Below are 288,358 nucleotides of genomic sequence, written 5' to 3' on the forward strand. Positions count from 1 at the left end.
TCTGGGATGGCATGAGGGTGAGTAAATGATGAGAATTTTTATTTTTGAGAGAACTTTTCGCTTAATACTAATCCATAGATTTAAAATTAAAATGTTAACTTCACTCATCAATCTTTAAAGCAAGTGTCACAACAGTTGAGAGCAAATCAATCAATATATTATTTATTTTTTTATACCTGTATATATTTTGCACCTCTTTGGTTGATACTTAATATAGTGCATTTCATTTTTTTTTACCAAGGGTAAATCAAGCACGCAATTAAGACAAATATTGAGTTCGATTGAATTTCGACCTACTGATACATATCCGATTTATTTTCACATATGAAAGTGGTCCAAATAGTAATTGAAAATGTCACATTTATTGTGAAAAGTGGGGGAAGGAATCAGCCTTCTATCAGACTACTATTATCTGCGGTGTGAATGTAACCAAACTGAAATTGAGTAAAGGAAGTCTTTAGTTGTTTACAGGATGTCCATCTTTGAGCTTAATGTGTTTTTTGTTTTTTTTTAAACACTGTATATACAGTTCCAGTATATGGTCTTTTTGTAACTGTTTTGGCATGTTTTCTTTTCTCCAACAGCTCAACAAACGTTTTATCCTGAACCTGCCTTCATTCACTGTCCGTTTGATCGACAAGGACGGCATCCATGACATGGAGAAGCTCCCTGTGGGCTCCAAATGAGCAACTTCTGTTATTCCCCTCTAGCCACACTCTTTTGTAATCTAAATGTAACCCTCTGTGCTCTAATAAATCATCGACCCCCTGTTAGTTATATGCTCTTCTTATTGTGTGTTTCTTCTTCCATTCTTAAAGGGATAGTTCAGCCAAAAATGAAAATTGTCATGTTGTTCCAAACTAGTGTGACATACTTTCTTCTGTGGAACACAAAAGGAGATGTTATGCAGAATTTTATCCTCACTTTCATTGTATGGAAAAAAAGATGCAGTGAAAGCAAATGGTGACTGAGGCTAACATTCTGCCTAACATCTCCATTTGTGTTCCACAGAAGAATTTAATCCTGATTTTTTTTGGGGGGGGGCTGAGTATCCCTTTAATGAGTGAGAAACATTAATTCCAAGTTTTTTCTTTAGATTAAAATAAAAAGTATTTTGTAGATTTAACCACTTTGCCACACAAAAACAAACTCCGAAGTTGGATCTGTTTGAGGAGTACAGAAGTTGGCAAAGGGTGGGGGAACGAGAGATGTGCTCTTATTCTATTTTTGGCTGTGTACTTGTTTCCACACTCCTTTGTACACAAGTGTTTTTACACTCGACTCGTGTGTGTTGTGTGCACGAGCGTGCCTCCTTTACCTCTCGCTCCCCACCACAGACAGGTGATTAATAAACATTAAACAATCCCTCTATCCTGAACACACCGGAATCTAAAGGGACGAGCGGCATATGTTCGCCTGCAGGCAGAGAGAAATGCAGAGCAGCCCTGCTGAGTGTCAGAGAGATGAAGGGAGGGAGAGGGGTCATGGAGAGGGGGAGCGGGGAATTGACACTCAGGGATGGGTATGTGTGTTTGTGTGTGAGTGAGAGCTGGCAGGGGGGCAGGTATGGAGATGTAGGCTCCTAAACAGACGAATAAAGGTAGTGACAGATGGGGTGAGAGGAGACCAAAACGGTAGAAGACAGAGCCTAGCAACTGTTTAGCTGCGTTCGGCGACTGTAGTGATTGTCGAGCCCCCTGGGGTTACTGGTCAGGTCTGTTTTATCTCAGAGGTAATTCTGCTGGATTTGCCACTGTGTCACATTGAAGTTTAGGTAATGTCAACCTGCCTTTAGCAAATGGGACTAGAAATTTTAAACATCCCCCTGGGTGTTCAATTTGTATTACACTAATTTTGTAATCACGCTAGATTTTTACCACACCTGCAAGTCCATTTATACACCGTAAAAACCAACTAGGTATTTATGAAAATATGCTCACACAAGGTTTTTAAGCAATTATTTGCTCATCTTGAAAATGGTTGTACATCAGAAATGCTGTGGTGTCCAATATTGTTTTTTTTTTGTTTTTTTTAATCTGGAAATAAAAGCTTTAGGATGTGTAGTGTTTTAACATTTTAAACCAAGAAAATGTAAAAAGAAATGTTTACATTTCTGCACCTTTTCTGCGTTACTAAGAAATAAGTACATTTCTGGCATTTGTACAAAAGTTAGATTTCCTTGCTTCCATTGAAGCACACCATTTTATTAATTATTATATTATTCATATTATTATATTATATTAATCATATTATTAATTTTTTATTTTTTTTGGAACATTCACAAATCATGTTGAGATGATCAATCAAGTTTTGCTAGTCCATGCTAGCTTTAGAGCATACTGTCATTAACTCAAAAGGGGGACAAAACCAAGGGTATAGCCAGGAAATTACTTTTGGGTGGACCTCAATAAAAATGGATGGGCCAAATTTTCCCTAACAACAGAGAAGCAGTGCAGTCAAACAGTTATTTCACACTTTCATAAATCAGAATTTATGCAATTGTTTTACTATTTTATAAATTTTTATTTGAAGCCAAAGATAATCTGTAATATTCTGGGTGCGCCCAGGCCCATCATTGTCTATGCCACTGGACAAAACAAATCTGAGGAAGTTCTAAAATTTACTCACATTTTCAGTTACACTTCTCACTCAATTTGTTATGCTGATAATATAATTTCTGAATAAATATTTAGTATTAAATTAGAATGATGCAAAATAGAATATTTTCACTCATGGTCTCAGGCCACGTCCACACTAATATATTTTCGTGTATTAATGCATTGTAAAAATGAATTGTTTTAGCTACATTTACACCTCATCCACACTGGAACAACGTTTTCGAAATTGAGGTTTTTTTTTAAAATGCTTTGAGAAAATAGGATGTTAGATAACTGAAAACGAATTAGTGTGGATGTGGCCTCAGACTTTTGGACCCCACTGCATGTTTAAGATTCACGTTCTAAGGCAGTTGCATTCATTTTTTTGTTTTGCTTTAATAATATATTACATTTACATTGCAACACAGCAATAGGAATAACAGTAACATTGATAATAAACATACAACATGTACAAGTACAAAATGAGATTTTCAAATGAATTTGTCAAAACCTAATTTACTTTGCCACCCCCAATCTTAAATGTCTCTACCATCTTTCTTTTCATTTGATTGGTTTCTAGGCTGCGGTCTCCAGAGAACACATAGAGAAACCCATGTAGGCCCCATATAAGTCAGTCATCTCATCACCTAAGATCCAGAGGGAGTTTGTGGTCCACATGTGGCATATATCAAGAATTGTGGCATCTTCTGCATCTCTCAGAAGACCCCAGATTTCATCAGAGACAAATGAAACCAGTCCGTACAAGCTTGTGTCTGGAAATCTTGTGGAGGACTGAAATCTGAACCCAGCAGCGAGATGCTGCACATGAATTGGCAGACACGCACACATTCATACACATAAATACACTCCTAAAATTGAGGGAGGACTGTCTCTCTCTGAATTGTTCATTTACGGTGCTTCAGTTCCTTGTCGTGGTGGCCCTTCCCTCCTCCCTCTCCTTTATCCAGCAGTTTTAGGGCCTCTAGCAAGTAACTCTGAAAGGCCGACAGAGCGGCGCAGATGGCGTGTGTGCCAAAACCATGGGTGAGGAGACTGAAGTGGGTCAGGCTGCTCTGCACCCCGGGCTCCAGGCAGGGGGTGGGGCGACTGCCTCCCAACGGCGACCTGTCCTGGGACATCAGGTCCACAAATTCCTTGCAGATCTCCCTGTAGATATGGACAGAGTGGTGAGAGTGTGTACGTCACTACAATACCCCCCAAAATCACAATTAAATTGGTTTACATAACAAATAAATGTTTCTACCTATTGAAAGATGGTCTGCTAATGATATGCAAGCACAAAGTGAGAATTAGAGAACTGAAAATGGATCCTGTGCTATTTGTGCGTCCTTCACAAAGACGAATCTGCCCAATTCCAGCCTTGCTGAAGCACCCCCAGATCATCACCGATCCTCCACCTGGTTGTCTAATGTTTAGACCGAGACCTGGAGAGGCCTTCAAGCCACAGTGTCTCGCACCCACTTTAAAATTTGGTGGAGGATCGGTGATGATCTGGGGGTGCTTCAGCAAGGCTGGAACTGGGCAGATTCATCTTTGTGAAGGACGCATGAATCAAGCCATGTACAAGGTTATCCTGGAAGTAAACTTGCTTCTTTCTGCTCTGACAATGTTCCCCAACTGTGAGGATTGATTTTTCCAGCAGGACAATGCTCCATGCCACACAGACAGGTCAATCAAGGTGTGGATGGAGGACCACCGGATCAAGACCCTGTCATGGCCAGCCTAATCTCTAGACCTGATCCCCATTGAAAACCTCTGGAATGTGATCAAGAGGAAGATGGATGGCCACAAGCCATCAAACAAAGCCGAGCTGCTTGAATTTTTGAGCTAGGAGTGGCATAAAGTCACCCAACAGCAATGTGAAAGACTGGTAGAGAGCATGCCAAGACGCATGAAAGCTATGATTGAAAATCAGGGTTATTCCACCAAATATTGATTTCTGAACACTTCCTAAGTTAAAACATTAGTGTTGTGTTGTTTAAAAATGAATATGAACTTGTTTTCTTTGCATTATTCGAGGTCTGAAAACACTGCATCTTTTTTGTGATTTTGACCAGTTGTCGTTTTCTGCAAATAAATGCTCTAAATGACAATGTTTTTATTTGGAATTTGGGAGAAATGTCAGTACTTTATAGAATAAAACAAAATTTTTAACTCAAACACATACCTATAAATAGTAAATCCAGAGAAACCGATAATTTTGCAGTGGTCTCTTAATTTTTTCTAGAGCATACTGTACACACACACACACACACACACACACACATACACATATATATATATATATATATATATATATATATATATATATATATATATATAAATTATTAATAATACTATTATTATTATTATATTACATTATTGTCTGGCCTAAATGATACGGAAAGTCTGAAAAGGAAAATCTTATAAGAGTGAAAGTGGAAACAAGTTATTTCATATATATAATATCATAGTCTAAAATTCCATGATCCAATCAAATCTTGATGGATAAAAGTAATGTCCTGCATTTTTTTTCCTGGTTGAATACAATTTCACTCTGAAATACATCATATTACGGAAGTAAAATGGGTAGCGAATGCTGTATACTGTGTTGTAAAGTGATGCTAAAAGATGTCAGTATTTGAAAGTACAGCCTTGCTTCAGGGCTATTCTACAATTTAAAGAATATACACATTCAAACGTGTCTAGCATGTCATTCAAATTTCTTTATTATAATCTAAATGTATTGTACATAAAAAGGTTTTACTTCCTCTAAAGTGTTTTAAGGGCAGTAAACAACATTTTGCTTAATAGAGAAATCCAATTCCTTCCATCCCTAAACAATTCCCCTACTGAGTAACTAAATGTGTTATAACCCCTTCTGCAATCTCTATTACTCACTTTGTGGCCAGCAGCATACTGCGTCGTGTTGGCAACTGATCTGGGTCTGTCTGTCTGCACAGATACTCTGCTGTGGCCCGGGCGGGAAACTCAGTCTCACACACATACCCAAAGTCCCGTGCGAGGTGAACTGCCTCACCTGAGAAGAAAGCGTGAAGATAGAAATATGGAACTTCAACATGCTGACTGAAACCTTGAGGTGATAATAGGCTCTAACATTTGAAAATGACTCCTTACATAGTGTTACAACTTATAACTATAAGTTAACACTCCTTAGGAGGTTTTTGTTTCACGTGTACATTAACATTTACGTTCTCATAAGCCTGCATACCTAAGTGACTGATAATGTAGTGCGTATGCTGTGTTTGGGACAATTATTGCAGCAGGTACTAGGCAGTATGTCAGCAGTAGAGATAATCTGATAATATATGTGTCTGGTTATTATTAAATGTTTTGTTACCTTCCACCAGAGCTGTGAGGAGTGTGACATTGGCTGCCTTTCGCCGACCGGCGGGCAGGTTGAGACCGATCTTCTCTAGACGCTCTCGCAGACAACGGCCTCCATTTTTTGATTTGGCTCTGAGGGAAGAGAGGTAGAAAGATTAACACCTCACAGATGTGTCCTAAACATCTGCTGTGCCTTTAGGCAACACCCCTCTGTCCTTACACTCAAAATAGAGACCTTACTAGGCCTAATATTTATATTGTAGAAGACATCTGGGTTTTGCAATAGTTGAAAATATTACTGTTTGAAAGACAGTAGCTCTGGTAATCATTTGACTGAGAAAACTGATTTTTAAATAAAAAACAAACACATTCAGACAAAACAAAACAAAACAAAAAGTGTAGTTTTACCTCACTTTTGTACAATATTTGCAAAATGTTGCTTTAAAGGTATAGTTTATCCAAAATTGAAAATTCTTTCATCATTTATTCATCATACCTCAGCCACCGTTTACTTTCATTGGAATGGTGACTGCAAGCTAACATTCTAACAACTCCTTTTGTGTTACACGGAATACATAAAGCCATAATTGTTTGGAACATCATGAAGATGAGTAAATGATAACATAATTTTAATTTTTTACTCCTTTGGAGTTAATATAAATGTATAGCCTATATGTATTTGTCTATGAACACATATAGGTGTATACATTTATATGTATGTCATAAATGTATGTTATTCATGTATATTATACATGACTATTATACATTTGGGACTCATTGCTAATAATGTGATAATTGTATTCATTGTGTCTGATGCTGTCTTAGGTAAAATTGTTTCATTATTTACTTAATGCGCATTAAAGCTCTCTCTCCTCCCTCCCTTCCATTTACCTGCGCAGGACTCCTCCAAGCAGCGAGGCATTGAGGCACTCAGGTGGGGCTAGACGTCTCTGCACCTCTCCAACTGTGACCTTGTACTTGGAGGTGGAGCTAAGGAGGGACAGGCGACCAGGAACAGAGCAGAAAACTTCAGCAGGGTTGGACACACACCCCAAGCCGAGCCCCTCTTTAGTGAGAGACAAGGCAGAGACCACTGAGCCATTTAGCTTAGAAGGGACAGGAACTGAATAAACAGATAGACAGTGGTTAAGGTATGTGTGCCGGCATTATCTTATTTAAAACAAAGTCATGAGATTTATAAAAATGTGATAATTTGTGCTTTTGGATTCAGACTTCTGTTATGAAAACCTTTTAAGTTACAAGACACTGTAGTTGTGTGCACTCTCACAGGTTGACATCTGTTGTCTCAGTGAAACAGTGTTTAATTTCTGTTTCTCACTCTTATTTTTAAATGGGTGTTGCATCTCCATTGGGGAAAAGCTTTACTCCATCTGTTGTGCACACAACCATTTTGATGATTTGTTGTGCTTGTAATTAAAGTTGTCTGCCTATTTAAAAATCTGATTAAGCTAAAGATTCTAATGTAGAAAATAACAAATGTAATCAAAGGAACATTAAAACAGAAAAGGAGGCTGTTAGCTATTTAACCATTTTAAAGCTGATTGTATAATCATTCAACATTATTTTTTATTTATTTTTTTAAAGTGGGTAGGAATATCTACTTGAAAAGTAACTATCTACAAATATTGTTTACTTTAAAAAAATATGATTTTTTATTACACTTAAATAATTGTGAAAAGTATGATTTCTCTCCTGTGTGCGCAGATCATATCTCCTCCCCCTTTCCGCGGATTGGCATATGATGCAATATGATGGTGTCACTTTTGTATTATCTATATTCATTATTGTAGAGATAACGTGCGCTATAGTATTGGCTTTCTGCTCTCTGTGGGCGGTGTGCGTGTCTTCGCTACGCCCCGCTGCGCAGCACTGATTTGCGGACACTAACAGGCTCCGAGCGCGTGGAGCTGGATGCGTCTCATATAAGCTCCGAGAGCAGATCCGCTTATTCGTGTGTTCAATTGATCCATTCTGTTGCTTGCTCAAAATAAATGCAATCTAAAATAAATGGAAAGGTAATTGATAAAAGCATGCTGTACTGCACTGAGTCAGAACAAAATGTTTTCAAATAGCAGTTCTTATTAACCATCCATTCCCTGTATATAAAAACACTATATTTCCTTTTAAGTGGAAAGAAATAAAAATGCTTTGAATTCTTTATACATTTATTATCTGCTTTCTTCCTGCACTTCTCTTTCATCTGTCTCTTATCCCTCTCTTTCTCTCATATGACCATGAACAGTTCATTAACAGCAACTGCCTTAAGGGTGAAGGCAGAGACAGAGTTCTACAGGATTTCTTGACTTCAAATGAAATTGCAGAGCAGAATTATTGTGTGTGTGTGTGTGTCTAAATCCTTTAATGTCTCATGGTTGAGCAGCACCAGTACATAAAATCATTTTCTAGCCAGAAAGGTCATCCTCTCTTTTTATGCACCACAAACTCTCACCTTTCTTGATAACAGAATGGTCCAGGATTCCCAAAGCTGATGCTTCCTCCATCCCCTGTTAAAACAAATGAGCATGCCATTGGTTCTTAGTGTTTAACGATTTCCCAGTCATTCTTAAGTGGCAGAATAACAGGTTATCTATTTGTTAAATGATCATATTTACATCAACATCAGGGCCTTTAAGGATATGACAGGTATTTGGGCATGACCCAGTGTAAAATATTCCCATTAAAAAACTGCTGACTATGAAGATGTTTATGTGCATTATTTGGCTCATAAATCCAGTTAGCACTTAGTTCATAGGTTGCTGAATCCTGTTGTACAGAAAAGATCATTAAAAAGCAGATTTATGATATTTTTACAGAACAATTTATCATTTTCATGATTTTAAAGACAGCATAGCAATTATTAAAATATGATGGCCACTTTGTTTCCTTATTTAATCTAAAAACAATGCTTGTTCTGCTAACACAAGTAAATAAGATCTGAATAAAAACTATGGATGTATGATAGGGCCTTCATAAATTTACAGAGGGTGGAGTTTATTTTCTTTTATTTCATATTAGCTATTACACTGAAATAATTGTTTTAGTAAAACAATAGGCTATACCCTAACATTTTTTAAATTATTTAAAGTCGCAGAACTGACAGAAGAAAAAAAAAAAAAAAGAAACGCTTATTTGCAGCTTTATTTATGGCGAGTTAAACTATGACACTTGTTCCGTCTAAACTCAGTTCTCAGAAATGCTGGCTGCATATCATCAAAGAGGGTCGAGTTGTTTGTTGAATAATTTGCCGAGGAAACCGATTGGACGCGCTATTAGCTTCCTGACAGATAAACTGCATTAACTCATTCTGCACCTGCCGCAGAAGTGAAAGAACAGCCATCATTCATGTAGCTACAGCTGAAAATCAAAAGAATTTAATTTTGAATCTTATGTTGATGTTTTTTAAATCTGTGATTTTCTTTCTTGATTTCACTGGATATGTGATTTAGTATGTATAAAATCAGGTTTTTATTTTGTTGGTAGGACCTTTTATTTTTTAACCAGCTTTTAGAGGACAATATAGAATTGACTAGCTACTACACAAAATTTGCGAAATATTTTATCCGCATCGAGCGCCAAATAAAATAAATATATTTTAATAATAATAATTATAATATATATATATATATATATATATATATATATATATATATATATATATATATATATATATATATATATAATGTATTTATATATAAATACACTGTAAAATGTATTTTCACGCCAGAACAAAGGGGCACTAGGGGAAAAATAATTCCAATAACACTCTTAAGGAACATATATTAAATAAGATTATAAAATAAATGATTAACCTTTTTTTATTTTTATTTTTTTATTTTTTTGCTTTAAATATTTATGGTAACCGTTTCATGTTATTGACATTTTATGAAAACGTTATTATTTATTAGCTAGGCCTATTCATCATGAAGCGTTTTATTTTTATTATTATTTATTATTATTTTTTTGGAACACGCAGAGAGTCTTTCAAGAAAAAATTACGAGAATAACCTATTTAAATAAATAAAAAATAAATAGCCTACATAAATTATAGGTCTATTACGAAAAGCTAAATTTAAACGTTACACGAAATTAATAAGAAACACCTTAAAGGCTGTAGAATCATACTCAAAAAACACATTTCTATTTCACATTTCAATTATTTTAACATATTGTTTGACCCTTTTTAATCACAACAGCACAAATAATTCCAGGATTTACTAGTTTGTGTTTTGTGATAGAACGATATACTTGTCTAGCTCGTGACACTGGGGAAACAGGTGAAAGTTCAAGATAAAAGTGGTTAAGCTCACCTGAATGTCGTCCAGACCGTGATGACCCACTGCGTGCATTCCCAGAGGGCCCTCACCCAGCGCTGCTGCTCCTTCACCCAGTCCATGATGATGGAGCAGCCGCGGTACGCCCGGATACTCCCGCCGCGGGTCTAAGCTCAGCGCCCGGTGTGACTGAGACAGAAGCCCCGCGTCCTCTGAGCGCGAGCGCTGAGAATGCCACGCTGCCTGCTGGTGATGATGGAGCGAGTTGATGGACGGATAGGGGTCCGGTAAGTGCGGGTATCCGGTGTCTTGACTCTGGGAGTAAGAGAGAGAGGACTGGGGGTATGGAGGTGGAAAGTAGGGCGGCTGGAAGTCGGAGGCCGGAGTGTGGCAGAGAGGGGGAGCCGAGGAATAGGCAGCCTGGTTCAGCGAGGAGAGCTGAGAGAGACGGCCGCTCGGAGAGGAGCTCGACAATCCGTCTGCACGGTCCTTTGGGAGGGAAAAGGACATTTAGTTATCACGGGAATGTCGATATAAACTCCAACATAAAGCTATAGCCCACCAATAGCCTACACAACAGTAGCTGTAAATAACGCAGTGAAAGTAAGCCCACTAACCCATTGAGTTATACAATAAAAATGAAATGTATATGTCTGAGGAGGTGCTTTAAAATGCGGTCATTAATTATGTTTAGACCTACATGACTTTGAAATGTCAAGTGTTTCCAGAAAGCTAGCCTATTACATCTTTTTTAGTATATTAACTTAATTTAATGTTGCCTATATATATATATATATATATATATATATATATATATATATATATATAAACTGTATATTAATTTCATTGTTGTTAATCATACTAGCCTATTATGATTATTTATTAAAACAATTCTAATGAAGAAATTAATGTTAGGCTACAAAATCTCCAGAAATAAGAGTCAATAGATTGACTTTTTCCGTGTCAGGTGTTTTAATGCACAATTAGGCTATATTTAATCACAAAATTAAATATTGTTTTATAGGTTTACACTTAGGCCTGTTTTAAACATCTGAAACCCTATAACAAAATAATGAGCGAGATTTATTCATTTTTCTGTCTTATACAATGTAGCATTTTATTATGATGTCACATAGGCCAATATTCGATTTTTTGCAGCTAAGGCAAAAAATAAATTCAGCACAAACCATCAGCTTTTCAGCTACTGACTGAGAGAAATACCAGTTTATTTATTAAAAAAAATAAAATAAACTGTCATGTTTTTATTTTTCAGTCACAGAGTTTAAAGATTCTTTTGGTTAAACACGCAAGATATAACGCACAAGTCATTGTAAGACAAAGCTAGTCTGTTATCTTAGTTTAAAGAAATGGCAGCACGTGACATATTTCCAATGACACTCCAGCACAGTTTAGTTCTTCCATATTAAACACACACTTAACATTGACCCCGATTGCACTTACCAGTAAGTGCGTAGGTTAATGCGTCGCATATATGAGCTTTCGACCTCAGCTAATATCACATGACAATGATCTTAATGAAGAGTCAAACACATCAGACCGGAGCAACTTTGCATCACTGTTTAACTCACCATGGTCGAGTAGGTGTGGACTAACATCTGGAAACAGCTCCAATATACTCTTTTGTACGTTGACTTGTCTTCCTTAAATCTATCAGATAATAAAACGCCCAAGTTTTCTCATAAATGTGCTTGATCCATTAACGGAGTATCCGAAAGTCCCTGTGAATGTAAAGTAAATGTGCTGCGCTCTGTATGATGCTCTATATCAGAGTGTCCCAGTTAATCACACTCCAGCGCTCTTATGGCTCGACACTATGGGGGAGGGGTTGGGTAGACCACCTTAAAGGGACATTAATTAATTCCTTTAATTCATCCACTTTATTTATTAAAAAAGAGCAGTACTATACTTTCCTATAAATTTGGAAGATTTCTACACCTTATTATTATTAGTGATAAAGTGATTTTGGATAATAGTAATAATAAAAAAGTTCGTTTTTCTGTTGTTTTACCATTTCTGATAATGAATGTAAACACTAATGCAATTGGTTCTATTTTATATTGGAGTAGCTGCATTACTCCAGTAAAAAAAAAAAAAAAAAAAACTTCCTTAGCTTAATTACTAAAATATAACCAGATTTTTTTTTCATTAGATATAAAACAAAACTAAAAGGTTTTTACATTTCTGTAATTTATGTGACATGCACTGCATGCAAATGAAAGCAAAGGGTACCACTTTACAATAAGGTTCTATTTGTTAACATTAGTAAACGCATTAGGTATCATGAACCAACAATGCATTTTTACAGCATTTATTAATTTTGTTAAATGTTAATTTATGAAAACACTATTGTTCATTGTTAGTTTTTTATAATGCATTATGTGAACATAACATTTCAATTCAGAGATATATTAGTAGCCTCTGTTTAAATGAATATAAACCAAGATTATTAAGTGCTGTAAAAGTTTTGTTCATGCATGTAAACTATAGTTAGGAAAAACAGTCTTATTGTAAAGTGAAACACTAATGAAACTTTAAACTGAAAATACAGTCCTACCTGTAAGCAGTAAGGTTCTGTCTTGGTCCGTGATTTCCACAACATGTTTCTGGATGAAGTTCTTGTCCTTTGAACTCAAGACAAGAGAGAACAGACTATGCGTGAGAGAGGTGCGGGAAAGACACGGGAGTTTTAATGACAAAAAGAGAGACAAGAGTTGAGTGAGAGAAAGAGAGAGAGAGAGAGAAAGACGTAGGCTGATGGGCGGAGATCAACTGATGGAGAGCGAGAGACAAAAAAGTGGGTGCAAATGCAAATGGGATCCTGATTTTGGGTGGAAAAGCGCATGCAGAAACGTTTACGCGCAGACAACATTTTTTGGGCATCATAGGCGCGTGCAGCATTTTTGGTAATGATGATCAAATTGATGCCCACAAATGCAGGCGCCTAAAAATACCAAAAAGTACCCTGATATATAGGCCTACAATTTATTTATTTATTTTTTGACATGGTACCATAGTACGGTATTTGGGCATGCACCATTGTAGTACCATGATATTCTTTAAAATACCCATGAAAATGGTATGTAGACTATATCAAAGTTTGGTAAGGGAAATACCACCATCTGATACTGCATCAAATACATCTAAAATAGTATTACCCTTTTTGTAAGGGTATTATGCAGCAAATTTTGTCTAGGTAGGCTAATCACTAGGTTAATTATTTTTTAACATCTTATTTAACACATCTTTTGAGTTACAAACTGTTTTCTCGACTTCTACGTCCATTATATTCAATACCTCCAGTGTAGGTTACAATTAGGCTATTTAAGGAACAAAATGTCAGTAAGCCACCACGAGTCTGCTAAAATGACAGACTATGGGTAGTTGCCATGGAATTTCAAACACACTGAAAAAATGATTTGTTGGCTCAACAACAGTTATGTAAGAAAATGAATAGCATCTACTTAGAAATTTATGTATATAATTTTTAGCTTGACTTAATTTGCATTACTGTATACAACACAAAATATTAATTATAAGGTGAACTTAAAGTGATACATAAAGTCAGCTCAAATATCTATGTTCCTTGAACTTCTTTGGCTTAAAAATCCATAAAATTAAGATTTGGTTGGTACAAAACCATGGTTGTGGGCAGTACCCATGAGCTATTGTGCTTGAATAATTTAATCATGTTTCTTTGGTCAAAAGGACCTTATGTGGGCTATTAATAAGTTGCCAATTAGTATTATCTCTTTTTAGTATTATGATGTTATTTTACAGTAATAGTGTTCACATTGGTGAATTTGGACTGTTCAATCCATGTAATTTCTTCTTGTGCATGTGAATATGCTGAACTTGCAATTTTACGCATAATCATGTTTACTTAATGACTGACCTACAATCAGTCATTATTTTAATTTTAGCCAATTAAATTTAGTAGAAACAATAATATAAAATGTTATTTTACAAATTACTATTAGTTGTTAAATCCAATTTGTGCGACATACCTTTTTAGGAAAATAAAGTCGAATGAACTCATACTCATGAGTTTAACTAACAAAGGTTTTCTAGTTACGTTGACATAAAATGACCATATGTTGAATTTACATAAAAAATGTGATGCAAAAATGCTAAATATGTATTTCAAGTAAATCTAACACATAATTTTTTTGTTTCAGTGCAGTGACAGCAATGCAACATGTTATACTTAATCTAAAACCATTTTAAACCATTTTTTTAAAAATAAAAAATGATTTGAAAATGATTGATTATTGATATACTTATTGAGAGACTACATGGAATACGTTTTATACTTATTGAGAGACTACATGAAATTTTGTACTTTTGAAAATGCATGCACACCATGCATGTATAGGTGGTGGTAGAAAAACAAAACAAAAAACAGAAAAAGAAAAGAAAAGCATTAAATGATTGTGTCTATTGAAAGGAATGTTAACAGTATGTAACACAAATGTCTTGAATCGGAGGAAGGACAAAGCAAAAACGTTAAAAAAAACTTCAAAGAAATGATGACTAATCACAGCACCTAAATTATACTTTCACTTAAACATCTTGGTAAGTTCTAAACTAAAATCTTACTACATAAACACTATTTGTCAACTACCCATTTGTGGGTTTTTGAATAATTAAATTGTTGTAACGACGCCACCTACTGGACATACCAGCTCAAGACATTGAGAGGTGGATGCAAATACAAGTAGGTTCAAAAGAGAATGATTAATAAAATGGCAATAAATCACTTGAACAGCAAAAATATTTTTATTCCACATTCTGATTTACACTTTGGCCACAGAGGGCTTGCATTACAAATGTTTTGTATGTTTAATATGACAAACAGGCAACATATTATGTGCTTTGTCAGTCTTTAACTAAGCGAATTATTGAGATGTTAGTCCAACAAAATTCTGCTTAGCTGAGGCATACACTGAAGAGATCCACAGCCTGCAGTCTTCAACAACACACTAATGTCCTGACGGCACACAGGACTTTGCTTAGCAATCGCACACAGCACTTCCTCCAGAGCATCCTGTGATTGTTGGTCTGGGAGTTTTCCACTGGATCCCAGTAGAGTGAAGATGCTCTGTAGCCATACTTCTTCCCTGATCAAGGAGGTTATCCAGGGCTGAGCCCTAACACAGCCACCCAGAGCTTGCAGACTGAGCCTCCAGAGCTCTCCCGCCTCTTCCCAGTGTTCCTCCCAGAGAGCGCTGATCCGTGCTGGGTTAGAAGCCTGTCCTGCCTGCATAGCACTCAGGAGAAAAGACAGAGCCGAGGAGAAGAAACGACGCTGCCCAGGTTCTGCAGGGTCTGCAAAGATTTGGGAAACCTATCATTAAGGCAGCAACATGATGTTTATACTTGTTATTGTACACATGCTTTAAAATAGCGCATCCTGCTAACCTAGTAGTCCTATGCGAAAATCATATTCTACATAATGTGTGTGGTTTCATGCCAGGCCAGTGGGTGTACCTGCTGAAGCTGGTTTCAGTCTGCCAATCATGAGACCCAAAGTGCAACAGTTGGCTGCTAATACCAAGAGGCGTGGCTTATGAATTAGAACAGGTAGTGCCTCACTCAGCATGGTCTCCAGAGCAACAAAACAAGGATCACTCCTGAGAGGGTGAGGAGGAACAGTGCATTAAGTTGGTTGTTCAAGAAAAAAAATCTTTGCTACGTTAAATTGCAATTCAAAAGTTTTGACTTTTGTGTACCTGACTCGTTCTGGCTCAGTGATGGCAAAGTTGAGTAAAGCAGAGCACGTCGTTTCCATACTGGGGTCTCGGGTCCCTTTTTTCTGACTCTGACCTTTTGTAGACCCCCAACCCTTGCTCAGAAAATCCACGAGCAGTGATGGAGTATCCAGAGAAAGAAGAACTTTCCTCGGTCCATCTTCAGCTGAGAGATGACACAACGCAGGAAGAAGATATCTAACAGGGAGAATGTACAGTATGTGTACAATTTAGTCAGGTACTTGGTAGAGGTCGACCGATATTTGATTTTGCCGAAACAATAAGCAGGTGGATAAGTCAGATAACCGATTAATCGGACGATTTTAAAATCGGTGTATTGAACATTAACTATTTTTTTGGTCTTTCCTTACTGTGTTAGGCACGGACAAAAAGGCAACAGGAGTCCAAAATGAACAAAATCCCAGATGCAGTTTATTGTGCAACCAAAATCAGGAAAAAATAAGATTTGGTGCATAATGCAGGACTTTTAACTAAAAACAAGCCCAAAATACCAGGGACTCATATTTTGAGTCCATGGAGAAACAAACTATCAGCAACTAACACTGCTGATTTTTGCCGATAACTGATAGGTCCAAAAAGCAATTATCGGCTCAGATTAATCGGTAAAACCGATATATTGGTCGACCTCTAGTATAAGGACAGCCTAAATGTCACAAATAGCTTCAAAACATGCAAAAGAATGAGGTACACATGGGTGGATGGTGTGGTGTAGTGGTTCAGACTTGAGGTCAGAAACCAGGAGAGAACCATGAGCACTTAAAGGGATAGTTCACCAAAAATGAAAATCCTCTCATCATTTACTCACCCTCATGCCATCCCAGATGTGTATGACTTTCTTTCTTCTGCAGAACACAAATGATAATTTTTAGAAGAATATCTCAGCTCTGTAGGTCCATACAATGCAAGTGAAAGGGTGCCAAAATTTACGCTCCAAAAAGAGCATAAAGGCAGCATAACAGTAATCCATACGACTCTATTGGTTTAATCCAAGAGCGATATGATAGGTATGGGCGAGAAACAGATGAATATTTAAGTACTTTTTTGGTTGAGATTCATCTCACTGCCCAGTAGGGGGCAGCATGCATGAAGAATGTGAATCACCAAAAACACAAGAAGAATGTGAAAGTGGTCTTTTTCTCACCCACACCTATCATATCGCTTCTGAAGACATTGATTCAACCACTGGAGTCTTATGGATTACTTTTACGCTGACTTGCGTGATTTTTGGAGCTTCAAAATTTTGGCACCCATTCACTTTAGCACCCAGTCTTTTTGGTCCATGTTTGTGTATGGACCAAAAGAGCTGAGAAATTCTTCTAAAAATCTATGTTTGTGTTCAGCAGAAGAAAGTAAGTCACACATCTGGGATGGCATAAGGTTGAGTAAATGATGAGAGCATTTTTATTTATGGGTGAACTATCCCTTTAATTCTAGGTTGCTCACACATTTTATGGCGACATCAAGAAAAATATCATGAAAAAAAACACTGGGCCTGGTTGTATGCCGATAAATAAAGATTCTAGATTTGACTGTCTTACCTCAAAGCAGCTTCACTGGGCCATGTCCCATCTTGGGAACTGTTGTTGATGGACATGTTTGACATCCAGTCAGCAAGCCCTTCGCCTATTCTCCCTCCCTTGAAGTGACTTTTGGCATAGCCAATGAGAAAAGGCAGGAGGTTAATTACATCCTCTTTGAGACATGAGGTTTCTTCAGCAAGCCAAGCACAGAGGGAGCGGAACGTGGCAAACAGAAATGGGTCATCATGGTGGGACTGGTCCACCTAAAGAAGACACATTTATGTTTAATATTCCATTAGAGGAAAAGATGTGTCCCATTCACTTAAAGCAATTATACTTGGAATAATAGTAATATTTATTCCTAATTCTAATGTTTAAGGACCCCATGAAATGACGAAACAACTAAATCTGGAATCATGATTTTCTACTTGCTATTGCTAGTCGGAGGCAGGAGGTTATTAGAGGGAGGGAACATTCTCATTCTAGAAAGCGTCTGTTAAAAGTTAATTTTGTCAACGTTTAGGAGTACACATGCACACAGCCCTGAAAGCTAACAGACATGGCCTAAAAGCCACAAAACTAAAATGTTCATTTCACACGGTCTTTACGAAGAGTTTGCATGCACACCAATATGCTGATAACTACCAAAAAAAAAATCTGACAACGCAGGAAAACCCCATTTACATGAGATTAAGAGTCATCCTCTGCTTTTGGCATAAAAACGTAAACAGGCATGCACACAACACTTGTGCACATTCGATAAGCTGGTAAGAACGCCGGTAAAGGTGTTTACATGCAATGCAAAATTGGGATAATGGGTAAAAATCTACAGATTTCGTTAATTGTTTTACCTTAAACCTTACCCCGAACTAACCCTGATAAAGATGTTTAAATAACCTTATGCGTTATCGGCTTAAGCATAACTGATGTAAGAATGAGCATGTAAACATGCTGAATGTTGTTAGTGAGACAATCTCACCTGTTTCAGGTAATAGATTACTGCTGAGAAGGCTTCCTCCAGAACCCCTAGGACCTGCCTGCTCTGCTGAAGACTCAGCCCAGTGATGGCTGTCTGTAGTTGGGCAGGATTTGGGACCACCCCCTGACTGCAGGCTTGCTCCATAGCAGCCTCCATGATGCGATAGCAGGCAGTAAGTGTGTGCTGCAGTTGGGGGGAAAGCTCAGTGCCAGGCGGCTCTTCAAGACCCATCCTTACCTCCACACATGCCCGGTTCACCAGCAGGCAACAAAATTTAGGAGATCCCACAGAATCCCAGCCATGTAGATCCAACAGGCACGCAGATAATACTAAAACTGGGCCGAGCTGCTCTTTGCTAAGTTTACCCTGAACCAAGGGTCGCAGGGGAACCCATAGATTAGCTACAATCTCCATAAGCTCTTGGTTTTCTGATTCAGCCCCTGGTGGAGGAAGGAACTGTGGTATCTGAGAGCACATCGCTAATCTATCATGATCTGAAGCTCTGGAGAAGTTCTGAGAGACAGACCCCAAGAGTGACAAAAGATCAGAAGAGTATCTGGTCCAAGCCCGCTCTCTTATGTTGGAAGACAGGAGGTGACCCAGCAGTGGAAGACCTTTTTCAAAGCTAAGAGTCTGTTTCTTGAGTACGGCTCTGCATAGAGCAGGAATCACACTGCGGGTAAGCAGCTGCTCTTTGCCTTGTGGTAAACCACACACAGCGCTGAGAACTTGGTAGCAGTCATGTGCCAAAGCCTCATCCAGCCTAGATATATAGGCTTGATCCGGCGCATCTGCATTGCTTGTTTTTGAGGAATCTGTGCATGCTTCTTTGTCCAATGAAGATCTCTGGTTTGTCAGTGGAATTGTAGCTGTGAGATGTGCACCTCCATCATTGGTGTGCATGGTTTGAGATGGCGAATCCTTCTCAGATTCCTTCCCCAGTGTTTGTGGCTGTCTGTCTGTCCAGTTGGGTCCATTCTCCAGTATGCTTAGGATCAGAGGGATCGTGCTGAGGAGCTGTGGATGAGCAGCCATCTGTGGGTCTGTGCTGAGGGCAGCCAGCAGAGCAGTGCCCAGAGAGATCAACTCCTCCGGGGGCAACCCGGAGCTGTCACTGCCCCGGAATGCTGTAACCAGGAGGCGCACGGGCAGATTCAAGCCCACTGCTTCAAAAATCCGGTGTAGAGTCACACTATCTAACTGGCCTGCTGGACACAACTTTGTGATCTACAAGAGATACAGTACAAATGAGCAAACTGTTGCACTAGAGCTTACAAATCAGGGCCCAACAGCAAATCATCCTTTAGTTATAATTGGAGGGGATTTATTACTGAGGGTTTTCTTAAATTATGGGGCTTGAAGGGTGGCCCGTCAACCCAGTGGCTCAGTTTTACTTGTCCTGCCAGCATTGTCACTGGCCATGACACAAATATGATACATATTTCTATAACAACATACTTTTTATCAAAACTAAATCAAACTGTATTTAACTAAATATCAGCTATAAATTGCCAGAAAATAATGGCACATGGTGCAAAAAATGACTTGCTGTATTTATTCATAATATTCAACCCATTCTAGCTGTTGTTTCCAAGACTATCACAAGTCATTCTAGAAATTTCTAAAACCTCATCTATGTAAGCCAATTAGGCAACGTTACCTTAGTGACATGTTAAAATCAACAGAAAAACAGCTGCCCATACTGCCCAAGAGCGTTCCAAAGACTGTGGACTGACTTACCTTGAAAAAGAGAGGATCCGGAAATACGTTTGGACCGTTCTAATTCATTTGTTTTTGCTTACATTCTTGAAATGGTCTATATACAAATATGTAAGTAGTTTGAGAGGATAGGAAGATTAACTTAATTGTATCTGAATATTTTACAATAAAATTAAAATATACTGTTTCTATACTTATAATCAACAACCTTAAAAGAATAAATTCATATTTTTTCCATCGTTTGTAATTTGATTACATTCGCAATGCTTCATGGGATTGTAGTTCAAGACGGTAAATACATAGTCTTGTACCTTTTGTCTTTTTGTCTGATTTTCAAATACTTTTCTGCGTCATATCAAAGTTTGTAATGGCATGATTTACCTCGGAGTTGGTTGGTTTGTTCTATGGCTTAGAACTCTTTTATAAAATCTGAAAAAAACGAATGGGGAAAAACACTTCCGGAACAAAGATGGCTGAAATAATGGGTGGGCACAGTTGCGCTCTATTGTTGAGCCATGATGATAAAGACACTAGACACTTAATCTAGCAAACAACAACCAGTTTTGGTAGTATAATGTAGCTGAGGAGGATAAGCCATTGATGCTTACCAGGAGTAGTGCTGCTAAAGTATGGCTGTCATTCTTGGCATGAGCGAGAGTATGCAGACAGCGCTCCAGAACCTCACTCTGAGAGGCGGAAAGGCCACAGGATCCAGGTGCAGAACTGAACCCATCTGCTCCGTTTTGCTCCATATTGGGTAGATGGTGCTGGGAAGAGACTTCCTCTGGGTTGAGATAACAGCCATTCTCTGCCATCTTCAGTGCCAACCTATAAACAGCCACCAGATACCTGGGCATCAGAAGTCATGTCATTATTATCTACTTCAGGTTCTAGTCCAAATCCATCCACATGGTGCCTAAAGTTTAGATCAGTGTCAGACAGACAATTTTCCACTATGGGCGGCAAAACACATTCGATGACAACACAAAAGAACCATAGGATTTAATTACATGTCTACATTATATTCAGGCAACGTGTTTAAACGTTCACATGTTAAATGACCGTTGCTTTAGTTATAAAGTGATTTAATTGTATTAGGAAGAACTAATCTGTTAGTAAGCAATTGGCCATCTGGGAAGCAAGCGACTCAACACTAAATACATTATTAAAACAATTTTCAAGAGATATGAATGACCTAGCCGTTATAGGCTACTGCAACACAGAATAAGTAGATAACAAACCTGGGTAACGTACACACACGTTAAAGCTACGTGGAGAGACGACACGACAAATCTCGCGAGATTTACTGGAAACTAAGAAGAATACATCATTTCAAAATAAAAGCTTTCGATAAACGGAATAAAAGACCAAAAACACATTAAAAGTCTGTCTGTTGTTCATACACTATTTGAGCACAAAACTGTTTGTGAATCATTTTCACGATTACCAAGTAACTCTATTACAAACGTCAAGTTTCACTTTGTGTGTGTTTCCGTGAAAGCACATAATAAAAACATGTTTTTTTTTTTTTTTTTTACCCCGAGGTTAGCCTAAACGCGAGACTGCTGATAAACAGAAAATAATGGATTTCTATTTGTGACGGTTGTAAAGGTACCTTTATGCAGCACAGGAAACCGGAAATGACGAAACAAGTGACGGATAATGGTCCTCTGTTTGAAACTGAAAGCGAGCGAGGGGAGAACTCCCGTGTTTTTTAGTAGGTTTTGCTGTTATCTACTAGAATACAACTACTTAAGACAAGGAACAAAACAATAAGCGCAGTGAGTATTTCCACAGAGTGCAGAGTAAATACAGTACACTTATTTTGAAGCACAGAATGGGCGGCGTTGACAGTTCATTCATTTCAGTTTCATGCGTCTGTCTGATGCTGTCCATCTTAAACAGTAGTGCACAAGTGTTAATCCCTAGCATGTTATTTCCTCTCTTTAATGCTCATTAAATTTCAGATGAGCATGCAACAGAAGAAATTACACCCAGCTTTTTTCTTTTGACTAATATAAATAAATATAATAATAATAATAATAATAATATATATATATATATATATATATATATATATATATATATATGTGTGTGTGTGTATAGTATATGTACATACATACAATGCTGGGCAGATTACTTCTGGAATGTGATCCATTACTTATTGCAAATTACATGACTTAACATATACAGTAATCAGTAACCTAAATTCAATAATCATTGAATATTTTAATGAAAATCTAATCATTCATTTTAAATGGATCAAGTATGCACCTTTCCTTTGTAAAACATATATATATATATATATATATATATATATATATATATATATATATATATACAGGGTACAACAGGGCACAACAGGGCTAAAGGCACACATTGAGAAAAAAATGGCTTTTTTTCTGGTCACAAAATGTATCAAGATTGAAAAAATACTTTATTTTTTATTGAATAGTGATGGAGCAACACAATTTGTGTTAAAAGCGTGTTTTATTGAACGGCAAGATGCCTTATCATTTCTTGATATTTTCAATCACATTTGGCATTTCATAAAATCTCAAGTATTGTATATACAGAGCCTGGGTAGCTCAGCAAGTAAAGACGCTGACTGCCACACCTGGAGTCACGAGTTTGAATCCAGGGTATGCTGAGTGACTCCAGTCAGGCTTCTTAAGCAACCAATTGGCCCGGAGTTATGTAGGGTTAATCTCCTCATGGTCGCTATAATGTGGTTCTCGGTGGGGCTCGTTGTGCGTGGATGTCATGGAGAATAGTGTGAAGCCTCCACACGCACAAGGTCTCCACAGTTATGTGCTCAACAAGCCACGTGATAAGATGCGCGGATTGACGATCTCAGATGCAGAGGCAACTGAGATTCGTCCTCCACCACCCAGATTGAGGCGAGTCATAGCGCCACCATTCCAAAATTGGGGAGAAAAAAAAAGTATTCTATATACAAACGAATCTCCATTATGATTGGATCAGTCACTCAGGGGCGGAGCCAGGAGTTTTTCACAGGGTTGGCACTAAATTGTGCCCAAGACAAAAAATGACCAAAATGACAATTGCGAGTTGGGTGGCCAGGATTAGGTCCATGGTCCCTGGCCACACCCTAGCTCCACCCCTGCAGTCACTATGAGCACACTTTGAACATTCTTTATACAGGGTTCCTGCGGATCCTTAAAAAGTCTTAAAATGTCTTCGTGATATGACCTAATGTGATTATCAAACTTCAAAAGAATACGATTTAATGAAATAAATGCGTGCGCTGCTTCCTTCAAAGTGAAAACTCGGCACTGTTGTATTTTCTGTATTTTCAGTTCACAATAATCAAGCCATATTGGAAATTTATGACAAGCAATCACTAAAGATCAACTGTCGATGATAATGATGTAGTGTTGATGAAATATGATGGTGTTTACTTTTAACTGTTTATATTGTAATATGTTGTAGATTACTGTAGGAGAGCACATTTTATTTCCCTTTCCCTATTTCCCAAATTATCTGTTTGAATGAGCAGCTGGAAGTGGTGAAGCAAAAACATTTCAAAATAAGCGTCCCTTGTATATTTCAGCCTTTAAAGTAAAAATTTCTGTGCTATGTATAAAATCTTTTTTTTTTTTCTCTCTCCCCCTGCTTATTGATATTTTTGTTGCACCATAAACTGCATCTGGAATTTAATTAAATTTAGACTCTTGTAGCCTCTGTCTGGCCCTCCCCATCACAGGAAGACTAAGAACGTTTAATATAGGCTACCAATTTTAAAAACTATTGGCAGATTATTTGCCCTTCGTTCAACACATTATCATATCAGCAAAATCCAATATCGGTTGACCTCCAATTTGTATTTATTTATATAATGGTACATAAACCAATTTTAATGTGATATACTGTATGTGGAAAACATGTCTTGAGTATTTTTAACTTTTTGAGTTTTACTGATAAGTATTGTTAAGGCCATGTTGAATGTGTGCTCCTGCCTGTTTAAGTAAGAGTCTGTGATACATGATTTATTTTGAGATTGTGTGGGTTTATTTTAATATGGGGATATGGTATTAATTTGATTTGTTCAGAACTTGAAAAAGGTCTTTAAAAGTCTTACATTTGATTTTAAAAACTCTGCAGCAACCCCGTTATAACAAATCTATTCCCTCCACTTAACAAAAACAATGCGTTTAAAAGGGACCTTTAGCCCCTGTAACAGAGGGACTTTTTACCCCAAATACTATCCTTTCACTTACTTGACAGTTATTGAAAAAAATTGGATTTAATCACCTTGAACAAAACTGAAAATGTCAAATAAGTATTTTGTCTCAAAATAAATGTGATAATTCCTGGGATTTTCATTATATACAATTTTTTTTGATAACATGCACATTTTAAATGTATTAAATATGAATTCAGATTAGCTCAAAATCAACCTTTAGACATTACATGCAGTGATCTCATGGATGAGGAACATTTCACAGTGCGTAGTGACAAACAGGTGTTTAGGAATGTACTGTGGTAGTTTTTGTTGTCATTTAGTGTTTTTGGGGAAACCCCATTGTACCTTATAAACATGTATACAGAACCTCCAAATTCTTCTTAAGATTGGATGTCAAGTCCTTTTCAATGGATATCATATTTCTTAGGCAAAGATTGCATTTCTCAATTAATTTTTTTACCTGCTGTCTCTTTAAAAGTCAAATTATTTTTGTATGTGGCCAAATTAGGAACAGAACGTACTGTTCAATGTATGTAGTACCACCTGGCTAGACCTATCACATGTAGGCTATTTCAGGCTCTGGCTCAGACCACGTTTTTAAAATTTAGGGACATAATTAGTAAATTACACACTAGTTATTGCTGTTGGCTGATTGGTAATGTAATTCATAAAAGTAACTATAATTTCATTATGCATATTATGAAATGCAAAATAATCCAATTACAAGTACTCGATTTTTGTAATCTGAATATGTAATCCAGACTACATGTTCTCCGCTACTTTGGGAAAAAAAAATGTGTGTATGTATATAGAATAGAGTGGACTTCTAAACAATGTGCTGAGAAAAAACTCAGATAAGGTGGACTGAGCACAGGACAGAGAGAAATGGGAGGGAATGAAGCGTGAGGTCATTCTTAGCCTTGACATTTATATAACAAGTAAATGTTTCTTTGTTTTGCAATGTAATGTACCCTTTGTCTTATTGAGACTTCTGCTGTGAACTCTCCTAGTCATATTGCAATTAAACTTTGGAAAAGAGAAAATCTGATTTCATGCATTATTCTTAGACAATTCTTTCACAATTTTGGTGTCACGGACAAGAATCCTTGGGACCCTGCTGGGAGTGACTGGGAATCTCTTCCCCTAAAGATACTGAGAGCCGACTGGGGACTCTTTCACCTAGGAAGAGCGTGTCTGGGACTGGGGATTCTCCGGCACATTCCTCTTACAGGTCTGCACAGGATCTCAAAGAACTATTTAGCAATGTGGATGAGATTTTCCCTTTTCCAACAAATTTTTGGATTTTCTTTGAATAATTGTGCACAAGATAACAGGGTCTGGGACCGCGAATGAGATCCGAATTGGGATCGGCAGATCAGAGACATCTGACTGTTTGAAAAAGCTAAGAAATAGAGTAAAAATATAAATAAATAGAAGTAAAGATTACAGACAAATATGAAAACGCAGCATTTGAGAAATCATATGCCTAAATTGAAATATTTTAAATAGTTTTATGTGTAATTATTAACCCCCCAAATTTTAATTGCCTGTGATGATATAATTTCCTGGTCAGGGAGGACAGATGGTGTGGGCAGAAAGACATTGGGAGGCTGTCCACATTACCAAACAAGAGACAGGGGAACAGTTGATCTGTTCAATGCCTAGATAAAAAGGCAGTCAAAGTGTACACTGGTCTGAAGAAGGGCTCAGAAGTGAACAGTGTGAAAAGATATCACTATGTTCAAGGCCTCTTGGCAAAAATAAAGAAGGCAGTAAAAACCAGCTGTCTTGGAGAGACACTTAAACATTCTGAACTGAACTGTGTGAAAAAGGACACTAAAAATCATCTCTTCAGCTTGCACAGTAAACCTTTTAGGCAGAGACTAGATCTCAAAAGTGAAAAGAATGCTATTCTGAGATGCAGGTTAGTGCTATTTTGGTGGCATGAGGGGTGTGTGTGTGTGTGTATATATATATATATATATATATGTGTGTGTGTGTGTATATGTGTGTATGTATGTGTGTATATATATATATATATATATATATATATATATGTGTGTGTGTGTGTGTGTGTGTGTGTGTGTGTGTGTGTGTGTGTGTGTGTGTGTGTGTGTACGTATACGTGTGTGTGTGTGTATATATATATATACACACATATATATACATATACACACACACACACACACACACATATATATATATATATATATATATATATATATATATATATACTCACACACATACTCACACACACACACACATTTATTATTATATACAGTATTGCTATCTGTGGTTGTGATGGGTGATGTTTCCTTCACTCTGTTTCATCTTGTTATCCTTGAAAATGAGTAAAACTATATGTATATTAAAAGATTAGATGAACAGAAACGCAGGCTCAATTTTGTTCTAAGTAAAGTTGTTTTAGTAATTTTCTCTGTTTTTAGATGTCTGCTTCAATCCCAAAGAAGGGTCTGGGTCCAGGTATGCCTGTCATGCCCCCTCAACAGCAGCAGCAGCCGCAGGCACACATGCCCCCTGGCCTTGGCCCTGCGCAGCCGGGCATGCCTCCACAAGGTGCCCTACGGGAAATCTCTCCCGTCTACCTGTGTCGCATCGGTCAGGAGACTGTCCAGGACATTGTCACACGCACAATGGAGATCTTCCAGATCGCACGAGCCACTCAGGTGGGTTTGTGTTCTTGAATATTCTCCATGAGGCATCTATGTCAAAACATGACTAGTAGACAGTTATTCTAGTCAACTGGATTTGTTTCTCATTTTTTAAGATGTTTTGCTACTGGCTTCGTTATGAGGTGACCTAGATATATGATGACCTGGATAACATGCCAGTTGAGAGCAATCCAAAAAATAACTCTTGGTTCTACATGTTTGAAATGAGTTTTGTTAAATTAAAATTACTATGTAATTTCAATTTAAATTCTTGGAGTAGATAGAACCTAACTGAATCAAGTAAACCCAACAAAATATAACATGTCAAAATAACTAAAATGAAACTTTTTTAGGGATATGCTAGCTAGTGACAGGAAATGTTAAAGGAGTTATGAAATGGAAAATCACATTTCCCTTGATATTTAGACATATAAGAGCTAACTGTACTATAAAAACATACTGTAAATTTCAGAACTCAAAACTTCCTCCCCAGTCCAAAAAGAGCATTTATAGTTCCCACCTGTTTGAAACATCTTGTCTCGTGACATCACAAGACATTGCTTAGTTGTATTTACATGCCCCACAACATGTGTCATCGCACACTTGGCCCCACCCACTGGTGTTTAGTTTGTATCGTAAACAGAGAGGAAGAGATACTGGTCTAGTGTGACTAACTATTCCTGAACACCAAAGGGGACCAATCTGAACTATTCTGAAGTTTTTTGTGCATATAACATGCATTACACAGATGTCTTTGACCGTTGTCATGTTTATCACGCAGCTTTTAAAAGACGTGGTGTCAAGTTACAATTCAGAAACGGAGATGCCATTCAGTTTCATTCAGCTGCTCTGCTTGATGTTCTTGCACCCATCTGCGCTATTTTTAGTAGAGCACTTGAGTTAAAAACCAAGGGAACAGATTTATTCCTGCTGCGATTATGATACTGAATTTCAAGAGGAAGCATTAAGGCAGTTTGACCACAAAGTCTCAGTTCTTATTTCTTGAAGGAACCGTTTGCTCAAAAATGGACATCCTGTCATCATTTACTCTCCCTCATGTTGTACCAGACCCACGTAACTCTCTTTCTTCTGTGGAACACAAAAAAAGATATTAAGCAGTAATGTAGTTGGGTACTGACAGCTTCAGTCACAATTCACTTTCATTGAATGGGTAAAAAGGGCAGTGTCAAAATTCTTTCAAATTTCTTGTCTTGTGTTCCATGGAAGAAAGTCACAAGGTTTTTAACAACATGAATGTCAGTAAATGATGTCAGAATTTTCCTTTTTAAATGAACTGTCCTTTTAAAATACTGTATGTATGCTTGTAAACATGTAAATGTCAAAGTTAATGTAAACAAATATATATATTCTCAAAATACTCAAAGCAAATTTTCTTAAAAGGATAATGAACTTAACATAGAATCTTTGCAGACTAAACATAACTAGTTCGTCTGAGGAATTGGCATACTTGAATTGTGTGTTTTTTTTTTTATTTTTATAATGTGGTTTGGTCTCCTCTAGCTGCCCAATGGTGTGACGCAGAGCCAGGCAGCATATCAGGACCGCTTTGGGAAACTGCAGGAGCATCTGCGGCAGCTGACACTGCTCTTCCGTAAGCTGCGTCTGCTGTATGAGCGCTGTGTAGAGATGACAACCGACCTCCAAGAGTCTCCAGCTGAAGTGAGTCTGTCTGATCTATCTTTTGAAGACATTACATTTGTTAATATATATATATATATATATATATATATATATATATATATATATATATATATATATATATATATACATATGGCATTTTATATTTGTAGTTTATAGTTTGTACAGCTCTTGTGGTGAACACTAGATGGCAAACCCAGCCTATGGTTTAAATGTAAATTTAGGTGTCCTGCTGTAAATGCTATTCTATGGTGGCCTGCTTTTTGCAAGAACTTTTTGTTACTGACATAATGGATTAACTGGTTATTTAGTGTCCCTAAGTTAGGAAAGACATCTATAGTGTGTCACTTTAAGTTAAAGTAAGGATTTATTGTGCGTGGCCTCATGAGTCATGACTGATATTCATATCATAAAAATGTTAGTTACAGTTTTTGGTGCCTGCATAGATATACTGGTACTGTTAGATCTGTTTTTATAAAGTCAAGAAATTATTTTTAGAATTATCAATTTGCCAAATGGTAGTTTAACTGCTCAATGGAAGGCAAAAAATAAAGACTTAAATTGGCTGGAGGAAGATTTAAGATGTAATCATTCTGATTCATCACAAAGTATGATTTTTTTTAATGTGAGAGTCAAATGATCTAAGACTGATTCAGCTGACTTGCTCCTGTGTACATTCTTATTCAGCTGTTTTCATTATCTGTTGTTTGATTCAGGCTGACATAATTTAAACCATATTGCTTTAATTAGTTTCAAATTGATGGTCCCTTTTAAATTTTGTAATTGTCTTGTGAAAACGCATTTCCAAGTGATATACAATGAATATCAGAAGGAAATCTGATCCAAACTCAGAAGAAGAATTAGTGCAGCCTTACACCAACATTGTCTTCAAGATGCATAAAAAAATAAAATAAAAAAAAGGTCGATCATGAAAATGTTTGCAAGATGTTGTTGATATGTTCAATACATATAAAGCCAAAAAGCTTTATTATATATTTAGATATTCCAAAATGTGGGGGATTAACATGAATATGTACTTGATGCAAATCTTAAATTCCTGTTAATACTGTGCAATATGAAATTACATATTTTTTGCATGCATAAAAACAAAAATAAAAACTGCCCACCAAATATATCACATTTCATCTCATATCTTCTCAAAGTAAAACTGTTACAACATGTAACTTTACATGTAAATCTATATCAATATTTCAGAGTTACTATCAACCTACAATATTTACTAATTCAGAGAGTAATTAGACTTTACTTAAAGGAATAGTTCACTCAAAAATTAACATTCTCTCATTTACTCACCCTCATGCCATCCCAGATTTGTGTGACTTTTTCTGCAGAAAACAAACTAAGATTTTTAGAAGACTTTCTAAGCTCTGTTGGTCCATTCAATGCAAGTGAAAGATGGCCAGAACTTTGAAGCTCAAAAAAGCACATAAAGGCTGCATAAAAGTAATCCATACGACTCCAGTGGTTAACACCATGACTTCAGAAGCAATATGATAAGTGTGGGTGGGAAACAAATCAATATTTAAATCCTTTTCACTGAGCAGGACCCCATACCGGCACTTATTATATATGGGCTGCCCTGTGAATTGCACACAATGATTGAAAGACAGAAAGTCTTCTGATAAACAAGCGATCTGACTGCCACCCACAGACATCTTTTACCCTGCTGTTTACTCAGCGTAGGCCTGTTACAGAGACAGGTGTAATATTTCATGGCACCTATACAAGTGAAATCTGACAGGAAAAAAAGAATCTTTTTCTGCTTGTCTTTTTGTAAAAAAAATAAATAAATCACTTACAGCACCTTTAAGACAGTACTTACCAGTAGCAGCCAGCAAAAACAATGAAGTCTAGCTATTAGCTTTACTATTTTTATTTTTTTAACTGTTAGCTGAGAGACTCAACATAAAACCTTAAGAGTGGCAATAAGCAAGACTTTTTACAGAGTCTCTGTTCTTCCAGAAAGCTCAATGTGACGAGTAGAGTCAAAAATGCTTAGTGGTGAAATAGGCTACAAGATCATGGTCAAGTCAAACCTTTATGCTGAAATTTGCAGACTAAATTTGAACTAGATTTGTCAAGATAAACTTTGATGTTAGCTTGACAAAGTCTTGTCTGAAAGTTAAAACTATTAGATTCTAGATACCAGATAAATCTGGTAGATTTAACAGCATTAAACGAATGTAATTAATCTCATTCATGTAACGTTAACATGTAAACTTTGGCAGCCATAATTCTATGTGGATTTGAATGACAGCTGTTCTCAATGCTCTGTTCCCTTTGATGCACTTTTATTGTTCAATAGGTTGTGACTGCCACCCATTAACACCAACATTATGGTCTTTTGCATATCATTAACACAATGTGTGTGTTTCCATCCTTGTGCATTGGTCCAGCTGGTTCCTTATATGGGAGAGGAGATTGCTCCTGTGAGGGTGGAGCCATGCAGCCCAGCGATTATTCAGGAAAGACAGGAAGTTTTAGAGGTTTGTTAAATACAGTTCATGCATCAATTCTTCCAGTGAACATAATACCGGTAATGATGTTATTCCACTGAATTCCTGCCATTGTGCATAGAATATTTCTAAAGTTGCAAAAAATTGATATACCGAACATGCTCTTTCATTTGGGGTAGAACCTATGCTCATCAAGCTTATGCCCATTCTAAGCTCACGTTTAGACGGAACATATGATACATGTAGTAACAGTGTGCTGAGCTTGTCATATCATGTGTTTTTTAACAGAAAGTGAGGCAGAAGAACCAGGAGATGAAGGTGCTAATGGACCAGATGAGGAACCTGCTGTGGGACGTCAATGCCATGCTCACCATGCGAAAATGACAGTAATACCCTTCTGACCAGCTTCTGTCAATTCTTCTTATTTCATCTTCCTACACAAGTACTGGTGCTCTCACACAGGCAGCAAAGAATAATAGATTGTCTTTTGTTCACTGGTGGTGCTAGTCACATAATATTTCATCTTGACGAATGAGATCAGACTTAGCAGCTCTTTGTGGTCTTGCCTCATTTACAGTGTTAAATCCCAAAGCACTGATAATTACTGCTTTATCAAAGCACTGAATGAGGATCAGTTTGAGCAAAATGGCAGTAATGTTAAGTCATTTTGTTGGCATGATAAATGAGCAGCACAGACCTATTTATTTTAAATTATAGTGCTTACAGTATAGGCCTTTGTGTATTGATCTGTGTGATGTGTTTCACACTCTTGGTCCTCAGCAGATACATATTCAGGATGGTGTGTGTTTAGATTGAGTGTGATTGCAGTTTCTCTGAGTTCTGTATTACACTTCTGATTCTTCTTTCTGGGTGAGGGAACATTAAACAAGTATCTAATGAATTGTAGGGTTGTAATTTTTTTTAGTTTTAGTTTTTTTGTAAACTAAAGTTTAATACCTGTTTTTATACAAAATAAAAAATAAAAATAACTTTTTTGGTCCTATGTGATTTTTGTTTTTACGGAAATACTAAACAGATTACAAATCAATATGATGCAGTTGCTTGTCTTGCAGACAAATTGGGCTGTCAATGGATCAATTTAATTTAATAATGATTAATATCATGGCTTATTTTTAAAGTGAATCACAATTAATTAAAATGTTGAATTTGCGGAAATTTGCCTCTTCGAAATTGTTTACCACCATCTATAAACATACACTTTTCCTTTGGCATTCCTATAAATTCAAAATTAAATGTAAATGTAATTTATTTATTTATTTATATATATATATATATATATATATATATATATATATATATATATATATATATACACATTACTGTGCAAAAGTTTTAGGCACTTGTGAAAAACTTTCAAAAAATAACAATAAAAAATGACATAAATAGTTTTCATTAATCAATTAACATCATACAAAGTCCAGTAAACAGAAAAAGAGCTAAATCAATATTTGGTGTGAACACTTTTGCCTTCAAAACAGCACCAATTCTCCTACTTACACCTGGACACAGTTTTTATTGGTTGTTGACAGATAGGATGTTCCAAGCTTCTTGGAGAATTCACCACAGTTCTTTTATTCTGTCTCTTCATGTAATCCCAGACTGACCCGATGTTCAGTGGGGGCTCTGTGAGGGCCATGCCATCTGTTGCAGGGCTCCCTGTTCTTCTGTTCTATTCTATTTGAAAAAGTAATGTTTGGGAGTATAAAATGTCCTATTGACACTCTAAAGTAGCAGATATAAATAACCATCTTAAGACAAATGTTTTTGTGAAACATCTTATGTGCCTAAGACTTTTGAAAGTGTTTCTGTTTCGCATTTTTCTAATTTAATCATTTATTTTTCTTTACAAATGATATTTGAAGGATGGTGTACCTGTATGCTGGGTTGGAAATCTCAAGGATTAATAGTGGTGTTTTCCTTATTACATCACGTATTGTTCTGAAAGTAAAAAGAAACAAATGAAACACGGAATATAGGCTGTCACCCGAAGCAAAGCGGGCACATTTACTCGCGTGATTAACCGAAAGTGAAGCACTGCCGGCTCATGATGCGCGAATCTGTTCGGTATACTGCAGTCTCATCACATTTTAACTTTTTGTTTAGCCTCCCATGAAAACACGCTGCATGATCATGAGAAAGGATTACATCAAGATGTAGATTGGAATACAGGTAATTTATGTAAATAAAATCTGTCTTGCCGTTGCTGACGTGCCAGTGATTACCCCTCCGCGTGCCAATACTGGGACGCGTGCCATAGGTTGCTGACCCCTGTTCTAGAGACTGTTGTGTGTGAAAATCCCAGGAGATCAGCAGTTACAGAAATACTCAAACCAGCCCATCTGGCATCAACAATCATGCCACAATTAATATCATTGAGATCACATTTTTTCCCCATTCTGATGGTTGATGTGAATACTAACTGAAGCTTCTGACCTGTATTTGCATGATTTTATGTATTGCACTGCTGCCACAGGATTGGCTGATTAGATAATCGCATGAATAAGTAGGTGTTCCTAAGTGCTTGGTAAGTACATACAGTATATTTATATATAAATATATAAATGTGTTCTAATATAAAATATAATAATATAATATTATAATATATACATTTATTTTTTCTCTTGTTTATGTCCATTTTATTTGTCAGCTACCCTTGGTTTCTGGGCATTGTTGCACGAAACCTAAAAATAAAAGTGTATGTTCACAAATTCTCCCTCACAGTTTGCATTTCAGAATTACTTTATTGGTCACGTTGTTTTCACATCATTAGTCAGTTACTTGTCACTCCCCTTGCTTGTTAGTCCACAGCACCGTTAGCAGCCTGCTAGGCACCCATTATGCTACAAACTCTTCTCCAGTAAAACAGCAGCTGGAATGATTGACAGATCTGCTTTGCTTTCACTCTTAAGTGAATTAATACATGAAGCTGTCAATCACATTTAGAGAACTGGCCATAAGAGGTAAATACCCCTCTCCTGTCCACTGATTGGCCACCACAAGCCAGAAGTGGTGGTCATCAGACTCTTTCTGTGTTAGTGGAGGATTTCCCCACCAGTGTCAGTATCAGTCTGTGACCTGTCTCCTCTCTCAGTCTGTTCTGTGTGTCCAGCTGTTAGCTTGGCTCAGACGCGCTCCAGGTCTTTGTACTTCTTGCGCATGACAGACACGTGATCCTTGTAGAGTACAGGGTCCATGCGAAATTGAGAGTGCACTAGAGGCATGTAACCGAACCAGCTTGCAAACGTGTTGATGCACTCCTGCCTCTTGGTAAAGTGCTCAGGGTTTGCCCATGGCGCCATCTTAGTGCCCTGAGAGGAGACCGAGAAAAAAAGAAGTTGAAAAATACATCCATGACACTAGATGATTGTGAATAATTTTTTACAATGGCATTGGCAACTGAGAACTTAAATTTTTGCATGATGCTGCATCTATGCCCACGCAGTTTGTGAACAGGAATTATTCTCCTTCTGTTACCAAATAGAACAAGCACAACTGAGGTCATGTGATCCATAAATACTCGACACAAACCCAACACATCCACTGGTGGCAGAAATGATTGACTAGTCAAGTAGTTGGTACAAACCCACATATAGTGACTGTGAATTGAAGTACAAAATTAGCTTGGGCTCTGGCCTCACCTGCAGAGCGGGCATGTCTTTGTACTGCTTCCTCTGTGCCACTTTAATGGGTGGCAGGTGTGTCACAGAGGAGACCAGGAAATTCATTAGGATATCCTCACAGTTAGAGGTATGATCCACCAGCACACGCAGAGAGGAGGGGAGGTACTGAGAGAACAGGTGATGGTAGTATCTGTAAGAAACAAAGATTTTAGCACATAGTCAAGAGCACAGTACCCGCATATATTCAATGGCTTGATCAAGCATGATAGACAAGATGTAAACATTGTCTTGTCAGGGTATGTGAGCTGAAGTCAATTACCTGTGATAGAACGCTGCTCCAGTGAGGACGATGGAGTACTCGTTGGTCCATTTAGAGGTGTAGCTCCAGGCTTTTTTCACAGGGTCCCAGAAATGGCTTCTGGGAGGGTAGCCAACAATCCGCTCTGGGAAGCTGCGCCACACATGGAAAGCAAAATTGATCTGCAAGTGTGAGATTAGAGCAGAAAAACACAAATTACAATATGACTTGGCTATACTTGACCACTTTTATCTGATCTGATTTCTCTCTGGGAATCTCCGCCACATAACGAAAGCAAAATTGATCTGCATGTGTCTGCAAATTGATCTGTAGGGTGTTCCGGGTGGTTACTTAGTGGGCCAAGTCAAACAGCCCACCCCAAAGTCTCTATGCTATTCTGTTCTCTAAATATGGCTTGAGCTAAAGGATTCTTTCTCTCTTTTATCATCCACCAGACAAAAATCTGGTTTAAGTCACCTTTCCTCAAAAAGCAGCATGATTTGAGGTATAATTCATGTCCGTTGAACCATGGGACAAGTTACTTACCAAAGTTTAATACTTAGTGTAAGGGGTTTGTTTGTTTGTTTGTAAATACAGTACAGTAATGGTGAGGCTGAAGCACCACATGGTGAAGCACCACTTATTAATAGGGCAAAGACTCTAGATTTATTTAAGTAGCATCTACAAGCAGGAGGTGTTTGGATTTATAGTTTACCTCACTGGTCAAGAGAACCGTGTCTTCATCCAGGCTCAAAACTGCCTCTGTCTCAATAGCAGCATGAGGCAAAAATCGACTGCTCGTCTGTGAAGGTGACAGAGAAAAGAACTGAGCAAGACATGAGAGGGAGAGAAAGAGCATGATATCTCCACTGCTCACAGACACAGCTTGACTGCACTCTCACTTAGATACTCACTTTCCTTCTGCCATCTGTGACGATAAGCGGCACTGGCATAGGTGGCCATTTACTCCGGTGAGGGGGCGACTTATCACTGTTCCAAAGGATAATGATCTGACAAGAAACCCAAACAAGAAAACACACTATCACAGTATACGCTCCACACTGACTGATGTGACTTTTTCTTGGCTTTCGTCATGGTCTAACTACATTAACATTTGATACAGAACTGCATTAATATTTTTGAGATATTTAAGTTTTTTAATATGTAACATTTTTGGCATGTTTTTAATTAATTTATAAATTCTGTTTAAATTTCTTATTCTTATAATAATGATGATAATGATGATAATAATAAAATTAAACAAACTTATTAATGAATAAAACATGTTTACAAATTATTAAACTTTAAAAAATGTATAAATGATCTCAAAGATATTGAAATTCCATATCAATTAAGAATTAATGTAATACAATTAAACAAAAATTATTAATGAATTAGAAATGTTTTTTTTTTTTGTTGGTAATTAACATTTTTTAATTAAATCATACAAAAGCAATGAAATGCAAAACATATATATATATATATATAATCAACATTCAAACCCCGTCCCCCAAAAAAACAACCCTGTGGTCAAACATAAATAAATATATAGAAATAAAAAATCAAACAGACACACATATATACATATATATATATAATATATATATTTATATATATAAATTATACATATATATATATATATATATATATATATATATATATATATATATATACACACACACACACACATACATACATACACACACATAATAATCATACTAACTATATTACACTACTCTCTCCACACCCCACCCGAGAGCCCTTCAAAAACTCCAAATACCTGCCCAATTTCCGTATAAACATATCCAAGCCACCCGTCTTCCCGATGACACCTCCTCATAAGCTGCCACCCTCCCCACCTCCGTGCACCACTCCGGATATGAGGGCGCATCAGCTGACCTCCAACCCCTCAAAATAACCTGCTTGCCGATCATCACACAGGTCAGAACCCAGTTCTCTATATGGCCATCCCCCACATCGATGACTGCCCCATCGCCCAGAACACAAAGTCTGGGCCAAAACGAAACCTGAGTACCCACCACGTCGCACACAAAATTCTGTGTGGGTGTGTCTTTAAGATCAAGCCTATACAGTCTAGAGGGGGTCCAATAAAATCTATGCAAAATTTTGAACTGATGAATTAGAAATGTTAACAAATGATACAAATTATAAAATATTTAATTTTATTTTTTAAATATTTATATTAACAAATTATTAGATATTAAACTTTTGAAATATCTCAAATGTTAATGAGATTCCATATCAATTAAGAATTAATGTAATAATAATCAATGTAACAATAATAACACAATTAAACAGACAATTAATGAATAAGTAATGTCAACAAATGATAAAATATTTAATGTTATTCTTTATTTTAATAATTATATTAACAAATTATTAAATATTAAATAAGTATTAAACGTCTCAAAAATATTAATGAAGTTCCATATTAATCAAGTATTAATGTAATAACAATTAATGTAATATAAATAATACTAAAATTAAAAGAAAAATATTAATTAAAAATGTTTATTAATGAAGTTTCATATTAATTATTAATGTAATAGGAAACAAAAATAATAATAAAATTAAACAGACAATTATTAATAAATTAAAAATATTAGAAACTTATTAAATAGCTCAAAAATATTAATGCAGTTCCATTTCAATTAGTATTAATGTAATAATAATGTTTAATATTCAATACAATTTAATACAATAAGACACATTAATCTATATGCATTGATGACTAGGGTGAAGTTGAAAAAGGTGCAAGCTCAACTAGAGTCTGGACGTTTTATCTATTTACCTGTGAGCAGTATTTTGATTTGGAGACAACCTGTAGAAGCTTCATGATTGGCTGAGACTGGGAAATCAGAGGTGAGTTGGCATGAATGACAGCAGTGAATTCCTGACCTGGGCTGATCCCTACATCAAAGGAAAAAGAGTCAGAGACATCCTTGCCATGAAGGTACTATACATTCTATACTATACTATACTATTCTGTTCTATTCTAATATATAGTACACTAATATATAGCATAGTACACAATGGCTTGTTTGGAATAACATGCCATACTACTCACTCTGTTTTTCTGTTTTTCATTCTAAATTTTCTGTATGCGTGGAATACAGAGATGACCTATTATATTTGCCATAAATATACTTCACATTCTACTTTCAGTATGAATGAACTGTAAACATATCAGGCATGCATTTTATCATCTCTTTCTTGGCTCATTTTCTCATCGGACTGCCAAAAGTGTATACATTTTTGGATAAAAACGCAAAATATAATTTCGTTTAACTGGACACCACTCGTGGAATTAATGTAATTTAATGAGATCATGTGACAGCAATGTAGCAATCCAGCTGTTTGAAACATGTATTATTGCATATTCTGTACTGTTTCATATTCTACTTTTCAAAAATTAGTATGCAGGCAATATTCGGTATATACTGTGTAGTATGCACAAAGAAGTACACCAGTACTTCATTTCACATATTGGCAAAACACTATATATTGTATCCCATTTACACAATGACTTTTTAAGGTTATAAGCTTACCAAGGTTTAAATAATAGAACGGGTAGTGGGCCAGATGTGTAGAGTACTCGGGCAGAACCAGCAGCCCTCCAGGTAAGGCATTCCACATGAATTTATTTCTGGAGATGTGGGAGTACACTCTGTCCTTTATGATCTGTCCGACAAATGGGCAGCAGAGTTAAATATAATGATCAAATCAAATAGTAAATAAATCAATTAACACCATTTCTGTTAATAAAAGGCAAACGCATTTGTTAATCTATATACCTGCATACAATGATCAGTGTTCAAGCTCATTTTAATTTCAGCAGATAGTTGTAATGTTGGCCAGCAGGGGGCGTACCAACGCCATCATTTTCTACAAAATCGACATTTGCCAATTAACCTAAGGGCAGGGGACTAAGTGTGCGCTAATGATGTATGGCTTCCTGTGCTCATTTAATTTCCCCTGATAAACCTTCCTCTCTGTCAGACACGCTGCCATATACACATCTAAGCTGACCCAGCTCTCACCTCTAGTGTGGTGAGTACGATCTTATCCACAGAGGAGAAGTACGCCTCCCAGAGCATCTGTGTGCGCTGTCGTAGAGCCAGCACCCTGTCAGTGCCCACAGCTCGCACTGTAGATGGTACCTGAGGGAACAAAGTGACATATAATTCACCGGGCAAGACTAATTGGTGTACCTGGATGGAATTTGTACCTTTCGGGCAATTCACAAACACTACCAGAAACAAAATGTTATACTCCATCTAAAGCTATGCAGCATTTTCTAATTAATTAATTATTATTATTTTATTTTGGTCAATTGCAGTATTCTGTGGTCAGTTAGTTTTATATAATGACAAATAAACTGTTTTACTACGCATCTTTGTTATTTTAATGTCTTTGGTTTCACTCTGTGGTTTCTTTCTTCACACATTCTTAAATTAGTATTCCCATTTTTCCATGTATTTATGTAAAAGCGGGGAAATGTACAACTGATTTTTTCAAACAATGCAAATTCACATTGGGGTTCTGATCACCCTGTCTTGGTTTTATTTTTCAATAATGACATATTAAGAGGGAAGATAGAAAAACTTGTGTTTTTATTATTTAAAGAGTAGTTTACCCAAAAATTGTAGTTCTTTGTGATTTACTCACTCTTACATCTCTCCAAACCCATCTGACTTTCTTTTTTCCATGGTACACAAAAGGAAGAATTCAAGGAAAATTATGGAAGTTGAATGTTAGAGACTGATAGCCTCAGTTACAATTCGGTTTCATTGTTTGGAAAAAAAATTGCAATGAAAGTGAATGGTGACTGAGGTTAACATTCCGCATAACATTTCCTCTTGTGTTCCACCGAAGAAGGAAAGTCATACAGGTTTGGAACAACATGAGGGTGAGTAAATGGTAACAATTTTCATTTTTGGATGAACTATCCCTTTAAGTGTATGGGTAAACTGCTAAAATAAATATTTAAAATGACTATTTAATACAACGTGATTCAATATTTAAAGAGAATGTCACAGCATCTAAAAATAAACACTTTCTTTTATACATTCATATCAATTTATATCCAAAATCATGAAATTGAAAACCCCCTACATCAATATAATTTGTCAAGTACCTACATATGCTTTAATTAATGGCCTTATGTTCCATTCCAAGAAATAAAACCCATTTCCACTATTTTTAGCAAATAGTCCCATACGGAAGGCTTGTTACCTGTAGCAACAGTCTCTCGTCGCCCTCGATGACTGCCTGGTTCCATTGGATGACATCAGAGAAGGGTAACTCCCAGCCATTACTGAGTAACACTGGGATACAAGCAGCCTGTGAGACACCCCAACCATCAGAGACAAAGAAAGTGTTATATACTATAATTATCATCAGCACAATCAATTGGTCTACTGTAAAAAAGCACAAGAAAAATAGACCTAACCACAAAATGCACTTAAATATAGATATAGTGCGTGTTATTTTTCCCTTCAGGCAAGGTTATGAGATAGAATATAGTGTGTGCTGAAAAGGCTGCTTGGATGTGCAAGAAGTCTCAGGAGGGCCTGTGCATGACTCACTCTTCCCATCCAGCAATTTTTATCAGAGATCCAGCCAGACAGATATGTTAATTACCCCCCCCCCTTCCCCAGCTTCAGGGGTGGTAGAAGAATTTGATGCTCGCCTTCCCTCTTGTTTACCACCCCATTTTGATGTTGCTCTACTTTTGCTCCCAGATTCCTTGTTTGCTTTTACTTCATTTTATTTTTTAAATTTTTTGCCATTCACCCAGTATTCTGGTCTGATTTTTAATTAAATCACAAGAGAGTGCGGTCTTGAGATCAAACACAGCCCTTCTAACAGTTGCATGGCCTGGGTTTCATCCTAAACAGGCGTTAGAGGACACATGGGCAGACAGCAACAAATTGCTTCAGTTGACTGATTGCTGCCTTGGCCTGCTGAGCCCACAGAGATCCAGGAGCTTGAGATGATAGCTTTATGGCTGCATGACTAGCATGGATCCCTCTTGGCAATGATCCATTCCATGGCTGCATGTTCAGCCATTTTTTTGCAAGAAGTGTATCTAGGAATCAGAACTAGAGAGACAGAGGGTGTGAAATAAGAGAGAAAGCAGCAATGTCAGGGTGAAAGAGATTGGAGGATATTCTAGAATGGTGGTTCTCAACTCAGTCTAGGTCTGTTCTGATAGAGTCATGGACAGCAGGGAAAAACAAAGCTAAATTAAAATAATGAAATGCAACCAACCAAATAATTGTTCATATTTAGGATAGCAAAATAAATAGGATTCTCAACTATTAAAGAGAGGACAAAATACTTCATGTATGTTATGTATTTGACTGTAAAGGTGCCTGCACATGACATGCATTGAGACGTCAAAGCACTGCTTAACACCAGCGTTGCACGCCGCATTAAACTCCACATGAAATTCTTTGCAGATGGTGTCACTGAAGGACGATTTTACAAGTTTGCCAAGCCAGAAAGTGGGAGGTGTATACAGTAAACACTGAAAACATGTATTTGGAGAAGTGAAAAAAGTCCTGCCAATTTCTTTGATATTTTAAATGCAGAAAGTAATAAGAGGACTTGTTTATGTTGGGATATTCTTGGTGAATTTGAATTAGTTAAAGAAATGAGGTCTCATCTTCAAATGCTCAGAAACAATAAAGGAAATTTTCAAAAATAAAATTATGAAACATTCAATAGCTCTTCAACAATTTCAACAATTCGACAGTTTTCAAACAGAGGCGCAACTGAACTTCGGCTGACATAAAAATATGCGCACTTCTGCGCATGCTTTAATAGTAGTATAGCATGGGAATTGACAGAACAGAAGTGAATGCTAGCCGCTGAATCATTCCTTTGCTGTTCTTGATAGAAAATAATGATCAAACTGATTTCTCGCTCAAGCAATCAACAGGTCAGGCTTCAACAATCTTAAACAAGTGAAGGGCGCTTAAGAAGCACATCTCTGTAAGCTTTGAAATATTAACGAAGCATTTATTTCAAACCAATTCATACTAGCCAAGTCATGTGATTTCATCAGCAAGTGTCACCAGTGATAAAGGTGTTACAAGTCCTTCAAAACAGTAACTCAATATCCTAATCAATTGGTTCATTTGATTTAGAGCTCCAAAAAGCCTTGAGATGACCATTCTTACCTCAAAGAGTATCACACCTAACTCAAAGAAATAATCTCACCCATGGTATTACAAAAACAAACCCGTCATAACATAAAATGACATAATTAACATTAAACAGAGCTTAAAACATAACTATAACCCCCAGTAACTTTTAAAGTTCAATTAATAACACCCCCAATCAGTCCGCAAAACCTGCACAGATGTACCTTATTAATTATGCAACGACAACAGCCAATTTAATTAGGTAAACATGCCATTTTGCCCTTTGCACCAAGGAAAGTGAAACAATGCAGATGTCTGATCGATCCATCTAACCACTGATCTACAAAAGCCCAGAAACCTGAATAAAAAAAAAAGCCAAAAATGAATGAAAGTGGATGAGACCATGAGAACTGGCTAGTTTTCACTGTCATTCTATGTTGTTTGTAGACACTTGTTGAACAATAAGGAGATGTTCTGTTATACACAAGTCCAGATGTTAATGTAAGTAGTTATAACTTGCATTATATGACTTATAGAATGACCAGATACTGTTTGCACAATGTTATCAAGTAAAATAACGGGTTTTAAAACCTTTGTGGGTTTTGTGTTATTCTTCTATCAAGAGGGAAATTTGACTTAATTCACAGTAAGACAAGATAGATATCGAAGATCAGTCATAAAGTCAACAGCATTAGACAAAGTAGGATAATGAAGAAATATTGCTTTGTATCCTATTATTGGGGATGAGGAAATAACTTTAACCCTTAACTCTTCATGTCACACAATGTCGAATGCAATATGCTGTTTTAAAAAGGTATAAAACACAGGGCATTTTGTGCTTGTGTAACGTTGTTGAATGCAGACACAAATAATAAAAGACTATCAAATGATTTAATAGATACATAAAAGAGAGGGACTCATACACAAGAACACGCAGTTGAACCACCAATAGAGTGTTCCAGAAATATCCGAAACCAAAGACAGCTGCTTCATCAAAGGTATGCGTGAACTGTGCAGTGACAAGTGTATAGCCAGTCTCTCTCTGTGTCAGCACGGAAGCAGATTTGAATCTCTTTAGTTAGACTGCGTCAACATTCGAACTGTGTATGTTGATAAATAACTAGTCAGTCACCGTGATTTTGACAATCTTGGAATCTGGTCTGGTATAAATTGGCCATATTATTATTTATTTATTTTATAAATTGGCCACATTGACTGCGGAATGTTGTTGCGATGACATCACAACTAGCCCAGTTTGCTGCTGCACTCCCCCCACTTCGAAACTCATTCCGGCGCCGGTGGATAAAACGTGTGAAAATCACTTTGGTGTAAAGTTGGACCTGTCATCGCAAAGACAGACTTTGCCTATATGCAAATTGCCTGGTAAACATTGGCTGCCGCATTGAAAGGTCAATGACAATGGGGTCAACGGGGGTAACTCTGATGCTTCACTCCATATAGCTCAATGTATTTGGCAACGCTGACGCGAGTCATGTGGAAGCCCCTAAATCTAATCCAATCTGTATTTAGGCACAAATTAACTTTGTAATGGTCAATACTAATATAATATTTGGCCCAGTGTTAATATTTTGCACATAAAATAGACATTTTTTCCAATTTATGATGTACTGTATATACAATTTTAATATAGCTTTATAAGATTCACATTTTGCTGCAATGCGGGACGCAAATAGGTAATGTGTTGGCTCTTCACGAGCTGTGCGCTGATCAGAGACTGCGCACCACAATTTTATTCTGCATGCTAAAAAGAGAGCGGCATAAAACTGAAGTTATCAGCAAAATATGCAAGATATGAATCTGTTTGCCCTCAATGTATGCATCTAGATGCTTTCATTTTTGAGCACGGCATCAGTAATGTAACCAGTCTGACTCCAAGTGCTCTCTAGACAGAGAGATAAAGTTTTAAGATCAAACTCCAAAATGTAGTTTTATTAATGTGTTTGAATTCAACTGCAAAATTTGCATATTAACATTTGCAATTACACTGTGTTTTTAGAAGCTACTCCCTGGGCTGGATGGACTGCTCAAACAAACAGAGCAATTTTTATAGCACCACAGAGACACTGACCACATTTACATGCACTTAAGAAAACAGTTTATTCCAGGGTATTTGCAGAAAGCGGCTTTCTGAAATGTCATGTAAACAGGAACACAGATTTACTTATGCTGTTTAAGTATTAAGAGAAAGTGTTTTAACACACCTAGCTTTCTCCTGGAGAATGTGGACAAGTGGTGTCCTTACAGGTTTTCAAGGAGTGCACATGTGCGTGAACAGACCGGATTTCAAACGTCATTGGATTGAGTCCAACAACAAGTCAACACAGTGGAAAAAATTCAACATTTCTGGGGGTCCGATGGAAAAAGCATATACACTTTAATTATACCCATTTAAACACACCAATGTAAAATATCAACTGTTCATTCGCAAATGGCTTATAGTTGTCTCTGCATATTAAGCTGGGATGGGACAAACTTTTTTAACATCGAAAAAGTTGCACACTTCAGTTTAAGCTAAAAGAGATGTCAGTTTGCTCAGTGCAGAAAAAATTACGGATGTTCTGATTTGATCAATGTTGGTACTTATTCTTAAATGTCTGTGAACCACTGTTATAGAACTTTTCCTCTGCGCTGGTAATTGCCAGTTCTTGGCTTTGGCTGCCTCAAAGAGAAAAGATCTACGAAATTTAGACAGGGGACTTATATGGAAAAGCATGAAGGGAGAACAGAAAGAGTGAGGAATGCTGAAGAATCAGTGTGAGGGCCGAGCTGGCTGCCAAACCCACTGTTTTGTGGATTCAGCACAACTCGGCAGAGTCGAGGGCACCCTGTGCGAGTTTCCGGCCCTTTCACTCACATCGCTGCGACGTCCAAGAATATTTGCACCTGGGACGTTTTTCCACTCCACGGCTAATGTGCTGTTTATCTGGGAGACTCCAAGACCTGACTGTTTTCATAATCCACCTCGTGCATCGCTAAAAGGTCCCGTCAGCTTGTGGAAGCATTCTTGACTGTTTTTAGTAGTTCAGAAAGAGGCCACTTTTTAATTTCGTACCTGCAAAGACTCCAGGAAACGGAATGACCCCAAGCGCCGACCACGTGGAACAAGACAGAATGTGGAGTTGTGAAGGAGCTCTTGATAGTCAAATCTACAAAGGAAAACAAACAAAATGGGGTTAAAACTGGGCAAATGACAGAGTGGTTAGTGCACAAAATCAGACAGGGAGAACACCCTGGTGAAAAAAGAAACTGCTTAAATAAACTAGCCTAAGCTGGCTTTTAGTTATTAGCTGGTTTAAGCTGGTCTAGTTGTCCTTCCAGCATGACCAAGCTGACGAGTGCCCCAAACCTCTTTAAAACCAGCAATCCAGACCAGACTGGAAAGACCAGAAAACCATTTTAGGCTGGTTCAAGCTGGTTGAGTAGGGGAGTGAATACAGGGATTTGGAAATGACCGAATTCAAACTTGGGTCATTCATACATAAGTACCACCATGCTGAATAAAAATAGTCAAATTCCATGTTATTCGTCAACTATCTATGTTTTAATAGCAGCATTTTCCATTTTTGCGTTCCCTTCAAAGAAATAAAATGATACTTCCACTATTTTCAGTTAAAGTCAGAGCTGTGGTGTAACAGTTAGTGCACATGCTCTGACATATTGAGTTGTAGTGTTCATGTGGGCAATGTGCGTTCGAATTTGGCTTGCAACAATCATTTCCTGTTCCTTTTCCCGCTGTCCCATTAATAAAAGTGGCAAAAATTAAATAAAAAAAGCCAACAAAATTAAGTTAAACTTTTACCACACTGCAAATATAAAAAGGAACCTTTTGAGTCCTATTAAAGGGAAGTCTTAAAGGTCTTGGAAACCCACACTGGCACTGTTCACAATGCAGCCATGCTAGGAGAAGTGTTTTGATCCAAGCAAGCTATCGTCTTTGCCTCGAGCTGTTGTCCCTGGCAACCATTTCTGGTTTCTAAGAATACATTGAATCCAGAAGCTTTGTGTGATTGCCACTGCTGGATGATAAGTGAGGGTGAAGGTGGGAAGAAAAAAAATGCAGTCGACCCACAGTGTTAATGAGTTTGTAAACTGGGTTTTGAACACCAGGTCTGATCCCAGATAGATGGTCTTTCAGCTCAGGACACAGCAAGCAATAAGATGCCATTTGCCCTGCATAGAGAATTCAACAAAACTCTGAGAAACATTTATTGATGGAGCTAAACGTATTCAATGTTAATTGGCTACTGTACATGTGAAAGTGAAAAAGAAAAAAGAAACTCCCTCTCAAAGACACCAAAGTAACTTAAGACAAGCATTTACATTTACGCATTTGGCAGACACTTTTATCCAAAGGGACTTACAGTGCCCTGATTACAGGGACAATCCCCCTGGAGCAACCTGGAGTTAAGTGCCTTGCTCAAGGACACAATGGTGGTGGCTGTGGGGATTGAACCAACAACTTTCCACTTATCTGTTCAGTGCTTTAGTCCACTACACCACCACCACAAGTGATGGAATTCAAAAGTCTGAATCCATTTCTGAAAATGCTTCTATTTTGCATTTTTCTAAACTAAATTTTTTTCTTAATCACAAATTATATTATGTGTGCATAACAGTTTGAGTTTGTGCAAAACCTGAGGATCCATGTTATCCCAACATGATTTGAGAATGAGAATCTTGTGCTGCAATGAAAGCAAAGAAATCTGATCTTTTGTACAAAGGAGTTAACCTGATCAATGTTAGTGAACTAAACATCTAAAATATTTTTTAATAATTTTTATTTCTAACCCAATGTTTTTTTTTTTTTTTTTAATTTTTGTTCATTTTTCAAATCTTTAAACATTCTTTTCCAGGTTTATATTAGATTTTGATCCCCAGATTTTCAATTAGCACTTTTCAAAGAGACCATTTCACCTAATGATTTTTGAGAATGCAAATTCAGGTGTAATTTTTTTGAATTATTGTGGTTAGTATTACTTGAAGCTCCAGATTTGTATATTCCCATTTTCAACAACTTGCACAAATACCCACTGCTGTGCCAATAAACTCCTCATTGACACATAAACATTTGTTGCCTCTAATTCAAATGCTTGAGCTGTGTTTGTGTGTGCCACTTGGCTGCTTGCTGGATATCATTTGAGTCTTGTTTTCACTGTAAAGACCCCTCATTTTGCTTGGCTTCAGGTTGTCCCTGTGTGGGTAGAGCCATTACCACCCTGAAAGAGCCCAATGTTCCCCCATCAGCCCAGCAGACAAAGTCCACTGTGCCTGGCTTGCATAAAGCCTCTAACTGAAGCACAAACATGCTTGTATAAAAACACCTCTATATCCATTTAGCAGGAGGCATGTGTATTTACCTGAGAGCCAGTGGAGTAAAAATTGCTACCATCCATCTTTGCTCTCTTGGCACTCCCCTCAAAGCACTCTGAGAATCAATCCACAGTTTTTCCTCGGCATACCTCTTTGAATATCAGTTTTTCTAACATACAAGATCTTTGAGCATCTACATCGTATTTACACAAATAAAAATATAGGGCACCTTCAGTATACAGGTGCATCTCAATAAATTAGAATGTCGTGGAAAAGTTCATTTATTTCAGTAATTCAACTCAAATTGTGAAACTCGTGTATTAAATAAATTCAATGCGCACAGACTGAAGTAGTTTAAGTCTTTGGTTCTTTTAATTGTGATGATTTTGGCTCACATTTAACAAAAACCCACCAATTCACTATCTCAAAAAATTAGAATATGGTGACATGCCAATCAGCTAATCAACTCAAAATACCTGCAAAGGTTTCCTGAGCCTTCAAAATGGTCTCTCAGTTTGGTTCACTAGGCTACACAATCATGGGGAAGACTGCTGATCTGACAGTTGTCCAGAAGACAATCATTGACACCCTTCACAAGGAGGGTAAGCCACAAACATTCATTGCCAAAGAAGCTGGCTGTTCACAGAGTGCTGTATCCAAGCATGTTAACAGAAAGTTGAGTGGAAGGGAAAAGTGTGGAAGAAAAAGATGCACAACCAACCGAGAGAACCGCAGCCTTATGATTGTCAAGCAAAATCGATTCAAGAATTTGGGTGAACTTCACAAGGAATGGACTGAGGCTGGGGTCAAGGCATCAAGAGCCACCACACACAGACGTGTCAAGGAATTTGGCTACAGTTGTCGTATTCCTCTTGTTAAGCCACTCCTGAACCACAGACAACGTCAGAGGCGTCTTACCTGGGCTAAGGAGAAGAAGAACTGGACTGTTGCCCAGTGGTCCAAAGTCCTCTTTTCAGACGAGAGCAAGTTTTGTATTTCATTTGGAAACCAAGGTCCTAGAGTCTGGAGGAAGGGTGGAGAAGCTCATAACCCAAGTTGCTTGAAGTGCAGTGTTAAGTTTCCACAGTCTGTGATGATTTGGGGTGCAATGTCATCTGCTGGTGTTGGTCCATTGTGTTTTTTTGAAAACCAAAGTCACTGCACCCGTTTACCAAGAAATTTTGGAGCACTTCATGCTTCCTTCTGCTGACCAGCTTTTTAAAGATGCTGATTTCATTTTCCAGCAGGATTTGGCACCTGCCCACACTGCCAAAAGCACCAAAAGTTGGTTAAATGACCATGGTGTTGGTGTGCTTGACTGGCCAGCAAACTCACCAGACCTGAACCCCATAGAGAATCTATGGGGTATTGTCAAGAGGAAAATGAGAAACAAGAGACCAAAAAAATGCAGATGAGCTGAAGGCCACTGTCAAAGAAACCTGGGCTTCCATACTACCTCAGCAGTGCCACAAACTGATCACCTCCATGCCACGCCGAATTGAGGCAGTAATTAAAGCGAAAGGAGCCCCTACCAAGTATTGAGTACATATACAGTAAATGAACATACTTTCCAGAAGGCCAACAATTCACTAAAAATGTTTTTTTATTGGTCTTATGATGTATTCTAATTTTTTGAGATAGTGAATTGGTGGGTTTTTGTTAAATGTGAGCCACAATCATCACAATTAAAAGAACCAAAGACTTAAACTACTCAGTCTGTGTACATTGAATTTATTTAATACACGAGTTTCACAATTTGAGTTGAATTACTGAAATAAATGAACTTTTCCACGATATTCTAATTTATTGAGATGCACCTGTATACTGTGGCAGTCCTAAATACAGTTGGATGTTCTTCTGTAGTTTCATTTGGACTTATATTTTGATAACACTGACTGAATGATGGTAGGTTATCCAGTTTATTGCCATGGCTACAAGAGATATGTAACTAGCACAACTATGCAGGAAAACGGTTGCTTGACAATGGTCATTGTAAAGTTGAGCTTTTTTCGAGATCGGATTCCTGAAGAGCATGCGAGTCAACACATGAGCCGAAAGTGTCATAGAAGCACCACAAAAACGTGGTTGCTTTAGCAATTGCGTTTTTCATCTCACATTTTCTTTTATGACACAATCGGTTAGGTTTAGGTTTAGGGTAGAGAGGTAGGTTTTGTTGATTTAAAACTCGATAGAGCATTAACCTTAAAAACCAAATCTGTTTGAAAGAAAATGTGACTTGATTTAGTGCCACACAAACATTTCACTTTTGTAACGACCTACATTATGAAATGTCGCCAGTCAAAATGTCGGCAGTCACAGCATTTAAGCATAAACTAAGACAGAAAAATTTGCGCTGATCTAAGCTGGTCTTTGCAGCAGTGATGACTCTCTAATTGTGATAGCAGTCCAACACAGGGTGCGTAATGGGTAGTTGTTTACTCTGCAATCATCAGAGCTCTTTGTGCACTTAGACCCTGTAAAGAGGCTGGATTGTTTGGAGAAGCTCTAATCTGCTCTTTTGTTTACTACCTGTTGAGAGAACTGCTCTTTATTAGCTAAAGCATTAGTCACTTCTAAGGAAATGTTTCGGAGTAGCATACCGTATTTTCCGAAAATAAAGTCGCACCTGAATACAAATCGCATCGTGTCAAAATTGTGCTGTTGAGAGAAAAAAAACACAGATAGATCGCATCTGTGTATAAGTTGCACTGACAGAGGGTGCAGGCGGCAGGCATTAGGAGCCGGGAGCAGCCATCCGTTCAGCAGCATGTCAGACCCGCTCCAGCATGAAGATTACCTCAGCATCTACGCATCGTATCACTGCGTATTTTAATCTGGAGTATTTGCTCAAAGTAATCATGTGTAACAGCTTTTAATTTTCTGCTTATGTTTCATTAAAAAAAAAAACATGACAAATAAGCCACTTCTGTTGTAATTCTATTTTGTGCACAAATAAACAGCTTTTAGTCTGTAAGTAAAGTAGTACGCCTGCCGTATTCTATTAATTCATTAACGTTAGCGATGGTCTATCTGTGGATGTTTCTTATAGCTTATATTTGCAATCCTCTTTCTTACAGTATGCTCTATCCTGTTCACTGACTGAATGTTTTTACTACGAGTTGAGTGGATGGAACGTCATTTTATGGGCATGTGAGGAGTTGTTTGTCAGCGTTAGAAAGATAATGTTATGATGGACAAAATATTTAAACTGGTTGCATAAAGCACTTTATAAAGGAGTAAAATTCTGAATAGGCTACTTTAAAATGCTACTACCATCACTATGAGTGTTGTTTTCATCTGTTTGTGTGTAAGCATATGTGTTTTATTGTGTAGCGTGTTTGACTGGCCGGTTTCGCAGAACAAAAATTATGTATGTAAGTCGCTTTGGACTATAAGTCGCAGGACCTTTCAGATGATGAAAAAAACGCGATTTATATTCCGGAATATACAGTACTACCATACTACTTTTACTGTTGCTGCAGTATATACAGTAGTATGTATTTTGTGCACAGTATGCACATTTACTGTATGCACAGAATACCTGGATGACCTACTACATTTGCCAAAACGAGCAGTATACAACAGAGTGAACAGCCCTTAATAATTAAAAATAAAAAAATATATATTTCCAGGAAAAAAACTGGATGCCACTTGTTGAATTTAACATGCAACGTGATGAGATCATGTGAGTAGCCTACAATGTAGCATACTACTGTTTGAGAAGTTTATCCTGGATTAATGCCTGTTTCACTTACACATTTTTTTTAAACAGTAGGTAGTATACAATATATACCATACCTGCCAACATCGGATTGAAAAATAGGGAGATTTTGTTTTTTTTTTTTTAGCACAATATGTGGACTTTTCAGATGGTCCCTTACCATACCCTCTACAGTATTGGCACATTTCAGCACAATGTGTAGACTTTTCAGACAACCCTCTACCCACTGTATGAAAAAATGTCCAACTTATTTCAATGTTAAATTAACGATCTGGAATGATTTCACCTAAATAGCTTATGGGACAAATCCTGTAATGATTCGGTACAAGATACGTCATTTCATTTTGAAATACGAGACGATCCCATATTTTACGGGACGGGTGGTGGCAATCCTACCTGAGGTCTAAAACATTCTCATGAGCAAAGTATGGATGTGGACAATTCTGATTTTATCAGGAGAAATTGTAAATCGGGAGTACAGCGGGAGGAGGAGTGGAAAAACGGGAGAAACCCGGTAAAATCGGAAGTGTTGGCAGGCATGATGTATTCCATAAGTTTTCTGTAAGTTGTTTTCCTTTTCGAACATAGCCTAAGTGTGTGTGTGTCTCGGATTCTGTGAGAAAATGAGAGGGGGGATTGGTTTATATGCAAAGTGTGTTTACAATCACGTGTATGGATGTGTTTGTATGCAGTAGCTTTGGCCCACAGCCGTCCCCCACTGTGTGTGTTCTTCCTCTGTCTTCTCTAGTGTATTTTAATAAAGTCATTTACTTACAAATAGTGGAACAAATAAATCATTTAACAGTATTTTGTCTCCAAGAGCAAATAAACTGCATTCTTGCACATTTACCAGTGCTAAGCGTGGAACACAGCCAGTGCTGCTGGGATATCTGTTAGTTTGTGTGTGTGTAAGTGTGTTTGACCTGAAATAAAGTGTATGAGTCATATGTACTATATTTATGGTACTGTTATGGTGCCTTTTTAGAATTTTTTGGGGCTTGCCAGTGTTCGTTTGTATTCACTTTCATTATGGAAAAGAGCAGCTAGGACATTTAACTAAACTTTTCCTTTTGTATTTCACAGAAGAAAGAATGAAAGATAGAAAAAAAGCCGTACAGGTTTGGATCATATTGAGGTTAAGTAAATGATGAAAGAATTTTCATTTTTGAGTGGATTATTCCTTTTATGAATTGTGTATATGTGTTTGAATTTTGAATCAGTCTGAATAGGATCACTTTCATTAATGTATTCAGATCCAACAAAATGAGACTGTTTGTTAAAGACACAGATCGCAAAGCAATTTCCACAAGCAGGGTCTCTGAGTCTGACTGTGTGTGTTTGGGTGCTCCTGCTAAGTAAATTTAGGCACAGTTAAACATAGATGCCTGCAGGTAAGTGTCTGCTGTAATCTATGTTCTTGCGTGGCACACACTGTGTGCGTGTGTGTTTGTGTATGCGCACAGGCATATGCTCACTACAGTGTAACCTGCAGACGCTTCGCAGACGTACTTCCGACATCTACCCTCTCCTGGGGGAAATTGTGTAAAATATTTAAAATGAAGTATGGAGGAAATCCTTGTAGGAGGCAAAGAGGAACTAATCGAACAGAGTCTTGCCAGAGACATCCTGGGTAAACTGTTCCATATCTCTCTCCATAAACCTCTCACTTTTTCTCCTTCATTTGCTCTACTTTTCAGATTTCCTGTTTCAGGGTGCTACTTCCTGTCAAGTTTTCTGGTCCCAATGCAGTGTGTTCAACATAAATGAAGTCTCTCTCTCTCTAACCTACATACTAGCCAAATACTGCACAGTATATGCTGTTTATGGCCTACTATAAAAAACACATTAAGCAACGGTAACTGTTTTACAACAGCAGAATGCTACATTGTTTTCGCATGACCTCACTGTTTTTTACAAGACTTAGTGGCGTCCAGTTATCATCTTGGATCATCTATATTTTGAATTTTAAATCAATTTTAGAGAAAACATTTGGCAGTCCAATTACTGTAAATGATGAGTCAAGAAAGATGTTAAAAATCATGGCTGATATTACTTCTGGTTAATTCATAACCCTGGAAAGTCAAGTTGAGCTGCAGAAATCGTAGGAGTAGCATATTTGTATGTATGTATGTATGTATGTATCTATCTATCTATCTATCTATCTATCTATCTATCTATCTATCTATCTATCTATCTATCTATCTATCTATCTATCTATCTGTCTATCTGTATGTCTGTCTATCTGTCTGTCTGTCTGTCACTTTTTCTTATCTATCACTTTTTATTATCTGTCTATCTATCTATCTATCTGTCTATCTATTTATCTATCTATCTGTCTATCTGCCTGCCTGCCTGCCTGCCTGCCTGCCTGTCTGTCTATCTGATGCAGTGACTAGAGATTAAAGCTGTCTCACACACATGCACAGATGGGGTGTGTCCTGTCATTTTTGACAGACAGCCACGAGTGGATGGCTCATCTTCAACTCTCATTCATTGCAGAGGAGCAAAGGTCATGTGTAAATCACTCTCTCACTTCCTCTCTCCCTCTCTTCCACACACCCTCTGTCTTGCTCTTGCTGTTTGCAGGATTAGATGTTTAATCTGGCTTGTGTTGACTGTGTGTATGTATCAGCATACAATGCAGCTCAGGGGCAAAACCATTCAATTAAAGAGAGAGAGAGAGAGACAAAAAGAGAAAGAGAGAGAGAGAGATGGGGGGGGGGGGGGGGGATGGTTGCCCAGGTGGTTGAGGCAGAAGGATATTTTAGATCTCCATTCAAAAGATTAAAAGCCATAATTTTCAATAATCTACAAGTACTGAATCCAAGAACACATGTAGGACATTTTAAATACCTACAAGCTTTTATTTTGACAAGAGCTGTTATTTTTGACATCCTGGTCTTAAATTAAGCTCAGTGAATTTTCAAAGCTGACAGTTTTCTCAGTGATTTTCTTTTAGGCAATATTATAAGTCCCTCCGTTTAAGCGTGATTACACAGGAGACCAAAATAAAAGCACATACCCACAATGGAAATGTATACGGGCACTCACTGGGTGTGCCTCGAAAGGCTATTTCTGGTTCTGTGGCCCTACAATCTGTTATTATCAGAACCATTGTGACCAAATGTTACTCAATTTACATCACCTTACTCACTTTAAGTCACACTCCCTCATTTGAAAGAGAGAGAACAAGAGAGTTAGCAGCACAGTATGTCTCTGCCTTCTTCCTATATCTCTGGTACTACTATAGATAAAATGTACATTTACAAACACTCAGCAAAAAAACTTAAGGCACCCTAAAAATAGAGCTGTTTTAGATAAAAGCTTCATACAAATTGACTAGAAAATGACCAAAATTGCTCCAGGGAGGGAGATGAAACACCAGGAATGGCCCTTCTGAAGATTTCCATCATTTTGGTGGATCAGGACATCATTTATGGACCCTGTATAATTACCACCTCAAAGATTAAAACACAACCGAATGTACAGTATGTTAATGATATACAGTTCATTCAAACAGAATCATTAGCAGTTTTTATAGGTTTAATAAAAAGGTGTTAGTTGAGCAAGTTTGTCTGCAACTTTTCCAACATGATCACACAGGAAATCAACATGCGGCTTCCGAACTTTCACGTACCCTGAAATCGCCCCAACCTCCCCAATAACTGACAAGCACTATCCCCATCAGTTATTTTTGCATAAATTCCAACATATTCACCTTTCCCTGTGCCACTACAAGCAATCAATCAATTGCGCAAACAATCTTTGCAACACGAGTTCTGGTCCTGTTGGAACCATGAAGTAATTACGTTCACATAAACAATGAAGTAATTACGTTCACATAAACAATGATGAGTGTGATTTGGTGGTTGCACTTCTGCTTTAAAATTTAATTTTACTCCACTGACGATTAGGTTTAGGGTTGGGTGTTTGAGTTAGTGAATAGGGTTAGTAAAATATTCATTACTGTTGACTGTATCATGTCATTTACAACTAAAAATACAACTTGCCTTTGGCGCCCCCATGTGGACAGTTCACCTCAAAAACAGTTCCAGCTTCCAATTTTCTGTAAGCACAGACCGATTTCAGCAGCAGATCTTTCTGCCTTACTGTTGCTAAATTCACAGTGTGGTAAGTCTGACTTCTCATACCAGTAGATCAATTTATCTCAGAAATTTCTCTGGGGCTCAGCCACCCTAATGCCCAAAGTATGCTTCATTCAGACGTGGACGCTTAGGACAGGTGACGCAAATTCCCTATCTGTCACTCACTCGACGTTGTGTCGATGTAGTGACACAAGGGGTCGCTCTTGGGAGCCCCAAACACCTCTGATCTTTGAGAAAAGGCCAATGGGAATTGGCGAGTGGAATTTGCATGCCACTCCCTCGAACATACGGGTATAAAAGGAGCTGGCTCGCAACCACTCATTCAGATTTTTTCTTCAGAGCTGAGAGGTGTTCATTCATTGAATTCATTCATTGAATTCCACTGCCGTTCCATTCACCTCTGCGTATGCTGTTGGATATATGCCGCATTTCAGCGATTTCTCCCCCTCGTACACAAATAAGTGCAGAGAACGCCCCTGGGCGCTTCGACAGCTAAAAGAGAGTATATATATTCTAATAATAAAAGAGTATATTTTCCTCTAAAAGAGTGGCACTGATGGAGAGCGTCTTTTTAAAGATGACTTTCCATCTGTGTATATTTCCTGGTTGCGGTCGTTACCTCTGACGGCCACGATTGCTGCCTCACGTGTCTGGGCTACAGCCACGCTGAGACAGCATTTGTGGATGGCTCATGCTCTCACTGCGAGAGCATAACCATGGCAACGCTGCGGTCACGGCTTTCCTTCTTAAAGGGGAAAGCCACTCCAGCCGCTCCCCGCCCTGGTCCTTCTACCTACGGATACGAGGCCGCGTCAGTTAGTGCTGGGGGTGATTTGGGGACCCCAATGGGAGTGGTTCCATCGGGTAATCCCCCACGGACCTCCCATTCCCTAGTATGCTCGTTTGCCCCGGTTGAGTTTTGGGATGAGGCAGGTGGCTCGCCCCAGGGCGAGTTTGATGTCTCATTCGGGGCTTGAGAGCAGGATGAGCTCTCGATCGCTGCATCGGAGAGTGGGCTGATCCAGTCGAACGCAGAGGACTCGACTGGGCTCCAGTGAGCGTCGAGCTTGAGTGGAACCCTCCACCCTGCCCTGAGCCCTTGTGGCTTGATGATTGGTTCCTGGGCTCAGTGCGCCGCTCACGGCTGCGCCCCGCCCTGGTTCCATTCTTCCCGGAGGTGCACGAGGAGCAGTCGTGAAGTCGTGGCAGGCAACTTTTACTGCCTGGACCCGACCTGCTTGACAGGAAGTCTAGGATCCAGCTGCACAGCGAGCTGTTTAAGCCCAGAGCCCGGAGTTTCACATCAAGCTTGGAGGGCACTATGGTGTTGAATGCTGAGCTGTAGTCTACAAACAGCATTCTCACATAAGTGTTCCTTTTTTCCAGGTGGGAGAAAGCAGTGTGTAGTGTAGATGCAATGGCATCATCAGTGGAGTGGTTGTTGCGATAAGCAAACTGCAATGGGTCCAGTGAGGGAGGCAGCACAGAGCAGATGTAATCTCTGATTAGTCTCTCAAAGCATTTGCTGATGATGGGGGTCAGAGCAACAGGACACCAGTCATTTAAGCAAGTGATTTTGGATTGCTTTGGTACAGGCACAATGGTGGACATTTTGAAACATGTGGGGACCACAGACAAGGAGAGGGAAAGGTTGAAAATGTCCGTAAAAACACCAGCCAGTTGGTTCGCGCACGCTCTGATGACGCAGCCCGGAATGCCGTCTGGACCTGCGGCTTTACGGATATTCACCCATCGGAAGGATCGGGTTACATCCGCTACAGAGACGGAGAGTGAACTAACCTCTGTAGCTTCGGCCGCGAGAGCTCTCTCCGCGAAGGCGGTGTTAGTGATCAGACCTACCACCATTGTATCATCAGCAAACTTAATGATGGCATTGGAGCTATGTGTTGCCACACAGTCATGTGTGTACAGGGAATACAGGAGTGGGCTGAGAACACAGCCCTGTGGGGCTCCAGTGTTGCGGGTCAGTGATGAGGAGATGTTACTGCCCATTCTAACCACCTGGCGTCTGCTTGACAGGAAGTCCAGGATCCAGCTGAACAGCGAGCTGTTTAAGCCCAGAGCCCGGAGTTTCACATCAAGCTTGGAGGGCACTATGGTGTTGAATGCTGACCACAGACAAGGAGAGGGAAAGGTTGAAAATGTCCGTAAAAACACCAGCCAGTTGGTTCGCGCACACTCTGATGACGCGGCCTGGAATGCCGTCTGGACCCGCGGCTTTACGGATATTCACCCGTCGGAAGGATCGGGTTACATCCGCTACAGAGACAGAGAGTGAACTAACCTCTGAAGCTTTGGCCACGAGAGCTCTCTCTATGAGGGTGGTGTTATTTCCCTCGAAACGAGCATAAATGTATTAGCTTATTATTGGTCGGAACAACATCCTCTACGCACTTTCTGATGAAACACATTATGCTATCAGTGTAAAGCTCGATGCGGACCGGAACATCTCCCAGTCTGCATGATCAAAACAGTCTTGTAGCATAGAGTCTGATTGGTCCGACCAGCACTGGATTGTTCTGAGGGTGGGTGCTTCCTGTTTCAGTTTCTGCCTGTAAGCGGGCAGAAGCAGAACGGAAGAGTGGTCCGATTTGCCAAATGGTGGGCGGTGGAGGGATCTGTAGCCATCCCGGAAGGGAGAGTAGCAATGGTCCAAAACCCGGTCCCCTCATGTGTTGAAACTGATGTGTTGGTAGTATTTCGGTGCTATTGACTTGAAGTTGGCTTTGTTAAAGTCCCCGGTCACAATGAACGCAGCCTCAGGGTGTGCTGTTTCCTGCTTGCTTATACTCCCATACAGTTCCTTAAGTGCTCGGTCTGTGTCAGCTTGTGGCGGGATGTACACAGCTGTGATAATGACCGCTGTGAATTCCCTCGGTAGCCAGAATGGTCGACACAGAAGCATGAGAAATTCCAGATTAGGAGAGCAGAAAGACCAAATAGAATGTACGTTCCTCTGATCACACCAGGATTTGTTGATCATAAAACATACACCACCACCTCTGCTTTTACCTGAGAGGTCTTTCGCTCTGTCCGCTCGGTGCATGGAGAACCCCGCGGGTTTGATGGCTGAGTCTGGAATCTCCGCAGACATCCAAGTTTCTGTATGGAAGATAGTGCAGCAGTCCCTCGTCTCTCGTTGGAAAGAGATCCGCGCTCTCAGCTCGCAGAGCTTGTTGTCCAGAGACTGAACATTTGCCAGTAGAATACTGGGTAACGGGGGTCGATTTGCGTGACATCTTACTCTGATGAGAACGGCGGCTCTATTTCCCCTTTTCCTTCTGCGTTTCTGCGGCCGGGCTGCCCAGACAAAGGGCTCCGCTGGCGTGTTTATAAACAGCGGGTCGGCATTGAGGAATTTGAAGTCCGGTTTACGGTGTGTAATTGCAGAACCAATGTCCAGAAGTGTTTGTCTATCATAGACAATAAGGCAGACAACATCCAAGACGAAAAACATAAGAATTGTAAACAAAACAAACAAAAAACTACAATGTTGTGTCAGAGCTCGCAACGCACCAGCCATAATCTGTGCCATCTTGAGTGCCTTTATGGGTCTAAACTCCTGAAGAGAAATAGTCCGGTATCTTACAGCAGTCGTAGCGCGCCAACCGCCTGTCAGATGGAGTATCCTTTGAAAGGCTCGTAGACGCTGAACATTCACGTCAAAATCTAAGTATACTTTGGGCTTAAGGCTAAAATCCTTGAATCGCCCCCTCAGTGGAATTCAAGCTGAAACTATCCACTTACAGAAAAGTAGTAGAAGGAAAGAGGGATAGAAGGATGGGAAAAGGAAGGGAAATTGGGATCAGAGGAAAAGAAAATGTGTGTGAGAGAAAGAAAACAGTGGACCAATGAAAATCTCATTAAAAGAAATGTCTTATTATAAGAGTAACTAGAACCCTAGCCTGTAAAATGCACAAACATACACATAATCATTCACTCTTTCTGTTTTGGTTCCTCACTTCTTACTCCTTCAGCTGAAACTTTTCAACAACTTTGAATAGTGTTATGTAATGGTAAGAACCAAATGTTGTTAAAAATAATGGGACATCCTTATGATGTTTTTAGTATTTCATAAATTCTCACAATGTAAAGAGAAAAAGGTTTTAGTGCATTATTGTAGGTACATCGTTTATACTATGTCGATTTTTTAGTTAAAACTGAATAAGAAGTTGCCAAATTAAGTTTTCAAATTTTCAGGAATATTAGGCTAACTTTTAACTAATTTTCTTCTCACATTAAGAAAACTGGACATCTTCACGTTCCCACAACCACAATATAATGTTTGGAAGCCGTTCTCCATTTCTCTCTCTCAGTCTGAGTAATTTTTGTTTCTGCTGCGCCAAACCCTGAATATTTTGGTTTATGTGTGAGTGTGTGCCCACACAGATGTTTTAATCTGATTGTACATCTGACTGAGGTTCTTCTTTTACTACACAACAGCATGATAAGCCTATCTCTTCTCACCTTCTGTCTGTCACTCCCTCACACACATACACACACACTCCAGACAGCTTTGGCTAGAGTCCCAGAGCCCTGTGTGAACACAGACCTTTCACCCTGCCTGCTTTATGAGTCATACAGCAATGCAGTGACACTGAGAGCAGTCATATTAGCTCCTGCTTCTAACACCTTCATCTGTTATCAGCCTGCAGCACATATTTACACCACCACTATCGGCTCCTGTTCACTGCGTGTGTGTTTTAAAGGGGTCATATTGTGGGAAACAGGATTTTCTCTTGCTATTTTGAAATAAAGAGTTTGATACTATGAAGACATTCTCTAACGATCACAAAGCAAAGCTCCCTCAGCAGTCCACCTCAGGACAGATCACTTGCAGAAAACAAAGCTGCAAAAATGGCTAGCCGAAATTGAGAAATAGGTCATTGAAAAATCATCATGGTAATAGTATCACAGCCATGAGTACATTTATATTTGAACACCCACATTTACATATCAATGTCTATTTTCAATGCTGTTACTCATTTCACATGTGAAAAGGATAGTCAATCATAAAAGAGGTAATTTACTTATAGAAGTCTTAAAGTTACAGTAGCAAAAAGTTTTAGAAAGATTGTGAAAAATAATTGTGGAAAATAGTTAATTATTAGAGGAAACGAAAATTTAGAATATGGACGCTTTAAACATTATTGCATTTGTATAAGTTTGCAGTTGTTTATCACCAATCTAATGTCATTGCTTGACAACAATGCCACCAAAAATGCCCCCACAATTAAAAAATGCCATTGTAATGAATTATTTTTTTCTTCTTTGTTACATCTGGTACAGTTCTTCATATTCTATTATAATCATCATTATACATATTATGGCATAACATTTGTATTAATGATTTAGAGGAAACATTGCCACTTAATAAAAAAAGTTAAATTCTGACACTGATAATGGCTCTTTTTTATGTGTGTGCATACAACTCCTTCCTTCCTCTTTCTCTGTAAAGCTTTTATTTTCTATCATGCTTCATTCATACCCCCCCCCCCCCCACACACACACACACTCTTGATAAAAACCAATTAATATTACCACACAAAATAATAAAAATTATTCATAGTCAGAGACATTTTTGTGAAACAGGCCCCTCTTTGATGTGTGTTTATATTACAGTACATACAATATGATGGGCTCAAACAGACTGAATTATTAAGGTTTACAGTATTTAGACATCAGATCACAAGCACAGTGGCAAAGAGAGCATTTATGCCAATGCAAGTTTGGATAAACGGAGAATGAGATGCAAGGTAAAATAAAACTTAGACATAGAGGCAAAAAGCCTGTTCCTGAAAAATAAAGACTGAGGAAAGAGAGAAAGATTTGGGAAAAAAATAAGCAGAGACAGAGAGGGAGAGTAGAGTGCAGAGATGTTTGAGAACATCTCGGTTCTTACTGGTTAAAAAAATCACTGTTGAATTATTTATTGTACATTTACACATCAATGACCGTCTGTCTGTCTCTCTCCCTCTTCTTCCATATTGCTCTTTTTTCACATGAAATTGATGTTGGTTCTCAAATCTGTTTTCAGAGGGGCTGAGTGTGTGCCTGAGAATTGTCTTACTCTGTGTGTGCATGTGTGGTTATATGGCTGTGGAATGTGTAAGAGAGTCTGCTGTGTGTATAGAGAGAGCATATACTGTATATATACAGTATACTGTATATAATTTCTCAGTATTTAGTAGTCTCCCTTTTGCTTTAATGACAGCATTCACTCAAACTGGCATTGGCCCCATACGTTTGTGTAAAACCTGATGATCCATGTTATCTCAGAATTATTTGAGAATGTTCCAGAGATCATCTTGTGTGTTTCAGCAGAAGCAAGGAAATCTGACCTTTTGTACAGAGGAGTTAACATGTCACTGTGACCTAGAAATAGTGCAGAATCTTAAATATTTAATCTTCATTTTAAATCAAATGTTTCATTTGTTATACGTTTTACAAAATCCTACACACTTTCTTTATTTTCAGGTTTAAATTAGATTTTGAATCCCAGATTTTCAATCTAGACTTTTAAAACCCTCTGTAGTTTCTGTTTTTGTGTGCAACCTTCTGCATCAAAAGAACGGCAAATAACAAAGCTAGACAAACTGTTCTTTCATTCCTCAGCTTTGGGCCGGCTGAGCTGTGTACTCCTTTAAAAAGACACTCACCCCTTACAACCTGCAGCATGCATCACAAAACAAACACCTTTTCTCTCATTACATGGTCTTACAACTCACTGCATTCCCCGATAATATGTCAGTTAATCCATCTTTCATCTTTTAAACACTTGAAATATTCATTTCACTGTTTTTGAGGCTTAAACAAACAGACGCAGATGTGTTTCGAATGTTAGCAGCGGAGCTAACATGAGAGCTCCTCTCCCATACACAGGTGTAGGTAGAACAAAGAGACAATCAGCTGTTCTTTATTGTCTTGCCCTCCTCTTAATCTTCCCTTTTTCCATCTCAGTCTGCTTCTGTTTTCTCTTTTATTCTGTTGAACTTTGCCATGCCTCTTTTGGCACGTGACTGTGTTTTAATATATCCTGATAGATTTAGAGTATGTTTCGCTTTACTTATGGCCATTTTGCGGCATAATTAATGTTTATTTTCTGTAATCCCTGACTAAAACGTCACAATAGGGCAAATAAGTAAGATCAGAAAGAATTTGAGAGAGGGAGAGATGATGGGTGGTTGAAGGATACATTTTGTCTCGGATGTCAAGAGAAAGAGGAGGATAAGGAGAAAGAATGAGAGATTAAATATCCTGTTTTCAGAAGATGAACACGTAGGAGAATGTATCACCTAAAAATGTCTGACAGGTAATTCAAAATACCGCTTGTGTTTTAAGGGCCTGACATGGCTAAATCCTGTGCCTTAATCATTGCATACACACTCGCACTCGCCCTTTGCGGCACTGTTGCCTGTGGTATTTTAACGCAAAAGCCTGTAGGGGTAATTCACTAAGAAAGAATTGTTCCTGGTAAAACGCAGTTTATTTGCACTCGCTGTCTGCGCTGGTTTAGCGCCTGATTCACTAAAGGAATTATCAGGCAATGGTGCAAATGCGCCCATAAAATCTGTGCTAAATGTCGCAATTCCTATCTTGCGGGTCGGTTCTGAGCGAGCATCTGAGGATGTAGCAGATCACTGTAATCTAGACTATAGTGTACTTCTGAATATATGCCAAGTTATAATGCTCTTCTCCATCATTTAATCATTACCACTGTCATGATCTATAGAAAATGTACACAAACACTTCTTTTGAATAAAATTCAGTTTACTGCCTGCTCTCCTCAGGCAGTAATAGTGCGCTAGGCAATTTGCGCAAAGCAAATAGCACAAAGTTTGGTGAATCTATAATGAGTCTACTTAACATATAAAGGAGGCGTGCTTGTGTAGAAAAGAATGACAATGGCTACATTTAAATTCTCAAGATGCAGTGCTATTTCAGTGCTGATTGCGCCTGTTTAAACAAGATTGCATGTGGTAAGTAAATATGTCACAGCTTTTTGTGCTAAAACATAACGTGCAAAAGTGCCGCAACCATTTAGTGAATTCGCCCCTGAGACTTATTTATGAACCACCCACAGTTTAAACTAAATGCGCTGGTACAGTGCTGCACCGTATTTAAAGAAATAGTTTAACCAAAAATGAAAATCTGTCATTATTTCTGTCAATGGGTTTGATTTAGGTTGACATAGCCACCATATTTGATTTACTGAGATTATTGTTAAGCTGATTTGATTTGAGAGAAAATAAAACAGCATATTTATGTGTCTGGATAACAGTGGTGGAGCAATGCAGTACAATTCCAATAAAGTATGGCAGGTCACTGTAGTCTAATGCATCCTGCACAACCTAGCATTCAGAAGCAGTCTGCAAGATGCAACGTAAAAAAACGCATCGATTTTTTGGTGTGCTTGCGCCATTAGCTTATTCCTATTTGCATAAGGTGCAATTTGTCTATTTACCCATTACCTTTTTGCATAATTCTTTTAGGGAATTGGATGCACACAGAGGTTGAAAACAACACAGAGTGAGTGTGCAAATTATCAACACCAATTGATTGCAAGTTTGAAGCAAATTAACAGTACTGGCCAGGGAAGTTTTTTTATGCTGCTCTTGCAATAAGATGTTAACTGGTGACTAGCTTATGATTAAGTCTATGAAATATGTATGCTATCCTCACAAGAATCCCATTCATTTCTCTCAGTGGATTATTGAGTTCCTGCTTGAGTAATCACGCTGACCCCCTTAGCTGCTAGAATATTACTGTAATAGTACGGCCCAGCAGGATATGATCCTTTTTTAGGTCATGTGACAACTCTGTGGTCCTGTAGACTTTGGATCATGGTTGTGGAAATCTCCCTAAAACACTAATGGCGATTTGTTCCTTGCAGCCGTTTTTGCCACAGCTGTTGGGTGGGATGCTGTGCAGAGAGACAGTGTGTAGACAGTGTGTAGAAGTGTGTGACATCTGTGAAAACATATTAAACAGATAAATAATTCTATTAGAGGTCAAGACAAGGAGAAGTGTGTGTGCTTGGATGTCGTTTATTGCTTTGGAGAAAGAATGCATGATAACAATGTGATCTCACACCAAACGTCATCCTGACTGTCATCTATCAACCATTATTTGTTGTACATACGCACACACATGCTGTCTCCAGTAAGAATGTAAAGAATTCTCTTTCATTATATATGAGGCAGACATTGAGTCTGACCCTCTGGCTGGACTCAATTGGAGGGAAGCAGGAGGACATTGTTTATCCAGCCACACAAAGATCCAGAACTAGCATCCTGAACCTGCTCACCTCCTGTCCTGCAGAGAGTCTGGGGTCTGGGGAAAAGGGCTCTGATGAGCTTTATGCTTGTAATAGAGACCATAGTAGATACGGTACATTAACTAATGAATCAACACTGCATAAGATATTTAGTTATTTAAGATATTGTTTTCTGAGAATATATATTTAAAATGTACACTGGTGGCCAAATGTTTGGAATAATGTACAGATTTTGCTCTTATGGAAAGAAATTGGTACTTTTATTCACCAAAGTGGCATTAAACTGATCACAATGTATGGTCAGGACATTAATAACATGAAAAATTACTATTACAATTTGAAAAAAATGTTCATAACTTCTTAAACTATTTCAAAGAGTTCTCATCAAAAAATCCTCCTCGTGCAGCAATGACAGCTTTGCAGATCCTTGGCATTCTAGCTGTCAGTTTGTCCAGATCCTCAGGTGACATTTCACCCCACGCTTCCTGTAGCACTTGCCATAGATGTGGCTGTCTTGTCGGGCACTTCTCACACACCTTACAGTCTAGCTGATCCCACAAAAGCTCAATGGGGTTAAGATCCATAACACTCTTTTCCAATTATCTGTTGTCCAATGTTTGTGTTTCTTTGCCCATTCTAACCTTTTCTTTTTGTTTTTCTGTATCAAAAGTGGCTTTTTCTTTGCAATTCTTCCCATAAGGCCTGCACCCCTGAGTCTTCTCTTTACTGTTGTACATGAAACTGGTGTTGAGCGGGTAGAATTCAATGAAGCTGTCAGTTGAGGACATGTGAGGTGTCTATTTCTCAAACTAGAGACTCTGATGTACTTATCCTCTTGTTTAGTTGTAAATCTGGCCTTCCACATCTCTTTCTGACCTTGTTAGAGCTAGTTGTCCTGTCTTTGAAGACTGTAGTGTACACCTTTGTATGAAATCTTCAGCTTTTTTGGCAATTTCAAGCATTGTATAGCCTTCATTCCTCAAAACAATGATTGATTGACGAGTTTCTAGAGAAAGTTGTTTCTTTTTTGTCATTTTTGACCTAATATTGACCTTAAGACATGCCAGTCTATTGCATTCTGTGGCAACTAAAAAACAAACACAAAGACATATGTTAAGCTTCATTTAACGAACCAATAGCTTGCAGCAGTGTTTGATATAATGGCAAGTGATTTTCTAGTACCAAATTAGCAATTTAGCATGATTACTCAAGGATAAGGTGTTGCAGTGATGGCTCCTGAAAATGGGGCCTGTCTACATTTGATCAAAAATTACTTTTTTCAAATAGTGATGGTGCTGTTTTTTACATCAGTAATGTCCTAACTATACTTTGTAATCAGTTGAATGCCACTTTGGCGAATTAAAGTACCAATCTGTACATTATTTCAAACTTTTGGCCGCCAGTGTATATTTTGCTTTACTGAACTTCAATATAAGTGTATGTGTTTGTCTTATTTTTACACTTGTTTTAAGCGCAATGTAAAAGTTTCTTTGCATGAGCTTGAGCTTCTGGTCTCCCATGTTTGGCTACGTGAAAGGAAGTGAAAAGAGTGCAAAGTGTAGTGTGACTGAGGCTTAAGGCAAAATACACTTGTATTTTTGTAACAAGTAAAAAAAAAGACAAATTAAGAAAACTAATAGAAAAATTTATTTCAAATGCAAGGCTCAGGCAACCAATTCACACACTTCTACTTTGCACTATAAGTGTGTTTTGCTGGTGGTGGGAAAGTTCTTATGTTGACATTATGGGTAGTATCAGGGCCGTGAATTTAACCCTTATGTTGTGTTCTGGTCATTCTGACCCGTACAACTTTTTTAAAATTATTTATTTATTGATTTGTTTTACGACCAACACAAAATTGGACCATTTTATTTACATTTAAAAAAATAAATAATTATTTCACTTTGTTACACCTGTTGTGTTCCCATTGGAAGTGAATGGGCAGGGCTACAAAAAAAAAAAAAAAAAAAAAAAAGGAAAAAGAAAAACATTGTGTTCAGGAGCCTGTCCAACCATCTGATGAGCACATATGTGCATATGGACTTGCACACATAAAGTCCTCGGACATGTGTATACCCATACACACCCACACCCACACACATACACTCACACAAACACACACACCCTTTGTTTTCCTAGGCAAGCTCTGATATTTTTTATGATTTTTACCAATGCAGCAAAGGTTCAGAGGTTGCCTGGGAATCCAAAGGGCATGTGGGCGGTGCGTGGGGTGTGTGGATGAGGGTGCATGCGCATGGACATTTACACACACGCACACACCTGTTGTGTTCACAGTCAGAAATGACCGGCCATTAGGAATGAATGGGTGAGGTTACAAAAAAGAAAAAAAATTCATGTTCAGGAGCCTGTCTAACCATTAGATGAGCACATACTGTATGTCTTAGAACATAAACACACACACACAGACACACACACACACACACACATACACACACTTTGATATCCCAGGCAACTTCTGAACTATTCTTAACCCTACAGGAAAAAAGGAATGAAGGAAAAATATTATAACAATGTGTTTTGGGAACTTTCACATTTTCACATGTAGAACAATGTTTACTAAAATAATAATTATGTGATAAATAGCACAGAAACTTTTTAGAATTTTTTTTGTATCCATCTTTTTCCAGAATGTGGAAGTGTTCCACAATTCGACCGTTTTCAATTTCCGGTCTCCAGTGTTTTCACTCGCCTCGGCGTATATTCTTAGCGGGTAATGTAATGTTTAAGGTATTACATTTGTAAAAATTTTCAAAAAACGTGCAGATACTTCACAGTGTGTGCAGATACTTCACACAGATGACCTTTTTTTAGACAGTGCCTCACCTGAGTGTGTAGATGACATGAAGAGATTGTCTGAGATTAGTTACGTTGATATAATTAATTTTTATTGACAGCCAACAACTGCACATGTTGTGCCTGAAATTAATTTTTACACTAAGCAACACTTAAATGGTTTTTATTGTCCTCTGGATCGCTCGTTTTGGCAGTTTTTGCTTGGCGTCTCCAGACCAGAAATACAAAACAGGCAATTAGAATCATCATGGCTCCACTCAGTGGTTGGTCAGGAAAACTGTGGATAGTCAAAACAATCAATAAATAATGCTATTTTAGTTCCAAAAAGAAGTACAAAATCTGTTTTAATTACTTGAACTCAAGTTAACAAAAAGATCAAATGCAATATCTAGTGAAAATATATTCATCATGAGAGATTTATATACATTGTAATGGGCCTGTCATTTTTGACCAGGAACACAACTAGTGTGACTTTCTGTCATTTTTTTTAAAAGATTAAAAAAGATTTTCTGGTTAAACATTAAATTGTGATAAACAGGACAGACAATTGTATGTATGATATAGTGTTGTCACGGTACCAAAATTTCTGTAGTCGATACCAATACCAATACCAGTGAAATTTCACGGTTCTCTATAACAATTTCGACAGCAAAAATATGCTAATATGATAATGTGCTATTGAACACATAAGTTTAGTTTACATGTGCTGCATGGTTCACAGTGGATTAGTGCTCTGCTTTGTCATCTCAAACAACATGAATGATTCTGAATGTCTGTGGAGTTTCCAGAGTATGAGCGGTCAGATTTATACATTCATTTTAAGTACGCAGCTCATCCACGCTAAGATTGCAGCCTTCAGCTAGGACATGTCACTTGGATTAATTGTCCATTTCAGTGTAAAAGGAGTAATAGAGCAGGCGCTCAAAATAAGCCTTTGAGCATTTTAAAGCTGTCGTGTGTCAGTCATATTGCGTGCTGGTACCAGAGTCGGTACTCGGTACTACCGGTACTGCAGAAACACTGGTATTTTTACATCTTTTTTATTTTAGTACCGACTTGGTACCAAAGTATCGGTACTTCTGACAACACTACTATGATATTTAATATAGTAAAAATATCCATTAAAAAACACTTTTTTTAACGCAAAAAATTAGTTGCCAATAAATTCCAAAAAGAGGTAGACACGATTCCCAATCTTGCATAGTATATAGTATGGATAGTATGTGAATTGGCAACCTCATGCTCTCAATCTGTTTGTCCAGTATGATCACGAGGGATCAAAACTAGATATATTTCAGTCACAAGTGAGCATCATTTATAATGTCTAAACCCTGCCAAAAATATTATTGGCTGTGTACTTGTAACAGCTGACAGATGGAAGTGAAGCCTGCTAGTGGCAATTAACCTTCTCATTATCATTATCACTATGGTTACAAAACTATTTCTTCTAGTACTTCCGCATCTGTCCAACTCTGATGCGTTCTTGCCACAGTATGACTCACAAACACACACTGAAAGTGTAATGGCTGTAGTTCATCTCCGTCACTTGCTGTTTGTGATGTTGATCGACTGCTCTCCTCCTCCGCTTGCCCTCACTTTGTCTTTCACTCAAGCGTAAGAAAGATGTTCCATTTCAAGAAAGAAGTAGAATTGTGTTCCTTCTTTAATACACCCACACTTCCATAGCAAGCTTCCTTTAAACAAACATGCTCAACCCGTAGTTGTTGAGGTAACAATTAGAAGTAGAGTTAATTAGATCTGGATCTCAGTGAAATTAACTCTCCTGCTGGGCACCTCTTTTCCATCAAATCACAACGGGATTACATTCCTCTCTCATCACACACACAGGGTTTGTTCCAAAACTTAGTGAGCTGCCTCGCTGTCTCCCGCCTACATAGGTAACTGTCTTCTATGGCAGCATCCTTTCTGAAATTATGCCTCATAAGCGAGCACTTGGGAACACTCTACATTGGTGGCAGCTCCGCACATCATTCAAATAGCGCTCCTCACGTGCAGCGCATGGGACACTCAACTCGCAACTGATTTCAATACAGGTGAAGCGAGGGAAATTACGCGATCCTCTAAAGAGCAAAACTATGCACAGAACACACACATTTTGCTTAAAATGGTCAGTTTTGTATCATATTAAACTGTTATTTATCTAGTACTGTTACTTTTCAGTATTGAATGGATTATAAGTATATTTATAATCTTAATTTCTCTCGCTTCATCCGCCATCTTGGATTTATTTTTCCGCCGAGCACTTCACGGTGCATTCTGGGATCGCCTACCCGGGGAAGGATACATCCGATGCTGCCTTAGAATTTGTCCAAAACGAGATATCTTAATAGGCAGCATAATTAAGATACCTACCTTTTGAAACAGCCTTCGTGTCGGGAGCGTGCCTATGCTATCTGAAAATGCTGCCTCCGGAGGATGCTCACTAGGATTTGGAACAGACCCACAGTTTTGGATGGGGTCCTCCATAGCTCTTAGAGGGATAGATCCCAGCAACAGTCATGTTCCATCAAAGAAAGAAAGTCATAGGTGTTTGGAATGACATGACGGTGAGTAAATGATGACAGAAGTTTCATTTTTGGGTGAACTATTCCTTTAAGATGCTGTCAGCTTATCGGAACGCTCTTTTCTGGCTAAGTCTGTATTTTGTCCATATGACTGTCAATTGCCAACCTGCTGCAAGCATACCCATCTCTTTCTTCCTTATGTTTCCTTCCAGAGACAGCCTGGCAATGCTTTCTGTCCGTATGGACACTCCTCCACACACACACAATGAGACATATGTCAACATGACATCACAACACTGCTCATCTCAACATCAAACGTGTTGAGTCAGTGAGGTCAGAAGATGCTGATGACACATATAACAAAACATGCAACAATAAACCACAAATGCATTATCCTCTTTTTTTAGTTTTTTGTTGAGAAAACACTAACCACAGTTTATTAATGTCAACAAATGCTATCTTGCCTGGGGAAGCTTAAAGGAATATTACGGGTTCAATACAAGTTAAGGTCAGTCGACAGCATTTGTGGCATAATGTTGATTACCACAAAAATTTATTTAGTCTCGTCCCTCCTTTTCTTCTTCAAAAATCAAGGTTACAGTGAGCCACTTACAATGGAAGTGAATGAGGCCAATTTTTGGAGGGTTTAAATGTAGAAATGTGAAGCATATAATTTTATAACAGCACTTTCATTAATTCTTCTGTTAAAACATGTTTATTTGAGCTGTAAAGTTGTTTAAATTGTCATTTTTAGTTATTTGTTGACATTACATCGCCATTGGCTATAACTTTATACAGAAAAGGTTAGTAAGTGATTTTATCACACTAAAATCATGCAAACATGCATATTTTTACATGTTGTGGCTATACTTTTGAAAAAGTGAGTATTTTAATGTTAAAAAATTGGCCTCCATTCACTTCCATTGTAAGTGCCTATATGTATATACTGTAACCTCGATTTTTGCTTTTGTATGTGTTTTATAAGTGTGTGTGTGTGTGTGTGTGTGAGAGAGAGAGAGAGAGAGAGAGAGAGAGAGAGAGAGAGAGAGAGAGAGAGAGAGAGAGAGAGAGAGAGCAGGTGGGGAGTTACTAAAAGCTCACTGGGGCACATGAGTGTTAGCTGGCTGTTTGTTGACACATAATTGAAGTTGCAGATGAGTGACTTGCTATCTCAGCTAACGTACAGTACACACACACATACACAAACTGAGAGATGAAAAAATTAGCTACAACATCAGAGAAATAAAAGAGTGAGTCAGAATTACATGAGCAGAGGGAAAGACAGGTGGCGAGAGAGAGAGAGAGAGAGAGAGAGAGAGGAAGAGGGGTATTCATTTGCATCAATTTCTCTCTCTTGATTTTGATTATCCCATAATATTCACAAAGACACTAGGATCTATTTAACATCTGCCCGCCATACGGGTGTAGTTAATTTTACAGTTCATAAAAACCGTATTCCACATAGTGATACATCGCAGCATACTGTTATACAGTTTGACAACTGTGTTTGCACTATGAAGGAAATATGGTGTCTCGCCTGCCTTTCTGATCCAACTTCAGGTCAGTTCAAGAGGAGCCAAATATTTCATTGATGAATATTTAGACGTGAAACGGTGTGCATGTAAACGGTTGACGGACTAAAGCTCTCAAGATTTACCAGTCTAGCAGCTCTGCCTAAGGGGAAATGGACAAAAATCATGGCTCCGTCCCTAATAGTTTGATGTTCTGGTGGCATAAAATTTTTTTAAACATTGGCAATGTTCAGGAATTACACACTACTACACTAGTAGTACATTATTTTTGCAAAATAAAGTATGTTTACTGTGCACAAATTACCTGTATTCCATGATGTAATATGCTCAATCTGACCTTACATTTCCTATTTGATGGATGAGCCGCAAGAGCCTCAATTTTTAATCTTATTCTTGACTCATAATTTGATCGGACTGCCAAATGTTAAATGTATTTTTTTATTTATTTTTTACACAAACTTTTATTAAAAATGCAAATGAATAATTTTTATTTTTAAGATGATAACTGGATGCCACTGAAACTGTTTTTGTTGCATAGCGGAATTCATTTCAGACGGTATTTGTATCATCTTTCCTGAGAGTGGAGCCAGTCCATAAACACTAAAATACACAACATTACAAATGTACAGCTACAAGATGTAAAAATTACAAGTTTTGACAGGATTTTGGTGTAATAAAATCGCATACTTAACTTATCTATGTTAAGTTATATCCAGTACCAGGATTAACAGGTTTTGCTGTCATGGCAACAAAGTTAACTTTAAATAGATATGGTTGGTAAGTGATTTTATCAATCTGACATTATGTTAACATATACACCGATCAGCCACAACATTAAAACCACCTCCCTAATATTGCATAGGTCCCCCTCGTGCCCCCAACAGCGCCAATCTGCATCTCAGAATAGCATTCTGAGATGATATTCTTCACAATTGTACAGAGCGGTTATCTGAGTTACTGTAGACTTTGTCAGTTCGAACCAGTCTGAACATTCTCTGTTGACCTCTCTCATCAACAAGGCACTTCTGTCCACAGAACTGCCGCTCACTGGAACAATCATGCCACGCTCCAAATCACATTTTTCCCCATTCTGATGGTTGATGTGAACATTAACTGAAGCTCCTGACCCGTATCTGCATGATTTTATGCACTGCACTGCTGCCACACGATTGGCTGATTAGATAATCGCATGGATGATTGTTGGTGCCAAACGGGCTGGTTTGAGTATTTCTGTAACTGCTGATCTCCTGGGATTTTCACACACAATAGTCTCTTGAATTTACTCCGAATGGTGCCAAAAACAAAAAACATCCTGTGAGCGGCAGTTCTGTGGATGGAAATGCCTTGTTGATGAGAGAGGTCAACAGAGAATAGCCAGACTGGTTCGAACTGACAAAGTCTACGGTAACTCAGATAACCACTCTGTACAATTGTGGTGAGAAGAATAGCATCTCAGAATGCTATTCTGAGATGCGGGTTGGCACTGTTTTGGCAGCACGAGGGGGACCTACACAATATTAGGCAGGTGGTTTTAATGTTGTGGCTGATCGGTGTATAATTTTTACATCTTTTTGCTATATCTTTGAAACAGTGAATATTTTAGTGTTTATGGACTGTCCCCATTCACTTCTATTGTAAGTGCCATACTGTAACCACAATTTTTGCTTTTTTCAAATAAAGGAGGAACAAGTCAAATTTATTATTTTTTTGTTTGTTTTTCTTGTAGAAATCAAAATTATGTTACAAATGCTGTTAATTGAGCTTAACTTGTATTGATCCCTCAAAATTTATAATGCAAAATAATGAAATCATGTGACAACAATGTAGCATACTACTGTTGACTGTTTACTGAAAACACACCGGCTGAGTTTGCAATGGTGTACTAACATACTACTTTGACTATTTCTGCCATATTTTCATATTGCATAAATAGTAAATGTAGTATGCCATTCCAAACTCAGCCTTATCGTTGCATAATGTGTACTGTTGTACATACTATTTATGCAGTAAGCAGTAATATAATTTTTTAATAACTGCATTTATTTATCACATGTTATACATTTGCACATATACAGTGAAATTCTTTTTTTTTTTTTCACATATCCCAGCTAAGCTGGGGTCAGAGTGCAGGGTCAGCCATGATACAGCACCCCTGGAGCAGATAGGGTCAAGGGCCTTGCTCAAGGGCCCAACAGTGGCATCTTGGCAGTGCTGGGGCTTGAACCCCCAACCTTCTGATCAGTAACCCAGAGCCTTAACCGCTTCCTGTTTCATGATTTGGCTTGGTATCCAATTTTAAGCTCAGTAACACTGGCACTGGTGTTTGTGGAAATCAATGCACCCATCTTTACAGGACTGACAGCCAATCAATAAACTTGATTGTTGATTGATGGGCCGTGCCCGATCCCAGAGTCAATTAAAAAGAGTTTGCTAGGACATTGGCAAACAGTCCAAAAGCGGAGTAAGAGAAGGTCAACGTTGGATCTATTTGCATGTAGCATTTTGAAATGTCACCCTTCATTCAGGCAGTAAACACAGCTCTTGTTTTTGCCTCTGCCGCCTGTTGCAAAAGCCTAGTTGTGTTCTATTCTAATGGAAAATTCAGGGTTGATATATTCAGCCGTCAGATGGCCCATTCCCCTGGACAGCATGGAACAATTCATGCATGTACATCTCAAAATAATGTACGTCTCGATCAAAGGGAGTCCAGACTGTTGGACGTGCCATTAGATTTATTGCGTGCAAGCATGGCTTTGCATTAAAAACATTGCTATATTCATACTATATTTAAGAGCAGAGGAGGACAGTTGTTTAGTTCAGCTTTTCAGTCAACAGACAGTTTGTCAGGAATTAACGTTGCATGCTGACGCCACCTTGGCTTCCGATGCATCTTTTAAAAGCAATTACGGTCAAACAGACAGTGCTGGAAAGGAGTGCACTAAAGTGCCTCTGTGTCAAACTAGATCAATGCATTACTCTAAAGTAAGAACACAGTATTGCTCTGTTTCAAAAACCTTGTGAGATGCCTACAGAGACAGAATTATAGTATTAATAAAAAGTAAAGTAAAAAAAAAATTGACGACTAAATTTTCCAGTTCCATGATGTTTAGAATGCCTATGTAGGCAGTGAGGCAGCTCACTAGGCTGGAACAGAGCTTTCTTGAAAGGCCACTGTCAGTACATACTGCAGTAAATGGAACTACAGTTCCCTTTCATACTGATGGATCTGGGTAAAAGCGAACAGCACGGCAGGCAAACAGATCGGCAGGCGGGTGGGTGAGGATGCCCATAAATGAAAAACAACTGGCATGGTGCCAGGCATTCACAGCTTGGCACTGTCAATCACCACAACTAACACAGAAACTGACTTCCTCAGTGTTTTCTGTGCACATGATGCGTCATTAAACACATTAATTCATGCTCTCCTGTCCTACTCTAGATGCCTGATTTCAGCACTATGTACCAGACTGTCTTGTTAAGTGGAATGTCCAATTAATTGAGAGCGGACTGACGCAAGCATCAGTTTGTGCATTAGCTGTGAGTTGGTTGACACAGGCAGATAAACCGAGAGTTGCACACTCCACTTCAATAGCCTTCAATTACTCCAAGAAGGAGTGCAGGACAGCAAAAGCAGTAATGCACTTCACTGAAAAATGACCCATCAGCAGAGCTTGTCTATGAGTCTGAGAGCTTGTTTGGAATAGCGTGAAGTTGATTTTAAGTGCAAATGGAAATGTCTTTTCATGAGTCACTAGCAACAATCGTGCTGTTGGGTTAGCCACTCAAACGAGAAAAACAATATAGTACATAAAAAACTCAACACAACTATGGAAGAAATGCTTGTTAAGGTGTGTCTGTGTGTGCAAATAGTAAAGAAGCAATAAACCTTGCTAGTGACAGTTCATTATAAGGAGCGAAAATATTCAGGGTGACTTAGCATGCAGTAACCACGGCCATCCTTGTACTGCGCCCCAGCAAGATGCAATGTGACAAGTTTCCGGCGACAAGCAATTTTGTGAAACAGTGTGACATGACACAATCAGAAGATATTTGATTTTAAAGTAAAAATTGGAATTTTGTGGCTTTTCATTTATGTCTATAGACCTTATTCATGCTAGCGCCATCTTTGATTTTTAATATGAATGGCAACTAGGCTGTGAGGGATAGACTTAACATTTCAACGGCACAAACGGTATAAAGCTGCATAAAGCTCCTAGATCACATCTAATTTTCCACAGCTAATGTTGTCTGGAGTTCTTTGTATACTGAATGTTCTTGGACAGATATTTTATCAATGTTTTGTCCACGGAACAATCCAAAAACACTTTAAACTGCAGTACAGCCCATTGAAGAGACTGTAAGTCTATCCCTCACAGCCTCGTTGTCATTCCCATTAAAAATCAAAGATGGCACTAGTGTAAATAAGGTCTAGAGCTTAATAGCCATCTTTAACCTTGTGCGACCCAGCGTCCTTCCACGTGGACATTGTGTTTTGTCTGTCGATGCACCAAGCCTTTGTTCCAAAGCAACGTTACAGAAAATCAGCAAACATGAATAACCAACACTCCTGGAAACATAATAAACAATCTGATAAAAAAAAAATCGGACTTTCTATAGCTTGGTATTATTTATTTATCAGACTAATGAGATTTTACTTTGAGCATTGCTACTCAATGCTTCACCACAGAAATAGAAACAAAACAATAAAAAAACAAAAAACAATCTTGTTGCTCATCATAGTTAGGACAAAACCAGAGAACTTTTATCGCTTGTCACTTTATCGCACTGAGCCTGCGTAGGACATGCCACGAGCATTATCTCCATGCAACGGTAACTGCAGTGTTGTGAAACAACACGGCATTAGAATGGCAAGGCAAGAGCATTTGTACTTCAGCTGGTGCCCAAATTCTCCCTCAGGAATGTTTTTTTGTGTATGCTTGTGTATTTGTGTGCATGGGGTTATCTGATCTATAGATTCACTGGCATCCTCAGGGCTACTGTGGTGGAGATAAATGAATATAGATTGCATGTACCGACAGCAGAGAGAGGGTGCCAGGCCTCCATTACAAACCTGGGATAGATTGTGTGCGTTCCAGGAACAGCTCTGGCCTTTGTGACCCTGGCCTTGTGAGCAGTGATACGGGCAATGTGGGGAGATGCTACAGAGGAGATGAGCTTAATGCAGTTACTGGAGAGGAGACAACTCACTCACTGCACCTGATCACATTACTGCAGAGAGAGAGAACTAGAGAGAGAGAAGGGAAAAAGGTTTTTGCACAGGGTGAGATGGAAACAGAGATACAGTATTCAAACAATGGGAGAGGAAATGCACTTGTATGATGCAGTTTGAGGCAATCAGAGATATTTTGAAAGAGTGGAGAAAGAAATAGTGACAACCAAACAGTCCAGCAGGGTTTATGCAGGTTTCATGAAGCAAATTTTAAGACTTTATAAGACCACTTAGGTCTAAATGTAACAAACTGTCAGAAATATGTCATTTCAAAACATTGCTTTGTTCGTTTGAGTGCTTCAACATTACCACAAAAAATATATATATGTATTAAATTGTCCCTTTTATATATATATATATATATATATATATATATATATATATATATATATATATATATATATATATAATAAAAAAATAAAGAAGCAAATATCATGGTTAGAGTAATGCACTTACAATGGAAGTTAATGGGGCCAGTCCATACCAACATTAAAATACACACTGTCTCAAAAGCCACAAAACAAACATATAGGTGTCAACATGATTTTAGTAGATAAAGTAATGGATTTGCCGGAGTAACAGCGTTTACCAGATTACCAGGTTTCTGAGGGTTATTTCGTCATGACATGGACAGTAGTGTATGTAACTTTACACAGGTAAGATTTGTAAGCGATTTAAACACACTAAAATGATGTTAACATGTCCAATGTTTATGTCTTGTGACTATACTTTTGAAACTTGTTTATGTTTATGGACTGACAGTCACCATTCACTTCCATTGTACTGTAAGTGACTTACTTTAACCATGATTTTTGTTCCATTTGTTATTTTTTAAATAAACAAGGGATGAGATTAAATTACTTTTTGAGGTAATTAGCATTATGCCACAAATGCTGTTTATTGAGCTTAACTTGTCTTGAACCCAGAACATTCCTTATAAGCTAATGGTATAGTTCACCCAAGAATGAAATTTGACTTTCCTTCTTCTGTGGAAAACAAAAGGAGATGTTAGGTAAAATGTTAGCCACAGTCACCATTCACTTTCATTGCATATTTTTCCATAAAATGAAAGTGAATGGTGACTGAGGAATATGAGATGGTGAAAGAGAGTTTGGATGCAAGAGAGAGAGAGGCTCTGATTTCTGCATTCCCAACTGTAGGCGTGTGCCGGGCACTGCCGCCAATGTAGCCTGGGGAGGGGATGATGGGATAGAGACAGCTGAGGAAGGGAGGAACAGCCAGATCACTGGGCTATGCAGGGACACAATGAGAAAAGACAGGGCGTGTAGTGGTGGTCCCAAAATATCAAAACTTCCACATATGCAGGATGTGTGTCAGAAGCCGATCTGTACAGAATGCCGCTCGGTCAGTTACAGGGCGAGAAGGGGATGGTGGGCAGTGAACAATGAGGGTTTAGTTATGAGGAGAGAAAACAAGGGGAAGACAATAGAGATTGCTGCGGATCAACGTTTATGGAAATTATGCAAACAACAGCATGCAGTGGGAGAGGGAATTATGTGTTTGTAATGGGGTATGAACCAGAGAGTTAGAACACAATGACTGAGATTGTTGAAGCCACACGTGTGCATGGTATTAGTTTTGCGTTCATGCTTGCATGATATTGTTTCAAGAAAAACTGGCTACAGATTAGGGTAGGGTAGATTAGCTTGTTATAATGAAAACATTTTGTTTTTATTTACCAACATGCTCCATATAGTTGCTCATCGCACATCCAACCGCTTATTATTGCTTAATTAATAAGGGGAACAAAGTGTTTCTAGCAAAAAGGTCTGCACAGTATCAACGGCTTCAAAATTTTGCTGAAAACTCCCACAGATTTCCTCAGAATTTAAATGGCCATCATTCACAATGTTTTACTTATCCACCGCCCCTTGTGTGTTCGTGAAATATTTTGGCTAATTTGCCAATGCTTTGAGTGTAGTTTTCTACGCATTCATATTTAAAGAAACAATTAACCACAAAAATTTACATTCTGTCATAATTTACTCTCATTTGGTTCCAATTCTGAACCTTAATGACTTACATGGAACACAAAAGGAGATGTTAGGCTGACAGTATTTTACTGCCTCTTTTTCCATATAATAAAAAGTGAAACGTGACAGACACAAACATTTTGTCTAATATCTCATTTTTGTTCCATGGAACAGAAAAAGTCATACAGGTTTGGAACAACAAGAGGGTGAGTAAATAATGACAGAATTTGAATTTTTGGGTTAACTATTCCTTTAACTCAAACATTTATTGAAATATTTATAATAAAATATTATAATATATGTTTTTTGGGCTTGGGATCAATGCCTTTTCACACAACGATAATTAGAAGATTTTCCAGATGATTACCAATTTATATCTACATTTTTTCCAGATATAAATAGGGCTAATCGTTGCACAATAGTCTTTGTCTCTTCATGCATATTTCTCAGCACAACTTTGGTAAAGTGTGAGCATCAGGGTAACTTAAAGGGGGTTGAGTGTAACACATAGTTTTCCATTAAATTAGATTCAAATCATTATAAAAAGAGAAATGAAAAGATTTTATTAAAAGATTATTTAGTCTAGCCATCACTAGATGATATATTGTGTATATGTATCTTTTATATAGCCTGCACAATGCATTTTCAGTTACAAGTATTTTGTGGTTTGACAGCTTGAATGAAACCTATTCAAGGATACATACAGAGAAATTGCATAATAAACGTCGCCATTTCTAATTGTTCAGTTTGCGCAGTTCCACAAGTTTCATACAGTAACCTGCAAACTCATCAACGTCAGTTTGTTCATTCTTGAAGAAGTACAAAAACCTTCGTAACTCTTTGTGGGTATAGTGACTAGATTCACAACTTTGGATTGCCACCTGCACTGCAGAGTCCTTCAGTATTGAGTACTGTAAATATTATATCTCCCCCTTGTGGTCTCCCAAAGCTATGATGCCAGACTACATTTACGGAAGGCCAACTGACAGTGAATTGGAAAGCACACAAATTAGGCGTCTAATTCAGAAGTCAGCTAATGTTAATCTATTGCCTCAAAAACGTATCGTAAAAATAACGTGGCAATCAATAATCAATGTATCAACATTGTATGCCATTCCTAATATTTATCTAAAATATTATACTTATATTATACAATACAATTTAATTAAAGTGAATCTCTAAAACTACCAAAAAGTTTAAAATTAGCTACAATTTTGTCTTTACTTGAAATACTATGTTTAACAAAAGGGAGTACAAATTATATATATATATATATATATATATATATATATATATATATATATATATATATATATATATATATTTTTTTATACTTAAAGTTGCCAGAACTTTTTTGGTATGCCACAAAATCTAAAGCAAAACTCACCCAAAAATAAAAGTTTCTGTAATTTACTCACCCTCATTTCATTACCTATATGCTGTAATATATGTTATATTTTGTCATAAATAATGACAAAATTGTCTTTTTTCCCCACCGATTTCCTCTCACAGTGAGCACAGAACATTTTAACCATAGTGATTCTTACAGGTAGAATGATGTTTATTTATATTTATATGCAGTACCTCTAATTTACCAAAAAATGAAGCAATATGGTACATTCCCTAGGTCTCTTCATGAATACAAACTTAAAAAAATCTGGTATATATGGGTATAGATCACTGTTTCCATGGATACGCTGCACGACTTGGCATCTAGACCTTGCAGAGATACTTAATCATTAAACTGTTGTGATAGTGCTGCCATATGACTGCGGCAGGTGAGCAAAGAGGCAGCGGGGGACATGTGCGGAGCGAGAACGCTGCCAATGAGGCCTTTGTCAAGTAAAAGTTCAACAAAATCTCAAATGATTAATTTATAAAGCTGAATACATTCCACATTTGTCTGGCTGACAGGCTTATCTAGGGCACGTCATGGCGCCTGTTTTTAACACTATAAGCCTGTCTGTGCAATGACAGTTTATACAGCCAGAAGCTACTGTGCTTAGATGTAGTAAGCAGAGACCAGAGGGAGTTGGCTGGGTCTAACTTTAGCGGTGTCCCTCTGGCCTGGGCTCAGGTGTATCTCTGTAATGATGACCAGCTGTTTCTATATCCTTCATATGCTCTTTACACTTACAGGTTGATCTAGGCTTGGTGAGGGTAGTAAAGATAACATTGCACAATAAAGTTTAATTGTTTCCTTAATTATTTAAGTAAAATCAAAGTAGAGCCAAAGTTTCAACCTGATATGTTAATTGCACTTTTTAACCAGCTCATTTGGACTTTTCCCACGTAATATGACTTATTAAACTTACTTAACAAATATTCATCTAAATAGTCAAAATAACAAAGGTAGAAGCCCATACTGTTAAAAATGGGCCACACACATAGTATCATATGTTCCATAATTAATGCAACACTATTGGTTTCTCTTTCAGCTCTGACTCTAAATCAGCGCCATATAGTCTGGGTAATGAAATCTAGACTCGTTATATTGTTAATGCCTAAATAATACAATCTAACATAGCTGAAGGTGGTATTTTAAAGCAGCACACCCAAGAGTTATTGTACACTGGAAAAAACAATAAACAGGATCAGAATTCTTACATTATATGAACACTGTTTTGGGAGATGGGGCCATTTAGAGTGGCTCCAAAAGGTATTTTTTTCTCACCCACACCTATCATATCGCTTCAGAATATATGGATTTAACCACCTGAGTCATCGGGAGTACTTTTATGTGGCCCTTATGTGGATTTTGGTGCTTCAAAATTTTGGCACCCATTCACTTGCATTTTATGGACCTACAGAGCTGAGATATTCCTCTAAAAATCTTCATTTGTGTTCAGCAGATGAAAGAAAGTCACACACATCTGGGATGGCATGAGGGTGAGTAAAGGATGAGAGCACTTTTCTTTTTGGGTGAACTAACCCTAAGTGGATGTATAAAGTTTGTTCCCCTCAAGTACACATAGGTGCCCTAGCAGAGTAACCACAGGTGTAGTTTATTACATTAAATATGGACAACCAAATGTGCCACAATACTCTAATAAATCTAATAAACTACCTTAAAAATTGTCAAATGTATTGTTTGTTGTGTATTTGCTATATTTCTTTAAATGGCACTTGCTTTGATAATTTGCTATATAATGAAAGGACTTTTTAAATGTTTGGCTTTAGTGTCTCACTTTCTGAGGCCACTGTATTTACATTGCATCAGTACAAAAAAAACTGATGAAGGTCATGCATTTGTTATTATAAGAAAAGGCATGCTTGCTCTTCAATTCTCAAGTAACCTAATGTTTTTTTATCCAAATACAAGTCATGTATTTGTGAAAAATCAATAGAAACTGCATTCCATTGGGGAGCTACATAATCCCAACTCTCAAAGGTAGTCTATTTATCTTCAGTGTGATTGTAAAAACAGGTAAACCAAGGGAAATCAGTGGATTTCATGCCTTAAATAACAGGAAGCGTAGAAACCGGGTTAAGAGGATGCAAGATGCATTGTTATGTCAGACTCCTGGAGTTCTTGGCTCATGCACCATCAAAAGCTTTCAGCTCCAGCGAAGGCAGACAATAACAGACGTGATACGGATGGATTCTCCAAATCTACCTCTGCAGTGTACAAAGAGCAGGATAAAGTACCGATTAGAGCTCTTTAAATTATAAACTACTATTCTGACACATACACACTATTTGACGTGGAGGGTGTTTGACCTTGAGGGCCGGAACTTCCCGCCTATCCGGGCAGAAACTGATTGGTGAACTGATCTGTGGTAGAAGAGCAATCATTCCATCATTTGTTTAATGGGTGCTGAAAATTTAGTTTTCTAGGTCTACAACATACATAACATGCTAGCCTTAGCCTTAAAACCTATAAATCTAATGGGGTGATTCACATGAAACCTGTCAATAAACTTTCCTGGTCCATTTTTTTCCCTCCAAAATAATAATACTTTAAAAAAAAAATTATAAAAACAAACAAACAAAAAACTATAAACATTTTGAATTAAGAAAAATGAAGTCTAACATCAAGAAGTCTAAGTCTAAGATTTCTTGTTACCACCCCAGTTCTCATGATCACAATGCAAAAAAAACAAAAAAACAAAACATTATATATATATATATATATATATATATATATATATATATATATATATATATTTTATTGAAAACAATAGGAATATTGAAAGTGAAACATCTGGGTGGGTTATGGTAATTAGAACTGAGGGGTAAAATGTGCTCAAGTGTCCTGAATATAATGTCACAATCCCAAAAAAAATCTTAATGGTACATTAAATAATTTCATATTTTATTTTGTATTGATTTAGGGTTAAATATGACTAGGACATTTTCTTGCCAGGTGTGAATAACCCAATATTATTTTACTATTTATACAAAGACATTTTTGTGAATGGTTTAAGGTGGTAATGAGTCTTTTAGAAGCAGCATTCTGTGGTCTAATGAATGAGTCTGTTGAATTGCAAAAACAGGTACAGTTAATGCAGCTTTTAGACCATTAAAAAAAATAAAAATGTTTTTACCAGGTTTTAAAAATGATGTATAAGTAGAAGGTAGACTGTCTTATATTTCGATAAACTTCAGCTGTCTGCACACACCAGGATCACCGACTGTCACCTCAGTAACAGCTTGATTGTTGATATGTGCTTGTCTAGAGCTGCCTACTGGGTGCAGAATTTGATTCCTGTTTGACAGCCCTCAATGTCCTACTTTAACACAAAACATTCTGCTGTAAATTTTTTGGCATACCAAAACACTCGAACAACTTGGACAAAAAGTTCATTATAAAACTATAAATAATTTTAATTACTTTCTGTTAAACATACATTAAAAGTAAAAAACAAAACAAAACAAGGTATAACATTTTTATAATGGTTTAAGAGATTAACTGTAACTATATTATATTATAATATTAGATTCACTGCAAAAATGACAATTCTGTCATCATTTACCCATGCTCATGTTGTTCCAAACCCGTATGACTTTCTTTCTTCCATGGAAAACAAAAGGAAAAGCAAAATGCTAACCTCAGTCACCATGCACTTTCATTGTATGGAAAAACAATGCAATTAATGTGAATGGTGACTGAGGCTAACATGCTGCCAAACATCTCCTTTTGGGTTTGAAACAACATGAGGGTGAGTAAATGATGACAAAATTTTCATTTTTGTGTGAACTACCCCTTTAATAGCCAAAGGCAATTGAGTGACCTGGTGAAAGAGGTTCTATCAGGTACTAGGATTAGCCTAAATGGGATCTTCAGAAATGGAGGGCATGCCCTTTTACCCTAAAACCCTCTTCATGTGTTTATACTGGTTATGAATCGAGATTATTAAGTGCTCTGATAAGTGTGTGCAGGTTTGTGTCCGAGGTGTCTGTGCACGCTGGATTGGTTGAAAATGTGTGTCCATGCATGAAGAGCAAATTTGCATGCTTCAGTCTTAGCACTGATAAGTATGTGTGTGTGTTTGTGTAAAGGACTTGGCCTGGATAAATGGGAAGGGAAAAGAGGGACAAGGGATTGGTGAGGAGTGAGGTAAGGGGGTGGGGGGCAGAATTCCCTTGGAGTGAGAATGAGAGAACTTGGAAGAAAGATTGAGCACAAAAGACAAGCGAGGAAGATGGAAAGCTCTCTCTGTCTCTTTCTTTATTTGTTCTAAATAAACCCAGTTTGTGCTGGCTTGTGCATGAGTTACACAAACCACACTCTCTCTAGGGGTACAATTTCACATCCCTCTAATTACAATGGGGTGTAGCATTTCTTATTAGGTCCTGCCAACAACTGTACACAAACACGCACACACACAAGGTCACAGAACAAGAGAGCCCATCATTAAGGTCCTTAATAAGCAAATTTTGTGATCATTTCCATTTGCTTCGAAGGTGATAATTCAGTAAAGATGGTATATGTAGGCCTAGAGCAAATGTTTTCATATCATTGTGTTTTTATTTGTAATGGAAGATTATAAAAAGGCAGTGCGCAGTTTTTTAAGTACAGAGTTCTTTATTATTATTCTATTCTCCTTGAGATCCTAGAATAATGACTTCTTCCATTCAAATGTCTTGCACATGGTAAAAATGTATTCATGGAGACCTTGTTAGCTGTCAAGAAAGGAAACCCATTTAACTATTACAACCTTAGACTTCAAAATATGTGCGCTAACACACACAGACACACACACACACACACACACACACACACACACGTTTAAATAGCTATCTAAATGGGGACATACCTAGACCTCAATTGTTTTGAGGTCTAGGTAATTCGCTTTATATAAAGCTAATTACTATAGACTAACCCTAGCCCTAAAAGAAAACGTTTTGCATGTTTTAAATAATAATAATAATAAAACATTATTTAATTTATGCATTGATCATTTTTCCAAATAAGCATGTCCCCAAAGGGAGCTTTTGTCATATTTAGAACACCTCTGAGGACAAATTTGTTTTCAAATTATAGCCAAGAATGTACACACTCACACGCATTCTAATGCCTTCCCAGAAGTCTACGGTAGAATTGAAGAGAGTATAATCAACATTGCTGTATAATCCTTTGTCTCTCTGTGTGTGTGTCCCAAAACTGTCCCGAAACAGCTTGCCCTATTTTTCTTCCCACAAGCTCTCTCACACGTTCTCATTTACATTCTCAGTACAATGCATCCTCCAAACCCCTTTATTTTTAAAAAGAACCCTGAAAAGTAAATGAATGTAGGCCATTTGGTTGCAGCAAGTTTTTCCAACTCATTTCTGAAGCACCTCTCTCTCTCTCCCTCTCACTCTCTCTCTCCACCCTGGGCTAGAGATCAGTAGGGTGCTCTGTGTGGCTTCAGGTTAATCTGCAGAAGCAGCAGATGCTGGTGATCATTAACCCGAGAAAACCTCCTAAGGGCTATTTCCGAGTTTGGCACCTCAGATTTCCTAATGGTACCACAGCAGAGAGAGAGACCCGGTTCCTGTGGCACTGCTCGTCTTCAAATTTTCCCTCCAGTTTGTAACATTCTGGGTCCAGTCCCCTTAAAGAGTCCACAGCAGTCACTATCATCCCTGCCAGTGGAATCTAAGTCTAAATAAAACCTTCTTTTCCTGCCTAGACCTCCATGGTGCAAGCCGTCATTTTCATTCCAGTACAAAAATAAAATAAAATGTTTTTCTTCCTCAAATGAACCATGGACCACCTAACACCCCTCTTGCTACAAGTATGGCAAATTTCTTCCTGCGTGGAAGAGCCCCCCCAAACCCATCGTGTGGAATAAATGAACTCATTCATCCAGTACTGAGTGGAACTCTGTCCCCACCACAAACCAAAAGCAAACAAGCCTGAAGAACCGTTCAACGGTTCAAGACTGTTTCTTCGGTTTCTGCTTGGCCGTGCCTGCTCCTTTAAGACCCACAGTGGATTTGATACACATTCTCTGTGGTAGTTCTGCAGCCCTGTATTAGTTCTCCTCCCTTCCTTTCCCATATTTCTCCCATATCTCTCCACCCAGACCTGTTTTGATCCTTTGAGTCATGCGTGCATTACAAAACTATTTAAAAATCTACAAAAAATGTTAGAACCATATTTTTGACCCGCAGAACAGCTGTGCTGAAAAGCTTGAGACTGGAGTGTAATGTTCACAGTGTTTATGACTATGCAGGCATTTTTATGTGAGTGTTTGCATTAACTTAAGTTATATTATAGAACAATAAATTAAATAAAGTATTTTGTGCTTCAACTAACATGATCCCATTAAACCAAACACAATAGGCCTCATTCAAGAAACACAAGACCAATTTTGTGTAAACTGCTGCACTGAATTGCATTGAATTGAATGTCAAGTTTACATAGAAATTCATTCTACTTGTGTTGAATTAATGAGGCCCAATAAGGCACAACAGTGCCCATCCACTTTTCAGCCTTCTTGGTTCCGTAAGTATTTTCCCATTAATTGATCCATAGGGATTTCATAAAGTCTTTCAAAAAAGAGTTTTAAGCCATCAATCCAATCAGCTCCAAAGTGAATCACAACATTACAGACTTTGATTTGAAGGAAAAAAGTATCTAAAAATGGGACAAGACTTGTGTACTGCTTTAATGAGTGAATAAACTACAATCCCATGAAGCATTGTGAATGGCGTAATAGAATTAAAATCAATGGAAAATATAAATATATTGCTTTAAAGTTGTTGATTTTAAGTACAGAATCAATACATATAAAGTATTTTGCCAGATTACACAAATGTGCAAATATATAGGTAGCTTGAGAGTGTACGGAGAACGACTTGATTGCATCATTCGCAGTACGTCTTGGGAGTAGGCGGTTGCATCAGAGCTCTTTTGTAGATTTTTTTTTTTGACGCAATTTTCTGATTAGTGGATTTTCCCTCTCAGGATCATGGATATTGTAATTCTTCACCATGAATTCCACTAATAAACACGAATTTATGATGAAATAAATAAAGTTGAAATAATGCGGACTGATGGCTTCAGTAGAAGCAAATCATTGATTAACCTCAAAGCTCATGGTAGGTCAGTCTTTAAAGTTTTACAAGTTATCATTAATAATCAATTCCCCTATGGAAAAAAATGCATGAGATTTTTACTTCTGGAACCTGACTGTTGCACTCTAGCAAAGTAGGGAACAAATAGTCCCACTCTAAAGTCACCAATTCAGATTTTACATGTCCTTCACAACAGCACAGTTGATACATTCCCCTGTTATTCACTCTTTACACTTCGTCATGTATTACGTAAGTAATCTACACCCTGCAGTAAAGGAGAGCATCCTGTATTTACCACACAACAACCTGAGTTCATAGCCCAAGGTGTCACTGACAAACCCCATTCAGTCAGCTCTATTCACTGAAACTGATCTCATAATGGTCTTAATTCCTCTTCAATCCCTCATGCTACTAGGTACAGAAACTCCCCACTGGCTCATTTAAGAGACTTACCTCTCATATTCCTGGTTGTCATGGTCGCAGCGTGCGTCCTTATGTTTCTCCCAGTCCTTGCCGTGACGACAAGTTGTTAGGGAGACGATGTCCTTGCCATTGTGGATATGATGTAAAGCGTTGCGAGTGTCTGAGCCAATGCCCGTTAAGTAACGTTTACCTTTAAACATCAACAGGTATTTCCGGCGTGGAGGGACAGTGTTGCGAATTAACCAACCCCTCTCGCCACCTTTTTGTGGATGTTCTTTAGAGAACAAAGGGATGGAAACGTCAAAGCCTGGTCGGAAGTGTTCTGTGTTCAGGCTCGCTTTGGCCAGAATGGCCTGACCTACGTTGAAGCCCAAGTCCTCAGTGTAGTTGGGCCAGGTTCCGGAATAAAGGTTGAAGATAACGTGATTACGTCCATCGTTCCAGAGGGGATAACCTTGAATGCGTTCATCCACGTTGGGAACAAACTGTGTGGACAGCTGGTCCCTGTCCAGTGTGTCAATGCCCAACACAAAGAGACAAGCCTCACGTGGGTCTGACGTGTAATACCGCGATTCTGCAACCGAGGTGAGAATCTTATGATAACTCTTCGACACCCGGTCGCCATTCTCTGGTGGATAGATGTACACCCGAAAGCCCTCTCGACCTTGACACTGGGTAAAGTCAAAACAGGTGTCCATCCTGCAGCGACTGTCCTTGTAGATTCCGGACCATGCCTGCCGCCGCTGCCTGGGTGAATCACCGGGTCCCCCACCATTCTGAAGCTCAGCCTGGTCAGCAAAGCCTAGGAGCAGGGCCCGATCCAACCAGTCAGGCCAGGGCTGCACCACCTCCCCCCTCTTGCGGGTGATGAGACCCAGTAGCCATTCCTGTAAGCCGCCCCAGAAATAGAGCAGCAGCCAGCAGCACGTGCACAGGCCCAATAGCACGTACTTCTTGCGTGCCTGCATGAGGCCTTCTCTCTCACCTTCTGTGCTCCAGGGCTGTGCCGGGAGCCTCAGCAGGGTGGAGACGTGGTGGACAGCAGGGGCCGAAGCTCCAGCATAGCCCCAATGTCCACTTGTCATTCAGCAAAAAAAAAAGAAGTCAAAACACACACTTTCTCTCCATCTAGCTCCTTCTTACTCTACTCACAGCATGTTCTGAACATGCGACAGAAGTGCGTGCACGCTCTGCTGTTGTCCACTGGAAGTGATGCAGTGCAATTTCTCCTCTCGTAGTAGTCCTGCTCTCTGCATGGCTCAGTGAATCCCTCAGCACTCCCCTACCAAAGACATCAACAACACACTTCAGTACACAGACTTCTGTTCATTTATTTCAGCACACTCTCATTCCGTCCTTACTTGACACCCACTGCATACAAACTCAACCACACATTAGTGAGATGTAGCAAGCAATGCATCATGGATGGCAGTGCATTATAGTGTGAAAGGTTATTTTCAACCATGTCACAAATAATGCATCTTTTTTAATGCAGTGCACTGTATTCAACTGCCATACAATAAATTGTGTGCAGTGCAAAAGTGACCCCAAAAAGAATTTGTATACACTTAAGAGAATATTCCAGGTTTAATACAAGTTAAGCTCAATCAACAGCAACACTCAAAAGCACTTCCATTATTTCTTCTGTTAAAACTCTGTAAATCATTGTTTTTACTATCATTTTAGGGATTTAAGGTTATTGGCTTTACGTCGTCATGGCAACAAAGTTGGAAAATGTAATATTATTTTACACAGAAAAGGTTAGTAAGCAATTTCATCACACTACATAAGGTAGACATGCATACTGTTTATCTTGTGGCAATACTTTCAAAACAGTGAGTATTTTAATGTTTGCAGATTGGCCCCCATTCACTTCCATTGTGAGTGCTACACTGTAACCACATTTTTGCTTCTTCTTTTTTCTTTTTTTTAAGAAAAGGAGGGACAAGTTGAAATTAAATTTTGTGGTAATCAACGTCATGCCACAAATGCTATGAGCTCAACTTGTACTGAACCCAGAATATTCATTTAAGCCACATTTAAAAAATGTATGAATGTCATTACATTATATAACAAATTCTCAAACCCAGTGGAATTTGTTGTGAAAGATAGTACAATAATGCTTTTCAAGCAAAGCCTTTCACACAAAGTAGATTGATAAGTAAATATACTATTTAAAATTTAGTCAAAAAGTATTTGGAAACTTAGTGGAACATGTTCATAAACATTACTTTTGGACAAGGAGCCATATTAAACATCCTCCTAATTCTTTAATTGTATTTTATTGGTTTAGTATGCAAATTCAGTAAGAAAACTTGAACTTGACAGATCTTAACTTAAAGGGATAGTTCACCCAAAAATGGTAATTATGTCATCATTTACTCACCAGTCACCAACGATCATGTTGTTCTAAATCTGTGAGGGTTTCTTTCCTCCGTGGGACACAAAAGGAGCTGTTAGGCAGAACGCTAGACTCAGTCACCAATCACTTTTTTCATTGTATGGAAAGAAGATACAATGGTGAGTAAAGCTAACATACATACTGAAACATCTCCTTTTGTGTTCCACAGATGAAAGCAAGTCACACGAGTCTGGAATGACATGAGTAAAGGATGAATAAATGATAACAGAATTTTCATTTTGGGGTGAGCTGTCCCATTAAGTATCCCGATAAAATGTTTTTGTAACACGGCCTCTGTTGAAAAGTTGATTAATTGTAAAAATGTCTAAAAATGTTAGATCTGAGAAAAGGTCTAGCATTATTTGTTTGATGTTTTTTATTTAATGCTATGAAATTCAATCATTTTTAAGTGTGGCTTTAGTCTCCAAATACTTGTTTGGGTCCGATTTATATCTTTGAATATAAATGGGCAGTTAAAAAAGGCAGAAGGTAAACACATAGATCAGTGAGTGCATTTTTGCACAATATCAAAACCCTACTCAAATGTTTTATCGTGTGTCTCATTGCATGCCCAACCCTGGCGGTGGGCACAAAAGACATTGTGTGCATCAGTATGAGGCCATGCTTGATTTGAAATTGGTGCATTTAGTCTAGTGGACTGAATCGGTTCTGCTATTTTCACACACACACTGGTGCAGTGTTTGGAGTGAACATGCTAAACATGAGCTGGGAAGAGATAGCATCTGCACTCTGCAAGCTCCAGTTAAACCGAGGAGAGCAAGTGAAGATGAAGGGGTTGAAAAATAAGGCAGTTTTTGGAAATTTAAATCGACAGTGGGAGGAGGGAACATAAACTAACTTTTTGAATCTGACTGCAGTTAATCTCAGCAGACTTTTTATTTTGTTTGTTTTGCTGGGAAGCATGCAACAGTTTTTGAAGGGGAGGTGTTTGTCAAGAACCCCCCCCCCCCCCCCCCCCCCCCACCAAAAGTGTGTACCTGTTTGTACGTGTGTGTGGCGCTTTACAGAGAAGGTCAGTGTTTCAACTGCCTGGCAATGTACAAAGACAGTTTTCAGGTTTCACCTGCCTTACTTCTGTTTTTCTTTTTTCTCTTCTCTTCACCTGGTGCTTCTTCTCTACCTTTGCCTTTCTGCTAAATTCCTCTAGAATTTCTCTCTTGTCTCTTTAAGCTTTCTGACCACTATCTGACTAAGTACAATCTAAACTAAAGCTTTACATGAATATAAATGGCCTGATTATGCATACATGTGCTTATGCATGCATATGTGTTTATGTTTACACTTTATGATTATGCTTTAATATACAGTAGCCCCAATAAGTATTTGGACACTTTAACCACACTTAAAAATGTATTTATATCTTTGCATTATTTAACAGAATAACAAACCAAGTGGCATTTATAATAAAAAAAATAAAATAAATAAAAAAAGAGGTGGCACAAGCACACTTTTCAAACAAAACATTTGATTAGGGGCTGTTCACTCTGAATGTCTCCTTGCCCTAAAATAGGGCAGGTGTTAATAAACTGAAAAAATAACGAGACAGCACAACGGTCAAAGACGTCCATCTACTGCATGTTTTCATAGGAAAACATTCGGAAAAACAGCACTGACAGATGCAAAAATGTGTTTTTGATGGCCCCTAAGTTTTCAAATTGTACAACATATAAATATAAAAAGTATTTGGACACCCTCTGGTTGTCAAACTTTGTGAAATATGACCATAGTTAATGTAATTAACCAGAGATGGGGTCTCAAGTTAGAGACTCAAATTCAAGTCGCATTTTAATATACTTCAGACTAGACTCCAGACTAGACCAGAAATTACTTCAGACTTGACTTACACAGTGATGAGCTTGATGGAAAAATAAATCCAAGATGGTGGACGAATTGAGAGGAATTTTTATTATAAATATACTTACATGTATAACCATTCAATACAGAAAAATACAGAAAAATGTGTAATGTCATAGAAAACTAAATATTTTCGGACTATTTTTAAGAAGCGCTATTTGAATAACATGAGGAGTGCCGCCTATGTAGAGTGTTCCATATCAGTCTCTTATGAGGCATAATTTCAGTAAGTATGCTGCCATAGAAGACAGCTGCATGTAGGCAGGAGACAACGAGGCAGCTCACTAAGTTCTGGAAAAGACCCCAAGTCTGTGAAATCCTAAAATCAAAATCAAATTTTACAAGTTCAGGTAGCATCCTATTAGTATCCCAGATTTTTCAAAGATTATACATTTTGGCTATGTAATGTAATTTTGTAAATATGATTTTTAAGTAGAGTATATATTTTTTAAAAAGCATGAAAGTGACTCGTGATGAAAGACTCGAGACTTGACTCGGACCCCAGCTTTAAAGACTTCAGATGAAAGACTTGTCAACATCTCTGTTTATGAAATACACCTGTGGTTCCTCTGCTAGTACACCTGATGAGTGAACTTGAGGGGAACTGACTTCACACATCTACTAACAATTACACTGAGACCAGTTAGTTAAAAGTAATACATAAAAATGGCTAAGAAAATTGAAGTTGGTTCTGAGAAAACGTCTAGCATCATTTGTCTGCAGATGTCACTTGGTTTGATATTTTGTATGTAATGCAAAGACATTCAAACATTTTTAAGTGTCCAAAAACATTGGGGGTACTGTAACGACTACAGACATAGACCTTTGAATAAATACAATGTATTACAACTATATACTTATTTGCGTGTGTGTGTGTAAGAAAGAGATACAGAATTTGTGTCCATATGTGTATGCAATCACAAGGCTATTGTAAGACCCTCGTGCTGTTGTATTTCACGGTAAAGCTCCCTTCACTATTCACTGCGAGCCAAACACATATTTGTCGGGAAACAGATGCAGAGGATTCCATTACAAGCTGCTCATTATTAATGCATGACTCGCTTAGTTAGGACATTGATTTATCTTCTTTCCTTTCGTTTGGCTTTTTTGTCTCACAGGTAAAGTTAATGTCAATTTTCCCTCAATCAACTGCAGTTAAGATTTCTACTTTCGTGATGTTAGGAACACCCATGCTATGCACAGCTGTGAAAGCCAAAACCAACCTAATGAATATAGGACAATGCAAATTCAGGACATGTTTGGATGTGGGTAACCTGGCAGCTGAACGGGGAGGTCACGCAGCTGACAGGAGGTTGGAACGAGACGGAGGGAGTGATTGCTAGTTTCAGACCCAGAGGGACTGTTTGTTTCTCTCTCACTTTTGTTAATATCTGATTCTGCCTTCACACTCAATTACATTATGCTTATTCTGATTTATTCATACTCTTGCATTCCATTCTCCCTCATGCAATAGGTCTATCTTAGTTTAAGTCTACTGCCATACAAAGCCAAAGCACAGTAACTACGTCACACTTAAACAGAGAAAAATGGCTTCAAAGTTTATGAAGCCTGATCTCATGAATGTTACGTGACTGTGGCGACATTTTTGCAAAACTACATAACTTGGTTCATTTCATGTGAAATATCCACTGTGTGGCACTAAAAGCGAGGTAAATGTTTCCTAAACAGATTACAATTTTCTGGTTAATGCTCTTTCGAGTTTTAAATTAAAAAAAAACCTCCCTACCCTAAACCTTAAACCTAACCGATGGTGTCTTAAAAAGCAGATGTAAGATACAAAAAAGAGGTTTTTAAGGTTTAGGGCTCTATTTTCGTGAGTGCGCAAAGCGCAGCGCTACGTGCAATGACCGTGCGCTACGTCTTATTCAATTTTCGTGAGAGCTCTAATTCTAAGTGCAATTTTCTTGCCACTGGGCATGGGTGGGAGTGTTTGCACTATTTATGGGTGTATGCGCATGTATTGTATATTAATAAAGTGATGCAAAGCACAATTTACTATTTTCCTGAGAAATAGGAAAACACTACAACATTTTAATACCACTTCTGTTTTCAGCACAAAGTCCAAACTCAGCTGCTACATTTGCAGTTTGGAGATTCCAATAATAAAGTTCATGTCCATGCATGGTAATAAAGTTCATGTCCAAACTCTGAAAATATAGTGGAACATCAGATTATGTCCCTGACGATCAGAGTTGTATAATTGTATTATGAAAAAAAAAAAAAAAAATTATGATATTTGTGTTAAACTAACTATAGTTCATGGATTATTTTTTATTATTATTATGTTTATGAATTTATGATCTAATTTGTATTGTTATTTTTACACCTGTGGTCAAAGAGTGATTTTTAAGTCACTGCTTAAGGGATTGGACTATATAATAGGACGCAGACACTGCAATAACCGTAGAAAACCTATGAATTCAATTGCACTTGACCCAGCCCATTATTGCGTTGCACGCGTGATTTCGCCAAACCCACTTACGCCAAGACTTGTACGAAAATACCAAAACTTCATGGCCATGCCCACTGACTTTGCGCTTATGACTTATTACTCTTAAAATAGGGCCCTAATGGTCTATTGAGTTAAATCAACAAACCTTCCTATCCTAAACCTTAAACCTAAATCTAACTGATAGTGTGATAAAGCAAATGAGACACCATTTTGTGGTGCTTCTATGACACTTTCGGCTCATGTGTCAACTCACATGCTCTTCAGGACTCTTACCCTGGTCCTTTGTGATGCAAGTGCAATGCTCTTTCAACTGAGCTACCGCATTCCTTATGTAATGCATATGTTATGTAGCCTATCAACTAACAAGTCGTCTGCTATAGTAAAAGTGTTTTGAAGTCATAAGATTAAAGTGTTTATGAATGAACAATCTGGTGTTTTTCTTGTCATTTGTGTGAAACTGAATGTTGTAGCACCTCTAGTTTATATTTCACTAGGAAAATGCCGAGATACATATAACGTGCCACATACAAATCATACAAAAATGCAGATTTAGTAAAGTTATTCTATGAGACAAGGTTCGTTTTTTGATTGTCCATTTTAACATGACAAACCTTTTCTCCGCTCAAGCAAACAGTCATTTTTATATAGTAGTGACACAAAGTCAGTGTTTACACTCTTCGGGGAAATCAACCTACTAATGGCTTACTTATAGATTATATCTATAGATTATAGATGTCTCTGCATATTAAGCTGGGATAGGATAATGTATACATCAAAAATATTACACACTTCAGCTTTAAGCCAAACCTGTCAGACAGATCATTTTGGTTATAACTCAGTTTTAAAAATACAGGTGCATCTCAATAAATTAGAATGTCGTGTAAAAGTTCATTTATTTCAGTAATTCAACTCTAATTGTGAAACTCGTGTATTAAATAAATTCAATGCACACAGACTGAAGTAGTTTAAGTCTTTGGTTCTTTTAATTGTGATGATTTTGCTCACATTTAACAAAAACCCACCAATTCACTATCTCAAAAAATTAGAATACATCATAAGACCAATAAAAAAAACATTTTTAGTGAATTGTTGGCCTTCTGGAAAGTATGTTCATTTACTGTATATGTACTCAATACTTGGTAGGGGCTCCTTTTGCTTTAATTACTGCCTCAGTTCGGCATGGCATGGAGGTGATCAGTTTGTGGCACTGCTGAGGTGGTATGGAAGCCCAGGTTTCTTTGACAGTGGCCTTCAGCTCATCTGCATTTTTTGGTCTCTTGTTTCTCATTTTCCTCTTGACAATACCCCATAGATTCTCTATGGGGTTCAGGTCTGGTGAGTTTGCTGGCCAGTCAAGCACACCAACACCATGGTCATTTAACCAACTTTTGGTGCTTTTGGCAGTGTGGGCAGGTGCCAAATCCTGCTGGAAAATGAAATCAGCATCTTTAAAAAGCTGGTCAGCAGAAGGAAGCATGAAGTGCTCCAAAATTTCTTGGTAAACGGGTGCAGTGACTTTGGTTTTCAAAAAAACACAATGGACCAACACCAGCAAATGACATTGCACCCCAAATCATCACAGACTGTGGAAACTTAACACTGGACTTCAAGCAACCTGGGCTATGAGCTTCTCCACCCTTCCTCCAGACTCTAGGACCTTGGTTTCCAAATGAAATACAAAACTTGCTCTCATCTGAAAAGAGGACTTTGGACCACTGGGCAACAGTCCAGTTTTTCTTCTCCTTAGCCCAGGTAAGACACCTCTGATGTTGTCTGTGGTTCAGGAGTGGCTTAACAAGAGGAATATGACAACTGTAGCCAAATTCCTTGACATGTCTGTGTGTGGTTGATGCCTTGACACCAGCCTCAGTCCATTCCTTGTGAAGTTCACCCAAATTCTTGAATCGATTTTGCTGGACAATCATAAGGCTGCGGTTCTCTCGGTTGGTTGTGCATCTTTTTCTTCCACACTTTTTCCTTCCACTCAACTTTCTGTTTACATGCTTGGATACAGCACTCTGTGAACAGCCAGCTTCTTTGGCAATGAATGTTTGTGGCTTACCCTCCTTGTGAAGGGTGTCAGTGATTGTCTTCTGGACAACTGTCAGATCAGCAGTCTTCCCCATGATTGTGCAGCCTAGTGAATCAAACTGAGAGACCATTTTGAAGGCTCAGGAAACCTTTGCAGGTGTTTTGAGTTGATTAGCTGATTGGTATGTCACCATATTCTAATTTTTTGAGATAGTGAATTGGTGGGTTTTTGTTAAATGTGAGCCAAAATCATCACAATTAAAAGAACCAAAGACTTAAACTACTTCAGTCTGTGTGCATTGAATTTATTTAATACACGAGTTTCACAATTTGAGTTGAATTACTGAAATAAATGAACTTTTCCACGACATTCTAATTTATTGAGATGCACCTGTATGTGGTTACTGCAGTTTGCTTTATAAGGGCAATATAGACCTGATCCTATAGGTCTAAGTTTTTCTTTTTCTGCACCATACATCAAAACAAGGTAGGTCTCTTGAAAAAATCAGGAGGAAGTGCAATGAGACTGGGATGTGATGGCATATTGCTCAATCTCCCTGAGAGTAAACAGCTGAATAAGTGAACACAACCTTCCAAACTTTGAGCGATCTGTCTTCTAGACACCTCACTGACTTTCAGAACAAGTGTTTTCCACTTTGTAATGTCCCTGTTTGAAAGAAAATCTTCTAGTGCCTTTTCGACTGTTGGCAAACGATAATGTGAATATTGAGAAGGACAGTGAGCAGGTGGACGCAGCTAAGAGGCAGCAGTTAGTTTCCTATGTCATGCCTGCTGCCCAGACGGCTACAGCCTGAGTTGTTTTCTCACATGATGAGTGTGTGACAGCTGGACATAGAGCTTATCTCCCCTGGCCCATCTCCCTCTCTGGAGAATGAATCTGAACTATGCTAAAAAGCCTGCTTGGAGAACACTTCATCTCACCAAACCTTATTATATATACTTATTATACAGTATATACTGTATTTACATCCACAGTTTTTATTTTAATGGTGAACCGATTAACTAGTGTCACCACTAGCATCACCAAACTGACTTGCAAGAATAATGTGCAAACTCAAGCCATTGGTTGAGCCAATTTTACCATGTTGCGCTGCTCAAAATATATTGATAGCCCAACAGAGCCACAGTGTTTACAATTTTCGGTGAAACCAACCTATGAATGTCTTACTTATAGTTATCTCTACATATTAAGCCGGGATATGAGAAAGTATTTTTTGCAGACTCTTTTAAACCAAAGCAACTTACAGTATACACACCTTGGGGGAAAGTCCCCCTGAGGCAACCTGGGGTTAAGTGTTTTGCTCATTAATGCTTCATTTAATAAGTTTCCGTTGCGCTGAGTTGATCTACTGTAATAATTTGTATAACAAGTCCACATCCTTAACCACATGTTTCCCAACCTATCTCATTTGGGACTTGAGTACGCTGGCGCCACTTAAATGTGACGACTAATAATAGGCAGCTGAAACTAAGACCGCTGCGTTGTCTAAACTCAGAAAACTGTCTTTTCACAGTATATCTCTGGAGTTGCTCTGTGATTTCCTCCTCAGTTAAGCAAAAGCTGCCCCGAGCTGGAACACGTTAAGAAAAAATTTTAGCAGCAGCTGATGTTGGAGAACTACAAATGGTGTGGTGAGGTGGGTGCGACAGAGTTAAAATAAACACGAAACTCTGTCATTACAGTTCAAGGGAGAGCAACAGCGGACTGGAAGCCCACGGCCCAGCCGAAGTTCTGCTGCATGTTTGTGGTGCTGAGACTGACCCATACAGAGCTTGTGGTTAAAGCCTGTCGGGACATCAGTCTAGCCTGGACAAGACTGGGCTTTTGAGAAAACAGACCAAAATGACTAATGTCAGTGCAATTTCAGAGCAGAGGATGTTTCAGAAAAAACCAAAACAAATCGCCTTTCCGACATACATGGTGCTTTGGAAGTAATCTCTCACAAAAAGCAAGGAAGGATCAGTAGATGAAAAAACGAGGGCAAAGAAGTTGTTTTCTTTTAATAACTGACTTGTGCTTTCTGGTGCAAAACGGTACAATATGGCTATTAAGATGGTTACATCTTGAACAACAACTCATGATTTAATTTATGGACAACAATAATAATAATTACAAGCAGGCTTGATTAATTATGTTTGAACAATATGCTCCTTGCACACATGCCACAAGGGCTAATTAACCTGACAAACATGATGGGCTGGGTCAATTGGAGGATGTCAGCCGTAGTAGTTAATAACTGTATGAATACTGTGAATATTTGAACCAGCTGAAAATCTTAATGGCTTTCATTGCTGTACACCCACTAAAAACATAAGCTTTCGGTGCCACAATGCCTGGCTATTCATATCTATATCCCTCCTCTCTTTTACCTTCGTCTGGCCCAAATGAAGTCATATACATTATGTTATATGACGCCATGGAATGAGTTATGAGAGCCTGTCAAAAGAGCCGAGATTCCAGCCATTTTTCCGTCCCCTCCCGGTTTCCCTGTTCTTTCAACTTCAACACAGGGGTGGACGCTTCATACATTTCACATGGCGCTTTCATATTGGAACACAAATACAATGAAAAAATCTATTTAGATGCCAAGACCTGTCAGTAAGTCAGATTTCTTAACAGGACTGTCAAATACAACTCTATTTTGCAGTACAAAAAAGTGCACTTACTGGTCTGACACGTATTTGATATGCATGTTGGTATCTTGGGATCTAATTTAAAAAATCACTGTGCTCAGTATTAAAATGCTGTGGTGGTCCTGAAACACCTGTGGTAATTGAGATCTAATTTGCAATTACTGTTATTAGCATACACAATATAGGACTGTTACCAATGATCCACTTATACAGAAAGGACATAATAATAATAATATTTTGAATATTACAGGAATTTAAAATTTTTTAATATGGGCTATTGGATGTTTGAAATATTTATGTAAAATTTTGATATTTTATTTAAAGTTAAATTCGTTTAATATTCGTCAAATCTTGTAAGTTTAATTGCATTTCATCATTGTACCATTTGCAAATGAAAATGTATCTCATTTTGATGGTTATTATACTTCTCTCGCTTGTTTCATCATTTCATCACGCGTAGAGGTTGGATTAAGTGCGTTACCTGTTTATATCACACTAGTCCCTCAGTATGGCCGCATCCTCATCCCCAACCGATACTGAAAGCTTACTTCTCTCCCCTCTCTCTCTCTGTCTGTGTGAAATGGCCCAGCTTTTTTCAGTAGCAAAATATTACGTGATGCATCAACACTCAAGTCTCACAGTCCACCCCTCAACCGCTGCGTAGACACCTCCGCTGCCTTCAAACCCCGTCTATATCTCCTCCTCGACTCTGAAGCGTGTCTTCTCGCTTTACCAGCTCTACAACCTGATTGAGTTACACAGCGACTCGCGCAAGCATAAACACCGAGAGCGCGCGTAATCTCACACCTCCCGCGTGCGCTTCTCCGTCCCTCCCTATATTCCCACTCAGTAATGATTCATACAGATTTTTGGCAAATATTAATATTCCATTCGGGCTCCAATTATCCTGAGGGTGATTTATATGAGTCTACGTTCAGTTACTGGTCTCCAGTCCAGTGATGGTTCATCACAAGAGGCATTCCTCTGTTTAAATAATGTGGGTTCTTACCTTATTAACCGCGCGTCAGATCATTTGGATGAATGAGGAGACGAGACTCCCGTCTGTATATATAGTCATAAAGGAAACTGAAACGCCAGTAGCCACGTTAATATTTCATTGAGCTAGTGTATAGGAGATGTCGGTGCATGGATAAAAGGATTGCCATATGACAAGGAAACAATGGTCGCAGTGTCCATGGGGTGGACTCCGCTCGGTCGCACAATTGAAGTTTAAGGTCCCTGGTACTGATGTGAACTTGATGATAAAAAGCATTGTATGGGATCAGAAATCGTAATGCGTAATGACTTGAACCATTATAGCAAAGCAGAGCCACAATACTACACCGTTATGTTCTGTATGTTCAGCAGACGCTCAATGGTGCACTCCCCAAATCCCGTCCACTCGCACCCAAACCTTGCACAATTCACTGCCGGCACCGTCCAGAGACGTTTCCCTTTGTTTGTACATCTGGACAATATTAAATATGTACATTTAGCGCCTACATATGGTATCCGTCATAGTATCAGCATTTGGGGTTACATTGTTCATTTTCTCGCATCCACAACATTCCAGTCGGGCCCGCCCCCCGGCGCTTGTGATTGGCTCAAAGACTCGGGGTGCCTTCGCGCGAACTAAATCTAAAGAAAACAGACGTACATCTGGACGGCGGTGCGCGTCACAATCGCCGAAGGTCGCCAGCCTCAGCGTCACGCTCAAATAGACGCTCTGCGGTCAGCCAGAACCGATCTGTGCAGCTGGAAGGTTGACAAGCTATAAACTATCCACCCAAGTTTAATATTAGAGTGATCATAACACTGACGTGAATCGAAATAACGCTCTCGTACACACGGCACTAAAGCTATCAAGCAGGTGCAAATAAGCCATTTGCTACAAATAAATAAGTTAATTAATTCATTAATAATAATGTAAAAGAAAATCTTTTGACTAAAACTACAATATACACTACCAGTCAAAAGTTTTGAAACACTTACTCATTCTTTATTATATTTTTTTCCCCCTTCACGTTTTAGAATAATAGTAAAGTCATTAAAACTATGGAATAACATAAATGGAACTATGGGATTTATGTTGTGACAAAACAAAATCCAAAATAAATCAAAACTGTGTTATATTTTAGCATCTTCAAAGTAGTCACCCTTTGCCTAGAATTTGCAGAAATGTACTCTTGACATTTTCTCAACCAACTTCTTGAGGTATCACCCTGGGATGATTTTTAAACAGTATTGAAGGAGTTCCCATCTATGTTAGCCACTTATTGGCTGCTTTTCTTTATTATTTGGTCCAAGTCATTAATTTCAAAAACTTTTTTTTATTTTTTTTTTATTAAATTTTAGTTTTATAATAACATAAATTAATATGGTGGCACAATTATATTTTTGTCTACAAAACTAATTTCAAACATTTAAGCATACGCCTTCAGATCAAAAGATTTTTAAGACGGTGAGAAACATTTCAGTCAAGTGTTTCAAAACTTTTGACCGGTAGTGTATATTTTAAATTACACACACTCACTCTCACTCTCTCTATATATATAGACACACACACACACACATACACACACATACACACACATGGAATAATGTACAGATTTTGCTGTTTCGGGAGGAAATTGGTACTTTTATTCATTCAGCTGATCACAAAGTATAGTCAGGACATTACTGATGTAAAAAAACATCACTATCACTATTTGAAAAAAGTCATTTTTGATCAAATCTAGACAGGCCCCATTTCCAGCAGCCATCACTCCAACACCTTATCCTTGAGTAATCATTCTAAATTGCTAATTTGGTACTAGAAAATCATTTGCCATTATATCAAACACAGTTGAAAGATATTTGGTTCTTTAAATGAAGCTTAACATTGTCTTTTTGTTTGTTTTTGAGTTGCCACAGTATGCAATAGACTGGCATGTCTTAAGGTCAATATTAGGTCAAAAATGGCAAAAAAGAAACTGCTTTCTCTAGAAACTTTTCAGTCAATCACTGTTTTGAGGAATGAAGGCTATACACTGCTTGAAATTGCCAAAAAACTGAAGATTTCATACAAAGGTGTACACTACAGTCTTCAAAGACAAAGGACAACTGGCTCTAACAAGGACAGAAAGAGATGTGGAAGGCCAGATGTACAACTAAACAAGAGGATAAGTACATCAGAGTCTCTAGTTTGAGAAATAGACGCCTCACATGTCCTCAGCTGACAGCTTCATTGAATTCTACCTGCTCAACACCAGTTTCATGTACAGCAGTAAAGAGAAGACTCAGGAGTGCAAGCCTTATGTGAAGAATTACAAAGAAAAAGCCACTTTTGAAACAGAAAAACAAAAAGAAAAGGTATGAGTGGGCAAAGAAACACAAACATTGGACAACAGATAATTGGAAAAGATTGTTATGGATCTTAACCCCATTGAGCTTTTGTGGGATCAGCTAGACTGTAAGGTGTGTGAGAAGTGCCCGACAAGACAGCCACATCTATGGCAAGTGCTACAGGAAGCGTGGGGTGAAATGTCACCTGAGGATCTGGACAAACTGACAGCTAGAATGCCAAGAATCTGCAAAGATGTCATTGCTGCACATGGAGGATTTTTTGATGAGAACTCTTTGAAATAGTTTAAGAAATTCAAATTGTAATAATAATTTTTCACATTATTAATGTCCTGAATATACATTGTGATCAGTTGAATGCCACTTTGGTGAATAAAAGTACCAATTTCTTTCCATAAAAGCAAAATCTGTACATTATTCCAAACTTTTGGCGCACACATACATACATATACACAGTATGGAGTTTTTGTGAACAATTCTTGTCTAGACTTAACATTTTCTAATGTCAGGGGTCAGGACTATTTTCTTATACATATGGTTTGATTTACTGGCAATGAGTACTTTATATACAAAGTTCAATTTCATGTTTTCACTACAAGTATCACACCCGTAACGCTTAATTACTGTGGCAACGGTTCAACCCCGTCTTATATTCAACCATTTTATATATCATTTATTTGGATGAATAAAAATAAACCTAACTTACTTGAATAAAGTCAAAATAAAAATCAGTGCATGATGCAGCAGCAGTGGCGCCAGTCCATCCAAGGCAAGGTTGAATGACAGCTGTTTGTGTAAAAAAGTGCAAATCGAGAATGCACAGGCCGGGACATTCTCGATAAGATATTAAACCCCCACCCTGATGAGACATTAACACCAAAACGTGCAGGGTTATATCTTTACTTTACTTTTAAACCACTGCCCTCTTGTGGTCAAACTGAAAACTCTTCGTTCATAGTATGAGTGATGCATGCAACAATGCCTGTAGTCCAGTTCTGAAATAAACAACATGAATATAAAATCAGCATACTTTATTAAAATATCTTTACACTGAGTTTTTTCAATTATTAAACCATTAAAGCAAGTATTTACCCAATTACAAAATAAGAAAAAAGGGTAAATTGAGAGGATGTTGCAATTTGCTATCCTTCTGTTAACCCTACTGTTATACTCTATTGGTTTATTACATTGGATGGTTACTTTTTATGATCTTCCAATCTAAATTAAAGAGGGGCAATACAGGGACAGCTGTAATTGTTATTAAGAAGGGCATAAATTGTTCCAGACAGCTACGCCGCCAACTGCCATTGTTCCGTTTGGTTACAATCGATTAATCATTGGGCCTTTGGAGTGAGAAGGTACACTTTTTCTGTCATTGATTCCAGTCCCCATGTTTTGTGTTTGTCCTCAAAGCCATCTACACACTGAAGCAATTCAATGTCACAGGCCCCTCCTGGAATGACAGAGTCATTGCAATGATTATTGACAAAGCTATTGAGAAAAACCATTTCTCAGGAACTGTGAAGGTGGGGGGTGTTAGATGTAATGTATGAGGCCGAAGTGAGTGATGCATGTCGGCTAAGACAGGTAAGTGGTTTAGGGTGGTTCTATGGAGGTGGTGGGGGGGGTGTTAGATGTAATGTATGAGGCCGAAGTGAGTGATGCATGTCGGCTAAGACAGGTAAGTGGTTTAGGGTGGTTCTATGGAGGTGGTGGGGGGGGTGTTAGATGTAATGTATGAGGCCGAAGTGAGTGATGCATGTCGGTTAGGACAGGTAAGTATGTGAGGGTGGTCCTATGGAAGTGGGGGGGTGTTAGATGTTATTAGCTCCAGTGACTTGCAGTATAACTGTTAAAGACAACAACATAGCAACATCATGTTTTGATACAGTACAAAAAAAGCTACTGACATGTCAAGATGATGTGTTTAAGAGGAGTTACCAAAACTCACCAAATAAATTGTTTAAATTCTCTTCCGATACAAAAAATGGTGGACCTGTAAGTGGCAACAGAAATCATCAAATACAGTATATATAACACAAATGCTTTAGAAGGAAAATAAGTCCTTATTCAATTTGGCTTTCCTCCAAATGTTACCTTTATACAGCTCAGGATTATATTCCAGTGTGCTCACAAGATATCTGCAGTTGCTGTCCATTAAGGAAACAAGGAGAGTAGCATACCTTGACAATGAAGACATTAGAGATTAAGAGATACAGATTAAGAGCATGGGTGTATGATCAATGCATATTATACAGTACTGTGCAAAAGTCCTAGGCACATAAGATGTTTCACAAAAACATTTGTCTTAAGATGGTTATTTATATTTTCAGCTTTAGTTTGTCAATAGGAAATATACATTTATACTCCCAAACATTACTTTTTCAAATAGAATAGAATAGAAGAACAAGGAGCCCTGCAACAGATGGCATGGCCCCACAGAGCCCCCACTGAACATCGGGTCAGTCTGGGATTACACGAAGAGACAGAAGGAATTGAGACAGCCGAAATAAATAAAAGAACTGTGGTGAATTCTCCAATCTGCCAACAACCAAGAAAAACTGTGTCCAGGTGTAAGTAGGAGAATTGGTACTGTTTTGAAGGCAAATGTGTTCACACCAAATATTGATTTAGCTCTTTTTCTGTTTACTGGACTTTGTATGACATTAATTGATTAATGAAAACTATTTGTCATAATTTTTTTTTAAGAAATCCTCACTTTGAAAGTTTTTCACAAGTGCCTAAAACTTTTGCACAGTACTGTATAATACAATATCATTAAAATAATAGTACATACCGAACTGTTTTCATTACTTACTTTGGCCTGTCACATGGATTTATAGCCACCAGTGCTCCTCTATCCCATATTCCTCCAAACTTTCCTGCAATGGCACTGTGTTTGGACAAATCCCAAAGACAGAGAGCGAGAGAGTGAGAGAGTGATGTGCATTTAAATGTGCTTCAAGTGACATGTTTAATCATCTAAAATTAGGTGAAATATGCACCTGGAGAACTTGTATAAATCACACTGATAGATGGAGATCTTTCCATCCGTACTCTGAGAACAAGGAAAATGCATTAGTTGAGTGGGTGTGACTTGTAACTCACACAGAACCATCATGCTGTCCACTTCCATTAAAGAAAGCTGAAGTATTACACTGTGGGGCATTCGTCTGAAATTAATCTGAGGTACCCGCTAAGCTACATTGTCGAATGCCATTCTAACAATACAACTAGTGACTCATTGTAGGATTTAGAGGGACTGTAAACCCGTCTAGCTACTTTTATCACTGGTTTGTGTCCAGCAAGGCCTTTAACAAGGCACTGTGGGTGCCAAAGGGAGACCTCCAAATACCTTGAACACCTTCGCTCCAGGAATAGCTGGTACTGGTTCTTCATGGTATGCAAGACTTTGATCTTCAAAGAATTGTTTAATTCCTTTTTCTGAAATTTCAACTCCAACAACCGTGTGACCCATATCAGCCAACCTAAGTAAGCATGATGGAAAACTTAGGGGGTGTTAGAAAGATTTGTAATATTATAAATTAAAATGGACTTAAGATCTCATACCATTTCATGTCTACAGCTTTTCCACATAGTGGGAAGAATAATGGAACACTCTTTCGTCCACATATGATTTTGTCTAAGTTGTTTTCCAGCAACCTACCATAAGGCACAAGAAAAAGAAATCAAGTAAACTGAATTAAATGAAAAGAGAAATTCAACACACAACAACGAGGAACAAGAAATGAGTAACAGCCTCTACACATTATGGATAATTCAAAATGAACATTATTCATTCATAAGTGACACGGGATGATCTCAAAATAATAAAGTGACAGAGCAGACACATCTCGGCTGTGATGATGCAGCTTAATGCCGTCATTGCATCAGACTTTTTGTTAGATGCACATAAGGACTTGATATCTCTGAAGTGTGTTAATGGTTGTGTCTCAATGTTGACTGATGAATTAATTGTTGCTAGTTCTCTGTCTGTGATGAATTAATGTCCTGTAGTCATTCTTGTTTATGGTGTGAAAGTAAGAATGAGGTGTGCGCAGCTTTATTTCATTGCATGTATTATGAGAAACCGGGAAGGATAGTTTATACATATTGATGACAGTTTATTATTAAAAGTCTTACACATATGGAAACAGTAATTGAAGGCTAGCTTGGATCATTTCTCATCTTGTCAAATTTATCAGTCTTGTGTTCATCTGTATACCTGCATGTCATTGCTGGGGTATTAAAGACAGCGTTGGGTTAGACACGCTTCTTTTATTCCAGGTTGTGCTGGATGGTCTGTTCCATTAGCGCAGTTTGGTGTGGGGACTGGGGGGCAATTTGACTGTAATGTTTAAGCAGAGTAAACTGATTGATTGTTGTGATATGGGGGTGTAAATCAAAGTCTAAATAAAAAAATAAAAAAATGTGTCTTAATTTAAAAATGTGTTTGTTACTGAATATACAGTATGCTTATAGTTTATTTACATGTGAGGTAAGATAAATCTCACTTTCTTTCTGGATTATGTTTACTTTAGACCATTTCGAGTAATTGAGTGAGAAACTATAAAAGGGTTATTTATATCCTGAGGAGGGAGGAAGGAGGGAACATTGCTGTGAGTTTCCCAAACTGTAAAGCCGTGAGCATCTTTACCAGTGTTGACCAGTTTCAGTCATTGACTTATATTTTGGCAAATTGATTTATTTATTTATTTTTATTATTCTACTTTTTCAAAGTCTGTGTGGTGACCTCACTCTATGAAAATAATGAAAATAAAGCACCCCTCACATCTGAAGAATCTGCCTGCTAAACTCCTATAACATACTACTACTTTACATCGGCAGAGCGCGAATGTGTGAACATGCATGATTAACTATATTGCTTGTGACCAAATGTATGAGGCCGTGATTACTTGTGCACATGAGGTTTGTGGAAACCAATTTTTCCTTCTTGCCACCTGTCCTCCCACTCTGACAAAGCCATCACTCTGTTTGCCTGGGCAGACATGTTCACTCCTCTCCTCAGCTGTGCTGATTTTTGTTTCTTCAGACTCTTGATCAAAAACTGGATTTTGGAATTAGCCTAATGAGAACAACGACACATGTATACAGTATCATGAATAACTTGTTCTTTACCTTTCCCAGCACACAATTTATACCATAACGAGTACCAAGCCAAAACAAAGAATAACTGATAAGAATGTAGAACAAGTCTAAGTATCAGATGTGACATTAATCCCAGGACCACTGCTTAAAGGGATAGTTCACTCAAAAATGAAAATTGTCTCATCATTTACTCGCTCTCATGCCATTCCAGATGTGTATGTCTTTCTTTCTTCTGCTGAACACAAAGGAAGATTTTCAGAGAAATATCTCAGCTCTGTTGGTCCATTCAGTACAAGTGAATAATGGCCAGACCTTTGGAGATCCAAAAAGGACAAAATGGCAACTCCAGTGGTTAAATCCATGTCTTCTGAAGCGATATGATAGGTGTGGGTGAAAAACAGATCAAATTTAAATCATTTTTTACTATAAATTCTCCTTCCTGTCCAGTAGGTGCCCATATGCACAAAGAATGCGAATCGCCAAAAACACAAGAAGAAGAATGTGAAAGTGGAGATTCATAGTAAGTAAAAAAAAAAAAAAAAGACTTAAAGGAGACCTATTATGCCCCTTTTTACAAGATGTAATATAAGTTTCAGGTGTCCCCAGAATGTGTCTGTGAAGTTTCAGCTCAAAATACCCCACGGATCATTTATTATACCATGTTGTAAACGCCTCTTTTATGGTGGAATCAAAAACACGTTGTTTTCGTGTGTGTCTCTTTAAATGCAAATGAGCTGCTGCTCCCCGCCCCCTTTCTAGAAGAGGGCTGTGCCTTTACAGCTTGTGCTTCGGATACTATAGCAACAACAAATCAGAACCAATATGACTGACACGTAAATACCTACGAGTTCAGCCATATATGTATGAGCAACTGTAAACGATGCAAAACATAGGCATTTTGAGTTTGTGATAGTGCTTCTTATGTAGAAAATCACTTCCTGCCCTCCATCTGCATTTCACGCCACAGCAACGCAGTGACGTGACGTCATGTGCAAACAAGCTATAACGACATAGCTCTGGTCTCTATGAATACAATCAGAGACAATGGTAACTTTAGCTGCATTAGCCGTGGAATCAGCTAACAAGCACATTCTGAAAGGCGATTTGCAAACATTCGCAAAATATAAAGTGCAATACTTACATCTTCAGGATATAAAGCTGGAAAACGAACAGTTGGTACTGATCCATGTTTGAGAGTCAAATTTTTTGAAAATCCTGATTTATATTGACCCTCATTCACAAAGCAGTCTGGTGTAAATGATTTGCACAAACATACACAAATTTTGGTATGTTTTGGGGCACATTTTTCTTCAAAAACAAAACTTGTCCACTGCATCTTCAGTGGCTCTGATGCCGGGAGTACATGAAGATTCTTTTGTTCACTTTTACAGCCAACAACCGAACACTTATGACGCTTACAAAGTTGAGACATTATTCTTCTCACTGTAGCTGCTCCAGCGCGGAAAAAAATGGCGGACTGTGTGTCAATCACTCAGGGGAGGATCTATGATAATAGGATGGAGTCCGTCACCAGTCGTGGGCGTGGCCTTCTCTAAAGTGACATCACTTTAGAGCGGATACGAAAACCAGTCATTTTGAGACACTGTTTTTGATTAATAGAAATATAAGAGAGAGGAGTGGGTGGACTTTTATCATTGTAGGGTGGTTGTGTACACACACTGCCGACTCACATTTATGTTCAAACACCATATAAAAGTGAATTTTGCATAATAGGTCCCCTTTAAATATTGATCTGTTTCTCACCCACACCGTTCATATCTCTTCTGAAGATATGGATTTAACCACTGAAGTCATATGGATTACTTTTATGCTGCCTTTAAGTTCTTACTTCAAAGTTCTGGCCACAATTCACTTGCATTGAATGGACCTACAGAGTTGAGATATTCTTCAAATAGTCTTTTATGTGTTTTGCATAGAAAGAAAGAGAACTAGTCTTCTTTTTGTTGGTGGGTCAAAAAACATGAAAACCACTCAACCAAAGCTAACTTTGCAGCGCTTACAAAGGGAAAACGCATGAACTACAGTATGTGCTTAATCATTGTGACATTGCATGCATATCATACCATGTCATCTCTAAATGCGACTAATGCAAACACTGACTCATAGCATTACATGGATTTAATTAAAAACAAATAATCGTCTGACTGATAAAAACTGAAAGTCATTAGCCTTTAAAACATTAATATTAGACAAATCAGGCTGCGGAAACAAAACTGATTATAAATCTCTCTTTGTCTTTTGTGCTGCATTTCTCATGCTTTTGAATCAATGTTTGATAAGATTTCAGATTTGTTACCTCACTTTACCAATTTCAGTATCCACCAGGCGACTTTTTCACTGCTTGACTTCTCACAGCACTAGTAAAATTTCATAACAAGATGAACAGGAAGTGAATGGTTGGCGTGGTATGCAGTACGTCACACGTAGTGCTGGCACGTACAAGCAGGAGCGTGTCCGTTGCTAGGATACAGTGGACGCTCAAAGTGCCGGTTGCACCAGCTATACGTACGTTATAACTTAGCCTAGCTGTGGCGTAAATGGGCACTAAGTCACAATTTACGTACTACTAAATATTTGAGCGTTGCACCATTAAACTTAGGTAGGGCGTAACCCAACGTACAAACTAAATATTTACGGAAGCCTCCGATCAGGAGTAACGGTTGAAATAAAAAAAAAGCAGACTCATTTTATGACATCATTGAGCTCATGTTCTGCGTGACAGTCATCAATAATTTCAACATACAGTATGATGTTGACATTTACACTCGTTTACATTCACGAGAGAGAGAAAACTTTCTTTTAAGCAGCTCTTCAGCATGAAACAGTTCTAACTGTGCGGTTTTCAGGATGCGTCGCCCAGTGTCAAGTTTCAACACATAAATTTTTTTAAATGTATATATATATATATATATATTTATTTTTTTTTCCAGCCTGTTGTATTAGTATTTATGTATCACCCCTTATTTATTTTAGATACAGTTCCTATATATTGTTATTTACACAGGGCAAACATACTATTTATCAAATCTACTTTTCTTACGTTTCGTATATTAATGGGGATATAATTTATTACAGCTGACAGCTACGTGAGCAAACAAGAACATCAACCGTAACAAGATCAAATAGAAGTTCACAGATCTTTAACACTTCTGTGTACAAATTTGAAGGCTGTTTATTGGATCAATACAGGTAAACGTCATTTTATGCGACTACGCATTACTTTACGGAGAGCTTACGACCTACTAGTTAACAGGTGGTGCAACCAAATTAAGCACTGACTTAGTTACAAACTAACAAGTAGTTACTAAGCCCTTAGTGTGAACTTTACGTCCCAACTTACGTGAGACCTTATGCGCAGCTGGTGCAACCCTACCCAGTAGTTTCCTAAATGTAGCCTGCTGAATTTTGCATTGCAATAGTGCATTGTGGATTACTAATGGCAAAATGGCAAAACTGGATTAGTATTTGTATATGGATATCCTAGGGTGTTTCTTACTATTTTACACCCAAACCAAAAAAATGAAAACAAATAATACATTATATTTTGCATATATGAACTGAACCTATTTCAGGACCATTAAGAAAATTATATATAATTTTAAAATTAAAATAATAATATAGGGTATCATAGTACTCTCTGTACTACCTTTTATTTTCACTGATAAAATCAATGTTCAACACCATCTTTTTTATTATTTTTATTTTTTATCCCCTTTTCTCCCCAATTTGGCATGCCCAATTCCCACTACTTAATAGGTCCTCATGGTGGCGCGGTTATTCACCTCAATCCGGGTGGCGGAGGACAAGTCTCAGTTGCCTCCGCTTCTGAGACAGTCAGTCCGCGCATCTTATCACGTGGCTCGCTGTTCATGACACCGCGGAGACTCACAGCATGCGGAGGCTCATGCTACTCTCCGCGATCCACGCACAACTTACCACACGCCCGATTTAGAGCGAGAACCACTAATCGCGACCACGAGGAGGTTGCCCCATGTGACTCTACCCTCCCTAGCAACCGGGCGAATTTGGTTGCTTAGGAGACCTGGCTGGAGTCACTCAGCACACCCTGGATTCGAACTCGCGACTCCAGGTGTGGAAGTCAGTGTCAATACCCGCTGAGCTACCCAGGCCCCCAACACCATCTTTTAATAATACAGTAAAAATACCATAACATACAGTAGTTGATACAGTAAAAAATTATTACGGTAATGAGAATCATCATTGAAAACAATGGGAAAAGGAAAAGTAAAACATCTGGACGTGTTACAGTGATGCAAAAAATCTAAATGGTCCTAAATGTAGGCTTCATTTTGTATATGAAACATAATTTCAATTATGTTTTGTTTTGATTTGAGGTTAAATACAGTATAACCAGGACATCTTGACAGTCTTCGAATACGATTCTCATTTGTATTAATTTCATGACAGATCATAACTATGCCTTCATCTGGACGCTGGAACTGGAACGATGAAACACAAAGCTCATAAGGTAAATAACTGTTAGTGACAGCATGCAGGTTATTTTATTACCTTGTTATTGATCTCGTGCTATATGGTTCGATTTTTGCTTGTCTGTTTTTTTCTTGTTTGCAGTTTCACAAAATCTGTAGAGGTGAACAAGAAGACAAAAAAGAAAAATACACCCACATACCAAGAACATTTAAGAACGAATCTGGAGAAGTGGCAAAAGTGTCTTTCCACTTTTTCTTTACATCAGGAAATAATTATGTCTCAGTTTAATTCTCTTGGCATGGTGGTCATTAGGCAAGATTAATTATTAGAAGCAATTGATTTAATCAGTTTCATTTTTCAAAGGAATGCTGTGGAACCTGCTCAATTGGATGCCTTAAAGACATCAATTAAAAGCTCACAAAAGGAATGTGTAACAATTCAGGATGTTATATGTAGGTCCAAATTACTCTTACTTTGCTAGATAATGAAAAAAATATGAGTCATGAAGAGTCATGTTTTTTTCATCATAACTTGGATAGTTGTGTATGCATTTAATGCATTGCAGTGGCAGAGTGAGAATGAGGCTGGGTGGGTGGGGTTGCCCTTCTGCATGTCAAATTTGTTGTGTTTCTTTGTCTTTTATACACACTAATTTTTCCATCATCAAAACTATGAAATAACATAAATGGAATTATGGGAATTTTGTAGAGACAAATGATGAAAAATTTTAAACAAATCAAAGTTGTCATATATTTAGCTTCTTCAAAGTTTGCCAGCTTTGCATAATAGCTCCCAACTTCTTGATGTGCAACCTGAGATGCTTATTAAAAGTGTTGAGGGAGTTCCCATATGGATATTTCTTCACTATCAGGTCCAACTCATCCATTATAAAAATATTTTTTTTTATTAAAATATAAAGATCAGAAAAGTATATAGGTACTGTTTAAATTTGTCTACAAAACTGATAACATTTAAACATAATCCCTTAAAATCAAAAAGATAATGAAAAACATAAATTCTGTCAAGTGCCTCCAAACATTTGTAGTCTTTTTCTCTTTCCATTGCCAGTCTCAGTTTCTTGATTATGTGTCTAGTCTGTCATTCCTAAATCAACTTTCCTTTGCCCTTAGCTTTGGAATTCTTGGAAGGCCTATGAACCAATTCAGCTCTAAGACACTAAATCCTCAGGGAGGACAAAGTGAAGAAGAGAGGGAGGATGAGGAAAAAGAGGGCACACTGCCATGGTGAGCGAAGTCCCACACGTGCACATCAGGATCAAAACCTCTGTCATGGCCCAACGATTGATGACCACAACTACAGACATATGTAGCCGTTCAAGCCGAGTTGACTTAGTCTCCAGAGCTACCACTGAGGGAGTGTACTCAGACACAGAATGAATGTGTCAGTTTTGTTACATCAACCACCATTGCATTAAAACTACCTTTTGTTTGTTTGTGTTTTTATCCCTGTTTTTCTCTCAATTATTTATTTTGCTGCCCTGGTCATTGTCCATTGTGCTATATGAATCACAGCATTTAATTATGAACTTTTCAATACTGGTATTCACTTGCTTCATGCCTAATAAAGTTCATAGTAAACAACCCCAATTAGGGATGGAAATTATTATATTGAGCATTCTAATATACAGAGAAGTATGCAAACCTCTGTAGATAAATACCATGCATTATTTTTCTCCTGTTTCACAATCAACTATACTGTAAACTTTATGGGTTATTATATATTGTTCATTAATTTTATAGTAGTAGCATTAGTATTGGATTGCTGTTTGATGTATAATGTCACGTGTATATGTTCATTAAGAGCAGATCAAGGCACAAGAGAGGCCTCAGTGTTCTGGCAGAAGGGGCTTTACCATCATCACCTCAATTGGCGGGGTAATCTAGGATGCCACTGCTAATAATCTGTGTCTGTAGACCGAGAAAGGGGTGAGTGTGTGTTTGTGTGTTTGTTGAGAGTGTTAATTGGTTAGGTTACCTTTGGGAGTCCTCAAGATCAGAAGGCAAGTGTCTCAGTTACTCCGAAATGAATTCTGTAATACCTTGCATATGCATTGTACTGTTACCAAATATTTAGGCTTATTTTTTATTTTCAGATTGTTGGCCATGGGTCACTCAGAGAAAGTAAAGAAAACACATCTCTCTCTCTCTCTCTCTCTCTCTCTCTCTCTCTCTCTCTCTCTCTCTCTCTCTCACAGTTGTCCATTAGGGGGAGACAAAGCATACAGCTAGAGTAAAATGGGTAACCATACAGTTAATGAAACATTTGCAGTATCACCAAATAGCACATTTCATGTATCTATCTATCTATCTATCTATCTATCATATATATATATATATATATATATATATATATATATCAAGGCACTATCCTTGTGGGGACAATGGAGGTTAAACTTGCCCCCCCCATATATATATATATATATATATATATGGGGGCAAGTTTAACTCCATTGTCCCCATAAGGATAGTGATATATATATATATATATATATATATGGGGGCATAGTATATATACATATATATATATATAGATAGTCCATTTTCCCCACAAGGATAGTAAAACCTGAGATCACCTACATTTTGAGGACCAGCCAGCGGTCCCCACAAGGGAAATGGCATATTAAATGATGTTTTTTTTTAAATGTAAAAATGCAAAAAGGTTTCTGTGAGGGTTAGGGTTGGGTCAGGGTTAGGGGATAGAATCTATAGCTTGTACAGTATAAAAATCATTATGTCTTTGGAGGGTCCTCATAAGGATAGCTAAACCGACGTGTGTGTGTGTGTGTGTGTGTGTGTGTGTACATGTTTATACTAAAACCTGAGATCACCTACAGTCAGCGGTCCCCAAGAGGGAAATGGCTTATTAATCATACTAAACAATGTTTTTTTGAAAATGTAAAAATGCAAAAAGGTTTCTGTGAGGGTTAGGTTTAGGGGTAAGGGATAGAAATTATCGTTAGCTTTGTATAAAATCCATGAAATGCATTGGAAGTCTATGGAGAGTCCCCCCAATGATATAAAAACAAGTTTGTGTGTGTGTATACTGTTATATATACTGTATATATATATATATATATATATATATATATATATATATATATATATATATATATATATATATATATAAAATAAAATAAAATAAAAAACATTGAAATGAAAGTGTTGTCGTAAAAGTATTTTTGATCTAACTTTATTTAACACTGTTCATGTTACTGTGTATTTATGTAGTTACTGTGGTAACTGCAGATTAATACTTTTCAACTACATGTATTTGCGGTGCAATTATTTTGTAGAACTGCATGTGCTTACATTTTGTTATGACCAAAGTAATGAATAATAATAATATGACATAGGCTATGTGTAACACGGACAATGCAAAATAAAGTGTTAGCGTCTTTTTTTGACGACAATCAACCCAGGCATGAAGTCTTAAAAATGAAAAAGAAAAATACTATAAAAGTTTCAGTTACATTTGACTCCCTCTCTCTTCGACCATACGCCCATTTGGTCGCGCTATCTGTCAATCATTGCTCAAGCTCTCCCTCTGTTAGACCTGTATTTTCCTCTCTCAGTCCTGCGGGTGGCTCGACAGCAAAGCGTATGGTCGCGAGACCTTATGTTAAATGTACCTTTACGACACAAGTGCAGAATTAAACGCGTACGGCCGTAGATCCCACCTATTTTAGGGTTAAAAAAGTGCGCGGAGGAATAAGCAGAGAAAAGCAATACGTATCCGGTGGGATTTGAGTCCTCCTGAGAGAGAGTGAGATTGGAGCGCGCGCGCGAGAGAGAGTGAGAGAGCGCGAGGGAAGCTGGAGAAGAGTTTCTCCAAAAGTGGAAAACAGACGGAGGGACGATATTTCATTTTTCTCAACTGAAGACGCACATCTTTCTAAGGAATTATGAGGAACGCTTGGATGATTTTAACTCTCTGCTTGACAGTATTTCTTTCAGGGGAAAGGGTGAGTTTCGACCGAGAACAATAAGCGATTTTCTAGGGGGTAGTTGAGCGTGAACTCAAGCAGTGTTCGGGAGCCGTTCAGACATAGAGTGTTCTTGCGGTGCGTCTGGTTTGTTTTTAGTGCAGCGAATAGAACAGAACTCAGGTGCCTCTATCGAGACGCGTTTTAGAAGTTGACCTTATTTTTTAACTTCACAGTGTCTCAAAAACTCGGCGCTCCTGTGCGAGACGCTGAAAAATCAGCTTGACGCATTTGCATAGAAAAACAAAACAAAAAAAGACGGACACAAAAACGGTGTGAACGACCCCTTAATATGTAGCCAGTCAAAATGGGCCGATATTGTCGCCTGGCTTATTCATACTTTAGAATGTTAATATGTTTCAAATAATTAAAGGTAATGTAGCAATGCATCAAATGAAAAGGCAGCATTTATGCATCACATGAGAGGTAATGTAATGTAATGATATATTTTCACGAGTTACAGTGTTAAAAAACAACTAACTTTAGATTGTGGACGCATTTCGACATGTACAAATATTGACGAATACAGAAACAGCTTTTTTTTTTTATTATTATTGTAATTAACCTGTTAATTTAAACTTATATAGTAAACACTATTGTAAGCTACTGTTATATAGGTTAATATGTGGGCTGCATTGGAAGGAATCTATTCAGTGGGAACTTGTAATCTGCTTTCTAGTCAAGAAAAGACTGAGATTTCAGCATACATTTTGACTGGACCACAAACCTTTTCCATTACAGGCCAGTAGCTCCCATTTTCTCAGGCATTTCTTTTATTCAAATGCAAAATGTTGTCAACTACTTTACACTGATCAGCCACAACATTAAAACCACCTGCCTAATATTGTGTAGGTCCCCCTCGTGACACCAAAACTGCGCCAACCCGCATCTCAGAATAGCCCATCACTGAGATCACATTTTTTCCCCATTCTGATGGTTGATGTGAACATTAACTAAAGCTCCTGAACTGAATCTGCATGATTTTATGCACTGTACTGCTGCCACATGATTGGCTGATTAGATAATCGCATGGATGATTGTTGGTGGGCTGGTTTGAGTATTTCTGTAACTGCTGATCTCCTGGGATTTTCACATAGAACAGTCACTAGAATTTACTTAGAATGGTGCCAAAAACTAAAAACATCCAGTGAGCGCTAGTTCTGTGGACAGAAATGCCTTGTTGATGAGAGAGGTCAACAGAGAATGGTTAGACTGGTTCGAACTGACAGTGTCTACGGTAACTCAGATAACCTCTCTGTACAATTGTGGTGAGAAGAACATCATCTCAGAATGCGGGTTGGCGCTGTTTTTGGTGGCACGAGGGGGACCTACACAATATTAGGCAGGTGGTTTTAATGTTGTGGCTGATCGGTGTATTCCTGCTTAAAGAGACCAAGTGCCTTGTGGTGCAGCTTAATTTGCAGGAGCTGTAAATCAGACACTAACCCTGTTTTACACATGGTCACACTTGGCTCAGTTTGCTGGCATGTGAACACATGCAGTCAACAGTGTTTCTCATGTCTGACTGTTTCGCATGAGGTTTCTCGTTTCTGCTGGCTCTTAAAAGTCACCATTACACCTGTAAAATCAAAGAAGAAAAAAGTTTGTCTCAAGCAAAGGATGAAAAATGTGTTCTGGAGCATCACAAGTATTTTTATTTTCATAATTCATTAATGTTTTAGGGGATTGACTTGTATTTCTGGCTGATTCATTATACAGTTAATTGACATGGCATTTGATGAATCCATATCCTGAATAAGCCATTCCCTTTTTATTATTATTATTTTTTTAATGAAATGCCAGAGGGTTGGCACCCGCACTTTGTAATTCCATGGTTGACTGGCATGCTGGTTTGTATTGTCTCCTCCCATTGATCAGGAGCTCACTCAGTCTGCCCTGCAGCCGTGACAGTAGCATCAATCTCAATGAGACCCAGCATAGCACATAGATTTTCTATACTGGCATCATGTACACAGAGCAATTAAGGTTATCTGGCTTGATACCACCAGGATGATCCATGTGTTTGCCAGTGATGTGCCCGAGAGACCACATTGTGCCCCTCAGATAACCAAAAACAACAAGAAATGGTTTGGAAAGACTAAATAATTATGTGCCTCATGAATTGATAGAAAGACCATGTCCTTGGGATGTTTTGTCTCCTTTTATGCTTGTTTGACCTCTGCTTTCTCTGAAATTGTATGCTGCAAACCTGTCATGATTTGGTGTGTCTGCGGACAGATGTTTGAGTATGTAATTAGCATGGTGTTTTGGTGGGAAGTGTGAAAATTCCCTTCAAAAATGGAGATTTTATGCAAGGTCACTGCACCCATGTAGTCTGAGACAGATCCCAAGAGAAAAGTTTTCACACAACCAAGCAAAATCAAATGAAACTTTTTTAGTGTTTTGAAAGAAATGAGTGTCATAGAAATAAACAGCCTGGTCTCATGGAAATTAAGTGACCATGGCAGCCACATTTTTGCAAAACCAAAATACGTGCCGTAATACATGTTTGGCTGCAGTGTCCCAGTGAAATGTCCAGCGGGCGGCACCAGAAGCGAGTGAAATGGTGTTGTAAAAAAGGTTTTAAAGTGAATATTAGATGGAAGTTTTAATGAGTAAAACGTATCTCCCAAACCTAAAACTTTAACCTAAATCTAACCAATAGTGATCAAAAATCAAATGAGAGGTAGACACAAAACAGACATCCTTACCTTTAACCAACACCTACACATAACCAATAGTGTCCAAAAACAAAATGAGAAATTAAAAGCACATTTTCTGAAGCAACCACATCATCTCGTGTTGCTTCTGTAACTTTTTCGTCTTGCGTGTCAGCTTGCTTGCTTGACTGGTCTCAAACCATGTACATCCAAAGTCCACATCCAAAGTCCAACACTCTTATGTTCAGGTGAGCTAGCACGGAAGCTAATCACATTGGGAAAAGTGTATAAACGTAGGTGAGTCTGTAATACAAGCATTAAAATGCATCGTTTTTAAATTATGCGTTATAGTGAAAGTGTTTCGATATCATAACATAGTACTGTGTGAGTAATAGTGTGGAAAATAAGTGTTAATAAATTAATAATCAGTTGCTGTACTTGTGAATTGTGTAAAAGTGAATAAAACGCGCAGTTGTAGCGCCTCGTAAATGTAAAAGTCAGTTTGCAGAAATTTAGTTACAGTTATGTTCAATCTATGAGACTAGGTGGAAATAAAGCAGTATGAGACATGCTAATTATCTTTAAGGGAATATTCTGGGTTCAATACAAGTTAAGCTCAATCGACAGCATTTGTGGCACTTTCAATGGAAGTAAATTGGGCCAATCCATACATTTAAAAATATTCACTGTTTCAAAAGTATAGCCACAAGACATAAACAATATGCATGTTAACATGATTTTAATGTGATAAAATCTCTTACTAACTTTTTCTGTGTAAAGTTATATCCAATTTTACAACTTCGTTGCCATGATGACATAACGCTGTGAACCCTGTAATCCTGCAAAAACAACGATTTAAACAACTTTAAAGCTCAAATAATGCACAGGTTTTAATAGAAGAATTATTTTAAGTGCTTTTATACAATTATAAACTTCACATTTCAGCGTTAAAACTTTCAAAAATTGGCCCCATTCACTTTCATTGTAAGTGCTTCACTGTAACCTCGATTTTTTGAGGGACAAGTCGAAATCGATTTTTGTGGTCATCAACATTATGCCACAAATGCTGTGGATTGAGCCTCTAATTTTTTTTTAACCCAGAATATTCCTTTAATAAAATTGTTGCCATGTCAAGTTGGGTTCAAATCTACCTTTTGAAAGCATTTCAAATAAATGGTAGTATTTGCATAAACAGAGCTATGAATGCATATTTATTAATGTAGGTTGCTAAATGTTAGTAGGTCATTGCACCATTTCCTAACTCTTGCATATTTTAGATTTGACTACTTTGATTTGTCACCACTTTACAGTTATTTTTTTTTTAACTTTATCCAGTGTGGTGTAACTGTGATGTGTCCATGATGAAATGAATGACAGAGAGAGACATTTGCACATTGACCGCATTCTCATCCTTCAATCCTGTCAGTCTCCCACCTGAGGCTGTTTTTCTGTTCCTTATTAGCAAGGCGAATGGTCACATATCCAGTTTAATCCTGCGTACTGATGCATGGGGTCTGCAGATAGGGCCATCCTGATTAATGCCCTTTAGAATTGTTTTTGGTAAATATTCATGGTTAAGATTGGAAAATTTGCTTAGGAAATAATTATAGTTTAACATATTGTGCCATTCATTAGATGCATGCTGCAGGATTATCCATTAATGAAAACACATACACAAATCAGCAGGGAGGCTGTCAGCACCTTTAAAGGTGAAGAAATTAAGGACTCTCTGGATGGCTGTTTTCTTCTTTTTAACACCTTGCTGAATAAAAACAGTAGGATTCTCACAATTAGAATATATTTAACGTTGTAAAGCAGAGCAACTGTAGATAAATCTTCCTGTTAAAAACACCCATTTTTTCTTCTCCAGTGTGCATATAAAATGGACACGTGGGAGAAAAATCTTACATCCCACCTCAGTTCCCTAGGGGGCTCTTTTTGGTTGACTTTATTTGTTCCACATTGCATAATCCTTAATGGCCTCAGCAGGCATTGGGCTGCTAGGCCGGTAAAGGAATCCCAGTGCGCTCTTGTTTTGTCATCAGCCATGCAACTCCAACCCAGCCGACTTCTCTTCCTGCAGCTAAGCTCGTCATTATTATTACCCTGTCTTCGGTTACTCCAAAGAACAGTGGTGTTATTCTTTATCTTCTTTCCCAGCAGATGGAAAGAATGAAGAGGCATAGGAGAGGAGGGGGGAAAAAAGAAGATATGCCTCGCTATGCTCTAATGGCACATGCCTTGCTTTTGTTTATGTCGGCACCATAAACATCTGTGAGACGAATGTGCGTTCGCTTCAAAGCAGCACTGTTCTTTTTTTTTCAGTTTCTCTTCTCTGAGAGTTGGAGGCAGTTCTTTTACAGGGATAAAGTTATGCATACTAGTGGGAATTGACAAACAGCACAAGCAGAGTCGAGTTCAGAGGGAAGCAACAGTGGCAGACCAGCACAGCACACCAGAATCTCTCTGTGCTGAAAGTTGTGCTGCCAAAGTAGTGCTTCGGTCCTGTTACTGTAGACAGTAAGGAGCCTCAAGGGTGCAAAGCCATGACCCAAAGCCCTCCCATGTGAACACATGGGCTTGTGGTGGAAAAAAATCCTCAGCTTACTCCACCATTTAAAAGGCACCACTTTCATTCCCTTTCTCACTTTTCTTGCTGTTTATTAGCTTAGCAAATGGGAAGTTCCTTTGGAGGATTCCGGTTTAAGAACAGCGATTGAAATGTAGGGGGGCAGTTTTAACTGCTCTGCTCTTTGTGTTTATGACATCTGAGCCTGGCAAGATGTTTGTGCCAAAGGGAATGTGTGAGATCCCTTGTTTTATAAGGCTCGCTGCTCTTCGCTTCGTCTCTTTTATTGGAAGAAGCTTTAAGAAAGTGAAGTGAAGAGGCTCCTGACTGTGCGAGCTGATGAGTGTAGAAGCCATCTTGTGAAGTGTAAATTTAAAAACCAGTGTGAGATATAGACACCATCTGTGTGCGGCAGGGTGCATTGCTCACCCATTCTCATAGCTTGATGTTGTGCAAGGTTGTAAAGGCTCAGATTCTTTGAAAAATAAACAACCACTTACATCACATTAGCCAGAGTTCATCCCAATCAATTGCTACTGAGACTTTATTTGTTGCTCAAATTTTTTTGTTGGCATAATGTGTAAATTCTGCTCTTTTGCTTTATTTATTTTTATGTTAGTGGTTTACAGGGTGAGCTTATGCTTATTGCTGCAGTTTGAAAAAATTAGCATGCCCTGTTTCTTTGAAGTTTGGTTAAGGAACTGCCCATCATTGGAACTGCTGGATGATAAAACGATCTCAATATTTATCGTGATAAAAAATCCACGATATCGATGATAAGCTTTTGAGTAACTTTCAGTATTTAGCCTATGTTCTACATGTAGACGATCAGGTACGTGTCGCTAAAAACACAAGCAGTTCGCTTTCTCAGGCTACGTTTCCACTGGCGTGGAAGAAATACGTTCAAAGGCGCTCACAACGCTAGGAAACAGCTTGCTCTGCACCGCTGTCAATCCTACAGTCCACCTTGCGAGTGTGGCGCTCGACTTCTTTACGGCCAGACTGTATGAATTTGCTAACGTTAGCTGCCTTGCTAACGATTAGGCTACGCCAGACACCACGGTCCGGGTCCAGACCCCAGATTGATTCCATCCGCACTGCAAGTCTTCATTGTGCCCTCTCATCGTTTCTAGTGAGCAGCGCAACAAAACAACAGTGCTGTGTACACAAGCTCTGATCTTTCTGTGCTGTATACTTGAATATTTTTCTCTAGCACCAGACATGCATCATTTATGCCCTATCCCGCTCCGCACGCGTCGCCTCTTTTCCCCGCATGTGGGTAGACGTGGGGCGCCACATAAGTTAATGTGGTTCCAAAGCGCCTTTAGACCTTAACGTATTTTCCTTCTATATGTAGCTTTATTAATCAGCATGTTATGAGCCTTTAGTAATAAACATGTAGATTTCTGTTCTAATTTTGTGAACATTAATCAGATGTCATCATCTCTGGCATGGATGACAAGGAAAGACAATAAAATTACTAGTTAGTAGCTTAGTCTTTCTTACTTTAATGAAAATAAAAAAATGTTCCATTCAGACTTTTACGTTTTCTAAATTTTCTCTCAGGGGATACACCTGAACCATCATTCCACAGTCACAAGGGCTTCTATGCCCCCATACTTGGGTATCTAAATCTAAATAAATGTAAAAATATATCATTTGGATGTAAAAAATATTCAAACAATATTGGACAGCTGTCATTATGCTTCAAAACGAACAGATGATCTTTTAACATTCATTTCCAAATGCACTCGATTGATAAACTTTTGGTAAAAGATCCCTCAGACCCCACAGCTTTGGCTGTCTCTGGGCACACAATGCAGTTTTGTAGTAACTATTTTGACTGTTTATGATTTATTTTTTCTTCTTCTTTTCTTCTGCCAACTTGGAAATTCTAAAAAATTTGCAATGTGCAAATGTGAATGTATATCATGATAAATATTGATATCGAACGATGTGAAAAAGAATATCGTGATTTTTGGCCATATCACCCAGCCCTAACATAAATGGATATTTAGGCATGCTGTCAGCAGGTTTCATCATGCTTTGATGAATGTGTGAATGTGAAATACCTGTAAACTAAATCCAATTTGCATTAAATGCATCTGCTAACGCTTGTTCGTGTGATGAATGTATCTGATTAAAATTAACACTAATAATTAAAAAATCCTTTTTCGAAAATAGCTGTAAAAAAATTAACCATAGCTTGAGTGTCTTAGATTTATATTTTCTCAGCATGTATTCAAGCTTTTCTTTAATTTTCACATGCACCACATACCAGTGACAATCTGACGTGTGGTTGTTATGGGGACTATCTCAAAACCTGCACTTAAAAAGCAGAGTATTTTACACTAATTTTGATTGCTTCAGTGCATGTGGCCTTGCAATGGGTAATTTAAAAAGCAACTTGGGAGATGTTTAAGAGACTCGATTAAGAACTTTACTTGCCATGGCAGATTCTGAATACTGAACACCCTACCCCCCAGCTGTTCTCAAACATCGATTGCACACTGATACTGGTGGCACCATATCCAATATCTTTTAACTGTGTCCACTTAATCAAACCTCGAGTAGGTACGTTGCCTAGAAAGGGATTGCGGCTGAGAGACAAGTGTCCCAGGTGGAGATTTGGTTGATCTTTAATCGTTGTTGTTCAGAAAGCAAACTGACCCTGTGGGAGTTTTGATGTGCTCAGACGCATTAATTCGACAGCTCCACAGGCTGCCATTAATCTGGCCTAATGCACTCCGTTTATACCCATTTGTGTGCTGTAAACGGCACTCTGAACTCCTTTCTCGTCAAGTAGTCTTCCGTCACTCTCTTTAAATGAGAACAGGGTGAATTCATAAAAGCCTGTCAAATGAGTGCATTGTCATTGTTTGCTGAAATGAAATTGACACGTTCAGCCCTGTACCGCCCATCGAGGGCCACCAGTCTCATTTCCAACAGTACAAAACTGTAGAAAAATGGTGGTGCTCTGGCCAAGCCCACCTACTGAGGCAGATCACATATAAACATGTAATCAAAAGAGCTGTGTATGAGTGGTATTTAGGCTAATGTTCACCATCCATCAAATTCAGGATATCTTGCATGCTCTGGCCTCAGCATCCTTTGTTATTGCATATAGGCCCCATAGGATTTTAAACACAGCTTTCTGGCTCTGTGTACTCTGCATCTGTTCCTGCTTTGTATCACCTTCTTAGCTATTCTTCAAAGTCCTGCAGTAAATTTTGTTGTTTTTTTCTCCGCTTTTCATGCTGCACTGACAATATGAATCAGATTTGATACTAGGATCATAAACATTTCTACATAGTTGGGGCCCCATTCATGGAAAAACTCAGGAAGTTTACATGCACAGTTGTTATTGAGCTGCATCGGGTTTTTGCATAATCGAGCTTAGGGATGTAACTGTGTCACGTTTTCACAGTCTACCACGGTTTTAAAAAGAGATGGTTATCACACGTTGACATTTATAATTCACAGTATTGCATTCACGGTAAAATCCAAGTAAAGGAATGAAATTTTCCATTGCAAATATCAGTTAAATTAAGAGAGAATTGGCTAAATTTACACAGCATCATATAAACTTGATCAAATAAATCTCTAAATTGCAACATACGTACGTCTCGTGTTTCACACAACCGTCGCTTCATTTTAAAAGCCAGAAGCGTGAACTGCACAGCAGAGAGAGAGCAGTGCACTAAAATGTCAAATCCTGAACCTTTACTCCCCCCGCCAAGCAGCTGAAATCCGCAGCATGGGAATATTTTGTTTATTTAAAAGACCCACAAGGCACCTTCAATGTTGATGGTTACCCAGTTTGTAAACTTTGTTTGAGTGTTGGCTCAGGCAGGGAACACTTCAAATCTGAAAAGATTTGTATGACTACCTGTATTTTCCGGAATATAAGTTGCGTCTTTTTTTTTTCATCGGAAAGGCCCTGCGACTTAAAGTCCGAAGCGACTTACGGTATATACATAATTTATACATAATTAATGTCATGTAAAACATGTAAGCTTGCACTCAAACAGATGAAAAAAAAGTCACAAAAACAAATGGGGAACGCCAAAATGTAGTGAAATGAAGTTGTAATCAGACAAGGTTGTTAAGGTTGATTTTTAGATTGAGGTTTTAATAAGTAAAACGTACCTCCCTAACCTAACACTGTACCCTAAAACTAACCAATAGTGTCCGGAAAGATAAATGAGAGTTTAACAAATCAGACATCCTTACCCTTAACGAACACCTAACCTTAACCGATATTGTTTTAAAATACTAATTCGAAATAAAAAAAGAAAACACACAGTAACTGAAGCATTCATGTCATTATGTGTCGCATCTATGCCACTTTCACTTCCAAAAAAAAGTTTTTTTGATATCATAACATAGGGGGGGAGGGTGTAATAGAGTGAAAAATACGTTTTTATTAAATCAAAATCAGCAATTGTACTCATGATTTGTGTGACAATGATTAAACCACACAGTTGTTGTAGTGCCTCTACTGTTCATTTCACAAGGAAACTGCAGCAAAATGTAGAAAGCAGCACACAGAAGTCAGTTAGCAAAAATGTATAGAATAACGTTCATTCTATGAAACGACGTTGATTCTGTCCATCATAACATTATTTTTCTAACAAACTCTGAGTTTCATCTTACTCATAGTAAGAACATTCTGTCAGACAGATAATTAATGCACAGCAAAGAGGTTTGCAAACATCAGAAATATCCACAGATAGACAGTCGCTAACATTAATGAATGAATAGAATACAACAGACTTATTGTTTTACTCACAGACTAAAAGCTGATTATTTGTCTACACATAGAGTTGCAAAGTATAGAGATGAGTATTTCCTGAGGTAATCTTTATCCAATCTTGATAACAGAACGCGTCTGACATGTTGGGCAGATGAAGGGAAGTCGGGACTCAGGCGACTTTATTTCCGGAAAATACGTTATACCATAAATAAATATTCAACTGCTAATAGTGTAGCAAGGCATCTTAATACCGTGATACCATAACACCGCTGTATTTTTGTGAAGGTTATCATCCCGTGAACTTTTCATACCGTTACACACTGCTACAACCTTGATCTGTCTGCCCAAGGAGACATTATAATACACAATGTGTTCTTTTTTTTTTAGCTTATATGTGCACAGTGCGTGAGGCCAACTGTGGTCCGATTAACGTGTATACATGCTGGACGAAGCCTTGCATTATTGAAGTATTGTTAATCCGACTTCGCAACAGACTGATTTAATTTAGGTTGGACTATAGTATTTACATGATATTTAAAAAAGGTTAATCTCATTGTTTTAGGCCATCTGAATTCAGATTTTAAAAGTGCATGTAAATGTACTGGCTGAGAAAACCTGAACAATTCTTGTATTACGAGGGATAATTAATTAAATGTTTACTCTTTGTTATGCACTAATAATGAAGTGGGCTGAGACACCATTTGGGGAACTCTTGATGTTTCCTCTTTGGTGTGGCTTGGGTAGCCACTAGACAAGTGCTAATTCAGTACAGTGCTTTCCGCACCTGTTACCAATTAGCCTGACAAACATCAGATCTCTGGTTGTTTGATGAACAAACTAACATTAGCTATCAATTACGCCTCAGTGTTTCCATACAACAATCAAATCGAGTCTTATCTGTAAACATTAGATCTGGATCCCCAGTCAGTCTGGCTCTTGGTGCTGTTTTGAAGGCAGGTTAGCCATATGGTATCAGTAAAACACAGGGTGGAGTTGAAGGGGGCTTTCAATGGTTCTGGGACTGGAAAAAGGAGACTTGCAGCTTTCCTAAACCACACGCATTCCTTTAGAATTATAACAGAGACTAAAAAAGAGCAGGGCTGAACAGTGTGTGTGAGGTTTGGCAGAGATTTGAATCTTGTTTTTTTGTGATGCATTTTGTCAACAATCTGAAATGCAGTGTTAGCTGAAGCAGACCATTATAAAGTCTTGACATGGAGCAGGTCCCTTTCTGTTCTGATAAACTCTGCTGTGTCAGAGGTCTATTGAGAAGAGCAGCCTTCTCTTTGTCCTCTTCCTCCTGTTGCTTCCCTCTGCTCTTCATCATGAAAGATTTAAAGCAAGCTCTGGTACAGGACCTATTTCTGTTTGGCAGAGCTGAATTATTTACATAGAATGAAATATAAATTTGGCCATATGCTTTGAGAATCCTCTTGAGGCTATTATGTTTCTGTTGTTAGGAAGATGAGAAATATGTAGAAAGTCGACAAGTAATTTTCTTTCTGGCATTTGGTCCAACCTAAGGCAAATACAATTGGTACCAATTGTGAAAATGCCTCTCTTTTGCATTCTTGTCTGAATAAATACAAAAGTCTTGCTACAAATATTGTTAGCATTACAATTTGAGTGAAATGTTGAATTTTGGATTAAATTAATTTCAGAATTTCTAAATATTTGGTGGGTTCTTCTTTCGGTTTAATAACAGCATGCACTCAAGCTATCATGGACTCCAGAAGTTTGTGCAAAATCTCATGGTTTAAGAATCTTTCAAAGAGCATCTTTTATGCTTCAGTGGAAGGGAGAAAATTTGAGTTAATATGATCAGTGTCACAAATATGCTGACTTTAGATTAGTGACCTAGAAATAATGCAGAATCTTGCAGAATCTAGTTTTGTCATAACTTTTCTTTTTTCCTGTTTTTTCAGGTTCAGGTGAAATAAAAAACACAGATTTTCAGTGTGGTTTTAGACATTTCGTCCCCACTCTGTTAATTGCAAGAAGCCTTTTGAAAACTGAATTTTGATAATTTCTCAAACATTTATTTTGCTCTTTCCATTGTGCATCGTTATCTAAGTGTAGTATGATTTAGTCGCACTTTGTAGTTTTTTGTTATGTTTGTTTTTAATTAGGCTAACCTAAAACAGAGCTCGACATTAATGCTTGTCCGCTTGTCCGGAACAAGTGGAATTTTGAGCGGGCAAGTTAAAGAGAACTTTACTTGCCCGTCCAGACAAGAAGCCTGATTAAAAGCTCCATAACGAATGTTAGCTCAGTAGCGCTGGATTGCGGGGATTGAGCACAATTTTAATAATTCCCGCATGTTTCACTTTCAGAATGCAGGGAATTCCTTCTATCACGTTGCCCTCTCTCCCTCTTGCCTTCACTCGTTGCAGCATTCAGCAGCTTGTGAGTGCGAGCAGTGGGGAAGTGCATATTTACTGAACTTTAGATTCTACACACTCTCACGGCGAAATCGTAAGGATTCATATGACTTTTCTAAATTTGACTAGTTCATATGAATTTATCAGACTTTCATTACAGCCAGTGACATCGCTGGGCATCATTTCCATGCTGCTTTCACACACAACAGCTTCCTATCATGTTTACACACTCTACTGACTGGTTAGGTTTAGATAAGGAGTTTGGGTAAGGGCATCATATTAATAAGCATGTCCTTAATGCCTCGTGCGCGAAACTCACGCTTCTGCATTAGACATAAGCGTGATTTTTGCACGTGATGAAATTGTACAAATTAATGCGAACGAACTCGTACGAAATCATACGAAATTGCCAACTCGTAAAATATGTATGAATTTTCATGAGACTGGGTTGTTAAATTTTACATATATATACAGGTACATAAACCTGTTAATTGGACATGCAAATGGTGTTGTGCCACGTCTCTATAAGTGAGCGATGCGATAAAACTATTGCTCCTGTTTATAATCAACAAAGCTGTCTTCATCACAAGCGCGCAACGTTGGAGAGATCTAATTTTGTCTTGTCACATCGTGGCACAGCAAGAAAGGCAGAAATTGCAAAAACGCTTTGTGTAATAATACCATCTGCAGAGTGAAGAGAAATGCTTAAAACAGACTTATGCACCCATTACATCTCTTATCTTTCTAGAGCTCCATCTAATATATGTATCTGAGTTATTTTCTCTGCCATGTGAATCAGTCAAGTTTAATAAGTATATAACAATATACATTATAATAATATTAATACGATAACATTAAGAAATTACACACAATGAAAACATATTATCTATCTTTAATGTGCATATCTGTTTTGAATATACAACATAACTGATTTAGCAGCAAGGTTCTCTCAGGATTATATCTGTTAACATTTTCAATGCATTTGGTCAATATTAAACAGCCGTTTTTAATACAGCTGGTGAGAACTGACTTGTACTCTCAAAGAGATGATTTACCCCCCAAAAAAGTTTCCATTTATTAACATTAGTTAACTACATCAGTTAACATGAACTAACAATAAACCCACTTTTATACAATTTATTAACCTTGTTTAATTTTAATTCCAACATTCAGTATATTAATACATTTTCATACATTAAAATTAAAAGTTGTATATGTTAACATTAATTTGTGCACTAACAATTCATTTTTTATTTTTTTTTGTAACACATTAACTAAGATTGATAAATGTTATAAAATATTGTGCATTGTTACTAATGTTAATTAATGGAACCTTATTGTAAAGCGTTACCAAAAATTCTGTCATCATTACTCGTCCTTATGTTGTTCCAAACCTGTCTGACTTCCGTGGAACTCAAAAGGAGATGTTACGGAGAATGTTAGTTTTGGTCTCAATTCACTTTTATTGTATGGAAAAAAGATGCAGTGACAGTTAGGTCTGCAACTAATGATTATTTTGATAATCGATTAATCTAACTATTATTAGAACGATTATTCGACTATTCGGCAGTTATTGCAACGATTAATCATTAGCTCTTAACCGATTATTCAGCTTGTGCCCCGACTTAAAAAGGTTGTATTAAACATGCTTGCTAACAATAAAGTAGACAAAATCATCTTTTAAAAATACCTCTAAATGACATTCACTGAATTAAAGGAAAAAAAAAATACTTTTTATTAAGTTTAATTCAGTAAAGAAATTCACTGCAAAAAATCCTATTGTTATCAAGTGTTTTTGTCTTGTTTTCCATATAAAATTGTCTAAAAATCCTTAAAGAGGCCCTATTATACTTTTTGGGATTTTACCTTTCCTTTAGTGTATAATATAGCTGTTAGTGCATGTAAAAGGTCTGCAAAGTTACAAAGCAAAAAGTCCACGCAAAAGTGGTGGAGCAACCTGCCCCTCCCTCTCGTCATTGTTGCCCCGCCTCTGAGGGCCGTCCTTCAGCCAGTCTCACAACTGGAGAGGGCAGGAGAGAGAAGAGGTGCATAATTAATAAGCCTCATTTGGGCAGTGGGAACTGAGGCCAATTATTTTTACAAATGGTAATTTTACCTCTGCAGTTCACGGTAGTGCTCAGCTAACTTGCTGTGCAATGATATTGTTTTGGTAAGGGTTTACTGTTCAGCTGTGGGCCAGCTTTTACCTAAAACTGTGTAACAAAATGGTCGATCTCAAGAGTCTTATATAATTATTTAATTATTACAAGCTGTAATTATGGCCGCTATCCACGGTAGTCCATGGCTAACTTGCTCACTAACTGGGAGTAAGCCTCTGTTCTCCGTTCATATCTCAGGCGAAAAAAGTTCAGCTACACTCATTCCAGCAAAAGATGACTAACTTAGATGCACTACGTGTCATTTACTTGAAGCTTTGTTAGGTTCACAATAATCAACAGTGTACTTGTAAGAAAGCCACTAAATTAAAACTTACCACTGTGAAATGTCCTGCTCAAGTCAGAGCAGACTGGGCTTTTTGGAAAGGGGGGCTTCAAAGAGACAGGACCTAAATCATAGTGTTTGAGCCAGAGGATGAAAATAGGTTTAGCAGAAATGTGCAGTATGAGAAAAATTATGTGTTTTTTGAACATTAAAGCATGTAAACCTATTCTAGTAGACCCCCAAAATAAAATCATGAACCTGTAAGTTAGCATAATATGGGCAACATATAAGATATTTAGAATTGCTTTAAGAGAATGTATCTTAAATAGAAGTGTGTTTTGTATATAAGCGTATTTTTTCACTTGGTTATACTTCTGCAAGTGCAGTAAAGACAAAATATACTTATATTCAAGATCTGTTCTCTAAAAGCAAGTGTAAATATCTTATATTTGTATTTTTCATTCTCAAATACAAATTTCATTTGTATTCAACATTCTCAGATAACAATTTTTTCTTCTGCAGCATAGCTGCTAAAGAAAATGTACGTTGTTTTAAAGGAGTTTTAGATATTTATTTAGGAAAACAAGCCAAAATAAAAACAAATCAAAAACGTATTTTGTTGCAGTGTATAATGGGGCGAAGACTACCTCTCTCACCTTTCTTCAATCCATCTTTAACTCACAAAAAAACAAACTCTCTCTTATTAATAAAGCTGCGTACTGCCAATTTTCTTCACGATAAGAAATGCACAGTGACATACAGGTGCATCTCAATAAATTAGAATGTCGTGGAAAAGTTCATTTATTTCAGTAATTCAACTCAAATTGTGAAACTCATGTATTAAATAAATTCAATGCACACAGACTGAAGTAGTTTAAGTCTTTGGTTCTTTTAATTGTGATGATTTTGGCTCACATTTAACAAAAACCCACCAATTCACTATCTCAAAAAATTAGAATATGGTGACATGCCAATCAGCTAATCAACTCAAAACACCTGCAAAGGTTTCCTGAGCCTTCAAAATGGTCTCTCAGTTTGGTTCACTAGGCTACACAATCATGGGGAAGACTGCTGATCTGACAGTTGTCCAGAAGACAATCATTGACACCCTTCACAAGGAGGGTAAGCCACAAACATTCATTGCCAAAGCAGCTGGCTGTTCACAGAGTGCTGTATCCAAGCATGTTAACAGAAAGTTGAGTGGAAGGAAAAAGTGTGGAAGAAAAAGATGCACAACCAACCGAGAGAACCGCAGCCTTATGAGGATTGTCAAGCAAAATCGATTCAAGAATTTGGGTGAACTTCACAAGGAATGGACTGAGGCTGGGGTCAAGGCATCAAGAGCCACCACACACAGACGTGTCAAGGAATTTGCCAACAGTTGTCGTATTCCTCTTGTTAAGCCACTCCTGAACCACAGACAACGTCAGAGGCATCTTACCTGGGCTAAGGAGAAGAAGAACTGGACTGTTGCCCAGTGGTCCAAAGTCCTCTTTTCAGATGAGAGCAAGTTTTGTATTTCATTTGGAAACCAAGGTCCTAGAGTCTGGAGGAAGGGTGGAGAAGCTCATAGCCCAAGTTGCTTGAAGTCCAGTGTTAAGTTTCCACAGTCTGTGATGATTTGGGGTGCAATGTCATCTGCTGGTGTTGGTCCATTGTGTTTTTTGAAAACCAAAGTCACTGCACCCATTTACCAGAAAATTTTGGAGCACTTCATGCTTCCTTCTGCTGACCAGCTTTTTAAAGATGCTGATTTCATTTTCCAGCAGGATTTGGCACCTGCCCACACTGCCAAAAGCACCAAAAGTTGGTTAAATGACCATGGTGTTGGTGTGCTTGACTGGCCAGCAAACTCACCAGACCTGAACCCCATAGAGAATCTATGGGGTATTGTCAAGAGGAAAATGAGAAACAAGAGACCAAAAAATGCAGATGAGCTGAAGGCCACTGTCAAAGAAACCTGGGCTTCCATACCACCTCAGCAGTGCCACGAACTGATCACCTCCATGCCACGCCGAACTGAGGCAGTAATTAAAGCAAAAGGAGCCCCTACCAAGTATTGAGTACATATACAGTAAATTAACATACTTTCCAGAAGGCCAACAATTCACTAAAAATGTTTTTTTTTTTGGTCTTATGATGTATTCTAATTTTTTGAGATAGTGAATTGGTGGGTTTTTGTTAAATGTGAGCCAAAATCATCACAATTAAAAGAACCAAAGACTTAAACTACTTCAGTCTGTGTGCATTGAATTTATTTAATACACGAGTTTCACAATTTGAGTTGAATTACTGAAATAAATGAACTTTTCCACGACATTCTAATTTATTGAGATGCACCTGTATATTATGATTCAATAAGTCGCGAGCCATCACGTTATAATCTAGCTGCAGCAAGCACACCTGAGGGACGAGTGTCCCCGCGACAGAGTGTGCCTCAGCTGGGTGCAGTTTCAATCTCTCCCCCTTAGATCGGGACATTCGCGCAACTCATAGAAGAGCCGCTGAACGCACAGACAAATGACAATTTCGGAGGTTGTATTTATTTACATGATCTGCTTCCATATTATTTGAACTTTAATAAAGCTATAATGCATTAAATATAACTGCATTTAAGATGTTACGCCGGGGAGTTTCCTTTAAAGACGCTCGACATGCAAGTTTTGCTTCAGTGGAGCAGCAGCTCCAGCTCCACTTATTCCACAACGAGAGTGCTTCTTTATTTACTTATTTTATATTTTTGCATTAGAATTCCCTCATACTTTGTGATCAACATCACCTGAAGCTGTTTGGAAAGTTTAGAGTGCATCTGGACTGTGAGCTGTGTAATTCTTCCTATCCTCAGTCAGGCGCGAGCTGCAGTGCTGCTCTTGCGTGCCATCATTAGAGTTTTATGTGATCTCATGTTACGTTAAATGACATTAAACAACTATTCGACAACAAAAATTTTTGTTGAAAGTTATTTATTGTCGACGTTGTCGATAACGTTGACTAATTGTTTCAGCCATAGTGACATTAAATAGTGACTGACTAACATTCTGCCAAAAATCTAATTTTGTGTTCCTCAGAAGAGAGAAATTCATACAGGCTTGAGGGTGAGTAATAATTTACTGTCTTTCTGCACTGTGTTCTTAATCCCTATTAGGTGTAAATGATGATGATGGAGGCCTTTCTTTTTTTATTTCTTCCTTTTGTTTTTGTCTCCGGACAAGTAACTTTTTTACTCGGACAAGTGAATGACCAATTTACTTGTCCGAAGGACAACCATGCATAATGTCGAGCCCTGCCAAAGAGCCTCTTGTCTGTAATCCTGTTTTACATTTGTCTTTACATTACCATATAAATTTCTTGAACATATGGTTTAGCACAGCAATGTTATCAAAAGCATTGTCAGTGCATCAGGATTGAAGCACTTGAATATAGGTTTATCCTTTAGCATGTGGCCTGATTTACCTAGTGAACCCTGGCAATCTAGCTAATCTTTTGCATGTGCCACTATAACCTTGACGCCACAACAAACTGCTAATCCCTAATGCAACTTTGCTTCTGTGTGAAAGAGCAACTCACGGTTTTATCTATTGCAGGACAGTTCCCTTACGCTTTCAAAAAGTGCCCCACACTTTATGGTCATAACAAAATCCTTTGCTTTGTGGTCAGAACACTGCTTCTCTTTGTTGATTGTGTAGGTGAAGTGAAACCTAATAGACGCTGTTCCTGGAACAGAGATGTGGCTCTCTTTAGAACAGAGGCAGATTAGGTTGGGCTACTTCAAGTGAAGGTGCTACTGTTCCCAGAACGGAAATTGTAAATTGTAATAAGAATGTGTGCTCCAGGTTGTGGATTAGCCGCACATAATGGGATCAGAGATCACCACCTGCTGCTTTCTGCTGTGGTCTGCATCCCTCTTTGACTTTATTAGTAAGTGCTACAGTGCTACACCTTTTCTCTCCACTAAAACAGCATGCATGCACCAGACTGGTGCTCCAGACAGCTTGAATAAAAAAATAAAATTTTACGCAGCTATCTGTTTATCTCCATCTAAATCATTTGCAGTTGGAAAGAGATTTTCTTAGAAAGCCAACATTTCACTTTTCATAACTTTGTCTTAAGTCCTCTTTTCCCTGCCCGTTCCACCTCTCTCCTCACCTACCTTGGGTCTTTTTGGGATTTTTGAGTCTTTGTGAATGGCTTTGCCCATCCCCCTCTTCCTAAATGCCATGGCCTCCTGACTCCCTTGAGGACAAATCCTCTTAAGGGAAAGGTTGGATGGGAATTCAATTGTGACAGAATGAGGATTGGAGCAGATCAGCCACTGAGCATCGAAATTGCCTCCAGCTTTTATCTTTGCAGATAAGGCCCCATTTGCAGCGCCGAGTGATGAACAACTCTGGCAGGTCATAATTTTTGATGCCTATGTAAACGGAAGGCCAAAAAAATTGTCAGAACAAACTTTCTGGGAAAAGTCTATCAGTTTATCTGTGCTTATAGGATTAGCTAAACCTCAAAGAATTGTTCACAAAAATAAAAGTTTTGTCATTATTTACTAAACCTCAGGTTGTTCCAAACCCATATGAATTTCTTTCTTTTTATTTTTTTATTTTTTTGTGAAACACTAAAGGGAATTATTTATAGCAGGATGTCCAAGTGGTTCTTTTCCATACAATGAAAGTGAATGGTGACTTCAGCAAAGATTTGAATAAGTGAATGACTTTTAGTCTGTTGCTCACACAAAGCTAACAAATGGTGTCATATGGACTACTTTTAAGATGCTTTTATGGTACTTTTGTCCTTTTTTGGAGCTTAACTGCTAGGCATATTGTGATTATTAAATAATCATCTGATCGTGGTGTGGCGGGGTGAATAAGTGACAGACACAGTGGGTGTGGCATCAAGTCTCAGAGAGGTAATTACTAAAAACAATAATAAATATAAAATGTCCAAAAAGGGGGAATAAATAGTGTCCAGGGAGAATGGTGATCAAAATAAAGGGGAATCTGACATCCTCGTGATGAAACGGGGGTCCGTGTAGGTTGGCGAAGTGTCCATGTAATGGCCCAGGCGTAAGCGGGGTCCCATGGCCACATGCGCTCCCCTCCTTGGTCCGAGGCGTGTGGGTTGGCAGCGTCCTTGGCTGCCCGTCTTCCCGGGTCTGCGTTAGGTGAGAGGGGAGGGAGCCCGGCTTCTAGCACGTCGGCCACAACGTGTGCTGTCATCCCCAGCATTGCATCTAATTTGCGCTGTGGGTCCGAGGAGTGGGTCTGCCAATGTATTTAATGTGGCCAAACCCTCCCCGCTGTGCTCCTGGGCCTATGAGGATGCCAGTGTGTGCACACATGGAGAATAGAAGCTGGCTTCCTGAGAAGAGGCACGCTGTATGTTTTATTGGCAGCAGCGATGAGGCTAAACACACAATCAGGTGTGCCTCAGTTCCCGCTGTCCAAAGGAGGCTTATTAATTATGCACCTCTTCTCTCTCCTGCCCACTCCGGTTGTGAGCCTGGCTGAAGGACGACCCTCAGAGGGAGGGGCAGGTCATTCCACCACATCCCCCCCTTCCCCAACCATAGCCCCGTCAGCACCTTCACCCGTGCTCCTATCCTGACACGAATTCCAGAGCCGGAGGTGCACCCATACGGGAATGCTACTTCCTCAACCAGGCCTACGGTCGGAGTGGGCATATGGGGGATACCTCTCTGGGTCAGCTCTCCCTCTCGCTTGCACCCGGGTGGGAACAGTGAAAACACAAATTAATATGACAGCCTCATATTAATAGCCTCAATAAATGCTTATTAAATGCCACTTACCCTTTGCTGCAGCTGGGAGGCTGTCCTCGTGTTCTTGCCATACCACTCCAAGCTTTCCATCTAACTGGAAGAAGAGTGATGTCACCATGTTTTTACAACTGTGCCGTCTCCTCCCACACTCATGCCCGCAATTCTCCACGACTGTGGCGGCGTGAGCAAGCGACAGACACAGTGAGTGTGGTGTCAAGCCTCGGAGAGGCATTTATTAAAAATAATAATAAACATAAAATTTCCAAATCTGGCATCCACGCGGTGAAACGAGGCTCCGTGTAGGTTAGGGAAGTGTCCAAGCAATGGCCTAGGCGTGAGCGGGGTCCGACGGCCACACACCCTCCCCTCCGGTGTCGTTGGTGGCCTTCCCAGGCCCATGGCAGGTTAGAGGGTAAGGCGGCCTGGCCTCTAACGTGTGCTGTGCTCCCCAGCATCGCATCTAATTTGTGCCGGGGGGTCCGGCGTTTTATTGGCAGCGGTGATGATGCTAAACACACAATCAGGTGTGCCTCATTTTCCCGCTGCCCAAACGAGGCTTATTAATTATGCACCTCTTCTCTCTCCTGCCCACTCCTGTCATGAGCCTGGCTGAAGGATGGCCCTCAGAGGCGGGGCGACGATGACGAGAGAGAGGGGGGGAGGTCATTCAGCCACAGTGGTTATTTGAGATAACCGTGGTTATTTGAGATAAACACAAATATTGTGCACTTCAAATTCCAATCACATTTTAATGCCTAAATAAGGGAATTTTAAGTGAATATATAATATGCCATCAACAACACGTTTGTGTGTCATTCAGTTGAACTCCGAGAGTCACTGGGCCGCAACGCAGATGTCAACGAGAGCAGCTCCTGTCTGGAATAGCACGTTAAGTGCTTCTCAAGCGCTCTGATGCGCACGCCGTCAGCAAAGGCTCGTGCCAAATGCCTGCAAAAATATAAACAAACAAATATATACTTTGATAGTGAAAGCAAAACACTCCGGTTTCACTTTAAATGATCGTCTAATGGCAAATGTTCCTGCTCATAGCGGGTTCATACACACTCAAAGGTTTTTCATGAGAAATATGGGCTCCTGGGTTTAATCAAAGAGCATTAAAATAACATGTGAAAGTGAAGAAATTAGGACAGAAATATTTTACTATTGCATTATATAGTATAGTATAATATAATACAATACAATATAATAAAATATATAAAAATCTATATTTTTAATATTAAAAAAATAAAACATATGAGTTCCAAAAGCAACAATGTAAAATTTACCAAAACTAAAGCTGACCAAAAAGAGAGTCATATTTTAAGTATATATAAATATTTTGATATTTAAAACATTATTTTTCATGTCATTCATAAGTTTTTAAAGCCTTAAAAGGAAATCATATCCCTACTTTATTATTTGATTTATATATTGAAGTTAAATATGTAAAAATGACTTCTTAATGTGTATGAAGCACACATGCACCTTAAGAAAAATGACAATTTATATGACAATTAATCTTGGAAGCCCTAAAAAGACAATTAATCGTCATAGCCCTAAAACAGACAATTAATCGTAATAATTACAATTATTTGCTTGACAATTAATTGTCAGCCAAATTTCATAATTGTGACATCCGTATTAACAGCCCTGGGTCCCCATAAACTTGAATGGAAAAGAGCAGCTTGGGCATTCTTCTAAACTTCTCCTTTTGTGTTCCATTGTAGAAAGAATGTCATGCTGATTAGGAATGACATGAGTGTGAGTAAATGATGATAAAATTTTAATTTTTGGGTGAACGATCCCTTAAAGTTCTAGATAGCCACATGATTCCCTATTAGCACGGAAATCTAAATTGACTTTTCCCCAAAGGTTTGTGCTAAATAGTTTGTGTGAAATAAACCTTTAAAACTCCTTCTTGTTTAAAGTGATGATTGCAACACTGCAGGTGTCCAGAGAGTGTAAGAAAACAGAGCCAATACTCATCTCCTTAATGTTTTTAAGGGGACATTGTAGCATTGTCGTGTTCTGGCCTTTGTTCTCTTTCTGTTTGAGACTATTTCATGCTCAGGGTTCTCTAACCACTTAGAGGTTAATGAGCTGAAACTAAAGCACTCTTCCAGAGCTTCCTGTCTGTGAAGGAGGGTGGACAGGAGGGCGTGAGACTGGACAAAACATCCCACTGACTTTCTAAACCATTCTGCTCCACTTTAGCAGTGGCTGGAATCTGGATTAAATTAAACTTTGAACTGGCTAATTTATACATTATTGTCCACAGGGCAGCTTGAAGTTTTTAGGGGTGGTTGGAGATTGTGAGCACAAAGCCAAGGCCTAATGCTGATTGAAGCCAAGCCTATATCAGTGCACACTAAGGGAAACATGGACCGTTAAAGGTGCCTGTCACTGGCTCAATCACATGACGGGGGTTTGTTATCTTTGATCGCATGGTGCAACATTTGACCCTCAGTCCCAGTGCATCATAAGAACATTTTAAAAGGAGCTTTGTGTATTGCAAAAACCATGCCAGCAGATTGTATTGTACCATTGCACCTTTTTGACAAAGTGAGACTGTTGTTCTGAAATTTTATACAGTTCAGTTAAAGGAATAGTTCACCCAAATATGACAATTCGTTCACCCAAAAATGACAATTCTGTCATTGTTTACTCACCCTTATGTCGTTCCAAACCCCTATGGCTCTCTATCTTCCATGGTTGACTTAAATTTCAGTCTCTCTCTCACACAAAGCAATTGTATATGTGTCAGAAAACATGGAATATAATGCAAAAGTTGTGTGGACTAGGGATGTGCATGGTTACTGTTTTTAACATTCAGTTAACCGCGAGGTTTCACAAACGGTTTATACTTTTATTGTCAGGAGTCGGGACGCAGGAATAAATAACGTTTATTGCAATGCAGCACAACGAATGAAACAATGCAGGTGTTTCGAGATGCATTTATAAAAAGTTATTTTTAACTTTACTTGGTGTCTAAAAATGTGGCAATCCTGCGCAAGACGCTGAAAGGAAAAACAGCGAGATTAAGTGCAACAGTCAAAGACGTCCATCCAGTGCGTGTTAGCAGCATTTCGAAAAACAGCGCAGACGCATACAAAAACATGTTTGAACAGCCCCTAACTTGCCCTATACTTGAAAAACGGACCCAAACCTGGCTGGAGAACCCGGCGGTTTGACAGAACTCGTTGAGTCTGGGTCTATTGCATGTGTAGAAAAACCAAATTGTGATTTTGGAATTCGAATAGTGGCGCGTCGAACGGTTAATCGGATGTCAACTATCCATGCACATACCTAGTGTGGACCACTTTTATGATACTTTTATGGTGCTTTTGGATCCTTTTTGTAGCTTGAAATCTTCAGTCCTCTTTCATTATAATTGCATTGAAGAGCATGGAAAACGGTCTTTAATTACTCCTTTTGTGCTTCACGAAAGAAAGAAGGTCATAATGGTTTGGACATGAGTGTGAGCCTTTATTATATACTGTATTTTGGATCTTTTCATGAACAACAGACATCTGTGATATCTGTATCTATCTAGTGGTCTTGTACCCTGTGTAACGGGTCTCTTCAGTTTGCACACACAGCTGACTGCTTGACCCTGCTTGTCCACACACTGACCATGTTAATCACATAGGCTGTCAAGATGTTATCCCCCTGGGTTCCTCCCAACACACCACCTGTGTTTCTAGAGACCTGGGGGATTTGCCAGACATGTTCTGGCCTGAAATGCTGCATTCATCCCTCTCATGATGCTGTGCCAACACTGAACAGCTTGTGCAAAGGTCTGCTCGGGAACATGTGTGTTTATATCCTTTGTTAAATATTCATGTGGCCACATGGGCTTCCCTTTTGCTGCTTCAGGTATCAAAGTGTGCAGTATTTGGAATGTGATTCATTTTGGACTCTCAGTACCAGCTTATCATAAGTTCATTTGCAGCTTTGAAACTGCTTACTAAATACTGACGTGACATTAAGGCTGGGTGATTTAATGAGTATGGATGATATATTTGTGAATCGCAATGAAAATTGTCCATTTCTATTAATCAATTAAAAATTCTAATTCAATGATTCATATGCTATCACTCAGAAATTTTCACTGAAGGCCCTGCATGACATTTTTTACATTTTAAAATATTTTAGAAGGAACATATGCAATTAATTATTGCATATAAATGAAAATTATTTAATATCATTCTTCCATGTGTTTATTTAATACAATTGCAGTATGGAAAACATGCCTTGATTATTTTTAATAAATCTTGGTTGTTACTATATTTTACATGTAGCATTTTGATTGGCAACAAATATGTATTGAATATCGATAAAAGGCTGAAAAACACAGAGATTTTTTGTTAGCTACATCGTCCAGCCATACTTGACATTAACTGTCTCATCTACATGGTTATTTAAAATAAAATTAACATTTTCATTTGAGTTTCAATATCAGTAAACTGTGTCCTTAATGGACCTAGTGCCAATGTCTTGCCTGGGATTTCCTGCCTGTCTTGTTCTGGATCTCATGAATGTCTTGTAAACACTGACAGATTGAATCAGAGCAGAGCAGAGCAGCAAGGTGCTCAGAGCAAAACTACACAGTCTGGTATCATGAAATTTATGTGAACATGACAACATTTTTGCAATTCAAAATGTACGTGCTGTATATCACGTTTGGCTGCAGGTTTCCAGTGAAATGTACAGCTGGGGGCGCCAAAAGCAAGTAAAATGGTGTCGTATTCAGACGCGTTTTAAAGATGAAAATTAGATAAAAATTTTTTTAAACTTACCTCCCTAACCTAAAACTTTTGCCTGAACCTAACCATTAGTGTTTTAAAATATAATTGAGACATTTTAAAAAAGACATCCTTACCAAATCAATGCCTAAACTTAACCATTAGTGTTTTAAAATATATATGAGAAGATAAAAAAAGACATCCTTACCTTATCAATGCCTAAATCTAACCATTAGTGTTTTAAAATATATATGAGAAGATAAAAAAAGACATCCTTACCTTATCAATGCCTAAATCTAACCATTAGTGTTTTAAAATGCAGAAGTGAAATGAAAAAGCTCATTTTCTGAAGCAACCACTTCATTTCGTGCTGCTTCTATGACTCTGCAATATCACGTGTCAGCTTGAGTTCATGGCGGTCCTCCGACTCTTATCAGGTGAGCTACCACACAAGCTATTCTTGTTATAAGTGTATATACAGTATGTAGTTGGGTCTGTAATACAAACATTAAAATGTATTGTTTTTCAAAAGATGTATTTGAGTGAAAGTGTGTTGAGATCATAAAATAGAAGGGTCTGAGTAATAGAGAGAATAATAAGTATTTATAAAGTCATAATCAGTCATTAAAGTCATGATTTGAGTGAAAGTAAATAAAACACACAGTTGTTGTGGTGCCTCTAGTATTAATTTCTACTGAAAACTGCAGGGAATTGTACCTGAAGACACGTATAACATGTTTTGTAAAAATGTATAAAGAGTGATGTTTTCACTATGAGACCAGGTTGCAACTACACGCCAACAGGCCATCTAGTCCAGCTCTTTTCATTCGGACTAATGCAGTTTAGCTGTTGTTGTCTCTAAGGGGCTTTCAAAATGGAACCACTACATAGCTGAAGCTTCTGTTTCCTACAACATCCACCTTGATCCTTGATCTGGGCTCCTGTGAGAGTATCTGCCAGCACACTACTGAGTTTTTATTTCCTGTCTTGGCCGATTTTTGTCAACGTAAACCTTAGATGTTTTAAAGAGACTTTAAAGAGCAGTTCACGGTTGTTGATATTTTGATTCCATTTGCTGTGTTTAAGATAAATGTCTGTTCTATAAACTCACATTGGAGCACTGCAGAATTTACATTGCATTTAAACCTGTGCTCTTAGTAAATATTTTACCCACGCAGTTCACAAAAAAGCAAACATATAACGTAGCTTAAGAGGTTAGATCACACAAAAATAAATATTCTGTCATTTACTCGCCTTCATGTTGTTGCAAACCCGAATGACTTTCTTCCTTCTGTGGAACACAAAAGGAGATGTTGGGCAGAATGTTATGGTAAATGTTAGGATAATGTGAGGTTAAATAAATAATGACAAAATTTTCATTTTGGGGCGAACTATCCCTTTAAGGAAATCTGGTGTCTTGAACTTTAAAATTCTCCAAAATAGATAATGTCTGCTTTTGCTAATTGCAGCACCGGTTATCTATTTAACCACTTGACCTGTTTAACACATCTATTACGAGTTCTATATGTCTTCTGTGGGGTCTTTATCTCAAATATTAGTCAATTGTGATGATATATATATATATATTTTTTTTTTCATATTTGTACCTTAGATTAATTTTTTGCTGGCAGAATACATTGTCGCTTGACCTTGAAGACACCTCAGTTTTCATAATCATCTCAAAACATCATAGTTTCACTAAAAGGTTCATATTTAGACTATTTTAGTTTTAGTCATTCTTCAGTAAAATACACTACCTGGGTATGGTATGAATAGTTCATTTAAAATGAAAGAGTTAATTAATTAAAGGAAAATTTTCTCATCATTTACTCACACTCATACCATCCCAGATGTGCATGACTTTCTTTCTTCTTCAGAACACAAACAAAGATTTTTAGAAGAATATTTCAGCTCTGGATGTCCATATAATGCAAGTGGATGGTGATCAGCACTTTAAAGCTCCCAAAAGCACAGTATTAAAACTAATCCAGACTCCAGTGGTTAAATTAATGTCTTCTAAAGCGATATGATTGCTTTGGGTGAGAAACAGATAAATATTTAAGTCATTTTCACTATAATTGTTTACTTTCGGTCACTCTCCAATGCACGTTGAACTGACACGATACAACTGGAAGTGCAGCTCGGTTTATTTACAACAGAACGCTGTTCACAAGCTTCACTGGTTTTGCTTTTATTTGAACATGCCAACGTGCCTACGTCATGCAAGAGGCTGCATGTACTCGGTCCTCACATGAACACGCATTGAAGAGATACCGGAAGTAATTCAGAGCTGAGATATACTTCTAAAAATGTTGTTTGTGTTCTGCAGAAGAAAGTCTTTCACATCTGGGATGGCATGAGGGTGAGTAAATCATGAGAGAATTTTAACATTTGAAGTATTCCTTTAAGCATGAGAGTAAAAGTGAGTTTTATTATTTCTGAAAATGCTAAAGGAGAGAAAATGATATGAAGGTATCTCTTTTTTCCTCTGCCTTGAGGAAAACACAGTGTCCTGGGTGCCTTGATTGTTTTGTGTGCGTTATCTCTCAGATAATGTCTTTAAGGCTCCTAATGAAGTTGTTAATGAATACCTGGCTCAAGGTGTATTTCTTGTGCCTGAATCGATGATGTGATTTTCTTTTAGGTAAACTTGCAATGTTTTTTTCTGTAGGATCAGCTGTAAATTATCACATACATCCAGAGATTTTGGTTAGTTTCTGTACTTGAGTATTCAACCGATCAATAAGCCATACAGTTGAGGAGGAGGGCATCTTTGGATGTTGCATTTTTTTTTTTTTTTGTAGTGTTGTGATTTCCGGTCTTGTCCACTCTAATCTGTTTCGTTTGAAAATTCAGTTTTCAGTTTCCAAAAGTCAGCATTTACCAAAGTATGCTCTAATACAGCATTTCTGAAAGTTGTTGTAGTGTGGATAAAAGATGTAAAATAAAATTCAGATGAAAACGTAATAGTGTGGACGTGGCCTCAAACAGCTTGTCAAGTTAAAAAGAGTTCAGCTTTTAAATCTGTAAAGAGCGTCTGTAAATGAGCACATGTTAACAAGAGACTCGAACGGCTTTCTCTCATATGTGCTATCCTTGATTAAAATTAAATGTTTGTTCAAATGTTTGATCAACAACTGACTGTAGGGAACAGAAAGGGTATTAGAAGAGACATTATTCAATGACAAATGAGTCATGTGGATCTCGTCTTTGGAGACACATTACACGGAACAAATTTTACTCTTGACATGCAGTGAAAGGATCTCATTGCTGAATACTCCAACAATCACTGGTGAGTGAAATATTAACATTTACCAGACAGTTGCCAAATATATAAAATTTGGCTGCATAACATGAGATTTGTTTGCATATGTGAGTGATTTTCTCGCATTGCAGTAGATGGTTACGGTTACATTCGCAGTCTTTTTGAAAAGCAATATAAATCATTTTTGATAATGAGAAAGGAGGCAAAAAGGCTTCAGGAGGGGGGCAAAGGCCAAAAGTTAACCAACTTTCCTAGAAAAGAAAATTGAAATAAACATAAACGTACTCTAACTCCCTCTCTACCCAAAAAAGGAGAAAACCTGTATTGAAACAAAATGGCACCCACCTCCCTACAAACACTCCCAAAGTAATCAGTCCAAGGCACTTAGGACAATACCTTTTAACAACAGTTCACTCAATAGGCACAAATGCAATCACAAGCAGTATACAACAAACACATCTGAGCTGGGAGAGGGGGAAAGAAGCGTTCCAGCAGCTTTTATCCTCCATCAGCTCACAGCCAGACCAATCAGGAGAACTCCTCATTAATGCTCTCACCTGGTAGTGATTAGAGTGAGAGGGAGAACGAGAGAGTGAGGGTACATTTATACAACAACGATGTACTAAAAACGGAAAAGTTTTTCCTTTGCGCTTTTGAAAAGTTTCGCGTACAGATGACAACATTGTCAAAACGATCCCCATTCACACGGATCCGCGAAAACGACTAAAAACGCTATATTATGCATGCCAGGCCAGTAGTTGGCGACTTTGTAAAGAAACACTACGCGCCTGTGCACATAAGCATTCTTCCACAGAGCGGTGAATACAACAATGAAGATGGCGAAAGCATCGAGCAATTTTGTCTTGACGGTAATGAGGCTGCTTTATTACGACAAGTGAATCTGGACTATAAAGCACGCCACCTTTTTAAGGACTCCAACTGGTGATCTCATGTTGGTCTGTTCGCCTTGGAGATAAGGACGATGTTCTCGAAGTTCATGCCTATAGACTGTAATACGCGTGCGCATGACGTCATCGTTTTCACAATTCGTGTTTTTGTATGTTTACACGGAGACGATAACGGCATCGTTTTGAAAAAACTTGCACTTTGAAACCCGTTTTCAAAAGTTTGCATTTTCAGGCCCCAAAACGCTGTTGTCGTGTAATGAACAGCCAAAACGCATAAAACGTTTTCTGTTTTTAGTTGAAAACGTTGTCGTGTAAACGGCCCCTAAAAAAGCCATGGGAAAAACAGACATGCAAAACTAAACATTCCCACCCCAAAATACACAACCAAAACAGATGTTACCACATTGAATACATTTTACGACGATACTGTATTCATATTCTCACAGCAAGAATCGATATTTTTTTAGGGCTTTGAAATTGTAAATTTTTTTTTTTTTTGTTCAATGCATTAAAAAAACATTAGTGCAGTTAAAGCAGTATCCATTTGTTTTTGTTTTTTTTTTACTTCCTGAAACTTCACGTAATAGAAGAAAGATGTCCCGAGTTGTTTCTAACAAGCTACTCAACAAATCTGAAGCAGTTTCAGAAACAAAACTGACCGAGTGAGACCCAGCGTGTGCGCGATACAGACTGAGAAGGACCTGTCCGTTCGCAAGCTGCAGCCAAGTATACTTGACTGAAAGGCAGCCACAGAACATGATAGTTTTGAGATTTTAAACTTCAGCATTCAATATGTTTTATATTTGTATGTATGGTGTCTAATAATGCATTGACAATGTACACAATAAAGATTGATATGAATTTAATCTCCCCATTTGATCCTATTTAAAACAAATAGTCCACTGGAAAAAGTTTGCCCAAATTGTAATTGCAACATGTCCACTGATTTTATGGCATGCAATGTATGCATGTAAAAGTTTAATTCCTGTAAAAATATATCTAATTAACTCTATCCGCAAAAAAAAAAAAAAACCTGAACATGTACGTTTAAATAATACAAATAAATGATGACTAACTTACTTTTTGCATGTTATATGAGACAAAGTATAAAGTAAATATATTATGATGAATTTTAATGTTTGTTGTAATGTATCTTGTTCCATAATTTCATTGTGATTTATCAAAAAATTTGCAATTAATTAGTAAAAACATTTTTATCGATTGACAGCCCTAATTTTTTTATTACATTTTTCAGGTTAATATTTTTTTGGGGGAAAAGAGATCTCTGCTCAGAGCAAGTATGTGAAAAGGCGACGCATACTGTGGTATCGCAATACTTTGAACATAAAAATTCGCAATAATATCTAATCATGACCCAGTACTATAATATTGTATCGCCAGGACCCTGCTGATGTCCATCCATAATGCAAAGTGTTTACCATTCATAATAAAGTATAAAGTATGGCAGCGTTTCTAAATATTCAAGTTTTTTCCTGGAGGCATATGATTATTGAATAACTGTTCTTTTTTTCATCAGTCACTGATACTTTGTATTCATCCCTCATGGTGATGTATGAGAAGTGTTTCATGAAATCAAATGTGAAATCAAATCCCTGTGAGGTTTACACACTTGTCCTATTCCTTTAACCGGAGGCAACAGACCTGCCGCTCTGCTACAAATCTTTAACTGTCTTTTGAACTTCACTGGGAGGGTGAAGCCCATTTTACAGCGTATTTTCACAACTCTCAAAATAATCTTGGGTTTCTTGCGATTGTCAAAAGCTTTTTGACTGGGTAGAGGTATCACAGAGCAGGCGCCATCCGCAGCGGAGCCACGAGGAGTTTGTAATCTTGAAGGTTAGATTAAAAAAATTTTAAATGGCATTTATGAGTTAATTATTAAGAGGTTCCCATGACAATGATTGAAGTGGGCTTGTTAAACATTTTGATTTCAAACCTATGGAATTATTTAATGATAAATCTTCATAAAAGCTTTAGAGAATGTCTGCAGTGCTAGATTAATTTAAAATAAAATGTTGATGATTATCTACTGAAGAGCATCCTAAATGTGCTATAATTCCTTTAATGAGAAACTGTGGCACTCACCGAATGCTTTACCTTATTTTTGTCAAAGACAGTCTGTCAAATATTGTCAGATTGCCCTTACATATTCACGAGCCACAGGATTAGGTATTTATGGCCCTGGTCAGTTTCAGGGGCAGGCAGCTATCTGTCCTGGCTGTTGCTGGTCATCCAGTCCTTTATGAGGTGTAATGCCAGGTTACAGCGTAGAAGGTGGCCAAGGAGCCATATATATGCTCTGTACACATGAAAGCTTCATCACTGCCTAAAATTAGTGCTATTTTCATAGCTCTCTTTGATGAAGAAACAGATTTACCTGTTTGCTAGACTTTAAATGCATCCCTGAAGCCAAAAGAAAATGCAGAGATGCCTAAAATATGTTGTTGTTTATAGTGAAGTCTGAATAGACCCTCACATTTTGCATAAACGACTGGCAGAGTGCTTACTCTGTGGTTGCAAACGTTTTTGGCCCTGCAGCTACGGGAAGGAGACCCTTCGTATCCTTACATGGGGCATAAGCCCAGGAATGTGGCGCCGGCCCACGTATGTCAGACAGCCGTTTGTTTTGGAATCTGAGAGGGTATTAATCTGTGCTGGGCCAGTGCACTTGCTTCTCTGCCCAACATGCTTTCACTCGCTCTTTTGGCAATGAAAGCGCAAGGCAAACCAGAGTTGTGGACAAACGGCTGCCAGTTTAGACCAAAGACATTCAGCCTGCTGAGATCCTCAGCTCCCTTGTTTACATTTACTTCTCTGGATCCCAGATTTGTTGGTGATGAATTGTCTATTTTTCAGCTCTCTCAGCTGTAGCTGTCTCTATATTCTATTCAAAATTTGATAAATGTTTTATTCTTTGGAACGAAGACAGGCCTTGAAATATTGTTCGAAGGACTATAAACTTCACCATAGAGACTTTCTTGTGGGTAAATGACAGAGAATCTTGAATTAATCAGTGGAAAGGGTCTTTGTGGGCTTTCTTTGTGATTAATATAGTCACCTCTGGAGCACAGAATGGCAGAGGCTTACATGTTGGAGGTCCATGTGGTTGATTCCTCATTGTGTTCTGCTAGACCGAGGATTAGACCTCAATAAGCATTTCCCTCAAAGTTCTAGACGTTTATGTAGCTCGCCTTCAGTTGCCTATCCCTTGATCAGTCAAAGTCGGCTTCAAAGCATTTCTCGACCCTCCCCACAGAGAAAGAGGAAGGGCCTCATGTGTCTCACAGGAGCGATGAGGAGATTCTGGTTTGTAGATTAGTCTCCTCACAGCCCATGAATGATGTCACCTCACAAACTTTCCTCCTGGATGTGTTCCAGACCCGCTTGGGTTTTGGCTTGACTTTGATTGGTGTCCACTTCCTGGAGAAGCTCCAAACCGCTCCCCTCGTTTTCCTGAAAGACTGTTAATTAGTTCCTGATTATGAACCTTAGGAGGGCAATAAAACCTCAGGCCTAGAAGAACAGAGAGATCATACCCCTTCTACACCGGTCTACTTTCAGTTTCTTCTGCCTCAGTGTAGAGTTTCCTAAGCAAATTTCTACTTTAAAAGTACTTTTGACTGCCCAGTTAAGCCATGTGTAACTTCCAATTTACATCTGTCTTTTATTGAGGCACGTTAACAATGTCCGTTGTGTCCTGCAACATCATTTTGAGTCACTTAGACACAGAAATGTATTGTAAGTTTTTTGTGCTAAATTAAAACTGGTCTAACCCTTTAGTGTACTCAAAACTCAACTCAAAACATGTTTCTAAATCAAAGAGTGCATTTAAATACACGATCTTGCACCGATTATGCTTAATAAGCCAACAACGTGTAAGGTAATGTAAACACTTAAAAAAAAAAAAAAATCTGTTTGCCCACTACTCCGATTTCGCTTTGCATGTGAACACCTTTACCGCCGTTCTTACCAGGTTATTCAATGTGCACAAATATATTGCGCATTTCTTTTTACGTTTTGATGTGAAAAGCAGAGAATAATAAGATGATTTCTCTATTACACTGTCTCACTTTATGTGCACAAGTTTTCAGCTTATTATCAGTCGCTAAATGCTCTTCCCCACTCTCCATTACAGACCCTCTCCATTACCCTCATAAACACACTGCTGATTGATGAAGCTCCTGGGCCTGAGGTTTGGATAAAATGTCAGTATTGATTGCACCACTGCAACGTTTGCTTTTGATTGTGGAATAGATCTGTTCCACTCTGTTTGTATAGATAAACTTACAGGCTTCAGCATGTTTTTGGGGTAAAAGTAACAGAAAGTAGAGTTGTCTTGCTCCAAAATATTGTGTTTTATTACCCAGACATAAGGTGTCTATGGAAGCCTGTATTCTAGAAGGGTATATCGGCCTAAATAGTAGGCAGTAAGACACCATAGTATATGAATGCACACACACACACAACCACTCATACTGCTTTTAAACGATATGCATCAGTTTTTAAGAATAGCAAACACTGCCAACATGCAGTGGGGGAGGACCAAGCTGCAAAAAGTGTACCAGTCAGCTATCTTTGTCCTTCCCTCCATTTCCCCCTGCCTACTTTAACAATAACATGGCTTAAAGCATACATTGGACAGAGGGACTCTTTCTTGCCTTTCAAAGGTTGCTAGGCATGGATGTGCGGTTTGACAGGCTTTTAGCAATGTAACCTGAAGGCAGCAGATTGTCCATAGCAGTGGTATTCTTTAGCTTCCCTCCCTCCCTCTTTCTTCACTCGCCGTCACTGTCCTCTCTCACTCGTCCCTCCCTGGCTTCTCCGTCTCTCTCTCTTTCACACCCAGGCTCACTATGGAAACGGAGCAGCCTCCTGCTGGTTGCCTGTTCATTAGAGACACACAAAAGTAAATGCTGTGACTATTTCATAATGGGGGCTACAAACTGCTGGCCCCCTCATTACTGCCGACTCTCCCTCTGACTAGGCCACTCTCCAGTGCTCGTTAGGGGCTTCATTGCTCTATCACCCCCTCAGTCACTGTCCTCACTGATCGAGACGTGAACTGATTTGCACTCAGTAACACATGGGATATGACGCCATTACCACGACTGGAAAAAGTCATTCGTGGCAAATCTTTTCGAGTTTTCTCTGGGAAATGGAAATTGTGTTGTCGACAGGGTTATTATAGTTTTGAAGTTGTAATTTTTTTAATTATTATTATTTCCGTATTATTTTCAATTTGTCATTCCATACATTTTCACATTTTAGGTTTTTTTTCCCACATTTTTTTTACTACTTTAGTTTTTAACTGTCTAACTTGATCTTAAATTTCTCATGGCTGTCTATTGTTATTGCCACCTAGTGGCATTTTCATGTTTAATGAAGGTGGGTTTAAAAGGTTTCAAAGTTTATAATCTACTGTATATCAAAAACGAAAATTATTTTAGATTATTTTTATTTTTATTTAGTTAGTTTTGGAGTTATTTTCCAGATATGTTTTAATTTTTGTTTTAGTTAATGAAAAGGTTTATATTGAGTTTTAATTTAGTTTTCATCATGATAACACTGGTTGTCGGTCCTATAGTTTGTACTAGAGTGTAATCAGATGACCAGAAGGTGACATCACCAGTGTTATCATGATGAAAACATAAATTAAAACTCAATTTAAACCTTTTCATTAACTAAAACAAAAATTAAAACATATCTGGAAAATACTGAAACTATACCAAAAAAAAGAAAAAGGCCATTACTCCACTCTGTGGGCTTGTGTTTGGGTCAGTTTGCGATGATGTTAGGGTTCAGAGCATGTGTTAGGGGAGGTGGATTGGTGTTATTGGGTCTTTGTGTCAGACGGTGCTCTGGCAGATGTTTAATCTAACAAAACAAAACAAAAAAAGCCAGAAGTTCAAAGGTTATCAATTAACTGTCTTACAGTGCATCCGGAAAGTGTTCACAGCGCTTCACTTTTTCCACATTTTGTTATGTTACAGCCTTATTCCAAAATGGATTAAATTCATTATTTTCCTCAAAATTCTACAAACAATACCCCATAATGACAACGTGAAAGAAGTTTGTTTGAAATCTTTGCAAATTTATTAAAAATAAAAAACGAAAAAAATCACATGTACATAAGTATTCACAGCCTTTACCATGACACTCAAAATTGAGCTCAGGTGCATCCTGTTTCCACTGATCATCCTTGAGATGTTTCTTCAACTTAATTGGAGTCCACCTGTGATAAATTCAGTTGATTGGACATGATTTGGAAAGGCACACACCTGTCTATATAAGGTCCCACAGTTAACAGTGCATGTCAGAGCACAAACCAAGCCATGAAGTCCAAGGAATTGTCTGTAGACCTCCGAGACAGGATTGTATCGAGGCACAGATCTGGGGAAGGGTACAGTAATAATTTTTGCAGCATTGAAGGTCCCAGTGAGCACAGTGGCCTCCATCATCCGTAAATGGAAGAAGTTTGGAACCACCAGGACTCTTCCTAGAGCTGGCCGCCTGGCCAAACTGAGCGATCGGGGGGGAGAAGGGCCTTAGTCAGGGAAGTGACCAAGAACCCGATAGTCACTCTGACAGAGCTCCAGCATTTCTCTGTGGAGAGAGGAGAACCTTCCAGAAGAACAACCATCTCTGCAGCACTCCACCAATCCGGCCAGACGGAAGCCACTCCTCCGTAAAAGGCACATGACAGCCCGCCTGGAGTTTGCCAAAAGGCACCTGAAGGACTCTCAGACCATGAGAAACAAAGATTGAACTCTTTGGCCTGAATAGCAAGCGTCATGTCTGGAGGAAACCAGGCACTGCTCATCAACTGGCCAATACCATCCCTACAGTGAAGCATGGTGGTGGCAGCATCATACTGTGGGGATGTTTTTCAGCAGCAGAAACTGGGAGACTAGTCAAGAATCGAGGGAAAGATGAATGCAGCAATGTACAGAGACATCCTTGATGAAAACCTGCTCCAGAGCGCTCTGGACCTCAGACTGGGGCGAAGGTTCATCTTCCAACAGGACAACGACCCTAAGCACACTGCCAAGATAACAAAGGAGTGGCTACGGAACAACTCTGTGAATGTCCTTGAGTGGCCCAGCAAGAGTCCAGACTTGAACCCGATTGAACATCTCTGGAGAGATCTGAAAATGGCTGTGCACCGACGCTCCCCATCCAACCTGATGGAGCTTGAGAGGTCCTGCAAAGAAGAATGGGAGAAACTGCCCAAAAATAGGTGTGCCAAGCTTGTAGCATCATACTCAAATAGACTTGAGGCTGTAATTGGTGCCAAAAGTGCTTCAACAAAGTATTGCGCAAAGGCTGTGAATACTTATGTACATGGTTTTTCTTTTTTTTTTCTTTTTTTTAATAAATTTGCAAAGATTTCAAACAAACTTTCACATTGTCATTGTGGGGTATTGTTTGTAGAATTGAGGAAAATGATGAATTTAATCCATTTTGGAATAAGGCTGTAACATAACAAAATGTGGAAAAAGTGAAGTGCTGTGAATACTTTCCGGATGCACTGTATATAGCAAATATTTAAGGCATGATACATTGTTTATCTGAGTAGGGAATGTCTGAGTTTAAAGAAACTTTAAATTAAAAAAAAAAAAAATTACATTTTCGGAAGAAAATGCGAGTGGTGCAAAAGTCATTGCCATGATGTTAGGGTGTTGTAGCTGGTTTCTAGGGGATTTCTTGATGGTTACTTAAAGGTCCAGGTCAAAAGAGCCTACCCCAAATCTCTATTATATTCTGGTTGCTCCTTCAATGTAAGTTATTTTTATCATCCACCAGATGAAATTAAGTCTAAAGTAAAACCTGGTCTCATGGAATGAACATTATATACATTTTTGCAAACTGACTTGTACGTGCCGCTTTCTACATTTTGCTGCAGTTTCCTGGTGAAATGAACACTAGAGGCGCTACACCAACTGTGTGGTTTAATCATTGTCACACATCACGAGTACAATTGCTGATTTTGATTTTATAAAAACTTATTTTTCATTCTGTTACTCACCCCCCCCCCCCCCCGCTATGTTGTGTCAAAACACTTTTACTTTAACACATGATTTGAAAAACTAAACATTTTTATACTTGCATTACAGACCCACCTACATATACACACTTATTCCAATGTCTTCAGCTTGTTTGGTAGCTCACTTAAAAGAGCATTGGACTTTGAGCTCAACGGCTACTGTTCAAAACCAGCTAAAGACGTGTAAAAGTGGCATAGAAGAGACACAAAATGACATGAATGCTTCAGTTATTGTGTTTTTTATTTGCAATTTAAAACACTATTGGTTAGGGTTAGGTGTTGGTTAAAGGTAAGGATGTCTGTTTTTTTTAAATCTCATTTATCTTTTCGGACACTATTGGTTGGGTTTAGGGTTAAGTTTTAAGTTAGGGAGGTACATTTACTTATAAAAACCTCCATCTTAATTTCACCTTAAAAACCTCATCTGATTACAGCCTCATTTTGCTCGGTTTTGCAAAAATGTTGCAATGTTTATAAAAATTTCATGAGATCAGGCTGAAAAAGTAATAGCTCACCTTTCCTCAACTCACTCAATTTGAGGTATCGTTCATGAATAGACCACAAAGTCAATTAGTGATTTATAAGCAATTAGTGATGATTGCCTTTTCATTTTCCATGCTGATTGAAGAATATAAATACATAATTCAAACACAAAAGCACTTTGAGTCTGTAAAGAATCCAGTCCATCCAGTGGCATTTGTGTTTTTTCAAAGCTAGACATTTAGAAAATTGATAATTGTTCAAAAGCACTCAAGTAAAATGCATTCCTTGAAAAGGTTTTAAAAACCTCTGAAGGACTCTGTGGGCTGTTTATTGTCCATAGCCATGCATAAAGACACATTAGACACCTCATCAGAGAACTTTGACTAGAATTCCATTGACAAAGAAGTAACTGAGGATATTGATCCCAGCTGATGCGCCTGTGTGTGGCCCAGACAATTGTGTCCTTTGTACTTTGCATTTCAATCAGTGGTGTTGTGTGGGCCAGGCAAGTGAATTGTCCACAGAGAGAATAGCAATGCTGAGTTATAGAGGTTAAGATAAAGTTGCTTTGAACAAATTCCTCCTTTGATCAGGACTTTGCCTTAGATGCTTTTCTTTGAGAAGTCACTGCTGCTTTTGAATGAGCCAGTTATTGTTCTGGTTTATCATTGTGTCCTATCTGCAGCTCTGTCTCTTTGTAAGAAAGTATTTTGGCTTTTTTTTATGCTATGTCTCACAAAGACATACAAACAAATACACAGTTTAGTAATACCTTATAGAGGAGAAAGAAAACTTTTTTTCTTTGGAATCTCCATCAGTCCTGTGTCTCCTGTCCTCCCACCCATAGGAAAAAAATCAATTTGTGTTCATTGACACTGTGGCTATATCAGCTGCAAACACGGACAGCTCCTGGAACAAAGATACCAGTATCTGTGTTGCAAACTGTCTGTAATCAACTCCCGAGCCCTCAAGCATGATTTATAGGTGGGGGGTACTGTGTGAAGAATTTACATGTTTCCATTCATTATTGTATAAATATTGGGGGGGGGTGGGCGTCACCTCTCCCACATCCCCCCTTGAATCTATGGCACTGATATTATGGGACTTTTTCTAAAGCTGCCTCAGTATGGAGAGATCATCACAGGCAGGGCAGGATTGGCCCTGAATGCTGGTTTCCATTGGACTGGTAAACTTCTCCACAAAGACCAAAAGATAACACAAAGGATCCTGATTTGCACAACTACAAAAACCTCTACAGATATTTACCACATACTGTATATACATTGGGGCTCAAAAGTCTAAGTCAGCTTGTCAATATGCTTCTTTCCCCCCCAGTTAAAATTATATTATCAGCAAAACAAGTTAAAATGTATTGGAGCTTAAAGGTGAAATGAAAAAAGAAAATTTCAGATTGTCATAGTATTTGTTACACCTTAAAAACAGAATGTAACAAAGAGGTGCAGGGAGGCGAGAGTAGCAAAAATTGGCACTTTTATTGACAGCTCAGTATGTAAAAAGACAACACAACTCCAGAGTTTTAAGTAAAATAACCACGTGCTCCCCACTCCAACCGGAGTGGAGAACCTGGGAGAAGAGTCAACACACACCTGCACACCCATGAACAAGGTGGCTATAGATCTCACACATCCGTCTCCCATCACCCACCTCAGCCATGGATCACCCGGTTTATATAGGATGGATCACACTGCTTGCCGGTGTGCCCCAACAATAATCAGCTCCATTGGCCACAGCACACCTGAGAGCAATCAAAAAGAGAGAGAGAAAGACAACACACATACACACACACACACAACATACCTCATGCACACGAACGATACAGCCGAGAGGGCTGTGACAATTTGATATTTAGCATATTTTTATTTTCAGGTTTAAATGAATCCCAGATTTTCAAAGTGGACAATACTGTTTTGGACCCTACTTTAATTATCTGTATAGCCTGTCTGTAGACAGCATATAATAGGATTGGGAACCGAAAACCGTTTTTTATTCATTTAAACATTTAAAATGTTATCCGGAACATGTCTCGCAACACAGAGTTTAGTCCGATTCTAGTCTGATTCCTTAATGAATGACTCTTATGAGCCTGTTCTTTTGACTCCACAGGGCGAAACACACAGTGCGACCAGTGTAATGCATTTCTAGAATGAATGGGCCACTATGGACCGGTTCTCTGTAGTGAAACAAAAGCAATTCGACCAGAAAAGTGACTGAAGTAATCTCACTGACATGGAAGTTATGACCAACTCAAAATTAACCAAGTACTTTTTGATATATAATGCTGTACTTAAAGATCCTAAAACATTTTTGTTTGATTTGAATTTTTATTTAATATATAGTTAAAGTAGGACCAATTATTAGATGCATTCATGCCTCAAAAAATCTTTGAAAAGTCAATTAAAAAGTATTTTGCAAGAATTGTATTATCTCTGATTTGCAATCTACTCTGTTGAAATCTGAAATGTTAATGCAATTAAAATTCACTTCCAAATATTGTTTCCTCAAAAGTAAGAATTGTTAATGCAACCATTTAGGAATCGAAATCATTAAGAGCAATTGGAACCAGAACTGTTAAATTACTTAGAATTCCCATTCCTATATATCCCCATTTGCATTACAACTTGTCACAGATATTTCAGTAGTGATTTTATTGATTGGTCACTGGTTGTAGATAGGACTGTCACTATCGATTATTTTGGTAATTGAGTAATCTAACAATTTTTCTGACGATTAATCGAGTGATCAGAAAAAATATTTAATAACTCAGATTGCATAAAGTTGTCGAGATGAGGTCACGTTTGACTAAAGTGCATTAATTAGCCTAAGTTTTGATGTATTTTCCGATTGAATAACAACAACAGAACAATTGTCCAAAAAATATCTAAAGCCAACAGACACCCAAAGCATGTCTATAATATAAAAAGATGTTTATTCAAGCTGACAGAGATTGGCTTCTCCAGGTGTGCCCAACTTTTTAAATGCAAGATCTACTTTTTTCTTTAACTAGTTCAACATGATCTATCAATTTTAGTTTAGAACTCAAATATGGAAAAACAGGCTATGGAAATATAATATTTTATCTTTTCAGAAACAATGTCTGCCCATCAATCTTGTTTATTGAGAATAAATAAACTCGCACCGTCATCTGTGGACTGCATCACCTCTGCCTTATTTTCGATTTGTCAATTTGGGCAATTTTGTAATCAAGGATTTTTTTAAATCAAAGAATCGAATGAAATCGAGTAATCGTGACAGCCCTAGTTGTTGAGGTTGCAAACAGTGCAGAGTCAACCATCCAATCAGCTCTATATATTCCAACAAGGCATTCTGATTGAAATTAACCCTTGGCTTGTACACTTCTAGATGTTTTTTAGTGGTATAGGGGCAGGGTTAAGGAGTTGATGGGGATGGGCTCCTGCTGGAAGAGTACATTTGTTGTTGGAAAGTGAACTTACTACTGTGTCATAATGTGGCTCTATAGAAGTAGCTAAGCTTGCAGTTCATTCTGAACGCTTGGTTATGGAGAACATTTTACTTATAGCTGCCGGGCCTGTGTCAATGCAGAGGCTTTTGATTGCAAGGTTAGACTGTGTATAATACGTATTAAGGCAGAAAATATTGACTTTCAAATTTCAGCAGTGAGCTGAAAAGAAAGGGAATACTCATTCACACTGTGGCAAAACGGGAAGTTTACTGCTTTCTGAAACATTACTGAGATAAAATCTATTTCATATGTCCTCCTTGTGTCAAGGGGTTTGAGCTATATGGACAGACAATGAAACCTGTCTTAACCTCCAATTTTATGACTCACAGTTAACTGTTGCCATTGCAGATAGCAGTCTCAGCAGCCAAATCCCCCTCCACGACTGATGACTTATACCTGGAGGAGGCTGGATCAGGAGGTTACCCCGAAGATGACGATGACTTCAGCTCTGGATCAGGATCAGGTAACATCTCCACATTTTGTGCTCATAAGGAGTGCCTTCCCTGCTGACATTACCAGAAAGGCTGGCATATGTGTGTTTTGGATGCTATTCTCCAACATGGGATGCTGGTGTGCTGATTTGTCCCCAAACAGGCTGTTAAGTTAGCTTATAACACTATCAGTAACACCACTTTGGTCATCCATCTTCACCAGAAAGACTATGCTGGTCAACCAGCTGTACCACTGGACCAGCAGACTGCAAAAAAATAAAGAATAAAAAAATATCAATCTTAATTATTATTATTATTTGTCTTTTTTTTTTTTTTTAGTAAACATCCTTAAAGATAAACTTACGTAAAAAGCAAAACTCTGATATAAGATTATAAGACTTCAGATACTATATGATGAAATAAGTTTATTTTTCTTAAAACATTGGCACATTTTTTTTTTCTTGTTTTAAGCATAAACCTTACAAAATGTTGTTAGATTTAAGCTTAAAACAAAAAGAATATTTGTCAGTGGTGTAAGAAAAATACATTTGAATCAAGATACAATCTCTGAAAACAAATTTCATTATTGTTTGCAATTTTGCTTCTCTAGTAAATGGATCTAGTTCACCAAAAATTAATATTCTCTCATCATTTACTCACCCTCATGCCATCCAAATGTGAAAGACTTTCTTTCTTCTGCAGAACACAAACAAAGGTTTTTTGAAAAATATCTGTTCTGTAGGTCCTCACAATACAAGTGAATGGTGACCAATACTTTGAAGCTCCAAAAGCATATAAAGGCAGCATAGAAGTAATCCATACTCCAGTGGTTTAATCCATATCTTCTGAAGCAAAATGACATGTGTAGGTGAGAAACAGATCAATATTTAAGTCCTTTTTTACTATCAATCTTCACTTTCACATTCTTCTTTTGTTTTTGGCAATGTGCATTCTTTGTGCATATCGCCACGTACTGGGCAGGTAGGAGAACTAATAGTAAAAAAGGACTTCTATTTTATCACCCACACTTATATCGCTTCAGAAGATATGGATTTAACCACTTGAGTGATATGGATTACTTTTATGGTGCCTTTATGTGCTTTTTGGAGCTTCAAAGTTTTGGTCACCATTCAGTTGCATTGTGTGGACCTACAGAGCTGAAATACTTTTCTAAAAATCTTCATTTGTGTTCAGCAGAAGAAAGTCATACACATCTGAGATGGCATGAGGGTGAGTAAATGGGAATTTGATGATATGGGAATTTTCATTTTTGGGTAAACTATCCTTTTAAAGATGTTAAGATAATTTTACTGGAAAACAAGGCAAAAATGTGGATGAATGAAAAACAAAAAAACATTAAAGAAAAATATTTTTTTGCAGTGCACAAGTCAGACTGGACCAGCATGGAAATTCATGCTGCTGCAAGCAGGTGTTTTCAGCAGAGTAGAATCAACCATCATTGATTCTAGGTTCACAATCTAATGAATCAATCAAATGTGATTTTCATTGTCTTTCAGGAGGTGGAGATGAGATAGAGGAAGCTTCTACAGTAAACACATTGTTCATCATGCCTAAAGCAGAGCCCACACAGGACTCCACCAAAGACTTCACACTGAAAGTGGAGACACCTACAGCCCGCGATGTCCCCAAAGACACAAAGAAACGAGTTAGGACTGAGGTGAGTGCTAGCTTAGTGTGCAATAAATTCCATCATAAGTTGAACTTTGAGTGTAAATGATTTAAATGTGCAGTTATCCAGCAGAAAGCCCATTATTATGAAAGTCATCTTTCACTTATTGTAACACTTCAAGTTCTCCACTCAGCCCCCAGTTCTTGCCACAGAGGACTCGCGCAGAAACCTACTCACAAGCACCACCAGCTTCCCTCGATCTCCGTTGGATCCCCTTGATGTCCAGTCTGAAAATCTCTTCCAGAGGACAGAGGTTTTGGCAGGTAGGTTAATCGTCATCGGTATGTTAGTATGGCTAGTTACTTAGGTACGGCAGCACTCTAAGATACTTCTGAGTAACTTCAGGTGACACACCAAACAAGTAATGACAGATGTTTTGAATAGAGGATTTCTGAGGAGCTCTGAGGAATTCTTGCACATAATTCATGGTGTCGCAGCATGCACTTTCTCAAACTTTAGCTGCAACCCTCACTGGGAGATTTGAGAGTTCACTGCACATTTTTATTTATTTATTTTTCTTGCCAGAATGCACACTTAATCCTCCGTCTTAGAAATGATGTATAAGATTTTACCATACAACCCACTCAAAAATAACAGATCAATTTATTGATGTTTCTTAAGTGTCAAATGTTTAACTTAAGTACACTCAGCTTGTTGGCTGTCTGTTTAATATCCTGTAGAATGTAGACAGATGAACGTGAAGATATAAAGTCTTCCTGTTTGGGGTTTACACACTTCCTCTCTATAAATCTCTTGACCCTGAAGCAATATTGAGGGGGTCCTTATTTAATTATCCAGTTACTGTATATAAGGCCAAGCTGAGTAGGACAGGGATCTGCTTTCTATGTGCCATAGAATCTCAGACAACACTTTAGTCATATAGCCCACCAGCTGTAATATTTCAACATACAGCATGAGAAATAGCTGACTCCCATTTATCTTTTCTCATCTGAAATAAACTGACTCATTAAACCTCCCTAAATCCTCTATTTCAGCTGTCATTGCGGGTGGAGTTATCGGCTTCCTCTTTGCCATCTTCCTCATCCTCCTGTTGGTGTACCGCATGAGAAAGAAGGATGAAGGCAGCTACGACCTCGGTGAGAGGAAGCCCTCCGGAGCGGCTTATCAAAAAGCTCCCACTAAGGAGTTTTATGCATAGACTCGCTCATAGAAACCGAGCTTCACCAACCAGAGTGGTGGTCTAATATCAGTGACTATGACAAACTAGTTCTGAATTTAAATCATACAACATGATTGAGGGAAAAAAAAAATAACAAAGGAAAGCTTTTGCATAGAGTATTGTAATTAAGACATTTTCTTTCCTCTTTTTTTTTATGAAAAAAAGCAAGTGTTGCTTATTTAACAGCAAATCTCTCTGTATTTAAACATGATTTTCTGTGTATATGAAATGGCTGAAAAGACAACCACAATCTGTAAAGGTGAGGAAATTTCCGCATCCGTCTTCTGTCAAAGGAGCTGTTTTTAGTCGCTGACTACTTTTTAACTGTAGCAGTATGTATTTGTAAAGAAAAAATTTAAAGTGGAATAATTGAATATAATTGTTCTGTATCAGTCCTGTTTTCATTTCTCCTCTTATTTCTTTTTTTCTTTTTTTGTCCTAGCATGTCTGATGTTGATCATAAGTGTATATTCATTAATTTATCTTTTCTCGGATGGTGAAAAATGCCTTTCTGTAGTTTGGATTAACTCTTAACGAGTCAATGTACATTTTTTCCCTGCAGGTTGCGATGTTGATTTGTTATTTTATTTCACAACAACTTGGTTAGAGCGACCGTTTATGGTATTTTGTTTTATGTTCGCTTTTTCTGTACTTGGTCTTAGAACTGGTGTTAAAAATGGTGTTAAAAGACCCACACGTCTTGCAGATTTTTTTGTGATTGTTCGCTGAGCATTGAGGCTTCATCTGTGCATGAGCCCAGCAGTGTTTGTGGGTTAAAAAATTAACCAGTGCCATTTGTACACTCCCATACATCAGTTGTCTTCATCCACGTCATGCCGACTCTAAATCTGCCCTTAGATGTTTGAAGAGAGCTAGATTTATCGAATTGATGAGCCCGTAGCCTTCCCTCCATTACTCTGTCGTTATAATTGGAGGATGAGTTAGCTCAGACTGGCTCTTCTCGGGGCGCTGACATGGCCTGCCCACCCCTAGATGTTCCTTTGATCAAAGCGCAGTTCTGATGTTTCGGTGATGAAAAGCTCAAGATTCTGTACTGATCTGCTTTTATTAGCTCATCAAGAAAGTAGATCAGATGTTACTGTTACAGGGAGCAGCTGTCCTACTGGGACTAAACAAGCTAGCAAGTTGAGTCAACATATATTTACATGAAATCACCACTGGGGAATCATTGTTGAAAGTGGATTCCAGTGGTATTAGTTTGGAAGTGGTTGGTGATCATATACAATCTGTCAGCTACATCTGTAAAACAGTTGTCATTGCTGAAATGAGGTTAATCCGTAATGGTGCTCATCAAAAGTAATGTCCTCTACAGATCAGTATAACTAAACAAGCGCTGCCTCTCTCTCTTTAGATTCATATAAAGGTTGTGAAGTTGCCTTGAGAAGCATTGCGAATCCACTCCTGTTCGATTTTAAAATCCGTCCTTTCTCGCCCCCCTTGTTCCTCTGTAAAACTGTACCCAACTGTGACCAACACCCCTCAGTGACTGTACTGACCCATACCCACCTAAGCTGGAGCTGAGCAAAGCAAGGTATTGAGAAAACATAGGCAAACCCAAAGACTCATTTTATTTTCACATTGCTGCGTATTCCTTTGGCCACACTTAGTTTTTGTTTGGGTTTTGACTAGACATCTGACCATTGACTCCAATTACTTATTCATGTATGGGAAAAAATCTATATAGAATTATATATAAATGTATATTCACAAATGTTTTAAACCTTCAAAGTGCCTACCATTTGGAAACATGCAAATGTCTGTCTTGGTTCGAGGCAATGTATATGCCAGAATGGCTAGAGTGATTGGTATCGTGTAAGCAAAGCAGATTGAAATGGTAACTTTTTTGTTGCTGTTGTACAAAAAGCAGACAGTATTGTACCTATAAGTTAAAACAACACTACTGAATAAACATTGTGGCCTAATTTTGCTTTTTGCACTGTTATTTTTTTTATCCATCCATCCATCCATCCATCCATCCATCCATCTAGCTATTTATCAATGTGTGTTTATCCATCTATATCTCTCTGGCTGTCTGTCTAATTATTGCAGGTTGTTGAAAGCAAACTATTGGAATTGGCATGGCATGTATTAAAGATTCTTCCCCTGTGTCTGGAATCTCATGCAGGGACTGTAAAATGGGAACCATAGGGATTAATGCTGAGAGTGTTTTCACATAGGCTCAGCACCGCAGATTACTTCTGTATTTATTAATCTTTATTGGTTCCCCTCTGGGATTACTCTGCCAAAACTTAATCCCAGTGGCACTCTTATTCAGATCAATGTCATGGATGATGCAATACAAATGATTGACCTTTGTGGAAACAAATCTGAATATTACTGTCCAAGATGTATTCACAACAACCAAATTGCCAAGACGTTTTAATGAACTGGGAGGGCATTGATAAAATATAGTTTTAGTAAATTATAATCTGTTATAGTGTACAGTAAAAAGTGAATGAGGGAAGTTTAAAGAGCTCCCTAATATGACTACCTAAAATGACTTTCATTGCCATATTGTATTCAGGTTGATTCAGTCATTTTAAATATTATATTTGATTTAAATAAATAAACAGTTTATTTAAATGTTACTTCATGAAGTACATTTTAAATTGTTATTGATATTTTAATATTACAATTTAAATATTTGTAAAATTAATACTTTAATATCAAACATTCTATATTAAAATAATATTTAAAAATATATATATATTTTTTACATTACATAAGTAATCCATGCATTTTAAATTGCATTAATAGCTCTATACATTTCTATTGGAATAAGGTTGTTTGCAATAATGCCATGATTTTAACCCCTATTGGTAATCTAAACAATACTATGCCCCTAAACTCCCCCTCATCTCTCTCTCTTTTTTTTTCTATTTTAATTTCAATAATTTTATTTTCCCATATAATCAAGAGGTCAAGCCTATAGCCTTAGCCTTGGCAGATGTGCATGCTTACTTTATAGACTGTGATCTGTAGCATCTGCCTGCGAGCCAGTCTCATTAATACATTTAAACTGGGATGCAACCCAGTCAGCCTTCTTTCTCACCCACTCACCTAGTTCAGTCGCCCCATTTGTGTTGTACTGATTATGAGTGCTCCTTGAATTTATGGCTCCCTGGTAAGTGTCCATTAAATTTATAGGGGCTTTCTCAATAGGGGCAGGGATAGAGGAGGGGGCAAAAGGGCAGAAGAATGAGAGAATGCATTTGGAGCACAAATGGCCACCAGGGCTACCCTTTAAGAAACAAGGCTGATTCACTAAAGAGACCAACCATGGATGCCAAGCCATGCAGAAACTTCAAGGAAATGCCATGCAAAGTAAACATACTGCCAGGCTTCATAAGAGCATATTAACAAAATTAACAAAATTATTTTAGATAATATCTACATAAAATATTTGATATATTAAATATTATGTATACATATAATATCTAATAATAATTATAATTCTTTATAAATATTGTTGTTTATTTATTAAAGTTCTAGTTGTTACTATTTCGTTAAATAAGACAAACTTTTAATGGCTCTTAGGCCAGTATGTTACTGTTTTTTTTGTTTTGTTTTTTTTACAGTAATTTCAAATGTAACTTCCATCATTGTGCTAACTTTAACCACACCCACTCTACAAATCTCCACCCTCTAAAGACATGTCAACCAACCCAAACACAAAATGAGGACAGGAAGAGTCTTTTTGATCGACTAGATTGGCTTAAAAAAAAAACTGACTGTGATTTCTCAGGGCTTCTCATGACACTTTTCTCAGTGATATGTCAGGTTGCACATTTTTATGTGATATTGCAAAAAATCTCTTACAATGACACTAAGTCATTTATAATTGGTAATGACCTTGTGGATTTTTAATATTCTTTTCAAAACTCTTTTTTCCATTTCCACTATCTAGAATTTTGGATGATTATTAATAATAATAATAATAATGTAAAAAAAAAGAAAAGTGTGGGTCTTGTAAAATATAGATGCACCATTGTCATATTCTTTGAAGTACCTTGGAATATCATGCACATACCATTCACATACCATGCATGGTGCATGAATATGGTAATCCTTCAGTAGCATGATATATACTGTATCAAAGCATCATAGTATTACCATTTGACACCATCACTAGCATGGTACGGTTACAATACATTTTGTATGGATTATACATCAAACCAGATCCACCAAGAGGCCAGATGTGCTGCTTGCACAGTCAGTATTAGACTCTTGAATGCACATGTCGCCTCTGTCTGAAAGCCATCACACTAGGGATAACTCTTCACAGTGTTAATTTGTAGAAGGATTCACTCTCCCGGATTAAAGTTTTGACTTGTGGAGAGAAAAATACACTCCCCCGCAAAATGGCTTGATGCCAGAGTAATTGGTCCCTGTGGGTGGGAGGTGTACTTGGGCTCACTCTCTTGGTTAGAAGGGCATGGGAGATCTTGCACAGAAGTGAAGGGTGTCACTTTGGAAACATTTTCATTGCGCTTTAATCAAGCAGCTGAAATTTCTCTACAAGAGGCCATTCATTATCATGTTGAACTGAATTTTGTCCCAGTAGAGAACTGATGTCAAAACCTTTTAAAGGTAACTTGATAGAAATAACCTGTAAAAAGTCTTTTACATCAACAGACTGTCTCTCTGCTTTTAAATTAATGGATCTTATTATCGTAAAGACTTTGGTACAAATCTTTAATGAAGTACAGTATAAGGGGTTCCTGAGTTCTGTTAAAAAGACAAGTTGGCTAAATCATATGAAATCATTGGATTGTACAAATTCATATGACTTTTACAACAGCCAATCAGGTGATGCTCCCTCATCTCCTTCTAAAACATGACAATAACAGTCTTCCGTCATACACAACACGTTTCAAAGCATCCTTACAGACTCTACTCTATGGTTAGGTTTAGGTATGGGGTTTGGGTTAGGGCATCAAATTAATAAGCATGTACACAGCGTCTAACACGCGGAACTTTCATTTACTTCCACATTGCACATCCATGTATTTACAAGTCTAGAATTCGTACGAATTCATACGAACAAACTTGTATGATTTCATACGATGTAGCCAGCTTGTACAGAATTTGTTTGACTTCTCATAACACCAGGTTCCATGAAATCCATTCTGAAAGAGTCTTGAGGGCTTTTTAATTTGGGTGTTAAAGATCCTGAAAAATCACTTGGCGAGCGCAGTTTCCTGGCCTGTGTTAATGTATTTCCTAGGGCTGTTCAATTCCAAACAATTTGGAATTGATTTAGATTCCGATTCAGGTTTTAGGAATCTATGGAATCAATTCTTTTTGGAATCAACTCCTAGCCTTATTGAAACAGGAAGTTTGAGTGTACATTTTTTAAAGAGCCAGTAGGCTTTAGTGGCACCACAGTAATGAACCATGATTTGCTGTCAGCTGCAGGTGGTAGTGGAGGGACATTCTCATTCTAGAGAGCATTTGACTGGATAAAAATCAGTGTAGTGCAGGATGAGCCATCAATATTTTTGGTCCATTTTCCTGGAAGATATATCTGTATATATATGCTTAGGTTAATTTGGTCAACTTTTAGGACTGGCAAATGATAACTTCAAAGCTAATAGAGAGACTAAAATTCACAAAACTCATATTTTCATTTAGCTTTTTAAAAGGTAAGTGCTTTGATCTACGTATGAATTCCAGTCAACCCTGGAAGGCTTTTTAATTTGGGTGTTAAAACCAGCCCAAGGCAAAGGTCAAGTATGTCAGTAGAAACTTAAAACAACAATTATCTGCCCCATTTTAATGTCATTTCTGAGAGGGAGGATTGGATTTAGGCCTTTTCTAATCTGTGATGCAGGTGCAATTCACTCACGATGTGAGAAGATTATTACCAAACCCTGCATAATCCTCAACTCTCAAGTGAGGGGTTTCAAAGTAAAATTACTTGGTGAAAAAGATGAATAATATTCCTCTCCCTGACAACAAACTCAATTTATAGGAATGACAAGCTTCTCAGTTTGCCACTTAATCATTCCCTCTCTTGATTAAACACAGACTGGTAATGAATGCCAATATGTCACCTTAGTTCCTCTTGATAGGATTTGGAAAATCAGTTCTTATGAACTCGGGCTCTCTGCCTTTTTGAGCCACGTCTATGCTACAACATGATTGCATAGTTTAATTTAAATATGCAAAGCTCATTTTGGCCCCATTGGAAATTAAAGTTTGTTGTGATTAAGACCCTTTGATGGGTCTGTTTATAATAATTATGTTTTAATTAAAAGCTAAGCTCTAGAGAAAAAATAATACTAATTTATTGAGTTACTCTAGAGATGGTGTAAGTTAAGGATTGAGCAGGTGGAAAAACATTATTTGGAATAGTCTTAACTTTTAAACTCAAGGTTTTTTTGTTGATGACATATGGTACCAGGGCTGCTTCAAATGAGCCTTGCACTGTTTTACAGTAAATGAGCCAGAAAGTTGGGGTCTAGTCTACGTCATGATTAGCTGTTATGTTAACCTTTATGGCAGAGGTGTCTTGCTCCTAGAGATTTTCCATCCTGCATGGTTTAGTTCCAACTATTTTCAAGAGCTTGATTAGCTGGTTCAAGTGTGTATGCCCTGCTGACACCAGCTAATACTGTAGAAGGATACATATAGAAATTGATAGACAGACAGATAGACAGACAGACGGATGATAGATAGATGGATAGATAGGACATAGATTATTTATTCTAGCATTGTTCATTCTTGAAGAAGGGAAAAACTTTGGTAACTTTTATGTGTACTGTGTTTGATACCTGTGCTGTGTCCTAACTGCAACGTGACGCGGCGTGACACGTCTCGTCTGATGTGTGACCGCCTTAACACACAACATAGACACGTTTTTAAAACTAATATGTTGTTTTATAGAGGGTTTTATTTTATTATTTTTTTTTATCATGTGATCTCACAGAGGGCACCAAGTAAGTTTGGACTGCCACTGATGCCCCTTTAAAACAACTGGTGCATGACGCCCCTGAGGCACAGTATCAATTTTTTTAAGCCATTTGCTTTTGTTTTGTTTTTTTGCCAGTGGACACTGAGACTAGCTGAATGTAAGACCAGGAAAAACACCATGTGACCACAGTTCCAAAGGGCTTTAGGAATTTCAGCCCTTCTCCCACAAAGGCGGATGCATTCCTCCTCTTCAAAAGCATTCCAGAACCATCCTTTACCCATTCATGGTGCTACAGTCTAATCAAACCTGCTACCTTTGAGTGTGCGGCCGTTCTTGCAAACACAAAAACTGAGAAAGAGGTTGAATGGATGGTGTTGCCATGTTGGCAGTGAACCCCTCAAGTGACTCTGAATGAACATAAAGTTTTAAGAAATGTTTTCCACCCCACAGGTCTGCTTTCTGAGGTAAGTTGGTCTTTCTTTTTCTTCTCCCCTTCTCTGTGGATGCATCTCTATTTCTTTACTTAAGTCTTTCTACAAAACGGGTGCCATTTGTGTCACTCAAATATGTGTATAGATATGTGACAAAAATTACTTTGCAGCCAAAAAAAAAAAAAAAAAAAAAAAAAAAATTGTTTTCCAGCAAAAATATCTAAACATTCTTAAAACAAGATGGATTTACTGGATGAGCAAAATGGCATAAGACATTTTGTCTTGTTTTCAGAGAAATCTTACTGAATTAAGAAAGTTTTATGCTTAAAACAAGAAAAAACTTTAATTTGCAAGAAAAATAAACTTAATAAAGGGAAAACTTTTATTTTTCTTACCCCATTGGCAGATTTTTTTTTCTTGTTTTAAACAAAGTTTGCAAAATGTTGTAAGATTTCTCTGAAAACAAGACAAAATATGTATATCTATGAATTTATTTGACACCATTTTGCTTGTCAAATAAATTAATCTTGTTTTAAGAATGTTTAGATATTTTTGCTGGGAAAAAAAGACAAAAGTACGATTATTTTTTGCAGTGTAAAATTAAGCTGGTGCCAAATATTTTTAGGTCAATATTAGGTCAGAAATGGCAAAAAAAGAAACAGCTTTCTTTAGAAAATAGTCAATCAATCATTGTTTTGAGGAATGAAGCCTATACAATGCTTGAAATTGCCCCCAAAAAACTGAAGACTTCATACAAAGGTGTACACTACAGTCTTCAAAGACAAAGGACAACTGGCTCTAACAAGGACAGAAAGAGATGTGGAAGGCCAGATGCACAACTAAACAAGAGGATAAGTACATCAGAGTCTCTAGTTTGAGAAATAGATGCCTCACATGTCCTCAGCTGACAGCTTCATTGAATTCTACCCGCTCATCACCAGTTTCATGAACAGCAGTAAATAGAAGACTCAGGGGTGCAGGCCTTATGGGAAGAATTGCAAAGAAAAAGCCACTTTTAAACAGAAAAATTAAATAAAATAAGAAAAGGATAGAGTGGGCAAAGAAACACAGACATTGGACAACAGATAATTGGAAAAGAGTGTTATAGATCTTAAACCCATTGAGCTTTTTTGGGATCAGCTAGGCTGTAAGATGCGTGAGAAGTGCCTGACAAGACAGCCACATTGCAAGTGCTACAGGAAGCGTGGGGTGAAATGTCACCTGAGTACCTGGACAAACTGACAGCTAGAATGCCAAGGATCTGCAAAGCTGTCATTGCTGCACGTGGAGGATTTTTTGATGAGAACTCTTTGTAGTTTATGAAGCTCTGAATATTTTTTTCAAATTGTAATAGTAATTTTTCACATTATTAATGTCAATCAGTTGAATGCCACTTTGGTGAATAAAAGTACCAATTTCTTTCCATAAGAGCAAAATCTGTGCATTATTCCAAACTTTTGGCCGGCAATGTATATTTATATACAGAAATAGTGAAATTTTGGCATTGATTTTGAAAATATGACTGATCAGGCTCTTTTATTTAAGGATAGTGATCATATGAAGCCATTTATTATCACATAATTGTTTGGCTCCTTTTTAAATCATAATGGTAACAGAAATCACCCAAATGGCCCTGATCAAAAGTTTACATACCCTTGAATGTTTGGCCTTGTTACAAACACACATGGTGACACACACAGGTTTAAATGGCAATTAAAGGTTAATTTCCCACACCTGTGGCTTTTTAAATTGCAATTAGTGTCTGTGTATAAATAGTCAATGAGTTTGTTAGCTCTCACATGGATGCACTGAGCAGGCTAGATACTGAGCCATGGGGAGCAGAAAAGAACTGTCAAAAGACCTGCGTAACAAGGTAATGGAACTTTATAAAGATGGAAAAGGATATAAAAAGATATCCAAAGCCTTGAAAATGCCAGTCAGTACTGTTCAATCACTTATTAAGAAGTGGAAAATTCGGGGATCTCTTGATACCAAGCCAAGATCAGGTAGACCAAGAAAGATTTCAGCCACAACTGGCAGAAGAATTGTTCGGGATACAAAGAAAAACCCACAGGTAACCTCAGGAGAAGTACAGGCTGCTCTGGAAAAAGACGGTGTGGTCGTTTCAAGGAGCACAATACTTGTTGACACCTCTCCAAACATAGCGCTTATGGTTGTGACCATAAAGCTATATTTTGGTCTCATCATTACAAATTACAGTGTGCCAGAAGCTGTGAGGCGTGTCAAGGTGTTGTCGGGCATATGTAACCAGGCTTTTTGTGGCATTGGCTTCTTTCTGGCAACTCGACCATGCAGCTCATTTTTGTTCAAGTATCATCGTATTGTGCTCCTTGAAACAACCACAGCGTCATTTTTCAGAGCAGCCTGTATTTCTCCTGATGTTACTTGTGGGTTTTTCTTTGTATCCCAAACAATTCTTCTGGCAGTTGTGGCTGAAATTTTTCTTGGTCTACCTGACCTTGGCTTGGTATCAAGAGATCCCCGAATTTTCCACTTCTTAATAAGTGATTGAACAGTACTGACTGGCATTTTCTAGGCTATATGTTCCATTACCTTGTTACACAGGTCTTTTGACAGTTCTTTTCTGCTCCCCATGGCTCAGTAGCTAGCCTGCTCAGTGCATCCACGTGAGAGCTAACAAACTCTTTGACTATTTATACACAGACACTAATTGCAATTTAAAAAGCCACAGGTGTGGGAAATTAACCTTTAAGTGCCATTTAAAACTGTGTGTGTCACCTTGTGTGTCTGTAACAAGGCCAGACATTCAAGGGTATGTACACTTTTGATCAGGGCCATTTGGGTGATTTCTGTTATCATTATGATTTAAAAAGGAGCCAAACAACTATGTGATAATAAATAGCTTCATATGATCACTATCCTTAAATAAAAGACATGCATATTTTTGCATGATCAGTCATATTTTCAAAATCAGTGCCAAAATTTCACAATTTCTGCCAGGGTATGCAAACTTTTGAGCACAACTGTATATAGAAAAACTCTTTCATAGTGAAATCTCCATTCTTTCAACAAGTGAATTCTTCATGGACAAGTTTAAGTCTCCTTTTTTAGCACCTTATGACAGTATTAAAATGTCAAATTTCATGTAGTGAAAATTAAAGTTGATATTTGTAGAAATACAATTACAACTAGGAACAACAATTACAACAAACATACAGTGCATGCGGAAAGTATTCACAGCGCTTCATTTTTTCCACATTTTGTTATGTTACAGCCTTATTCCAAAATGGATTAAATTCATTATTTTCCTAAAAATTCTACAAACAATACCCCATAATGACAATGTGAAAGAAGTTTGTTTGAAATCTTTGCAAATTTATTAAAAATAAAAAACGGAAAAAAAAAAAAAAAACACATGTACATAAGTATTCACAGCCTTTGCTCAATACTTTGTTGAAGCACCTTTGGCACCAATTACAGCCTCAAGTCTATTTGAGTATGATGCTACAAGCTTGGCACACCTATTTTTGGGCAGTTTCTCCCATTCTTCTTTGCAGGACCTCTCAAGCTCCATCAGGTTGGATGGGGAGCATTGATGCACAGCCATTTTCAGATCTCTCCAGAGATGTTCAATTGGGTTCAAGTCTGGGCCACTCAAGGACATTCACAGAGTTGTCCCGTAGCCACTCCTTTGTTATCTTGGCTGTGTGCTTAGGGTCCTTGTCCTGTTGGAAGATGAATCTTGGCCCCAGTCTGAGGTCCAGAGCACTCTGGAGCAGGTTTTCATCAAGGATGTCTCTGTACATTGCTGCATTCATCTTTCCCTCGATCCTGACTAGTTTCCCAGTTCCTGCCCCTGAAAAACATCCCCACAGCATGATGCTGCCATCACCATGCTTCACTGTAGGAATGGTATTGGCCAGGTGATGAGCAGTGCCTGGTTTCCTCCAGACATGACGCTTGCCATTCAAGCCAAAGACCAGAGAATTTTGTTTCTCATGGTCTGAGAGTCCTTCAGGTGCCTTTTGGCAAACTCCAGGCGGGCTGTCATATGCCTTTTAGTGAGGAGTGGCTTCCGTCTGGCCACTCTACCATACAGGCCTGATTGGTGGAGTGCTGCAGAGATGGTTGTTGTTCTGGAAGGTTCTTCTCTCTCCACAGAGAAACGCTGGAGCTCTTTCAGAGTGACCATCAGCTTCTTGGTCACCTCCCTGACTAAGGCCCTTCTCCCCCGATTGCTCAGTTTGGCCAGGCGGCCAGCTCTAGGAAGAGTCCTGGTGGTTCCAAACTTCTTCCATTTACGGATGATGGAGGCCACTGTGCTCACTGGGACCTTCAATGCTGCAGAAATTTTTCTGTACCCTTCCCCAGATCCGTGCCTCGATACAATCCTGTCTCGGCGGTCTACAGACAATTCCTTGGACTTCATGGCTTGGTTTGTGCTCTGACATGCACTGTTAACTGTGGGACCTTATATAGACAGGTGTGTGTCTTTCCAAATCATGTCCAATCAACTAAATTTACCACAGGTGGACTCCAATCAAGTTGTAGAAACATCTCAAGGATGATCAGTGGAAACAGGATGCACCTGAGCTCAATTTCGAGTGTCATGGCAAAGGCTGTGAATACTTATGTACATGTGATTTTTTTCGTTTTTTATTTTTAATAAATTTGCAAAGATTTCAAACAAACTTCTTTCACGTTGTCATTATGGGGTATTGTTTGTAGAAATTTGAGGAAAATAATGAATTTAATCCATTTTGGAATAAGGCTGTAACATAACAAAATGTGGAATAAGTGAAGTGCTGTGAATACTGTCCGGATGCACTGTACAGTTCTCTAGGAACCACCATGTAGTTTCATAACCTTCAGCTCAGGGCTTGAAATTAAACGTAAAACATCATAACACATTCAGATTCATTAATTGAGGTCGAGATGGTACAGTGTTAACACTTAAACACAATATTTGTCTTGCAGAATGTTAAAAATCGTACATAAATATACTTTACAAATCCCTTTATTAAACTAGAAAAGGCACCTGTTTCACCTGCTGTTTTAGCTGCTGTGTTTTGTAACCCCCTTTAAGTACTTTGAATGTGTAGCATTTGTGTCCTCTTCAGAAGCCCAGCATCTCTGCCACTGCCTTGAATTGTGCCTTGATTTAACCAATGATGATGGCCCCATCTGGTTACCAGAGAGCCTTTGATGCCAGTGGCACAGATTGCAGGTGAGTAGGGAAACGAAGAATTTGCCATGCACACATGCAAACACCCACACACACTCACTCACAATCAACAGTGTAATCTGAATTCTGTGGCCGCCGTTGCCCCCAGTGACAGCATTCCTTATCTCAACAAAGTGAGGCTGTGGGCAATTTTTTTGAGACCACGCACCCTATCATCCTCCCCTCTTTCTTTGATTCCTTTTAACTCTCTCGATTGGCATGCAGACTGTGTATTTCTACTACAGAGTGCTTCAAAATGCATTTAATTACTGCAGCCTCTCAAAATCAGAATCTAATCATCAATTCATGAAACCATGATTTTAAAATGATTTTTTCATTTTAAATAATAAAACAGTTTTTAATGTGTCCACCACATTCTTCCACTTTTTGGTCCTTTGTAAATAAACATAATTTCTTTTTTTTTTTTTTTTGACAACACAAAATAACATATGGGTCATTCCACAAAATCTGCACCTTTTCCATTTCAAAAAGGTGATTTTTAAAGTAATTTTATAATTAACTGCACTGTACCATCTCAAGTTAAATTATATATATTTATATACCCTATATATTTTTTACTTTATGTTGGGATATAGCTATGTCTTTAAAAAATAACAGTGTTGATGGTAACAGGACTGACAGTTTTCCAGTTCATTTAGCCATTACTAGAATTATGCTGAAGGTCATGAGACTACAAGGTGTTTATTAGGAAGAGAATTTAAAGCTGTTATTTCTACAAATATCCCCTTTTTAATAATCAGTTGCTTTATATACAAAATCATGGTAACAGGAATGACAATTTAAGACCATTCCCTACTGACAGACCAACCAAAATACAAGATAAAATTATGAAAAAGAGGAGACACTTGTAATTGTAGAGTATTTTAAAATGTTTATTATTTAATATTTTATAATTTTCATATTATTTTAATATGGGAATTTATGATGGTAACATAACTTGGGGGCACATCTTTATGTCTTTAATACATATATTATATCCACTACAACATACAAATATTCAGAGAGAATAAACACTAAATACTAACATTTATTTCTATAGTTTCCTTTTTTTTTTTTTTTTTTTTAAATATATTTGCTAACACCTGATGAGAAGTTGGAAACACAGGACTGGGGACAGGACAAGAGGCATCCTCATAAAATAGATGATGAAAAAAAAAGTTACAGACTTTATTTTATCCATTTTAATTTGTCCATTTTTGAACAAGTCAACCAATTATTACGCTATATGACATTTAAATAGGGATGTGACTCCATTAGCCATATAAACAATTGACACAATTAGATAGCATCAAGTAGTAGGCTATTAGATTTTTTTTAGGCAATCTAATCTTGGTAAACATTGGTTGAACATAAGGTCCAAAGTGGCTCCTTGACGTCAGCCACTGTTGCCAATAAATAAACTTTCCTTTAACAGAAGTAATGCTCAGTTAACCATCAGGCCTATTCTGGTCTGCCTCATTGATCTGTCTGTTATTGCAATATGTTTTGTCCTCTCACCCCAAGCCGCAAGTATCTGTGATCATTAGTGTGGATAATGCTAGTGGAAAAAAAAAACAGGTCTCGGAATAGTGCATCAATAACAGCAGGGATCAAGGCCTTCTCTGGTGCGGACAGCATATGGAGAGAAAGCTGTCTAAAAGTGTTCTCAGACTAGATAAAAATCCAGCCTCAATGATTTCCCCTCCTTCGGTCTCAGCCATTATTGTTCGGTTTCATGAGGCAGTTTAAGAGGTCTGGATCCTGTTGTGTCAGAGACGTGGATGGCTCCACCATGAATGATTTATCTGAAGCGGTTTCCAGGTTAAAATGTTTTCAAAGCTGAATTCATCAGAGGACCATAATATAAAAACTGTTCTTGCCAGAGTCATCTGTAAAAAACAGAATTTATAATGTTTATTTAATGTACCATTCAACAACTCATTTGTTATAGAAATCGAATTTCAGTAATTAACGACTTTCAGTCTGTTCTAACACAAAGCTCTCGCTTGGCTTCAGAAAATTTGGAATATACAAGTAATATAGAGCACATTTATAATTCTTAAATGGTGCTTTTTTGTAATTTTAGAGCTTTACAGCCCCAGTCTTTATTCACTTTCTTGAAATGCAAAAGAGTGGCCTGGATATTCTTCGGAAACCCCCTTTGGTGATACACGGAAGAGAGAAAATCAAGGTTTTTTTTAAAAAGCATGAGGGTGAGTAGATTATTTTTAGGTGAATTATTCCTTTAACCCATTAGCTGTTAACTTGGGATCAAAAAAGCAAGTTATAATTCAAAACAACTTATAACAATGAAGCTTCTGATCCAGAAAACTTTATAATTGAAAGGTAATGAGTTAGATTTTATGCAACACAGATTTACAGGTTGGTTTATGATTAATTTAAAACTGTGCCATTCTAAAAGGAGTGGCGCCAGTTCTCATGTACCTCTCCTTCATATAACACTTAAAACCTTGAGGAAGGATTTGCTTATCTGTCTTTACTTCTGATTTTCTTCTCTATCTGAACAAATGACCTTTCTTTTGACGTGCTTAGGGTCTAAATTAAACCTCATCCAATCAGTCTCTCCAATTGCATTGCCAGTTCTTCTTCATACATGTTGTTGTGAGGTTGTTTGTGTTGGTTGTAAGTTTGGTAGGCATCCAAGATAATGCTGCCTAAATGGAAGTTTCTAAACAAAAGTAGAGGTTTGCGAATGATTCATTTACACTCATTCTAACAAGTGCAGACATGTGCTACAAAGTACTGTGTGTATAGTCAGAAAGAGCATTACGATGAATGTGGAACCCCAGATGACAATCAGTGTTTCTGTTCAAACGATTAAACAGTGGAGTTTTTGTCTAGAGGCAAAAAGTGTTTCACGGCTTTGGGCGTCTAAGTCAGTCGTTGATGAGATCATTTCAAAGACATCATTGAAATCTTTCCTCCTCCCCTGAGGATAAAACCAATATTACAAACGTATCTTGTTTTAGCTCACAGTATCTAAAGGCAACAGACAGACAGACAGATAGTTAGATAGTCTTTTATATTTGTATACCTTATTTGTACTATGATGTCCCACTTGTAAACCTTATGTAACCAAGCCAAGGTGTGTGTATCAAAGTGATTTTCTAGAAATGTATATAGAGTAACGTTCATTCTATGAGACCAGGTTGTTTAAATTAAAAGAGATGTAAGTGTTTTATTTTTCAATACCATGCATAAGATGTTCCTACTACCTAGGTTGGGAGAGCAGCTGGGACTTTCTTTTTGGCTAATCAGAAACACTTTTTACCTGTTAATCATTTTGGGTGTTCAGATTTGTTGACATCAGGTTGGCTCAGGTGTCTTTACAGGGTGGGATTTTGGAAAGAGGGTGTGTGCATTAAGTTAGCAAAATGGCTTAAATACTTACAGCAACTTTAAACAATAATATAGTTTTCCGTTGCCCAGGTTTTAATGATTCAGTTTCAAACAGTTCAGTGTTTAGTACAGACAGTTAACAGCATAGACTTTATGGCATTAATTTTCAATGAACAGAAAATTTGAGGCCGTTCAAAGATTATTAACAACACTAAAGCACACATCTAGTTATATTCTGTTGTGGGTAAAACTGAAAAATCATTCAGACTTGTGGCAGCGGGGGCGTGGTCAAGCATCTCTCCGGAGAGAGAGAAAGCGGTAAGGGCGCTTACACCTGAGTTAAATTATGTCTAACGCCTGTCTCTAATTTCAGTGAGCACGGGGAGAGCGGCATAAATAGGGCCACGCAGCACTCAAGACGAGGGAGAGAGACTGGATACGACAGAGCCGAGCCAGGATTGTTAGTTTATTTGTGAAATTAGTGTGTGATAGGATTTAGCTTAGTGCTTAAAAGGAAAACTGGAAAGTGGTGTGGTGAAGATGAAAAATAAAGCCTCACCTTAAGAAGGAAAACTGCTTCTCGCCTCATCTTTTACACACTGTTAATCTCTGCTGCTCTTATCCAGTTTTATCCTTTGATAGTTATGGGAAATACATTACTGAAGAAAAACAAATACAAAAAAACAAACAGGCCTTATTGCATAAGTTACTTGTAGTTGTGTTCCTAGTAAAGTATTATATATTTTCAGTGTGATAATCTGGTATAAAGCTATGGTGTGGGCCACAGCACAGAATTTAATATATTTAATAGCTGACCTTATAATCCATTACATCTGTACAGAGGTGTTTCATAATCACTGGTTATTTTTAAAGTACTTTACAGTATTGTGCAGAATTTTAAATCACTGCCTGATTATATAGATATTGAGTTGCAGAACATATCCCAAGTCAGGTTTCTCATTGTGTCACCAAATTGCTAATTTAGTCATACCATACAGAGAATAACCATTCAGCTTTTTATCAACTGAATACTTTGGACCATAAATAAACAAATTGAGACTAAAATGACCGATTAGCTTCAAACTCCAACATTTTACCAACTCTAAAATATTTCTTAGTCGAGAACATTGCATGAGTACATGAAAAATCTCAGTTTCATTACAGCAAGGGTATCCCTCCCCTACCAAAGCATCTAGTGGTGCTATGTGTCTGTTTGTAGTAATATCTCATGTACAATTCTCCACTGGAGATCTCCTACTCGTCATGGGTTCTTCAGAAGTCCACACATCAGGATTGTCCCACCCTCTAAAGAGAGAAAAAGTTAGCTATATTTCTAAAATTCCAATGTAGAATGGTGTAAGACCTCCCAGTGATGTTCCTTTCATTTTCATTGCAAACAATTGCCTATCCAGGCCCATTCTTCCAGCCTTGCACAGAAGAGAACATACAACATCGATCCTGACATGATGTCGATGATAAAGGAGGCGCTGAGCAGCCAGTAAACGAAAAGCTGCTAATCTAGATCTTATATCAATGAGTCCTTATCCACCTTCCTGCACAGGCAAATAGAGGACAGCTGGCCATAGCCAGTGCTGTCCTGACCAAAAAAAAAAATCCACTAGTGTCCTTTGAATTTCTCCAATCAAATGTAATGGTGGATCAAGAACCATAAATCAATGCCAGAGTTTTGAAGCAATTAAATTGTTGGTAATCAGTGCTCTTCTCCTTTATGACAATTGGGTTAGCAAACATTTCCATCTAGACAACTTAGCATGGACTGTCTCCACTAACCCCTCCCAATTTATCTTTTTAAAATCATCTCGACCAAGATATATCCCCAAATATTTAAAGCCTTTTCTTTTCCACTGCACATTCATAGGAAGTTTAGGCAAAGAGTTAGTACCATTATTCATCTTAGATCCATACCATAGTGCTTCTGTTTTTCCCCAGTTAAGTTTGGCTGAAGAAGCCTTTATATACACCTCTAAGATTTCCTCTAGGTGTTTTACATATTCTGTATGTTGAATTATTACAGTAACATCGTCAGCATAAGCGGAAAGTATAATAGGTTCTTTTCTTAAACTTCCAGCTATAACTATACCCTTAAGTTTTTTCTGAAGCAAACAAATGGCTCAATTGCCAAACTATAAAGTTGTCCTGACATTGGGCAACCTTGCCTAATAACTTTTCCCATTTTTACTGGGACACTCAACCCACCTCCCACTTTAATAAAAAATGAAGCACCTTGATACAACATTTTTATCCATGACAAAAACAATTTCCAAAACCAAAACACTTAAGAACATGAAATGGGTATTGGTGATCAACACGATCAAAAGCTGTCTCTTGATATAGAGAAACAAGGCCAAAATCAACATTGTGCACCTCTGAATAGTTTAAAATATCCCTCATTAAAAAAAGTTGTCATAAATTGATCTTTTGGGTATATAGTAAGATTGGTCTTCAAATATTACATTCTCTAAAACATTTTTAAGCCTATTAGCAATGCACTTAGAGAGTATCTTATAGTCAGTGGTAAGAACAGCCACAGGCCTCCAGTTCTTAAGCATACATAAATCTCCTTTTTTGGAATAGGAAAAAGAACAGCTCACTGCCACCTTTTACGGAGTATCTTCAATTTATAGCTTTCTTTTAAAACACTGAAATAATATTGTCCAATTAATCCCCAAAAAGCTTTACTGACCATCAGTGCTTGGTGCTCTTCCTAAGCAAAGCTGATTTACAGCTTCAGTCACTTCATCAAGCGAAAGATCGGATTCTAAACATTGTTCATCTTGTTTGTCCAGCACTGGCAGGTCAACAAAAAGTTAATTATCATTTGAAAGACAGGACCCAGAGTCCTCTTTTGTAAATAGATTAGAATAAAAATCCCCCGCAAGTCTTTTCATCCCTTGAGGGTCTGAGGTAATTATAGAAAAATGTTGTTGGAGCATCCATATCTTGCAAAGACATTAAACGTGCTCTAACCAAACTGCTTTAACCTTTTTTTGAAACATTTTACTTAATTCTTGCTTTTTAGTAATCTTTTTTTTTTTTTTTTTGTAAGCAAGAATCATTTTGATTCACCACATTATTCTGAATTTCACAAATTTCTTGTTCTAAGACAGGTAAAGCATGCTTAAATTAACTTTGTGTGTGCATTAAAACTGTTGACAAATAAGTTTAATCTAAACTTTCCCCACTTCCCACCACTGAAGAAGATTTTCATGGTCACTTTTCTGATAAATCAATTAGTTCCAATTTTTTTTTAAATGATCATAAAAATCATGATTTTGAAGGAGCTTGGTGTTAAGCCTCCAATAATTAAACTGAGGAGTTGTTTGAGATAATAATATATGTAAAGTAATAAGGTGATGATCTGAAATAGCATTTGGAACTATTTGTGTACTCACTACCCTATTACACATTATTTTCTTCAGATAAAATCTGTCTAATCATGCAGCACTAATCCTGTTCTCTGTTACTGTAATCCAAGTATACTGCTACACTCCTTCATTCTTCTTCCTCCAAATATCAATATGTTCAGACTGTGTTAAACAGCTTTTAAGGAAACAGCAGATTGTCATAGTCTGTCTCCATTGTGTTTCCTAGGACTCTTATTTTGAAGTGTTTCCTCCGGACAACGTTTCCCATCATGCAATGCCCTCATCACCGCCATCTGTTCCTCATTGTTCTCACCTGTTTTCCATTCCCTCCTTAGCTTTTGTTTGTATAAATACCCTTTAGTTTTGCATTCTTTGCTTCTGAAAAAGTCTTATTCTGTCACTACCTATAGTAGGAGCATAAACATTTATAAAAACAAAAACCTTATTCTTTATATCAGCTCTTAAAACCAGGAGACGTCCTTTTTCTACTTCACATTTAGATAAAATATGAATTTTAGTCTTTGATGAGAAGAGTATTACCACCCCTGCGCTTAAATTAGTGCCATGGCTTAGAATAAACTCCCCATCCCACCACAAACCCCAGTCTACTGAATTTCTTTCATCACTATGAGTTTCTTGCAGAAACATGACATTAGTTTCTTTAGGATCAATACATTCTTTTAACAGAGCCAATTAATTCCTTTCTCTAGCCCCATTTATATTTAAGGAACCTACTCTTAGGACATCCATAAAAAATAAGGTGAGAGAATAAACAAAACCAGTGTTGTTAAAAAAAACACAAGATAGACACCCATGTGCTCTTATTTAGATTTGCCTCTTGTAGTCCGACCATTAGTCCAAACAGTTTTTGAGCCTTGCCTGATTGCCGTTATATATTTCTTTAACCTAAATCTCTTCTACTGAGACAGCATTTCAATACTACACTCTCTATGTATTTTCATCACTGATTCTATAAATTTATTCGGAGCCGGGAAAAACTCGCAAAGTTCAACACTCCTTCCTTTTGTTTCATCTAAGAAAGCATTGATCTGTTCAACTGTATACAGCTCACTTTCACAGGCCTTACCTACATCACCGTCAGTACATGATTCATCATCTCCTATACTACCCACAGTAACCTCTGACATTCTGTCCATTTCATCATCACTACACTCCTCATCGTTTCTCTTATCCAGATGTACTTCACAAACCGGACCATCAATATTCTGCTGAACACATATAACACCACTCCCACTAGGCTTTTCATTATCATTAACAACATTTTTTTTTGTCTTACCTCAGTGTTGATATCTTTCTGAATCATCGCCACATTAGGTTCTTTTCACAGAATTGACCGTCCCTATTTGCGAACTATCCTCCGGCTCTGTATGATTCTCCACAACCACTGACAAGCCTTGATTCTCAGTAGCGTGCTCTTTGTGCAGACAGGTAAATCATTTATGTCCAATGTCTCCACACTCAAAACAATGCAAACGTTCTGTGCTTGCATACACCATATATGTGGTCTCTCCGTGAAACACACGAAAAGATACATCAAGCATTTTGTCGGGAGATGTCAAAAACATGTAAACTTGTCTTCTAAAAAGGCATCACGTTTGAGTGAGGTGTTTTTACATCCAAGTGGAATCACTTTCACCCCACTCGCAATTTTACAGAATCTAGTCAGCTTTTTTATATTACATTATTACCAAAGAACGGTGGTATATTTGAGACGGTAACCTTTGTAGCCAGAGCATATAAAGGTGTTACAGGCATGCATGTTTCCTTGAGCCAAATTCCGCTTTCAATCAGTGTCTTTACTAGATTTTCACATTTTAAGAACACCACGACTGCCTTATTCATTCTACAGGCAGAATTTATGTTTTCGTGACCAATCTGCTCCACAACTGCTAGGAGCACATCCTCAGTTGTTGCGCCTAACTCCGGCATGCACCTGAAACCATTTCGGAGGGAGAGAGGTGACACGAAAAAAAAAAAAAAAACAACAACCATAAAAGTGCTCACAGAAACAAAGTAGATGAAATAAAAAAAAAAAAACAGCTAGAAAAACAGCTCAGCAACGCTCTCCCACACGCAGCTCTCACGCACCACGCTCATTCCCAGCATGCAAGAGAGAGAGAGAGAGAGAGAGAGAGAGAGAAAGAGAGAGATAGAGAGAGAGAGAGAGAGAGAGAGAGAGAGAGAGTCAGAATAAATTACTGGATAATATATTGTTTCTGTTCTCTTTGTTTTAACATCATGCATTGGCAACACAACAAACAATCATTCCAAAGTAAAAGTTAAAACGTGTCATAACTGAAGTCCCAGACACAGCTAGGACATTTTCTATAGGGTGACCAGAATATGTAGCTAAATACAACAATACAACATCTTTTAGTATGTGAAACGATTTTAACCACATTTTAGACATTTGTAAAATTTATAAATTCCATATAGCTTATTCTATCCTTATGATGTCATATTGCATGTGTAATAATGATATGACTTGTCAGTGCTTGAAATTTCTTGTCAGCTGCACATTTTTAGACAAAGCTGTATGAATATGACCTGCAATCTCTTATTTAACACCGTGGCCATAGGAAAGTGAACATTTACAGTGATGGCAAAACATTTAAATTCCATTTTCACGTGTTGTGCAAAAATAGATTGTTTTCTTTCAGCTTGTTGAACATGCATTCTCATTTGGGCATTTCTAATTTGCATGGGACAGAGCACCAGAGAGCGCCAAGCGCATGAGTCGTTGTCATGGTAACTAGATTCTGAGCAGATTGCTGTGGATTAATAGAATGAAAGTATCGTCAAATCATCGTTCAACACAATAAAATATCTTCCCTTCCCTGCAATCGATAACAGACACGATACCAAGAAGGATGTTGAGGATATTTAATTTCAAATAAATAATTACATTTTTTAGAGTAATGATGGGACACCAGGACACACCTCGTAAAACTGGAACCGACCTGGTCACCCTAGTTTTTTACCTGCGTTTCTTCTCTCCATGATGTACTGTAGTGATTTCCTCCCGCTCTGTCTTTGCTAATGTAATGAGGGCAATAGGGCATCTGCTCGTGCTATCGCCATCTATTGGCATCTTCATGTTAAGGTCATAGCGGGTTTAAAGTTTTAAAAACCTTTTGCAACAAAAACGAAAACTAAATATCTTTTACGATTATAATTTTTTTTTTTTTTAGAGCCATGAAAATTTATTTTAGTTTAGTTTCAGTTTTTTCAATTAAGTTGATTTTTATTTCAGTTTACGAAAATGTTTTTTTACATTTAGTTTTCATTTTCGTTTTAGTTTACGATAATAACCTTGTTGAAAGGTCAGCATTTGCCATTAGCGTTCATAAAACACAGACATCCAAAACTGTAGCTAATAAAATTCAAGTGGCTGTTTGTAGCAGCCTATAAAAAGACACTTGGCCATTAGCACCAAATTATGCAGTACGAGAGTGCTGGGAAAACTGACCTCCATGCTCACCATTTCAGTTGAACATCTGAGGCCAAATAGAACAGGAAACACATTAAGGAAACCAAAACCAAAGCCTGCTGTTCACTGCACGTTTCCTTCTCTCTTAGACTATAAATAGCATATCTACGTGAAGTCATTAGAGGAGAGTCTTCTTGGGACCCTAGGAGCTGATGGAAGCCTTTTGAGGTTTTACAACATCTGGGGGTCTCATTTCCTGAAATGTTCACATAAACAGCCAGCGCAGTTGGCTTTCAAGTGGTTTAAAGTGATGACATCACTGTCAGGATACACTGTAAATCACTTTTAAAGTTACTAAAGTTACTTTAAAGCCTGGGAGGGATTGTCATATTCTTAAATTTGACGTGGTTTGATGTAATATTGTCAGTTTAAAATGATGTTCATCTGAACTTCATTGATCTCGAAGGAGAAGTTTAGCAGAAGGACCAAGCTGTTCTCTTCCATGCAATGAAAGTGTATGGGGACCAGAGACTGTAAAGCTCCAAAAAGGGCAAAAACAGTATAATTAAAAGTAGTTCATATGACTTGTGCACTATATTCCAAGTCTTCTAAAACCAAACGATTTCTTTGTGTGTAGAACAGACTGACATTATATTATTAACTGAAAATTGCCTTGAAAATCTTGCTTGACAGCTGTGTTCACCATTTACTTTCTTTGTATAGAAAAGACTCCTTTTGTATTCCACAGAAGAAAGTAAGTCACACAGGTTTAGATTATAAATCGATCCTAAATCAACTTAAAATTGACTGGTTGTCAAAGTCATAGTGCAGTGATGAGTAAACCATTTTGAAAACAGATTGATCAATTCTGCCAAGTGCTGCAGAAATTACACACTTCACCTTTAAGGGTTCTTGGGATTTAACACGCACACATGCACGCATGCACACTCGTCTCCAAAGGGTACACGAAGACCTTTATTGGACTTTCTCTGAGTCTGCCCTAATGCTCCCTGGTATTAGAAGAATACACACTGGTATTACACTGAAGGTCTTCATATTGTTCCTTCTCTTTTCTCTGCATCATTCCCTTTTCTCCCATTCAAGCCTCTCATTGTCTCTCTCGATCTCGCTTTCACTATTTTTTTGCCCTTAATTCATCTTTATCCATTCGCTTAGAATGAAGCACTTTTTAATGAAGAGGGAGCTCGGTGACTCCACTCACCACCAGATTGGCACAGAGCGGCCCTACTGGATAGAAAATCAAACCCATAAAATTAAATGTCAGAGTCTGAATGTCACATTATGGAGCCACCTGAAGTGCCCTGAGAATCAGAACTGCATAATGCGTTGTATTATTGCAATTTTCCCTTTTTTTTTCTTTTTCTTTTTCTTTTTTTTTTTTTAGAGAATAACTGTAATTGCTTTGGATTTACATAATAGTTTCTTTTGTAACAAGACAGAAATCCTGTCATCTGGAGCTGTGGGAGAACAGTGTTGTATGTGTGGGTGGATTCTTTCATTTTACCTGTCTTTTTTTATTTATTTGGATGTGTGTATGGGTTTGTGTAAAATGGACTATTACTTCTGATACATTTGCAAGTGAATCACATAAATCAATGGCAAATGGATGTAAATTGGCCCTAAAAAGTATTTGGACACTTATGCTACACTGAATTTTATTGCATAAATAACACAAAATTAAATCCTTTTTGCAAAATCCTGAATTCCAACAAATGTTAAAGGCTGAAATCAAACACAAGTTGGCCAAGATAATTTTATTTGAAGTATGAAGTCAGTTCCCCTCAAGCATTGTGGCAGGGGGGACACAACGTCTCGTTCCCTCCATCAGGGAACGGAGGTTACGACAGTAACCGAGACGTTCCCCTTCTGTCACTCACTCGACGTTGTGTCGATGTAATGACACTAGGGGTCCCTATACGAAATGCCACAACTAGCTGAACTGTGTTACGTGGACTGCCGGTGCAGGTGAAAGCAAGCTGCTGCGTGCGTAGTAGCAGGTGCACTGGTCTGCACGTAGCCTCCCCCAATGCCCCAAAAAACATTGTATAGTTCCCCAAATCCCTGGGGGGGTGGGGGTGTGTGTTTGACGTATCTAGTATGGAAGCAGGTGCCAGCCGCGGCCTTTTCTCTCTATGTTTTCTCTCCACAGAGTATTCAGTTATTCAGCTGGGGAAGGTGTTCCTATCCTATTCTTTCAGGGGGAAAAGACCCAGCGGAGACCACATCCTGCCCTGAGGGGAGGTAACATGTGGCAAGCACGTCATGTGGGCTCAGAGCCGCACATGGAAGAGGCGCGGTGGTAGGTCCTGTCTGAAAGGGGAGGAGCTCTACAAACACACCAACTGGGACAGAGAGGGCTCTGTCGAAGGGAGACGCAGGTCTGCCGACAGGGAGACCGTACTGCGGAAAATACATCACAGGGGGTTACCGGAGTAACCAGCACCTGTGGAGCACCTACCTCAGTAAGGGCATATTAGCACATGTACTGGTTCCGGCTGTGAATTCCTCCACTGAATTCGTGAGCCACAGGGCTAGGGAGGAAGGACATCCAGGGTTCATGGGCTCGTAAACTTACATGGGAAAAGAAGTACACATCTTCACCTCTTTGGAGGGGAAAGGCACTATACACAAGCGATACACCCGGCCAGCTGTCCGTATTCCCGAACTTAACTGTTCGTACCTGACAGAACACGGGATGAAACCGGCTCAACCCGGAGATTGTAAAATCTCACGAAGGTATTGGGTGTTGCCCAGCCAGCTGCCCTGCAGATGTCTGCTATAGAGGTGCCATGGGCCAGTGCCCACGAGGATGCCAGACTCCTTGTGGAGTATGCTCATATTCCCGAAGGGGTGGGCATGGCCTGGGCCTGGTATGCCATAGCGATGGCATCCACGATCCAGTGGGCAAGCCTCTGTTTGGAGACAGTGTTCCCTTTCCGCTGTCCGCCAAAGCAGACAAAGAGCTGCTCAGAGTGTCTAAAGCTCTGCGTGCGATCCAAGTAGATGCGCAAAGTACGCACCGGACACAGCAACGTGCTGAGTCTGCCTCCTCCTGGGGTATCGCTTGCAGGTTCACCACCTGATCCCTGAAGGGGGTTGTGGGAACCTTGGGCACATAGCCCGGCCGGGGTCTCAGGATTACATGAGAGTCACCCGGACCGAACTCCAGGCAGGTATCGCTGACAGAGAACACTTGCAGGTCCCCGACACTCATGATGGAGGTGAGCGCAATCAGGAAGGCCATCTTCAAGGAGAGGGCTTTCAACTCGACTGACTCTAGCAGCTCAAAGGGGGCTCTGCGAAGGCCCAGGAGGACCATGGAGAGATCCCGTGAGGGGAACAGGCATGGCCTAGGAGGATTCAGCCTCTGGGCACCTCAGAGGAACCTGATGATCAGGTCGTACTTCCCTGAGGACTTACCGTCCACTGTATCGTGGTGTGCTGCTATGGCGGCCACATACACCTTCAAGGTGGAGGGGGACAGCCATTCCTCCAGCCTCTCCTGCAGGAAGGAAAGCACTGACCCGACTGTGCATCTCTGAGGGTCTTCAGCTTGGGAAGAACACCAATTCACAAACCGACGCCACTTCAGGGTATAAAGCTGCCTCATGGAAGGAGCTCTGGCCTGAGTGATTGTGCCTACCACTGCTGGTGGTAGGCCACTTAGGTCTTCCGTGTCCCATTCAAGGGCCAGACGTGGAGGTTCCAGAGGTCTGGGCGTGGGTGCCAGATGGTGCCCCGTTCCTGAGAAAGAAGGTCCTTCCTCAGGGGAATTCGCCAGGGAGGGGCTGTCGCTGTGGCGTTGAGGTTGCTCTGGATGTGAGTGACCCGCAGCGACCTCAGTCACCGCTGACTCCATAGGAGGAGACGGCGGGCGAGTTGCGACATGCGACGTGAGCGTAAGCCACCTTGGCGATTTATATACACTACTGTCGCTGTGTTGTCCATCCAGACCAACACATGCTTGCCCCGGATCAACGGCAAAAGACTCCGCAGGGCGAGCAATACTGCCTGCAACTCGAGGCAGTTGATGTGCCATCGCGGTCCTGTCCAGGAGCCAGCGGCTGCGTGCCTGTTGCACACGGAGCCCCAGCCTCGCTTGGAGGCATCTGTCATAATGACGACTCACCTGGACACTTGCTGTAGGGGAACTCCTGCCTGTAGAAATGCAAGGTCTGTCCAAGGGCTGAACAAGTGGTGGCAGATCGGTGTGATGGCCACGCGATGTGTGCCGTGGTGTCATGCCTATTTCGGGACTCTAGTCTGAAGCCAGTGCTGAAGCAGTCTCATATGCATCAACCCTAGTGGCGTGACCGACACCGAGGATGCCATATGCCCCAGGCATGGCACTTATTTACGTTTTAAAATGTAAGTTTAGCGTTGTAAGCAAAAATGTATTTCTATGCAAAAAATTCAATTAAAAATAAGCTGTTTCAAAAGCTAATAGAGGATATTATTTCATTACATGAGGAAGGTCATGGCTAAAAGTACATTTCCAAGGCACTTCAATTTCCAATAGACAAAGCTGGCAGCACCATTCATACATTTTATAAATATGGTACAACAGCAACCTTCTTGGGGTGTGGAAGAAAGCAAAACTTCACCAAGGGAAATGTTGACTTGAATATTCAAGAAGTAATTAGGAAAGACCTGTGGAGTCCTGGAAGAAGGTTTTATAGACATATGAAGCTCGGTGATCACTGGACTTTCCAGCAAGACAATAACACCAAGGATACATCCAAGTTGTCCAAAATCTGGTTCAGGGATAAGTTGTGGAATGTCCTTGAATGGCCCTTTCAGTCCATCATTAAAATCCCGTTGCAAACCTTTGTTAGGATTTCAAGGAAGCAGCGGCAGCACAGAAACCAAAGAATGTCAATGAGCTGGAAGCTTTTGCTCATGAGAAATTTGTAAACATTCTAATAGAGAGGTGTCCAAAGCCTGAGAACACTTACCTGAAACATTTATTTGCTGTTGTTAAGGATAAAGGATGCTCCACAGATGATTGACTTTGGGGGTTGAATATTTTTGGAGAGAAGTAGTTATTTTTTATTTTACAATTTGGGTAAACTGAAATCTTTGTTCTCAAAATCACTCAAATGTATATTAAAAACTTACTTTTTTAGGTTTTAGTTGATGTGTTTTAATTCACATCACCAGAATGTATTGCTGGTCAGGGGGGTTGAATAATTTAGATTGCAACTGTATATAATAACACACACATTTTTAACTATACCTCTGCCCCTCCCTGAGAGCCCTACAAGAACGCTAAATAGCTGCCCCATTTCCCAACAAACACATCCAAGTTCCCCAGTCTTCTAGATGATGCTTCCTTGAAAGCCAGCACCCTCCACATCTCTGTGTACCACTCCTGAAATGGGGGCACTTCAGCCAACTTCCATCCCCTTAAAACGACTTGTCTGGCGATCATAACACTGGTTAGAACCAGTATTGATGAGCGCCCCATTGCCTAAAATACAGAGTCTGGGGCAAAATGAAATTTGAGTGCCCAATACGTCACACACAAAACTCTGAACTTTCAACCAAAATTCTTAGATCTTTTTTTTTTGGGATTTTCTCCCCTTTTTCTCTCCAATTTGGAATGCCCAATTCCCAATGCACTCTAAGTCCTAGTGGTGGCGCAGTGTCTCGCCTCAATCCGGGTGGTGGAGGACGAATCTCAGTTGCCTCCGTGTCTGAGACAGTCAACACGTGCACCTTATCACGTGGCTTGTTGAGTGCATTACCGCGGAGACATAGCGCGTGTGGAGGCTTCACGATATTCTCTGCGTCATCCATACACAACTCACCACACGCCCCACTGAGAGCGAACCACATTATAGTGACCATGAGGAGGTTACCCCATGTGAATCTACCCTCCCTAGCAACCGGGCCAATTTGGTTGCTTAGGAGACCTGGCTGGAGTCACTCGGCACGACCTGGATTCGAACTTGCAACTCCAGGGGTGGTAGTCAGCATCTTTACTCGCTGATCTACTCAGGCCCCCAAAATTCTTGGATCTTAACACACCACCAAAAAAAAAATGGGTTGTGTCTCCATCTTCTGATTGGCATCACCAGCAGGTGGGTGTGTCTTTAAGACCAAGCCTATACAATCTAGAGGGGGTCCAATAGAATCTATGTAAAATCTTGAATTGCATAAGGTGCACCCTTGCATCTCTAGATGCAGACTTGATGTTTTTTAGAATCCTAGCCCACTCTCCCTCCTCCAATACCAAGTTTAATTCTTTCTCCCATAATCTCTTGAGAGAAGTTGAAGCTTCCCAGACTCTGAATTAGCAGGGAGTAATGCACTGATGCCTCATGACCTTTTCCAAATGCAGTAATCACCACTCCCAGAGTATCTGCCGCTTTAGGGGGGTGTATGCTACTCCCAAATATAGTACAGAGCAGGTGGCGCAGCTGTAAATACCTGAAGAACTGAAATCTGGGAATCCCAAAATGTTGAACAAAATTTTCAAAGAATCTCAACACTCCACTCTCATATAGGTCACCAAGAGTATTAACATCCCTCACAATCCACTCTGACTAGCAGAAAGGAGACTTATTAATACATCATTTTGGGTTCAGCCATATACTCGAGGCAACATTTAAATAAATGTCCGAATTAAACACTCTGGACACTTTTGTCCATACTGAATACAAATGCGAGATAACAGGGTGTAACTTAACTTCTCCGATTAGTTTGATAGAAAGGCTTTGCAATGGCGAAATGGGGCAAGAATTTCCTGTTCAATACAAAACCAGGGAAGCGACCAATGAGCCAAATGTCTGAGACCGAATGCATAATAATGAAACAAAGTCTTGGGTAGGCCAAGCCCACCTTTGTCAATTGGTCTATGCAATTTACTGAAACGTAATCTGTGATGTTTACCATTCCAAATGAAGGACTTCGCTATGCTATCAAATTGCTTGAAATAAGAGAGGGGGACATCTATAGGGAGAGACTGTAACAGGTAGTTGAATTTTGGAATACAATTCATTTTAATAACATTAACCTTCCCAATCATCGATAAATGTAATGAAGCCCACCTGCCCACATCGCTCGAAAACCTTTTTATTAAAGGGTCAAAATGAACTCAAAATTGCTGGGAATAAAATACCCAAATACTTAATGCCCTGTTTGGGCCACTGGAAGGTGCCCGCTGAAAAGCCGTTACTGGGCAGTACGCTGTCAGAGACGAAGCTGCGGATTTAGACCAATTAAATCTGTATCTTGAGAAATTAGAAAAGGAATTAATAATTCTGTGGAGGCAAGGCATAGATCTAGTAGGGTCGGAGACGAATAATAAAATATCATCTGCATAAAACAAAAGCTTATGCGCCGCACCTCTCATCAACACCCCTGGAAAATCATCCTCCTTTCTTATCACGGCTGCTAATGGTTCCAGGGCAAGACAGAACAATAATGGGGAAAGAAGGCAACCCTGCTGGGTGCCCCTATCCAGAGTAAAATAATCTGAAATTAATCCATTCGTTTGTACCGCCGCTACCAGGTGTCTATAAAGTAACTTAATCCAACCAATACAAGTTTTTCCCAAACCCGTACATTTCCAAAATCTTAAAAAGATAATCCCACTCGGGGGCCTGGGTAGCTCAGTGGTAAAAGACGCTGACTACCACCCCTGGAGTTTGCTAGTTCACTAGTTCGAATCCCAGGGCATGCTGAGTGACTCCAGCCAGGTCTCCTAAGCAACCAAATTGGCCCGGTTGCTAGGAAGGGTAGAGTCACATGGGGTAACCTCCTCGTGGTCGCTATAATGTGGTTCGTTCTCGGTGGGGCGCATGGTGAGTTGAGCGTGGATGCCGTGGTGGATGGTGTGAAGCCTCTACACGTGCTATGTCTCCATGGCAACGTGCTCAACAAGCCACGTGATAAGATGCGCGGGTTGACAGTCTCAGACACGGAGGCAGCTCAAAATTTTTAACAAATTTTTTACGTCTAGCTGGATCAGGGAAATTGGATGGTAGCTCTTACACTCTCTTGGATCTTTGTCCTTTTTAAGAATCAGACTGATCCGGGCTTGCGTCATGGTTGGCGGAAGCTCTCCATTCTTTAATGATTCCGTATAAACTTCTAGCAAAAGTGGAGCCAATTCTGTAGCATAAGATCTAAAAAACTCTGCAGTAAAGCCATCTACCTCTGGAGACTTGCCTGTAGGCAAGGCCTTAATTACCTCGCCAAGCTCCTCCAAGGTTATCTCAGAATCAAGAAAATTTTTTTGCTCAGCCATAAGTTTAGGAAGTTCTAATGGTTCCACAAAGTTTCTAATATTCTCATCAGTAGACGAAGATGTGGAACATTAGAGATCAAGATAGATTTTTTAAAAAGCATTATTAATATCAATGGCTGAGGTAAATATTTCACCACCAGCAGATTTCACTAAGGGAATGGTAGAAAAAGACTCTCTCTGTTTTATATATCTAGCAAGAAGTTTTCTTGCCTTGTCCCCCAACTCAAAGTATGACTGTCTTGCCCTGAATAGCCACAACTCCACCTTCTGCGACAAAATAGTATTATATCTGTATTTCAATTGGCTCAATTCTCTGAGGCCATCAGACGACATTCAGCGCTTCAGCTCAGTCTCGGCACTTTTAATATTCCCTTTCAACTCCACGAGTTCTTGTGCTTTGGATTTTTTGGTGAATGAGGCATACTGTATGATCCGGCCCCTAAGAAACACCTTAAGTGCCTCCCAAGCCACGCCCATAGAGGATACTGAGGAACAGTTGGTCTCCATATAAACACTGATTTCAGCCTTTAACATTTGTTGGAATTCAGGATTTTGCAAAAAGGATACATTACCAACTATATGATTTCCTTTTCTCCATATGTGGCAACACCTCTAAACTCACCAGGGCGTGATCTGAGACTAAAATATTTCCAATTGAGCAATCAACAACAGATGAAATGAGGGACTTTATATATATATATATATATATATATATATATATATATATATATATATATATATAAAATCTATTCTAGAGCAAATCTTATGGACTGATGAAAAAATGTATAATCCCTACCAGATGGGTTCAATAGTCTCCAAATATCTGTAAGACCAAGATTTTTACACATCCTGTGAAGCGTCAATGCTGCTCTAGGGTCTTACAGACTTTTGCTTCACTATAATCAAGGACTGAGTCCATCAAAAGATTAAAGTCTCCTCCCAATATTATATCATGAGGGGTGCCAGCGGCATGCAACATCCCTTCAAGATCTATAAAAAAGCCCTGATCATCAACGTTAGGTGCATAAATATTAACCAAAATAAGACTTTGCCCCTGAATTTCTGCTAAAACAACTCTTCCAAATTTATCTTTAATCTGTTTGAGACACTTGAATTGTAGATGCTTACTTATCAGTGTAATGACTCCCCTGCTCTTACTTGAGCCAGCACTAAAGAAAACATGTCCACCCCATATCTTCCCAAAATTTTCTTGAAGAAACACTCTATCATATTTCTTACACTTAAGAAGAGAAATAACCTTCCTTCTTTTTATGGGGTGCCCCAACCTATTCACATTTCATGTGAAGAGAGACAATCCGCTCATATTAACATTTGACATTTTGACATATGAGAAAACATAGACTGTGTGTCAAAAACAAAATTATAAAGACCACATTCCAACATTAGTGCAACAATCAAACCCCGAACCTCCCCCAGAACCAAACAAACTGAAAAAAGGAAAACATGCACATTAACCCCGCGCACGACAGCACCAACTGGCATCCATCCCTCCAAACTCAAACAGTCCATGTACGCCTACGAGAGCCCCCATGACAAATTTGCCATTGGATTGCTCCGGTCCAGTGTTTCTATAAAAATGTTGTGAGATAGAGTTACACAACAAAATATAATCTATAAAACAAACTCCAGCCAATAGGTAGAATAAACACAAAGAACGTGTAGATTCATCCACATAACTGTCCCGAAGGTGTATTATTCCACAAAACAAACTGCAGCCGCTAGGCGGAACCAGCATCAAATAAAATAAAAAAAACACAAAAGGGGCGCTCAGTTTCCTTGGGCAGTCAAAAGAATGTTCAGTGAGCTGGCCCATTCGGCTGCTACATGAGTGCAACAAATGACCTAATCACTCCAATGTCTTGCAAGAAATACTCCACGAAACAAGCTCCAGCCAATAGGAGGCATAAGCACAAAGAACATGCAGATTCATCCACTCAACAGTCCCGAAGGAATGTTACTTCACAAAACAAACTCCAGCCACTAGGCGGAACCAGCACAAAAAGAAACCAAAAAGGCGCTCAGTTCCTCGAACAGTCAAGTGAATGTTCAGTGAGACGGTCCATTTGGCTACAATATGAGCACCACAAAATAACTTACTCAGTCCATTGACTTTCTGAAGGACATCGCTTGCTGGGGACATGTAAATATTTTACGGCCATCCTTAGCATCTGTTTTCAATTTGGCCGGGAACATCAGTGCAAAAGCGACCTTCCGTTGATGTAAGAGTTTCTTGCATTCCTTGATTCGATCACGTTTCTCTCATCAAATTCGCAAAGTCTGGGAACAAGAAAATGCTGTGGTTCTTCCAAAAAAGACTTCCTTTACTCCTCACCTCATGCAACATGAGATCTTTATCGGATTATTTCAGAAATTTGGCCAGAATTGATCAGGGCCTGTCTCCCTCAGCAGATCGCCGAGCCTGAACCCTGTGAGCTTGCTCGATTTCCAGCTTATGGCCTATTATGTCAAGCAGATTTGGAAAAAGCCCGTCCAGGAATTTCACCATATCCTGACTCTCTTCGGCTTCAGGAATTCCGATGATTTGGACATTATTCCACCGGTTACGGTTCACCAAGTCCTCCAATTTCTCCCAGACATGCTCCAAATCCACCTTGGTTGCTAGCGGATTAGCAGCTAGTTCTCTCTCCGATGACTCCAGATAATCGAACGGTTTCTCGACGTCCCCCACTCTTGCGACCACCTCAGTGAATTTCGTCTCCATGGCAGTGATGGATTGACGTATTACTGCAAGATCTTCCAAGTCAGCAACGACCTTCACCAGCATTGCCGACATGTTCAACAATTCTCAACGAATTTCCCTCACTTCTCCAGCCAAATCGGCTCCCTGGCTCGAGGTCTCCGGAGGCGTGTCAGCTTGAGCACATAAGTGTCTTTTAATGTCTCCAGAGCCAGAGGTTTTTGAATTCTTTGACATATTGTCCTCCTAGAACAGTTATGAAACAGGGTGTATCGAATCTCACCGGTTTATATCATTAAAAGTGTTAAATCTAGCAAAGTGTGCAGAGCTCACCATTCACACATCCGAACCTCGCATGGCATCACGTGACCTCCAATTTTTCACGCTATTAATGTCCTAACTATACATTGTGATCAGTTGAATGCCACTTTGGTGAATAAAAGTACCAATTTCTTTCCATAAGAGCAACATTATTCCAAACTTTTGGCCGCCAGTGTACATGTTCCACATAGTTTGAACACAGGACAGAATATCTCAGTTCTGTAGGTCCATAAAATGCAAGTGATTGGGTACCAAAATTTTGAAGTTCAAAAAGCACGTAAATGGAGTATAAAAGTAATTCATAGGTGTGAGCAACCAGAATGTTACTGTATATCACAATTTTATATCACGATAACAATATACATCACGGTATAGTTATTTTTTTTTTCTGAAAATCTATACATTTATATATTAAATAAACATCTTGTAATGCCTATTTGTTAAACAGTATAGAGTAGTCAGTGAATTAAATACTTTATAAATAAAAACTACTTCCTCTTAAATATTTTTTCTCTTTATTTGGAACTTGACAAACATAGTCAAAGTTAAAAAAATAAATAAAAAACCTTACCATAATGCTTAATTTCACATTATTCCATATTTCAATCTAATGTTGTATATTATTATTATTATAGTGTATCATAATAATATATCGTAATATAGTATTATATATAAAACGATGTAATATTATTATTATAAACTGTCCTCAGGAAACTCAACATCTTCTCAAAGCAATGCAACAAACAAAATTATACATGAGTAAAAATATCAAAAGAAAATAAACACTTCATAAGGCTCTTACCGATTTAAGAAATCTCTATAAAGAATATTTTATTTTATTAAGGGAGGTGATGTGTAGTTTAAAAACGCATGACATCAAGAGAAACCTGCTCTGCTCGCTCCTGTCTCTGGAGCACAAATAACATGAAGCCGGACTTGCACACACTTGCATGCTCCACAGATAGCGTACACGACAATCACGTGAAACACAGCTGCGCATGTTAGATGAAAAGCATTACAAGATTGTGAGATAAATGTAATTTAATTTGTTGTTTACTGCTCTGTATGGCTTTTTATAACGCCAAACCAATTCCACACCATGGATGACCCACCTTTTCTCTCTCTCTCTCTCTCTCTCTCTCTCTCTCTCTCTCTCTCTCTCTCTCTCTCTTTCTTTATATATATACACTACCGGTCAAAAGTTTTGAAACACTTGCCTGAAATGCTTCTCATGATCTTAAAAATCTTTTGATCTGAAGGTGTATGCTTAAATGTTTGAAATTAATTTTGTAGACAAAAATATAATTGTGCCACCATATTAATTTATTTCATTATAAATCTAAAATTTAATAATAATAAAAAAAAGTTTTTGAAATTGATGACTTGGACCAAATAATAAAGAAAAGCAGCCAATAAGTGCCCAGCATATAGATGGGAACTCCTTCAGTACTGTTTAAAAAGCATCCCGGGGTGATACCTCAAGAAGTTGGTTGAGAAAATGTCAACAGTACAGTTTGAAAATTCTAGGCAAAGGGTGACTACTTTGAAGATGCTAAAATATAACACAGTTTTGATTTATTTTGGAACATAATTCCCATAGTTCCATTTATGTTATTCCATAGTTTTAATGACTTTACTATTATTCAAAATGTGGAAAAAAATTATAATAAAGAATGAGTGTTTCAAAACTTTTGACCAGTAGTGTGTGTGTGTGTGTGTGTGTGTGTGTGTGTGTGTGTGTGTGTATATATATATATATATATATATATATATATATGTTTTTTTTTTGTTTTTTTGTTTTTTTTTTTGCTTCACTCAGATGCAATAATGTTTTTAGAGATCAGGCCACTGTGTATGTATGTGTGTGCCATTACAGTCACAGTACATTAAAAAGGTTTCTCAGAAATTGAACAGATTATCACATACTGAGAATACATTTAATCTAAAGAGAGAGAGATAGAGAGATTCACAGATAAATAAGAAATAGAGAGATGGAGAGAAGGAATTAAGGAATTAGGAAGTAAAAATTGAAAGGGGTCTAAGAAGCACATTACATAAATCAGCACTCCGCTAAGCAGATTACACAAGGCTCTCATATTCACATTGCTGTATGTGTGGGGGCCTGCTAAGCTTTTTTTTTTTTTTAAACAAAGTAACATGCTCGTCCACACACTCGCAGCCACTTAAAGCACCTATGACCACCTGACCACTGGAGTCAGGCAGGGCACACAGCCTACAATTAAATGAAAGGGCTAAACAATTAAGAGCAATCCTGGAGGTCACACACTCAGAGAACATGTGAGTCAATGAAAATGTCTTGTTTCTGGACAGTGACATAATCCTTCACTTCAAAGGTTCCCACTCTCAATTCCTCAGAGACCTTTACTAATGCACAGTATTAGTAAATTATTTGAGAGTGTTTTATGTATGAGTGTGTGCACATGAGAAATTGTGTGGTTTAGCACAAAAAAAACAACAAGTTCCCTATCGATTCAGTTCACTCGACATTGCGGTGAAACGCTTTGGGAATTCCTTCGCCAAACTTATGATTGGCAATGGAGTTTAAGCCCCACCCTTTTAGGTGCGTATTTGTCATATATAAGCAGGCGCTCAATCACCATTTCTTCCGAATTTTCTTCCTTCAAGACCAACATCGTCTCGACTTGACTACGAAAATCATCTCGTTTGAACAGCCCTCTCTTCGCTGTCGACGGACACCTTCCAGCTGACAGGATTTCCTTGCAGACGCATCAGGACATTCTTCGCCTGACTCTCAGCACCTGCAGCGAAAGATTCACCCGCCCTCTCTAATATTCTGGCGAAGAGTTTCTCCGCCTCGCTGCCGGTAACAGGTTCTTCGGCATCTTCCCGCTTCCCGTAGCATTCCAGCAGGAGCTGTATCCTTTGAAATAAATATATATATATATATATATATATATATATATATATATATATATATATATATATAAAATATTCCATCCAAGTGAGGTAAAACACTCATATATAGAGCCGCTTGTGTACAGTACTCATCTTTTTAAAGATGTTGTATCGCAAGTGTTCCTGTGAGTGACACATTGCTCCGTCAGACCTACATGAGAGCTGCGTTCACTGCCTGTGCCACACCCACACCGAAGCAGCTCCCATGGGGACAGACTGCCCTCACTGTGAGGACATGAGTCTCGAGACACTCTGCTCTAGGGTTGCCCTCATTCTGAGGGACGATTACACCTCCAGCGCCCTCCCAACTGTTCCTCTGTGTTAAGTCTTGAGGGACTACATGAAGAAGCACGGCGGGGCCGCGAGGTAGAGATGGAAGAACCCGAGGAGGATCTCGTGCCGGCGCAAGCTCCACGAGCCCCTCGATCTTCCCACGCAGCGTCCTCGCCAGTGCAGTACGCACGTGACGACCTACGGCCCTCTATGGATGAGCAAGGGGTTGTCGTATTCGGCGGGTCTGACGGTGATAATGATGGAGTGTCCCTTGCAACTTCGGACATGGGAGAATGGTCCATGGAGGATGTTTTTTTTCCCCTTTTTCTCCCAATTTGGAATGCCCATTTCCCAATGTGCTTTTTAAGTCCTCGTGGTCACGTAGTGATTCACCTCAGTCCGGGTGGTGGAGGACGAATCCCAGTTGCCTCCACATCTGAGGCTTGCTGAGCACATTGCCACGGAGACATAGCACGTGTGGAGGCTTCACGCCATCCACCGCGGCAACCACGCTCAACTCACCACGTGCCCCACCGAGAACGAACCACATTATAGCGACCACAAGGAGGTTACCCATGTGAGTCTACCCTCCCAAGCAACCAGGCCAATTTGGTTGCTTAGGAGACCTGGCTGGAGTCATTCAGCATGCCCTGGGATTCAAACTAGAGAACTCCAGGGGTGGTAGCCAGCATCTTTACCACTGAGCTACCCAGGCCTCCTTTGGTCCATGGAGGATGTTGCAGCCCTTCCCCCCAGTGAGGGTGTGGAGCGTGCACATGCCACTGATAAAAGCTGATTTACATCCCCCTAGCGGGTGGTTGAGGAACTCAGTTTACAGTGGTCCCCTCCAGTCGAGCCGGAAATATCTCACCTGGATGAGAGGTCCTGCAGTCCGGCCGCCATTAAAAGACTGCGTCTCAAAAGGCTGCGGCATTCTTCCCGGAGATCCGGTTTGCGTGTTAACTTGCCTTTGTTAGCCTTAGAGTCAGAGGACCGCGGTTCAAAACCAGCCGTCGACTCAAGCTGATACGTGCCATGACAGATTCATGGATGTGACATGAAATTTAGTGGTTGCCTCAAGATGGCGCTGCAGGTCACAAAAAGTTACTGGTGACTCAGTATGATGACTCAGATTTTATGGCAGAGAACCCCGCCCCTGTTGCTCCGGCTCCGCCAAAGACAGCTGAGTCATTGAATAGTTTTTGTGTTGTGTTCAAATAGAGAATGTTCTCACAAGAAATGCGCTCGCTTCGAGATGCCACATTCAAACACTGCTCGACCTCGCTGGTTATGCTGGGATGATAGACAAATGTGTTTCCGTTCATTTTAATTTCACCAAACAAAAACCCCCAAAAAAACAGAAATGCGCTCGCTGTCGAAACGCACACATTCACGTGTTACTCATCCCTGCTGGGTAAGCCGCTGGGAGTGCATGTGTGTTGTTTCTGTGTGATGATTTTCTCACACAATAGTCAAAGCACTGGTTGCGTCTGCTCGCGCTGCACATTCCCGACATGCATGCATTTACATGCTGTTCACTTCCCCTCCTTGCCGGAGTTCACTGGGAGATTACATGTGTTGTTTCTGTGTGATAATTTTCACATAAACAATCTTCTTACACAATAGAAAAAGTGCTTGTTGCATCTGCTCGCGCTGCACATGCTCGACACACATGCACATTTACACACTGTTCGCTTACCCTCCCCGCTGGTGTTCGCCAAATGTAAAATGTGCTATTCGCAAATATTGAGCCGCACACATTTATACGCTGCTCATTCCCCACCGTAGGTCACTGGGATGATACACAAATGTGTTTCTGTGTGTTGTGTTCACACAATCAATGTTCTCACACAAAAGAGAAAGCAAGAGATGCACACACACATTCACACGCTGCTCATTCCCTGCCAGAGTTCTCCGGGATGATACACAAAGATTCTTACAAAAATTTGAAATGTGCTCGTGAAGCATTCATGAGACACACAAACATTCTCTTTTCTCTCCCCCTCCCCACCGGAGTTCGTCAGGACTGGGATTTTACACAGATTGTTGCTTCTGTGTGTTGTGTTTAAATAAAGGATGAAAGGATGTTCTCATAAAGAGAATTGCACGAAGCGCATGCACTCGAAGAAGCCCTTCACACTTCTTTTACCCACACACTCTGTGCACAACCGCTTCCTGGTGGCGAGTGGCGATCTATCTCCTTTAGTGAGTGAACCAACGCACCTGTTATCTTGCTTATGGCGTTCAATCATCTATGGTTCCGGCTCGGGATGCGCCAGTGTTGCGCACAGGTTCTCACAATCTCCTCGTTGAGAACACAATAGAGATTGTTCCGAACTGCGGCGCACACAAAGGTTCTACAGTCTATGTCTTCCGTTCTGGAGTGAGATGGTGGGATTTGGTCCATTTTAGATCCGAGACGCTTGAATCACACGCTCGCAAAGCACCCATTCAAAAAGGTATCTTGCAGGACATATGCTTTGCAGCAGGTTGGTCGTCACAAACACTACATGGCATCCATCTCTTTCAAAGTCCTCTCTGTCTAGAGTGCTTATTGTTCCAACACTCAGCAGGTGAGCCCAGGCGCTTTTATTACAGGCGGGCTACCAGATATATGTATATTTTGGTCCAGCCACCTGTATATAGGCTGTTGTTGAAATTACCCCCCTTAGAAGTCACAAGTGCTTCTAATAAGGAATACATTTTGTTTCCATACCTTTGGTTGTGAAGGGGTTTAATTTAGATTGTGTGTATTTATATGGTTCATATAGATTCCCAGGCTGAGATTAACTTCCATCTGGTTTTCTGATGCACTCGTCTTTTTGATGTGAAATCTTTTCTGATTTTGATAAAGTAAAATTAACAATAATGTTTACATTGTTACTGATATTTCAAAATGAGTTTTTATTGAATTAAAGCAACATGTGCTTGCTTACAGTTTCATTATTTTATAGAAAAATTATTTTAAATAGTTTTAAAAAATAACATTTTCTGACTATTATTTCATACGTTAGGCTTTATAGGGTTGAGCTTTATCCTTTGTTAGAAAAGTGCCGTCGAACAAAAACATTTATTACAAAAAATAACTGGGCTTAGGTGGTTGGGAAAAAAGTAGACATTGATTTTTAGTTTTTTTGTGTGTGGTACAAAAGTCTGATTAAACTGCATACATAAAGTTTGTTGATACAGACTATAATGTTGGATTGACAAAACCTTGTCTGAAAGTTTAAAATACTTTTAAATGCTTCAAGTTAGAAATGTTTACAGGTGTTACAGTGAAAGAAAGAAAGAAAGAAAGAAAGAAAGAAGAGAGCATCTTACAGCAAATTAAAGAGCTTGTGTGTATATTTTGACAGATGAAGTTTGAAATCACGAACATTCAAAAACAGACTGTAACACGTTCTTAGTTCGGGGCAATGGAGGAGTCAGGAGACAATGAAGCAGGTTCAAGGTCAGTCTTTTTATTGTCTTTCTGCACCATACACACGATCGACGGTAACCATCGATAACAAAGGAAAAAGATCTCTAATAACTGAAAGCACTCCAAACATAAACAAACACAATCTCTCTCTCTTTGAGTACGGGCTGTCGTGCTTGATGAACACTCTCCCCCTCTGATGCTTCGGTGTCCTATTAAGCCTCCCTCCACCATCACTTTAATGAGAGACAGGTGTTAGAAATAATTATGAGCCAGGTGACGAGCCTTACCGCTCTCCCTCACATGCGGACTGACACATAAGCATGCCCCCCATGCCACACAGACTTTTAGCTTATTTGAACCAGTGCGGTAAGTAGCGGTATGCAGTACCTGCACTTCTATAATTTACTTTACAGTGTACTGGCAGTTTTTCTTGCGTACCACCACTTCTCAGAGTCTCCCGGTGCGATGTAATGTCTTTCTTTAATGTAAGTTAGTGATTCGATGAGGTCATGAGGCCGGCCAATCACTTTTATCTGACTTTCCAAATTATTTTGATAAAATCGCGGCGGTAAACATCCGAGCCCTCTCTGCGCAAAGATCAGTGGTGAGTTTAACAATACCCAACACGTACAACAGGATCAGTGGTCATCCAGCGATCCATGGTCCAGTTATGGAGGAGCATGTATGTTTAAGCTTGTCTGGGCATATTTCAGTTACATTCTTTTCCAGTTTTAGGCTACATTATTTTGTGTAAAAAGAGAGCTCTACATTATATTGCCATTGTTCTCTTATGTATGTTGATTTTGTCAAAGATACAAACTAAAGCGGGTCTAAATATTCTTCCTCAGATTTCATAAACAATAACCCTACATTGTAAGTAAAGTTAATCAAGACCTATTTGTTAGTTGAGGGTGCGAGGTCATGTAAGCGCAGCGTAGTTCTAGCGGCAAGACTAGCAGCTGTACATCACCGCACCGTTAGCTAGGTAACTCCTAGCCAATCACAGGTAAGCCAATGCTTTATAAGTCTGCTCACAGTCTATCACATTGCATTCAGTGTGCTAACACGGCAACCTCCACCACCCCACCCGCACGGGGGTAGGCTCCTCGCCCCTGCCTCCTATCTCCGGCAGGATATGACTGTTTCGAGTACAACTTCTTCAGACTGCCAGACGGGGCTTACGCCAAAGAGAGACATTACATTTCCGTTTTATATTCATCAAAAAAAGTCTGTGAGTCTTCCTGATAGAAATATTGGTTCTTCAGCTAGATCTTAAGAAGGAATTTACAGCCAGACTCAAATGTTAATTAAATACCTATTTTAATATATTTACATACTTCTTTAATGTAAATAAATGCATAATAGTAAGAGTTTTATTTTTCAAGTTAACATGTTAGTTACAATAAATGTGTTAGGTAAGATAAATCTGGAAAATAAAGTTTGGCCCACCCAATCACTATTTCTTCAGAATTTTCTGACTGAAGGACAAGAACGCATCGCTCGTACCTCGAAACTCTGAAGTAGTAGTGCGACCCAAGTTTCACAGTGTCTCATTCTCTTCATCTCAGGGAACCAAGGTTACTTGTGTAAACGGAGACTTTCCCTATCGATTCAGTTCACACGACATTGCGGTGAAACACTTTGGGGAACGGAGTCCCATCATGCCGCACTACATGACATCACACCCCGAGAGATACACCAGGGTATAAACACTTGTAAAAGAATATGTATATGAGGTCACGGGCCCATCAGGTGGTGACTTATTACAATCATATTTCAAGTGTACGAATTAATGAATAACCCCACATGGTGAAAACCAGATGGAAGTTAATCTCAGCCTAGGAATCTATATGAACCATATAAATATACACAATCTAAATTAAACCCTTTCACAACCAAAGGTACAGAAAACAAAATGTATTCCTTATTGGAAGTGCTTGTGACTACTAAGGGGGGTAATTTCAACAACAGCCTATATACAGGTGGCTGGACCAATATATACATATATCTGGTAGACCGCCCGTAATAAAAGGGCATGGGCTCACCTGCTGAATGCTGGAACAATAAGCACTTTAGACGGAGAGGACTTTGAAAGAGATGGATGCCACGTCGTGTTTGTGATGACCAACCTGCTGCAAAAAATAAGTCCTGCAAGATACCATATTGAATGGGTGCTTTGCGGGTGCGCAATCCAAATGTCTTGGATCTAAAATGGGCCGAAGCCCACCATCTCACTCCGGAACATAACCCCCCACCGCTCGCTTATCTTTATATTGCACATCATCACTATATATAAACTCAGCAAAAAAAGCATTCCTTTTTCAGGACACTGTATTTTAAAGATATTTTTGAAAAATCCAAATTATTTTACAGATCTTTATTGTAAAGGGTTTAAACAATGTTTTCCATGCTTGTTCAATGAACCATAAACAATTAATGAACATGCACCTGTGGAACGGTCGTTAAGACACTAACAGCTTACAAATGGTAGGCAATTAATGTCACAGTTATAAAAACTTAGGACACTAAAGAGACCTTTCTACTGACTCTGAAAAACACCAAAAGAAAGATGCCAGTGTCCCTCCTCATCTGTGTGAACGTGCTTTAGGCATGCTGCATAGAGGCATGAGGACTGCAGATGTGACCAGGGCAATAAATCACCAGGGGCGATGGTCGGACGTTTATCATCAAACTAATGAACATTACAACAAGGCCTGTACTCTGAAGCGGGATCGATTTGGAGGTGGAGGGTCAGTCATTGTCTGGGTGGTGTGTCACAACATCATCGGACTGAGCTTGTTGTCATTGCAGGCAATCTCAATGCTGTGTGTTACAGGGAAGACATCCTCCTCCCTCATGTGGTACCCTTCCTGCAGGCTCATCCTGACATGACCCTCCAGCATGACAATGCCATCAGCCATTCTGCTCGTTCTGTGCGTGATTTCCTGCAAGACAGGAATGTCAGTGTTCTGCCATGGCCAGCAAAGAGCCCGGATCTCAATCCCATTGAGCACGTCTGGGACCTGTTGGATTGGAGGATAAGGGCTAGGGCCAATCCCCCCAGAAATGTCTGGGAACTTGCAAGTGCCTTGATGGAAGAGTGGGGTAACATCTCACAGCAAGAACTGGCAAATCTGGTGCAGTCCATAAGGAGGAGATGCACTGCAGTACTTAATGCAACTGTTGGCCACACCAGATAGTGACTGTTACTTTTGATTTTGACCCCCTCTTTGTTCAGGGACACATTCCATTTCTGTTAGTCACATGTCTGTAAAACTTGTAAAGTTTATGTCTTAGTTGTTGAATCTTTTTATGTTCATACAAATATTTAAACATGTTAAGTTTGCTGAAAATAAAAGCAGTTGAAAGTGAGAGGATGTTTTTTTTTTAGTGTGTGTGTGTGTGTGTGTATATATATATTGTGTATATATATATATCTCAGTGGTGTGCTGTGCATTAACAGGGTACCCCTTCAACAGCAACAATTTAAGTTATTTTAAGTTGTTTTTAAAGTTGTATATAACTGTTATTTATTTAATGCATATACATTCAAAAAAATAAAAATAAAATAAAAAAATGGGGGAAAGAACATTTAATAATTGTAATTATTTTCTCCATTTATGTCACTCCTCTGAAGGGTTTGAAGTAGCTGACTGCTGACTAAATAAACATACATAACTATACATAGTGGTTGACAAATGTGTTATATAATAATAATAATTGCTTAGGTAATTTACTTGTGTGATCGCTTCTCTGTGCTTTCTGGCAAAACAGATGCCGACAGGAAAACATGAAGGCATCAGTAAGTAAGGGAAGCAGAGCTTTTGTATCATATCTCATCTTTTGCTGTTTGGTCGCGCGTGAGTGCGAGACAGAGGGAGTGCCTTCATCCAAGGCTGTGATAAATGCAAAAATAATGCAAAAAATATAACAACTGATAAAAATAATATATTACAATATAATAATTTTTGGGAATGAGCATTCTTTGCCATGCAGCGGGATTTTGCATAACTGCAATAGACACGATACTTTAACACTTCTTGCTGTTAACACATTTCTACTGGTATTTTGTTCAACCCGACGCAGAGCCCTGCATCCGTTTGATGGTCTTCTTATTTTGCGTTAACACATCAACAAAGTATGTGGTTTTAATACATTTTTGCAGTCTTGCAGTGCATGATTATGATGTTGCAGTTATTCCAAAATCCAAGAAAAGTAAACTCACAAGCACTTGACCATGTGACAATCAGTGCACCTCCGCAGAATATATTTGATGCGCTTCATCCTCATGCAGTTTTGTAAAGAGGCTCTGGTCAGTTGAGTGACATTTCATGAAGTTTTGCTACAGTTGCCAGGTCTTTGCATGGTTTTTTATATTGAGATATTGCTTATCACGTTGAGTTAGATGAGGAAGCTGACATGCTGTCTTACTGGTATTGCGCATTTTATCGATCTTTGACCGCATCAAAGTGCGCGAGGTTCCGTGTCCCCCACCCCCCCCACTCCACCCCAAATATGATACTCATGGCATTATAGGGTTAAAGAGTGGCTCAAAAATGTAATGAGAAACAAGAAGGCAAAAGGGTCCTATAAGAGGGCTAGGGACCCTCATATTCACAGGGCCCTATTGATGGAGCCTTTTATAAGCAGTGGGGCCTGCATATTCAAGTGTATATAAACATTTGGGCGCTGGCCCCACTGGCCCAGTCCGTAATACACCTATGTGTAACCAGAGACGTTTTCTCGCATGAACATGTGCCACTGTGAACAAACATCTCTCATAGTGCTCAGGAATGCACAAAAGATATCCTTTTACATTTTCACTGTAAAATGACTTTGATTTAGGATTGTTTCTCATCAAAACCTATCACATGCCTTGAGAAAACTGATGGCAGAATTTTCATTTCTGGGTGAAATATTCCTTTAATAAACATATTACTGAAAATAATGTCTTAATGAAAATGTGAAATTTTATAAAGGTTTTCGTGAGGTTTAGCAGATGTGGTAGAGGGAAGAAAATTAATAATTTAGTTTATATAGCTAAATATAAAAACAATAAAAACAAAACGTCAGTGGTATGTCCCCACTATGATAAAAAAAAATCAAATGCAAGCACTCATGTTTGTAGATGTTTTTTTGTTTTTTGTTTTGCACATGATAAAAATGTTTTTTGTGTAATTGTGTGTGTAGATGGTATTTTATTTATTTTTTTATTTTATTTTTTGCACAGTAGGCGACAATACTGACAATACTCAGTGCTGACAGTGTTTGTGTGGACTGGTTGATGATACAGTGGACAGATAACTGTTTGGGGTGTCAGCAGTGATTTTCAGGACAAGGACAGGTGGTAGAACTGACCACCCCATCACACACACTCGCTCACTCCAGCAAGGACGGACAGTGAGTGGTCTTAAAGTGGTTTGTAAGCCTGTATAGTTAATCCAGCACAGAAAGATGTGTGTAGAATGACAGCAGGTGCTCACGGCATAGTACCAGTACACTCAAGATGGCGCCGAGTATGGCTGCTGCGTTGCGAGCTCCGACACAACATAGTAGTGTTTTGTTTGTTTTGTTCACAATTCTTATGTTTTTGTGTATATCAGATGTTTAAATTGTGTTGTGTTAATTTGATGTTATTGTAAATTGGTACTGTCTCATCACTGTCACGACTGCTTTGTTGATCGGAACTGCACCCAAGAATTTCACACACCATTGCACTTGTGAATATGGCTGTGTGACAATAAAGTGATTTGATTTGATTTGACACAGCTGGGCAAATACACACTCACACACACACTGGCTACAATGGCAAATGTGTCTGAGGTGCACAGCCAAATTTATTGTGAAGGAAAGTGCATTCCTTCCCTGGTCCTTGAAAAAACAATGCAATTCAGGTCTTAAAATATCTTAATGGGATAGTTCACCCTAAAATGAAGACCTGTCATCATTTACACACCCTTATCTTGTTCACAACCCATAAAACTTTCTTTCTTCTGTAAAACACAAAAGGAGATTTTAAGCGGATTATTTGAGTCACCATTTTTATTTTGTGGTGAAATAGAAGTCACAATTATGTTTTACATGTAATCGGATATCACTCACATGCTTCTCATAAGCTCCTCTAAACTCTGGCCCTAGTGGCGTGGGTGATGTCCATATGTTTGCAAACAGAGTAAACACTAAGAACTTCACAGTGGATGTATCAGAGTTTTAAAGATCATCAGTTCCCAGAGAGCCAGGGGCTGGTTTGGCCTGTTTATACTGCTTCTGTTGTCTCACACTAGATGAAGCTACATGGAGCAGATTTGTACCTCTCTTTCAGTTGACCACTCTGCAGAATGCAAACAAAATGCTGTGGTAGTTCTGTCATAACATCACAATGAGGAGTCGATAGCTCTCTCAGGCTGTTGTGACATATGACAGGTGACTTTATGCACTTTACGAGAGGATAACAGCTGTGGCAGACTGATGTGGAGATTGTGAGCTCGACCGTTCCTTTCTAATCTCTCTCTCCCTCTCTCTCCCTCTCTCTTGCTCTTATCTAAAGTGTACATGTGTGCCTGCATCTCTCCAATAGGGGACATCCAAACACACTCCCCCAAATGGCTGCCCAATGAGGGCTTTCCAACATGTAACCAGTCCAAGTTTGCCTTTTGAGAACCTTTAACAAACATTTCCTCTCTTTTTCTCAATGTGTTCCATCTCAGCATCTCTCTCACTCCAGCACAACTTTATGGGTCTGTTCCAAAACCTAGTGAGCATCCTCCGGAGGCAGCATTTTTAAGACATTATTTAAAAATAATAATAGCTGTTCCAAAAGCTAGTCATCTTAATTACGATACCTAGTAAGATATCTCGTTTTGGACAAATTCTAAGGTAGGCAGTAGATAGTGAGGCAGCTCACTAAGTTTTGGAACAGACCCTACATATCTCGTTATCTGTCCTTTTTCTCTCTCTGCAGAGGAAAATTGCTCTTTGTTGCTAAGAGGTTGCTCTTTCATAGCTCAGAACAAGACTTCTCATTTTGAACTCAATCTCTGGCTTTTGACTTCAGACATCTGAGAAGCAGGAGCAAAAGTCTCCCAGTGCTCTTCATTTAATCTCATTGTTGTCTAGCAGAAACAACAGAGATATAAAAGAGACCTGATTTGTGATTTTGGGTCCCTTTATGGTCAGTCTAGCAACCTCTTCCACAACAATAGTTTTTAGTGAGAAAATCACATTAAATAACTGATTCAGGCTTTGTTCCATCTCACTAATGAAAAACAAGCAATCAAAATAATTATGTTTTAATTAGCACTATGCTGGATTTACATGCATCAGTGTCAAAGGGCTAATGAGCCAAAGCTCAAATTTAATGACAACATTAATCTTTTATCCTTAGCTCTGCATTAACCATACCCCAAAGTTTAGTTCCATTTCCTGTGCCTTGTCTGTGCCCTTAAATCAAGCTGTTATTTGAAAACCTACTGTATATGGAAAAACAATGGCCTATTTTGAAATGATGTTTAATTAAAAATAAAGATTGCATTTAAATTGGTCATTTTCACTTGCTGACAGGCTGTTATGTTAGTTTGAGTTATAGCAGAAATGCCAATGTTTATTTGCAGTCTGAACTGCACGTGTAGTTAGTGCAGCTGTGATATTAAACTTTACACACCTTGTAATGCGATCTCCCTAACTCCCTAAACTTTCCTCGGAGGACGAATGGTGAATGACCAGTCTCATTATTCAGTGTCAAATATATAAAACACATATGTGTTTTTGTGATTTAAAAACTTCACAATCTATGGAGTGCCTCAAATCATGGTAAAATTACAACTTGTGAAAGTATTACAGGTTGTAATGACAGAAGCGTGCAGTGGTAGCTGAGGTGGAGCGGTTTTATGGATTGCCGTGGGCAGCTCCTGAAGCAGATGTCTGCAGCAGCACTCACTGCATGCTACTGGCTCCCAAGTTCTGCTCTAAGCTCTAGTTGCTCGCTGCTTGTTTATGTCAAGGGATCACTACGCTCAAGTAGAATTGACCCTGAGCAAATTCACTGCACGCTAAACACCATGTCCACGCACAAACAACATATACCCTGTTACACAAACATGGAAATTACCTTAAGAGCTCTATCTGAATGCAGATTTACTCTGGTCTTGGGTTGCACAGTGTTATTTTTTCACTGACTGGAGTTTCGAGTTGACAGACATAAACAACAAGGTCTGGTCCACATTGCAGCTTTTTCTGACCAAGAACCAGCTATTTAGACTGACTGACATGTAAAGGGACCAACCACAGTTTGTTCTGGTTGTATGTGCCATTTAGGGTTGGTTTTAACTTCAATGGAATACACCCTGTAATCAATGTTGTAAAAAAAGAAAGAATGACACAACTAAAGTGTGTATAGCGATTAAGGCCAATAAAATGTTTACAGACTTTGTGATCATTTTAAATGGGCATAAATTCTGAATAAGTACAGACTATTTAACAGACATAACTCCGAAAACAAAATGGAAAATACATTTTTACTAGTGAATATCTCTTTGGTTTCCTACCAGGCAACATGATCACACAGAAAATCGACATGTTGGTTCCGAAAGTTCATCTACCCTAAAATCAACTCTATTCAGCCGAATTACTGTCAAGCGCCATACCCAATCAAATATTTTTGCATCAAATCAACCGTGAACTGGGGCTAGACGATATAGATATTTATGGGGAAATAATTTTTATATAAATGATAAACTTTTGAGTAATTTTCGACATTAAGCCAATATTCTACATATAGAAGATCAAATCAAATACGTGTTGCTAAAAACACTTGCAGTTTGGCAAAGTTATACACACAACTAGCTATCTCAATTACAGCCTTACATGTAAAAGAGCCAATCACCTTTTAGATACAGGCTGTCAATCAACTCAAGAATGTGCATGCGCATTAACTACACAAGCCAGGAAAATGTTGTTTTTTAGCATAAACTGAGGTAAAGAAGCACAATTTATGATACCAGTGTTGTCAGATTTTACTGCTGATTTGATATATGTTTTTTGATGGTAATCTTGACCAACCGTTTTGGAGATTTCATTCTTTCCTCATTCAAGTAGATTGGAGCTGTACTGTATGCCGCTTGTTCACATATAAAAACAGCTGCCCGGGAGCATTCCAAAGATGGCCAACAAGTGAACTGACTTGCTAAAAAGGGCTTTGATGATTCTCTGTAGCTGCTAGTTAGCTATCAGGCTAATATGATATCATCATTTACAACTCACATTTGGTTTCACTGGAAACTGGAACTCACACATGCCCATACGTTCAACAACACTTCCAGATTTGGCCACTGGGGGGTGTGGCAGGGTGAGCAAGAGTCAGATACTGTGGGCGTGGTGTCAAGCCTCGGAGAGGCATTTATTGAAAACAATAAACATAAAATGTTCATAAAAAGGGGAAAATAGTGTCCAGGGGGAATGGTGTTAAAAATAAAGGGGAATCTGGCGTCTTCACGGTGAAGGTAACTTAATAAAGGAAGGGGTAGTGTCCACAGGAGGATCCAGGATGTTGGTGGGGTCCAGTGGCCATACGCGCTCCTCTCGTTGGTCCGTGGCGCGTGGGGTGGTGGCTTCCTCTGTGGCCCATCTTCCCAGGGCCGAGGGTGTAGGTGAGGGGAAAACATACCGGCATCCATGCCAGTTGGCCGTGACGCGTGCTTCAATCCGAACCCGTACTCCCGGACCTCCGGGGCGAATTAGATGCTATGCCGGGGGTCCGGGAGTACGGGTTCGGCATGCATTTATCTCGGCCGGACTCTCCCCGTTCTGCTCCTGGATCTGTGAGGATTCCAATGTGTGCACTTATGGAGAATAGAAGCCGGCTCCCCGAGAAGAGGCACACTCTGCGTTCATATGACAGTGGTGACGAGGCCAAACACACATCAGGTGTGCCTCGTTCCACCCCGCTGCCCAAATGAGGCTTATTAACTATGCGCCTCTTCTCTCTCCTGCCCTCTCCCATAGTGAGCCTGGCTGAAGGACAGCTCTCAGATGTGGGGTGACGATGACGAGAGGGAATGGAATGTCATTTCACCACAGGGGTAGTGATTCATATTTCGGTATGCACAGACCGATTTTAGAGGCAAACCTTTTGACCTACTGTTGCCAAATTAACAGTGAGATCAGTCTGTACTAAGTGCCTCAAGCAAAACTCTATTTAACTTTTAAGAATTTAATACAAATCGCCATATTGAGAAAATCTAGTTTTGTGTGCAACATACATCAGACAATCAGATGTGAAGACTGTGGTTGGTCTTTTGGTATGCTGTCTGAGATTGACACTAGGTAGGGCCTGTATGGCAGGTAAAGCAGCCCATGCAAGAAAACCTTTGAGTAAGAAGTTTACTGACTGAACTAAATTTTAGCTATGGATCAGGAATAGCCTCTTTCCAACATATCTTGGCTACCCTCTTGATTTTCTGTGGCTCTTCTTTAGATCCACAAAGCTCTCTTGGCATGGAATATCTTCATGGATAAAAGAGGGGCTAAACAAAGCAGCATCAAATAAATTGGTGTGACATATTTCTCACTTTATCAAAAGGATTCTGACCAGCTCAATTCCTCAAGATGGGCTTGAAATGAACAGCAAGCACTGCCAATGATTTGACATGTCTTTCCTCTGACTCTCTCTCTCCTCCTCTCATTTCTGCATGCTGCATTTCAAAATCCCTGCTCTCTTCCTTGATTTCCCAAGAAGCAGACAGCAAATGTTGCTCTCTAATCAATTATGACACTAGCTTTGCTTTGGTCTCTTAAATTGAAACCAGTGGTGTGGCTTTTAGGGTTCTATATGCTGTAATTGTTTTATGAATAACCATGAGGTTGATTTTAAATTTATGAAATGCTTTCAGTTAGTTTGTTAGAAGTCGTTTTCATTAATTTCATTAGTTTAAAGGGAAAGTCCATCTATAAATAAAAATTCCATCATTATTTACTCACCCTCATGTTGTTCCAAACCCATATGCTATTATTTTTTAACATCATATGGGTTTAGTTTTCAGTTTGAAGAATCTTTGTGCAGCTCTTAACCACACAGTGACCAGCTCCAAAAATGACACAAAAATACCCCACCATAAAAGGATGCTAAAAGTAGTTGATTTGACTTGTGCACTTTATTCCATGTTATCTGAAAGTTTGTTTGAGAAACAGACCACAATTTAAGTCGTTAATAGATGGTAATGACATTGAAGTGCCATTTTTTAATCTGAAGTAAGCTTTGGAAGTGATTATCAGTGAAAAATGACTTAAATTTCCATCTGCTTCTCACACAAAGCTATCAAATGCCTTCAGAAGACTTGGAATATAGCACACAAGTAACATGGATTACTTCAATTGTGCTAATTTATTTATTTTTTCTTCCTTTTTGGGGTTTGACAAGCATGATCACTATGAACTGTTGTTGAGTCAAACGCTGTGTAAATATTATTAAAAAAAAATTCAACTTTTGTGTTCCATGGAACAACTAATAATGTACAAGTTTGGAATGACATGAGGACAGAATTTTCATTTTTGGATAAACTTTTTCTGTGGCTTCTTTATAAACATTGTTTTGGTACCTCTTCCGCTAAGTGCCTGCCTGTCTTTGTCACTCGCACCAATACACAAATGTCATAGGCTCATGGTTCATCTAAAATAGTACATTAAATCCTCTGCCTCACAAAACTTCACCTGCTGTCCTTAAATTCTCTTCTTTAGCCTTGTTTTTCACTGCACATCATCAAGTTTCCCCCATCCTTGCGATTTTAAAAGGCTGTTATAAAAAAGCATTACCCTGTTAGGGAAGAGGAAGATTTAAAGCTAAATTTATATTAGAAAATAGCTGGAATTCTTTTGTCTTTTCTTGACAGTCTTTTATGTTCTCCACCTTGATGGCTCACCCTCTCTGCGTCTGCATTATATCATCACTCTATTTGTCAAACATTCCCACCAAATAGCACTTTGGTGGCAGACACAGCCACCAGGGCTGAGCGAACTGAAGCAAACTGAACTATGTTGAACTCGTGAAGATTTTGAAACACCCTGACAGATCTTTTTCTGCTCTGATTCTGTACTTTCCCTCTTCTGCCCTAGACTGGGTAAGGGAAATACGCTGTTTTTTTAAGGCCCCAGGCCAAGTATGCAATTATGGAGTGGGCTGTGATGGGGCCTGAAGTATATATCTATGGGTGTGTGTATATGAGTGTGTGCGCATGTACAGTATGTGTGCATGCTTATGCCAACAAAAGAACAGAGGCCTCAAAAAGTATGAGGACATTTTTGAACACTTCAGTCAAACTTAAAAAAGTATGAATGTCATTGCATTAGATAACAAAATATAAAATCAAGTGGCATCTGCAAATAAATTATGCTAGAGCTTTTCCTAGAACTAACTTCACTTTTCATTTTTTCAAAGCCATTTTTTTTTCGCAATGACTTTTAAGCAAGGTGATTTTTAGTAGATGTATGAAGTCAATTCCCCTCAAGTTTACACAGGTGTCCTTGGAGAGTAACCACAGATGTAGTACATTGCATTAACTATTGTTCTACTACCATTTGACAACCACAATGTGTCACAAAACATTTTGTCTTCAATTTGAACAAATACATCTATTGTTTTATAATTTGAAGCCTAACAAACTTCTTTTTGAGAAAAGACTTCCTTAAAAAGTGTATTTGTGGTATGCTGTAAAATAAATGCCAGTTATGTTTATATTTTTTTATATAATGCAGTGACATGCATACATTTTAATTGTGTCTTATGCTTTCAAACATTGTTATGTATTTTATGTGATTGTGAGAATAATGCATGTTTAGTGACTTACTGTGTAAGCTGATATAGTGCATGTTTGGGCTGGGGGCAAAAAATGAGTCATAATTTGTCAAATAAAAGAGATCTGGCTCAAGTATATGTGCTTATTAGAGTCTGGTAGATATCAATATGGAAACAGCGTTGAAACCTTAGACCTGGAGACCACACCAAGAGTGCAACAGGGGTAAAAACTCAGCTAGTCTTAATAAAGCAGCTCCAGAGAAGAGGCATCTGAGCAACATGTAATATCAAACCCTCATTCACACTCTCATGTTCATATATTACACAGGAACCTCTATCTACATTGACTAAAGGGATAGTGCAACCAAAAATGAAAATTCTGTCATGATTCACCCACTCTGATTTCTTTCAAAACCTTATAATATTTTTATATGTAACCCAAAAAGGAGTTATTTATAGCACAACGTAAAAGCTGCTCGATTCTATTTAATGAAAGTGAATGGTGACCAAGGCTATCAAGCAAGAATTTCAACGCAGTATTTTCTGATGACATAAATTTCAGTCTGTCCCTCACAAAAAGCTATCACGTCTTTTTAAGACCTAAAAATTAGTGCACAAAAATGTGAGCTACTTTTATCGTGCTTTTTTTGAGCTTGGTCAGTTTTGACAGCCCCTGGTCCCCATCCACTTTCATTACAGTATATGGAAAAGATCAGCATAAACATATTTCAAAATGTCTCCTTTTGTGTTCCACAGAAGAAAGAAAGTCCTACTGGTTTGGAACAAAATGACAATGAGTAAATTATAATAGAATTTTCATTTTCGGGTGTACTATTACTTTAACACACACTTATAACAAAAAAGAAAAAATAGAAAGACTGAGAGAAACCAAAATATGGAGAGTGATTAAGTGTTAAAGGTGATAAACCACAGATATTTAAACACTTGAACGCACTTAGCTCCTACTGGAGATACGTTAAAGATAGCTGCTTGAAAGCTCAGTAGTGTGGGTGTGTTTGTGTGCACTGAACAGTTGTAAAGCCATTGACATCTGCTGCCAGGGAATCTGAGTAGTGTTATGTTAAATATTAGTGTACATAGTCTTTCGATCATGTGTGTGTATGTGTGCCAAGGGGGGCAACGGGCACTCTCAGTTTATGTAAACGCAGCAGCCTGGCCTAAAAAAAGCCACTCTTCCTCCCAGAGACTTGATTGGCTCCGGTTTCCCACCCCATTTATGCTCTCTCTCTCTCTCTCTCTCTCTCTCTCTCTCCTTCTCTCTCTCTCTCTCTCTCTCTCCCCTTTAGCACTGCAGTTTAATATATTCGGCCTGGCCATGCTGCAGTGAGCATTAGGACAAAAAGCATGTAGTGTGTAAATCTGCCCATTATCCTGTACAAAGTAATAAAATCCTCCCATTTTCTCCCAGACACCCCATCTCTCATTGGTCATAAAAACATACAGTCCCACCCCATACTCATGCCATTGGTCAAGCCAAATGTTGCTGTGTCAGACTGGCTGGAATGCTCAAACAAACAGAGCAATGTTTTGATAGCACCACAGAGCCACAGTGTTTACATCTTCAGGGGAAGTTAACCTATGAATGGTTTACTTTTAGTTGTCTCGGCATATTAAGCTGGAATAAATATTTTTACATTTTAACAAAAGTGACACACTTCACCTTTAAGTCTCCAGAGCTATCACAGAGCAACCATTCTGATACCATTTCCTCTGGGACCTGTTTGCCATGGTTTTGTTGTGGGGATTAATTTAAAAAGCAGTGCAGCATGGTTTAATGTGTATAATTGCAGCCCAATCCTCTTGTCCACATGGCTCTCTCATGAATAGGAATTAAGCTGTTCTTGGATGTCTTAAGACATGAAGTTCAATGATGAATTAAAGTCTCAGCCTCAGTCAAAGGGGAGAAGTGTGGCTGACTTGTTACATGTAAACATTACAGCCCCTCGGCAGTTTAGAGAAGTCTGCGTTTACGTTGAGAGACTGAACCATTCATCCCACCCTCATAAAAGTCAAAGGAGTCTGACTGTTGTGAGGTATTTTTGAGACAGCACAGTGCTGTGAAGCCAATAAAAGATTACCTTTACCCTTCATAACACTCAAAATAATACTCCAGCCTTCAGGAATGTGACTTATACAGCCACCATTGCCAAAGTATAAGAAATATTACAAGATATTTTGCGACAACTTTTGAGATTTTTTTTTTGTGATGTTGATTCAGAAATGTAACTGGTCTGATTCAGAAATATAACGCTGACCAGACATGGATAGTGTTTGTAATGCCAAAACTGCCTAAGCAAGAACATTTTAAGTGCCTTTATTATTTCACTCAGAAACAGAAATGGTTGAAAAATCCATTGGAATACATTGAAGGAGGGACATGAGCCACATGAGTCAGTAAGTAACCTTTTAGCAACCATCCAGAACACTCTAGCACTGTGTCAGTGAGTTTTGCAAGGGCAAGCACCACTCATGTTTTCTTCTGAAAAAATCTAGCTAGCTATATATTTTTAAACACACAGTGGCATAGATATATGCTATATGAGCTATATAATATTTGAGGAAGGAAGTTCATCCAACATCAGCACTTCTGTCCTGGGAAGCTGTTTGAATAGAGATTGAGTATTGTATTTGACAAATGGTGTCTGCTGCTTATCATAGATCTGTGATAAATGAGTGTTTTGCAGTAACTTGATATGACCCTTCAAACCAGCATAACACCCAGTACACGGGCATGGCTGTTGGTATTGCCTTCCTGTTGCTCTGGTGGGGGGTCGTGACCTCACCGTGGCCCCAAGTTAACTTCACAACATAGCTCATGGAGCCAGTTCACAGAGACAGAAGGTGAACAGATATATCGGTCAATGCTTGACCTTTTCCAATCAGTTTCTGTGAAGTAATAAGATCTGGAAAAGAATTAGCTGTCTACTTGCAATTTACCCATTTACTCCGCTTATAACTTTTGATAGATGGTGTAAAGTAATTATTAGATTTTTAAATTTTCTAAAAAAATATGTCTGGTGTTTGCTCATGCAAAACTTGCCACCATGATGTTTGGTAATGTTAGTGGTTGTCAGGGCATTGCTATGCATAACTAAGGTGTTCTGATTGGTTATTAGCATGTTGCTATGTGGTATTAAGGGAAGGGACATTGTCATCATATAGTGCAAGATGAGTCGTATGTATTTTTAGTCTGTTATATTGAAGTCTGTAGACAAAGACTGTCAGTTTAATTTGTGCATGCTGTAGCAACTGATTGACAAAATCAGTAAATTCATTATTATTCAATATATTAATTCATGTATTAACAAGCATATAGATGATTTCATAGCTTAAAGATATGGACTAAAAGTCACATACAGTAGCCCCAATTTTTTTACTCTTTAATACTGTATGAGTTCAAGTAACACTTAACAATAAGGTTGTATTTGTTAACACTAGTTAACTACATTAGCATTAATTAACAACAACCAATCCTTTAACAGCTCTTATTAATCATGGTTAATGTTAAATTCAACATATATTAATATATTTGTAACACTTTACATGAAGGTTCTATTAGTGAAAACTATTGGAAATGCTTTAGGTATCATAAATTAACAATGAACAAGATATTTTACAGCATTTATTTATGTTTGTTAATGTTGAAAATACACATTTTAATTATTAATTTATATTAGTTCATTATACATGAACTAATATGACTACAAATACAACTTTTAATTAAAAAAATGTACGCCTATTAGAATAATGTTTATTGAAACTAACATTAACTAAGATTAAAAAGTACTGTAAGTGTTGTTGATTTTTAGTTCATGTTAACTAATGTAATTAACTAATGTTAATGAATACAACCTTATTGTGAAACGTTACCAATATATATTAAATGTATTAAAAGTTGTTTATATTAGTACTGCATTATGAAAAAACACTTACTAAAAATGAACAATTGTATTTTTATAAATTATCAAAATGAATAAATTACGTAAAAAAATATTGTTCATTATCATGTTGGCTTGACTATTTTTTAAAAATCCCTAAACCAAGACCAAAATTTCACTACCAAAAAAACACTAACTCCTCCTAGAGCTTTCAAGTTACATCCACCAAACTCAGCACAGACCTTCAGACTGTTCTAGAGTAGTATGCTATGTCTTTTCTAAATGATCAGACTTACGGTGAAAAGTCCCATAAGATGCATCCCAAATAGGATTGCCACCCTACCCGTAAAATATGGGATTGTCCTGTATTTAAAGATAAAATGATGCGTCCAGTATCGAATCAATATGGGATGCGATTTGTCCCGTATTTAAGCTGGTCAGATGGCATCACAGTGAAATCGTTCCAGATTGCTAATTTAACATTGATATAAGTTGGAAAATTTGCCTATGGTGGGTAAGGGACCGTCTGAAATGTCCACACATTGTGCTAAAACGTGCTAATACTGTGGAGGCTGTGGTAAGGGAACATCTCAAAAGTCCACAAATGATGCTAAAACGGTGTATTTATATATATATATATATAAATGTTCAATAAAATCAAACAATATACATGTATGATATAATCACTGAGTCATATAGACAAGTACAGGTAAAGGAAAATAATTAACAAATAAAATAAAATAAATAAAAATGATAAAAACAAAAATCCATATAAACCAAACAAAATGTATACATAAATAAGATAAAGAAGACAAATAATCAAAAAAATTAAAAATTAAAATATTTTTTTTTTAATAAGTCATGGGTCAGGAAATTTCTAATTTTAGCATATAAAAAGGATATATATATTTTTTAATAATGCATATTAACTTATGGTTAGGTGCCATGATCAGCATCCAACCACAACCCCCCCCCGCAATTAAGTGTCCCTTATTTTACAACTTCAAAAGTGGCAACCCTATTCCCAAACCGCACACTTCTTCACTATTCTACGTCATTTTGTAATATAAGTAGTGCAAGTAGTATGTTAACACTGCAAATGCAACAAAAAGAAATGTACTACAAGTACCCGGATGATGCATTTCTTCAACCATCAAAACGAAGTGTGGAATGTTGGACATTTCATGCACTTAGCGCTCACAGCTTGCTTTACGTAGTGGAAGGGGCAGAGTTACCTGGCTGCGTTACTGGTCTGACAAAGCAGTTGTAATAATGGAGAATGTAGCAACTGGTGCAACTTCAGTGAAGACAGCACCTTATAAATGTACATTAAATGCTTTACCATCACCTCACGCTGTGTGAATATGTATAATGAGATACAAGTGTTGAACATCCTGGTTACTTGCGTAACCTCCATTCCCTGATGGAGAGAACGAGACGTTTTGTCGATGTAGTGACACTAGGGGTCACTCTTGGGAGCCCGAGACAACTCTGGTCTTTGATAAAAGGCCAATGAAAATTGGCGAGTGGTATTTGCATGCCACTCCCCCGGACATATGGGTGTAAAAGGAGCTGGTATGCAACCACTCATTCAGGTTTTATGCTGAGGAGCCGAGACAAGGTCCGGCCATTTCAGCGGGTAGTTCAGCATTGTGGCAGGAGGGACACAACGTCTCGTTCCCTCCATCAGGGAATGGAGGTTATGCAAGTAACCAGGACGTTCCCTATCTGTCACTCACTCGACGTTGTGTCGATGTAGTGACACTAGGGGTCCCTATACAAAATGCCGCAACTGGCTGAACTGTGTTACGTGAACTGGCGGTGTGTGGTGGGCAGACCACTGTGACCCAACATAGTTATGAGTGTCAAACGGCCATTTGGGGACAAGTCGACTACCCAAAAGATAGAGACAGGCTAACCCAGTCGTGGCCTCTTTTCCCCTTCTTTTTTTCCACTCCCTAAAAAACAAGGGGGATTATCCGACTGAGCCACCAGGTCTAGTCGGGGGGTGTCCCTCCCAAGGGGAGGACACCGCGGAGACCACACCTCACCCAAAGAGGGGGGGGGATATTTAAGTGGAAAATACATCACATGGTCTTGCCGACCATGTGGAGAGTCTCATGGTAGATCCTACCCGATGGGGGAGTTGCTACAAACATGGAGACTGTGGCAAAGGGGGCTCTGCCCAAGGAAGAGGCGGTTTGCTGACAGGGAAATGAATTAGCGGAAGATATATAGCGCATGGGGTACCTTACAGGGAACCACCACATGCAGCACACCTACCCCAGAACAGGGCTCTTAGTTAGCATGTGTACTGGGCCGGCAGTGAGTCTCTCTGAAAACTCGACTGCCACAGGGCTCAGAGGAAGTCAACCAGGGAACATAGTTTGTGAACACTACTGGAAATTAATGGCGAACGTCGTCAGCTCAGAGGAGGTGAAAGGCACTATGTGCATGCGATACACATGGCCGGCTATCCCGCTATCCGCTTGTATTGCGTGCACTACCTGGGATGAAACTGGTTCCACCCGGAGGTTGTAGAACCTTGCAAAGGTGTTGGGTGTTGCCCAACCTGCTGCTCTGCAAATGTCTGTTAGAGAGGCACCCCTGGCCAGGGCCCAGGAGTCCGTTACACCCCTGGTAGAATGGGCTCGTAGCCCTACCGGGGGCGGCACTTCCTGGGCGTGATATGCCATAGCTATGGCGTCAATGAGCCAGTGGGTGATCCTCTGCTTGGAGACAGTGCTTCCTTTGCGCTGTGCACCAAAGCAGACAAAGAGCTGCTCAGAGATCCTAAAGCTCTGCGCGCGATCCAAATAGATGCGTAAACCATGCACTGGACACAGCAATGACAGGGCTGGGTCTGCCTCCTCCTGGGTCAGCGCTCACAGGTTCACCGCCTGGTCCCTAAAAGGGGTCGTGGGAACCTTGGGCACATAGCCCGGTCGGGGTCTCAAGATCACGTGAGAGTAGCCCGGACTGAACTCCAGGCACGTTTTGCTGACAGAGAATGCTTGCAGGTCTCCTACCCTCTTGATGGAAGTGAGCGCAGTCAGGAGGGCAGTCTTCAAGGAGAGTACCTTAAGCTCAGCTGACTGCAAAGGCACAAAAGGGGCTCTCTGTAGACGCTGAAGAACTATAGAGAGGTCCCATGAGGGAATGAGGCATGGTCTGGAGGGGTTCAGCCTCCTGGCACCTCTCAAGAAACTGATGATCAGGTTGTGCTTCCCTAAGGACTTACCGTCCACTGTTTGTGGTGTGCTGCTATAGCAGCAACGTACACCTTCAAGGTGGAAGGGGACAGCTGCCCTTCCAACCTCACCTGCAGGAAGGAAAGCACTGATCCAACTGTGCATCTCTGGGGGTCTTCCCGTTGGGAAGAACACCACTTAGCGAACAGACGCCACTTAAAGGCATACAGGCGCCTCGGAGAGGGGGCCCTAGACTGAGTGATCGTGTCTACCACCACTTAGGTCTTCCACGTCCCGTTCAGGGGCCAGACATGGAGATTCCAGAGGTCTGGTCACGGGTGCCAGATGGTGCCCCGTCCCTGAGAAAGAAGGTCCTTCCTCAGGGGAATTCGCCAGGGGAGGGGCTGTCACGAGGTGCGTGAGGTCCGAGAACCACGCCTGGGTGGGCCAGTAGGGTGCTACCAGGATGAGCTGCTCCTCGTCCTCCCTGACCTTGCACAGAGTCTGTGCAAGTAGGCTCACTGGGGGAAATGCATATTTGCGTAGGCCAGGAGGCCAGCTGTGTGCCAGCACGTCTATGCCGAGGGGTGCCTCGGTCAGGAGGTGCCAGAGTGGGCAGTGGGAGGATTCTTGGGAGGTGAATAGGTCTACCTGTGCCTGTCCGAATCGACTCCAAATCAGCTGGACCACCTGAGGGTGGAGTCTCCACTCTCCCCTGAGGGTAACCTGCCATGACAGCGCGTCCGCTGTAGTGTTGAGGGCGCCTAGGATGTGAGTGGCTCGCAGCGACTTGAAGTGCTGCTGACTCCAGAGGAGGAGACAGCGGGCGAGTTGTGACATACAACGAGAGCGCAGACCGCCTTGGCGGTTGACATATGCTACCGTTGCCATGTTGTCTGTCCGAACTAACACGTGCTTGCCCTGGATCAATGGCTGGAACCTCCGCAGGGTGAGCAGAATTGCCCACAACTCGAGGCAGTTGATGTGCCACCGCAGCCGCGGGCCCATCCATAAGCCAGCGGCAGCGTGCCTGTTGCAAACAGCGCCCCAGCCCGTTTTGGAGACATCTGTCATGACCATGACGCACCTGGAGACCTGCTCTAGGGGAACACCTGTCCATAGAAATGAGAGGTCGGTCCAAGGGCTGAAAAGATGTGACAGACCGATGTGATGACCACGCGGTGTGTCCCGTGGCGCCATGCCCATCTTGGGACTCGAGTCTGAAGCCAGTGCTGAAGTGGTCTCATATGCATCAACCCGAGTGGGGTGGCCACCGCTGAGGATGCCGTATGCCCCAGGAGCCTCTGAAAGAGTTTCAGTGGAACCGCTGTTTTCTGTTTGAATGACTTCAAACAGGCCAGCACTGACTGTGCGCACTTGTTCGTGAGGCACGCTGTCAAAGAGACTGAGTCCAACTCCAAACCAAGAAAAGAGATGCTCTGAACTGGGAGGAGCTTGCTCTTTTCCCAGTTGACCCGAAGCCCTAATCGGCTGTCCCTGTGTGCACATAACATGTCCCGAGAGTGAGCTAGGATTAGCCAATCATCGAGATAGTTGAGAATGCTAATGCCCACTTCCCTTAACGGGGCAAGGGCTGCCTCTGTGACCTTTGTTAAGATGTGAGGGGACAAGGACAGGCCGAAGGGGAGGACCATGTACTGATACGCCTGACCCTCGAATGCAAACCGCAGGAAGGGTCTGTGTCAAGGTAGAATCAGACGTGAAAGTACGCGTCCTTCAGGTCTACCACCGCGAACCAATCTTGATGCCGGACGCTTGGCAGAATGTGTTTTTGCGACAGCACGGGAGTCTGTGTAAAGCCCGGTTCAGTACTCACAGGTCCAAGATTGGCTGCAACCCACCGCCTTTTTTCGGTACAATGAAGTAGGGACTGTAAAACCCCTTCTTCATCTTGGCCGGAGGGACAGGTTCTATCGCACCCTTCCGTAGGAGGGTAGCGATCTCCGCGTGCAAGCTAGCAGCGTTTTCGTCCTTCACCAAGGTGAAGTGGATACCGCTGAACCTGGGTGGATGCCTGGCGAACTGAATCGCGTAGCCAAGTCGGATGGTCCGGACCAGCCATCACGACAGATTGGAAAGCGCAAGCCACGCATCCAAGTTCCGCTAAAGGGAAACCAAAGGGACAACGTAGTCGGATGTACCGGCAGGTGGGGCCTCGCGGCGGGTCGGAGCTCGAGGTGCCACACCTTGTCGTGGCTGTGCTGAGACTAGGGACATCGAAGCACTTACCTGGCTCCTCGTGACCACCCCCGGAACAGCCTGGGATGGGGGAGGAAGAGGTCTTTCCTCGCAACCCGTGGAGACTGTCACATCAGGGGCAGATGTGTGCCACACTGGGCGCACAGGAGTGGGGTGATGACGACCGTACACACTGGGTATGTGACCCAGGGAAGGAGGAAACCGCTCTTTTGCTGAACTGTTGGGTACCGCAGCCACTTGGGCATGCGGCAAAATCAAATAAAAAGGCAACAAAAGATTCTCCAACCGACCCTCCACCGGGGGACAGAGTGGTCTTACTACCAGCTCCAATGCAATGGGTTTCATCGACCCTGGGTCGCCCGTCTCAGGGGTGCTTTGACGAACTTCGTGGGTTCTTGGCGGATGGCCGTGAGACGGGTGGTGTCTGCTTCCTGCGGTGGGCTCCACGCCGGGGCAGTCACCGCAGGGGGACACCCTTGGCGATGAGCAGACAGAGGGTTCCACTCTAGCCTGACACTCGCGGCCGCCCAGGAAAGCATGTCCGTCATCTCTGAATCAGCCTGTGACTGGGCAATCGACCCTAAAGTGGGGAGCCCAGCTGAGGTCCGACTGGACAAACCCACTCTCCGATGCTGCGTTCGAGAGCTCATCAGCTTTGCGGGCTCCGAACAAGAGGTCGAACTCGCCGTGAGACGAGCTGGCGGACTCATCTTGAAGCCCGATCAGGGCAGACGAGTGTGCTGGGGAATGGGAGGTCCACGAGGGGATACCCGGTGGAGGCGATCCCATTGGGGTCCCCAAATCGCCCCCAGTGCTTGCCGCGCTGGCCTCAAACCCGTAGGTAGAAGGACCAAGGCGGGGAGCCACTGGGGTGGCTTGCTTTCTTACGAAAGCAAGTCGTGACCGCAACGTTGCCATGGTCATGTTCTCGCAGTGAGAACATGAACCATCCACGAACGCTGCCTCCATGTGGGTCGTGCCCAGACACGAAAGACAGTGATCGTGACCGTCTGAAGTTGAGAGGTAATGACCACAACCAGTAATAACACACAATCGGAAAGGCATCTTTAAAAAGACGCGTCTTTAAAAAGATGTTCCGTGTGTGCCACTCTTTTAGTGAAATATACTCTTTCAGGAAAATATACTCTCTTTTTTCTGCCGAAGTGCCCAGGGGCATTCTCTGCAGTGCACCACTGCAGAGGAGGGAGAAGCCACTGAAATGCGCCGTAAGATCCAGCAGAGGTGAATGAACAGTCGTGAGAATTCAGCTCAGTGAGCATGACCATTCGGCTCCGAAGAGAAAATCTGAATGAGTGGTTGCATACCAGCTCCTTTTATACCCGTATGTCCGGGGGAGTGGCATGTAAATACCACTCGCCAATTTCATTGGCCTTTTATCCAAGACCAGAGGTGTTTCGTGCTCCCAAGAGTGACCCCTAGTGTCACTACATCGACACAAAGTCGAGTGAGTGACAGATAGGGAACTGAGGTTAGCTAACACACTAAAGCTTGCGGCAACACATCGAATGCGTTTGAAGCATCACTTCTGTCAGCTATTAAATGCTTTTCCGTGTTTGACTGCTGCATTTACCACGTTAAGAGAGAAAATCCCAGGCTCAGTTCCATTAATTCTAGCCGAGACCTTTACGGTGCAATTTTTTTTGGCTTGCACTCTCTATGCTGAAATTAGAGAAAGAGGGCATGTGGTGGGCTTTAATTTGCCCTTTGTTGTCATAAACACACATGCACAAACTCAAGCACATGCACTGGCTCTGCCACCTTTAATTAGGGTTTTATAAGGTGCACTGACAATGAAGACTGGTTCCACATCACCCATGCAGGAAATCAAAGACAATCTCCCCATTTCTTCCTATCCACAGCAGGAAACTACCTCTCTGTAGTCACCAGTGCTTCAGGGCATGTGTCTATGTGATATGTGGGGAGTTAAATATTGTACAGCATTCAAGTTTGCATTATTTTTTTTATATGTTAGAAGAACAAGAGCTAGAAAGCAAAAGGGTCTGAACGTTGTGGCTGGATTTCTTTTATTTTTTTGACAGAAGTCTCAGCCTCAAACCGCACATGCACAAACTACCCACAGTCCGTTTACTGACTGCAAGCTCTAAACTGATTGGTCAATTTGACACAACATCAAACTTTTAAAAGTCCCAATGGTGCAACTACCCATTGGCTCTGAACAGTCTATCTGGAAAGAAAGTCGTGTTTATAATGTACTGGGTTGACACAGTGAGTGCATTTCAAGATGAAATAATCACTGCATTTGCCAAAGTTTGACAATAAATCTTTAAAATATATTCAAAGTTTTGTTTACTGTAGCAAGTGCAATAGATAAATAATTATACTAGATAATTATGAGCAAAACTGTATGCTCCAGCCTGGTCTCATAGAAACACGTTACAATACAATACCTACTGTACAGTTTTGCAAAATTATTTTCATCTGGCTCGTTGTATGTATCACATCAGTTTTCTAGTGATATAAACACTAGTGATGACAAAACAATTCTTTTTATTCCCTTTCATACAAAATTACGAGAAAAAGGGCAGATTATCAATTCAAAAACACATACTTTTCGCTCTGTTCTTCACACAATGCTATCTAATGAAATACATAAGATGACTTGTACATACAACCCCAATTCCGAAAAAGTTGGGACAGTATGAAAAATGCTAATAAAAACTAATAAGAGTAATTTGTAAGTTATATTCACCCTTTGCTATATTGAAAGCACTACAACTAAACATTATATGATGTTTTACCTTGTGAATTTCATTGTTTTTTGTTTTTTTTAATGTATAGTAATTTCAAATCAGATGATTGCAACACGCTCCAAAAAAGTTGAGACAGGGGTAATTTAAGACTAATAACAATTTGATGATTTAAAATAACAAAGCAATGTGAAACAGGAGATGTTAAACAGGTGAGGCAATCGTGTCATAGTATATAAGGTGCCTCCAAAAACAGCCTAGTCCTTCAAGAGCAAGGATCATTCAAGACTTGTCAACAATGTTCCCCAAAGACAAATTGGAAGGATTTTGGGCATTTCATCCTCTACAGTGCACAATATAGTTAAAAGATTCAAGGAATCTGGTCAAATCTCTGTGTGTAAAGGGCAAGACGAAAACCACTTCTGAATGTGCATGAACTCTGATCCCTCAGACATCACTGTCTTAAAAAACATAATTCATTTGTAATGGATATCATGAACATGGGCTTGGGATTCCTTTAGTAAACCTTTAGTCTTTAGTCAACACCATTCGCACTACTTCCACAGATGCAAGTTAAGACTTTACTATGCAAAGCAGAAGCCCTACATCAACATTGTCCAGAAGCGCTGCTGACTTCTCTGGGCTCGGCCTTATCTTAGATGGAAAGTAGAACAGTGGAACCATGCTTTTTGGTCCGATGAGTCCACATTTCAAATAGTTTTTGAAAAACACAGCCGTCGTATTCTTCGGGCCTAAGAGGAAAAGGACCATCCAAGCTGTTATCAGTGTCAGGTCCGAAAGATAAACAGTAGACTGAAAGACTGTCCCAACTTTTTTGGAGCGTGTTACAATCATCTGATTTTAAATTACTGTCATAGAAGCACAGCAAAATGATGAAGTGGTTGCTTCAGCAGTTGGTCTTTTCATGTCACATTTGCATTTTATGACACTATCGGTTAGGTTTCGGTTTAAGGTTTAGGGTAGGGAGGTAGGTTTTGTTAATTTAAAACTTGGTAGAGCATTAACCTTAAAAATTTCATCTGTTTGGGAGAAAATTTAACTAACTTTTAGTGCCACTCAGTGAACATTTCACTACAGAACTGCTACGATAGGTGTAATGAATCATGTGATGCAATTTTGCAAAAATGTTGCCAGAGTCACTTAATTTTCTTGAGATCTGTGATATGTATATTGAATATACATATATTCTGTACTGCACTGAGCTTAAAGTCTCAACACATTTTCTGCTATTTTTCGGTATTTTGTGCCCGAACCAGCCAAAAGTGACGCGTTCTACTTTTTGCCATTGTTTTTTGGTCAAATTAACACTAGAGGTGCTTCAACAACTGTGCGTTTTATTCACTTTTACTCAAATCACGAGTGCATTGACTAATTATGACTTCATAAACACTTATTTTTTGCTTTATCACTTTGACACTGCTATGTTATGGTATCAAAAGACTTTTACTCTATATTTGAAAAACGATTTACTGACTTATTCCAACAAGATTAGCTTGTGAACACTATTGGTTAGGTTTAGGTTAAAGTTTTTGGTTAGGGAGCTACATTTCACTCATTAAAACCTCTAACATTAACGTTTAAAACCTTGCCTGATTATGACACAATTTCACTTGCTTTTGGCGCCCCACACTGGATATTTCACCGGGAAACTGCAACAAACATGTAATGAAGCACCTAGTTTCATACTGAATTTTTTTTTTTTTGCCACGGTTCTGAAATTTGCATGAGACCAGGCTGGTCTGATCTTTTGTTAAGACTGTCAGGCCCCAAAAAGTTAAATGAATTGTTTTCCATGCCATTCAATAATAATCTATCACAGATAAATCCACCTCTAAACAGCATGTAAAAACAAAACAAACTGTGATTGCCCACTTTACATGTCAGTCAGACTGCTGCTCCTGTCTAAGTAGGCAGTTCTTGGCCAGAACAAGCTGCAATGTGGACCTTGCCATTTAGTCAAAGGTCTGACTACGTGAGACTAACTCTATAGTAACTGTGGGCCTTTTTTTTCTTTTTTTTTCTTGTTCATAGAATGAAACTTTCTACAGTACATATGACAATACAATGGCAGTAAGACACCACTGATGTCACCCCATGCCATGGCCAAGCAAAATTCTCACATTTTCAAAGAATAAAAACATGTTGCCAGACATTGTGTTTACAGTGGATTTTTCTGAAGAAGGCCAATAATTTAGCGGTTATGCAAGATTTCTGTGTGTGTATTTATACCAAGCCTGGGTTGTGGTTGGCTGGGAAATGTCACTGTATCATCAAAAATTACTGGGTGCCAACTGTGATGAATTATGGGCTAATGCTTGAAAAATGTAACAAGCTTTAACCTCTCACCTTTACATCTCTCATTTTCGTGATTCGACTCCATCACTCATTTCTTGGGATGTATGAAAACTGCTGCATTTAGCCAGAACATGCTGCGGTGGCAGTTAGGGAATGACCATGTTGGCTTAATGCATGGCTGACCTTGGGGAGGAAGCAACTTTTGTATAAAGTGTGTAGCTAGTGATGTACTTATTTGAGATTAGTTGTAAGTTGCAAAGATTTCATGATGCAGAATATAAACTCAGCAAAAAAATAAATAAATGTCCTCTCACTTTCAACATGCCTAAGGCATGTTCAGGCAGATGAGCAGGGACCCTGGGCTTCTTTCTTTTGGTGTTTTTCAGAGTCAGTAGAAAGGTCTCTTTAGTGTCCTAAGTTTTTATAACTGTGACATTAATTGCCTACTGTCTGTAAGCTGTTAGTGTCTTAACGACCGTTCCACAGATGCATGTTCATTAATTGTTTATGGTTCATTGAACAAGCATGGAAAACATTGTTTAAACCCTTTACAATAAAGATCTGTAAAGTTATTTGGATTTTTACAAAATTATCTTTGAAATACAGTGTCCTGGAAAAGGGACATTTCTTTTCTTGCTGAGTTTATATGGTATACTGTATATTAGCCTATAAAATTACCTATATTGCACTGCTGAGACCTGATGTGCCAGTGTGCATGCATATGTAAAACAGAGAGAGTTTGCTTTTAACAGGAGAGTGCCAAAGAGTTGGGAGAGGATGGTAGCTGACAATGATAATTTAACCTGATCAAAGATGTTTATGGCTGTCAATGATGGATGACACTGAGTGTTCAATGTATATTCAAGGATTTAGGGTCATACGCTGTTTTGAATTTTTTTTAACACAACTATCACACCAGGTGCTGTTATCATTAAAGGTTAAATACAATACACAGGACATGGCCCATGTTTATTCAGATACATTGTCAAGGTCCTTAACATGAAGAATTTAGATCTCTAGCTCAAGGATTATATGATCATGTGAATTTGTGAATCTAAAACCAAGACAGGCTGGCATACACAAACCTTTACTTAGCTTTCTAAACATAGACGTAGACTTCTATTGTTTTTATCTAAAGCTAATTATGGTCAGTATTCTACAGACAATGCCTAACCCACAACTACTGAAAAAAATGTATTTACTTTATATGAAACGATTTCCAGAAAGAGGATGTACTCGACTGTCCCAAAAGGGAGATTTTTAGATTTAGCTCCACCAAACTAGCACAGCACATGCACACATACGTATACACAAACACACGTGATGAAAAGGAGTGATGAAAAGGAGAGTAATAGAGAGTTACAGAGACAGAGGGAGAGATGAAAATGTCTTGGTTACTGATATAACCTCTGTTACCTGATGGAGGGAACGAGACTAGTGTCGACGTAGTGACACTAGGGGTTCGATCTTGAGAGCCCCAATCACCTTTGCTTAAAATAAAAAAGGCCAATGAAAATTGGCAAGTGGAATTTGCATGCCACTCTCCGCTCCAGACATACGGGTATAAAAGGAGATGGTGTGCATCACTCATTCAGATTTATGCTGAGGAGCTGACAGAGAGTCTCGGCCATGTCAGCGGCCGGTTCAGCGCCGCGGCAGGAGGGACACAATGTCTCGTTCCCTCCATCAGGGAACAGAGGTTACATCAGTAACCAAGACGTTCTCTGTCTGTCACTCACTCGACGTTGTGTCGATGTAGTGACACTAGGGGTTCCTATAGGAAACGGCGCAGGCGCCGAACCGTGTCATGGGGCACGGAAGAGTGGACACGGGCAAGCTGCTGCTTGCCTCGCAGCGAGCGCTCAACCACGTCGTGACCTTCCAACGAGTTAGGTAAGGCATCTCCCTAGTCCCGTTAAGGGGGGAGAAGGCACCTAACCAAGTAGGCTATCGGCAGTGCCTTTCTTAATTTGCTGTTAAGCAATCTCCCGCTGAGCATTTTCTAGAATAGTGCTGGGAAGTGCTCTTCCCTCTCCAGGAAGGAAAGCACTATGGAGACCACATCCTGCCAGAGGGAGGTTAACATGTGGAGCATACCTCACATGGACTTACCAATGGGGAAGTACACATATGGAATGATACCACAGGAGGACCCTATCTACAGAGAGGGTATGCAGCACAGTGGCCGAGACAGAGAAAGCTCTGACGAGGGGAAACACGGGTTTCACCTAAGGGGGAAACCGAACAGTGGAAACTCATCATACGGGATTACCAAAGGGGAATCACCACGCATGGAGCACTGAGCCCAAGCACACGGGCTCAACTGAAAAGGGGAATACCACGAGTACTGGGCCTGGTAGCATTACTCCTCCGCCGAGTTCGTCACCAGACAGTGCTAAAGAATTAAAGAGGTGTCCGGAGTTCACCGGTACGGGGAACTGTTGTGGACAAAAAGCGCACATTATCACCTTTGAAAAAGGGGAAAGGTGCAATGCAAGCGGTACACCCAACCGGCCGCCCGGTCTACCTGCTGTTACCGCGTAACACTCGGGTTGAAACCGGGTCTATGCGTAGGTTATAAAACCTTGCAAAGCTCTGCATATGTCTGCTAGAGAGGTCCCCTATTGCCAGTGCCCAGGAGGACGCAACACCTCTAGTGGAGTGCGCCCGGACCCCCAAGGGGCACGGCAAGTCCTGAGACTGGTATGCGAGAGAAATAGCATCCACAATCCAATGGGCCAACCTCTGCTTGGAGACAGCTTTCCCCTTCTGCTGTCCTCCAAAACAGACAAAGAGCTGTTCCGAGCATCTAAATCTCTGCGTGCGGTCCAGATTGATGCGCAGAGCGCGAACTGGACACAGCAACGACAAGGCTGGATCTTCCTCCTCTGAAGGGAGCGCTTGCAGGTTCACCACCTGGTCCCAAAAAGGAGTGTTTGGAACTTTGGGCACGTAACCAGGCCGGGATCTCAAGATCATGTGAGAGTGTGCCGGCCCGAACTCCAGGCATTCGCTGGTAACAGAGAGCGCCTGCAGGTCCCTGCAGGCTTAGAATGCTAAGCTTGGCCTGCTCCAGGGGCTCAAACGGGGCTCTCTGTAGGGCAGGTAGGACCACAGAGAGATCCCAAGAGGGGATTAGGTGCAGTCTAGGAGGATTCAATCTCCTCGTGCCTTTGAGGAACCTGTTGATCAGGTTGCACTGTCGTGAGGGACTGCCATCCAGTGTATCGTGGTGAGCTGCTATGGCAGCCATGTACACTTTCAGGGAAGAGGGAGACAGCCATCTCTAGAGGGGGCCCTGGCCTGAGTGATCATGTCTACCACTGCTGGTGGAAGACCAGCTAGGTCCCATCCAGGAGCCAGATGTGGAGATTCCAGAGGTCTGGCTGCAGGTGCTGGAGCCTGCCTTGCCCCTGAGTGAGAAGGTCCTGCCTCAGGAGAATGCGCCAGGGAGGTGCTACTGTCAGGAGCATCAGATCCGAGAACCAAGTCTGGTTGGGCCAGTACGGCGCAACGAACAGGACTTGCTGCTCGTCCTCCCTGACTTTGCACAGAGTCTGTGCAATGAGGCTCAAAGGAGGAAACACATACTTGCGTAGCCCCCGAGGCCAGCTGTGCGACAAAGCATCCGTGCCGAGGGGGGCCTCAGACAGGGAGTACCACATAGGGCAGTGAGAGGAATCTTGGGAGGCGAGGTGCTGAAGCACAAGATCCCTGTGTGCATACAATAGATCTCACGAGTGAGCTAGGATTAACCAGTCATCAAGATAATTGAGAATGTGTATGCCCTTCTCCCTTAGCAGGGCCAGGGCAGCCTCTGTGACCTTGGTAAAGACATGAGGGGACAGGGAAAGACAGAAGGGGAGGATCTTGTACTGGTATACTTGTCCCTCGAAAGCAAACCGAAGAAAGGGTCTGTGTCGAGGAAGGATCGATATGTGAAAGTACGCGTCCTTCAGGTTGATGGCCGCTAACCAATCCTGATGTCGTACTGACGCCAGGATGTGCCCTGGGTCAGTCCTACCCTCATGCAGGTCTTTTAGCACCTTGGCCTGGTGGACCTGCAGGATGGCCATGGCGTGCAGGGCGGAAGCGGCCTGACCTGCAGCCTTGTAAGCCTTCATCATTAAAGAGGAAGGTGGCTGCACCCTGCGGGCATAAATGCACCGCTACGGCGCGATCTACCTGGGGAAGCTTGACATATCCCTTAGCCACTCCGCCGTCAAGGGTAGTCAGAGTGGATGAGCCCGCGAAACTAGTACGGGCAGTAAAAGGTGCCTTCCACGACTTTGTTAGCTCCTAGTACACTTCCAGGAAGAAAGGCACCAGGAAGGGGCGTGGCCGTGAGTTGTGCTCCGAGCCCAGAAACCAATCATCCAGCCGCGAACACTCAGGGCAGGGTGGAGGGTTCCACTTCAGCCCGATGTTCACAGCCACCCGGGCAAGCACAGCTGCCATCTCAGCATCCGACTCATCCTGTGCTCTACCACCCATGAAGATTCGTCCGCATCCGATAGCAGAAGCCCACCCTCCGATGCCGCGAACGACACATTAAACCTGCCCTGAAGCAGACCGCCTGCATTGCTCGACAGCTCATCTGGACAGAACGAGCGTGCTGGGGGATGGGAGGTCTGAGGGGACTGAGCCGGCAGAAACGCTCCCATGTCCCATGCCTGTGGTGCTTGCCGACCCGGCTAGCTGAGCGTCAGCCCAGGACGGACCGGGTTGGGGAACAGCCGCGGTGGCTCTTTGCTTCATGAAAAAGGAAGTGAGCCACGACCACAACATTCTCATGGGCATGTTCTCGCAATGAGAACATAACCCTTCTATGAAAGCCGCCTTGGCATGCTGGCGCCCCAGACACTCGAGGCAGATTTCATGGGTATCCAGAGGGGAGAGATAACGGCCAAATCCAATAGCGCAAACGTGGAAGGACATTTATTTAAAAAAAAAAAATTCTTTCACCCAATTTGGAATGCCCAATTCCCAGTGTCTCGTGGTCGCATAGTGATTCGCCTCAATCCGGGTGGCGGAGGATGAATCCCAGTTGCCTCTGCATCTGAGACCATCAACCCGTGCATCTTATCACATGGCTTGTTGAGCATGTTGCCAAGTAGACATAGCACGTGTGGAGGCTTCACGCCATCCACCACGACATCCGTGCTCAACTCACCACGCGCCCCACCGAGAACTAACCACATTATAGCGACCACGAGGAGGTTACCCCATGTGACTCTACCCTCCCTAGCAACCGGGCCAATTTGGTTGCTTAGGAGGCCTGACTGGAGTCACTCAGCACGCCCTGGGATTCGAACTAGCGAACTCGAGGGGTGGTAGTCAGCGTCTTTTACCACAGAGCTACCCAGGCCCCTGCGGAAGGACATCTTTAAAAAGACGGCAAGAGTTTGCACAAGCACTTTTAGAAGGAAATATACTCTAATATACTATTTTAGCACCTGCAGACTCAGGCTGCTGAAGCACCCAGGGGAAACACAGCACTCAACCGTGTGAGGGTGACCACGGATTGCGCCATAAGAATCCAGCAGCAAAGCAAAGAGTGAGAAGACGAACACACAAGCATTTGGCTCCAAAGAAAAAATCTGAATGAGTGATGCACGCCATCTCCTTTTATACCCGTATGTCCGGGGCGGAGAGTGGCATGCAAATTCCACTTGCCTATTTTCATTGGCCTTTTCTATTTTAAGCAAAGGTGATTGGGGCAAGATCGAACCCCTAGTGTCACTACATCGACACAACGTTGAGTGAGTGACAGACAGGGAACAGCATTGACCTTGTAAAAGTGTAACTGAGCAAACCATATACTGTATCTGAATACAAGACACCAATTTATGAAAGAACCTCAAAGTTGTTTTAATTCTGATGGACTAGCAGTGGAGTTGAATTTCACTCCCTGAACTTTGCTCTAGAATACCTTCTTTCTCCTACTCTTTATGCGACTGATGTCATTCATCAAAGAGTGATGACAAAAATGGTTCTGGAGGCAACAAAGGGTCATGACCATATATTTTTAAACTACAAGTATGTATGTGTGTGTGTGTGTGTGTGTGTGTGTGTGCGCTAACAACTCATCCTCAGCTCCCAGTGCCTCTAAGCTCTACAGAGCCCTAGGATTTAATCCAGTACATATTGATGACTGACTGCTGTGCACACTTTTTCAGTTTTTTTTTTTTTAAGTTGTCAGTTAGTCAGCTTAATACAGCTTATTTTGATAAATGTTCAAATTTATGTGGGCAATATATGACAAGCAAAGCATGTAAAGCACTGAAAACGTTAACATTACACCTAAATATTACATTTATATAACACCATATGCCTCCAGATATGGGACTTGTGAATTGTGTGATGTAACGTTGAACAAATCAAACCAACACACTTCACAAGTTCTATTCAAATTAACAGAAACTGAAACAAAAACTCAATGAAAATATTTTCATTAACTGAAAGAAATACATAATTGGAAAAACTACCAACCTTCAGTAAAAATGAACATGCAATTAGATAGCTGTTAAACATATTTAAATTATATCAGTTAATGCATTACCTGACCCTTTTGAAGCCTTCAGTGATGGGTAAGTTACTCCAACAAAGTGATCCAGAAAATTACTAATTACAGTACATCTCTAAAAATTTTATCAAATTACTTTACTGATAACTTCATTAAAAAGCAATCACATTACTTTACTTTTAAGTTACTTTCTAAAACACTTTTCATAGAAATGTTTTTGTTTTTCCGCTCAACAAATTCAAAATAATATGTATATTTTCATCCTTGTTCACTGTCGCACACCCTTTAACTCTCACAGAAACACAAACAGACCTACACATGAACATATGAATTGATATTTATATAAATAATAATATTTAGAAATCTGTAATGTGTACTTAAAAGTAATTAACTAAACTTGTAGTCAGTAACTGTAATCTCATAACAAGAATTGTAAATGTAATGGGTTATACTACTTTTTTGAATGAAAAATAATTAGATTACAGTAACAAATTACTTTGTAATCAGATTACACCCAACACTGGAAGCCTCTAAAATATTAAACTAAATTAAAATAAAAACTAAAATGTTACTAAAGAACGAAAACTAAACTGAAACTAGAAAACACTGGAAAACCCCCCCACTAAAACTAATAATATAGAGTGAAAACTAATGTCAACTCTACTAAATTGAAAAGACAAATAAAAAATAAAACAGAAATAAAAAAAACTATGTAAAAAACTAAAAAAACTTAAAAAAAAAAACTAAACTAAACTGACCCCCTCAACTAAAGCTAAAAGTCAAAGAGTGACAACCAACATAAACTCAACTAAATTGAAAGGACAAATGAAAAATAAACAGAAATAAAAAAACTAAATCATAACCCTGACTCCATCACTAGCTCACTAGAAAGGTTTGTGTAGCTTTGACCTGAGGGCTGGAGGTTTGCATGGTCTCGTTAGAAGTGTTAATTGGCTTTCTTCATGTTTGGTGAGTTTTCTTTTAACTCGAGCCGGTTTAAAGCTCCAGCTGTGACAGTGATTTACTGGACAGGAGGCAGAGACAGAAACTTGACTACAATGACTCTGGCATAAATTCTTTACACAAATCACTAACATAAAACATTATACACATGAACACGTCCCCTTCCGTTCACCAGACACCATGAGGTTGTGTGATTTCCTAAACCCCTTGAGAGGTGACAGTCATCTATATAGTGTACCCTCTTTTATTATATGTGGTGGAATGAGAGCAGCTTTATGGACAGAGAAAGATGAGGCCCATTCAAGATTGGGCCTTGAGGTACACAACTTGTTATTGTAACCAAACTACAGCCTCATGTCTTAAATTATCAAAGGACTGCCATGTTTTTGAAATAGTGGCCTAATCAGTCTCCATTTAGCTTGCATGAATTTACTTTAAAGTGTGTAATTTCAGTGCCACTAATGGCACAAAATGGAATTGCTATATTTTAAAGAGTTTCCGTGGCTACCCAGGTAGGTTTGAGTTGAGTCAAATCTGATAAATAGTCTCTGGTTTAATTTAAGCAAACTCTGGTTTTTCAGTCTCAAGAAGACAGGTTGTGTAACGTTGTTGCTGGCAATGACAAAGACGATGGTGTAAAGAACACAAGTGCAAATTTATTCCAACGTGTAATCCATAAACCCCAACTATAAACATGAAGCAAACATTAACTTAGCATGACAATAACTTGGCTTAACATAAACTTGAACTAACAACCAAAGTTACGACAACAAACATCAATACCTGACAATGGACAAAGGAAAACACGAGACTTAACTACATGACATGGGAGAACACCTGACAAAGACAACCAATAAACACTAAGAACTCTAAACAAGATAACGAGACAATGAAAACAAGGCACATGAACATGGAGGGAAACATGAAATCACATGACAAGGGAACCACATGACATGAAACAGGAACTAGAATTTCAAAATAAAAGACATGAAAACATGAACCAACAAAATACACATGACAGGTCGGTTTTTATCGATGTTCATCACCATAGCAACTTAAGCTACACGGCTAACCTGCTCTGGAGCAGGTTTTTATCCTGGATTACAGATCACAAACTGATACTGAACCAATCAGTTATGAGTAAAGTCACATCTCTGACGCAATGAAGTCACTCCCCTGTAACTCTCGCTCCAAATTAAAGCATGCTTCAAATGGAAATGTATATATGTTAATGTAGATTTATATATTACAATTTTATATATTAGACCTATATATTAAGATATTATAAAATGGTTTATTTTAGAGAATGGGGAAACTTTTATCTTTTGAGCAGCACATTAAAAATTTATTATTAAGTTATTTTGCATTTCTTTAAATACTCTACCTGTATGCAATGTGTGATGCAGAGAACCTTGGAAAAAATTCTGTTTGCACAAGGGTTCGTAAGGGTTTTCACACTTTAGACACGCATATATTGTGTGACAAGTCTTTCCACCTGAACAAATCTACTAGATAAACTTATATTGTAGACTATCACACAAAGTGACCTGACTTGCACTTAAATAAATTATTTTAGGCTTTTAATTTAAATGAATATAAAAGCTTTTACATTTTAAATAAATATGTAGATTTTTATGCTTTAAAAGCAGCAGTGTTTCTTGTTGTGTAAATGTTCAAATTCTTCATATTTTCATAATGATCTCTTGATCTTCAGCTGCGGAGACTTAAATCACGTGGAGTTCTCGTGAGAAGTAAATCATGGCCACTCTCTCCAAGCTTCACCCATTGGCTGTTAGTGGCAAACATCACTCATTCATGTGCACGAGCTTCAGGGTTAACCACAAACTCAGAGATGACAGAGAATGTTTGTACCAAGCGTCTTGAGATCGCTGAACTATCTGGCTTTGTCAACCTAAAACTTACTCTGAAACTCTGAGTTTGTTCAGCTTGCTTCGTGCAACAGGCAAACAGGTAGCCTCACTCCAAACTCACGCTTTTGGTAAAGCAAATGTTGCTATGTCGAGCTGGTTGGGAGCCACAGTATTTAAATTCTTTGGAAAGTCAACAATAGCATACTCATACTTCATAGTAAACTATGATAAAATGTATTCTAACACCAACAATACAAACTAAAATGTACACCACATTATCTTTTGATAATCTGAGGTTTACAACGACAGAATTGCTCTTAATTTGCACTTCAACTTCGAAGAGGTGTAGAGTAAAGATGGGGAGAAACACATTTATTTGTTTCTATTTATTTGTGAGTATCTTTAGGTAATGTTTAAAATGTAACTGATAGGTGGTTTGACAATGGCTCATGAAAAACTATTATTTTAGAAATGTGTGAAATTGTGTGTGTTATTCTGACGGCATCTACTCCCTCACCTGATCGCTCATAACAGCAGCTGCTGTTTTTGAATGCAGAACTGACAGCCTGTTTGGCAGACAAGTGAAAGGAGAGAGAGAAAGCATGGGAGAGATTGTGTGAGTGAGAGAAAAAATGAGAATGAGAAACAGTTCCGTAAGTATGTGCCACACACACACACACACACAAGTATAAAACCTGTCATAGTTACTAGAAAAAAAGTTACTAAAAAAGAAGTTGTTATATATATGCAGTATGAGAGGTTTATAAACAATCTTAGTGGGCCGGTCATTTTTGTTCAGGAACACAAAATGTGTTAGCACAAAACGAACACAACACGATCACTCGAGTTTACGGATTACCTTTATGCTGCCTTGATGTCTTTTTGCAGCCTGGAATTGTTTGACCCCATTGACTTGCATTGTATGGATATATTCACATTATACCTCCATCAAAATATCTATGTTTGTGTTCTGCAGAAGAAAGAAAGTCATACGAGTTTGAGACAGCAAAGGATGAGTAAATGATGAGAAATGTATCATTTTTGGGTGAACTATCCCTTTAAATATGTTTTGAAAGGCATTAAGTTTTTTAAAGGATGCTTTCCACATTTGATTGGTGGAGTCCACCAGTCAACCAATCAACGTTGACCATCCCTGGCTTATTGATGACACCTGTAGCTCATCACAGTTGCCAGTTAGCAACAATATAAAATAATTTGGTTTCAGTTATAGCCTTGTAAGGGATTGAGAGCTGAATCAGAGTGAGCCTGTATTGGTATTACGTGCGTGCGTGCGTGCGTGCGTGCGTGCGTGCGTGCGTGCGTGCGTGCGTGCGTGCGTGTGTGTGTTGTCTCTGCCTGCTGAAGTTGGATTTAGTAGCTTGTGATTCAATTCATGTTATTAACTTTGACCTGTATCCTGTCTATGATTTATGGATTTGGTTTAATTCTCAAGTAAAGTCTTGACTCTGCACTTGGGTCTCTGCTTGTTTCATTATTGTAGTGCAGGGTGAGTCATCAATATTTTTGGATAGTTATCTCAAAGAAATACTGCAAATTTGGAATGCTGATCTGCAAAAGATTTAACTTGTCAACTTTTAAGACTACGCTAATATTTAGATGACTTAAGAGCTAGTAGACATGCATGGACTAAAAGCCACAAAACTCAAATTTCCATTGATTCTGGTTAATTAAGTCTGACTCAATGGATGTGATTACAGCATTTAAATGCACTGTTACACCAAAAAGCTTTTTAATCAGATAATTTGAGAAATTAAGTGTTCTAAAATTAACAAGTTTCTGAACAAAGACATGGAGGAATAAACTAAATTAAAACATTTTTTATATTCTACCATAAATATTAATCTATACTTCCTAACACCCCCATGAAACTGACAGCACCACTGTGAGAATAATTGCTCCGATCCAGTGGAGACCCTAATAAGCCCAAACACCAATGCATTTATATTAATGGAAACACTCCATTCTATTTTCCTTCATAACAGCCACTGAAGACAGTTTTTTCCTAATATCAACAATTCTACATTTACTGCCTCTGAAACAAAAGATTTTATCACATTTCACCATTTCAGAAATAAATGTGCATATTCCCCACACTTCAGAATCAGAATGAGCTTTATTGCCAAGTATGCTTACACATACAAGGAATTTGTCTTCGTGACAGGAGCTTCCAGTACACAACAATTCAAAAACAGCAACAAGATTTTAAAAAAATAATTAAAATATTGAAAAGAAAAAATGATATATAAAATAGACTATATATATATATATATATATATATATATATATATATATATATATATATATATATACATATACATACACACACACACATGCACATACACACATACATACATACACATATATGAATATATATACATACACACATATGTAGTGCAAATCTAAATACAAATCGGTTATGTACAGTGCAAAGGAATGTAATGGCAGAAGAGGTAGGATGTGTTGGATGATATAAAAATACTAAGCTGTGTATTGCACATTAATTATTGCTCAAAGGGGCAGTTTTAACTGTTCATGAGATGGATAGCCTGGGGGAAAAAACTGTTCCTGTGCCCGATGGTTCTGGTGCTCAGAGCTCTGAAGCGTCGGCCAGAAGGCAACAGTTCAAAAAGGTAGTGGGCAGGGTGAGTGGGTTCCAGAGTAATTTTTCCAGCCTTTTTCCTCACTCTGGAAGTGTATAGTTCTTGAAGGGGGAGCAGGGGGCAACCAATAATCCTCTCAGCAGTCCGAACTGTCCTTTGTAGTCTTCTGATGTCTGATTTCGTAACTGAACCAAACCAGACAGTTATTGAAGTGCAGATGACAGACTCAATGACCGCTGAGTAGAACTGTATCAGCAGCGTCTGTGGCAGGTTGAACGTCCTCAACTGACGAAGGAAGTACAACCATTGCTGGCCATTTTCGCAATGGAGTCAATGTGGGTCTCCCACTTCAGGTCCTGTGAGATGGTAGTGCCCAGGAGCCTGAATGACTCCACTGCTGCCACAGTGTTTAGAATGGTGAGGGGGGACAGTGTTGGGGGGTTCCTCCTAAAGTCCACAATCATTTCCACCGTTTTGAGCGTGTTCAGCTCAAGGTTGTTTTGACTGCACCAGACAGCCAGCTGTTTAACCTCCCTTCTGTATGCAGACTCATCGTCATCTCGGATGAGGCCGATGACAGTGGTGTCATCTGCAAACTTCAGGAGCTTGACAGAGGGGTCCTTGGTGATGCAGTCATTGGTGTAGAGGGAGAAGAGTAGTGGGGAGAGCACACATCCCTGGGGGGCACCAGTGCTGATTGTACAGGTGCTGGAAGTGAATTTCCCCTGTCTCACAAGATGCTGCCTGTCTGTCAGAAAGCTGGTAATCCACTGACAGATAGATGTGGGAACAGAGAGTTGGTGTAATTTAGTCCAGAGAATAGCTGGGATGATGGTGTTGAAAGCTGAACTGAAGTCCACAAAAAGGATCCTTGCATATGTCCCTGGTCTGTCCAGATGTTGCAGGATATGATGCAATCTCATGTTGACTGCATCATCCACAGACCTGTTTGCTCGATATGCAAATTGAAGGGGATCTAGAAAGGGTCCAGTGATGTCCTTCAGGTGGGCCAACACCAGTCTCTCAAATGACTTCATGACCACAGACGTCAGGGCGACAGGTCTGTAGTCATTAAGTCCTTTGATTTTTGGTTTCTTTGGGATGGAGATGATAGTGGAACGTTTGAAGCAGCATGGGACTTCACACTGCTCCAGTGATCTATTGAAGATCTGTGTGAAAATGGGGGCCAGCTGGTTAGCACAGGATCTAAGACATGCAGGTGAAACACCACCTGGGCCCTGTGCTTTCCTTATCCTTTGTTTTCGAAAGACGCAGTTCACATCATCTTCACAGATCTTAAGTGCAGGTTGAGTAGCAGGAGGGAGGAGGAGTGGGGTTGCAGGAGGTGTTTGTGTGAAGTGAAGGTCAGAGTGGGTGTGGGGTGTGAGATTGGGCCTTTAAAATCTACAGTAGAACACATTCAGGTCATCAGCCAGTTTTTGGTCCACCACAGGGTTGGGGGTAGGAATCCTGTAATTCGTAAGTTGTTTCATGCCACTGATGCAGGGTCGTTAGCTGAAAACTTGTTTTTCAGCTTCTCAGAGTATCTACTTTTAGCCACTCTGATTCCCTTAATCAGTGTGTTTCTGGCCTGATTGTACAAGACTTTATCCCCAACTCTGTAAGCATCCTCTTTGGCCTGACAAAGCTGCCTGAGTTCCGCTGTAAACCATGGTTTGTCATTGTTAAATGTTAAATAAGTCCTAGTGGGAATGAACATATCCTCAAAGAAACTGATATATGATGTAACAGTATCTGTGAGCTCGTCCAAGTCTGTGGCTGCAGCCTCAAAAACACTTCAATCAGTGCAGTCAAGCAGGCTTGTAGTTCCAGCTCTGCTTCGTTGGTCCATCTCTTTACAGTCCTTACTACAGGCTTAGCAGATTTTAATTTCTGTCTGTAGGTTGGAAGAAGATGAAAAAGACAGTGATCAGATAGTCCCAAAGCTGCTCTACGAACAGAGCGATATGCATCCTTTATTGTTGTGTAGCAGTGATCCAGTATATTTCTGTCTCTGGTTGGGCATATAATGTGCTGTTTGTATTTGGGCAGTTCATGTGTGAGGTTTGCTTTGTTAAAATCCCCAAGAATAATAATAACTGAGTCCGGGTATTGTTGTTCCATGTCTGTGATGTGATCAGCCAGCTGCTGCAGCGCTGCATTCACGCACGCTTGTGGAGGAATATAAACACTCACCAGAATAAATGAGGAAAACTCCTGCGGCGAGTAGAAAGGCTTACAGTTAATAAAGAGCGCTTCCAAATTAGGACAGCACATCTTCTTTAACGTTGTTACATCTGTACACCAACTTTCATTGATGTAAAAGCAGGTTCTACTGCCTCTCGTTTTCCCTGTTAACTCCATGATGCGATCCGCTCTGAACAACTGAAAGCCTGGCAGATGTAACGCGCTGCCAGAATGGCTTCACTCAGCCAGGTTTCTGTGAAGCACAAGGCAGCAGAGGTTAAAAAGTCCTTGATTCTGCGGGTGAGGAGATGTAGTTTGTCTGTTTTGTTAGGAAGAAAGCGGAGATTCTCAAGATGAATGCTCGGCAGCGTTGTTCAAAAGCCCCGCCAATGGAGCTTGACCAGCGCGCCTGCTCGTCTCCCTCGCCTGCATCTCATAGCGTGTTTAAACACTAAAATGTCAAACAATATGTCCGAATATTCAAAATCAGGAAAAAGATTGACTGGTATATGCTGTCGAATGTTCAGCAGTTCGTCTCTGGTAAAACTGACTGGAAAAAGATTACTAAACACAGGTCAAACAAACAAAAACAACAAAACAATAGAAGCGCTCCACAACAAGGCGGCCATCCGCGGAACCATCATGATGTATTTACTTCACAAGTACATTAAAAAAACATGGATGAGGAAAGAACATAAATAGAAAAGTATTTAAAAGATTTCTCGCCTTGAGTGCCAAAAAGATTAGACGGAATGCAAAAAAGATTTTGCTTTTAAAATTACAAATAACAAAACATTTGCCAAGGAACCAAATAGCAGTGCTCTTTCTCAGACGAAGCTTCTCGGACATGAAAGATGAAGAATTGTGATAAAGAAACAGTTACTTAAAGGTAAAATGTGTCATTTCTGTACCACTATCACCAAAATAATGTTTTCAAAAAGATTTCCCGAACACTCCCCCATCTGCCATTGGTTGAACAAACTTATAGCCCCGCCCTAAACTCACACCTTTGGTTGAGCCAATGTTACTATTTTGGGTTGGTCTGGACGATCAAACAATCATAGCAATGTTTTGATAGTGCCGCAGAGCCACATTGTTTCCATTTTTCAGCTAAATCAACCCACCATTTGATTACTTATGGTTGTCTTTGCATATTAAGGTTGGTAGGAGAATGTATTTAAACTAGGGATGGAACGATACCATATTTTCTCTTCCGATCCGATTCCGATACTTGAAATATCGGTATTGGCCAATACCGATCTGATACCAGTGTTGTTTTTTTCTTAATGTGTTTAGAACATCTATAATTCACTGTGTAGAACTGATTTGGGAGTACTCTTTGTGTAAAGAAACAAAAACCTCTAACAATACATTATTTCATTATAAAATAGAAAAAAAAAAAAAAACAATTACATAAGAGCATGTGCAAAACTTTATTGTTAACTAGTCTGCAGGATGCAGCAGCAAAAATAACAGTAATTCCAGTAAAGGTCTTCAGTAGAAAAGAAGCCAGTTCTCTTCACACATTTAAACTTGTATCTGGACTTGTAAATGGTTTCAGATCTCTCTCTCTCTCTCTCTCTCTCTCTGTTATTTATTTCATTTTAGTTTTATTAGTATATCTATCCACTTATCAATCACACAGTAATTTTTGGAACCCAATTTGTTTTTATTGTAATTTCTAATAATAATAATAAGAAGAAGAAGAATAATTTGACTATACATTGGTGATAAATTTCAGCTTTTATTTTGAAAGTCCAGCGCTGAGCGCTCCAGGAAGTCCTTGTTTGAGTGTTTGTTTGTAGGCTAATTCACAGTAGTGTAATATGCTTCTCATTCAACATCTGGTAAAATGCTTGTCCGGTGCCGTTCTCAATGTATGTTATAGGCGGACCAAACTATTGATCATCTACTTCTGAGATGGAGTTTGTGTAGAGTGACCATATATTGCACTGAGCAGCACATCACGAGCCTCTCCGCTCGTTCAGTAAAGCGTGGTGCCAGAAACTACTTAGCTGTGCATGCTGACTGTATATTTATTATTAAACAGCCTTTTGCTATTCACAAAGCTTTTGGATGACTGTAAGTGCCTCAATAAAAGGCACGAGTTTTATGGACTACTTTAATGGTGGTTTAAAGATTATTTGTCATTATTTGAGCTTGACAGTAACGTCAATGACCAACATGCGGTATCAGATTTGGACTGGGTTTGTCGGACTAATACCCCATCCAGGTAAAAACATCAGTATCGGACCCGATACCGATCCAGGTATCGGATCGGTGCCATGCCTAATTTAAACATTGAAAAGTTAACACTCATAACCTTTTACTATGATTTAAATCGAAAAATATGTCAAAGAAACTACTTAATAATGATAGAATGCAGATTTCACACCTTTGGATTATCATTCCCTGCATATTGGGACAGAATACCTACTGTACGTCTGCTTTTAAGCTATTCACAATGTTCACCAACTTTAGATTAGACAATTAATTCTCACACAAGCCTTTCACAGCTCAGAGCTGTCAAATACACCTATTCTGTGTTCGAAATCATTCACTCATTCACTATTTCCTATATAGTGGATGGCAGTAAATGCACTATATCTCAACAGTGAGTGAATGAAATCAGTGAGTGAATTCGGACGCTGACGTATACACCGAGCGTCGGAGCTCTGGGGCTGTCGCAGAAACAATGTTACATATGAACTTTTAAAATACTTGGGCCTTACTTGTTATTTTTATTAAATAATATTTTAATACAATGAATCTTCGTTCTGTTTGCCATTTTTAATACATTTATTTATATATAGTGTATTTGAGGAATTCATGGCTCATTCAAGGTGATGTTTTTCATTTCTCTGTTTTCAGGATGTTTTGGAGAGGAAAGACAGTGGAGCTGGGCACACAGCTGTTATAGTTATTGGCTGTGTGTTGTCCTTCTTAGTCCCCTCTCGTTTTTCCTTCTTCAGGACAGAACTGGGGCCGGTTGCACCAGCTATACGTAAGATACAACTTAGCCTAGTTGCGGCATAAATGGGCACTAAGTCACAATTTACGTACTACTAAATATTTGAGCACTGCACCATTAAACTTAGGTAGGACGTAACCCTACGTATAAACTAAATATTTACGGAAGCCTCTGACCAGGAGTAACGGATGAAATAAAAAAAAACAGACTGATATTTTATGATATCACTGAGCTCATATTTTGCATGACAGTCATCAGTAATTTCGACATACAGTATGATGTTGACATTTACACTCGTTTACATTTACGTTTAAGCGGCTCTTCAACATGAAACAATTCTAACGGTGCAGTTTTCAGGGTGCTTCGCCCGGTGTCATGTGTCAACATATACAAAATATATTAGATATTTAAATGAATAAATGTCTATTTTTCCAGCCTGTTAGTATTTATTTATCACCCCTTATTTATTTTAGATACAGTTCCTATATATTGTTATTTACACATAGCAAATATACTATTTATCAAATCTACTTTTATTATGTATCGTACTTTAAATCAAATCAAATCACTTTTATTGTCACACAGCCATATACACAAGTGCAATGGTGTCGTGACAGTGATGAGACAATTTACAATAACATCAAATTAACACAAACAATTAAAAGTCTAATATACACATAATTACACACAACACAATATACAAATAATAACATACACTGTACAGTATACAATACACACAATATAGATACACATTATTCAATAAAAATAAAAGTATATATAGTATATATAGAATGTACAGTAGGTTGTATTGTAATGGGAATATAATTTATTACAGCTGACAGTTACATGAGCAAGTAAGGTTTGAACATTAACCGTAACAAGATCAAACTGAAATTCACAGTTTTAACACTTTTGTGTCAAATTTGAAGGCTGTTTATTGGATCAATACAGGTAAACGTCATATTATGCAACTACGCATTACTTCACGGAGAGCTTACAACCTACTAGTTAAGTCTTGCCTTAAGAACAGGTGGTCCAACCAAATTAAGCAATGACTTACAAATTAACTAGTAGTTACTAAGCCCTTAGTGTGAACTTTACATCCTAACTTCCGTGAGAACTCACGTACAACTGGTGCAACACTACCCTGGTGATTCCATTTCCTACTCACTTCTCCACCTTCATCCTCATTATCCTCTCTATTTCTCTACTCCTTTATTATACCCGTCTTCTTCAAAGGGCCATACCCTCTCAACATATATAATTTTGAGCAATTGAAAATTGGCACACATATTAAAGCATTTTATCAACTTATCTTACAGGCACTTTTCACACTTTGTGCACAAATGTAAGATTGCTATTCTTTATCAGTTAATGGGAATAATATAACCATGTGCAGATCTATCTCTTTACTAGTTAATTATTTATTTTTTTTTTTTTTTGGAACTAACACTTTTCTAAGCCAACAAATGCCCTATCCACCACTTCTCAAAATATTTTGTCGTCTTGCTAAGGCTATTTTATAGCTATCATTTTACATATTTTTAGGATTTGCTTGATAAGCAAGCTGAAAAGCAAAATAAGAATATAATAAAAAGAAATAACTGTATATATAAAATATAATAATTAGTGCTGTCAGCATTCATTTAAAATGTATAAGGTTTTTTAAAATGTATAAATTTTTCTTAATCGCGATTAAAGCATGTACCGAACTGACATTAGATTCTGACATTTTATTCAGGCCTGTGCGAGTTCTGAACACAGGTTAGAGGGCAGAACCCTTGCGATGTGTCCAGCGGGGACATTACACTTGTATACACACTACAAACAAACACACAACAGTCAGTCCGTGCCGGAGAAAGGACCTCTTATAAAACAAACATTGATCAGACTTGTGACAAAAAAAGTTATTTGCATCTTTTTTAAGTCACCATTTTACCACAATAAGCATGTCAATTTAACAAATTCAATTTTGTACCCATTGCCGCCGAGATTCTGAAATGTCAGCTAACGATTACCAGACAATTCGGATTAATTATATTTCCATCGGCAGTGCCAGCGTTAAAAGCAGAACAAGAAGCGCTTTTCATATGGAGTTCAACAAAACAAATCATGTGCATTCCATATCCAAAGTGAAAAGACAGCCTGATGACGATAAATATTGTGGAGGATGAGGGTTTAAGAGATTTAATGCACATTGCAATGAATAGTAGTGCTATCAACCAGTCAACATCCCACTTAGTCTGTAGCCTAGTTTCCATCCACTTTTTGCACTATTTTGTTATCGACAAAGTGAAAATGCGTAATTTTTTTTTTTAGAAATTTGCCGTCTTCTGCCTGTTTCCATTCAAATGGCCTTTTATCGATACAAATGGTGTGCGTGATGACATCATGCCTAAAAAAACAAACACTTTGTCGCATAAGTTTTGGTTTATTGCAAAAGAAATCTGTCCTTAAGCCGTTTCCATACAGAAATGTGTGTTTATCGCTAATTCGCCTCCCAGATGTCCCTAAGAAGTTTTGGTAAAATGGGGAGAGTATTGAGAAAATTCATTGAAATTAGCCAGCTTACTGTCATTTTAATTTCACAAATAAATGCAATCAGAAGAGGAGGAATTGCAATCAAAAGGGAGCAGTTGCCCTTCTGATGGGACTGTAATATTGGTGCTGATGTTGCACCTATCGCAGGTTGCCACCGGTTCCGACCCAAAAGCAAATCGTCATGGCCCCCTGTTCAAGCTGGCAACCTGCACCAAGTAGTGGGGAAAACATTCGGTCTTAGTATAAGGACCATCCATCAACGTGTATATGCTGTGTGCACAGCTATTAAAGAAAAACTGATGCGGTGTAATATCAGGGTTTACATGATACATTCCTGATATTCAAAAGACTATTTTGAACAGTCATCTTATCTAAAGCATTGCCATCACAACTGCATTATGTACCGCATATTTGTCCAGCAACTTTTAACGACCAACTGAACTTGATAGTCATCTAAAATTAATTTAGTGTCATAATGCAATTTATATTTTCTGAAGAAGCTCAGAAAATGTGATCCGAGGTAAAGATGGTTAGATTTAAAATATTTAAACATTTTAAAATGTTCAAAAGCTAGTTTTCTGAAAGTGAACTCATTGGACAAATAGTTCTGATAGTTTATTGTCTTGAAAAAAGTGCAGAATATTCTGATAATGTCATTCAGCTGACTTTTTTCTCTAACAGAATAGGGTTAAGGTAATTTAAGTTTGTGTAAAGAAAAGGCATAAATAGGTCTTAAAATAGAGAAAAAAAAATTTGTTTGGTAATTTATTTTTTTTATTTAATGCTTAATTCATTTGATAATTTATTTTATTTAATACAGGGAATTTTGCCAGCATTTTTTCAAAAGCTAAAAATTAATTTTATAGAATTGGACTATATGTCCAATGAAAATATATGTTCCATAAAAGCACACTGAAGCTTTTCTCCTAGTATTGTGTATTTATTTTTAATATAAAACATCTTTGTGCATAGAAATGATATGTTTTATGTTTTGTGGGCTAATTCTGTGACTGCCGTCCATTATTTTGAATGGTGTGGAAAAGCAACTTTAATAAATAAACAGATGGCTACCACTATTAATAGCAAAGAGTGGCAATTCATTTGTTCTCCGTGCACTTGTCCATGTGCATGATACAAGATATTTGTGTTGGCACTCCTGGAAGTGTCATGTTTGCAGCATCAGATCTATATGCCGTTAAAATCAATCCATAACCACGTACAATAAATTGGCTTTCAAGGATGTATACCATGTCGTCATAATTAACACAGGCTAACGATTGGGGTAAATTCTGTCATGTGACACTAAATTTTTGCGTTAATGCCAATTTTCTTGACAAAAAGTGTTTCCAAACCAGTTTTTCGCGACATTTGAAGTATCGACATAGAGTTTATGCGTTAGAGTTAAACGGAAAAATATTATGTCAACACTTGTGAAATTTTAGCGATAATTTGTGTTTCCATCTGCTTTGTTTTGATGCGCTAAACCTTTCCCCCCCAAAAAATCCTTAGATGGAAACGTAGTTTGTGGTAATTGTTCAATGTTACTTTAATTGGTGCTATTTTAGTGAATTTCTGTCTTTGTACTGTGGAGATTATTACTGGTCTATTGTGTTGTTCTTTCCAGAGAAAGAAATATATGCATTTTGACAGGAAATAAGTATATACAGTGCTTCCGGAAAGTATTCACAGCGCTTCACTTTTTCTACATTTTGTTATGTTACAGCCTTATTCCAAAATGGATTAAATTCATTATTTTCCTCAAAATTCTTCAAACAATACCCCATAATGACAACGTGAAAGAAGTTTGTTGAAATCTTTGCAAATTTATTAAAAATAAAAAATGAAAAAAAAAAAAAAAAAAAAATCACATGTACATAAGCATTCACAGCCTTTGCCATGACACTCAAAATTGAGCTCAAGTGCATCCTGTTTCCACTGATCATCCTTGAGATGTTTCTGCAACTTGATTGGAGCCCACCTGTGGTAAATTCAGTTGATTGGACATGATTTGGAAAGGCACACACCTGTCTATATAAGGTCCCACATTTAACAGTGCATGTCAGAGCACAAACCAAGCCATGAAGTCCAAGGAATTGTCTGTAGACCTCCGAGACAGGATTGTATCGAGGCACAGATCTGGGGAAGGGTACAGAAACATTTCTGCAGCACTGAAGGTCCTAATGAGCATAGTGGCCTCCATCATCCGTAAATGGAAGAAGTTTGTAACCACCAGGACTCTTCCTAGAGCTGGCCACCTGGCCAAACTGAGGATGGGGGAGAAGGGCCTTAGACAGGGAGGTGACCAAGAACCCAATGGTCACTCTGACAGAGCTCCAGCGTTTCTCTGTGGAGAGAGGAGAACCTTCCAGAAGAACAACCATCTCTGCAGCACTCCACCAATCAGGCCTGTATGGTAGAGTGGCCAGATGGAAGCCACTCCTCAGTAAAAGGCACATGACAGCCTGCCTGGAGTTTGCCAAAAGGCACCTGAAGGACTCTCAGACCATGAGAAACAAAATTATCTGGTCTGATGAAACAAAGATTGAACTCTTTGGCCTGAATGGCAAGTGTCATGTCTGGAGGAAACCAGGCACTGCTCATCACCTGGCCAATACCATCCCTACAGTGAAGCATGATGGTGGCAGCATCATGCTGTGGGGATGTTTTTCAGTGGCAGGAACTGGGAGACTAGTCAGGATCGAGGGAAAGATGAATGCAGAAATGTACAGAGACATCCTTGATGAAAACCTGCTCCAGAGCGCTCTGGACCTCAGACTGGGGCGAAGGTTCATCTTCCAACAGGACAACGACCCTAAGCACACAGCCAAGATAACAAAGGAGTGGCTCCGGGACAACTCTGTGAATGTCCTTGAGTGGCCCAGCCAGAGCCCAGACTTGAACCCGATTGAATATCTCTGGAGAGATCTGAAAATGGCTGTGCACCGACGCTCCCCATCCAACCTGATGGAGCTTGAGAGGTCCTGCAAAGAAGAATGGGAGAAACTGCCCAAAAATAGGTGTGCCAAGCTTGTAGCATCATACTCAAAAAGACTTGAGGCTGTAATTGGTGCCAAAGGTGCTTCAACAAAGTATTGAGCAAAGGCTGTGAATACTTATGTACATGTGTGTTTTTTTTTTTCTTTCTTTTTTTTATTTTTTATAAATTTGCAAAGATTTCAAACAAACTTCTTTCACGTTGTCATTATGGGGTATTGTTTGTAGAATTTTGTGGAAAATAATGAATTTAATCCATTTTGGAATAAGGCTGTAACATAATAAAATGTGGAAAAAGTGAAGCGCTGTGAATACTTTCCGGATGCACTGTATAGAGTTAAATTTCAGCACTTTTAAAATCTGAGATTAATTGTGATTAAAACTGTTAATCTAATGGCAGCACTAATAATAATATATACATATAATACTTTATAAATATATATTTATACATTCTAAATGTATTATTAAATGTAAAAGGTAAATAATTGTACAGTGTAAAAAAAGAACAAAAATAAGTAATTGTAAACAGAATATATATACAGTATATATTTCATTTAATTTCTGGCTATGAAATAACCTTAGCAAGACATTGCAGTCTGCCATTTTATTTGTATTTTTCTTTGTTTTCATTTCAAATGTGCTCTTCACTGACACTACTGGTAACCAAGTACACAACCTTTTGAAAAAACTTTACAAGTGGCAACATTTTTGATAAGAATGGATAATAATGTCACAATTTTGGAATGAACTGTGTATCATAGTTTTGAAAATGTAATCATATTTTTAGGTTATTTTCGCATTTACTAACTAATGGAAACGAATGATCTCGGACAATGGTAATCTTTACATTTAAAGCATATGAAAAGAACCAAAAATGTAGGACGAAGAAATAGTAAAAAAAATTAAATAATTTAATGAGACCTTGACATAAAAAGTTAAAAGAAAAAGTTAAAATCTGTTAAGTTTTATTTAAAATAAATCCCTGGGACATAAAAGTGTCAGTAGTTGAAGAACCACCCATGTACATCTCCATGATTAGACAAAAAAGAAAAACAAATAAATAAAAACTGACATTTAACTAAAGCACAGAGGGTTTAACGAGGTGTATTTATGTTTCATAAAAGATATTGTTTCTCTCCACACTTTGCCTGTCACAGTGTGCTATGCAGAGGTAAGTGACATTAATATTACAGATGGTGGCCTGCTGCTGCAGAATTTGCTGCTTTAACAGGGAGCGCTGTATAGTGTTTGCCTTCACAATTTCAACTGCTCTCAAAAACAAAAACATGGTTCAGCAGAGGGTCAGGGCAGTAAAGGCAGTTGGAAATGTATTCAGTCCACCCATGAGAGAGATAAAGACAGAAAAAGAAATGAGAGAGAGAGAGAGAGAGAGAGAGAGAGAGAGAGAGAGAGAGAGAGAGAGAGAGAGAGAAGAGGATGCTTTGGCAAAACTTAACCCAGCTGTGAGGAGTCTGTATGATGGTAGATTTTAAAGCCGCTGTGTCATACTTTTTGATTGTGGAGAAACACGATTAAAGGTGAAGTGTGTAATTTTTAAATGTATGTGTTAAAAAAACATTCTCCTATCCCAGCTTAATAGGCAGAGACATCTATAAATAAGACACAATGAAAGTGAATGGTGACGTAGACTTCCACACTGCCTAACATCTCCTTTTGTTTGCAAAAAAAAAAAAAAAAAAGAAGGGAAAAAAAAAAGGGAATAAAAGGGTTTGGAACAACATGAGGGTGAGTAAATGATGACAGAATTTTCTATTTTAGGGTAAACTATCCCTTTAAGTTTGATACTGAGTCTCTAAGCCCTGGTTGTGTTTTTGTGCTCTAGCGCAGTGAGACAGGATCCAACCTTTCTCTCTGTGAGCTCTCTGCTCTTTTCATCCACCACAGCCCTGGCTGCATTTTAATCACATTCTTCCTCCTTCATTTTATCCCTTCATCACCACCTGACACTCTTATTGTAATGTCCCGCTAATTAAAAGCATAAATCTGTCATGCCAAAGTGTATTAACTGGGACATTCCAGATAGTAAAGACTGAATGTTTCAGAGAAAGAAGATAAAGGAGAGAGAGGAGAGAGAGAGAGAGAGAGAGAGAGAGAGAGAGAGAGAGAGAGAGAGAGAGAGAGAGAGAGAGAGTAGGAGACAGTCAGGCAGGGAATTGGTGTAGACAGCACATCACATGTCAGACATTTTGAAAGCCGACAGGACCACCATGACAGCCCAGTGTTTGTGTTTGTGTTGGGATTTTTTGTTTGTTGATCTGCCAGACTCATCCACATCACTGAATCTAAATGTGAAAATTACACACTGCCTCTAACCCATTAGACTACAGACTGATGGCTGTTTTCCCCTTTCAGTCCAGGTAGCACTTGTGTGGGGGCGAGATTCATGCAGGTTACAGAGCTTACAGACTTCTCCCTTGCATGGTTCTTGTACAATTTAGAGGTGTAAATAAGAGGCAGTGAGCGGTTTCTGGCTTTAAAGCACTGTTATCACTCTGGATAACTCTACCTATACTATCACAAACAGTAGCAGAACTACAGCTCCTTTAAAAAGCATTACAATATTTTAATAGTGTTAAAAATATCAGCTATGGGCATGAATGCACTTACTGTATATGTTGGTGAAATGCAATGGAAAAAATATAACATTAACAAAAACAACTTATATTATAAATGTAAAGCTGTACTGAACTTGGTTCCGGTTTTTGGACATTTCATTTCAATACCATGGAAAACCAAAAGAACCAATAAAATAAATAATTAATTATATTGTCATTTACCCCCATGTCATTCCAAACCCATCTGACTTTTTTTCTTCTGCAGAACACAAAAAGAAAAATGTAGTATAGTGTGCAGGCTGCTTTTTTACATACACTGAAAGTTAATGAGGACTCATGAAAGTTAAAAATGACAAAAAAGCACCAGGAAAGTACCTCAAAAGTTGTCCATATGACTTGTGCGCTATTTTCAAAAGTCTTCTGAAGCCATATGATAGCTTTGAGTGAGGAACAATGTGAAATTTAAATTGTTAGTTGCCAAAAATCTGAGGCTTATCTCGTGAAATTTACATGACTATGGTGACATTTTTGCAAAATATTATGCGGGTCATTACACATATCGCGGCAGTTCCAAGGACAGATGTCAACTGAGTAGCACTAAAAGCATGTTAAAAGTTCTCCTAAACAGATGAGGTTTTTAAAGGTGCACTCAGTAGGTTGTTCATGTCATCTTGGACTTACACTGACACCTAAGGGCATGGATGCAGCATTATTCAAAGCAATAGTTTTCAGTCGAAATGCCAGTAGAAAATCACTATTCACTATCAGCCATAATTAATTTAATCCACGAGTGAAAGCGTCCAATAACAGGGTGGTTACTGAGATCAAGTGAGTAGTTTTCAGCTGGTCATGTGATCCTAACCCTCTCTATGTATATTTAAACAGCTTTTATAAGGTTACTGATATGACTGGAGTCTTCATCTCATGTGAGTCATCATTATTTTATACATGTTTCAAAATTGCATTAATTATTTTTAGGAGTAAAACTTATTTAATGAGGGGAAAAAATACTGAGTGCACCTCTAAAGTTAATGCTCTATCGAGATTTAAATAAACAGAATCAATCTCCCTACCCTAAACATTAAACCTAAACCTAACAGATAGTGTCATAAAAATAAAATAGGACAAGAAATCAGAAAGCAACAATGTCATTTTGTGGTGCTTCTATGACACTGTTGGCTCACATGTTGACTCGTGTGCTGTTCAGGACTTGTACACCGGTCTCTTGAATCACAAATTCACCGCTTTATCAATTAAGCTACTGCACAATTTGATTGCACATGAACAAGCTTGTAAATGTAGTTGGTTATGTAATACATGTATTAGCTTAAAAGTCATACACTATAGCAAAAGTGTTTTCAGGTTGATAAGTATGTCTATGAACTGTTATTCTTCTGTTTTTCTTGTGAACTGTGTGAAAGTGAATTGAAGTCATTGCTGTTTCAATGCCTCTAGTGTTCATTTCACCAGGAAACTGCCCCAGCCCCCATCCCCATTCACTTTTATTGTATGGAAAATAGCAACAAGTTCTGCAAAAATTCTCCTTTTGTGTTACATGGAAGACAGAAAATCATATGGGTTCCTTTTTTGGTGTTTAATCACCCAGTGAACACCAAAAAAGGAACCCATATGATTTTCTGAAGGCAGTGCTCTGCAGTGCTTTTGAAGCTACTGTACCAATATCATGTAGACCATGCTTTACTAAAGTGTCCCTGACAACTCCTTATGACTGCTGTCTGGTCAGCAGCCACAAAAATTAATGTCCGACTGTGCGTGTGTTCAAGAGAACTAAGATAAGGAGACAGACTGCAGGCGCTTTGGACAGCACCTCACTGATTAGCATATTTCCAGTGTTGGGCAAGCTACTAAAAACTGTAGCTAGCTAAGCTACCAACTACTCAACAGAAAAATTAGTTAAGCTAAGCTAAAAGCTACACTTCAGAGAAAGTATCAAGTTACACTACAAGCTACACACCAAAAGTAGCTTGCTATATTTAAGCTACTTCATATTTTTTTATTTTTTTTCAAAGAGATGCACAGAGCATACTGTCATAGACGAAGCATCTAAAATACTTATTCACATAATGTTTATCAAAGCCATGGATAAGCATAGTACAGTATAGTGCAATACAATACAGTACAGTATCAGGTATGCAGTATTGTGCAAATAATATGCATGTAAAAACATGTAAATTCATATTTATGCATGCTACCTGTACAAACCCATGTGTTCAAAATGAAAAATCACTATTTTTACATTTTATTTTTCATATTATTTATACTACTACCTCTACAAACCCATACACATTAAAACATAATTTCCTTTGCACGTTCCTGCATAAATACTCTACATATACTATTCATCTTATCCTGTAATTCTGTGTCTAGCTGTTGTATTTCTGAAGCTTCTGATCAGAGGCCAAATTCTTTGTGTTTGTGAGCACATCTGGGCAATAACAATGTGATTTCTGATGGTATCAGATGGTAATACCATGGTACTCTGAGATACAATTACCAAAGTTTAAGTACTATTCTGTATTTACATGGTGCTTCAAAGTACTTAAAAAAATACCATGTTACTACCATGGTAATTGTATATATGATTACTACATTAATTTACAATTAAATGTACATGGTGCTTCAAGGTAATTCAAAGAATACCATGGTACTACTATGGTACTTCAATAAATGAATACCTTTCTCGTATACCACTGTATTAACATGGTGCTCCCAGTTAATGGTACATGTCCAAAACACATGGTAATGCCATGGTACATTTTTGATGTGCTTTTGTGTGGGCTACTAAGTGTTTTGATACTCTTTTGGTGGTAAAATCTTTACCTGCAGTGCCATTCAAGCTGTACACATGTTGAGCTTAATAAAGACATTCATCATCACTGGCAAACGATAGGACACATTTTCAGGTTTGGTTTCCATTGATTGTAGATCCACTGCAACCAGCCTTATCTTTATTTTCCATATTTTAAAATATTCTGCCAGCATGCTGGCAAGTGTACGGAAGCCCTGAACCGCAAGGTGAAAAATAAAAATAAAAATAATGGTGAAAAAAAAAAAAAAAAAAAAAAAAAACTGAAAAAAAGGCTTAGGCTCAGTTCCTTCCTCTTCATAAAATGTTTTTTCTCTCTTCAAAATTTTTTTTTTCTCTCTTCAAAACAAAACAAAACAAAACAAAAAAATAATAATAATAATAAAAAAAATTTCCTCTTCAATTTATTTTCTCTCTTCAAAATTGTTTTTTCTCTCTTCAAAAAAATGTTTTTTTTTTTTATTTTTTTCTCTCTTCCAAATTTTTTTTTTCTCTCTTCAAAAGAATTTTTTTTTTCTCTCTTCAAAAAGGAATGTATTGAGGAAAACGGGAAACATGGGGAAATTATTATTATGTCTGTCCTTTTGAAGTGTTATCTGGTAATGTTAATATTGTTGTAAGTAATCAAATTTCTAAATGAAAAGATCATTTATAAATTAAATCCTCGTGACTGAACGGGGATGTCATGTGCAGACTTTCATGGTGGAATTTAATTATAATATATATTTTAATATAACAAGTTGTCTATGCATTTGAAACACACTGTCTACTGCAGAAGTGAAGAGTTCCAGATGAAGAATGTCAAATAAATATCCAAATATTGTTGGTCTGTCTAAACATGAGCAAGACAGTTACGCAGATGTAAAATGCTTATCCCAAACAAATTAGTGAGGGGTGAGGAATCACCTATAGTATCGCTCCCCGGGTTCCGCCGGGGGGAAGAATAGTAGGCTACACACACACCTGTTTTGTATTAGCAGTATGGGTGTGAAGCTATAAAAGTATAATGATTTCTGTTGTTGGGGGGGGGGGGGGTTTGGTACTCCAAATTTTTTTGCCGGAACTGCCGTGCCGGGACGTGGGCTGGCTGTTATTGGGAAAACACCATGAGTAAATTGGGAGGGGTTATTTGCTACTTCGGGGTAATCTTGAACTCGAGGTTTAGGCGGCCTCTGTTAATGTGTTCTACGAATGCTGTATCCCAGGTCCGGTAGGGGGTTAGGAAGCCAGCAGTACATTTTGTTGTTGGGTTATTTGTTTTACATGCTTGTGGGTTTCTTTTCTCCGGGGAGGCCTCATTGAATGTTATGTGTAATGTTATTTATTCGTCCCCCGGCGTTTATTATCATGAGCGTGTGTGTGAGTAGGGGTATGAGGGCAGGTTGTTTATCTCTCCATATGCATTCTGTAATGTAATTGACGACAGCTATGTATTTAGCTTGAGTGGTATTAATGGCATGTATTGACTAATCATTGATGGTGTGTATTTATGATGTGTGGTGTTTAATTATGTATTCTGTGGATATTTATGTGTTTTAGAAATTTGCTGTGTAAGGAGTTTGTGTATACCGTGTGGTCATATGAATTAATTTGGTGTATTGTACAATAATTTTTAAATTCCCCTAATGAATATATAGACTCGTTTGTTGATGCTCTAAATGTCCCAAAGTCAGTCTACTGTGGATTGTTAGCAATATCAAATGTTTGCCAGGATAATTGTACTTGTATTAATGGGATCAACCTGCAGCTCCCCCCCTGGGGTTTTAATACTTAAATTCTTTAATACTTAAAATACTTTTTATTTCTGAACAGCACTTTGGTTAGCCCGCTTGCTGTTTTTAAATGTGCTCTATAAACCTAATAAACTTAAACTTAAATTATTGAATAAAAATAAAACTTATAAGTATATTGAGTTGTGTACTTGAGTGTTTTCCTTGGTTATTTGATGCCCAAATAAATATTATTGTCCAGTGGAGGACCTGTTGGTGAGCCCCTGCACTCGGGGGGTTCCATCTGCCGAGCCGCGGAACCATACATCACAGCATCTCCGGCCAGAAGTGTGCATTATCGCATTTTAAGCTTATTTCACATTAGCGTTCTGTTATAATTTATACAATTGAAAAATATTTTACTTATGGTAGCCATCCAGCATTTACCTTACAGTGTTTTTCGTTACAAAAGATTCCACTCATCTTTAATTACCTCATGGATATTTTACAAATTTCACTTATTTTTACATTCACATTCGCAGTACAATTAGGCACTTGCAACTTCTCAAATCTGTCACTGCAATTTCAAATCTTCACGCCTTGACTTTTGCAACTATTTTCGCAATATATCTGATGCATAACTAACTTGTGCACTTGCAAACTCAGTGTTGGCGAGAGAGAAAGGTGGGGCAGGGGGAGGGCGCAAAGGAGTCGTTTTATAGGTTGGTGCCTAGCCAATGAAATCGGACTTCTTTTGTACATGATGTCCGACCATAGACATATAATTGGTCATGACACCCACGGCCTTAACATTACCATATGTACCCCTAACACTTCAAAAGGACAGACATAACCGTTTTCCTCAATACATTCCTTCGTTTCCACCATGTAACACTGAGCAAACGGCATAGATGGTTTAGAAAGACCAACAATTTCTAACAAAAAAATATCTCCAGTTGTTACACGACAATGAATGCCATATCAAACAAATGTAACCTGATTTTGTCTTGATTAAGGTTTGCAAACCCTTATATAAATAATAAATGTATTATTCAGCTATATAGCAACAAAGCATTAAAAGCACAAGATTACATGTTTACTGATAGTGGCACCTGGTGACCAAGGTTGGTACTGCATGCATTTTTTTGAAGAGAGAAAAAAAAATGTTGGAGAGAGAAAAAAAAAAAACATTTTGAAGAGAAAAAAAAATTGTTTGAAAAGAGAGAGAAAAAATGTGAAAAGAGAAAAAAATTTGAAGAGAAAAAACAAAATTTTAAAGAGAGAAAATAAAAATTAGGAAGAGAGAAAAAAATGTAAGACTTAGGCTCAGGAAGGAACTGAGACACAATTTTTTATTTATTTATTTATTTTTTTTTAACTGTTTTTTTTTTTTTTCCCACCTTGCGGTTCAGGGCTTCCGTACAAGAGAGCACGCGCCAAATATTTCAGCAGCGCGTGCATGAGCTTTCTGAATCATTCAGAATGAATCGTGAACCGATTCAGACAGCTTTGCTATAAAGTGTGACCAATTCATTGTAAAGACCAGACTCAGGTGAGCTATTCCATTGCACACCTTTAGTTCTGATTCAAAACTGGCGTTAGTAATCACCGGTGTGATGTATCGTTGTAACTTTTGTCAAATCTACATCGCTACCTAATCAAAAATATAGCTTTGTTACTGAAAAGCTACTTGATTTAAAAACTAGCAAAGCTACCACCTTGCTACTCAGAAATGTACTTACTGTCCATCACTGCATATCTCATCTAAAATTAATTATTGGAAACCTGAGCTGAGTGTATAAGAGAGATCTGAAACAACACTAAAATAAATGAAATTTTAAGGGCTATATTGATCAGGATGCATATTGTAGCTCATAAACTAAGCAGGCACTGGACTGTGTGGTATATTTAGAGCAAAAATATTTAGACAAATTTCATATGCCTCCCACATTTTTTTTTTAGTGCTTTTCCTGTGGGTTGACTGTTTGATGTGGACTGATGGCTTCAGGAGTTTATGAATGAATATTTAAAGAGCCTTGGCGAGATTGAACAGCTTATAAAATGGCCTCTCTGTACTGCCTACAAAACAGTCAGTCATTAATTTATAAGCCCCTCTTAAAGGGATAGTTCACCCAAAAATGAGAATTCTCTCATCATTTACTCGCCCTCATGCCATCCCAAATGTGTATGATTTTATTTCTTCCAAGAACATATATATATATATATATATATATATATATATATATATATATATATATATATATATATATATAATCAGCTCTGTAGGTCCTTACAATGCAAGTGAATAGTGACCAGACATTTAAAGCATAAAAAATAACACAGGTAGCAAAAAAGTAGTCAATATGACTCCAGTGGTTAAATCTATGTCTTTAGAATTGATATGATAGGTGTGGCTGAGAAACAATCAGTATTTAAGTCATTTTTTTACAATAAATCTCCACTTTCACTTTCATATTGTGAAAGTGGAGATTTATAGTAGAAAGTACTTAAATATTGATCTGTTTCTCACCCACACCTATCATATAGCTTCTGAAGAAATGGATTAAACCACTGGAGTCTTGCTGATTAATTTTTGCTTGAGTGTGCCCTCAATTTCTTTTTCACTACAATTCTTTTTTTTTTTTAGCCCTGTGTTATTTTTTAATGCTTTAAAATGGAGTAGGTAGGCCTGTTAATGTATCAAAATATTAGGCTTAAGAATTAGTAATAATATTTTATTAAATTATTTTGTATTTATAATTATTATCCAAAATATGTTGAAGTTGAAAATATAAATGGTGGGATAATTTGAACTTTACAAAAAAACTGACAAAATATTTTAAACTGTGGATAAGAAAAAATGCATAATGCATTGTGTTGAACAGAAGAATGCACAACTGTGAAAAGATTCAAACGCTGCATTCGAATATTCATACTTCTTTACTATATAGTATGCCAGAAACAGTATGCCGATGGAGTAGTATGTCAGAATCCACAGTATTCATGAAGCAGTAAGCGAGAAAAACCCGGATCTACTATTTCCGGCGAGTTTCTGAAATGCGGATCGACTGGACACTTAATGATCCCATAATCCCTTGGGAGCTGATGCGACGTCACGTTCAAAATGCTAGATTTAAAAGAACGGTGGTGATCTGCGAGTCATATGGCTCTTCTAAACTGTAAGTGCTACATATACCATGACAACTGTTCCTTGTGCATAAATGGTGCTTGTTGAAAAAAATAAATAAAACAGAACAGATAGTTTTCATGGTTGTTGTTCTTACATCATATATTTGGGTCATGGCCAATGCCCACATCTTCGGATGAAGCATGTCTGAAATCTATTCATACTACTCGCATGCATACCTAAAAGAATGTACTGTACAGATAAGTGCGTCCTTCATCAAATACAGTATATACTCTGACAGTACGCGGTTTTGGACGCAACATAAATCTTTTACAAAAATTCTTTGTATTTATGGAGTACAGGGAGGTTTGGTTCATAATAAATATACTTACACTAAAAATACAATACTATTTTTATGTTAATTGTTGTAAGAAAAGAACAACTATTAAGTCGTCATTTTTATTAGTATAGCGCTTTTCACAACAAACATCGTTTCAAAGCAGCTTTAAAGAAAATCATGCTGTAACAAAAATTTAAGTTGTGATGTCTGTAATCATTATTGTGCAGTTTAATAACATGATTGTAGATTATGCCTTATTTTTATACTTATTTTGCTTATATAGACAAGTGCAATTCTGAATAATGAGGCAGAAATCGGAACTAAACTTTCTTAATTTAAAGTGTGCGTTTGTTTCCTCAGTCATGTGCCCTGCTTCTCTTGTGTGTGTGTAACCTGAGACTTCTGTTACACCTTGGGTGTTAATAGTCATTATAATTGATTATTAAATTCCGTAATGAATGCATCAAAATTTCAGCATAATATTGATACATTTTTACACCCCTACAGACTAGTATTAGCTGTATAAAAAAAAAAAAAATTCATTCAGGTGTGCAAGCTTTCATTTTGGGTGGCATTTGCACACCCTGGAACAGGGCACCTCAGCAAAAATGCAGGGGCCCCTACAGCCACCCCCTCTGCACATGCCTGCCCTTGACAGTCTGAAGCTCCGGGACACTGGCCCTGTCTAAAATCCACTCCTGCTCCCAAAACACACAAATGGTTTTCAAAATAATTGCTAAAGAAATTTCATGGTTGAATTCATTACACTGTGGCAGATGATGAAAACTGAGACCATTGTAATGCATCACTGGAAAATACAACCTGGTTTTGACAGAATAGAGTTGGTTGGTTTGGAACATGGTTGTGTTTTACTGAATAGGAAACCAGGGAAACAAAAATACAATTTGTAATAAAATAAGTGGCCTACTTAGAAAATTATACACTGTAGCCATATATGAGCTCTTATGGTTCGCCTTTTAACTTAAAGTCACAGTGCAGGCATACAGTAATAGGGCACAATAAACAGCTTATCTCTTTAAACACTATGCTTCAGCTATTAACAGTTCAGATGCAGCTCAGCCTTTTATGGTGGAAAAATAAAGAAAAAAGAGTGCCTGTTTTGGGGATAATAGCTATGCAAAAATAAACACTATAGAAAATTAATTCTTAATTAATTGCATTCCTTGTGGATTAACAAAACATTCTGACAGTAACCTCCCTTTTCCATGAAATGTCACAAATGCTGGAACAATAATTGTGCCTCACATTCCCAGACTCAAATGAATCCAAAAGCTATTTCTTGTAAAAGTACCTGAGGCACAGTTCCCGAGGAGGGCATTCCCTCCAGAAAATTCCAACAGACTTCACAGCACATGGATTTGACATATCTTATTTGAAAAATAACACTGTATATTGCAATTTAATAGTGGAATTAGTGTGAAAAGTGGCCGTTTAAACATAACTGACACTTTTTCCCCCTCTTTCACACCACAGCTTGATGTTAGGCAGCATGTCTGGGCTGCAAAAATCACTCCAATAAAGCGTGGCTTGTTATCACTTTCGTTGCTCCCGCCGAATACGGGGGAGACGGAGGGGACATTTCATAAACAAGGATGAACCGGGTCTCACAAAGGGACATTTCTCATTTCAGAACTAATAAAGTGTCTCACCACTTTTTTGGAATATTGCACCAGGGCAACCAATATTCCTCTATTCACACAGCTGGAGGCTTGTGCAATAAATCTGCTCGATGGATTCTTTTCATAAAAACCTCACGAGACTCCATCATCATTACTCATGGAACATAATTTGAAGACAACAAACATACTGTACTTAAAGGTGAAGTGTAATTTGTATTCTTAAAATACTTTTTCCTATCCAGAGATGCAGAGACAACTTTAAGCAGGGAACCAATTGTCCTGAAAAACCTGGAAATGTCAGGAATTTTTATCTAGTGATCAGGCCTGGAAAAGTCATAGAAATTGATAAAATCTTAAAAAGTCATGGAAGTCTGTAGTGATACTATTACATTATACTCAGCTCTAAAATGATTGAATGGCAAGAAATTGCTCTTCATTAGTGCAATCTCTATGAAATTATCTTTACAAATCTTCATTCAGAAATAAAAAGGTGTGGAAATCCTGTATTCGTAGGTTGCAAACGCTGTGGCACTATTAAAACTTTGCTCTGTTTCTTTGAGCAACCTGACCAGTCGACAAGGCAACAACAGCTCAACCAATGGCGTGACATGCTGCACTGTACACACGTGTATCTCGTGTGTTTCATGTGGGGTTTCGTTAACTCAAGGAGACAGCGATATTAGCTGCGTGTCATCTGAAGATTCAGCAGCTGTCTTTCACTGGCTGCTCATGGGCACGAGCCCCGCGACACAAAAGCTGCGCTCTGCACGCGGTTAAAAAGCATTCAAAGCCGCTGTCAGTTAATTATGATCTGATGGATGAACTTGATTGGACTCATTTATTTAATAACACAGCAGCAATTGTAATAAGACATGCCGGTGTTATGGATGTCACCGTCTTTTAGTCACTGTCACTATGGTTACAGCTGTTAGAATACCGTTGTGACTTCGGTTGTTCATTCATACAGACAGCTTTTGAATTGCTACTGTAAGTTTTGTATGAACAGGACATTTCAAGACTCACACCTGTAAGTAAATACGGTTGTCAATCCCAAACACTGACTGTGTGAACGAAGCCGGAGTGAAAGAGATGCAGGATTCTGTTGTAATCAGAGTTCCAAAGACGTCGGTTAATGTAACAGAGTGTGTGATGAAATTAATCACCATGAAATCCACTTCACCTTAGACTAAAGAAATTATTTTCATTCCATTAATGTACCATATATTTAGGGCTATTTTCTTTTCATTCTTAAAGTAATAGTTTACCCAAACATTTTCTCATCAAGCAAAGGTGTTTTTCACATCATTTACTCTCCCATGCCATCCCAGATATGTATGACTTTCAGGGGCCTCCTAAGCCTCAGGACGGGCAGCCAGAGACTGCCAGAGGACACTGAACACCCACACCCCTGGTGCGTACACAGTGCAAACTGACCACTAGGGCCCTTACACCTCCCGGCTACCATTTTTAGTCATTGACTGTTAGACTACCAAAACACACTTTTTTTTATTCTCTAAATCGGTCACCAGAATCATGTGCCTCCAAAAATGTGTGCCAAGGCGCTTTACAGGACCATAATCTGGCCCTGTTTCATAGAATGTTATACAGTTTTGTATACTGTTTTAAAATCTGTGATACTACTGATGAATGGTCCCTGAAATATGTAATAACTCCTCCAAGCTTAAATGGAATATTTAAAGAGTGCTATATATTGCTGTTGCTGTTTATAGGAGTGAAATTGCACAGTTATGTAACAATCATCTCAGCAAGATTTGAATTTGTTGACCAAGAATTGATTCAAGCAGAGAGTGAAGGGTACTAACAACAACAACAAATTGAGGAAAAGTCCCTAACCAATTATAGTTTAAAGCGATTGTGGTAAGGTAGGTTAGGTCCTGCCCTAATGTTTGTGGTTGTCACGAGATTGACGGTAGTGATAGCCTATTAGCGGTCGTCCCTTGCCTATTTAAGGCAGAGTTTGTGCCACCTGGGTATGCGTCATTGTTATGACTGCTCCTGTGTGTATGCGTGCGGCTCTGCGGGAGCCAGGTTAGTGTCGTATTTGTGCAGTTTTGCGGTTGGGTGCAGGCTGTCTATTACCTCCAGCTTATGTGTATTACTCCCATACTTGCGGTTTGGCTGTCACGGACAACGCTGTGAGTAACCATATGATCTATGGGTTTTAGCGATTTACTGTTGGTGGGTCAATCTGCTCATTTGAGGGCATTTCATCTTTAGAGACCGAGGGGCGAGTGCTCCTCAAACACTGTTTTGTTCTGCTGTTGCTCCTCTGACTGTTGTTTTTTTGTCGCTTGGATTTATCCCTGTCTTTTGGTTTATTTTTCTTTGTGGTCCTTTGTTTCACGCTAACACTGAGTGGAAGAGTGGCTCTTGTTTCAGAACCTCAATTTGTGAAATGTGCCGTTACCTGTGCATGTTAGCCCACTTTGTTATATTACCACCAGAGGCGTGTTGTGTGTGTGTGTGTGTGTGTGTGTGTGTGTGTTTTCTCCTTGAGGCACTGAGTGGGAAGGTTTGGTTGTCCACTACCCAAGAACGCCAAGTGTGCCTTTTTGTTTATTTCTGTTTTGTTTAATGTTTTGATCTGAGTATCTGGTGGAAGCCTGGCTCAGATGTGTTAATTTTCTTTGGGTTCATTTTCTGTATAATCGTGGGTTTGTTTCATTATATTGGTTTAATTTGGTTGAAACCCAATTAATAATTGTTTTTCATTTGTAGTGTGTGATGTTTTTGTTCTTTTCTTCTCTTTATAGCAATTAGCTACCTTACCGGTTGTGTCTGGGCTTTGCTGGCCATTTGGTGTGAACCTATTGAGCTATATCTTGTTTTTTACTTGTCAGCGAAATGCCAAATGTGGACCTCTTTATGTCTTGAGTTCTACTAAAATCTGTGTAGATGAATGTGTGTCTGGTGGCTAACTGCAATCTTTTTGTTTATTTCAGGAGCTGAAGGCCCCGGGGTGGGGAGGCTAGCTGTCCTTGCCCTTTGGTGGTGGTGTTTCTCTCACAGAGTGTTTTGCCGCTGGCAACCGCTTTTCCTTCACGTAATGTGTGTGATTGTGTGAAGTGTAATTGGGTAAGTGGTGCAGTCTTAGGATACTTACTTCTCAGCTGGCCACCCTACTGGTAAGCCTCAGCTCATATGTCCTCGTTTTGTTTTCCTATTTTGTTGTTGCATTGAGCCGCATTGTAGAGGGTCTAAATGAATGTTTGCACCACTGTCCTTTTAACAGTTTTATATATTTATTGTCTGTGAAATAAAAGTCTTTTTGTATTGATATCCACGTCGTCTCCTGCCTTCTGTGGTAACGAATCTGTGTGCCCTATTTTTGGGTAGTAATTTCCCTGTTCACAGAAACAGGGTGGCATAGTCAGCTTCTCTATCTTGCTCATTTTGTAGCACTAGTGTTATCTTTACCCTCCACTGCACCGCCACACTTTGGCGCAGTCGGTAGTATTTCCGCATTAGGCAATGGCGTGGGTATATATTGTGATTGTGTTTTCCTTTTTTTTTCTCTTTATTTGTATGGAGTATTGTAGGATTGATTTTTCCTTGGTGAGGCGCAGCAGCGAAACAGCAGTGAATGTCTTGCATGTTAAATCCAGCCTTTATTATGGACCTACTTTCTCTTCTTATTGGTAAGTGCTATTTTTTGGTTAAAGTATGGAAGAGGAGTTGCAAGAATTGAGGGAAGTGGTAGCCCAATTAAGGGCAGACAGAGGTTGCATCAGGAGCATGTACCTGTGTCCCCAGGTCCTAGTGACGCACCACCTCCTATTCCTGGGCCTTCCGTTGTTCCACCTCTACCCAGCAATACGGATGCCGCCATGCCAGAACGATTTGTTTTTGTACCGCGAGACAGAAAGTGTCCAAAATGTAATGGCAGGGTTGGCCTTAGTATTGAGGAGTGGGTTGAGGAGGCCCAGGCCTGTGTGCGTGCCCGTCACCTTTCTAATGCTGATAAGGCTTTCTTCTTGTTTGACCATGTAGAGGGGGAGGCACGGGAAGAGGTTAAGTATCGCCCAGAGGTAGAGTGGAAAGACCCAGACAAGATTATTTCTGCGCTGCCCTGCCCTTTCTGATTCGCCTTCGACCGTAGAGGTCCCGAGTTTTGTCCTACAGGCACTGCAACATTGCCGTCAAATTGATGGTCAGTCTCTGGAGAAGTTCAGGAAGAGTTAGAGTGTGAGGGCGGAGGCCATGTCGCATCCCAGGTGGCATGATGGAGTTTGTAGCAGCAACCTGTTCTGAGCAGTATGCAAAGAGTGTTGTGCTTTTTGAGCCGCCAGAGTCCGGGTTACTGGCTGGTCTGTTGGCTTCTCCCGCATTAGTGCAGGTTATACGAGGTACTGTTTATTTACCCATGGTCAACGTGGGAACCACCGATGTTATGCTCTATGCTAACACTGTCCTCGGTACGCTAAATAGTGTTTGCGTGGTAAGCTGGAGTCAGTGAGGTCAGGTCTGTGGTGGCCACATTGGGCTCCGCAGCCCTTGAGGTGGTCCCCTCATTATGGAGTGGTGGTGGCGTAGTGGGCTAAAGCACATAACTGGTAATCAGGTTGCCGGTTCGATCCCCACAGCCACCACCATTGTGTCTTTGAGTAAGGCACTTAACTCCAGGTTGCTCCAGGGGGATTGTCCCTGTAATAAGTGCACTGTAAGTCGCTTTGGATAAAAGCGTCTGCCAAATACATAAATGTAAAATGTAAATGTCCCCGGTGTTAAAGAACCAATTTCTGTCCTATCAGAAGCAGAAAACTTCAGGTGAGGGCACTGCTCTACAAATTCCAGTCAGTGTTTTCTACTCATGCGGGTGATTTGGGATGTACAGGCTTGATCTCTCATGACATTCCCCTGTTAGACACTGTTCTTGTCTGGCAACGGTACAGGTGGATACCTCCATCAGAATATGAGGTGGTGAAGTCCCACATCAATCAACTGTTGGAGGCCAGAGTTATAAGGGAGAGTTGTAGCCCGTATGCTTCCCTGATTGTCCTTGTTAAAAAGAAAGACGGTAGTCTGTGCATGTGTGTTGACTACCGCCAGTTAAATTTAAAGACTAGAAAGGATGCCTTCCCTCTGCCATGCATTGAGGAATCGTTGGACTCTATGATGGGGACCTGCTGGTTCTCCACTATAGACTTGGCTAATGGATACAATTAGATCCCTGTCACTGAGAGAGACAGGCCTAAGACTGCATTCTGCGTCCCTTTTGGGTTGTTTGAGTGGAATCATATGCCCTTTGGGCTTTGCAATGCCCCAAGCACCTTCCAGCATTTAATGGAACTGTTGTTTGGGGAGCAGTGTAGGTCTTCACTCTTGTATCTTGACGAAATCATAGTGTTCTCTTTCTCAGTGTCAAAGCAATTAGAATGGTTAGAGGTGGTTCTAAGTCGTTTGGAACATGAGGGCCTGAAGGCTAAATTGGGCAAGTGTGCATTTTTTCAATGTGAGGTAAGGTATCTGGGACATGTCATATCAGCACAGGGAGTGTCAACCAACCCTGGTAAAATTGAGGCTATAGCTCAATGGCCACGCCCCACTAGTGTGTCAGAGCTGCATTCAGCTACTATCGCCGCTTTGTAGAGGGGTTTGTGAAATTACTGGCCCCCCTGCATAAAATGGTAGCCGAGTGGGCAGCTGCTAAGACTAGGACGCGAACAGGGCAGGGTTTCTCTAGTGCCTGGACTGAGCAGTGCTGGCAGAGTTTTGATGAGCTGAAGAGTAGGCTGACCACCACCCCAGTACTCACCTATGCTGACTTCTCCCTGCCATTTATCCTGGAGTTGGACACTAGCCATGGTGGGTTAGGGGCCGTTCTCTCCCAGGAACAAGGAGGTAGGGTGCGGCCGATTGCTTATGCTAGCCACAGTCTGAGGCCCACTGAGTGCAATATGTCCAACTATAGCTCCATGAAGTTGGAGTTTTTGGCGCTCAAGTGGGCCTTGACTGAGAAATTCAGGGAGTACTTGTTAGGACACAAGTGTATTGTGTTCACAGATAACAACCCTCTCAGCGATCCGACTACTGCAAAGCTTGGGGCTACCGAGCAGCGCTGGGCTGCTCAGCTTGCGGCTTTCAATTTTGAGATCCGGTATCGGTCGGGGAAGAGTAACCGGAATGCCGACGCACTTTCCAGGCAGGACCCTGCTGGCCATAGTGAAGTAAGGGGCTTGTTGCCAGGTACGGAGGTTCCAGTGGCAGTGAAGCAAGCATCGAGGGTAGATCTAGCTACACAGGCTACCCAAGCTGTAGTTTCTGTCTTGCCCAGTTTGGTGGGTGACATGAAGATGTTGCAAGAGGCAAATCCGGTGATTGGGGAGATTTTGGTGTTCTGGAGACGGGGAACACCCCCCAGATTTGAGGAGCGCTGGCATTTGTCCAAGGCTGCCCTGGTCCTGCTGTGCCAGTGGGATCGGTTGATGGAAAAAGAAGGGGTTTTGCATCGCCGTGTGTTTCGCTCTGATGGGGGCGAGGAGATCTTCCAGCTAGTTCTTCCAGCAGTCTTGCATAGGGAGGTCTTGACACAAGTGCACCAGGGGCATGGGCACCAGGGGGTTGAACAGACCACCGAGTTGGTGCGGCAGCGTTGCTACTGGCCAGGCCTGACACTTGGTTTTATATAAATCAGGGGGCATTTTGTGTCCCCATTGGTCCACTAGTTCTTGATCGACAGCTCCTCCTCTGGCTAATCATTCGAAGAGGGGAGGTGAGGTCACTCCAATACGACTCTGATGGCTGCTGCTCAATCTCACTATGGTAGATGAAGTTGGATAACCGTCAGTTGGCAAATCCTGGACAATTACAGGTAATTGAATATAACCATTTTATTTGTGGTTGATAGATACGCTGCTTGTGTCTGTTTTGAGTATTTTCTGCCAGCTCTAGGAAACAACGTGTTTCACAGTCTGTTAACACATGTATTGAGTCAGCTGAATTTAGTTAGCAAAGTCTTTAGCATAGGCATTATTTAAGACTTCCTTGTTTGTAGGTTATTGGCTGCATATCTAAAAAAAAAAAAAAAAGGCTGGCTTGGTGTGGATGTTTGATGCATATTTTTACTAGCTGTATCAATGTAGCCATGAGTTCAGAACCCAGCTTGATCCACTTTTCCATGTTGCTGAATGTGCCGTTATGTACTGATACTACATTGGCATCGTTGGCACAGCTACATGTAGTTTTCTTTTTCACGATACTGCAGCGAAATCAGAAACAAGTGACCAAGCATTCCCATGCCAGTAAATAATGCAATAAATTTGGCTTGATGTTGGATGTTCTTTATTCACAAATAGTCGCAAATTTAGGGACAATCACTAAAGATACAGGCAACATTGGAGCATACAAATCCAAAACATTTACAAACATTTCCATAACATAGAGTATTCAACTTCAATAACATTTGAAGCAAATGACTTGCAGTCATACAACCAACTTCAAAGTGTGCATGTAGGTGTCCACAATAATCAGAATCAGAATGAGCTTTATTGCCAAGTATGCTTACACATACAAGGAATTTGTCTTGGTGACAGGAGATTCCAGTACACAACAATACAAAACAGCAACAAGACTTTTAAAAAATAATAAAAAAAATTGAATAAAAAAATTAATATTGAAAAGAAAAAAGTATATATAGAATACACAATAGACTATATATATATAATAATATATATATATACTGTGTATGTGTGTGTGTGTGTGTGTCTATATATATATATATATATATATATATATATATATATATATATATATATATATATATATATATGTAATATACTATACTACACTATACTACTGGTCAAAAGTTTTGAAACACTTGACTGAAATGTTTCTCATGATCTTAAAAATCTTTTGATCTGAAGGTGTATGCTTAAATGTTTTAAATTAGTTTTGTAGACAAAAATATAATTGTGCCACCATATTAATTTATTTCATTATAAAACTAAAATGTCATTTAAAAATGTCAAGAGTACATGTCTGCAAATTCTAGGCAAAGGGTGACTACTTTGAAGATGCTAAAATATAACACAGTTTTGATTTATTTTGGATTTTGTTTAGTCACAACATAATTCCCATAGTTCCATTTATGTTATTCCATAGTTTTGATGACTTGTACTATTATTCTAAAATGTGGAAGAAAAAAAAAATATAGTAAAGAATGAGTAAGTGTTTCAAAACGTTTGTGTGGGTGTGTGATTATACATACACATACATTTATTCACACACACATATATACATACACACACATACGTAGTGCAAATCTAAACACAAATCGGTTATATACAGTGCAAGGGAATGTAATGGCAGAAGAGGCTGGATGTGTTGGTTAATATAAAAAAAACTAAGCTGTGTATTGCACATTAATTATTGCTCAATGGGGAGTTTTAACTGTTCATGAGATGGATAGCCTGGGGGAAAAAACTGTTCCTGTGCCTGACGGTTCTGGTGCTCAGAGCTCTGAAGGGTCGGCCAGAAGGCAATAGTTCAATAAGGTAGTGGGCAGGGTGCCAATAATGCACACCTTTTAGATTTTTGAAAAGTCCAATTATATGTAAGCATTTCTATATTCATCAGTATTGTAATGGGCCTTGGTGTCATAATTATTATCTTAAGTCAGGAAATACTTGTTTGTATGTTGTTTTGCAGGCCCTTTCTGCCTCACCCAAACAAGAGTAGCCTATTAAATTTACACAATGATACATCAAATTTATATACTGTAAACACAGTTACTGAAGTACTGAAGGTTGGGGGAAAAAATTGCACTCAGTTACAAAAATGTGTTATATCCAAAAGGTTCTTATCTGGTGGCCAGCTGACAGAAATAAAATCCAGATCCCGACACCAAAGCCTATTACAATACTGATGAATATATAAATGCTTACATATAATTTACTTCTTTCAAAAAAAGATCAAAAATCTAAAAGGTATAAATTATTGCTGACACCTACATGCACACTTTGGAGTTGGTTGTATGACTGCAAGTCATTTGCTTCAAATGTTATTGAAGTTGAATACTCTGTTATGGAAATGTTTGTAAATGTTTTGGATATGTATGCTCCAATGTTGCCTGTATCTTTAGAGACGGTCCCTAAATTTTTGACTATCTGTGAATAAAGAACGCCCAACGTCAAGCCAACTTTATTACATTTATTTACTGACGTCGAGACGCTTGGTCACTTGTTTCTGATTTCGCTGCAGTATCATGGAAAAAGAAACTACATGTAGCCATGCCAACGATGCCAACATAGGATCAGTACATAACGGCACATTCAGCAACCTGGAAAAGCAGATCAAGTTGGGTTCTGAACTTGTGACTACATTGGTACAGCTAGTAAAAACATGCATCAAACATCCACACCAACCCAGCCTTGTTTTTGTTTTTTGTAGATATGCGACCAATAACCTACAAACAAGGAAGTCTTTTATAATGCCAAAACTAAAGACTCTGCTAACTAAATTCAGCTGACTCGATACATGTGTTAACAGACTATGATAATGGCCTAGTCGGACAACACATTGTTTTCTAGAGCTGACAGAAAATACTCAAAACAGACACAAGCAGCGTATCTATCAACCACAAATAATATAGTCATATTCAATTACCTGTGATTGTCCAGGATTTGCCAACTGTCAGTAATCCATCTTCATCTACCATCGTGCGATTGAGCAGCAGCCCTCCGAGTCACATTAGAGTGACCTCACCACCCCTCTTTGAATGATTGGCTAGAGGAAAAGCTGTCGATCAAGAACTAGTGGACCAATGGGGATGCAAAACGCCCCCTGATTTACATGAAACTCTACACACAAGTTTTGGAAAACCAAGCGCAGAACTTGGAAACAAAAGCAAATAAAAATACAGTGTAAGCATACCAAAAATGAAAATATGAGCAAAATTGTCAGAGCACAAAAAACAGCAATATAACCAAGGAAAACATGATTTTGTTTGCAATTCTGATGACTTTGCTTGAATTTTTCTTTTTCTTTTTTCTTTTTTTTTGTTTTTTTTTTGCAGCATATTTTAAATGTGTTTATATATTTTTGATTCATGCTTGTTATTTTTTATTTTGATCTGCGCTTTTTATTTTTGTGCTTAATTTTTTATCTGCACTTATTTATGATTCACGCTTATTATTTTGATTCATGCTTATTTTTGGATCCGTGACCACAATGCTTTTGATGGGATTTTGATCCCATAGGACGTGGGGTAATGTAATAATTACCAAAGCTTCTCAGTAATTTTAATTCCGTGCGAATCGGTCATGTCAGTAATTTCCCCAGACTTTTTCCTGACTGCGCATTCCTGCGCTGGTAAAAATTACAGTGTATTTTACATACTATAAAACGGTCTGTAAAAATAAACCCTGGTAATATTAATCAAGTGCGAATGAATAAAAAGCCCGTAAATCTGCACTTTCCAGCACTTGCGCACCTTTAAATATTAAATATTTACCCATGTAAAAGAGAAACGATTAGTTTTTGATAATGATTTGAGCAGAGTGAGTGCGGGAAATTGTGTTGAGCCCTGAGTTTCGGAACATAAAATTACATAATGTAAAGGGATTGTCCATATTTTTATTTCAAGAGTGTAATACAAGATTACAGGCTTGTTAATTTCACCAGTTCTGTTGTATTTAGCCAGATATTCCGATATTCATTCCCCCTTCGGCATATCATGGCGCCGTTTTGCAGCCAGCCGCAGCCTGTTCGGCATAACGCGGCAGCCTGTTTCAGCATATCGCCGCCCGTTTGGCATAACGCGGCTGCCCGTTTCAGTTTATCGCCGTCGTTTCGCATCCGGCCCACTGGGAAAATCCCGGTTCTCCCGATGACCAGTCTGCCCCTGCCAGTCACAACTGCCCATTCCTTAGACTGCAGGCCCTTCTGATTAGGGTATTTATGACAGAAGGCTAGCATCATCAAACACCCCAACAATAGACCCTTTAACATCTGCAAATGGTCCTGAAGCATTCAAACTACTACATCTCACTCTAACAAACTATCAAACTCCCAGCCTCTCAGCACTGATCTGAATCCTTGCAGTGCTTTCTTGACAAAACATACATGACATACTTGACAAAAACTTAAAAGATATAGTATTTAATCCCAACATTCTACTGTTTTTTTTCAGAGTTACCATGCTGACAATCTGTTGTGGTTAGAAAAATAACTTGAATAATGATCCCTTAACTTTAGGGTTCTTTATACAGAAATTGTCCTTCAGTGCTTAGAAATAAAAGTGTCACAGGGAACTGAATTTCAGTGCAGGTTCAACTATTCAGTAAAATAAGAGATTTGGTTCATGGTCTGTAATTGTCTGCTAAGCAATACATTTGTTGTCAAATTCCTCATTTACACAGTTACATTGTGTAATTTTCTTTTCTACCCATGATCTATTGTTTTGCACATTGTTTGCTGTCTCTGTCTTATCTCTCATTTAGCACAATTGTACTGTGATTTGCCCTATAACCTATACTGCATGTATGGCAGATAACCAGCATTTCATTACTGAATTTCATAAATATTATAATTATAAACTTCAAACTTTAACTTTAGGTAGGTGATCTAAAACAGAATAGTTGTAGATCTAGAAAAATATGCACTCAAACCACCAAACTGGATAGCTCTCTGATTCTTGAAAAGCACCACATAGTAGCTTTGCCAAACATGTGAAGGAAAAACAGCACAGCAGACAAGTATTTTACAGACATCTCAAACAAGACATGGTGTCATCCACAGTGTATGTATGCTTTTATAGACTTACTATAATAAATCTCAATTACAGTACTAGATAAAAATGATGACCAGGTTATTCACTGAGGAAAGTCAGTGAATCCCTGATTGCAGCTATAGATTTGAATCCAGACTATTTAAAATATTCTTATATACCTTAAACGTTTGTTTTAGATATAATTCTTAGATATATTAAAATATAAAATGTTGAGCATATGCATTAGGCTTTGCTCTGGTATATCTATATCAGTTGCTATAGAATGAGGGAAAAAAACAACTTGAAATCCGAGTTTGAGTCACGCATCTCAACGCTAGTGGAGGTCAGTGAGAAAGAGAAGCCGGTAGATACTGTTTCGGATGCGGGTAGTACTGCGAGCAACACACACACTTTGGTTCTGGCTGTAGAGCCCCCACAGCAGGGCATTTGGGTGACGTCTCAGTGGCATACACGCTCAGCAAAGCGACACCACTCTCCTGTTCCTATTAGGGTTTCTAATTGATTCTCCTCATTCAGTGATGCAACCACTGAGAATTTTTTTGAAAGAGCCTTGATCATAGGTGATTCTATTGTAAGGAACATAGAAATAGAAACTCCAGCCACCATTGTTAAATGCATTTCCGGGGCTTGAGTGTCTGACATCAGATCAAATTTACAAGTGCTGGCTAAAATTGTTATTCATGTTGGCACTAACGATGTCCAGCTTCACCAGTCAGAGATCACTTAAGATATTGTTAAAGAGGTGTGTGAACTTGCAAAAATTATATCAGACACTGTCATATGCTCTGGTCCCCTCCCTGCTCGTCATGGTGATGAGGTTTATAGTAGATTTGTGTCACTGAATGGCTGGATGTCTGAGTGGTGTCCGGAGAATAGCATAGGATTTATAGACAATTGGAAGAGTTTTTGGGGTAGACCTGACCTGCTAAAGAGAGACAGACTCCATCCCTCCAGGGAAGGTGCTGCTCGCCTCTCTAATTTGGCTCATAGTCTTAATAGTGATAGTATTTGACTAAATTGGGCCAAGGTAAGTAAACAGACAATCTGGTTAATCCGGATGTCTGCTAGCTGCCTTGAGACATTACACAGGTCAAATAAATTACAACACATAGAGACTGTATCACCTAGATATCATATAGAGACTGTCTCTGTTCCCCAAACTACCTAACACAAACCCCTCACTAAATAATGTAGAACATTTTTATTAAGGTCAAACTTGAAGAAAGAAAAATATTTATTTTATAAACATATAAAGGTAGGGCTACTAAACATTAGATCTCTTTCAACCAAAGCACTAATTGTAAATGAAATTATTACAGATCATAGTCTTTTGCCCTTGATACAGTACAGTGCATCCGGAAAGTATTCACAGCACTTCACTTTTTCCACATTTTGTTATGTTACAGCCTTATTCCAAAATGAATTAAATTCATTATTTTCCTCAAAATTCTACAAACAATACCCCATAATGGCAACGTGAAAGAAGTTTGTTTGAAATCTTTGCAAATTTATTAAAAATAAAAAACGAAAAAAAATCACATGTACATAAGTATTCACAGCCTTTGCTCAATACTTTGTTGAAGCACCTTTGGCACCAATTACAGCCTCAAGTCTTTTTGAGTATGATGCCACAAGCTTGGCACACCTATTTTTGGGCAGTTTCTCTCATTCTTCTTTGCAGGACCTCTCAAGCTCCATCAGGTTGGATGGGGAGTGTCGGTGCACAGCCATTTTCAGATCTCTCCAGAGATGTTCAATCGGGTTCAAGTCTGGGCTCTGGCTGGGCCACTCAAGGACATTCACAGAGTTGTCCCGGAGCCACACCTTTGTTGTCTTGGCTGTGTGCTTAGGGTCATTATCCTGTTGGAAGATGAACCTTCACCCCAGTCTGAGGTCCAGAGCGCTCTGGAGCAGGTTTTCATCAAGGATGTCTCTGTACATTGCTGCATTAATCTTTCCCTCGACCCTGACTAACCCTTCCCCAGATCTGTGCCTCAATACAATCCTGTCTCGGAGGTCTACAGACAATTCCTTGAACTTTATGGCTTGGTTTGTGCTCTGACATGCACTGTTAACTGTGGGACCTTTATATAGACAGGTGTGTGCCTTTCCAAATCATGTCCAATCAACTGAATTTACCACAGGTGGACTCCAGTCAAGTTGTAGAAACATCTCAAGGATGATCAGTGGAAACAGGATACACCTGAGCTCAATTTTGAGTGTCATGACAAAGGCTGTGAATACTTATGTACATGTGATTTTTTTTTTCTTTTAGTTTTTTATTTTTAATAAATTTGCAAAGATTTCAAACAAACTTCTTTCATGTTGTCATTATCGGGTATTGTTTGTAGAATTTTGAGGAAAATAATGAATTTAATCCATTTTGGAATAAGGCTGTAACATAACAATGTGGAAAAAGTGAAGCGCTGAGAATACTTTCTGGATGCACTGTATATAGATCACCTGGGCCGTACTTGGATTTCCTTGGTGAATTTGCAAATTTTCTATCAGATCATGTAGTTACTGTAGATAGACCTTTAGTTGTTGGTAACTTCAACATTTACATAGATAAGGAAAATGACACATTGGGATTAGCATTTATTGATATTCTCAACTCTCTTGGAGTCAGACAAAATGTGACAGGACCAACTCATCGCCATAATTATATATTAGATTTAATTCTGTCATATGGAGTTAATGTTGATACTATAGAAATTCTACCGCAGAGCGATGGACTCTCAGATCATTACCTCGTCTCTTGTTTGCTGCAGTCAGCTTATGTCACTCAATCTACACCATGCTATCGTTCAGGTAGAACTATTCTTTCGACCACTAAAGATAGCTTAACTAATAATCTTCCAGAATTTTCTCACATACTCAGTAAGCCAGAAAGTCTATAATAACTTGGTGTAATAACAGAAAATATAAATACAGTCTTCTCTAGCACTCTTGATAGTATCGCCCCCTTCGATTAAAGAAAAAAGCCCCGCACCATGGTACAATGATCACACTCATGCTCTCAAGAGAGCATCTTGGAAAATGGAGCGCAAGTGGAAGAATACAAAATTATTTTTTATATTTATATTTCACGGTGCATGGAAGGATAGTGTCTGTAGCTACAGACAGGCACTAAAAGCTGCTAGGTCAGCATATTATAGCAAACTCATAGAAAATAACCACAACAATCCTAGGTGTTTATTCAGTACTGTGGCTAAATTGGTTAGGAATAAATCATCTACTGAACCAGATATTCTGTCGCAGCACAATAGTAATTACTCCATGAATTTCTTTACTGATAAAATAGAAATCATCAGAAATAAAATTGGAATTATGCAATCAACTGTCACGCACCTCAAAAAACAGTGTCTCATAAATTTCCTCACGAGCAACTTCAATCCTTTGCTGTCATAGGTCATGAAGAGCTAACAAAACATAAAAAAAAAAATCTAAAGCCACAACATGTATGTTAGATCCATTACCAACTAAGCTCTTAAAAGAGGTATTCCCTGTAATCTCAGAACCTCTTCTTAATATTATTAACTCCTTGCAATCCTTAGGACATGTCCCAAGAAACTTTAAAATGACAGTTATCAAACAGCTTATTAAGAAGCCACAGCTTGATCCTGGAGAATTGACTGGTTATAGACTGATTTCAAATCTCCCATTTATGTCAAAAATACTACAAAAGGTAGTGTCATCCCAACTTTGTTCATTTCTACAGAGAAATGGTATATATGAACAGTTTCAGTCAGATTTAGGCTCCATCACAGTACAGAGAGTGCACTTATCAGAGTTATGAATGACTTGCTCTTATCATCTGATTACGGCTGCATTTCTCTTCTTGTGCTTTTATATCCTCGTGCTGCCTTAGACACGACTGATCACGACATTCTCTTGAATAGGCTGGAGAATTATGTTGGCATTAGTGGACTTGCATTAGCATGGTTTAGGTCCTATTTATCAGACCACTACCACATTGTATGTGTAAATGAGGAATTGTCAAATCAAACAAAATTTAAGAATGGAGTGCCACAGGGATCAGTTTTAGGGCCTCTGCTTTTCTCCTTATAAAAAACGTCCTCTCACTTTCAACTGCTTTTATTTTTAGCAAACTTAACGTGTAAATATTTGTATGAATATAAAGTTTCAACAACTAAGACTTAAACTGTTTCACAGACATGTGACAAACAGAAATGGAATAATGTGTCTCTGAACAAAGTGGGGGACAAAAGTAACAGTCAATATCTGGTGTGGCCACCAGCTGCATTGAGTACTGCATTGCATCTCCTCCTCATGGACTGCAAAAGATTTGCCAGTTCTTGCTGTGAGATGTTATCCCACTCTTCCACCAAGGCACTTGCAAGTTCCCAGACATTTCTGGGGGGAATGGCCTTAGTCCACACCCTCCGATCCAACAGGTCCCAGACGTGCTCAATGGGATTGAGATCCGGGCTCTTCGCTGGCCATGGCAGAACACTGACATACCTGTCTTGCAGGAAATCACGCACAGAACAAGCAGTATGGCTGGTGGCATTGTCATGCTGGAGGGTCATGTCAGGATGAGCCTACAGGAAGGGTGCCACATGATGGAGGAGGATGTCTTCCCTGTAACGCACAGCATTGAGATTGCCTGCAATGACGACAAGCTCAGTCTGATGATGCTGTGACACACCACCCCAGACCATGACAGAACCTCCACCTCCAAATCAATCCCGCTCCAGAGTACAGGCCTCAGTGTAACGTTCATTCCTTCAACGATAAACGCGAGTCCGACCATCACCCCTGGTGAGACAATACCGCGACTCTTCAGTGAAGAGCACTTTTTGCCAGTCCTTTCTGGTCCAGCGAAGGTGGGTTTGTACCCATAGGCGACATTGTTGCCGGTGATGTCTGGTAAGGACCTGATGTCTACAACAGGCCTACAAGTCCTCAGTCCAGCCTCTCTCAACCTATTTTGGACAGTCTGAGCACTGATGGAGGGATTGTGCATTCCTGGTTCAACTCGGGCAGTTGTTGTTGCCATCCTGTACCTGTCCCACAGTTGTCAAATTTGGATGTACCGATCCTGTGCAACTCCAGAAACATTTCTCAGAAACATTTATCATAATCTATAACTCTGCAATAAATTGAATGGCATCTACGCTAATATTATTCTATTTGTTTCCCTTTCTCAACCCTGGGATTCATATCCCGAGGTTTCCAGAGCCAGCCAGATCCAGCTCTGTTTCTGCTTGGTGTCGGACTCCACTGCTACGTGTCGCTGAGTGATGACGACAAACTACAGCTGGTGCTAGCCAGACATCACTTTGGTATTTTACTATGGACTTCAGAGGATGAACTGATGCCAACTCCAACTGTAAGACATTAGATACTTCATATGCCACTGCCTGAATCTTGGACTTAGGATGGACACCACCGAACCTCACCGAAATGACCTGGCGGTTGAACTGCGATGCACCTCATTGATCTCTGCCTGCATCACTTTTGTCTATTGATGGACTAAACTCTTGAAATGGAATACATAGACTATCAATTAATTGCCAACAAAAGCATTCAACAGCCACCTAACAAAGGACAATGCATTTATGTGAACTTCTGCAGTTAATCCAAGAAGGACTTCAAAGACTTCAGTCATTAATCTTACAGTTCATACAAAATCTTTGCTTAAACACTGGACTTTAACACTTACTTAGTTTACAAATTTTAAACCATGACTTGTACTGCACAAAAATAACTAATTTTGGCATTATATTCATGCTGTTTAGCCAGAGGGGAACTGACCCCTACAGTGATCCTGGTTTCTCCCAAGGTTATTTTATTATTAAGGTTTTGTGTTTCTTGCCACAGTCGCCTTCGGCTTGCTCACTGGGGTTCTAAATACAATTATTATTTAATTATTTATTTTTATACACAATTTACAATCATATTTAATCAAATTACACAATGATGACTCAGACTTTATAGATATTACAGTGTCATTGTCTGTTAAAGCATGATTTTGCTGCTTTGAAACAATGTGTGTTGTGAAAAGCGCAGTACAAATAAAAATGACTTGACTTTGTTGCTGTTCAGACTATGACAAATAAACAGATTTGAATTGGATATGCCAAAAAGATTTTTGCTGCCCGTCTGCACAAAGCCTTGAAAACCCACTTCAGGGACCTTTTAGAAGATGAGCAACTGGGTGGTCTCTGTAATAATTTATGTGAAACAGATCCCTGTTGTGCTTTTGTGATTTGGATGAACCGGGTATTGAGTTGGCAAGCAGTTAATTGGCCTATTACACTCACCTGCTGCCAGCTAATCAGCCATGCTGGATTGGAGAGCTGTTTAGAATATCACTGCACTACAAGACACGTGTGACACATTGGAATAAACTATTTATTGACAGGTAAACATATTTGGTTCTAGAAAATGGAAATTTCCATAGAACTTTAGCCAGCTAGCTTTTGTGTCTTGCATATGATTTCATATCTTTATTTGTTTTTAATCTTTATTGTACCCAATTATGGCATCCTTTTGATAAAGGACTTTTTTGAGCAATTAGAGCTTGTATGTATGTGCTTATATAGGCTTACTGCATATACATCAGAGACTTTAGCTGAAATGTAATACTGGTATTAAAATGAATGGGAGAATTTGGAACATCCAACGGATGTAGAAAAGGAAGTCCCGCCTTACAGGTAAAAGAGCCAATCACCTTTTATATAAGACATCACCTGTCAGTCAACTCAATAATGTTCATACGCATTAACTGAGCCTGTGTTTTTTCCCCTTTGTGATTTCAGCTGAAGAAGCCAAATTTATTATATACCATTGTTGTCAAAATTTTACTGCTGATTTTAAATATGGACTTTGATAATAATTTTGACCAACAGTTTTGGAGATTTCTGTCTTTCCCCATTCAAGTAGATTGGAGCTGTAATTTGATGCTGCTTTTTTACACTCCCTGCCTGGGAGCATTCCAAAGATGGCCGCCGAGTGAACTGACATGCCTTGCTTTGATATACATGAATACAAACATGCTAATGCTAATTGATACATGATAAACCTCATATTTTCTATAGAATTTGGTGTCTCATAAAAAAGTGCTATGGTATTACCATTGTTTTGTTGGACATGGTATTGGTATTCCTTTTTTTTTTTTTTTTCTCCCCAATTTGGAATGCCCAATTCCCAAATGTGCTTTAAGTACTCGTGGTGACATAGTGACTCGCCTCAATCCGGGTGGTGGAGGACGAATCTCAGTTGCCTCCACATCTGAGACTGTCAATCTACACATCTTGTTGAGTGCATTACCGTGGAGACATAGCGCGTGCGGAGGCTTCACGCTGTTCTCCGCGGCATCCACGCACAACTCACCATGCGTCCCACCGAGAGCAAACCACATTATAGCGACCACGAGGAGGTTACCCCTTGTGACTTTACCCTCCTTAGCAACTGGGCCAATTTGGTTGGTTAGGAGACCTAGCTGGAGTCACTCAGCATGCCCTGGATTCGAACTCGCGACTCCAGGGGTGGTAGTCAGCGTGGTAGTCAGTGCTACTGGTATTCTTTAAAGTACCATACAATTGTATATAATGGTATACCATGGTTTATCAAATACCATTGGCCATTGGCCTCCTAAGTACATTCTGAAGGCCAGTGAGTATATCATAACATTAACTGATATACTGTATACAGTAATAATTATCATTAATTGACTGATTTGTTCTTGAATCTGACATTGCAATTTCTCTCATCATCTCACATGATCATGCTAAGAAGCTAGGGTGAATGTCAAGATTTTGTTGTAAAAATAACATTTTGGTCTGTTTCTCACACAATTGCTATCGTTTGACTTGAGACTTGGAATATACAGCATAAGTCATATGAACCACTTCTATGGTACTTTTGCGTCCTTTTCAAAGCTTGACAGCTCCAGTCTCTGTTTATTGTAATGGAATTAAAAATAGCAACAAGTACGTTCGTTAAAATTTCTCCTTTTGTGTTCCACAGAACAAAGAATGTTATATGGGTTTGAAACTACACCAGGGTAACTAAGTATATGATGATAGAAATGTATTCCTTGTAAGTTTTTATAAGAAAATGGGTCTCCATACCTAGATGGTTTTATGACGTTTTCTTTTTAAACAACAAAATAACACAAACTGTATAATATCGGTATGTTGCATAAATCCTGTTGGAAAAGGGAGATATTACTTTCCAACAAAGCTGGCAGACCCCAAACATTTCCTTTGCGCAGTTTGATCCAGAAAACAGGAAATCATTGCATACCTTGGTCCATTAGTTGCCCTCAGAGAAGCCAATGAGGTCCATAAAAGCTGCACACACACAGAACACACACACACAGTGTCCAGGGAACTGTGAGGGAGGTGTGATTTGCTGAGACAGCCAGTGAAATGCAACTAAGTGAGAAAACACCTCTTCAGGCAAACAGAGGTGCACAAGGAGAGCGCTTGTTCTGAGGCCCACACACCTCCCATCTTTGTGAGAACAGAAAGAGAGGAAAGAAAAATCTGAATTTTTTTTTTTTTTTTTTTTTTTTTTGAAAAGTACAAACAAGAAATGCATTCCACCTGAAAGTTAAAAATTGAAAAGGAAATAAGTAAATTTCAGAAACAGCCAGTTACATTCAAATTAATTTTAGGAGTCAAGACCCAAATCTTCAATTCACATACTCTGGGACTAAAACTCTCCGTACTTATTTTATTTTGCAATTAAAGAAAAAGTATTACAGTTGCTTAGGGCTTGTTATCTAATCTTGCTGTAGGGACTCATCTTTAGTTATCCGTAACTATCTACAATATCGGGGGTGAAGGGAAGGGGGGGGGGGGGGGGGGTGAGGGATGGGGTCTATAAAACCTGGAGAAAGATACACATTAGCATTCCCATTCATCTTAATTGCAGTTGCTAAATTGGAAGTCCGCAACATGCATGCTGCCATTTTTGTGCTTGGGCACTCGGTTTAAAGACAGGTTTTTGGAGCCAATTACCTTAGCCAAAAATAGGGTTGCCAACTATCCTGTATTAGCTGGGACTTCCCATATTTAGCCAGTGAAACGCTCATGCGGAGGGCAGGGAGTTTTCAAAAAATTTGATTTTGTCAGAATACACGGCTACTTTTGAATGACCAATGTAGAAAGATGCTTTTTGGTGTAGTTATGGCATCTACCAGTGGCTAAACCTTGACCCCTTTATCTGTACCGAAGCATTTGTTTTACTTTTAGTGTATGGTTTCCTGCTTCAGCTATTGGGAAAAGGCAGGTCTTCCTGCTTTTAGCTGCTAAAGCTTTAAACCTGCTCTGTTTTAGCTGTTTTGCGACTCAAGCTTGTTATTCCTGTAGTTTAGATCTGATTCCTTGTTGATACATTGCCCTACCACATGGGACCTGCTCCAGCAAGTCAAACAATGCTGGCGAGTAATTCCCCCTTTGCCTTTAATAACAGAAGTCTCCATGTCTGATATCTGTACTTGAAAAGAAGTCTTTTCGCCCTTAGCTTGGTTGTCAAGGAGACAGGCATATTTTTACTTTAACGTCTGCCACTCCATTTAAGCACTCGTTCACTCATTATAATGGGCTCATTCCTCCTGTTTGGTATTCCCCTACTTTTATCAGAAGCCCAGTAAAGCCCAGCTATAAGCATAGAGACTGCCAATGGCTTAATGGCTGACCTGCTGCCAGACAATTCATGCTATATATCTCCCCCTAAATAACAATCTCTTTCTTTAGCAGCCAAAGAAAATGTCTCTCTTTTTATTTGTTTATCTATAGCTTTCGGTGTTCCTCCTCCCTCCTCCAGGCAGGCTGTCTTTGTTTTTCATCTCTGGAAGTACCCTTCACTCTGAGGTAAGTTAATTGTTGCAGCCTTTCCCGAAAGTTTGAGTCTAGAGAGACAGAGTGTGGGTGGGTGGACAATAGTCGAAGGAGCTTGTAGAGGGCTAAGCTGGTGGTGTTTGGAGATGGAAATGATGATATCTATCTGCCATATAATTTTCACCTGTTTGTCTTGGTTTGGTTTGGAGAGTCTGGAGAAGGTTGTTTTCAAGTCACGCCGGAATGATCATATTTACAAGTTGAGCGCACATGAATGCCACCATATTGTATATATCAGTGGGAAACTCTATCAGAATTATCTTAAAGCCCTGACTTTCCGAGTTGGGGTGTGTTGATTAAAGAATTGTAGCTGAAGCAAATTATTATGGTTCATAGCAAGTTGTAATTGTGACCAGTAACATGTAAGGCAGCCGGTGGATTTTCTAGTGCAATGGTGTCCCCCTTATGAGTCGGTGCCCTACCCAGACTGCATAATATGTGTATAGGGAGCTGTGGTACTGTGGTAGCCTAATGGCATTTTAATGAAAGTGATTAGTCAGCGAATGAAAAAGTGAGATTAACCAATGCCTTTATGTTTTTAAAGGACTTGAACGTAGTAGTTCAAAAATGCAGTGGTGCTTTGCTCCCTACAAGCCAAAGCCAAACAAACCCTTTTCTGCACAAAACACTACCCTCAAGCTACTGTTTGAGAAAGATTGTCCATTTTTAAGCACTTTAGTTCAAGTTCAAGGGATTTAATGCAACCTGCAGATTAACTGTGATACCTGTATGTCAGATTGTACATTTTGTGTTTGTCATTAAGCTAAATGAGCAGCATGTCCTCAAAAATAATGTTTTGCTTGTCTCAGAAGTAGAGAATGCGTAAACAATGTCCTTGAAGAGTGTGTAAACCAATTGTCATTTTAGTTTTTATGCTTGTTTGTTTGACTTGCTGTTTGTAATTCTGAATGTTATCCTAAAATGTCCTTCCAACTTGTAAAATGAGTCTCTTTCTGCATAACATTTGGCTTTCTGAAAGGGCACCATGTTTTTGTATTTATCATCTGCTAATAATCTGCTAAATGAGACGTTTTCCACATCAAAAGAAAAACGGTTGTTTAAGAAAATAAAAATCCAAAACAGTAATCAGACTTCATTAAACCAGATTTACATTAGGCAGACACTTTTATCCAAAGCGACTTACAGTGCCCTTATTACAGGGACAATCCCCCTGAAGCAACCTGGAGTTAAGTGCCTTGCTCAAGGACACAATGGTGGTGGCTGTGGGGATTGAACCAACAACCTTCTGCTTACCAATGCAGTGCTTTAGTCCACTACGCCATCACCACATTTAACCAGATTTAATTGGTTGCATGCAAATAAATAAAAAGTATTCATCCAAATAAACCTCACTTAGATCGCTTTGGGAATTAAATTAAGGTAGAATTTTATTTATGAGGTCAGGATAGTCAGAAAAGTAGGAAAATTCTCAGCCTCATTATATAGACTACATTTACAGGTGCAACTAGAGTATGCATTATTGTTAGTCTACATTATTTACTTAGTACTGAAAACAGCATATAAGCAAAACCTGTATATAGTCAGAAAAGGTGGCTCTGTAATTTACTAGTTGTCTACTATTTTATACAAAACAAAAAGGAGGAACAAAGTGTTTTCATAGAAAAAAATACTTGTTAACTACAAAATTGGACAGACTGTTAACCTGCATCTAGAAATACTTCCATTTGTTTCACACTCTTCCACTGATTTTATAACTTTTTTTATTTTTTTATTTTATTTTTTTTTTCAGTAGTGTTTTGTTCGAGTATTTTTCCCTTTCATTTTCTCCAAAATGGATTTTTAAAAAATTCTTCAGGATTACAGGTAGTGCAGTTCTTCACTTGGAATTTGGCTCTCAACACAATTCTGAAAATATAGAGGTCAACACCGACTTGTGGCTTCAACAGAAGCATATATCGTCGTTGCTTAGCTCATGGTAACTTATGGTAGGTCTGTCTAAAAAAATTATTTTCTCTATGTATACATATAGACTTTTTATTTACGGAACCCTACAGTTGTATGTTCACTATTAGTATTACAATAGGTAACACATGACACATATTTAGTTCCCTATCTGTCACTCACTCGACGTTGTGTTGATGTAGTGACACTAGGGGTCACTCTTGGGAGCCCGCAAACACCTCTGGTCTTTGAAAAAAGGCCAATGAAAATTGGCAAGTGGTATTTGCATACCACTCCCCCAAACATACAGGTATAAAAGGAGCTGGTATGCAACCACTCATTCAGATTTTCTCTTCGGAGCCGAACGGTCGATGCTCACTGAGCTGAATTCTCACAGCTGTTCATTCACCTCTGCTGGATCTGATGGCGCATTTCAGTAGCTTCTCCCCCTCTGCACTGGTGCACTGCAGAGAACGCTCCTGGTTGCTTCGGCAGAAATAAGAGTATATTCTAATAGAGTATATTTCTTTAAAAGAGCGGCACACACGGAACGTCTTTTTAAAGATGCCCTTCCGTTTGTGTGTTATTCCTGGTTGCGGTTGTTATTTCTCGCCTTCTGACGGTCACGATCGCTGTCTTTCGTGTCTGGGTGCTACCCATGTGGAGACGGCGTTCATGGATGGATCATGTACTCATTGCGAGAACATGACCATGGCAACATTGCGGTCGCAGCTTGCCTTCATAAGAAAGCAAGCCACCCCAGCAGCTCCCTGCCTCAGTCCTTCTACCTACGGGTATGAGGCCAGCGCGGCTAGCACTGGGGGCGATTTGGGGACCCCAATGGGACCACCTCCGCCAGGTATCCCCCCACGGACCTCCCATTCCCCAGCACGCTCATCTATCCTGATCGGCTTCCGGATGAGTCCGCCGGCTCATCTCACGGCGAGTTCGACCTCTTGTTCGGAGCCCACGAAGGTGATGAGCTCTCGAGCGCAGCATCAGAGAGCGGGCTCGTC

The 288,358-nt window shown here is 38.9% G+C and overlaps 7 protein-coding genes across 14 annotated transcripts in view; 3 read left to right on the forward strand and 4 right to left on the reverse strand.

Moving 5' to 3' along the window:
- LOC127421453 (proteasome subunit beta type-2-like) overlaps window positions 1-779 on the forward strand; it is an 11,756-nt gene extending 10,977 nt beyond the window's left edge. Inside the window, exon 6 of the mRNA XM_051664512.1 lies at window positions 585-779. Within this exon, the coding sequence (XP_051520472.1) occupies window positions 585-686 (102 nt within the window). The 3' untranslated portion in view covers window positions 687-779. The remainder of the gene's footprint in view (window positions 1-584) is intronic.
- A 146-nt stretch (window positions 780-925) lies between these two features.
- LOC127421452 (transcription factor AP-2-epsilon) lies at window positions 926-12,933 on the reverse strand. Of its 2 annotated transcripts, none has more exons than XM_051664510.1 (7): window positions 12,813-12,933; window positions 10,274-10,726; window positions 8,416-8,470; window positions 6,837-7,068; window positions 5,959-6,077; window positions 5,499-5,637; window positions 926-3,764 (listed from the first exon to the last, which is right to left on the reverse strand). In XM_051664510.1, exons 1-7 carry the CDS (start codon window positions 12,855-12,857, stop codon window positions 3,503-3,505), a joined length of 1,305 nt encoding a protein of 434 aa, XP_051520470.1. In that variant the 5' UTR covers window positions 12,858-12,933; the 3' UTR covers window positions 926-3,502. The 2 variants fall into 2 exon arrangements, with proteins under 2 accessions (XP_051520470.1, XP_051520471.1); XM_051664511.1 differs by lacking the exon at window positions 12,813-12,933 and adding an exon at window positions 11,827-11,953.
- Window positions 12,934-15,015: 2,082 nt separating this feature from the next.
- Window positions 15,016-21,643, reverse strand: LOC127421435 (neurochondrin-like). Of its 3 annotated transcripts, none has more exons than XM_051664479.1 (7): window positions 21,486-21,643; window positions 20,853-21,093; window positions 18,526-19,752; window positions 17,565-17,809; window positions 15,988-16,203; window positions 15,746-15,888; window positions 15,016-15,583 (listed from the first exon to the last, which is right to left on the reverse strand). In XM_051664479.1, the coding sequence occupies exons 2-7, from the start codon at window positions 21,057-21,059 to the stop codon at window positions 15,165-15,167; spliced, it is 2,457 nt and encodes an 818-aa protein (XP_051520439.1). In that variant the 5' UTR covers window positions 21,060-21,093; window positions 21,486-21,643; the 3' UTR covers window positions 15,016-15,164. The 3 variants fall into 3 exon arrangements, with proteins under 3 accessions (XP_051520439.1, XP_051520440.1, XP_051520438.1); XM_051664480.1 differs by having other exon boundaries at window positions 20,853-21,072; window positions 21,486-21,608; XM_051664478.1 differs by lacking the exon at window positions 21,486-21,643 and having other exon boundaries at window positions 20,853-21,385.
- A 251-nt stretch (window positions 21,644-21,894) lies between these two features.
- Window positions 21,895-32,214, forward strand: LOC127421436 (mediator of RNA polymerase II transcription subunit 30-like). 2 transcript variants are annotated; one of them, XM_051664482.1, is made up of 6 exons: window positions 21,909-22,025; window positions 25,519-25,682; window positions 26,899-27,138; window positions 28,645-28,803; window positions 31,200-31,289; window positions 31,548-32,214. In XM_051664482.1, the coding sequence occupies exons 3-6, from the start codon at window positions 26,899-26,901 to the stop codon at window positions 31,641-31,643; spliced, it is 585 nt and encodes a 194-aa protein (XP_051520442.1). In that variant the 5' UTR covers window positions 21,909-22,025; window positions 25,519-25,682; the 3' UTR covers window positions 31,644-32,214. The 2 variants fall into 2 exon arrangements, with proteins under 2 accessions (XP_051520443.1, XP_051520442.1); XM_051664483.1 differs by lacking the exon at window positions 25,519-25,682 and having other exon boundaries at window positions 21,895-22,025.
- Window positions 32,215-33,922: 1,708 nt separating this feature from the next.
- On the reverse strand, window positions 33,923-100,835 carry LOC127420630 (exostosin-1c-like). Of its 2 annotated transcripts, none has more exons than XM_051663038.1 (12): window positions 100,297-100,835; window positions 87,883-89,134; window positions 45,444-45,537; window positions 40,455-40,562; window positions 39,260-39,379; window positions 38,768-38,900; window positions 38,011-38,129; window positions 36,113-36,208; window positions 35,914-36,000; window positions 35,220-35,380; window positions 34,919-35,090; window positions 33,923-34,588 (listed from the first exon to the last, which is right to left on the reverse strand). In XM_051663038.1, exons 2-12 carry the CDS (start codon window positions 88,935-88,937, stop codon window positions 34,403-34,405), a joined length of 2,331 nt encoding a protein of 776 aa, XP_051518998.1. In that variant the 5' UTR covers window positions 88,938-89,134; window positions 100,297-100,835; the 3' UTR covers window positions 33,923-34,402. The 2 variants fall into 2 exon arrangements, with proteins under 2 accessions (XP_051518998.1, XP_051518997.1); XM_051663037.1 differs by lacking the exon at window positions 100,297-100,835 and adding an exon at window positions 99,769-100,055.
- Window positions 100,836-103,645: 2,810 nt separating this feature from the next.
- On the reverse strand, window positions 103,646-110,159 carry LOC127420637 (probable thiopurine S-methyltransferase). Of its 2 annotated transcripts, none has more exons than XM_051663047.1 (9): window positions 110,056-110,159; window positions 107,546-107,715; window positions 106,200-106,292; window positions 105,985-106,117; window positions 105,635-105,687; window positions 105,448-105,522; window positions 104,727-104,812; window positions 104,581-104,625; window positions 103,646-104,082 (listed from the first exon to the last, which is right to left on the reverse strand). In XM_051663047.1, the coding sequence occupies exons 2-9, from the start codon at window positions 107,638-107,640 to the stop codon at window positions 103,964-103,966; spliced, it is 699 nt and encodes a 232-aa protein (XP_051519007.1). In that variant the 5' UTR covers window positions 107,641-107,715; window positions 110,056-110,159; the 3' UTR covers window positions 103,646-103,963. The 2 variants fall into 2 exon arrangements, with proteins under 2 accessions (XP_051519007.1, XP_051519008.1); XM_051663048.1 differs by having other exon boundaries at window positions 110,066-110,137.
- A 5,629-nt stretch (window positions 110,160-115,788) lies between these two features.
- LOC127420641 (syndecan-2-A-like) lies at window positions 115,789-163,007 on the forward strand. Of its 2 annotated transcripts, none has more exons than XM_051663056.1 (5): window positions 115,789-116,193; window positions 158,112-158,226; window positions 159,712-159,872; window positions 160,006-160,147; window positions 160,880-163,007. In XM_051663056.1, the coding sequence occupies exons 1-5, from the start codon at window positions 116,134-116,136 to the stop codon at window positions 161,041-161,043; spliced, it is 642 nt and encodes a 213-aa protein (XP_051519016.1). In that variant the 5' UTR covers window positions 115,789-116,133; the 3' UTR covers window positions 161,044-163,007. The 2 variants fall into 2 exon arrangements, with proteins under 2 accessions (XP_051519016.1, XP_051519017.1); XM_051663057.1 differs by having other exon boundaries at window positions 115,790-116,193; window positions 160,018-160,147.
- The last annotated feature ends 125,351 nt before the right edge of the window (window positions 163,008-288,358 follow it).

Source organism: Myxocyprinus asiaticus, chromosome 30, assembly GCF_019703515.2.
Source record: "Myxocyprinus asiaticus isolate MX2 ecotype Aquarium Trade chromosome 30, UBuf_Myxa_2, whole genome shotgun sequence".
In the NCBI taxonomy this organism is placed as follows: Eukaryota; Metazoa; Chordata; class Actinopteri; order Cypriniformes; family Catostomidae; genus Myxocyprinus; species Myxocyprinus asiaticus.

Bases quoted from the DNA above. Each gene is read 5' to 3' on its own strand.
- LOC127420637 (XM_051663047.1), bottom strand. From the start codon at position 107,640: ATGTCTGCCCAGGCAAACAGAGTGATGGCTTTGTCAGAGTGGGAGGAC. The intron at 105,688-105,984 runs GTATTTGGAGGT...CCTTGTTCTCAG, and splicing joins CTGGAGCGAAGGTGTTCAAG to AGTACGGATGGAAAGATCTC. The intron at 104,813-105,447 runs GTAAGTAATGAA...TTCATTGTCAAG, and splicing joins AATCCATGTGACAGGCCAAA to GTATGCTACTCTCCTTGTTT.
- LOC127421436 (XM_051664483.1), top strand. From the start codon at position 26,899: ATGTCTGCTTCAATCCCAAAGAAGGGTCTGGGTCCAGGTATGCCTGTC. The intron at 27,139-28,644 runs GTGGGTTTGTGT...GGTCTCCTCTAG, and splicing joins AGATCGCACGAGCCACTCAG to CTGCCCAATGGTGTGACGCA. The intron at 31,290-31,547 runs GTTTGTTAAATA...GTTTTTTAACAG, and splicing joins AAAGACAGGAAGTTTTAGAG to AAAGTGAGGCAGAAGAACCA.
- LOC127421435 (XM_051664478.1), bottom strand. From the start codon at position 21,101: ATGCCCAGGTATCTGGTGGCTGTTTATAGGTTGGCACTGAAGATGGCA. The intron at 16,204-17,564 runs GTAAGACAGTCA...TCTCCCTGTTAG, and splicing joins CCCAGTGAAGCTGCTTTGAG to ATATCTTCTTCCTGCGTTGT. The intron at 15,584-15,745 runs GTACACCCACTG...AAATCTTTGCAG, and splicing joins ACTGAAACCAGCTTCAGCAG to ACCCTGCAGAACCTGGGCAG.
- LOC127420641 (XM_051663056.1), top strand. From the start codon at position 116,134: ATGAGGAACGCTTGGATGATTTTAACTCTCTGCTTGACAGTATTTCTT. The intron at 116,194-158,111 runs GTGAGTTTCGAC...TTGCCATTGCAG, and splicing joins TATTTCTTTCAGGGGAAAGG to ATAGCAGTCTCAGCAGCCAA. The intron at 160,148-160,879 runs GTAGGTTAATCG...CCTCTATTTCAG, and splicing joins GAGGACAGAGGTTTTGGCAG to CTGTCATTGCGGGTGGAGTT.
- LOC127421452 (XM_051664510.1), bottom strand. From the start codon at position 12,857: ATGTTGTGGAAATCACGGACCAAGACAGAACCTTACTGCTTACAG. The intron at 5,638-5,958 runs GTAACAAAACAT...CTTTCTTCTCAG, and splicing joins CCTCACAGCTCTGGTGGAAG to GTGAGGCAGTTCACCTCGCA. The intron at 3,765-5,498 runs GTGAGTAATAGA...CCATATCTACAG, and splicing joins AGTATGCTGCTGGCCACAAA to GGAGATCTGCAAGGAATTTG.
- LOC127420630 (XM_051663038.1), bottom strand. From the start codon at position 88,937: ATGACAAGTGGACATTGGGGCTATGCTGGAGCTTCGGCCCCTGCTGTC. The intron at 38,901-39,259 runs GTGAGAGCTGGG...TTTGTCGGACAG, and splicing joins TCGTACTCACCACACTAGAG to ATCATAAAGGACAGAGTGTA. The intron at 36,001-36,112 runs GTGAGTATCTAA...TCACCTTCACAG, and splicing joins TCACAGATGGCAGAAGGAAA to ACGAGCAGTCGATTTTTGCC.